General features: G+C 43.2%; 9 protein-coding genes across 17 annotated transcripts; 5 read left to right on the forward strand and 4 right to left on the reverse strand.

Moving 5' to 3' along the window:
• The first annotated feature begins 8,700 nt into the window (after positions 1 to 8,700).
• Positions 8,701 to 42,968, forward strand: ITK (IL2 inducible T cell kinase). Its single transcript, XM_074838689.1, has 17 exons — positions 8,701 to 8,993; positions 23,214 to 23,318; positions 26,255 to 26,336; positions 27,751 to 27,879; positions 28,535 to 28,575; positions 29,378 to 29,529; positions 29,986 to 30,051; positions 30,223 to 30,277; positions 32,538 to 32,617; positions 33,267 to 33,403; positions 34,189 to 34,263; positions 34,962 to 35,133; positions 35,851 to 36,067; positions 36,783 to 36,847; positions 36,937 to 37,055; positions 39,696 to 39,853; positions 40,397 to 42,968. The coding sequence occupies exons 1-17, from the start codon at positions 8,823 to 8,825 to the stop codon at positions 40,466 to 40,468; spliced, it is 1,896 nt and encodes a 631-aa protein (XP_074694790.1). The 5' UTR covers positions 8,701 to 8,822; the 3' UTR covers positions 40,469 to 42,968.
• Positions 42,969 to 45,535: 2,567 nt separating this feature from the next.
• CYFIP2 (cytoplasmic FMR1 interacting protein 2) lies at positions 45,536 to 101,725 on the forward strand. Of its 4 annotated transcripts, none has more exons than XM_074838136.1 (31): positions 45,536 to 45,759; positions 52,624 to 52,764; positions 54,803 to 54,892; positions 54,975 to 55,052; positions 57,876 to 57,977; positions 58,960 to 59,141; positions 59,443 to 59,539; positions 60,239 to 60,367; positions 61,729 to 61,833; positions 64,983 to 65,074; positions 67,950 to 68,067; positions 68,933 to 69,052; positions 69,702 to 69,827; positions 70,848 to 71,014; positions 71,287 to 71,434; positions 71,773 to 71,926; positions 72,452 to 72,608; positions 73,341 to 73,437; positions 74,007 to 74,083; positions 75,077 to 75,185; positions 75,532 to 75,651; positions 76,304 to 76,503; positions 77,022 to 77,109; positions 85,737 to 85,880; positions 87,442 to 87,532; positions 88,219 to 88,349; positions 91,441 to 91,513; positions 92,026 to 92,120; positions 96,090 to 96,328; positions 96,837 to 96,984; positions 97,545 to 101,725. In XM_074838136.1, the coding sequence occupies exons 2-31, from the start codon at positions 52,648 to 52,650 to the stop codon at positions 97,710 to 97,712; spliced, it is 3,762 nt and encodes a 1,253-aa protein (XP_074694237.1). In that variant the 5' UTR covers positions 45,536 to 45,759; positions 52,624 to 52,647; the 3' UTR covers positions 97,713 to 101,725. The 4 variants fall into 4 exon arrangements, with proteins under 4 accessions (XP_074694237.1, XP_074694241.1, XP_074694239.1 ...); XM_074838140.1 differs by having other exon boundaries at positions 64,986 to 65,074; XM_074838138.1 differs by lacking the exon at positions 45,536 to 45,759 and adding an exon at positions 51,909 to 51,925.
• On the reverse strand, positions 77,867 to 78,606 carry FNDC9 (fibronectin type III domain containing 9). Its single transcript, XM_074838967.1, has one exon. It carries the CDS (start codon positions 78,604 to 78,606, stop codon positions 77,944 to 77,946), a length of 663 nt encoding a protein of 220 aa, XP_074695068.1. The 3' UTR covers positions 77,867 to 77,943.
• A 5,731-nt stretch (positions 101,726 to 107,456) lies between the features above and the next one.
• Positions 107,457 to 117,742, forward strand: NIPAL4 (NIPA like domain containing 4). 2 transcript variants are annotated; one of them, XM_074838586.1, is made up of 7 exons: positions 107,457 to 107,580; positions 109,273 to 109,521; positions 112,193 to 112,249; positions 113,268 to 113,358; positions 114,453 to 114,613; positions 114,712 to 115,295; positions 115,738 to 117,742. In XM_074838586.1, exons 1-7 carry the CDS (start codon positions 107,514 to 107,516, stop codon positions 115,747 to 115,749), a joined length of 1,221 nt encoding a protein of 406 aa, XP_074694687.1. In that variant the 5' UTR covers positions 107,457 to 107,513; the 3' UTR covers positions 115,750 to 117,742. The 2 variants fall into 2 exon arrangements, with proteins under 2 accessions (XP_074694687.1, XP_074694686.1); XM_074838585.1 differs by lacking the exon at positions 115,738 to 117,742 and having other exon boundaries at positions 114,712 to 115,436.
• On the reverse strand, positions 117,414 to 153,745 carry ADAM19 (ADAM metallopeptidase domain 19). The gene is made up of 23 exons (XM_074838584.1): positions 153,578 to 153,745; positions 153,273 to 153,358; positions 150,452 to 150,522; positions 139,127 to 139,205; positions 138,014 to 138,090; positions 136,194 to 136,386; positions 135,664 to 135,729; positions 134,193 to 134,264; positions 133,171 to 133,337; positions 131,934 to 132,018; positions 131,545 to 131,684; positions 129,752 to 129,929; positions 129,009 to 129,098; positions 127,563 to 127,758; positions 127,166 to 127,274; positions 126,438 to 126,642; positions 125,782 to 125,862; positions 124,602 to 124,710; positions 124,364 to 124,499; positions 124,065 to 124,137; positions 123,300 to 123,509; positions 120,670 to 120,816; positions 117,414 to 119,880 (listed from the first exon to the last, which is right to left on the reverse strand). Exons 1-23 carry the CDS (start codon positions 153,630 to 153,632, stop codon positions 119,806 to 119,808), a joined length of 2,700 nt encoding a protein of 899 aa, XP_074694685.1. The 5' UTR covers positions 153,633 to 153,745; the 3' UTR covers positions 117,414 to 119,805.
• A 6,546-nt stretch (positions 153,746 to 160,291) lies between these two features.
• Positions 160,292 to 168,480, reverse strand: SOX30 (SRY-box transcription factor 30). The gene is made up of 5 exons (XM_074838582.1): positions 168,114 to 168,480; positions 166,651 to 166,890; positions 165,136 to 165,315; positions 162,692 to 163,178; positions 160,292 to 160,695 (listed from the first exon to the last, which is right to left on the reverse strand). The coding sequence occupies exons 1-5, from the start codon at positions 168,409 to 168,411 to the stop codon at positions 160,338 to 160,340; spliced, it is 1,563 nt and encodes a 520-aa protein (XP_074694683.1). The 5' UTR covers positions 168,412 to 168,480; the 3' UTR covers positions 160,292 to 160,337.
• A 558-nt stretch (positions 168,481 to 169,038) lies between these two features.
• On the forward strand, positions 169,039 to 174,224 carry THG1L (tRNA-histidine guanylyltransferase 1 like). 2 transcript variants are annotated; one of them, XM_074838725.1, is made up of 6 exons: positions 169,039 to 169,229; positions 170,144 to 170,320; positions 170,790 to 170,959; positions 171,680 to 171,768; positions 172,353 to 172,460; positions 173,772 to 174,224. In XM_074838725.1, exons 1-6 carry the CDS (start codon positions 169,039 to 169,041, stop codon positions 173,931 to 173,933), a joined length of 897 nt encoding a protein of 298 aa, XP_074694826.1. In that variant the 3' UTR covers positions 173,934 to 174,224. The 2 variants fall into 2 exon arrangements, with proteins under 2 accessions (XP_074694826.1, XP_074694827.1); XM_074838726.1 differs by lacking the exon at positions 169,039 to 169,229 and having other exon boundaries at positions 170,216 to 170,320; positions 170,794 to 170,959.
• A 3,033-nt stretch (positions 174,225 to 177,257) lies between these two features.
• Positions 177,258 to 192,583, forward strand: LSM11 (LSM11, U7 small nuclear RNA associated). The gene is made up of 4 exons (XM_074838415.1): positions 177,258 to 177,684; positions 181,430 to 181,569; positions 182,330 to 182,413; positions 183,939 to 192,583. The coding sequence occupies exons 1-4, from the start codon at positions 177,258 to 177,260 to the stop codon at positions 184,341 to 184,343; spliced, it is 1,056 nt and encodes a 351-aa protein (XP_074694516.1). The 3' UTR covers positions 184,344 to 192,583.
• Positions 192,584 to 200,770: 8,187 nt separating this feature from the next.
• On the reverse strand, positions 200,771 to 260,002 carry CLINT1 (clathrin interactor 1). 4 transcript variants are annotated; one of them, XM_074838185.1, is made up of 14 exons: positions 259,841 to 260,002; positions 231,763 to 231,867; positions 231,000 to 231,096; positions 229,417 to 229,525; positions 228,373 to 228,537; positions 224,281 to 224,455; positions 219,088 to 219,331; positions 218,497 to 218,578; positions 214,091 to 214,168; positions 209,835 to 210,127; positions 208,943 to 209,147; positions 208,305 to 208,454; positions 205,015 to 205,112; positions 200,771 to 203,827 (listed from the first exon to the last, which is right to left on the reverse strand). In XM_074838185.1, exons 1-13 carry the CDS (start codon positions 259,879 to 259,881, stop codon positions 205,042 to 205,044), a joined length of 1,815 nt encoding a protein of 604 aa, XP_074694286.1. In that variant the 5' UTR covers positions 259,882 to 260,002; the 3' UTR covers positions 200,771 to 203,827; positions 205,015 to 205,041. The 4 variants fall into 4 exon arrangements, with proteins under 4 accessions (XP_074694286.1, XP_074694287.1, XP_074694285.1 ...); XM_074838186.1 differs by having other exon boundaries at positions 203,239 to 203,256; XM_074838184.1 differs by lacking the exons at positions 200,771 to 203,827; positions 205,015 to 205,112 and having other exon boundaries at positions 206,694 to 208,454; positions 224,287 to 224,455.
• Between the last annotated feature and the right edge of the window lie 25,989 nt (positions 260,003 to 285,991).

A 285,991-nucleotide genomic window follows, 5' to 3' on the forward strand; every position in this document is an offset into this window, starting at 1 on the left:
GCAGAAATATCCTAATGAGCAGCCACGGTGGGCAGCACAATGCAGAAGAAATGTAACAGGATAAGGTGGTTTGCCCTTGTTGTGTTCAGTTTTCAGCTTGTATGCTTTAATTATTTTGACGATCAAGACTTAAAAAACCAGACAAGTTAAAGAATGAAGAAGTTTAAAAAGTTGCCACCAGTCACGACTTTTCTACCACGATGCTGGAACTTACAGTCTCCTCAGAGAGAAGGAGCGCTTTGGGTGCAGGCATTCGGCTGGGACTCTGGTAGTCTCAGAGTCAAACCAGTCATTCAAACTCTCCACATTAAGCCACAACATCCTTCGGGATCAGCAGGAAGGTTTAAGAGACCTTTAATCTTAATTCATAAAATCAAAATACTTCACCACATTGTTTCTTTCATCAGCTGATGATCTTGTCAGTTGAGAATCTAAACAGTTCAGAGTTATGTACTATCAGCCAGGAGGATCCGAGATGGCTTATCTTTTCTTTTCTTTTTTTTTTTTTTTAACATGGTGGTTGTTTCTAAGTGCTACTTAAATGCATACAAATAATCATTTTGAAGAAGTGAAAGTACTCCAGGATGGAGATGCAGATCTTAACAAGGCACATTAATATGGAACTGAGAGCATGGTTTTCAAATACAGGCAAGGGTGCAGTTCCATGCTGCAACTGAGAAGTTTTTTGCTTTGAAAAGGGAGGTCTCATTCCTTCACCCTCCTCCCCTACTCTTTCTTCGTGGTCCTGCTCTCCTTTCTTCCTTCACTGCTCCTCCAGTCCCTACTTCTGGCTGTGCAGTCCTTTCTTCTCACTACTTTGTACCATCACTGTCAGGCATTGGATTGCAAAGTAAACTGATGTAACTCCAAACCCCACAGAAAACATTTTTCTGGATTAAGTTTTCAGCTCTTCCAGTGAGTTATGTGCTATCTATCCTGTGAGCATCAGGGTGAGCTTTTAAGAGAGGAGAGTACATATGCAGAAGGGAGATGGTGAGGGGAATGGTTCTCCTTGTTTCTGTGGCAGCACGCTCTTAGCTTGTCTCAAATCATCTTGTTACATCATACCCTGAAAGACAGGCAAGGAAGAAAAAGCACCATCTCCAGACATGCATGAGAATACTCATATAGTAGGAGGTACTAACACACCTTTGGTTTTACTGGACTTTCCAGACTTTGATTTCACATTCTTCTAACATGAGCTGAGCATGATTCTCTAGTGCCTTGCACTCAGTGAACTGTTCAGCAAGTATGTTAAATGCTGTGACTTCAAATGGTAGAAGACAGTGGAGGGCCAAGCACTTGTTTTTCACATGATCTCTGTGATCTTCTTGAGTCATTTTCCCAGTCTGTATGTAGTGGCCAAGACAGAGGGTTTATAACGTCAACTAATGAAAGAAGAAAAAAAGGGTTTCAGTCTCATTCTTGGTAGCATGTCTGATTCTCAGAAGCCCCATGGATGACTCTTCCCAGCCTATGGCGAGCTGCTAACATTTCTCTTTACAGTAGTTCCGAATGGGAAATTAAGAACGATGGTGAGTGTCATGTGTAGCACTTTATAATTTGCATTCTGCTACATTTCAGCGCTTTTCTGAAATGAGGACGCTATCCAGAACAAGCCTACCACAATTCCTACAGCATCTCCAAATTGTGGGAATGAACCTGGACACCCCTTCAGCAGATGCTGAATCAGTACAATGTTATTTTCTGCCTCAAAGACAAAATATCTTAATTTATTGCTTTAGTTAAGTTTATTTTGTTTTTCTTCATAGCTAAGTTTAGGCGAATTGGCATGTTTCATTAGCTGGCATTCCAGTTCTGTAAATTCAGCAGCAGTGTGTACAGTGTGTGCCATTGCAGTATGCTAAGTTATTTTAGCAGAATTTCAATCCAAGCATTGTACAAGCACAGTAAATACAAACCCCATTTTCATGCATGGTGAAGTGCTGCTCTCTTCTGTGCTAGAACATATTTCTTCCAGTTTTGATGGTTATTGCATTCTAAATAGTAAATACAAGTGTGGTGGTTTTTTGACATGTTGTCTGAAAAATAACCCCAAAATGAAACTCAGTTCCAGTCTCTTGTTGGGTTTAGGCTGAGTGTTACATCTTACAACCTAGTTAAGCAATGAGCTCAGGAAGTTCCTTTTTTGGTGATTGTTATAGGCTTTGTTGCAGGACATACCAGAGAGGAGGGGAAGCAAAAAGGGGCCTGTTGAGGGTGAAGGGGACTTAAGCAAGCTTTATGTCTCCATCTGCTGTGGTTAATTCTCATCTCCCTGTCTCCTGCTGTGGCTTTGGGAATTAATGAATTTGCAGTGCAGCGCTGTGCTGCCTTTTCTTTCTGACTCCTCAGACTAAAATACCATCTGCAGCCTATTGCCTCACCTACTGATGTAGGAAAGAAGTCCCAGCATGTAAAAATTGGGGCACACCAATCTTCAGTGCACATGACAGTTTCTTGCTATACAGCCTATTACAAGATTCAAACAGATCCAAATCTCGGCACAGAGCCTGCATGGTTATTTAGCAATGAAACAGGTATCTCACTACTGGTTAATAAATTGACATGGCTCAAAATACAGTCACATTTTGGTAGAACCAGCCAGCACTCTTTCCTATGCTTACAGTCTTAATGTTGTTTCTGGAAGCAAGCCCCCTACCTGATTTTTAAGCCAGACATTAATGCTGGGTCTTTACTTGGTCACATGCCTGTGGTGGCTGTCTATTCTAACTTGTAAATGAACATGTCTCAAAAAATGTGTCTGCATGGCATGAAGAAGTAATCCCTATCCAGCCATCAGCAGCCTGAGTAGCTGCAAACATGACATATTGCCAGAATAAACTGTGGGATTTGCAGCACTGCAGTTTTGCCAGCAGTGTAAGCCACACCTTTGTCTTCAGAAGGAAATACTGACAAACAAGAACCACAGTAGGCAGGCACTAAAAAAAAGGAGCTGGAACAAATTCCCAGTTTGGGTATGACCCAACAAAACTAGGTTTTCCTTTCTGCGTTTTTGCCTAAGAGAGAACAGCTGAGCAAAGGATTGTTTGTGCCTTCATCACAGAAGAGCTCGTCCTAACCCTGTGCAAGTTCACTGGTATAAAACATGTTCTCTATGTTACTGCCAATGTCAGTAAGCCTGGGAGTGATTCTCTTCAGGCATTCAAATTATGGGTAATTCACTACATCCTCCAAGCAGATGCTCAGAACAAGGCATCTACTTTCCCAGGGCTCCCGAACAGTTCACAGGAGAATCTCGCCCTGGTTCTACGAGAGCAATTCCCTTGGTCACTGGGAGCAGCGTGAGTGGATTCAAAGGTGCAGTTGTAAGACCTAGAGGAAGGCTGGATGCATCTGGCTCATAAAGACCAGGCTAATTCTTCCTTTTTTCTGCAGCTTTCTGTCTTGTTCTTTGGGTCTACTGGGGACATGTTTATTGGGGTGATAATGAACTGCCAAAGAAGCAAGACAGCTGAGTAACCTAAATAGAGTTTCTCACACTCTAAAAAAGCTAAGTAGCGAAATGGGTTGAATTCTGGAAGCTTGGAAGTTGAATGATAATCATCCTATTGAACAGCTGGTGAAAAGGAAGAGCTGGCACCCAGGCAGTAAACCTGGCCCAAATATTACATGACAGAAGTATACAGGTTGTTTTATGAGAGTGAAGGTACAGTTGCAGCCTTCCGGTCTGTTTTTTTACAAAAACAAAAACTATCTATATTTAACTTTATAAATTTCTCTGCCGCCTTCAGGACATAAGCATTGGTATCAGAGCAGGATGTGCGGGTGGGGAGATTTCCACAGTCTGCAGTAATAAAAGCGTGAACTGCATAATCTGGTAAATCCCCTAAGAAAAAATCCAATCCCTAAAATAACATTTTTCAGAGCAGAAATAAAGCAGTTTGCAGGAGGTAGCAAGGGAAGAACAAAGGTCATTAAAAGAATAAAAAAGGAGCCCATTCAGGCCACAGTTGAAAAGAATAACTTTGTCTGTAACCTCAACTTGCCCAGCACAGAGGAGTATTTAGTGCACACAGCTGCTCAAACTTAAATCTGAAAAACTGAAAATATTTCGGATGGAAAAGTGTCAAATGGTACATGATAGCAGGCTTTATAAAGGCACCTAAGCAGAGAAGATGTAGGATACCTAAAAAATTCATCAGGTTTTTTCTCCCCTCTTAAGGGATAGACTTACAGTGGTTTTAGGATACTTAGGACAGTTCTATTTAATTCCTTTCTATTAAGTATACAGAATTTCTGTACCATGCAATATATAGTGGTGCCAAAAGCCTTGAACAAAAGGAGTGTGCTCATACATTCAGTGTATCACTGCACCATCATACACGGTCAGGTTCCAGAAGTGAGATACTTGTGTTAGCAGGATATTCCATCTGACCAAAGGAGCCTTTTCAGGAAGGCTATGCAGTTTGTATATAGAACTCTACAGACTTGTCCTTACATCTTCCAGCTCTGGAGCCAACTTGCTCCTAGACAAGTGGGGTGTTTCTACCTAACTATAACTATCTATCTTCTCCTACTCTGCTGTAGAAGGGTCCTGAAGCCCTTAAATGACTGAGGCTTTGTTTAATAGTGTCATAACATGTTAGTCACCCAGGTGGATGATGGCATACGATTTATGTCTATAGTTATGTCTAGAAAGCATCAAAGAATTTTAGTTTTAAATTGGACAAGAAATCATGATCTTTGAAATTAAATAAAATTCAAATACATATAAGCAGGTTACTCTCTCATAAATGTATAATTAAATACAAATACAATTCTTAGACTATATGTTTTTCTATATACATGTCAACCTGGCTATATATTCGTTAGACTTAGAGAGCATTCATATTATGGTTTTGGCTTGCTACACTCAGATATTTGTGTGTTTGCTACACATGGGGTTTGGGATTAAAGTGAAAAAGAAACATGAAAGGGTAGATCTGTGGCAAGAGTGGATACAAAAATACTTCAGTCCCTACCTTCCTTGCCAGTGCAACAGTGAAGAGTGATCAGCTGATAAAGGTATTGCAAAACAGAAATACTTAGCAGCTCTCACTTGAAATCAACTCCTGTGTTTATATCAATGGCACCCAAATCTGGCTGTGTTGACTTGTTTCCTTCCTTACAGTCATTCTTATTTTTTTCCCTGATATCTTAGCTGGCCCATCATCAGTTTGAACCCACCATGGAAAACTCAGAATGGCTGATCTTGCCTCCTAAATCCTGCTAGTTCTAACATAACTACCAGATCCCCTACCACTCCAGGCCAAAATCTGTGGTTATTTTCTTAAAACTGTGTGTCTCTGTACATGTGTTGTATCAAATTTGTACCTTCTCTTCCGCAGCAGCTCAGCCTGTCCAGTTCTCCCACGCGCAGAGCCAAATCTCATTTGCTCCTCGTTTCTCTCTTGCCTTGACCCTCTTAGCATCTTCCCGTCAGATCTCCTACAACACATCACATCATACCATGTTATACCAAATAAAGTGCAGTTGCCAAGCCCTCTATCTGAACATTTGATCAAATCGCTCCCCTCTTCATGTCCCTCCGCTAACTCATCTCTTATCTCATGACAAAATCAAGCTGCCAGTCACTACATTCAAAGAATTTCTTAGCTCTCCCCCCACTACTTACCACCCTTGCTGAATCTCTTCCCCCCCACATCCTCTCATCTCCATCAGCATTGCTCCCCTCAGAGGTCTACGTGTTGGTGTCTCATCTCTTTGCTGTGCTGTATGCCTTGTTTTTTTCTGCAGAGCTGCAATGTCACACCCTTGCACTTCTGTTTATATTAAATTTTCTGAGAAGACAACATGTACATCTCTGCCAACAGACTGCAACTCTCCTTGGCCCAAGCTACACTTTTCAGAAAGTTCTTAACACACACTACAGTTAGTGCAAAGGAGAGACTAGAAGGAATAACATAGTCCTAAATAAGGGTTCATAGCTAAAAATGCAATGGCATTATGAACCGCAGTCATAAATTCATCTGTACTGACACAAATCAAGCAAAATGCTATTAAGATCAACAGCCTTTTTGGGGGGATTCACCGTTTCTAGCAGAGTGAAGTACATACAGTTTGTCAGGGCACTCTACCGTCCATGTTTTGGTTCATTTCCTGATTTTGTCTGGGATAGAGCTAACTTTTTATTTCCTTCTTAGTAGCTAGAATGGTGCTGTGTTTTGGATTCAGTATGGGATTTGGTACGAGAAGAGTGGTGATAATGCACTGATGTTTTTAGTTGTTGCTAAGAAATCAAGGACTTTTCAACTTCCCATGTCCTGCTAGTGTGCAGGCGCACAAGAAGCTGGGAGGGGGCACAGCCAAAGCAACAGACACAAATTGGCCAATGAAATATTCCATATCATACAATGTGATGCTCAGTATATAGGTGAGGGTTGATTGGGAAGCTGTGGTTTCAGGACTCTCTCTTCTGTGGGATCACTAGCCAGGAACAGGCTGAGCATCGGTCAGTGGGTGGTGAGCAATCGCATTGTGCATTACTAGTTTGTATTTTCTATTATTACTATTATTATTATCATTATTATTTTAATTTTATTTTATTTCAATTATTAATTTTTTTTTTATCTCAACCTACCTTTACCCCTCCAACACTCTCCCCCATTGCCTGGAGTGAGGGAGCGTGAGTGAGCGGCTTCATGGTGTTTGGCTGCCAGTCGGGCTTAAACCACGACAGTTTATTAATTACAAGAAAGGGTCTCTGACCATCATTTACCCCAGCAAATTCTCAAGCGTGAGGGAAGTTATGTGCACACAGAAGTGGTCCTGTATTTTAGAGGTGCAAACACCTAAACAAGGTCTGCAAGTACCTGAATAGCTGCTGTTTACACAGAGTACAATTTTAGAAAACTCACAGCAGGCTCTGCATTTTTTATATATGTGCATTGCGTGAGGCAAACTGTTTCGTAGAAGAATTGGGAAATTTGGCCTGAGTATTGATCCTAGTCTACAAATAGATATGAAATCCCCTTTGGCAGCAATGATGATTTTTCAGGAGATCACAGACTTGTGTCATCTTTCTTGTTCAACCACAAGAGTTCCTTCGAACTCAGTAACTGCCAAGAAATGAAACACAGCTTTGCTAGACTTGTGCACAATGAATGTTTAAATACACGCTGCATCTCATTTTTGGCAAGACCACCAGATAGAGATAGAGATATGCATAGGGATCAACCGCACAACAGCTTGTTTGTCCTTGTTTCTGTTCCATGATACTGCATTGCCTTTAGCAAATTCTTGTAGAGATCTGTACATCAAGCGCTATCTTTAAGTTGTAGTTTTATGGCAAATGCAGGTTCTCAGTTAGCATTGAACAAAACTGGTAAGGAACATTTGAAGATCCCTGGAACATGCTGCCTAAACAATATAACATAAAACAGCAAGGAAGGGATATACCCCTCTTTTTTGGGGAGGGATAACCAATACATCCTGTTGAGAAATATGGTTCCCAAGTCTGTCTACAAATTGCCCTGTAAAATCCAAGTCTTCATTTAACCAGAGTTTGCAATTCTGATATTTGTTCAGATTTTTTTTTCTCATGAACTGAATTTTAAATAATGAAGTATCTTCTTTGGAGCTTGGAAACAATTCTAAAAGTTTGTCAGCAATAGGGACCTATCTCTTTATACCCTAATGCTACATTGAACTAAAGCCAAAGGCACTGGTAAATAATTTAGATTAAAACAATTTTTGGAAGTACCTAATTAATGAAAATACTTACCTTGGAGTTTCCCCACATTCCACCCAGACTCCATCTCTCCAATACTCAATAGTATCAGCAATACACTTACACATCACTAATAAAAGATTTTAAAAAAATAAAATGGACGAGCAGAGAAAAATAAATTGCATTTGTTTTAAAATATAACAGTGTTGTTGTACTCAGTGCATTAGGTGCATATAATTTTTTTGTATTTATATATTTAGCCTGGTGCAGACTGCACTGAATGGTGCCCTGAAGTCCTGAGGAAAACAGTTGAGCTTGGTTTGATGTTTGTGCTGGCTTCACTGCTGATTACACTAGTCTTGATTGCATCCACAGAGGGCATGTTGTGCCTGTGCGTCCTGGAACATCCAGTCACTGGCTAATTAGACTGCACCTGAAGCAGTCAGTAATCAGTAAATAGTAACCAATGATAATTAATTAGTTATCAGTTTTTGTAACCATTTGTTTTCAGTTTAAATATCTAACAACTACAAATATTTATCATTCCTTATACGAGTATATCCTGGATGTAATTTTCTTTGCTTACATAGTAGGAACTTTCATGTTATGCGAGAAACTTCCTCAAAATAAGTAGTATGAATTCTCTGCGACACACAGTCGACTGTTAAATACGCTAAATGGGGAGGCACCATTCCTTTGAAAAAGAAATATGAATGCATGACCCACTTCTAAAAGGACGGGAGAGACAAACATCCATGTAATGTTCAGTGTGTGCATTTATAACTGTATTTACTAAATGGGCGAGTAGCAGACAGATGCTTAATCATGCCACACCTCTTTTTAATTAATCCTTAATCATTCACTCACATCTACTGAATGTCCCTCAAGTGTTATTTTTTCCACAACATTTACCTTAGCGTATATTTCAACATATGCTGTTCATTTTGTGACTTCAGAGAGGATGTGGTTATGGTTTGACAGAAAGGAAGCTTTGCTGTAGATGGGAAGATAAAGCTCAAAGCACCTACGCGGCCTTTTGAACACCTCTTTTTTTTTTTTTTTAAATTAACTGTCTTCCTTCTTGTGTCTCTTTCTTGGACGGGCACTCAGCACATAGGGCAGGTATCCCATGTCCTGGGAGAGGACCATTCTTGGCTCAGCCATGAATAACTGTGTGCTCCTGGAGGAACTGCTGATCAAAAAATCCCAGCAGAAGAGAAGGACTTCACCCTCCAACTTTAAAGTGCGCTTCTTTGTCTTAACCAAATCCAAGTTGGCTTACTATGAACACCGCCATGGGGTACGTCAGCCATTTTCTCTCTCATAATAGAGTAATGGAGGGAAGGATAAAAGTTGTTAAATGAAGAGAAGGATGCTAATGGAGGGGAGGATGATTTTTGTTAAATTTTATTAACATTTTGGGTCCTTACTACAACACCACTTGCTGAAAACTGCGGAATGGTCAAGTGAGTCATTTAGAACTTCTGGTCAGTGGGCACTTGGTGTGCATGGAGGGATAAGACTATCTTGCAATTTTATAGAAAGGATCTAGTTTTGTTGTAGGAATTTAGGACGGGCTGTTATAACCAATGTGTGTTAACAGCTGCATGAGCATGTGCCTGGCAGTTCACATGAGTACAGGGGTGACCTGAAGTGGTGTATTGCAAAGATCACAAGTGTACCCTAATTACATCTGTGAAAAAAGTCACCCACAGATCTTCACTCTCATTCTTTTCTTCAGGGCAGCAGACTGATGGTTGGTAGGAGACCAGTGTTGCATTTTAAAATAAATTCAGCTGCCACGTGTAACATATCTAGTCTTCAATTAGCTTCAGAAGGGATGTGATGATGAGATCTGCGCTCAGACTAGGCATTGTTTCCCCAAGCTTGCATTTCCCTGATTCGCTAAATATGAAAAAAAATAGAAGTCAATCTGCGCACGCCGTTGTGCTAAATCTTCTAGTGAAGTGAGAATTATTTCCTTCTTTTATTTAGATGGATGTTTGCTGAGCCTCATTATGGTTCTAAGTAATATTGCTTGTTTTCCAACAGGCACTCAATATGCTGTTAATCCATTATGTTTAGACACTGTTACTGTACGCAGAGCAGAAAGGGGATTGTGCTGCCTTGCTATCCAGCACTGGCAACTTCAGACCATCTGATCTTGCTCAGTTGCAGGAAATTAAGTTTAAACTGAACTCAACAAGAAAAGCCAAGTATTATGTGCCCTTGTATTTTTTCATAACGTAGTTGAGGTTGGATACCAGCTTTAAGGGCTAACAGTCATTTTTACTTGCAAGTTATTTCTTTACTTTCTTTACTTCTTCAAATATGCCCAACAAAACATTTTTCTTGCTTTTATTTTATACGTTGTGTTTTTCTTACCTCCATATTTACACAGGATAATATTTATTGCTGCATACTGTGTCTATATTTGGTTTGAGACTCTCTTTGTCTGCTCTCCAAACTCTTTCAGTTAAGATTTTAAAATCCATTATAACTATTCCACTTAATTATTCTGGGTTGAATTTTCAACAGCATCTAGTGATTCTGCTGTAGGTACTGAGAGAAATCTTCACAACTAGTTTTGTTTGGTGTTCTCTGAGTCTTGGTGGACTTGAGATGAATTCAACATACACTTTGTCTAGATACTTTTGCAGAATTGCAGTAGGTGTCCGTTGGCATCTTTAGACACTGAAATAGTTTGGAAAATCTGACTCGATGACTTTCAGTGGGGCATAGATTTCATACGCTATGTGAGTGTCTCTGGAAATTTTCTCCCCTAGTGTTTCTAAAGGTCAATTAGGCAAGATGAGGTTTTGGTATATTATCTACTTTATGTTACATATTATGTATTTTAAACATGCACATATTATATATGTGTAGACATGTATATGTAAACACACATGTAACTTTAAGCCCCTATACACATTTGAGGGGTAGTGAGTATATCTGTAATTACAGGGCTGATTTTCCATGAAACGCTGATTTTTTTCTGACACAAACTGTCAAAATCAGGTTGTTACATGAACAGAAGAACTTCGTACGAAATTGGGAGAAAGGAGTTTGTCCTGTGAAGTACTCCCAGAACCGATCCTCAGCCTCTTCAGTAATCTTCCCCAAAATTAGACCGTGCTGGTGAGACCTCCGTGTGGTCAGGTTATTGCTGTTCTAGAGAGGAAAGCTCAAGGCAGCCCATGCAAGCATCATCTTGTTTTGTGTTGACAATGGAGTGAACCCCCAGCAACTGAGTTTGCAGATAGTGAAGGGAAAATTATGGTACCTGCCCGACACACAGGCTATGTCCATCCCCTTGAGTGGACCAGGACCGGGGAGCATGCTCAGGCATTGAAATCAATGATCTGTGGTGCTCATTCTCTAGCACAGGCCCTGGCACATGTTTGGCTCTGCTCCACAGGGACTCTCTCAGATAATTTGTGGGGTTGGCACAGGCTGTCACCATTGCCAGCAGGCAGTTTGCATATTGTCCCCCTGCTCTGGAGGGTTAGAGCAGAGCAGTAGGGACATCACTTTCTCTGCCAGCTGGCTGCTGTGATGAGGAGTATCCTCAGGCATGCATACTGCACCATATAGATGGGGTCAGCAACTGTCTGGGCTTTTAAAAGTGTGTATTTTTCAAGGGGAATCTCTGTGGATGTTCACTATAAGAGTTTTCAGTGAGTTTCTTTAAGAACCCCTTACCAACCTGTCCAGTGGCTTACTGCAGTCAGAGTTCAGTACTGTACAGCACCTACCCCTCTGGTCCCCCCGTCAGTAACAACAGCCTGTGCCTAAAGTCAGGTAAAACAACTGGCAAACTGCTTAAAAGTTTGAGAAATCCCACTGATTTCAATTGGGTGGCTTAAAGTAAAGCATACGCTTATGCGGTAAGTCCAGGTTTACACGCTTTGCCTGTATTTAACAGGGTTTAGCACCCAGTCCCTTTCTCTGCATTTTGACATCATCAGCATAAATAGATATTTAAGAGTTTATTGTAGCAGTCCAAAACAAGGAAATAAACAGGTCAAAGGGATCCAGGGATAATTCTGTGAATGATACCAAAAGCTGTCAAGACAACCGACACCATAAAGGCAAATTTTTGCGATAACTGTAATGGCATTTTCATCGTAACAACCATAGCTAGACAGAAAGCACTGTTCTCCTCAGGGGCCAAGCACACAATCGCCGTTAATGTTAATGAAAGATATTTACATATCTCATTAGGAGAATGAACCCCCAATAACTGACAACAATAAGAAGCTGTGTTTTCTGGAATTCATTACACACTGCACAATGCAGGGCTGTCTTAACATAAAGCAAAGCCCTGATAACAGGCACATGAATTCAGCCCCCGTCTCTGCTAAAATACATCAGAAGTGCCTTTATTATAACATGCAAATCAATTCCACAGGCAGAAATTATTTGTTTCCAGGGTCTGATTTTATAGCTACTGTACATGTGAGTAAATGAGCACATGGGAGTAATAATTTAAACTATTTCAATAAGTTTGGTCCTCATCAGAATAACCGATAATGTAGACGTTATGTGATTCTCCCAGGGTCCCAGTACACTTGCAGTTCTGCAAAAGAAGCAGACAAGTGGAGAGGTGTCTAGAGTTTCAAATGTCCTTAGTTAGACTTAGCAAAAACACTTAAACCGGTGGGTTGCCTATATCCCATTCACCTAACGGCTTATGAGATGTTTGGTAAATCCTTCAGGTTAGCAGACAGAAAAGTGAAGTAGTTCAGTATTTCAGACACTAAGCAGAGGTTCCTGAATAGTCTTCAGCATGTCACATTCTTACCTGGATGGGGACAGCCAGAAATGAGCATGTCTCCCTGTATTTCAGGCTGGCTGTAGTCTAACAGTGGCGCAGATGTCCGAGGCTGATGCCACACAGTGAACAGGCCACTGTCTTCTGGGCTGGTAGCACACTAATGTGGTGCCATTTCCATTACATGATCTCTGCATCAGAGCTGCTCATCTTGGCATGGCTCAGACCTGTGGAGAGTGCTTGGATCTGTCTGTATCAACTACAGAGAAGTGCTTCATGTCCCTGCCCACAGTTTTCCCTCTTCAGAAATAGTTATCTTGCCCTATACAGGCATTCTGAGAAGTATTTCAGGGCTGGGAAAGTTGCCTCTAACACATGGGAAGTTCAAGTATATAAATATTTTTAAGTTTTGTATCTTCATGCACTCATGGACTATTACTAGTCCAGCTTTTAAAGGCACCAATGAAAGGCACACACAGAAAAGGACTGAATTCCCTTTTCATTTACATAAGCACTATTCTTCCTACACTTGTCGGATGCTCAGGAGGTCGCATAGCATGAGTCAGCTTTGTCCTGGGCTCTTTCATTCAGATCTTTGATATTCAGATATAAAGATGGCACTTCAGTGTGCCTTGAAATTTGCTTTCAGTCTCCTGTTCCAGGAGAACAAAGGAATAAACTTGGCTGAAAAGCCTTTTGTCAGCGTCCTAAAAATGCTTCGGCTGCTTCTGTTGCATTATCTACACATTGGGTTACTCGCAACTGTCCAGCTACCCACAGCAGCAAAAGCAGTGCTTTGTTCCTCGGTCCAGCAGTCCATTTTACCTTGATTATTCTACACAGAATCCGACTTCTCCATCCTGCCCTGGAAAGACTTGGTTTTTTTTCCCCAAGACTCTAATATAAACAGACTAAGACTTCTCTTCTGAAGATCTCCAGTTTGGTGTTCCTGTTAATTAGAGTGACCGTTTATACTATTTCTCATTGCTTTGTGTATTCTGAATACCTTAACAGTCATGAAGCTATAAGCCTCATCTAAAGTGAATTTAATTATGGTTTTAAAGACTACCTTCCAAATAAATACGTATCTGAGTAGATACATCATTCTTCATAACTTGTCATGTATTTATTAACAAGTTCTGTCTGCTTGCCAGCATTTGCAAGGCCATCTGTCTTCTGATGCATATCTCCAAATAATTTATTAATAATACAGATATCACTCACAAAGAAGTCAGGCTTGGCATCTGTCTACATCACACCTGTTTCAATGAATTTTTATGTAATAAAATCAATACAACCTTAAATAAGATGGAGACAAGGTACAAACCTGTGTCTAATGTTAAATGAATCCTTTAGTACACCTCTGTAAATTTTAAATTGATTTTTTTAATAATCCAAATTGCATTATTGGACTTGAGGGAGGATTAAGTTCATATTGTTTGCCACAGTGAATCTCATTTCTATTGTGAAATCATAGAATCATGGTAAAACTGGTTGGAGGGCATTTCTTCAATTCATTTAGTCGGACTTCATGCATGGAGCCAGCGTTAGACCAACACTCGGAGCAGCGCTATCGCCAACACTAGAACAAATCGGCTGTAGCGTTGACTAACCACTGCTTGAAAGCCAAGGACGGAGATTTCATGTCTTTGGGCAACCTGTTCTGATGTGCCTTATCAGATGTTTTTCTGGATTTTACGAAGTTCCCATCTATTGCAGTTCTTGTTGACAAGTTCTGTAGCATGATTCAGGGCAGCGATATTGTCTAGACAGGATTCCTTTAAGCAAAATGCAGGTTGTTCTGCGTCTGCTGTCTATGGCCTTTCTAACTCTACAAACGTGTGGTAGACTCTAGTAATAAAAATAGCTCCTTTTTGCTGGAATAACTAATTTTATCTCACAGAATTTTATTATAATAATTTTCTTCTTGCACTTTCTCTGCATACCCGGTTCTGCTCCTCCTAGATATTTGCCTAGGTATTTATTGTTCTTTAGTCTTTCAAGATTTTTTTACATTACTTCTCAGCAAAGTCTCCTCAGCAAATGTCAGATACTTCCATTTTCTTTAAATTACAAAGCTCAAATCTTTCTTCTGATGAAGAACATGAAGGATGCAGCAAAATCTTCAACCCATGTTTTCTTTTATATCTTTAAGAAGGAAGGAATCCCTCCTAATATGAATATACTACAATAAATATGAGATTTCTTAATAGTTACTTTTTATTAGACTTTTCTACTGTGGTATTTTTGCTTCCAGTGCCTGCCTTTGCTTTCTATTGCAATCAGTATTGTAACTGATATTGTTGCAATGCCTGTCTGTTGCTTTATACTCTTTCATCCTTTCTGACCAATTTTCCTTTTTTTGTCCTTAAAGCTTATACTTTTTTTAATGAAAAAGCGGTGTCATTTAGTTCAGTTTAGCTTCCCTTCGTTCATTGAATCATTCATTCACTGCAATCCACTCCTCCCAGTCTTTGCTAGCGTTGAGAATAGTTTTGAAAAAACAAAGATAGTATTCAGTAGTTGTTCCATATGTTTTTATGTAACATAAAAGACTTATTTCCATCATATAAGAAAGCTCATTTGAAAGCCAAGAATCTTCCTTTTTTTCCTCTGTTTCTTGATCGGGACATTGATTTTCTTGTCAAACCACTTATGCTGATAGTAGGGATGCACACCTTGATAATCATCTCAGACAGGACCTGAAACAATGTGAAAACTGGAGTTGGATTTGTCTAATCTTAAAGTAGGAGTTCAGTGACAATACTGGGCTACTGCAGGTGTGTGAGGCCTTGTGATGGGCCAAGAGAAAAATACTCTTATGGCCAAGTGCACCCTTCCACCAGATCTCTTTACTTGAACCTTAAGTACACACAGAGCGTGCAAATGTATGCTTTGTAGCATAGAAACCTTGCAGAAAGGTTATACTTCCAATTTTCCCCTGCATGTCTTCTGTTTTCAGCTCATGTGATTCTGAAAACTAGATACCTTAGCAGGTCTGAAGAGGTGAGGAGTGAACTGACCAACTGTTGGCTAAGTGTGCAGTGTCTGAGCTCTGGGTCTTCAGTGCAGCTCTATTGACTTCTCTGGCCTTTAAAAAAAAAAGTTAGATTTCTCTGCTATTAAATTATTTTGGTGGAAATGCAACACTGGATCTGGCCTGTAGGACTTTATAAGGATAGTAGGAGTAATTCTGCTGTAGCAGATATTCCCCAGGTAAACTGAGAATTTAACTGAGTAAATTAATAACAAACTGAGATTGTTTGCATGGAACAGGCTTTGGCTACAAACAACATTGGGCTCAGTTAACAAGATTTGATACTGAAATTAGTTGTTGCAAGTGATACTGCATGGTGAGCAAACCGGCAGCATGCGAGCGGGGTGTGCAGACAGCAGGCAGCACAGTTATTAAGCAGCACCATAACATCTCGCAGGCAGATGAAATACTTACTTTCTGATGTAGGAACCTGCTGTGATTTAGTGCCTATTCCCATGTCCTGTGCTCCAGGTGAGGAGATCTGTACAGGTCCCTGGGAACATGGCAAAAAGAAGTTAGTGGCTGCCACTGCTCTAGTCAGGTACGGCAGCGCCTGAGGACTGCAGCGTCCTGAGGACACTGAGGACTCTCCTGAGGACTGAGTGCCCATGGATGAGTTACAGCAGTGAAGCAAACACAGCACTCCAGCTGCCTCCCCAGGCTCCTAGGTGTGCTTCTCCATCTCTACTGCCTAGATGAATGGAGGCAGCTCAGTCACTGATTGCAGCTGATTTTGTCATTCAACACAATTCAATGCACTCTGCATCCAGGGCATGCCCACCTCTAAAACATTTTCATGTTCTTTAGATGTCAAAACAGCTGTAAAACAATAATTTATTTTTTTTAATTCAAGTAGAAGGACAAAACAGTCATGATAGACACATAAACCAAGCAGCTGCCTTTAGGGATTTAAATATCAAATATAACAAGGTATATTGGAGGTATTAAAGCATAACACAACAGTCAGAGCTCTACTGAAAATCCCAGTATTATCAATTATCACCTCTTTCCATTTTTCCTTTGGAGCACATAGTACTAGCAGGAAATGTAAAATTCCTTACAACTTTCTTTTAAAATTCAAATTGCTCGATTTAGGTTTTAAATTTCATTTCAAACTTTTAAAAACTGTTTCATTTCCCTCAAACTATCGGTGTTCCTAACAAGAGAGTGAATTTCCAAAATACTGAACAATGCTAGGGTTCAGGCAAAATTTCTCTCAATCCACCAATCAGCAGTTCTTAATATCCTAACTATTAATGATAAAAACAGCACATACCACAATGTCTAGATAAGGGATATGATAAGGGATAGAAAATAATTGTATCAACACAGTGTTCAAGGAGGTTCAAGTTCATGCTCAAGTCTTTTGGCCAGTGGAAAAATACTCCACTAAAAACAAACCCATCTTGTTCCAGCAATATCTCATAAGCGCCTAGTTACTATTTTCTGTGTTGTTCTTCATTGCTACCTATGACTATGAGAGACGCGCAGTCTAAGTAGCAAATAAACTGGAGACTGCAACACCACAGGCATAAGCAGAATTTGGGCAGCTCAGCAAATCAAGAAATTCCTTTCAAAATTACTTCAGAAGCTCAGCAAGGCCTGAAGAAAATCATAATACCTGAAAGGCAGCAACATGTCACGAATTTAAAAAGATGAAGTTCACCAAGCCAGTTGAGCTCTCTCCTTCACGTTGATATTATTCTGCCTGCAAAGAGACAGACAGGTCCGTTGGAGAGGTCTGTTCATTGACCCATTTATTTCTTACCAGTGGTTAGACCTGTAATGATGCCTCTTGCCTTGAAGACATGTACTGATATCATCCATAAAATGACATTTTAATAGCTCAAGTAGAGCTTTAACACTGTATGGCTATATTTTCTTACAGAGTTATGTGGAGAGAAATTAGAGCAAGCAATAGATATACGTTCCTATATTATTCCTAGAGCTTAGTTTAAGCACATCATAGATCACACCAGAGGTCCATGAGCCAAGTGGCCTGTTTCCAGGAGTGGTCAGTACCTGTCATTTAGAGTAAAACTACAAAAATAGCCTCAGATGTTTTCCTGGAAGCTGATAGGGAATATCTTGAGGGATCTGACCATACAAACTTAGACCTTATTTAGCCTTCTTAAGCTCAGAGACAGCTCTATGAGAGAAAGACTCTTCAACTTTAAATATTTTTTTCAATCATTTTGAAATCAGCCTGAATTATTCTAAAGACAGGCATTTTTATGGTGGGATTTGTTGGGTTTTTCCCATTTTATGTCAGCCTGAGTTCATTGCTCTCAGGTGCTACCCAAGAACATGTGCTGAGCCAGGAGCAGCCAATGTGACCGTGTTCCTTTGCTCTTCTTGGTTACTGTGCTCGTAATAACAATATCATAAAATTGTCGCTTTGTTTCTTAAGACATCCACCACTGTGGACATTCAGCCACAGCTGTGGGCTCTGGGAACACAAGAGCCCTCTCTGTTTTTACTTCTGTTCACTCTTAGCCCTAATCAGCTGAGTGGAAAGGATATCTGCTTTTTTTTTCTATCCTGTTGTTGCCTGTGTATCAACAGTGCAGGTGTTTCTGGTGTTAAAAGCAGTGGGGTTGCATAGGCATGGCTGACAGTACGTCTTGGACTCCATAGTCTTCATGACACGCGATAAAATACAAGAAGGGGAAAAAAGTGTGAAGATCCCAGATTGAATTTACAGTACTTAAGTTCAGTAAATCCACTTTTCTATGTGGAAGTGCAGTCAAAGGACAGCAACACAGATGGAAGCTGAGCACTATATTTCCAAATTTTAGACAGGGAATTGATTTTCATGAAAAAACCCTACTAAAAAGCACATTTGAAGTTCTACCTGCATTCAGGCACTGCCCCAGGGCAGATGCATTGCCTCTGCTTCCTGAAAATAGCTCCCATGCCCTCTCCTGAGCCCATTTTGACCTCTCCATCATACCATGGTGCGCATGTACCACAGTTCAGAAACCAGCGGGATAAAGCTACAGGTGACAGTAGTATTATATGGTTAAGTCATATTATTGTTATTGCTATTTTGTTGTTACTGTGTGCAGTTACCATGTCACTAGTAAGACTCTGGACAGGGGCCTAGAGAGCATTCACCGTGTGAGTATAAGCCCTCTGCAGAAGTACTTTTGTCCTCCTAAGGCCAGTGCCTGCAGTAGATGTTGAAGGCACTGCTCTCGCCAGCACAGCAGTCTCTCATGGCCACTCTAAAAATACTTCAGTGTGCATGCAAGCCTCTTTGCACACTTACATACAATTCATTCTAGTGGCATGCAGAAGTCAAAGCTTTTGCTTTTTTGCTTTTTTTTTCTCCTGCCCGATCCTGAGGAACTGTATATAGCATTGAAAAAAAAAATAACCTGGTTTGGTTTCACCACCTCAAGCCTACAGAGTAAGAAGCCGAAAATCAGCTTCTGCCTCTGTCCAGGCTGCACAGTGAGCCCAGCCAGAGCAGAGGGACAGGGAGCAGGTGACACAGGACAAGCAGGTCATGCCAAGGGCCAATGCAAAGCCACCTCATCTGCTTAATCACCAATTAAGAATGGTTCCTTCTACTCAAGACAATAAGCAAAAACAGAGAATGAAGTTTGGCTCAGATTCTTTCAAAAAACCCCTGATGCTACAGAGAACGTAATACAATGTTTTTATTGATGGAAATGCTTTTGCGGTTGAGCTTACAGAGGACTGGAATTTCCTACCTTGCCCCACCACAGCTATAAATTAGCTTTCCCCTACCATCCTACCCAGGAAAAATGTCCAACTGCAACTGGGGAGCAGCAGGCAAACACAGGCTTGTGGGCTGACCTCATGGCAGGAGGAAGGACTCCATATCCAAGGGGGGCACAGTGGGGCTACAGAGGGGACCGTACTCCTTTCTGCTGTGAGGTGCCTGGCTGGGCTGGGAGGAGCAGCTGGCATTGCAAAGGAAGGGACAGGGCAGGCAGTGGGGATGAGGTGCAGGGAGATAGAGAGGTGAACACAAACACCCAGTGATGTCAGGCAAGGAAAGCCCAGCTGCAGCATGGAGAGCCCTTCGTAGTGACCACTGCCAAGGAGTTTGGGGCCACATGAATCTTAATTGCTTGGTTTTCTCCTTGCCAGCACAAAAGAAACAAGATACAAGTTCTTACACAACTTTTGAACCAAGCTGGCTTTATGAAACATGGCATGCTGCCTTTCTGCCTGTCAGAAAATGCTGCCTGCTCTCCCCTCCGGTGCTCCTTGAGACAGGGCTCTGCCCACCCCTGCCTTGCTTCTCCCTAGCATTTGTCCTCCCTCCTTTCCCTCTGCTTCCAGCACTGGTGGCTGCCTTTTTTGCCAGGGCCCTTTGGTAAATACAGTTGTGTTCAGCAAAACCTTTAAGCATCCACGAAGGAACCTTCAGCCTAAATGCTTGATGAAGCACATTTAATGAATGGGCTTCACAAATATCAACAGCAAAGTGTTAGCCAGAAAGTAGCAAATTTCTCAGACTGCACAGCCCCATATCTTACAAGATCTTAGACATTCGCAAAGCCTGAGAGTGCAGAGCCACGGTCAGGAAGCGTGCTCACAGCGCAGACCTGTGTGCTTGCTGCCCTCTCGCCATGGTTCTGCATCCCCGCTCCTTCCCCTGCCCTAGACCATGAGCTGGTGAAAAGTGATTCATTTTGTTGGGTGGCCAAACTGCCATGGCATGGGGGAGTAATCGTGTTGGTAGTTAGTCTTAGCCCATGATAGATGCCAGGCAGCTCATTCCTTGAGCAAGCATGGTGAGATGCCCTCTTGTGATGCAGGGCAGGGCTGTGTCAATTGTCCCATAGTCAACTGTCCTAGTATCTAAGGCAAATAGAGATCATTGGGGTCAACTAGTTTATGCAGTAGACACAAACTAAAGGATTAATCAGTGAAAAAGCTGCTGGAGCTGTGTGGCAAGAGGAGGTGAAATACCAAAGATTAAGATGGTAACGCATTGGGCTTGTGATGCCCCTGGCTCTGTTCAGAGCTGTTAGCTCTCCTTCCCAGAATTGCCATATTGCAAATAACGGACCTGAAGAAATAAACCAGGACAGACTGATCTGCAGCACACTGTACTTCTCCTCATGGGACAGCAGCATGCTTTGGTTATCTTTACACACACATTACACAGTAAAACAACTGAAGTTTTTTTCTGACTGACCAGCTAAAACATCTACTTAATTATACTCTGGGCAGACTGAAAACAACAAATGGAGATCTGTCAGCATGTTTTGTCTTGCCCTTTCAGGAACAAGTCTCTGAGGTTTTTTGGAGACCATTTTAAGAGGCTTTTCCTCTTCTCTCCCTTCCAAATGACCCAGTTGCTTTTGTTGGATTAAAGTGCAGTCAAGCATCACAAAAGCAGAGATATGTTTAGTTTCCAGCCCGGTTTCTGGGTAATGCCTGGTTTGTGAGTGGTAATTCCAGTTATTTGTGCTGCTACAGGACTGTAATTGCTTTCTATCAACAAAGTCCCATCTGTTAAGGTCTGCTGGGCAATGCATTGGCTGGGAGATGCACCCTGATGTAGCACTGCAGCATGAGATTATGAGGAGCTTCCGTTGCTGAATTATGTGATTAAAAGGAGCACAGTAAGTGATGAGAGCTGCAGGACAACTGCACAAAGCTCCTTGAGAAGGCTGGACCCTGTCTTTCAGCAGAGTCTGGAAAGGTATCAACAAAAGCCAGTCTGCAGATAAGAGTAGAACATGTGACTGGCACAGCATCGCTTCCTAAAGCCCCAGAGGAGGAGTGCTTGTGGTTAAGCCCTGGGACTTCAAAGGAATAAGATGAAGGAGCATTCAATCCTAGCAAAATTTAAGGCTTTTATAGGAAATAAATGGCTTTGTGTCTCCTCAAAATGGTAGAAGTCCCAGGGGCAGAACAAATGATAGAGGAGTTTGTAGAGAAGAGACAGAGGAAGCCAACTCTGGAAGAAGAAATGAATATATAAGAATGAAAGAAAATAGATGGTGGAAATGGGGTGAAGTAAGGCCTTCTAAGGCTTGGCAATACTCTTGATAGTTAATTGGTATTTACATTTAGGGGTGTTTTACAGCCTTGGGTTTATTGATATTAAAAAAAATCTAACTCTACTCCATAGAGCTACATAGGCAGATGTTGTCTACAGGAGACAGTCCTGGCAGTAAATCCAGAGGCACTGGTTAAACTGCAGACAAATACAAATACAAAACCTAAATACACCAGCAAAGTCCAGCAAGAGCAAGGTGAGACCACACTGTAATAATTTTCCTCAAGTCCAAGTATGCAAAGGCAAAATAGCTAGTTGTGCAAGAATGAGGTTTGAGGAGCCTTGGGGCTTCTCTGTTTGAGGCTGTTTCACAGTACCCTGTGTCAAACTTCACCCCACCTCCAGTGGCATCAGCTGCTTCCCTGTTTTAGGCTGAATTTAATGATGAAAGGTCCCAATGGAGCAGCGATGAGGGTCAGCACAGCGGTGGGGATGGCCACTGCCAGTGGGGCAGAGCTGCAGGATCATGGTGACGTAGGGAGCAAGGGGCAAGAGAGAGATGGAGGGTGAGGGACACAAAGGGTTGGGTTGGGGGTCCGAGGGAGGGCGAGAAGGTTGCTGAAGTCTTGCTGTGTGTCTGAGTGATAACTCGTGGCAGGTACAATACAGTTGCTGAAGTTCATGGTCTCTCCTGTTGACAGTCGCCTGGGTTTGAAAAACAGAAGCTTTTGCAGTGTTTTTGGGGTACTTAAATCTCACCAATTTCCGTCACGTTGTCACAAAGCTGAGCTGGGAGACAGTTAGTGTTTAATCCCTACTGAAAATGAATCAAAACAGGAAACCAATTTGCCTCCGAAGAGCAAATGCATTTGTAGTGAATCCTTCAGACGCGTGCACCAGATACCAGGCCTTAGCTCAGCCCCCACCCGCCCGGTGCCGGTGTCCGCCTCGCCCCGCTCTTGCAGAAGCTGAGTACCAAGGGGCTACGGGGCAAGGAGTCAGTAGGAAATAGGGTACGCCGAGGTAGTTGGGATACTTGGATGTCTGTTCTTTTCTTACCCTTTCCTAACTGCCCGTACTGTTATCTAGCTATCTGGTATATGATGAATAATAACACAGCAGAGGCTGCCAGAAAAATAGTTTTGTCGGCAAGTTTTTGAGGATATTATTTATTTCAATATTTCTTGTTATTTTTTCTTAGCTAAAAACCTACACAGAACAAAAACAGAGAAATGTTTTGTTTCTTGGAAAACAGATGCAGTAAAAATGTTACATCTTAGATAAAATGTTTTGAAATTCTTGGTACGCAACCATTTTTTTAAATAAAATATTTACTGTTTTATAACTTTTCAGTATGAAACAGGAGTGTTGGTAAACCGCATGCTTCATGAAAATAGTTCTTTTTGGTTAAAAGAGCATTTAATTTCACTGGAAGGAAAAAAAAACACCTAAATTTCAACCAAAGTTTTTGACTGGTTCTCTAAGAATCCATGTGCTGAGTTGAAATATATGTACATGCAGATATGTAGGTGTATGTGCAGTCCATATAGAGGTGCCATATATGAGAATGATTCTTTATACTTTTAAATGTCTTACATAATCAGTTAATTTTCTTCTGCTCTATTAACATTAAATTTCCTGTGGACATGACAGTCTCGTCTAATTATCCACTTAATCCACAATCATTAGCATTAACCAAGTGCTTTTCTTGGTCTTTTAGAAGAAAAGGACTTTGAAGGGCTCTGTGGAACTTTCCAGGATCAGATGCGTGGAAATTGTGAAAAGTGACATCATCATTCCCTGTCAGTATAAATACCCTTTCCAGGTGAGTCTGTCTGTTGACCATACTGATAGAGATAGCATTTCATTTTGTATTTCAATAAAATTCTCCCTCACAGCGCAGTCATTAATAAACCCAACACCAGGGTGAATAACAACAAAGGAAGAAAAGCAGATCGAGGTTTGAAATGAACCGGGGAATCAGAGACCGAGTGTTATTACAGGATCCGTAAACTCTTACACTCTGTGGTTTTAAATTGGAAAGGATCATTAGATCTTCTAATCCTATCCCGTGTTTAACACAATATTCAGCTATTGCACTAACTCATGTTCAGAGAAAGCCCATCTTTCACATGGGAAATCCACCTAGGGTTTTGGCCTATTTACCTGTGTGGTGCTGAAACAAACCACATTCAGTGGCCTTTGCATCAGGAAGGGGTGAATGTGATGCATTAGGGATACGGCTCCAGACAGAAACAGAGAGGGTTTTTAGTGACGAGATGACTTAACAACCAAGAGGTGGACAGTGCTAGCTCTAGGATGAGGAACACATTGTCTAGTGTTAATTATTAATACATATGGGATACGTTTACATTGCCATGTAAACATATTTGCTCAGTTATTGCAACAAATTCCCAGTTTATGATGTTATTCCCTGTGCTGCCATTTATCAGGGTTCTATCATATCGATGACAGTATTTTTCTTAATAATTATGGTGTATGGATTTCAGTGAATACAGGGCCATCTCTGTTCACAGGTGGCTCTAAAAGAGGGAATTATCTGGACTGAGATTTGCAGATAAAAGCTAATGAATGTGACCCATGTACACAACAAATGTTTAAAAAGATAGATAACTTTACAGAAAGAAAAAAAACAACCATAAAGCAATTTTTTTTTTCCTTTCTTGTTATCTCAAAATCAGCATCAGTTTGGAGGCTTGGCTTGGTACTGTCATTCTGAAAAATCATGAAGAAGCTTGTAGAGTTTTCTCTAAATCTTCATTTGAACAGTAAAAGTACATATCCACCATGCTCTAGTCTGAGCCCTGGAAAATGTTACCTTGCAGAGATATGAGAAGGGAGAGGAAATAATTTCCCAAACTAGGTTGGGTCAGGAAGCCCTCCCTCCAGCTTGGGGTGGTACCCAGCCAGGATCATAAAAATTGTCCTGGAATATTACAAAATGTTGCTGTGTTGGTGCATAATGAACACTCAAGAAACCAGATGATCAAAGTGTTACAGCCCTGTTGATGGGCATTTGGGAGCAGCAGAAGATGCTGTCGTATGCTGCAAACGGCTTTTGATGAGCAGCCCGACAGAAGAACTCTTAACTGGGGCTGGGCAGGAGCTGCCTGGCTGGGGGAAAGCTTCATGGGGGAACCTCAGCTGCTCTTGACTTGAGTGAACATGGACTAGAGAAGGAACAAATGCTCAAAGCTGTCTGTTTTCAGTCTGAATTTTCAAATCTGTATCTCCGTATCTCCAATGCTTGTAGGAACAGCAAAATTAAGTGAAGGTAGTGGCCAGTACTGGTGGGCTGGTAACAGTGGAGCAGTCATGATGGACAGTGCTCCGCTGAGGTCGTGGTAATCGCTCCTGCTTGTAGTGCATCTGATTTTTGTCCCACAGTCAGTTTTGTGGTCTTTTGTAAAATGCTATTGTCTGGTTTTTTTAAAAAAATATCTCAGCTGCACGCAGCTGTAAATCTTCTGTGGAACCAGCAGTGGCTTTCTGGTTTTGTCTGGCTGATCTGGCATATAAGCCCCTTGCAGAGAGGCATGAAATGAGTGACTTTGTGCAGTTGTGCATGCTCGTGTCTATGTCTTTTGGAGATCTGCTTACTGCATATTTCAAAATCCGCTTTAGATTGTCAAAACATCATACAGACAAAACAATAATATCAACAGTCACTTTAAATAAGTGGGAGTTATTCCTTCCCTATTTCTAATTTTTGTAAAAGAGGTTATAATTTATCTCTCCATAGCCTGTAAAGCAACTGAGTCACACGGCTGTCTGTGTGTGCCTGCAAGGGCTTCAGCCAAGAGGTGGCAAATGTTTCCTGTTCTTTAAACAATAATCAAGATTGCCTCATCTACACCCCTGAAGAAACTTTAAAAAACAGCTGCTCTCTTGTAGAAACCTCTGTTTAAAGACAGTGGTCAAAGTTTTTCAAAGCATCAAAGAGACCAAGTCCCATTTGGAATTATATTGTTGAGATAAATATTGGAATAGAAATATAGATTATATGTTACATGAAATTTTAGGCCCAAATGTAGTCATCCAATTCAGTTTCTGAGTCATTTTGGTTCTTGTGATGATTTTACTCCCTGGTCTGAAACTTCACAAACATTCTGTATTTCTCTTCCTTCGTTTCTTCATCATTAAGACCAAGTTGATGAAAACAGCATCTTGATTGCTCATCGTTCATCTGCTCCAGCTTCTTATTTCCCCTCTATAATCCTACTGAAAGCTATTAAAAACTTTGAAGAATGATATAATCCAAATAATCTCCAGGCAGTTGCTTGATATTTACAGACACAAGAAAAGCTAAATTTCTCTCTTAGATCTTAAGTGAAGGTATCTTACAAGAAACTGCTAAGAGACAGATGCCATTTCCCCAGAGATGCTTTAGAAGGATAAACTGCAGTCAGCGAGTAACAGGCTGAATCCTCTGCAGATTGAAATTGCTATGTCTCCATTGATTTCACGGGCATTTCTTAACAGAATAAAATTGATCTAAAACATTGCTTGTCTAGAATTCTTTCTTGCTCAGGATGTCCACTCCATTTTAAATAATGAAAACTCAATTAGGTTAAGAGATGCTTCTGAACAGGCCCTGTTACTCCACTTCTCCACGTCATCATTTTGCTTGTAACTTGTTGGTATGAGGGCTGCTGCTTGCTTCCTTCAGTGACTCCATCATGTCCAGCATATCTGGGATTGCTTCTAATGGCTGCCTCCTTTCTTTACTCCCCTCTCCAGATCGTCCACGATAGTTACATACTCTACGTGTTTGCACCCAATCGTGAGAGCCGGCAGAGATGGGTCTTTACGCTGAAGGAAGGTAATAAAGCCCCTGTGCCCACCTAATCGTTGAAGTTACTTGTCCCAGACCAGTTTTCTCACAAGCTGTAATGCATAGAAAATGTGCAAGAGGAGTCACTGTCTTATATTTAAGCATGCAAAGTGGTAATGGGGAATGAGGTTATAAAATCAAATTGCTTGTAAATTTGGTGGGTGTGTTTTCAGCAGCAGGGGAAAATTTGGACATGGAATGCTTTATTTGCCTCTTTCTAGGATAAACTGTTAATACATTACTGTAATTTGAGGTTTTTTATTCAGGAAGAGATGAGGATTTTTCTATGGCTAATTTTTTTAAGAAATTCATCTTTTCTGTGTAGAAGATTTTTTTTTTCGGCTCTTATTAATAGACTTTTTGTTTAGAAGACAACCTTCTTAAAGAATCATGATTATTAAGAAACATTTTTGTGGGTAGCTTTCATTTCCTGTTCACCTCCTGAATTGTGCTGTGGTTCGCTGCAATGATTCTGAAGTGAAGAAACAATAACTAACCACTGCAGGCAGAAACAGGGCATAATACTTGACATAAGGAAGGTGTTACTTAGTTACATGAGAATTGCATCAGGCTTCCATCATAGCTTTTTTCTGATTTATAACACAAACTGCTGTATTGTTCACTCTGAAAACATTGTGCCTGATGGAGATATTACTAAATTCATGCCCTCACTCTTGCAGCCAGTTATTCCCCTTCTGGAGTGCGCCTGCTCCAAGTTTCTACTTTATCACCTCTTGTCATTCAACATTTTGAGACTGTCCCCTCCCTTCAACAATTTGAATAGTCTCTTGAAACAGGCCAGCAGAAATGTTTTGTTCTTTTTAGGAAAATTATTATTACAGATAGCCTAGCTTCAAAAAGAAGGACCTTGAATCACTCATGCAGACATTCAAGGCCGGTATTTACATGTGCAAAAAATGTTTAGTGCTGGTGAAGGCCAGCTTGTACAGTTTCTTCTGAACACCAAGCCAAAGCAGCAAGTGTCCATGTCCTACGTGTATACATACTGTAGAGCTGTAGTCTTTCACCAGAACCATCAGTATATGGCCTGCCAGATTTTCTTTCTCTTTATGAGACCTTCCTTCTGTGGTTTTGGTGTTTATCAGTTTAAAGAGAGAGTCCCTTTGGTAGGATTCTGTTCTCCCTCAGTAGAGAGGTATGGGCTCCATCGCCAGCACAAAGGCTATTCCTCCACATGAGTGGTGGCATTCACTGCTTTTGGGAGAAAAGAAAACATTAATGGAAAAGGCTGGTAATATTCACCAAAGTTTGGTTTGACAAGAATAAGAAGCTTCTTTAAGGTGCAGATTATTTCCATTCAGTTCTAGACGTCTTTCAGAGCTGATGTGAATGCAAATAAATTCATTTTCTCCCTCCTTTTTCTTCCCCTAACATTTTCCAGAAATCAGAAACAACAACAGCCTGGTTTCAAAGTGTCATCCAGATTTTTGGATAGATGGCAAGTGGAGATGCTGTGCTCAGACAGAGAAGATGGCACCTGGCTGCGTGGAGTATGACCCCACCAAAAACGGTATGGGATTTGTTAAGACCATCCTGACCTTGAAAATATTTATTGCTAGTAAAAGTAAAGAATCAAATCTGTCTCATACAGAACATCAAAAAAAATCATGTTACATTTCTATCAAGAGACTTGTTGCTGGCTCCTTGGGATATTCCTTATTCTGGCTTGTCTGTCACTGTACATGGCATTCTTTGTTTTGAATGAATATTTTCCTCTGTGTGATGTTTGGTGCTGTCTTTGGAATGAGATGGAGAACTAAGAACTCGCTCAGCTGTGGTCAGTCAATAAGCCATAATAAGAACTTTCTTGAGATATATGCATTCAACCCTATATGTCCTATTTTGGCCTAACTGTATTTCCTCTGTGGTTTCAATGGCCAAGTGTAATCTTTACTCTGTCTCCTGAAAAAGCGTATTTGATCATTCTTCACCCAAGACATTTTTACTTTGTATCTGGGTGATTCCTTAAGTACACCAGTTTCAGACCTATGCTGTGTGGCTGAGAGTCACTGTGTAGGTGCAGGCTGTTGGCATGTCTTACTCTAAAAGACCAAGGCTTGCTATTCACTGCTTTTGTATCATCTTTATTAATTCATTCCCTTGATAGTTTCTCCCCCGGTTTTGTCCAGATCTGCTTCAAATTAGTTTTCTTGATTTCATTTCAGCCTCAAAGAAGCCTCTTCCTCCCACTCCTGAAGATAACTGGGTGAGTGCAGTGAGGCACACTAAGCTGTCCTTAGTGTCCTGTGTATTTAACTAGCAGTGGTGAATATATCCTCATAAAAGTTCACCACAGTGAAGTGACCTAGAATATCACCTGTGATAACATTCCCTGGGCTTTTCTATTACCTTTTCCATGTTTTTTCATAAGCTATAAATCAGCAGCATCCCACTAGAGTTAGGTTCAGTCCTGTAAAGACAGCTTGGTTTCACAAATAGCTTTCTAATGGTGAGTGAAGCTTCAGCTGTATTTTTTTTCAATCTATAGAAAGGGAAACTGGGGAAGTAGGAGGATATGAGAAAAGCTGCTGTGAAGAGGAACAAAGAAATGATTTTCCAAACCCACTTGTGGATGAAACAAAATGTCATTGGCTAATTTAATAAGAAGGAAGAATCAGGGTGGTTGTTAGAGCTGGACGCCTTACCAGAGGCAGCAGGGCATTGGGACAGTCCCTCTAGGGAGGCCATGGAGATTTTATCACTGGAGGCTTTTAAGAGGAGTTTGGGAAACATCTGTGAATGATAGAACAGACAGAGGTCGTTCTGCCCTAAGAAGGAGTAGATAACTGTTTTCTATGTAACTAAAATTTTGATATGAAATTCACTGTTTGAAAGTGCTGAAAATTCTCATGTTGCCACCATACCCCACTAGACACCCTGGGGTGCTTTCCTAGCTTTGAGGCTTTTGAACCCACAAGACAGTGCTGCCAGAGAAACATCGGTTTAGAGAGCATGGCATGGGTTTTTCTGAATATGAATATGATGAGCCTTTTGCCTGATTTGTGCAGAAATTGTTGCTAGACCCAAAGGACGCCGTAGTCATGGCCATATATGACTATGAAGCCCAGAATCCGCAGGAGCTGACATTACAATATAATGAGGAATATTATGTGATTGACAGCTCTGAGGAACATTGGTGGCTGATTCAAGATAAGAATGGGTAAGTCTCTTTTCAACAGCCAATTTACAAATCCTTTGTAACTCCAGTTTGTTCTTCCATTAACATATAGTCTGGCCTCTAGTACAACTTTTGTGAAGCGTCCTCTGATATAGAGGAAAAGAGTGATGGAAGATTATTTATGGTAACTTTCTTCCCTTTGATGTTGCTTGTATTCAGGCAGATGAAGAAAAAGGATCTGAAAGTTAATTTAAAAAAAGATGAATAGCCCTTAGCTCAGGCTGATATGCGTGGTCATGCATGTGGGGAAAAAAATTCTGAATCTCTCCAAGTTTAGAGGTTCAATCAGGTGCTTCCTTCTCCAGTAACCCTACTAAATACGTAACAACCAGCATTTCTATCATGCAAAGAGTAGGCAAATCTTTCAGGGCTGGCTCCCACAGATGCAGAAAAAATCCTGTCTGTCTAGTGCACTCACGCTGTGTTGCATTTTAACAGGCATGAAGGCTACGTGCCAAGTAGCTACCTGGCGGAAAAATCACCTGAGAATCTGCAAATATATGAGTAAGTTGTGCCTATGTTTTTCTTGTGTCACTAAGTGCCCTGGGTTTGTTTTAGAAGCTACAAGCCTCAAATGTCCCTACCCCACACAATGTGTCATTGCTAGCACTGGGGACTCTCAATTCAGAGGCTTTTCAGGAGAAATGCTGACTTGGCATTTTTTGATGTTTTCAGATGGTACAATAAGAACATCAGCAGAAGCAAAGCAGAAACACTCCTCAAGGATGAGGTAAACCAGTGTTACGTGCGGGGTGGATGGGCAATAATAATTAATTAATGACAAATGAGGAGAAGCCTGAGAGGGCTGCTTTGTGTAAGAGAGAGCTCAGCCATGGGTTCCTGCTGTGTTGGTGTCCTTGGCGGCTCTTAGTGTGCGATGCAAGATAAAGGGCCACTAGCAACCCCCCCTTACCTCCACAGCAGCTGAGTGTGAGCAGAGCTGTGCCATCCTGCCTCTGCCTCAGTCAAACACATAATAACTGGGGCTGATGGAAAACACTATATCGACTGAAAACTGTGATTTTAGCTTATCCTTTCTGTCTCTGCAGGAGGCCTGCGGATGCCAGTATTGTAGTTCTCTGGAAATCTAACCAATCTTGTGCTGAAATATTTTGGGTGAAAGCCAAGAGTATGGGTTTGGGTGGTGGTTTTTTTTTTTAGTTTTGTCTCTGTGTGTGTATGAATGTGAGCATGCATCTTTAATTTTTCAGTTGAGACAGACTTTTCCAGTGAAGACTGTAGTGAAAATAAAAAGAATACACTTCTTGTTCAAATTTTCCACACAAACACAACCTTAGTTTTTAAATCAGCTCTTACATAAACAGGAGACCCAAATAAAGTGTTGTTTCTTAGAATGGTAGTGTTTTATGGAAATAAAAGCATTTTTGTACAGTTTTAAAAATTCTTTTAGTTCCTATAAACTCCTACGGGATGTGTCCACGCACAGTTTAGTGATCTTATTTTTCCTTTTGGTCCCTCCGACGCAACTCTTCTGTGTCATCTACCACCATGTGGCTGCAGAGCCTTCTGGTTCAAAACCTTGCAGCCCCCACAGCTCCCTCAAAAATGTGGCCAAGCTTGTGAGCAGTCTTTGGCCAGGCTTGCTGTCAAGTGAGATGGAAGGGCAAGAACAGTGCTTAAGGTAACTCAGGCAGGATACTGTCTCCAATACTGGCCTACCTGTGCAAGCAACCCCACTCTGCCAGGGAGATGAGTCCTAAAGCCCTCACTGTGCATGATATAGATGCTTCTACAGCAGCATCTGGAGACCCTTTTTAGAACTTCCCTGTGCTAATTATTGTATGGTGCACATATGGTAGGTGTTGTGCAGACACACATTGAAGAGACGACCCTGGAAGGTTTATAGCTCAGTGGCCTGGTCCTACCTGGGCGGAGCTGCACACTGAAAGTCAGCAGTTCCTACGCAGGGAAGGCAGTAGCAGTCTCAGCCTCTGGTTTCGCCTGGAGCTGAATCAGTCTGCTGGGAAGGTGGGAAGGAGGCTAAGGCAGCGTGCACTTGGTGGATTAGGGTTTGCACCAAGTGTTGTGGGTGGATAGTGGACATATAAAATGGAGGAAATCTACCATGTAAAGCAAAGGAGGGAATGAAATAATCAGGCACTTGGGATGCCAGATGAAAAGCATCTTTATCTACAAACAGAAGAAAAATGCGGTTTTTATTATCAATATATAGGTCAGCACATTATATCCAGACTGTGATGTTAAATCTTCTCATCTGCCATCTGATCCATTAGTGCCTGGCCCTGAAGGATCATGGCCTATGATACATTTTATCATGCAGATGAATAGAAAACAATTACAGTGAAAAATTAGAAAATAAAATTGTTCTGTGAGTGCCAGAGTGGAGGAAGCCTGCTTTTCTACGCATTTATGTTTAGCTACTGGATGACTGGGGTCAAGATTTTCCCATCTGTAGTTCGTTGGTAAATTATCTTTCATACAGTCCCATACGGAGTCTCTGGTGTTGAATAAATTGTAGTCTTGTTCTGTAGCTGCTCTCAATGGAGGGCATTCAAAGGGGTTTGCCTTTCCAACTGGTTGCCCATTTCATTGAACTTGTTAGAAATTGATATCACTAGTATTCTGTCAGGGTTGAAAGCAATCATTGGGTTCAGAATTTCTAGAGGAAAGGCTTGGAGGGACAGTGACACACAACTCATGTACCCACGCCCACACATACTCAGTACGAGCACATAAGTCTCATTTCCTCAGGAAACTGAGCTAAAAATACATAGCACCCAAGAGAGACCAGCTGGGTGTACCTGCACGCCTGGGGCAGCCATCAGAGCTGTGCATGGAACAGACCAAGCTCTGTCAGTTGGCTGATGGCTCTTTTTTTTCATATGTGTTTAGCACATCCTTGTGACTGACAACAGACAGGGCTTAAATGAGCAGAGCTTTGACCCCAGCTCACTTCTCTTTTTCCATTATGTCTCTAACCAGTTTTCTCTTCTTTGCTCCTGTTACAGGGTAGGGAAGGTGCCTTCATGGTGAGAGATTCGAGGCAGCCTGGCATGTACACAGTCTCTGTTTTCACCAAAGCATTAAGGTACAGCCGAGCTCAGCAGCTTTTTGCATCAATTACATCAATGAAATGGCTTCTATGAGAGTGTAATCTCTGTAGTTGTTTTGGCATTATAAAGAGAGAGCAGAAGGCTCATGAAAATCATAGAGGAAAACACTTCCAAAAAAGGCAGAAGAGTTAGCTGCCATTTGCAAAGTGTATTAAAGGCTCCAGTTCTCCCTGCGTCTAAATATATGCCTATAAATAGTCCCTTAGACATCACTGGGGTTGTAATTTTGATGAAATTGTCCCCCCAGCTGAAGCGTCACTAGGATCAACATGGACTACATGCTGGACTCATCAGAGGTGGGTAATACAAGACTAGTGAAAGGGTTTCAATGATGGGGCAGAAAGTTTTGTTTCAGAAAGAAGAGGCAGAGAAACCTAGTACTCAACCTGCTCATATCAGGAAACCTCAGCCTTTCTAGAGATGAGACCATCTATGAGTGAGAGGGAGAACATACAAGTATACAGCTTTTGTTACCAATTGCAGCTCACTCCTTGCTCCTCTCCCATTCTTTCTGCATAGGGAAGGCTCTACCCTTTGCTCGTTTGTTCCTCTTCATTTATAGCCCAAATTCCTGTCTTTTTTCTGCAACCTAGTTTTCATCAAAGAAAACATACTCTTTTTCAGCACGGATAACAATCCTGTTATAAAGCATTATCACATCAATGAGACAACTGACTTTCCCAAGCGATATTACTTGGCAGAAAAGCATGTGTTTGATTGCATCCCTGAACTTATCAACTATCACCAGCACAATGCAGCAGGTGAGTGAAGGCTGATGCTGACCAGGGGAAGCTACTGGTTTACCATGCTGACAGATGACTGTTTTGAATGAAGGAAGGTTCCCAAGCCCTCTGTCCTTACAATGAAATGTTAAATGACATCACCTTTTCTTCCACTTACCCTGGCACTTGGATGGCAGGAAAATTACTATCTCAGACCAGCTTCCAGAAATACATCTTCATTCTGGCTGTCCTTCTAAGGCTCACTATGACCAACACAGATGTCGTGATGACATACTATAGAGAGCTCTTTCATTCCTGGGAGCCCATGGGGGTGCGTCACCACTGCCAGACCAAGCTACCTGTTTGAATGACGCTGCAGGGCCTTCTTGCCCAGGAGGTGATATATCCCTGGGCCTTGATTTGACATAAAGTTAGGGACATGGCCAGGATCCATAGCCAGACATGGAAGTCACCAAAGACTCCCATTCCTACAGTCCAGGAATACCAAGGGAAACCCTGGGCTTCAAAAATACCCTACAAATAAAAGGTATCATTTATAATTTCATCCAAGTTAATAGAGACTGACAGCTCACATTTGCTGACTGAGTAAAAACAAGAAATAAGTTGAAACTGGTCAGAATTGGCTTCCTTCTAGCAGGCAGGAAATCACAATCTGAATAGAGGTTCAGCTGCCCTCAAGTGGAGCTAAGAACTCAGTACAATAAATCTGCTTCCAGTATCCAGCCTGCCTTCTGAGGTAGTGACAGCCACACATTCCATGACTGTGACAATAACTAGAACCCACGTTTTCCTCTGTTATTCAGGTCTTGTCACTCGTTTGCGGTATGCAGTCTCTTCTTGGAGAAAAAAGGCCCCAATCACTGCAGGGCTGAGCTACGGTATGGTACTCTCATGACTATATGGGAATCACACTGCTCACTGGTTAGCTGGATGATCCTGAATATCCCCATGGATATTGATGAATATTCATGTGACTATCACCAGAATAAACAGCTTTCTTCAGATCTTTACACTGCACTATTCTCTAGATTATTATCTTTGTCATTACCATTGATAACTGAATGAACTGATCGTGCAGTGCCTTGAGGGAGGTGATGAGAACCCCAGGGTCTCAGTGAAGTCAACATTAAATACTGAAATGAATGCTGAACCAGGATGATGGGAGTAGGAGCATAGCATAACTTGATGAAATCTGAGTCCCTCCTGAAAGATGCCTCCATCTGTGTATTGTTGTCTACAGAATTTTGCTGGTATCATCTTTACTGTAACTCTTGGAGACATCAAAAAAACTCAAAACCATGTTGTGCTCAGTAGTACACATATCTATGGTAGAAACAATCCTCCCTGAAGAACTGGATAGACAAGACAAATGAGGAAAGAAAGGGAATGTTGTTCCTACTCTTGAACATGACCTGCAGCATGGACTAGTCAAACGAGCTACCAAAGGTCACATAGACAATTTAAGGGAGAGCCAGAAAGTCTCATTTTGAGTCATGTTTCAATGTTTAAGCCACAAAAACTTTTTGTTTGACATTTTACTGCTAGATCATTACTCTTTCTCCCTTACAATCAACAGGAAAATTGGTCATTAACCCCTCTGAGCTCACCCGTGTACAGGAAATTGGCAGTGGTCAGTTTGGTGTGGTCTACCTTGGCTACTTGCTGGAGAAGACAAAAGTAGCCATAAAGACCATTCGTGAAGGAGCAATGTCTGAAGAGGATTTCATTGAGGAAGCTAAAGTCTTGATGTAAGTAGTAGATTGACCAAGAAAATCAGACCCTGTAGGATTCATAATACTGAACCAAAGTGTTGTGATAATGTTCAGGAATATGAATGGGGAATCTAAACCTGGGTTATATACCATGTATCTAAATAGTATGTAGAGAGACCAGTGAGCTCTGGTGGTTACAAAGGATGGCAATTCAAAGTGTAGGTGAATTACTGTGCTTCTATTAATATCCAGAACGGTCTTCCAGATCTCCGCTGTTCTGGAAGGCAGGCTTAATTGCTGGTGTGTTTTGGAGAGCAAAGTGGCTCTTGTCAAAAATAATTAGATGGAGAAATCTCTTAAAATTTGAGGGAAGTTTTACGGAAAAACCTGGCCTGAAAAATTTTTTACTTTGCACAGCTGAAAATATTTCTCTTTGGTTTTATTGACTTTGAATTTTTTACATTTCCCTCCCTTCAAAATAGACAGAAGTGGATTTTATTTTAGTTTAATTGGATGGTTTTCCATGCAGAAGAGTCTTTTGGTGACCATTACCATTAAAATGGGATGATACTTAGTGCTACTTGACATTAGACTTGGTCTACACATTTTCTTCTTTTTGCTTTCATAGTTTGCCTTTGCAGAGAGAGGTGAAGCAGGGTGACATAGGCAATCATGTATAACACACCTGCTGTAAGGACAGAAGGCACTGAGCCTGTTTCAGCCTCTTTTCCACCTTCCCTCCCTATCCCACAGGAAGCTGTCTCACCCCAAGCTAGTCCAGCTTTATGGCGTGTGCTTTGAGAACACTCCCATATGCCTGGTGTTTGAGTTCATGGAGAATGGCTGCTTGTCCGACTATCTCAGGAGCCAGCGGGGCAGTTTTTCAAAGGAAACCCTGCTGGGGATGTGCCAAGATGTGTGCGAAGGAATGGCTTATCTGGAACAAAACTCTGTCATCCACAGAGACCTGGTGTGTTGGTCCCACATAGACTTTTTCTGTGCTGCAGCTGGGCGTTTCCCTGTGCTTTCTCCCTTCTTAATTTCAGCTTTCATACTCCTCCTGCCTATTTGTTGACAGGGGATCCAGTATCTCCCCTCAGTGCAGAAGCAGCATCAATACTTTAGGGAAAAAAACATCCCCTGGAGTGCTGATTAATCTATTTCCCTTGATTGTGTTTGGGAGAGAAGAAAAGAGGACATAACGTTTGTCTCTTTTTCTGAGTGGACTCTTTTGCTCCCCAAGAGCCCAGCTCCCACAGTTCCTGAATACTGACTTCATGTCTAAAATCAGTGAAGATGCCAAAAAAGACCTGTTCTAACATATGCATTGCTGATAAAATACTTTCAATTATGTGGTGTTCAATCAAGCTGCATCAGTCAGTGCTACTGTTTTGTTAGGGGAGCAAGGACTGTGAGTAGCTGTGGATATTTTAGGGTCTTTCTCTGCCCTTTCTGGGCAACAAGGGCCTGCAAGTCAGACTAATGGTTGAACAGCTTTCTTGGCAACAGGAACATGCTGGCTGTACAATGTACAGAAAGCACAAGGACCTCGAGTTTTTGCCCTCTTTGTATGGTTTGGTGTTGCTTTGATTCTCCTTTTTTTAAGCACTATCTGCTCTGCAACTGAGTGGCTGTGATAGTCTTTCAGCTCTGACCTTCTGCCTCTGCATCTTCTTTTCTTGCAGGCCGCTAGGAACTGCCTGGTGGGGGAATCCCACGTGGTCAAAGTGTCTGACTTCGGGATGTCGAGGTAATGCTGCTGAGGCTGTGCACACTCCCTGTGGGGCTGTCATGGGTTGGGGGGACTGCTCAGCACACTCCCTTCTTTTGCTTTTGCAGGATTGTCCTTGACGATCAGTATACCAGCTCCACAGGTACCAAGTTTCCAGTCAAGTGGTCTGCTCCAGAGGTTTTCTCCTACAGCAACTATAGCACCAAATCTGACGTTTGGTCATTTGGTAAGAACCTCTTGTCAGAATGGAAAAAAGTCAACAAACACCAGCTCACAAAACCTAGGGGCTCACTCCTAAAGTAAACTCTCCTAAACACTACACCCTCTGGGCTCCAAGGGTGTTTTGCCTGAATAATGGCTTAGGAAAGCAAGCCTAAATCATTTAGGTGAAAGAAGGGAAGAATAGTAAACTACCTACATACTTTGGAACACTGCAAATACTGCCAATTTACCATATTATACCTGTACAATGCTATATAATACCAAATAATGAACACCATTTCATGCTGATATAGTAGGATTGTCCAAGAAAGGGTTGGAGAGTCACTGACAAGATTATATAAGGAAAGGAAAGACATTTAGGTACTCCATCTCTGCACGTCAGTCCTGGGCACTGATGCTTCACTCAAACCCTCTGCCTTTCCAAGTTTGCTCTGCTGACGCCATTTGCTTTATGCCAATCTGAAAATATTATTTCACTGCTCACATTTGCTCACCTCATTTCCTGCTCCCCAGTGCATTGTTTTATGATTTGCATCTGTTCTCTGGACTCCCTTCTGGACCCTCATAGATAAGAAAACTGTTGTATATTTTTTTCCCCAAAGTCATCGGCGCTAGAGATAACAAAGGCTATCCCCTGGCCTGTCGATCTGGCACACTAATGTATCTGGCTCATCTCCAGCTAGCATGCAAATCACAGTACTGCAGAATGAATCGGTGCAGTGTGCTGTGCACAGCACACAGTCAATGGGGTGCCACTCAGCTCTGTGCCCAGCAGTAAATAATGCAGGATTATAACCTTTGCTAGTCTGTGCTTGTGGATTCTGTGCTTCTGCTTTACTGTCTTCTGCTGTGGTTGGAGTTGTGCATTCCTGTGGTGGGTTATGAGCAGCACAGTGGGAGCTGGATGCTCAGACCCACACAACTGCTTTCGCAAACCCAACCTGGAGATGCTTCCTATCCCCACCATTCCTATTTCCGTGTCCCCTGGCACATGGAGGAGGCTGTCAGCACTCACCGCATAGTAACAAGGGACAATATTTACCAGTGGAGCTCTCTCTGACACCTGCATATGGGGAGAGATGCTACTTTGGTAAGAATGTTCTGCTTCACAACTTGGAAACTGGCCTGTACACTGAGATCCAGATGCTTCCAAACAGAGGCCTCAGTTTGATTTACAGTCAAGCCAAGCCTGGTGAAGTTGGCTCACTCCAGTTTCAGGGCTGAATGAAATACCGGTGAGCTTTGTTTGCATTGGTCAGTCCTTCTTTGTGAAATGTGCACACAGCAGTGTTGTACATCTGTCAGACTTGCTATCTCCCATCCAGTGGGGTTTGCATAAGAGGATTCCTCTGTCATGTCATGGTCTCATGACTGTGGGAAGCTTTCTGCTCCGCTACTCTGTAGCCCATTCATCTCTTCTGCCAGGCCTGAAATCCTGCTGTGCCCAGGAGAACAAAATGAGTGTGAGAAATTCCCAGTGCAGGCATCTGTACGCTGGGGGAGTACAACTGCTTTGCTTATTTTTCAGTAAAGCCAATATCATTGGTGAGAAGCTGCAATCTCTATGCATCTTCCTATTTGAAGAATTCAAAGCTGGAAAGCAGGCATTATTTAGCAAAGTTGACTGTGGAGTTACACAACTTTATTTCAGATCAATCTATCTGTCTGTCTCCATTTTCTAATACAATGTGAACACAGTTTACCAAGTTAGTCATATTGGATGATCAAAGAAATTAAACCTAAGAAAACAAACACAGATGCCTTCTATTCACTTCATCTGCAGAGTCTCTCTGATCTGCTGGCCAACCGCAATGTATTCCACAGTCTTTTTGTCTTTGCCTGTCTCTCTTCCACCACACTAGAGAAGCACAAGTTTCTGTACTGCTCTAAACAGTAATCATAGGAAAACATTTGACTGTTTAAGAAAAGAGGAAAAATGTGCCGCAATCTTCTGAAATTCCACTGTCATTGCATGTGAATTCATCCCAGTGAATCACACCACCTGGGACATTTTGCAGGCAAGGAGATCCCAGTACTGAGGCTAAGCTGACTAACAAGAATGGAGCTGTTCATATTGCTTTCTTGCTCCTGAGTCTCACCAAAATACAAGCAGATTCTGGTGCAGGACACACTGCAGGCAGGAACACCAGTGACATGCCTGTTGTATGTGATTAACTGGAAGCAAAAATAGAGAAACTGAATCAGTGACAAAAAGCGAGTTTTCTTTCCCAGATTGCACATCTGGATGGAGTACGTGCACAAGCATTCCCTCTTCTTCACAGTTTGGGAGAAGACATACAACACAGCTCTGCTTTCTGACATGTAACACACTTAGACTTCATCTGACTCATGGGGAAAGACATCTCTGTCATGCTAGACTATCATGAAGTAGGATGCAGAGAAGTCAAACGTGCAGTGACTAAACCAGTCCTTCCACACAGTGCAGTGCCCAGCAGAGATCCTAGCTGGCATCCTCAAACTGTACAGATGTGTTAAGGCCTGATTTTTCAGATGTGTACTGAGAATCTGAGTGAAAATGCTTTTCCAAGTAACAGAGCAATGTTGAGAACAGGTGGAAGGTGGCTGTGGGCCTGCTGAGGATTTTATTTGCTTCTTTTTTATTTTTCTCATTTGTTTGCTTTAGGAGTGCTGATGTGGGAGGTCTTCAGTGAAGGCAAAATCCCCTACGAGAATCGCACCAATGGCGAAGTGGTGGAAGAAATCAATGCAGGATTTCGGCTTTACAAACCCAAGCTGGCCTCCAAGGCGATTTATGAGGTCATGAGCCACTGCTGGAGGATGGTTAGTATCGTAATGGGAGAGCACTAGTTCCCGAAGACAAGAGCTCTCTTCCCCTTGGCTTTTAGGAAGAGAGAGAGGAATACCCTTTACATGCTAACACAAGATAAAATCCTGGAAGCGAAACACTGTAGCTTTCATCTGTGCTAGCAAGCAAACTCTAGGCTCTTTGCCTTTTATTTAAGCTGCTGTTTCTATAGTGTGTTGACTTCACTGAGAAGCCTACGTAGTGCACCTAACTGAAGTTAATTCAACAGTTTGCTTCCTAAGAAAGCTGCGGATCTGTGGGGCTGAGTTTTAAGAGTAATGGTAAAAATGACAGTCAACCTGTTAAAAGGTACTTAGTGTACAGTAGGCAAAATTCACTGCTAGTAGAAAAGAAACCTTGTACAGAAGGAAGTTCATTCTTCCGTTGGCATTTTCTCTATAACAATAGATTGTATTTTTGTTAATACTCAGTTTCTTCACAAGGTTTTCCTTCCTAACCATGCCATTCCTCTCAAGCTAACATTAATGTTCTCCCTCTTTCTTCTCTCCCCTGCTCAGAGGAAAGATGACAGGCCATCCTTTTCTGTTCTGCTGTATCAGCTGAGTGAAATCTCTGAGTTTGATCTGTAATCATGGCACCGGCTGCTAAGTGAAGCTAAGAGAGTCCTGAGAGGGCAGATGGCTGGATTTTCCCCACACAAAGCATTAACAGGAATCCTCTCACCATAGACACTTGCCATATGCCCGGGGAGAAGGAGAGGGCAGAGGCTGGTACTTCCAGACAAGATACCCCCAGGTCTTCCAGAGCCTAGACAAGTCACAGGCTTTGGTTTGGCCAAGAATGTGATTTGCATCTTACAAGCAGAAGCAGCAACTGAGCAGAGTCCTGAACCACACAATCCAGCAAGTGTATTTCTCCTGAAGATACAGCCTCAAAACTAAGAGATCTGACATTGCTATTCCAGTTCTGTGAACTCCCAAATGAAGGTCTTCCCTGGGGAAAAAAATGCTGTCTTTAACTGAGGAGGAATGTTTAGACATTTCCATGGCTCTCTAATTCAGAGTGGGCTGGACCTGAAAGCTCTGAACAGGAATAAGCCTGGGACACACAGGAACAGGCTGGATTTAGTGACTGCATTTCTGATGCTGATATTTCAAGGTGGATTCGTTCTCCCTCTGCATGATTTTCTCTGAAACTGTGGCATAACAGAAACAGGATTCTGGTACCTGATAAACTGAAGAGGTGCCTGCGTATGCACGCGAGTTTGTAAGGACGGAAGAGACAAAGCTACGTGTCGCAGAGTCTTGAAATTCTCTTTTGCATTGTATAGTGAGTGGGAAAATGGGACTCTGATGCAAACGGAGACATTCTTGAAGGGAGGAAGTCAAAGCTGAAAGTCTGTATTGTTTTTTTCTTCAGTCTTTCTACATGATAAGATAAATACATGATCTGCATCCAATTTTTTTGCAAAGAGTATGGAGGACTGAGCAGTGCAGAGTGCTATGTGTTTCCAGTCCAGGACAAGGCAGGATCCCAGGATCTGGTTATCTGTGAAAGGTACAGGAACCTACTCCTGAACTGGTGTGTTTGGAAGGAAGGAGCCTGAGGGCTCAGAAGAACCACGAGGAGAAAACATGCAGAGCGTGTGCTCAGTGCAGCAGTGATAATGAGAAGAGTTTTCTCATACTTCAAAGAGTAACTGAATCATCACAAGACTTTTCCATCTCTTCTGTGAACAAAGGGACCAATCAAAAAAAAGTCCTATATGAATGGACTGCCTGGGTACTTACTCCATGAGGAGGTCCACACTATGTGGTGACAGCAGAAGAAGGTATAAACAATATCCATCTCATGGTATTTCAATTAAAATCTATATTTTCAGCGCAAGACAGACACTGTTTTGATGTAACTGACCTCAAAACCAAAAGTGTTGGTGTTGGTGTCCTGCAGAATTTGTAAATAAGATCAGGACTTTCTGCTAAGCATTAACAATAACTAGAGAAGTCAAGAGGACTCACAGATGATATGTACAGTACGTATTTTTGATGCTTCTCTGTTTGGGCAGGTGAGAATGTGAGTAAACCTTACGTGACAGCAGTTTACGAAAACTGTGAAGTGCAAACTTCCAGCAGCAATCTCTCCTGTCATTACAGAAGTCAGGTTCAAATATGTTTGCCAACAGAAATGGAACAAGGAAATAATGTCATCCCATGATCTACATATCCTGCATCAAACTATTTCTTCATAGAGGGAGGCTTAATGTTTGGTATTCTTCAGATCCATGGTGCTAGGGCAGCTTTTAGGAGCCAGAATATTTTTTCAGGTATACGAACATGGCAAGGCATTAGTTCCTGCTTTATACATCTTCCCACTTTGCTTTGATTCCACAATATTTTATTTGGCTTACTCCTACAAATATCATGCAGAACAACTCTGCCAGGCAAGGAGAATCCTAATATTCAAACTGGAGGTTGTCAATCCTGAATGCAGGATCACAGTGCTACCTTCGAATCGGGATTGCTGCCAAAATCTCTCAGTAGTCTGAGCCACTATGTGGAATATGAGCATCTATAAACAGATTTTGAATTTTTGCCTACAGTGAATTTAAGCTAAATTCCTCTTTGTCCCTCTCACCCTTTAGTCTGGGTTAGCCTGTTGTCACATTCTGGTGATGCTAAATTTGGCATTTAGCCAGTGAAGTTTTCCGTAGCCCTAACCATGTTAAACTGCACATCTACAGCTAAATTTGAGGACAGCTGGCCATAACCCTATTTTCTCCCTCTCTTCATTGCACTTAGACAATCTGTACAGCCACAGGATACTCTGAAACAATTCCTCCCTGAGCACAGACACTCTGTGGCAGGGGCATCTGCAGGCTCACAAAGTTAGGCTTCTTGCTGCCCCCTCCATCCTTGGAGGAACCAGGGGTCTGTCGAGCTTGAGGAGGTTGCTATTAAGTAGCAGCAATATTGCTCCGCTAGGTAATGTTTCTGAGATTATATTTATATTTGGGTAAGTGTAATATTTATTAGCTAGAGAGTGTTGCACAAAGTAATATTGTTCACTTTTCTTTGGCAGTATATGTATGTGATATGTATTTTTACAAACAATAAAATTGATGAGTCCCAACTGTGGCTTTCACTATATGTTACCAAAAATTCAAAAACCATCCTCATGCACTTATAATCATACAGCTTGCTGTTCTTCCAAATCCTCCCCACCAAGAAGGAAACATGCTTCTTCTGGCTTTCTGAAATATCTCTGCTCCCCAGAACTATGGCTATGTTCTGGGGTTAGATTATGTGCTGGGTTTATGGGGGTAGAAAGTATTCAGAATGTCTACAAATTGTGTAATTTACTGTATGGACACAATGATTTTTAGGTCTAAACATCCCTTGTGGTGGCTTTAAATTCTCTGAATCTTCATAAAATAGGGGTAGTAATATTTGAGTGCTCCCAAAGGGTGTTTCCCCACAATTATTTACAGGGGACTTCACAAATCTGAAAAGGCCAGTGTCATACTGCGATAACTGCATGGTATTAATTGATATTAATACACTGTAACACACAGTGTATTATGGTATGGTCTTCTCACAGCAGTTTTAAGGCCTGTGCCCTTCATTTGGCTTAACTAGGTACGTTCCCCACAATGTAGAGGTGAGAATATCAGCTGTCTTCTGCCACAGAATGAATAACCCTTCTCTGAATACCCCTTCCCTGTCTCCTTGGAAAGTATTTGTAATGTGCTGAGTGTTTAGACCGTTCCCCCTTTGCCAGTTTGACCCTCTCTGCTTGGCTGTATTTCAGAGAGGTGAGAGGATGTGCTTGTCCCTGCCTTTGCCACCTGGTTACCGGAGGTGGTGGGTGCACGGCTCTGCCTACGTCACACATTTGGCCGGAGCTGAGGCCCGGAGCACTGTCCCAGCGTGTCCCCAACCTGCTGCTGAGACGGCCAGGTGCTGGCACAGCCAGGCTGGCATCCCAGCTAGGAAAAGGCAGTCAAGCAGTAACCTCATCTAGAAAGAGCAGCTGATGCTCCTCAGTGGAGACCAGTGGCTGAAGTGAGTGCAGCAGCATTAGCCATGAAAAACTCTTTCCTGGGCATGTGCTGGTCACCCCAGGGAAACAGGGGTTGTTGGTACCTGTTCCAGTGGATAATTACCTTAAAATCAGGCCTGAAAAAATCCAGAATTTCCTGAAACATTTTTTAATGAACATGTTTCTCTCTGATGTTTGGCTTTGTCCTCTCTGAATGCTGCGCTTGTCAGCACGGCAGGGTTCAGGTGAATGGCTCTGCTAAATCTCACTTGGCAACCACTTCAAATTGGTGTGTATTCTTCTGTTCAGCTCACCCCGCCATGATGTTATCTCTCCCCCCCCACATAACCCGCTGATGCACACACTCCTGCATCTGTAGCTGCATGGGGCCTGCCCCTCACTGCCATTCTTCCCAGCCTGCAGAGAAGCTCGTTTTATTATTCTACCATCTAAGACAACACAGAGAAGAAAATTACAACAATACCATAACAGTCATGGAATTCCCATCACCCTGAGCCTGGCTGATCATGGGAGCAGATTAAACTGCGCAAAAATACTCCACAGCAGTTTTTACTGCCACAGTTTTCTTGAACTGACCTTGTTTCACCCACGGCCTCAGAGCAATATTAGCCGTTAAATCTTTTGGATCTGCAGTAACAGTGCTCACTTACTGAATTTTTCTGACAAGTAATAAATAGTAAAAAGAAGAATGATGGCTACAAAATGTTCCAGTCAAAGGTGAGATAGAAGAAATGCTATGAAGGGGAAGAAGAGTCTACTCCCAGAGATGCTATTAACAGATTTTCTCAGGTGTGGTCCTGTCCATTAAAACAAAGATAATTCCTCAGACTGCCTTGCTGCTTTTGTAGGCTGATGCTCAGGAAAGGGACACTGCCAGGGCCAACAAGGAAATATAGCTAGACCTGTATCTAGACTTTCAACAGTTCTTGGGTATCCACCACCGTCTTTCAACAAACAGACAGCCGCATCAGAAGCTGGGAGGGCTGCAGAAAAATGAATGAAGGCCCCGTACAGGGTTTCTATCCATCACCATGAGGCTATGTTCCTCTGAAAGCTGTAAGAGGTCCAGTTTGGATTTCACAGGAGATCTAAAGAGCTGTATTGGAGCTTTAAAAAGAAGCATGAGCAGAAGGACTGGAAACGTCCCTGAAGAAATATGCCAGATGCCAAAAATGCCAAAAAGATCTTTTGGATGCGGTGCTGACTCAGAAGAGGCTTGGAGCTCTGAGGAAAGGCATTGCCTTCTGGTTTTGGTCTCTAACACGCTCAGCGATCCAAGGCTTTACATGTATTAAGAGGGCTTGCGTTAAAATGGCAGGTAAAACCCAAGGAGCGTACAGGTCCTCTGAGGGGAAGAGAGGCTGAACACCCGAGACCCTGCAGCCTCAGCAGCAGGGAGATGGGGATCCCCAGCCGGCTCCTGCCTTCTCAGGGACCCAAACGTTCTCACCCAGCTTCAGGCCTCCGGGGGGCTGCGGCAGCCGCCCCCGGCCCTGTCCCCTCCGTGCACCGGGGGGGCTGGTGGCCTTTCCCCTGCCCGCGGGGGGGCCCATGGGCACCGCTCTGCCGCCACCCCAACCTTCCCCCGGCGGAGCGGCCGCGGCAGGAGGGCCCCACCGGGGGGGGAGGGGGGGGGATGCGGCCCCCGGCCCCGCAGCGCATCGCCCGCGCTGCCCGGGGGAGGAGCCGCCCGCGCCGCTCCAGCCCCTTCCCGCGGCGGGGACCGGGGCTCCCCCCGCCGCCGTGCGGAGGGGCCGGCGGAGAGCCGCGGAAGTGCACTTGCTGCAGCCATTTCCTGCTCTTTGTGCGGGCGGCGCGGAGCATCCCGCGGCGCGGAGCATCGCACCCCGCGGAGCGCCAGGTGAGCGGGGCGGGGGGGGGCGCGGGGGAGGCGCGGGGGATGCGCGGCTTCACCCTCTCCCTTCCACCCACCCTCCCTCCCTCTCCCGGGGCTGCGCCCGCCGCCGCCGAGCCCGGTGTCCCCCGGGCGGGCTGAGCGGGGCCTGGGGAGGGGGCAGCGGCGGGGCAGGTGCCGCCGCCCCGGGGCAGAGGGAGGGCGGGAGGCCCGGCCGGGCCGGGATGGGATGTGCGGGGATGTATCCCACAATGCCTAGAGCTACCTGCGGCGTTCAGCCTCCCCGCGGCCGCTGCAAAGCGCCGGGGGAAAAAAAAATAGCGCAAATCCCCCTCTCTTCCCTAAACACACCCCCCCCACCCACCCCCCCAGCGCCGCCCCGCATCCCGGCTCGGCGCCCCCGGGACGGGGGAAGGGGCCGAGCCCCGGGCCCGGCGGGCGCTGCAGGCCCCACCGCGGGCGGCAGCGCGAAGCCGAGCCGGGGTCGCGGCGATGCTGGGCGCAGGGAGAAAGGGGGATGGAGGAGATGATGGAGGAGGTGATGGAGGAGCGGCGGAGCCGGGCCGGGGGCTGAAGGTGGCCCCGGCGGGGGCTCCCGAGCAGCGCCCGGATCACCCGTGGCGTGAAAATATGGTGTCCCTGGGGGAGGAGGGGGAAGGAGGAAGCGATGGGGTCTGAGCCGGGGTTGGGAGCGATGGGCTGGCGCTGCGCCCGCAGGTTCGTGCTTTGGCGTCGGTTGGAGTCGGCAAAACCTCTTTCCCTTCCAAAACCGCCGCGTTTCCCGTTGCGTGAGGCCGGTGAGGAGCAAGGTGCGCCCCGGGAAGCGTTTCTTTGTATCGAACTTTCCACCCGAGGATGCTGGAAATGCGTGGTGGTGCCAGCCGCATCCCACCTGGGGAGGAACGGATGGATTCTGCAGGAAATCTCCGAGGGTTGGAAGGACCGGGAAGGAATGAGGAGAAGAAACAGAGGCACATACTAAAACCTCCCTGCCTGCTTAGGGTTGTTTTGGAGGAGGGTGACGGTTGTGTGTGTGCTGTCAGAGGACGCTGCCAGCAGCAGGGCTTGTCTCCCTTCGCCATCTGCCGCTTTCCACGGGGGGGTCCTAATTGGGGGGGTTGGGTCACAAAGATGTCGTAGAATTAGGCTGAGTCGCTAAACCCTCTGTGCCCTTCTTGCCCTGCACAGATACCAAGAAAAAGCACCCTCATGTTTTGCGTGATGACAGTTGCCTGGGGTTAGTCACTGAGATGGGTGACTAGCCTGGTATTTTGGTGTCTGTCACAGCCGTATAATTCTAGGGTAACTCCCTGCAGAGGATAATTATTTTCTCCTTTTCTCTGTACAGTTAATTGTTATTAAGCCTGAGGAATATAGAAAAATCTTCCATTTTCTGACCAGGGTCTGTTGAGCAAAGCAAACTATGTTGATTTCATGATAATAATTTTATTAACAATCAGTTATCATCTTTGCATGAAAAATGGAAAAATTGGTTCTGGAAGATCAATAACTGGCCAACTATTAACAATGCTGTCCTGTATGATTTAATTTCCCAAGAAGCACTTTAACTGTCAGCTGTGGGGTTGCTTGTAAACTTGCTCTAAATTTCTCAACTATATTAGAAACGTAGCTTCCTATACCTGCCTCCTTCCCTGACACTCTTTCTTTGGCACCAGAAAAAAAAAAAATGAAGTTATTCTAAAAGAAATAAATTCCAAAATAATTGTGTTGCTGAGATACAAGGACATCATAAATGCCTGGAACTCAGCCCTAATGGAATGGCAGAAAACGTACAGATACAGAAAACCAGCTTCAGGAGTCATGCAGTTTGGCTTCCTTTTTTAATGGGAAGGGTAATTTCATGGTTATTAACATCCGTGTCCGTGTAGGGCAGGAGCCCAGCTCTGCCAGCCTCGCTCATCCTGGCTGTGTTTATTTGCTTCTGCAAAGAACCTCTTGACTGTGGTGGTGGTTGCAATTACAAGTAATTCTTAGAGCATGAGAGAAGGGGTTGATGACATGCATTCTAAAACACAGGGGACTTTAATTCCATGCATTTTAGGTGAGGGTCAAACTAAAGTTTTGCACCCTGAAGTTACTCTTCTTGACTAAAAATATGTTGGTGGCCAGGAGCATTTATCCTCCTTGTGCTGTGAGGCAGTGGGTACCAGGAACGCTCTGCTTTTATGCACCCAAGACATCAGTCGGCTGGGGTACTTGTTGGGCCAGGGTGGCTCCTGACCACTGGTTAGATGCTATTTTGGAGTAAAAGGGAGAAACATTATCACAGGGGCAAAAATAAATTAAATTACTTTCCCAGGTTACCCAGGGACTGGGCATCAGAGCTGGAGAAGATGCTCAGGAGGTGTCCAGAAGAAGTTTGTCCTCCTTCTCTACCTTGCCATCTCCCCAGCAAAAGTCATTTTGCTGCTCATCTCACCCCGGGCTTGCAGGGCTTAGACCCTGTCTTACTGCCAATCTCCTGGGCAATTCCCATTTTTTTCTTGCCTCCTTTCCTGCTCTTAGTACGAACTGCAGCTCCAGCGTGAATGTCTGCTGTAGGAGCAGGTGAGCTGAAAAACCAAAACAGCCTGTGCCACTTCCCCAGAGCTCTCAGCTGTGCAGCTTGGAAGCCAAGCACACATGCATGCAACATATTCATTGTGGCCCTGCTTTTAAAAGTCTTTCTTTGTTCCCCCAAGCTGCTCTAACAATAAAGTCGTCTTTGTTCCTCTCGCTGCGAAGAGGATGATATTGCACCGATACTTCTGGGCAAGCGTTTTGGTGGGGAAGGTAGGACCTGCCCTGCAAATTCAGACATCTGGAATATCCATCTTCGCTCCTTCCCAAAGCCTTCCTATGCTGTCTGTTAGATCTGGGCCCCAGGCTGCTGCCACAACAGAGTTGCTGTTTTAGGAAAATTTCCATTTCGGGGTGGTGGGGCCATGCCCTGTGCATGGACCCCACGTGGCTGGCTCCCTGCGATGTCCAGAAGTCCCAGCGCCTCTGTGGTCATTTGGCTTTAGAAGGTGTAAGAGATGGCCAGAGGAGTTGCGATCGAGCTACAGGATGGGAAGAGGAAGTCTCTGCAGCAGATGGACAGAAAGTGTGGGCAGCGCTCGTTAGCACCAGTGCTCATTAGCAGAAGAGGTAATCAGCCCAGTGACTGCATCCCTCTCCAGGGTTTCACTGGGGTGGGGTTGGCTCCTGCCAGGCTTATGTTCAGTTTTGCCAAAACATGTAGGACCAGAGGGACTTTGGCCTCTGACCAGCAGCAGCAGGATATGGAGAAGAAAGTAGTTTTGTCAGACTGCTCCCAGCAGCCTGTGTGGCTGTGTTTGAGTCCACGCAGGCAGGATATGCTTCCTGTGTGCGAGGAAAAGCCTCGCCCTGTCACACACGTGTTGCGGCAGCAAAAAAGCCCCGTTCCTGGGCAGGCTGCTGTGCTGCTCCCCAGGCAGTGAGGCCCCCATCCCCAGGGCCATGTGTGCCAAAGCGCCGTCGGCAAACCACCAACATGGGCTGACTCTCTTCCTAGCATGGCCGTCCCTGCCCTGGGGCCCACGTGGTGGATGGTGGTTAAGGCTTAACGAGGACTTTTTGATGAGTGTCCCCAGGGATCCCCATCTTCTCTGGGCTGGAGCCGCTTGGTCGCTGCCCCATTTCCTGACAGCTGCCGCCCTCATTGCTGGACCGAGAGGATGAAGCTGGATTTGCCAGGGCAGCCCCAGCACGTTTGTGTAAGAAACCTTTTTGCAGGAAGGTGAGGGAGGATGGCGTGGGTGGGTCTGTTGCAGTGGGACTTCCCCTTTCGGCTCTCCCAGGCAACCCCCGTGGTGGGGGGAGACGACACAGCACCCCATGGACCATTCCAAGAAATGCTGCTGCCTTCAGAGCCTTCCCCAGTGCACAGCCCCTCTCACTGCTAGATGCTTCCTACTGGCAGTGGAACCCAACCACAAGCAGGGCCCCCACCAGCCCTACAGCCACCCCAGGGAGCAGGTGAGGGGCCGCTTGGGGCTGCTCTTCTACGGACGATCTGGGGTGAGGATCCAGGTCTGCCAGCCCTGGAGCAGTAACCCCTCAGTCACACGCTCCGGCTGTGAGGTTGCTGTCTGTCGCAGTGTGGTGCAGGCATGAGACCCAGGGGAAGTCCTGGCAGACCACGCTTTTCCCCGTCGCCTCCGTTGGTTTTGCTGTTGGGCTTAGGAAAGCGTAGAACTGAAATTGGGAGTCCCCGTGAAGACTCATCTGTTAAACCCACAAGGTCTGTGTAGTTTCTCCATCTGCATCCAGGTTCTTGCACTCTGCTCAACCATGGCAAAGCACGGGGTGGGCCAACAGCCAATTGCACCACTGGCTCACTATGGCTTGACACTTCCTTTTCTGTTCATATATTTCTACACACTGCCTCTCTTCCTCTATTTGAGTGCAAGATCTTTGGGGCAGGGACTGGCTTAGTCTGGCTGGTTTGCGGCTGCCCAGCACAGCAGGACCCTGACACTATTTGGGACCATATCTTCTGGTATGGCCCAAACAGCAGCAATAATTGAGTCCCTTGAGTTGCTGAGCTCTTTGGGTGTCACAGGATTACTGGGGAAACATCTTTGATTATAGCAGACTGCCAGCATATTACACAAATGGCCACAGAGTTTGACTTACAGAAAAATGAAAAATGAGCCCAAATAAACAGCCACCATCCTCAAAGCTATAAAGCGGAAGGTTCTCATCTTCCTAAGCCTGAAGTATGTAATGAAGCATGTGTGAGTACCAGGGGTGTTGTTCTGGGAGCCCAGAGACGAGTCTTGAGGCACTGGAGGGTGGTGGAGAGTGGTGGGCAGCCGAGGAGGTCCATGGGGCTTGGGCAAGTGGAGCTGCCAGCCCAGCGCGGAGCAGCACCGGGTGCTCACAGGCAGGGAGGAAGCTGCTCTGCCTGCGGCGTGCCCGGACGTAATGTCTGGCTTTGACAGCTGCTACAATTTGTAACAGGAAACCATTTTAGTAAAGAGGGGTGAAGAAGGGAACAGAAATTTGAGCATGCAGGGGAAGGGCTGCTTGAGATTATTTTTTTCCAGGTATTTATTTCATGGTGCTTCAGCTGCAGGTATAACCAAGCCTGTTTCTCACCTGCCTGGTACCTTGGGGAGGCATCTGTAGAGGTGGAATGGGTTTTACCAGGCTCATACATGTTCTTGCAGCCCACGCACGCAGGCAGCAACAGTGACAAGAGGCACAGCAGCAGCATCCCTCTTGTCACCTAACATGAAGTCACCCGAGGACTGCACAGAGCACGCATCCCCCTTGGTCTTTGCTGGGTGCATGTGTGTCTTATCTACGGACATCCCAAAGCCATTGTCCTTCCATGCTCCCAGTGCTGGAAATGAAAAGCAAACATATTCTTGGAAACAGTGACTCAATTAAAAAAAAAAAAAAATAAAGGACCTAAGGGATTTGTAGCAGATAATCAGCTGAATATGAGCACATATAGAGCTGCTGCTGCGACCAAAGGAACTGGTGGGATTGTACGCAAGGAGAGAGGGTACTTGCTGTTGTATCTGGTGCTTATGCAGACACTGCTGGAGCCTTGTGTCCTTCTATGGTGTCTGCACTTCAGCAAAAAAGTTGCAAAATTGGATCAAGCTTAGAGAAAAGCCAAAGAGATGATTAAAGGATTGGAAAATATGCTTCTGTAACAAGGCAGCCAAAGAGCTCAGTCTGCTTGCCTGAGCCAAAGTGAAGGTTGCAGGGTGTTTTATTGAAATACGTGTCTTGATGGGAACTTTTATAATAGAGAGCTCTACTGTCTTGCAGATTAGAGTGATTAAACTCTATGGCTCGCATTTGAAACTAGACAGGCTCTGAGTGGGGAAAAAAACACCTGGAGAAGGGGGAGGCGATTTGCTAATCAAATGACATGTCAATATTTAAAGCAAGTTCTCTCTCTGCAAATGTTTAAATTCAGTGGAGTGTTTTTCTAGGAGACACATGCTCTAGGTCAGCCACTGCTATTGCACGGGGATTAGGTATTAACTGGGGAAGCCCTGTGGCTGTGATTATACAACCGCTCAGCCTGGGTGACAGCAGCTGTCCCTCCATGCTTGGGGTCTTACAGCAAAGGTGAATCACAAAGGAACTAAGGGACATAGAGGTTTGTCCTGAGGTTCCCACTAGGGTAAGTGCCAGTGAGCTTTCAGAAATGTTTCCCTTTGCTTTTTATTTCATATGCAACTGGCACCGTTGGCAGCTTTGTGGCAAGCCAGGACTGGGCAGGGGTCACTGCATGTGTGGTAAAACCAGGGAAAATTTTAACAGCGACTTCTTTTTTTGCTGCTTGCAGTGCCACAGCCTGCCTGCGCAGCTCTCAATCCTTTCCGGTTCACCTTTGAGAATGCAGTTTGTTGTTTACAGTTTCCAGTGTTGTTCCAGTTTCCTTCTCATGTGTGTGAGAAGGAGAGCATGTGAGCATCAGCTTCAGTCATACTTTTCTAATCATGCTGCTTTGAGAGATATTTTTGATAGCGCCGCTTTGCATTTCAGAGCACACGCTTTCACTCAGGGCTGCTAAAGCTGCACTGCAGCACCCAGCTGTGCTCTGTCTTAAAACAGTTTTGCATAGAGTTAAGCAGAGAAGGACATGGGTGGGTAGTTGTGTTCCTCTTATTCTGCATTCCTACTCTGCTGTTGAATCACAGAAGGAGCAATGACATAGAGATGTAGGTTAAATACACAAGAAAAGCAAAACAAGATAAACCGGGACTGTGTCTCTTGCAGTGCCAGCCAGTCGTGGTTCTGGTTTTGTCCTTTGGTGCTTTCCCACTCAGTCTTCTGGCTGCTATCTGTCTATCACCCTCTCTTTTCCTTTGGATTTAGCACGGAAACTGAACATCCAGAACCATGACCACTCACGTCACGCTAGAGGATGCCTTGTCCAACGTGGACTTACTGGAGGAGCTGCCACTTCCAGACCAGCAGCCATGCATCGAACCGCCTCCATCCTCCATCATGTACCAGGTACCTTCAGCTCCCGGAGGTGGTGGGGCTGGGAGGGTTGCTCTGGTAGCTCATGCAAAGCACAGGGGCACATGGTGCTGTGAGAACTAGCTGAAAACATCCTGGGTTCACTATGTTTAAGGAAATGTTCAGAACAGATCTAGTCACAAATCTGTTCCCAAAGGCTTTAAAAGGAAAGCACTAGAGATTGGTGAAAGGGATCTTTAAGGCTGACTAAGACGTAGGGAAGTTAAAAAATGAGGACCAGAGTGCATGAACGGGTAAGAAGCAGGAGATAAGATTTGTGATAACAGCAGAAAGTTCTCAGCGATGTTTCGTTATATACATATTTCTGTGCTTCCTTTTTATGGCAGCGCACGCATCTAAGTAGGTCAGAATCAGAGTTCTGCCTGACTTTGGCCAGCCTGTGCCGCTAGCACAGCTGGAGCTGCCGGTCTGGGGAGCTGATGGCATGCAGGGGAGGGCAGTCGCTACAATTGCTTCTCTGCCTTGAACAACCACAGATTTAGCTGCAGCTGCACTGACCAAACAGAGCTTGGCACAAGCCCAGAGCAGGGCCCAAACTCCTGCTTTTGGATCCACAGCAGGATGCCTCAGCTGCGTGGCCACCACACCACACCCTGCCCTATAGCACACACCCAGAGTTAAATATAATGTGGGGTTGCTTTCTCCATCCTGCCACTGCTGAATTCATGACTTACCCATGGCTGTGTATAAATACACCCGTACAGTGATTGCCATGCCATGTACACAGGGGTCTGAAATTACAGTATCTCTTTCAGCAGGTCAGACTGTGGGCTTGTTCAGTAGCATTAGTATCTCTACGGGTTATCAGACCCAAAGGCAGTTCTGGGCTGTTCAAATTTCAGCTCTCTGTGGAAAATCTTCATATCATTTTTGCTTATCTCTTCTTTAAATCATTTTCACTCTTTGCTGGCTTGTGTCCTGTGAGGGGATCAGGGTCCAGCCTTATGGCACAGCCTCCTTGCAGGGCCATGAGCATGTGCACACCACTGGGCCTAAAAAACCTCATCTAAACTAAATCTAGAGAAATTGGTCAAGCCTGTTTCCTTATCATACTTGTTTGTATGTAGTCCTCTTCCCTGCTAGCCAGAAAAGCATATGCAGCCTCAGCTTTTCTTGTCACATGCAGTGTCCTGGAGGCACTACGAAGAGGAGCCCTGTAGCCAATGGGTCTGTGCTCCCAGCTTTTCTACTGAGGAGATCAGTTATGGAGGTGAACGTGGTTGCTGCAATGCTAATGTCATTGCAAGGGTCAGCTCTGGGCCCCTGGGACTTCTCTACACTCTGCCCTCCAGCAGATACTGTCAGACAGCCTTCAGGGAGGAAATTACCTGAGCAGAGAGAGGCCGAGGAGCTGCTTTTTCATTCCCTGCCCTGCACTTTCTTGCTCCCCTGTCCCAACCCAAAGCAGTAGCTCAACTTCCAAAACAACTGTTCATCCCAAAGCATCTGCTTGCAAGAGCAACACTAGTGCTGATAATAGTGTCTGGATGCGTGCTGACTTTCATATTTGTGTTTTCCAGACATCTCGTTCCCTGCCCTTTCTGTGTGTTTATTCTTTGCAATTCCTACTGACAGGATGTGGTCTTCCCCTAGCAGCCAGGGCACAAATAGAAATTAATGAGGCTGCATCTGTCTTTGAGTTACAAGCTAAAGTCCTTAGAATAATTGCTGTAGGTTTGCTCTCTGGTGTGGCTGCAATTCCCTGTAGCTGATCCCCACCTGAGTTTGGCTTCATTTTACAAGGGTTTATGAGTCTTGATTGCCATATTTGCACACATGTAATCTGCAAGATTTCCTCTAATGAACATGTGTGATTCAGAAGCATCTCATGCTGCATGTATGACTCTACTTTGGAGCTAGAGGTGCAGCACCTCAAATTGTTCATAAGCTGCTCCTATGCCCCAGGATTCCTGCTGATTCTGCTTTTTGCCAACACATCCCATAGTGAACTGTATCAGGTGAGCAAACAACTAGCTGTATTTTAATCTCCATGTCTCCATTTTGCCCATAGGCTAATTTTGACACAAACTTTGAAGACAGAAATGCCTTTGTGACTGGTATTGCCAGGTACATCGAGCAGGCGACAGTGCACTCCAGCATGGTGAGTCCCCAGGCACGGCCCCAGCAAAGCTGAGCCCTCGGTGTGTGCCCTGCCCCAGCAATGCCTCTGTCTTTTCTTTCAGAATGAAATGCTGGAAGAAGGCCATGAGTACGCCGTGATGCTTTACACGTGGAGGAGCTGCTCACGAGCCATCCCCCAGGTACTCAAGCCCAGGCAGGGGTGTTCCCAGAGCACCTAGCTGGTTTTGTCTTTAGCATAAATTAGTTTGAACTGGAGACAAGAACAAAAAAGCAGAGAAGACTGAAGCAGATAGAAGGGTTGAAAAGAGAGACTACTGACTCTTCAAACTGTGTTATCCCCACCAAAGTCTCAACCACTAATTTCAGCAGCTGGCAGCCATTTCAGAAGCAGATCTGTACTGCTGCTCCAGCAAAGGGCACCTGCTCTGCACTCTCATGCATATGAAAGCTCTATCCTTGGCAACTCCTAGCAGTACCTCTCAACTCAGTCACACTCACCACAAGCCAACTGCCTTATATACATTTCCTGGTTTCATAAGCCCCTCCCCTGCTCCCCAAAGCAGTCACACCTGAAGTTATTTCATCCCCACAGGACCAGCTTGTTTGTCCTACAGCTGCTAACAGGACTCAGCTGAGCACAGCTCTGGTCCAGCATGGTACTTGGGATGGTGCTGTGTTTTGTCACTTGGGTCTTTATCCACTTCTCTGTCTGGAGAATGGATAGCCTTTGCTTTAATTAAAGCACTGTGGTTATTTCCTTCCTGGTGTGCTGCTTGAATATTTTTCTCTCTCATCTTGTGGGGAGACAGAGTTTGCTTCAGGCAAAGGCAGTTAGTTTTTGGAAGTTGAGAGTAAAATCATCAGATCTGGTTTATATCACGCTTTCCTGATACCATTGTATGGTATCATACCATTACATGGTATCAGGAACTTCAGCTCAGTTAAAAATTGCCCCAGTGCTGAGTGGGACTCTTGTGTGAAGAAGGGAGCCCAGGCAGCCTGGGTTGCAAACAGCAGGTCCTCTTGAGATGTGACAGACTCAGACTCTCCCTGACTTGCACAGTGCAGATCAGGCAGCTGGGGCAAGTTTCAGCATCCCAGACTGCTGCCCAGACTCTGGGGTGCTCTCTCTGCTCCCACAGGAGCCCCAAAATTGTAGGTGTCGTGCAAGGATGCATGAAGGAGCACTTCGATATGCCAGAAACATCTTCCCAAATGCCCTTTTTTGCTGCTGATATACCTGAAGATCCTCATCTCCCCCACGTTTAATCATTCTCCTCCTCTACTGCTAGTTCTGCTTCAACTGTTTTTCAGTCCTTCTCTCTCCAACCTGAATTTTGGTGGCTTCATCCTGCAAACACCTACAGACATGAGTAAGGTTGCCCATGTGGCCCACTGATCATGATTCAGACTCCAGCTCAGAGCTTTTCTTCCGCAATGTGAACACGTGCTGGATCGCTGCAAAATTGCTGACTGACAATGCGTTGGGGTGGGTGCAGTGCACTTCCATTAACCCTACAGATAAAAGGGTTTGTAGCGCTTCCATGGAGCCAGGAAAAAATATTTCCACATGGCTGGCAATGCCCATGTTTGTGATTCCCTGGGCAAGGTCAAACCTCTGTTCCCCTCAGGTTATACTCTGCTGATGGTCTCATGAGACCCAGCCATGGGGAGGTTTCTGCTGCTGATTGGATATTTGCTTATCTCCCATTTATATTTGATGCTGTGCTGCTGTTGCCTCTCCTGCCTACGCTAACAGAAGGCAGGCTGTGGCTGAGCTGATGGCAAGACAGTGCTATGGATAATCTGTTTTGGCGTTTTAGTGTCCTCCCATCCTGGTCACCCACATGACGTTTGTGCCTCTCTGAGCACAGCTTGTGGGATCCCCACTCTCTGCCCCGTCCTCCCCGCCAGGGCTGCAGGCAGTGCCATGTGTGACAGAGGAGCAGACAACACCACAGGGTTCATTTACAGATTAGCCAGATTTGATTTTGCAGTGACCCCTGCGCTTTGCCATGGCTGCAGCCAGGGGGTCCTGTTCTCAGTCCCCCAGCTTGGCTGCTCAGTCATGTACTACATCAGAGACCGTGGTTTTACAGGTGAAGAACAGAGCCCACACATAAATGTGCACCACTCCTTCCTGCCGTGAGCAGCATCCTCGTGGCCGTCAACATTGCCTGACTGCAGTCTGAAACGCCAGGGCAGGGACATTAGATTCCCCACCACAGAGAGGGCAAAGCTACTTTTGCATCTTCCCACGTGTAAAGCTGGCTGATTTGCCCCCTTGTGCCCTGTGCATCAGCTGTTGCGCTGCTAAACTTGCACCAGAGCTGTCAACCCCATCACAGCCTTGTGTCAGCAACAACTGGAAACAAAACCAGAGGATGACAGCAAGGATGCGTTGCCTCGGGCAGTTGGGGTTTTCCCTAAAAGCTTGGTAATGACTCCCAAGTAGCTGTTTGGACATGAGATGGATGACAACTGAATAAGTCCTTAAATTTAGCTTCCTAGGATTCCAGTGAAGGTGACACTTCATTTCTGCTAGCCACATACAAGCCCAGTGATGTTTAACAGGTCAGCAACAGAACCAAAATTATCCCAGGGAGTGTATAGCAGAGCCATAGCCTGGTGCCTTGTGTGTCCCTGGGACTTTGCAACACAAAGTCTCAGATAGCTTTATGATATAACATTCCCACATTGCGTAGCAAGTCCAGACTGTGTATTGTATGTGTTCTACCCCAGACAAATGCATTAGAATGCTTTTATTTCTCAGAGTCAAGTTGATGTCTGTTTATAATTCATGGAGAGAATTTCACATCTGAGAAATAGCCCCTTCTGCTGTCACCTGTTGCCTTGAGAACAAGCTCCCTCTCGAGTCCCTCTGTTGTCCTCAGATGGGGACAGGATTCACAGTGAGACAAGCAGAAGATGGTGGCCATTGCAGTCCACAGCTGTGTTAGAAACTCTGATGCTGACAAGGATGATTTGTCTTTGCAACGCAGGTGAAATGTAACGAACAGCCAAACCGAGTGGAGATTTATGAGAAGACAGTGGAAGTCCTGGAGCCAGAAGTCACCAAGCTTATGAAGTTCATGTATTTTCAAGTAAGTAGTCAAGGAGAGCATCAAAAATAGTTTATTACTTTGGTGTTAAGTTATCCTAAGCAGGGCTGTGCTATCCTTGTCTGCCAGGCCAGCTTGGAGAGCCCCTAAACCCCCTGATAGGTCTCTTCCTTGCAGCCACCCCCAGATACCTGAGACCTGTCTGAAAGAAAATCTGTGTGTCCCTTGCTCAGCCCCAAAATCTTGTATGTAGGTTGGGAATGAGCACACCTCAGCCCTTGAAGTTGACGGAGGACCAGAGCCCCCACTCTGTGGAACTAGTGGGTGGCACAGGTTCCTGTTTTTCTGGGCTGTTGGCTGGTGGATGTGAAGACCTGTTTCTCCACTGGCACCAGCACAGCTCACTCTTCTGCTCTTCCCTCTGAAGCAAAGCCAGGAAGACCTGAGGGCTGGTGGTGCAGCTGGTGCTTGGGGTGGGATGGAGCCATGCAGCTGGCCACCCTCCTACTCTGCCAGCAGGAACAGGATGTGCTCACAGCCCCCTGAGCTCGGGGGTCAGCTGGCAAAGAGCACCAAAGCTTAAATTTAGCAGTTGCTACACTTGAGGCACTTGACAAAATAATACACATAGATTCCCAACAGAGCAATGAGCACGTGGCAACACAGCTGCTGTGGGCTCCAGGGACCTCTCCCCATCACTGCCTGCGTTTATAACTGCCTGCAGCTGGGTTTCACCATCCTTTTTAGGTTTTGTGTCCTGTAAGGTCTTTAAGAACATGGCACACGTGGGGCAGGTGCAAATAGAGGGTTTGAGCCTCCTTCTCCCCCCCAGCACTGACGATGTTTGTCTGCAGTGGTTTGTAACGCTGCTTTGTTTCATGGTGACAGTGGAGCCTCCATCCCCAGCAGAAAAATACTTTTGTTAAAGGAAGGGGGCAGTGGGTGGGTGAAGAGGGGTATTAGCAGTGGTGTGATGACCCTGCATGAGCCAATGCTGGGATGACCCTGTCCCGCTGCCTTCCAGCGCAAGGCTATCGAGCGGTTCTGCAGTGAGGTGAAGCGCCTGTGCCATGCTGAGCGGAGGAAGGACTTTGTCTCTGAGGCCTATCTCCTCACTCTGGGCAAGTTCATTAACATGTTCGCTGTCCTGGATGAGCTGAAGAACATGAAGTGCAGCGTCAAAAATGACCATTCTGCCTACAAAAGGTGAGAGGGGACAAAGCAGTGGGAGTGGGGACAGGACTGTGCCTGGTCTGCAAGGGAGGACCTGGTCTGCCCAGCAGTGAGGTCAGGTGGACGTCAGGAGGCTGAAGGTTGGGTTTCTGTTTTGTCATAAGCTCTCTTTGTGATTTTAGGCAAATCTCTCTGAGTCCTGTTGTGTTTTGGTTCCCTCTTGGTAAAACAAGGAAAGAGCAGGGCTGTGCTGCAGCTCAAACAGGGCAGATGGGTGGTGAGAGTCTCACATTGGGTCAGTGATCCTTGGTGACATTGGATTTCTCCCTTCCAGAGCTGCCCAGTTTCTGCGGAAGATGGCAGACCCCCAGTCCATCCAGGAGTCCCAGAACCTCTCCATGTTCCTGGCAAACCACAACCGCATCACACAGGCAGGTCCCTTTTCTCTGAACCGCTTATCTTTCCCATGAGTAGAGAGAGGCAGTGATCTTGCCAAGGCTGACATCACTTCAGACCAGATTGTGGCAATAGCTGTTGGGTCATTGCCACTGACTCTGATGGTCTTTTGCTCAGGCTGTATAATTCTAGCAATATCTTCTTCTCATGGGTCATCCTGGGTGGCTTTGAAAGTCTCTATGTCAAAACAAAGATGAAGGTCTAAAAGATGCAAGAAGACCTCTTGGAGGGGGAGGTTCTGCCAGAACCTCTTCCCCTGTTTTCCCCAGGAAATCCATCCAGTTCATCTCTGTGATTGCATGGGGACTGCAGATCAGACCCCATGGCCCTCCATGCTCCACAGGCTCTATAGCTTCTGCTTATTAGGTAAAATATTGCACAGAGCCAGGAGAGAGTCAGAAAGTCTGCTTCTGACGCATCTTTCTTTACATCTCACTGTCTGATGTTTGGCTGTTATGATTAGTCTGAAGGGGAGAGCTGTCCTGCAGAAGTAAGGTTGTTCATTACAGGTGGTACCATGAGGTCAATCTTCCGCTAGTAACTTAAGAAAAGCACTCAGATGAGGTTTGAAGAAGCCTCTTATCATTCTACTCTTAATCCTTCAAATATGTTTCTCCCATGATTTCTGCTGTTCTCTGCCCATGTGGATAATGTGGCCCCTGTTGATGTTTCAGTGTCTGCACCAACAACTAGAGGTTATCCCTGGCTATGAGGAATTGCTGGCTGATATTGTCAACATCTGTGTGGATTACTATGAAAACAAGATGTATCTCACTCCCAGTGAGAAACACATGCTCTTAAAGGTGAGATTCGGCTATGCTTATGGGGCTGGGTGCTTGCGTAGTTTCACTTTTGTTTTAGTAAGATGAAATTCCCTTCCAGGACAATGTTTCTCTTAATTTTCTTTATTTTTTACTCCTTTGGGTTTACATGCATCCCTTCTCTGCAGAGCCACCATCCTCTAGACACATGAATTGCTATGAGGTGGGAAGGCTCTCTGCATGCAGCAGCAAAGTTGCCTTCCTCCTCTTCCTGTTTCCCTTCTGATATCTGTTACTTTGTGTCTTCTGCTGCGATACCTCAATTCCCCCATTTTCTTCCCTTTCAACTCTTCTTTTTAGCTGAACCGACTGGATGTGGCCGTGGGTCGGAGATGTCCCACCCCAGTGCTCTGAAGTGGCACCTCTGTCGGGCAGTGCCATGAGTTGCCTCTGTTCCTGCTGTAACTTGGACCTTCTCCCATCATTTCTCTGCTGTTCTTTCTGGCCTTCTCCCATATTCCCATAGAAAAATCTTCCTTCCTCTCTCCCTTTCATCTGCTCTTCCCCATCTCCATCTCTATCTTTTTCCCCAGTCCTTCCCAAGGTTGACAGCAGCTCTGCCTGCCTGGGACATATGTGGTGATGGTCTCCAACTGGTGGATGAGAGCACTGGTGGGTGCCCCGTGCTCTCCAGAGCTGGAAGGAGTTTTTCTGTTGTGCATGGATGATCATGGGCTTGACCTGGGTAACTATATAGGACATGCCAAAATCACCACCAACTTTGCAACTCTGAATTTTCTTCTTGATGCCCATTCCCAGCAATAATTCCTTGCAGAAGGCAGATCCTTCCAGGTTTAGTTTCCTGACTCTAAAGAGCCCTCAAGATGAACATGCCAAAGTATCTGCTTGTTTTGTATATTTATCCTTACTGTCAGTCAGTTATTACAATGATTGCAGTCACTATTACCATAAGAACTTCATTACCACAGTATGAGTCAACTGTCCTTCTTTGAAGGATAAGGTGGGTAGTTCGAATATCTGTAATGATTTGTACTGAATTAAAGGGAAAAAATCAATCCAGGAGAATATTTTAAATGTTCTCAATTCTTCTCCAGGAGTAAATGTTTGCTTTTGGGTTATTGTCACGTGGGAGAGAGGAGGAACAAATTAGCAAAGTGAGCATCATGTGTTTTTGCACAGAAAACAGAAGCAATCCATCGTGTGTCCTCTGTCTACCATGTACATCCTTGCATACACGTGCACGTTTCATACGGTCTTCTCCTGCATGTCAGGTGGTACAGGAGCCTGAAATGGGCTTTCCTCATGCTGAGTGATGGAGAACTGTCTTTGACTTGTGTTGCTGACTTCATGCTAATGAAACCTAACCTTTCCATCTTCTCCAGGTGATGGGGTTTGGCCTGTATCTCATGGATGGGAATGTCAGCAACATTTACAAGTTGGATGCCAAGAAGAGAATCAACCTTAGCAAAATAGACAAATTCTTCAAGGTCAGTGACCTGTCTGGGTGAGACTGGAGTTTATTGCAGACCAGTGAATTAGCGACCTGTACCATTGCACATGCTGCCAGGAAAAAACAAACCACAGGAGTCATTTACAGGTCCAGCAAACCCAAAGGGTCAAGAAATTATCTAGGCCAAAGGATGAGGAATGGGATTGCTGTGAACATGAGTGGGCACAGAGCTGCAGCATGGGTGAGATGAGCGATGCAGGCCCTCGGTGCCATCGAGGCTGGGGATGGGTGAGCAGTGCCTGGGGCTGGCTCTGTTCCCGTGGTGCTGGAGCTGGGGAGCTGGTGGGAGCTGAGGACCGTGTACACCCTTGCTGGGCAGCCAGCTGCCGCGGCAGCTCTGCCTGCTTCCTGCCGAGAGGCAAAGGAGGGGGACGGCACGTGGGCTATCTGTGTTGTGGATGAGGGAAGGGTGTGCCAGGCTGACATCGCTTCTGTCTCTTTGCATGTTTCTGAGGCAGGTTTGCAGTCTCCTGAGGAGCACCGTGATTTCAGGCCACTGGCAAACCTGGCTGGTTTGCTGAGGCCTGTGTGGGTGATGGTTGCACTCCCCTTTCCCTCAGCAAGCTGCTGAGCTGAGGAAGAGGAGACACAGCTCAGCACGTGATCTGGCAGTCTTACTTTGTGTGTAAGCTGTGCTCCCTGTAGGACAGAAAAAGCTTCTTGGGGAGCTTGTGTCAGCTGGGACTTGGAGGTGCTCAGTGAGTTCCTCAAAGGGCTCACCAGATGCTTTGATGGACCATTTTTGTCTTATCTGAGAGCTGGGTTTTGGGGAAAGGCCCACGAGAACTGGATGCTCCCAGTGACAGGGTGGGAAGCAGCCATGCAGCCTCCCTCTGCCCATGCACATGTGCAGCTGAGTCCAGCAGTGGGCTGGTCCACAGCTGGAGACCTGGCTGCATTGCCCCGGGGCCACTCAGCAGGAGAAAAGTTTGAGATAACCCTGTTGATTCCCCACAAAATCTGGTGTGTGTGAGCCACTGGCCACCAGTGGCAGATGGAGAGGGGGGCTGGCAGCCTGCGGCATTCGCAGGGGGAAATGCCACCTCCTTTCCATTGCTTCTGCGCACAGGCTGGGTCTGGGAGGCATTTCAGGTTTGGGGCAGGTCAGCTCTAAGAGGAATGGTGGGATCTGGCAAGGAACAAAGGTATTGGCAGCAAAGAATAACAGTATAGCAGGAGGATAGCAGAATAACTTCCCAGATGGAGCAATTAGTTTTCTTTTAGACCTATGGAGTTTGAGTAGTCCATCCAGAGTCCTTTTGCCTCCACTGTACTACTAGTCTTTCTCCTGAGATGGAAGGATTAGGTTTTGTTACCAACAGTTGCTCCACAGGGAAAATGAAGGGATGATTTGGGGGGGCGCACAGAGCACTTCTTCCCCATCAGTCTTTCAGCAGAGTGGATTCTCCCTGCCGCTTTACCCAGGGAGCTGCTGAGGACCCTGAAAGAAGAGGTCGGTTGTGGTGACAGGGTAGAGGATGCTTCCTTGCCTATTGCCATGACTTGCAGTTTATAGATGATGTGCTGGGTCTGTGCAAGGGGAGGGAACAGATGAGCCCAGATAGCTGGTTTCATGAAAGGCTGGTGTACCAACTGCTGCATCCACACCCTGAGAGAGTGGGGACCTATTAAACCCAGTCTGCATCATCTCCTGGAGACAGCTCTGAGAGCAGGGCTGAAATGCCTGCATAGGGGACTACAGGCAGATACCATGACCTCATGGACGGGGCGATGGCAATAATGAGGTGGTGGAATGCCCTCCAGTCACTGGGGAGACTGCTGAGGACTGCAGCTCTGCAAAGGTGATTTCTCATGCCATCCCTCGGAGTCGTCCAAGTTTTCCATGGTTCAGCTTTGCTGATTCAACTGAATCTCAGTTTAAATCAAGCCTGCAGTGTAATCTGTAGAGTTTGGTCATCTTGGTGCATTCAAACAGATTTGCTGTTCATTGCAAAGTGCTGTGGGCCATCAGAGAATCAGGTAAAATATCTTCCATTGCATGGAATAACTTTCTTCTTTCCAGCTTTTTTTCCGTTTGCACTTCTCCAACATCTGCTGTGGTCTCACCTAATCAGTTAAGTACCACTCCAGACTGTCAGATCTCAATAAGAAAAGGCCAACTACTCCTCTTACTACATCTGCTTATTGCCTTCTGATTAAATTTCTAGTGGATTGACCAGGAATTTGAGTAGTGAAAATGAACTACCCCTTCATTTAAACCTTTTATGAAAGCGCCACTGGGAATCCCTGATGACAGCATTACCCATTCTCCACACAAGCCAGCCTGGGAAGAGAAGCGTGATAATAGGACAGGGAATTTGCCACCATCTTCTCTGAATTTTGGGGCAAGGCTTTTGTAGCTGGGTGAAGTTGAAGCTTAATATTTTATTGAAGAAATGTCGGTAGCTCTTGGCTGAATTTTGTTTGCAGATGAAAGCTTAGTGAAGCAGGGACCTGACTGGGCTTGAGGTACATTCAGTGCACTTTGAATTTATTTCCCATCCAAATCCTCCTGAGATGTAGAGGGTGAGCGGAGCCATGTTATATTGCCTGTGTCTTTCTCTTTCTGGAGAAGTTTTTAAGACACATCACAAGCAGCTGCAGTGCCAAAGTACGGTCTGATTCCTTGTGGAAAGATGCCACATCCCTGGATGTCCAGGCAGCAAAGCAGCCTACAGCTCCCCTCTGAAGGGAGCCGCAGCAACTTGCTGCCAAAATACGAACATGCTGGCTTTTCATCCCTCTGTTCTCTTGGAGGATTATGGTGGGAGGCAATAAGCCCTGCTCAGGAATACACCCCTCTGTTTTTGTTGTAAAAAGAGTCTTTCCTCTGGCCGGTTACAGCCCTGAGCCGTTCTGGCCATAGCCTGCCTGGTACCAGCAATTCCAGGGTTCCATAGCACTCATAGTGGGTGATTTTCTTGGCACAAAAAGCCTTGTGATCATTTTCAGTCGCTTCCTAGGTGTGAAATGACCCTGGGTCCAGGTTTGCACCTTGTTTTAAACAGCCTGACACTTTCCATAGCCTCAGAGACGCAGGATGCCATTTTGTAGTCCCTTGTATTGCGCTGAGGCCACGGGCTCTCTCTCCGCCGTGTTTCAACCATCTTTTGTTTTCTTTTCCAGCAGCTGCAGGTGGTTCCTTTATTCGGCGATATGCAGATAGAACTGGCCAGATACATTAAGACCAGTGCTCACTATGAGGAGAACAAATCCAAGTGAGTGCCTGCCATAATGTCTCTTGGCTTCTGTGTGTGTCCCGAAAGCCGTGGGAGCTGCAACTCTCCGGCGTGCGTGAGGTCTGTGCACGGGTACCCGTGTGTGTCCCTGTGAGGTGTGAGTCGCGGCGTGCCAGCTCTGTGTGCACGTGTGTACCTCCCTGTCCCTGCATGGGAAGATGTCCTCGCCGGCCCCCGAGTGCGTGCTTGTGCAGCCAGCTCTGAACCTACGTGTACCCATCCCCCTGTGTGCAGGCAGGGGAGCGGGCATGCCTGTACGTCTGCACCCACTGGCAAGGGCTGGGAGGGTGCTCGGTGGCCGGCAGCGAGGCAGGAGGAGGGGAAGGCGGCTGGCACACGGTGCGGGACAGCCGCTGAGTGCTTGCGAGGTGTGCGCGCCCGGAGGTGTGTGAGTGCGAGCGGCGTGTCCCTGCTCTGGAGAGATTTTAATCCACATTTTTCATCCCAGGGACAAAATCCTGCAGAGCATGAACACAGCAGTGGATCTCTTTGCAGTAGTCAGGGCGTCTCCTCTAGCTCAGGCAGGTTTCGTGAAGAAGGGCAGCAGGAATAAGGATTGAACCAGGGGTTAGATGCACTGGAAATGAATGAATATTGTGGGAGAAGGGCAGAAATGGAGTCTTTACGGCAGTGCTCAGGAGTGTAAAGCACCGCTTCGCAGCCTGGGTTCACAGGCAGTTTGCTGCTCCCGTCAGATGAATTTGCAGACGTCGTTTCAGATCACACTAGGCGTGTGTGAGGCCCCACTTGTCTTTGTAGCTTTGCATCACGCTGTTATTGCTAGAAAAATCATTGTTAAGTTTGGATATCCTTGTGTTTGCAACCACACATAAGTAAAGCCCGTCTGAGCTGTGTCTGGCTGTAGTGGCTGAGGGTAGCCCAGCTTTCACCAGTGAGTGGCCTTTCACTCGTGGGACCATACCACGTGGAAGTCAGATTTCTCCAGCATCTGTGAGAAGCAGCCTAGCCAAGCTGTCTCTTCAGCAGGATAGGAACTAACCTGCAGTCTCATCTCTCCACTTCTGTTTGCTCGTCCCCTTCCACCCCGGAGGGTCCAGCTTTTCTTCCCACCATGTGGCTCACCCAGGAATGGCCCTCCCCTGCCCGCCCCAAGGCTAGTTGAAAAGTGCCAATTAATTGTTAATGAGAAATCTGAAAACAACGTGGCAAAACTTCCTGAGCAAAAGGTTTTCAGTTAAAAGGGAAAAGAAAATGAAAAAAAATAAATCTATAAAATGTAAATTTAAATAGTATTTTTGAAAACTCAATTTAAAAGGAAAAAATTGTCTAAAAATTTGCACCTTTTTATCCCAAATTGTTCAGAAAGCACATTTCAACAAAACATGTCAGCTGTATTCATTTTCTCATCTCAAAACCAAGGTAGCTCGTGGGCTGTTTACCTGTGCACAATTTTAATGTCTGTCTTGAAATCTGTCTTACCAGGTCTGTGTGCTGTACCTTACTAACCAATGTTTCTTCCTCACTCACTTGCTTTCCCAGCAAATTGCATGGGACTCTCAACACTAACTCTGCCAAGGTGGTTCCATATAATCCCCATTTCCTACTAATATTGTTTTTGTCACTTTCTTTCCCTCCCTGTCTCCATGAAAGTGGAATTAATTGGTGTTTTTCCTGCATGGCGCTTTGTTTCTGCACTGTGGACTAGGTTGTGTGTGGCAGGGAGGGTTGGTGCAGCCCTGGCCATTCCTGCTAACCTGCCGATTGTCCGGTGGGGAGCACAGGACATTGAAACGGGTAAGAGTCGAGCGATGGGACTGTGGGAGGATGGATTTCACAAGGGATGACATGGCCCAGCACTTCCAGGATCTTCTACCACCACAAATATTGGCAACAAGTGCCTTGCAGTTAACTGTAGGAATATGTCTTCATGTCTATATCCATAATCAGAGGCAGGTTTCGCACCTTCCTTTTGTACAGCCAGTCTAGACTGGAGAAGATGACTATCTATCGTAAGATGGACAATTATTTAGGGGGGGGAAAATAGCATGATCTGAGCTTTTACATTGTGATGACAGAGTAAGACATGAAAGTCTCACTGACAGACATTGCTTGCACAAAGCATTTTGGTGGAGCTGTTCTGGTTCTACATCCGTGGCTAATACAGAATGGGGAAAAAGGAGGTGTTAAATAGACCTGATTTGCACCATTTCTTCATACGACTGTGCCTTTGGAAGGGGAATGCTCCCTTCTTTTAGGATGTCGTTTCTCTGTTACACGGTACATGTGGCTCAATGCAAATGAAAATCTAGTTCATTTAATCATATTCTGCTCATCATTTATACTCGGGGTTGTTCCCTGACCTGGCAGTATGAGCCAGAACCAAAAACACAGTGGGAGGGATATTCCCTTGCTGGCCCCTTCCAGAGTTTTTCCTTGCAGGAGAAGGCAGCATGACCCAGCCATTTCAGACCTGGGGGGATGACCTCTAAAGGGATGATTATCCTTAGGTTTAGCAGAAAAGATGCAAACAATGACGGGTCTTTGCAGTTCATCCTTCCCTGAAAGCTTGTCCAACAGTAGCCTGGAAAATGGCCATGTCTGCCAATGGGGGTAGGTGACCCCAACATGGAGAGCAGCCTGCAGGGTGGATGAAGCGGAGATGTTCAGGCTGAAAGGTGAGACAAGTGTCTCCAACATGCTGTGAGAGACCACCTCTGGAAGACCCCACACACCAGGGGACATGAGAGATATGACACAGGCTGACATTTGCCCTGAAGGTGGCATGTCTTGAGCATGTTGAAGTGAAGAGAGCAGTTGAGCGCAGGGCTTTGTCCTGGGGGTGTCTGCGTGGAGCCCTGTGTCCTGTCCTTGAAACCCTTGCTTTTTTGCCCAGGTGGACATGCACTCAGAGCAGCATAAGTCCCCAGTACAACATCTGTGAGCAGATGGTCCAGATCCGAGATGACCACATCCGCTTCATCTCAGAGCTCGCTCGCTACAGCAACAGCGAGGTAAGCTCAGTGGGTACTCACCGTAATCAGCCTTGTTAGATGGACGAGGCTGGGAGAGGACATGTGGCAGGAGTAGGGTTTGCCAAGGACATACAGTGAGGAGGGAAGAAGGACACAGGTGGAACAAACCATTTCTTGATCCAGCAATAAAAAAGCAAGTTACAAAAGTCACCTGCAGGTGCAAAATTATGTGCACCAGAAGATCTACTGCCACAGCTTCTGCTCTTTGGTCACAGATTCGTTAAAATAGGAAGCAGGAAAAATTTTTCAACTAAACGTTTATTGTCAGCCAGGTGGCAGAACACTCATGACTTGCAAATGAGTCTTTTCTATTACACAGAGCTATTGGTCAGGGCTTGGAGGAAAGTTCACGAGGCATTTCTGTTCTTTTCACTACTGAACGTCAGCGCCCCCTCTGATGCCATTGTGACTGGGTTTTGCAAATTTGTGATCCTCATTCATCAGTGTTAGTGTAATGAATTGTTAGCATTCTCAGCCCTTTTTGGCATTTATAAATGCTTATCTGAACTTTAAATCAGTAAAGAACTCTCAAGGATTTCAGTAGTATTAGACCATCAGAAAGGAATGGGAAAGTGGAATGAAAACAGTTATTTTCTCTGAGGTGACAGGTCAGACTCATTTTTCTGTAGGAAATAAATTGCCTGGATAAAAAGAGCCTTGACAAGTTATACCCCTTTTCCTGAGGGACAGTATATCCACTGCTCAGTTTTAGCTTGATCATAAGGTCATGGGGAATTCATTTCAGCTGGGATTTGAGAGAGAGATCTGTGGTTGCTCTTTGGCTCGGTGAAGCCTCTGCAGGAAGTTTCTGAATCTAGTCCTGACGTCATGTGATGTTCTCCAGGTGGTCACTGGCTCAGGACTGGACAGCCAGAAATCAGATGAAGAGTACAGGGAGCTCTTTGATCTCGCTTTACGGGGACTGCAGCTGCTGTCCAAGTGGAGTGCCCACGTCATGGAAGTGGTGAGTGCATCCATGGAAGTGCTGAGTGTGTAACGTCCTCCTCTTCCCAGGTGAGCGTGAACGTTTTAACATGGCACGTAACAAAGACTGTGGAAAGGTGAGCTTGCTTTCATGCTACCGAACTTTAAGCCACTAACAGACACGCTGAGATCAGGCAGCTAATGACCCTGAACACCCTCTGTACAAAACGGAGAAGAACTTGTTCATCTCATTGTGGACATGAGTCACCCTTTGCGGGTGCTGGAGTGTCTACATCAATGTTAGAGGGGGACTGGGGGACTGTTCTCCTAACGTGAACACCTTGGTTAAGTACTGAAAGCTGTTTGGGATGAGTCTGGATCTTGAGCAACTAAAACTGTAATTCAAATGATGATGAAAATTCTTAATTTGGAAAATTTCAACCACATCTCAACAGAAGTCCGTGGATGGCAAAAACTCAGTATGACTGGCAACCACCCAAATAAACAAAACCAATATTCAGTACAGTGATAATAAAGCCAGGAAGAAGCACAAATTCTGCTCCCAAAGGAATGTCAAACAACTGTAGTAACATCTAGGGAGTGTTTTCCTGGCACAGGGCCCTCTTCAGTCTTTCCAGCCTGGCTTCTTACTCATTGCAGTGTTGACAGTGTCTCTTTCCATCTTCTAGTACTCTTGGAAGCTGGTTCATCCCACAGATAAATTCTGTAACAAGGATTGCCCAGGAACAGCAGAAGAGTATGAGAGAGCCACCCGGTATAACTACACCAGTGAAGAGAAGTTTGCCTTTGTGGAGGTAGGTGCCAACTGCACAAAAGTAAGAATCAGCCAGGGCTGGTTTCCTGTCCATGTTCCTCAGGCCAGGGGAAGAGGAGGGAAGAGCATCTCACCACGCTCAGCTGGTTCCTCATCCCTGTGGCCTACATTAAGGGATTAAGGTTTTTCACATTCCTGTGGCCCTTAATTTGCCCAGAACTAAGGGGCAAATTAAATTCTTAGGAGCTCTTACTGGGATAGAAACACTGCACCAGTGCATGATGAGAGCAACTCTCCTCTCTTCCTGATCCTCCTCTTCATATGCTGTGTTTGTGTGCTGGAGAAAAACAGAAGTGAATCCCTATATTTTCTTAATATTGCTGTATTAAGCCTCTCCTGACCTGAAAAAGGAGTTCAGGACTCCTGGCAAAAAAAGGGTGTGGCCTTGCAGAGCAACACAATCTGGAGCAACATCAGGAGCTACGTTCAGGCACTGTGCAAACACAAGAGATTCTCAGCCAGTCCCCAGGACCCATTAACTCTTAGTCTGGCTTCTGTGAACAGTGGGGATAGTCCTCTGAGCCTGGTTGTAGGAGACCCTCACACCTTCATCTTGCCTTGCACAGTCCGGGCGGGTTTGAATATTGCCTTAATTTTTGTGGCTCGCTCCCTCCTGGGAATTGTCACTGTACTCTTGTATGAGGAAGACTGTGCCCCGGTGCAGATGCAGGTCTGTGCAAGCCATGCAGCTGCACCCATGTGTGGAGCACGTGCAGTTTCCTGGGATTGTGTGTTATTAAAGATATCAAGAGATCAGGAGTAGAAGCAGAGCTTCCCAAGGGATGGGGGACATTTGCAAGAAACTGGTGGTATAAACGCTCTCCTCAGCTTGTTGTGATCTGTAAAGCATCTAACATCAAAAAAATTAGCCACCTAATTACTGGACCTAAGTTACATGAGTAGAATTCATTTAGTCCCAAATTCTATTAATGTTGGATTTATGGAGTTCTTCATACAGTGGAAAAATAGCAAATACGTCTGTTTTTAATTTTTGCTTCAGGTAATTGCCATGATCAAAGGTCTGCAAGTGCTGATGGGCCGGATGGAGAGTGTCTTTAACCAAGCCATCCGCAACACTATCTATGCAGCCCTGCAGGACTTTGCCCAGGTGACCCTGCGAGAGCCGCTCAGGCAGGCGGTCAGGAAGAAGAAGAATGTTCTGATCAGGTCAGTCTGTCCTTGAATGTAATGCAAAGCCCCTGTATTTGTGTAATACATTTGTACTATATAAGCATGTGGCCCTGCATCCACCTCAGGGTGTACAACCAGCCAGTATACCTTGGCCAGCAGCACTTTCGGAGATAGCTTTTGGGCATGAGTCCCTCAATGACAGTGTATGTCCCCACCTCAGATACTTTTCCTCCCATATGTGCATAGCAGTGAATATTTTCATCTTGAAGTAGAATCAAGCTTAAGCACTACTTTCCCACCCACTCCAGTGTCCTTCAGGCAATTCGGAAGACGATCTGTGACTGGGAGGGAGGTAGAGAGCCTCCAAATGATCCTTGCCTGAGAGGTGAGAAGGATCCTAAAGGTGGATTTGATATTAAAGTCCCACGACGAGCAGTAGGACCATCAAGTACGCAGGTATGTAAATGTCCATCTCCTGTGTAGGGAATTAGAGGTCTTACAGCCATATAGGAGTCTCCCACACTGTGGATTAGCAGCTGTTTCCATGGTCTGTTCCACAAAGTCTTCACACTGTTGTGTGTTAAATGTTGCTCTGGTGCCTAATTTGTTGTATAGTTCCCAAAGCCTCCATTTTTAGGGGTCTAATTATTTCTAGGTCAGAAAGGTAGTGGCTTATGGGTGCAGAGAGTAGTAGCCACCTGGGAGAAGTGTTATTTTTTGTTGCAGAGCACCATGGCTGTGTGTGGTCATGTCTCACTGGAGAGTGGTAACTGCATGTCAACTTTCTTCCAAAGCTTTACATGGTGCGGACCATGCTGGAGTCCCTCATAGCAGACAAGAGTGGCTCAAAGAAGACTCTGAGGAGCAGCTTGGATGGGCCGATAGTCTTGGCCATAGAGGAGTTCCACAAGCAGTCCTTCTTCTTCACCCACCTTCTCAACATCAGTGGTGAGGTTATGGCAGGGGGAGGCTTGCATGCTCAGAAAGGTAAAGGTAGATCAGCTTTGCTCCTCATGGACCTATGCAGAAGATTTTCCTTGATTTTTCAAAAATGTCCTACTTCTGCCTGATTCAGGCGTATTTCTAGGTAGTAATCATTACGTGAACAGGAATGAGTCAGCAATAGCAAATAGCCACAGGTGGTAGTTTATTTTCTAGGACTGGAGTTTTCTTTCTGTACCAGACAACCTTCTGAGCCATTGGGCACAGAAGAAATCTTCTAGAGTAACTCTAAGCCATTGAAAAGTTCTCCCTGGAGCTCTTAGTGCAAAAGGAATGATCTTTTCTTTCTTCTTCCATTACATGCTCAGACAGCATGGACATGGTCTGGGTTTAAAAACAGAGACATCCTAGAACAATGTTCCATACAAGAAGCTGCAGCAGCTGTCTCTTGTGCACTTCCCTGTTTGCTGCCTCCATGAGGGTAACGTGGGTGCCCTCCCATTTTGGGGGGATATCTTCTTTGTGTTTTAGAAGCACTGCAGCAGTGCTGCGACCTGTCCCAGCTCTGGTTCCGGGAATTCTTCCTGGAGCTGACCATGGGCCGACGCATCCAGTTCCCCATTGAAATGTCCATGCCCTGGATCCTCACGGACCATATTCTGGAAACCAAAGAACCCTCCATGATGGAGTAAGAGTTGATGGGCTGCGTTGGGACTGTGCATGTTCTGGGGCTTGGGATTTTGTTTTGGAGAAGGGTAGGCTGGTGATGAACAGTCTTTTTTATGTAGGAGGGAAAATAGTTGTTTCTTGACTTGCTGTCACATGAATGGGTACTGTATGAATACCTCGTTAGCAGGCACACACGGGCAGCTTCCTGGCACTGACACTTATGCATCATAAATGAGCAGTTGGCAACTGCTCTATTCGGATGTGGGCACAACTTGGTGGTACCGTCATCTGCATGCAGCAGTCAGACAGCATGTGCAACCACAGGGATGGGGGCCCTGGCTAAGGCACCTAAACACTTTTTTTTCTATATATATATGTGATAAATTATGAGAGGAATTTCTGTTATGCAAGTGTAATTTCCTAATGAGGAAGGTATTATGAATGTAAACTTTGTTTTCCATTTTATGGCCATGCTCAGAGCACTCTGTGGAGTGAGGGCTTTTTTAAGGGCAGAGAAGGAGCAAGTCTTGATTGAACAAGTCACAGTTAGCTCAAATCCAGATCTGTTCTAGCTGCTTCCAGCAGGACACAAGGAGCAAGAGGGAGCATTTGAGGGGCTGGAGGAAGTGGAAATGATAGGAGTGAAGTCAGAGAAAAGCCATTTTTTGCACCAAGCAAGGTACATGCACTGGCTGCCGTTTATGCTGATATTATGCTTAATTTAAGACATGCTCTGTCTTCTTGCCCTCAGGTACGTACTATACCCTTTGGACCTCTATAATGACAGCGCATACTATGCCTTGACGAAGTTCAAAAAGCAGTTCCTATACGATGAAATTGAGGCTGAAGTAAGTTCTCTTCATCTTTATTGTATGGAAGGAGCTCACTGGGGTCACATTGCCCTGTTTGACAGCCCCACCCAGCAGTTCAGTGAATTCATTATAGGCATCTCTGGAAAAAAATACCCCATCAAACTGAGAAGTCTTTAAAAGATCAAAATTTCCAGATAGCTTTACAGACTCTGCTGATGAAGGGCTTCAGCTCAGCTGTACCCATGGGGAATCGTGGAAGCCAAAGGCTCTCAAACACTGGGGGCATGGAAGAGTCTGTCTGATGGGCAGAGGGTTATGAGACATCAGAGGAAAATGAGAAACTGAAGATGCCTGAGAGAGAGGGATGACTAGGCATGGGGAACTGGGACACGTAAGAACATGCAGAAACTGTAAGAGAGAAGAGTAACTGCAATTTTCTGCTTACCTTTAGCATGTGAGAACTGCAGTGCAGTTTTTAGATAGTCTGACATACATGTATGTATTAAATTAGAGCTCTCTGTTGAGTTGTATTGATCTTGCATGCGTAGGAAGGAGCTGCTCGGTGCTGGTGACACCCTCATGAAGTCTTGTTTTTTCTCCCCCAGGTGAATTTGTGCTTTGATCAATTTGTGTACAAGCTGGCAGATCAGATCTTTGCCTATTATAAAGCAATGGCTGGCAGGTAAGAGAACCTGACTGCTGATGATGACTGATGATATTGCTGCATCCAAATTGCTGTTAACCAAAAGGTTCCCTCGGGGAGTAGCTGCTGCAAGTAGACGTAACAAAATAGATCATCCTTGTCCCACAGAGCTGGCTGTCCATGTCAGACCAGTGTAGATGGGGAAAATGAATTAATGGTGGCAAGGAGTCATGGTTAAAAGTGAAAAAATAATAATTGGCATCCTAAGTAGCTGTCTGAGTACAGTTTGTGAGAGCAACAGAAAAGCAAACTGAGCCTGCTGAAGACATGTCCTTGCTTGACTTCTGTTTGTGTACCAGGCAGATAAGTGGAAATCTCCCATCTTTATGAAACAGGAATATGCACTTGTCCTCACCCTAGTAAAGCAGCAGAACTTGTAAAAGCTAGAAGGGTACTCAGTGTCTTAGATCACACATCAGACCAGCTGACTATAGGACTTCTGCAGAATTGCTTTCTCCCTTTGTGGGGAGATAGGCCCTTTGTGACATTTTCTTCTTACCAATTTAAAGCACATGGATGAACTCTAGTGAGAGTCCTCCTCTCATGTCCCCAGAGGTGAACCAAGTCTTTGATGTACCTCTGCGAGGAGTTTTGTCTCTAGATCACATTTGGCCTTAGAGAAGGAGAGTATTCACCATCACCAACCAAATGTTCCCATAGCAGATCTTCGAGCAGGGAGCACACCTATGGGACCACCCTAGTACCTGGCACTAGTGATATCTTTCAGCACAGTCTTTTAGCTTTTTGAATGTTTCAGCTGTAAAAGCCTAGAATCAGGGACAACAGCATGGCAGTCCTCAGATAACAACCGCTGCTCTGTGATTTAGTAGTGTAAGCAGAGTTATTAGTGTGTGGAAATTTCTTGGCATTCAGAGCAAGATGTAAAGAAGGATGAAAGCAACTCTGGAAAAGATCCAGAGAGAAGCTGATAGCGTATGTTTCTTTTTTCCTGACACTCCTTCCTTTTTTCAGTGTTTTATTGGACAAACGTTTCCGGGCTGAATGTAAGAATTATGGGGTGATTATTCCATACCCACCATCCAACCGCTACGAAACGCTGCTCAAGCAAAGGCATGTCCAGGTACAGTCCCAGCAGTAGACTCCCGTACTCATAGCTCTTGGTCTGTTATCCTTTTGTTGGTGGCTGGCATCCTAGTGCTGGACTCAGTCGAGGTCAGTGCAGGAGTAAGAAGGGTTGAACCTGTTTCTGATACACCGTGCTCAGGGCATTGGGCCTGAGAGCAAAATGAGTTACGCTCCACATTTCCCTCATTCCCTCTTAAGTAATGATAAACTCAACTGAGGCATTTGAGACACCACTTTCACATTCAAGCAGATTTGGATATTTGGTTTTAATTTGTGTCTAATAAAAAAAAAAGTACCTTATCTCCATCTGTATATAACATGCAAATATCTTCTCTTCCCAGCTGTTGGGTAGATCAATTGACCTGAACAGGCTCATTACCCAGCGTATCTCTGCAGCGATGTACAAATCATTAGACCAGGCCATCAGCCGCTTTGAGAGCGAGGACCTGACGTCCATAGTGGTAAGAACTGTTACTGACTGCGAGTATGAATAGTGAGAATAATACATTGCTATGGATACACAGTCAACTGTCTCCTTCGAGTCCCACCTACAGTAGGTTTCAGCCACCTGTATATCCTCCTTTATGCTGCTGAGTCTCTACTATTTCTATTTATGCAGCTTTAATTGCATTATTATTGGACCATTAAGTATCTGCATAAATCATAAGGTGACAGTCAGCAGTTAGATTTTGCAGAGCTCATATAAGAGAGTCCTGTGATCTGGGAGAAGGAAATCTTGACTTTAATTTCCCCTGTGTGTGTACAGGATTTGCTGCCTTTGATAACGTTACAGGAGCATCAGAGTCAAGTAGTGTAAAATTACCAGTTTCCACCTGTGAAGGATTCTGATGTGAAAGCCAGCGAGTGCTCAGTGGAGAACAAATTAATTTTGCTTCCTGCAGGTATAGGAGATACTGGACCAGGACTCCTCAAGTAGAAGTGCGATTGGCATCCACCACTGAGTTAAATTGATGTCTTTAGCATTTGCTACATCCTCACCTGGAAAGTTCTGTGTAGGTGTGGATATAAAATCATTCCCCTGGCAGTTAAATCAGCTGTTTCTATTGTCATCTTGGTAACACATTGCATTTGCTGCTGCTTTATGTGCTGCAGGAGCTGGAGTGGCTCTTGGAAATAAATCGCCTGACTCACAGGTTGCTGTGCAAGCACATGACTTTGGACAGCTTTGATGCCATGTTCCGGGAGGCCAACCACAACGTCTCCGCACCCTATGGGCGCATCACCCTCCACGTCTTCTGGGAGCTCAACTTTGACTTTCTACCCAACTACTGCTACAATGGTTCCACCAACAGGTGAGGAGAAAAAACAAGGCAGGGGGCACCTGGAGACCCTGCTTTTCTTTCCAAAATGACAAACCTGCCACACGAAATTCACACACATTGCAGTGAGGTTTTCATTCTCTATGGGATGCAACAGTTACAGTTAAAATGAAGTTAAGGCCCATCAGCTCCCCTTGGCCTTGAAAATGTTAGTAACAAATTCAAGCAACAAAGTTGGGCAATGATTGCAAGCAACTGAGCTGGTTTGGTTAGAGAGTTGGTTTACTGAGCAGCAGAGCTGTGGTAGCGACCCATATGTGTTTCTTGCCTGCTGCAAATGACAAGAAACCCCACCTTTGGTAGGTTAAACTGAAATGGTTTACACCACCAATAGATCGGGGCATGAGTTTGCATTCCAGTTCATGTAGCTCAGGTGATGAATTGCTAATTAGTCTGCAACTGCAGTTCGTCCCAGACCGGGCCATATCTGCACTCAGCACAATTACCCAGGCTCTGACCGCTTTCCTCCCCGTCTCCCATGCTCGCCACAGGTTTGTGAGGACAGCAATCCCGTTCACACAGGAACCCCAGCGGGACAAGCCAGCCAATGTTCAGCCTTATTACCTCTACGGATCCAAGGTCAGTAAATGAGCCACAACTGACAGAAGTGGTGGATGTTGGAAGTATTTATTTAGAAAGAAAGAAATACAAGAACTAGTTCATTAACAGAATGTCGGGTGCAAATGTGCAGGGTCACATTGTCATGTGAAACCAAAAAGCCATGCAAGAAGCAGATTTTGTGTGCTTTTGCTATTGCTTTATCATATTCTTCTCCATAACGTGCCGATGTTAGATGATGCCGATGCTGCTCTGTGCTTGGTGTTGGGACTGAGACCAAGTCACATCCATCTAAAGGCGCAGAAGAGACCAAGTTGGTGCTCCAAAGCAATGCCCCTCCCCAGGGAGGGTACCACTTCAGGAATCCTATTTGTAGTTCCAAATGGGAATTACTAAAATACCTGTGTGTGCAAATATAGTCTACTTAATACTGACAAAAAGCTCTTGTCAGGCTGCGATAACTGTTTATACAAGCGCTATGAGGGCTTGGGGTCTGATGTTTGTGAAGGATCACTCAAGCGTGAAACTACTTGACTGGAGTTTTTTTCTTGTGCATGTTGATTGATGACTCTGAAGTGAACCTACAGCACTGATGCAGATTAGCTAATGACACTACAGTCAGCCAAGCCTGGCCATTCCCAGAGAGTTGACTTGGTTTCTTTTTAAAAAACCCTTAGCAAATGAGAATATTTTTGTCATTTGACAAAATTCTTTCTCCCTGCGACCACTGTCCCCGCCTCATGTTCCACACTGGGACAAACAGCCCCTGTGGACACACAGACAGTCTTGTTGGCAAGAACTGGGAAGGAGCAGCACGAACCAAACCTCTAAACAGGGTCTCCCTTTATTTTGCTCTCATTGCAGGCCATGCTGTGGCAAGATGGCCCTTTTATCATCACTGGTTTTATAGGAAAAAAAGCAGTGGGGGGAGCTATATGGACTCTCCCTTATGAAACTGGAGCTCCTCATTAGCACTGTGGTCATGGGGACTTCCAGAAGCTCCTCTCTCAGTCCGTCGTTCAGTGGCCCCTCTGGTGAGCTGCTCCCTTCGCCCACTTCTTCGGGGCCGGCATCAGGGCGCTTCAGCCTTGCAGCCCGGTGGCACCGTGCAGACCAGAACTGCAGGCAGCCGTAGGCCAGGAGAGCAGTGAAGCAGAGGAGCAGCAGGCTGCTCACCATCCACATGGAGGTGGTAGGTTCGTGCTTAGAGTCGCCGAAAACCAGAGGGGTTTTGTCCAGAGTGTGGAAAGTGGTGCAGTGGTTGCTGGAGGGGTAAGAGTTCTTGCACGTGATGCAGAGGACATAGATGGTGGATGGTGTGAGTTGGTGGAGGACAAGGGAGCTGAGGGGGTGAGGAACTCGCTCCTCACGGTGGAAGTTTTGGCGTAAATAGCCAGCGAAGACGCTGTTCCAGTTGGGGCGATACATGACGTGGTAGTAGTTCTCTGGACAGGGGTTGTTCATGGCCCAAGAGACGGTGGCACTGGTGTAAGTGATGTTGTGCACTTCGATGTTCATCGTGCCCCTGAAACCAGATGCAGGGAGAGGCTGAGTTTCCTGATTCATGTACAGGCTCAAAGGCCACTGGTATCAGTGAAGTCTTTCCACCAGCTTTACTGGCCCTTAAATTGGACTCAGGACTATGCCTGGCTAGCTTAGATTAGATGCTAAGTCTTAGATGGCTAAAATTAGAAATGATTAATCCTGCTGGTGCCCAGACTACTGTATCACTGTGCTTCATAATAAAAAAAAGAAAACAAATGGGACATACTTTATGCTCTAGTTAGATTTTTTTAAAAACTCTTCTTTCTGACTAGTTGTCTGTATAGGAAGCTTTTTTAGCTTTTTTGTTTCCCATGGAATAGAAAGGATACTGCAGGTGTGATTAACATAAACTGATCATTAAACTAGCTCCAGCTTGCCTTGTGAAGCTGCCAATAGATATTTTGATTTTTACACCTAAATGTCATCTAAAAAGCTGCATAATGATTAATTCACTGGTTTAAGTTGTTGCTGCATTTTCTGTACCTTACTTGTTGCTTAACAGAGTATAAACTCTTTTTGTTCCTGCAGCATCTCACACTATAATATCAGGATCTTAAATGTGAAATCTGAACGTTGGTGAAATATAAAATCAATGCCTCTAGGGAAATACAAATGTATGAATAATAAGTACAAAGCTCTCCCCCAGATAAAAGACACTGACCACTAACAAATTACAGTCACAAATCACTTCAGTACATCACTGCTTTAGATCCCCAAAGTGCTCTCTGAGCCTCGTTGCAAGGTTCTCTCTCCCAACCGGCCGAGTGCTCTGAGCAAGAGCTGCGTGCAATAGAACCGGTTTCTTTTTTTCCTTCTTCCTCTTTTATTGTAACTAACTTTCCTTTAATTCACTCAAGAATCAGCTCATCTTAAGGACTGTTTCAACCATTCTTACATGAAGAGCAGAACAGCACACACGCCCATCACTGAGCCCTCCCAGCACTGCGGGCAGCCGCTTACCTCCCCGGGCAGGTCCACGGTGGCCCGTCGGTGCTGGTGAGCAGTGTGGCCACGGGCGGGCAGTGCCTTCCCCTCTTCCTCCGCTCGCCTCCCTCCTGCCTCTGCTAAATCCCTTCCCCGTGTGCTGCCTCATATTATACCCGTCTGGGGCTCCGTCATCTCTCACCATAGCAACCAATAAGAAAGAATGGGCAGGCATCTTCGAGTGATTTGGGAATGTTGTCCCTAAAAGCTTCTGCCTGGGAGAAGTATGTGTCTCTGAGGTGGAAAAAACGAGCCAGGTAGTTTTGTTTGCTGGTTTGTTTGGGTTGGTTCTTCTTTTTTTCCCCTATCCGCAGTCCCCCACCCCAGCAAGACCATCACTGCCCCCCAGCAGGGTCTGGGGTTAGAGACACATTGGCCCATGGTGTGGAATTTGGATCCTGGCCTGCAGCACACACTGATAGCTTAGCACTCAGGGGCCTTGTCTTTAATTCTATGATTTCTTGCACATTTAAACTACTGATTTAAGCCAAAGCCAGTGAGCAGTAGATTTTAATCACTGATGCTGCAGCAATGTCCATTAGCTTTTTAATATTTTTTTAAGCTGTGTGATGGGAGTAGGAAAGACCTCGACCTTCTGCTGAACTCCCGTGGGATTAAGATAGGCTCTTCTTTGAATGCTCCTGCCTTACAGACAACTTGGGGATGTCCCCTGTCAGTCTGGTCAGAGGGCAGGAGGGAGAGGCAAAGCCAGTGCCAGTGGTGTTTGGGGGAGCAGCTTGAGTCTGGGGCCAGGAGGGGACAGACGTGGCACTGGGCCTGGTAAGGAGAGGCTCTGAAGAAGTGATTCACTGCTCTCTGAAGCCAAAATGTATTTGAGAGAGGAACTTTCCCAGAAGAAATGTTGGTTTGGGGTCTGGAGCTACTCATTCCATGTTGTTCCTGGAAAAGTGCTTGCAATATTTTGAAGATCTTTGAAATATCAACAGTGACGAAACGATGCAAACTGCATCAGGAGGGACTATTGCAAGCCTGGGGAGTATGTGTGACCCTTGCTTTTGATTTACATTTTGCAGTTCTGGATGTTTTGGTTTTGTCTTCCAAGATATGTATTCCCTTCTGTCTCTGAGTGAACTGCGGCTGCCAGCGAGCTGAAAACTGGGAGCAGAGATGAAAATAATCATGGGCAGGGATGGAGATGAAAGTGCTTCCAGGTGGCTTCCTGCCTTCTACATGGCTCAATCCTGCTTGCAAGAGCAGGGGGATAGAGAGCTCTTAGCTGGTCCCATGCTGTGAGTAAAGTACATCCTTGCCTGCAGGGAGAGAGCTGTGCTTCAGAAAGGTGGATTACACAGGGTGGTAATGTTTTCATGAGAGAACTGCTTTCTTACTGCGTTTGAGTTGTTGAGTTTCTCAGTGTTCACAGTTGCTTCGAAATTAAATTTCAGTTGTTCACAAATAAGATGTGTTAGCAAGAGGAAACTGAGAAAAATGGAAATAGCTGGATTAGGCCAGCAAAGGGTCCTGCTGACTGTTCTGCATGCCATGATCCATACCGCTAGCTCCAAAGAAACCGCAGCAAAGCTTTCAGTAGTGGTGGTATTGCCTGCTCCCAAAATCAAGCTTGCACCAGTTCACACTGGTGATGAGCTTGAAATTCTCATTTCCCAGGGTAAGAAGATGCCAAAATCATGCCAATGCCAGGACTGATCCAGCACTGGTGTTCCCCATATCTGCAGGTGGACTCTGCTGTGGCCCTGCCTGGGACCCCCTCGCTCCTCACCGTAGGATTGAAACCTGGGGCACACTCCAGTGGCCAGCAGAAACTGAGCCATTTTCTGTCTTTCAGTCACTTATAAAAGACAGCAGGTTGCCAGGTCTTCGACAAAGAAGCTGCAAAATTACCAGCAATCCACTACTTACTGCTCACTAACCACTCTTAGCTCTGTAAATGCTTTAGATTGGGCTTCATTTCTGTATTCTCATGAGTGCTTCTGTTTTTCTTGGCACTGCCGGACCCAGGGTCATGCCAGACTCACTGGAAATCCCTGTTTCCCTTTCCCTGGTTGAATTTGCCCCCCTCTTTTTTAATGAGCATACAGGCAGATGTAACCTGAAGGACAGTGCATGCTGCTGGCGCTTGTAAAAATAGTTATGGCGTGTGAATGGGATGGAGCCGCTCTATTTTCTGCTGTCGTGTCTGCAGCAACAACACAAAGGCGTTAAGGAGCTGTGGTTGCTGCAGGAGGTGTTGGCAGCGGGGGCTGCTGATCCCTTCCAACCGACCGCGTGGGCTGTGCTACCTGCCTTGACGGGGCCATCGGCTTGTTGTAAATAATAGCAGTGAATACAGTCCTGTAAAATCAGTAGCTGGTATAATGAGGCATTATGTTGAGACACAGAATATACACAGACACAGTCTCAATACAGTATATAAACATGCCTGCTGCACTGTACATGTCCTGTCCATCCCAGCTAGGGAATATGTAATTTTTTTGCATGAAAGTCTTATAGGGAGAGCTTTGTAGGGAGCGTGAAGGTTGTTTGTGGCAGGGGAAGGAACCAGGCCATATTCAGGCTGTTTGACTTAGAGACCCTCTGACAATTCTGGTCAGAACTGTTTTTCACTTTCTAAGGCACCATCTCAGCTGTCACACTGAAGTTAGTTTGCCTAGGAGCCTGGACTAGCCTTGGGCTGGGTGCAAGTCCTTTTTTGTCTCATAAGTATATTCCTCTTTTGTTAGCTCTTTAAGCGGTTCTGGCACAAGCAGTATTATGTGTCTATTATCTCTCTCTCTGATGTATTTTATCAGATAAAACTCTCCCTGCCTTCCCTCAGGTGAGCTCAGACAGGTCTGGGTGATGGCCAACAAGCTCCAAGACACGGAAATGACAACTGGGTTTTGGTTTGCTTCATTTGCAGCTGAATGTGCTCTGGAGCATCCCTAGTAACTTCCTGAGCTCCCAAAGCGATGTGGGGGCCTTCCCCAGAGACCTGGGCACAGGGTGGGACACCTGGGCTCTGTGAGACACCGGGAACTCCGCCTCGTGCTGCAAATCCCAGCTTGTCTGCACTCCCAGCCCCAAAACCTGCACGTTTGGCCCCAAACCAAAGGTGGGGCAAACCTCCACAGTGTCTTTGGCAGCTGCTGCTCCCAAGAGACTGGGTGCTTTGCTCTGGCTCTCTGAGGGGATGGAAGCAGCCGCCCAGCGCGGGGGAGCGAGCTGTGCAGCCAGCTTGTACCTTCAGCTGTTTTGTCTTAAAATACTCACTGGTGTCATTTTTTACATCCTACAGTCTTTACCCCAAGCTGTGTATCTCACCCTTAAATGGAGTTATATTTTTAATTGCTGGCAGAGTATTATTATTAGACACAAGCCTGCTGCTAATGCGCTGTGTGGCTCTGTGGAGAGCTCGATGAACCTACCTCATCTCACAGACAGGCGAGGATGAATCATCCTACCCGTCTGCAGCCAATGCACGTCCTAAAATGTGTCTTCTCCCAATCAGGCTTATTGCCGAGACCCCCACTTGAGGGAAAAGCCCGCTTGAAAGCTGCTCTTCAGTCCCATTATCCCACTGAGAGGCGAGGGAATGCTGCAAGGTGGGCGGCTGTGCGGCAGCACCGGCCGCTCACTGCCTGTACAGCGAAATGTCAGCCCCATTATGGGGAAAACCTGACCAGTTCCTCCACAACTGGATACTGGTGGTAGCCTATCTCAGGGCACCATAGCATGTGTGCAGACACAAGACCTGTCTCCTAGCCGTGGAGCAGCAGAGGCTTCCAGAAATGAGGGTGGATTCATAAGCCCACTGAAATGGGGATATTTAGTTCTCCCCCTAGTCTGGACGAGCCACCAGTGTGCTAACCATGGGGAAATAACAGGGTAAAGGACCCTCCAGGGAGGCATGAAAAGAAGATGCAAGGAGCCATCTTGGGGCCACCTGGGTCACCCCTGCAGCATGGCACTTTTGGGGGATGCCCAGGGCTGTAACAACGCATTGCAAAAGCCATGGCAACAAAACACGTGGCTGGGCTGGGGCCCTGGCAGGTTACTGGCTTCCCCCTGGGGTGATCGTGTTGGCCTTTGGCAAATATTCCAGGCTGGGTGCTACCTGATGTTTAAACAGACACACTTCAAAATATAAACTATTGCTGTTTTTCACATATATCAGTGTGCATATCTAGTGGCTTTGGATCAGTCTCTACAAAATAGATTTTTAAAGACTTGATTATCTAAGGATACAAATAGAAGCCTAAGCAGGATGCTCAAATGCCATTCTTCTAACAGGAGTTTGAAAGTAGACTTCTGTCTGCCTGAATAATTTTTAAGCTCTGGTCCATACTTAATCAGGGCCCTTTTGTTTAGTTTTGATGGGAGAGGAAGTTCATGCTCATTGTGAATGAATGCACTAAAGAGCCTCCAAAGTAGCCTTTCTGTACATAATAGTATTAAAGGGTTTTTTTTCACCTACCAGGGCCAGGAGGTGAAATATTTCACAGAAAGTAGGGGTCTTTCTAGCTGTGTCTTCTTTCTGCTAGAGCACCTAGGAATTATAGTAGGCAATAAGCTGCTCGACTAGAGCAGTGGGGCTGTAACAGAATGAGCGACAATTAATTAATTGATTAAAGCAACTGGCATGTTTAGGAAAGCATGATCAGTACATCAGTCCACTGAAATTCTGTATCTGAGAGCAAAAGAAAATATTTTTCTGATTCTTAGCAAATGACTTGACTTTGTAATAGTAACTCAAAAGAAGCGTTAAAGTAAATCTTGAGGAAGTGAGTCAGAATCGGAGGACAACTGAAGCCTTCAGCTGGCTGTGTTGCAGTGACTGGGAGCAGCAGTGTTGGAGGATAGACAACATTTTGTCCTGTTTGACTGCTTCAGCACTTGCTCCCTTTCACCCTGAGCTCCTCAATGTATGGGTCCCTCTTGCTCCCTTGGCTCCACTCCTGGCAGGGAAGGGAATCCCTGTAGAGCGAGGTCTGTGATATATGCAGGCAAGCAAGCTCCCCACTGCATGAGGGTGCAGCGTGCCTCTAGTACACAGCATTCACACAAGAAGCAAAGTCAGCCTTGCACGGTGCATTTGGGATACAGTTTAATTTGTTTTCTTGTCCTTTAAGAAAGATCTTTCGGTAAGCATGAGCGAGGGATTTGACTGTGTTTTGCTGGAAGGGGCACTGCATGCCAGAATCTTTTCAAGAATGTGCTTTTTTGCTGATTACTCAGACTGCAGTTATAGTTGTCGTGGGGGGAGACAGCAGCCTTTCTCTCCTGGGCTGAATCATGATGCCAACAATTCTATTGCAGAGTCCAAGCCAAGCAGGCGGTGTCTCAGCTAAATCTGATTTTCAGTATTTTTCTGCAGATCACACAAGTGAATTAATTCCCCCTACTTCTGTTTCTCTTACACCAAATGGATCTTATAAATGTTCCAGTGATAAAACATTGCAGCAATTGCCACATTTCCAAGATGACACTGGTAGAGTACATTCCTGGAAATTACTTTCTGTTTTCTGCTTCTAAAAATTTTGGGGGGCCAGAGCCCTGGGTACTATTCTCCCTAGACCAGGGTTAGATTCTTGCCCTTTTCACAGTCCCATGGGGATGTCTGTTAAGTACAGAGGCTGATGTAGAGCTTTGCAGAATGCAAAAAGGATCTTTTCTGTGTCTCTTCCAACTGCCCTTAAGCTCAGATGCTGCAGTTCCTACTTTTCTTAATAAGCCTCATTTAAAGCATGTGCCTATAGAAAAGATATCTGTCTGGTTAGCTGTATTTAAAGCATTTCATTTTAGTAGAGAAGAATTTGCGTTTGAAGAGGCAAAGGGACAGTGAACTGAAATCCTTGATTGGGAATGTATGGGAGAGTAAATTACCTTGGAAATGAAAGTGGTGTTGCTACATAGCAGGATAATAAACCTTATGATGTGATAGTGTGTTGAGATTAGACTGTATCTGACTACGTAGGAAGAAAAGCAATCTCCTCTTTGCCACAAGAAGTAGAAGAAATGGGAATTGTCATGGGTGTTATTATTTCTTCTCTTCCTTAAAAATTATTTGAAGTGATGGAACATAATACTGTGATAAGAGAATTACTTACAGGTCTGGTAAACGCTCCTGTCTAACTGTCACTGTGCTTCTAATTTCTCAGCCTCTCAACATTGCCTACAGTCACATCTATAGCTCCTACCGCAATTTTGTGGGGCCACCTCATTTCAAGACGATCTGCAGGCTTCTTGGCTATCAAGGCATCGCAGTGGTCATGGAAGAGCTGTTAAAGATCGTCAAAAGCCTGGTAATTCTGAGCCTAACCCTGGTGATGGAGAAACCTCGATGCCTTGAGAGGCGCAGGTTGACAGCCTGGGCTTTGGGTTCAGGGTGTTCACATCTCAGCACCTTCATGTCCCTTGATCCACACTGAAACACTTGTATTAACGGGCTGATTTTCACTGTTGCTGAGGAATCCCACTGATTCCTGTGGGATGATGGAGCATTTCCACCATCTTGAAGTGTTAACTGTGATCAGCCACCTACATCTGGGGGTGGTGGAGCTGGCATGCTGCTTTGCTAAAAGCCACTGAGAAGGACGGGGTGGGACATGGCACTTGCAGTCCCTCGTCACTGCCTGTGCTGCAGTCTGGGAGACCTTCAAGACACGTGCTAGTGCTCAGCAATAGCGCAAGAGCGCTGTCTCACTGCCTTGTGATACCCCTGGAGAGCTGCAGGAAGGTAGAGAGCAGGCAGCAAAACTGATGAAAACAACTTTTTGAGTTTTTATAAGAAAATTCCTGCTATAGGTGAGTCAAGCCATACTGTCCATTTCCATCAGGTATTCTGAAGACAGGCTGCCAATAGCCCTATCTGCGTTCTAGTTCTCTCCTTTTTCAGAAGATAAATGTGACATCCACAGGGAAATGATCCCATGTGCTCCCTAAGGGCACTGACAATACCAAGCATTAAGAAGGGAGGAGGGAGTGTGCAAAAATGTATAATTTTTCACATCATGCTTTTCTACTAAAACCTTTGCTTTACTGGAAGGATTTTCATTCATTATAAATATTTAAATTCTAGTTTGACTGCAATGATGTCATTCTGAACTTGTCTAAGAAAGCAATGTAAAACTGAAAATCTCAAGCGTATATCCAGTTTCCCTACTGTAAAGCACCATAGTTACTGAAGCATTTCTCTCTTAGTTGAAAATGCTGTAGCTGGTATGTGAGATCAGACAGCATTCAGCACAAAGATTTGATGTTTGGCTAAATGGTCTTTAGTGCATTATCCCATATAATGTATCTACAGGAGGCAGGTGTATCACTCCAAATGACAGCAAGTTCTTTTAACTCAGAAATATACTTTGCTTTTGTCCATATTAGTTCAAAACATCAGATCTGTAGAAACTTGTTCTACATGCATGTAAATTCTTTTTTAAACTCTTGAGTATCTAGTGATCATTCCTCAGGTGGAAGGAGCATTTCCTGTGCTGAGAAATGAATCCTTTAGCAGCTCTGATGAAATGCTTTTTGGGTTAGGAGCACAAGTCCAGCTGGGTCTAAGAATGAACCTTGTTTGGATTTCAGCTGCAAACAATGCAAACACAGCAAGCTGTATTTTGAAGTAAAAAATCCATGCAGCTGTGATTTATTTTTTGGGAGGAAGCTCTAAAAGCACTCTTAACTGCAGACACTTCAGCTGTTTTTTGTATTTGAATGAAATCCAAATTAAGCAAGTTCTTCTTGAACTCCAGCTGAAGTTTCATCCTGTGCTGTCAGATATGGACCTGTCCACAACCAGCCTCTTTCAAAACCAACGCCAGAAGGAGCCATTATTCCAGTTTAACCTCCCCTTGTCTCCAACAGCTACAAGGCACCATCCTGCAGTATGTGAAGACTCTGATCGAAGTAATGCCCAAGATATGCCGCTTGCCAAGACATGAATATGGCTCTCCAGGTGGGTGCTACGGATACATGCTTGAGCAACAGCTCTCCCACATGTTGGTACAGCATCTAGCCAGGCACACACCAGTAATTAAACAAGGTTTGGCACCCGACGTGCCAGTGCAACATGCAGCCAGGCTTGCTGAGACAGACTTTCAGCTGCTTTGCTGTTGACACTGGAACATACGTAGGAAACTTTTCCAGGAAATCTCTTGTTGGAAATTTCCCTTTGAACACACAGATGGCTCATAAGGGAATGTCTTCTGGTAGCCTCTGTTTTATTTTCAGGATTTTGTAAGCTTTTGTTACTGTGGGTTCACTGATATTTTTCAAAAGCTCTGCTTAGATGATGCAAAGTTTTGCAGCAAGACTGCAGCCTGCCGTTGAGCTGGATGGGGAAACTCTGGCTGGTATACGTGAGCCAGCACCAAGGCATCCATTACAGTCTTGAATCACTTTTTTCCTCTGATGGGAAAATCCAAGGACTTCGTATGAATTACTCCCTATTTCCCCAGGGTTACTGAAAGCAGGATAAGACACTGCGTGCTTGTTCTTCCCAATGCCAGTCTTCATCTGTTTAACAGTTACAGCTTGCAATTTGTGATTAAGGAAATAACAGGCACTGATTGTCTTTTTATCCGAGTTATCGGGGGGTGATTCTGCTCTTGCTTTTCTGATTGTCCTTCCTTATCTTTTAAGGCATCCTGGAGTTTTTCCACCATCAGCTGAAGGACATCATTGAGTACGCAGAGCTGAAGACCGATGTGTTCCAGAGCCTCAGAGAAGTGGGCAATGCCATTCTCTTCTGCCTCCTTATCGAGCAGGCTTTGGTAAGGCAAAACCCCCTGCACCATCAGACCGTACTTGAAATTGCCAGCTCAAGAGTATAAGTGGAAGTGGGTTCTTCAGCAGAAGAGTTTGGGAAATGTTACTTTCCAGGTTCTCATGTGCTCAGGCTCTCTCTGGGACTGTGTGGGGTCTGGGGGCATGTCCATGGGGATGGTGTGCACTGGCACCTGGTCACTGACATCTGGGGTTGCTGAAGGAGAATCTGAATACTGGAAGATCTAGATTTAATGCTTGGACCCAAAGCTACCCCTTCTTCATCCTTCTCAGAAATAAAAACAACTGGAGCTTATTTCTAGATTGTAAGCTCTCTGGGGCAGGGATTTATACTTTTTTTATATACATATTTGTACAGTGAGAAGTAGATTTGAGCCCTCTGCTCTTTTGGGGTGCCAGTGCAATGAAGAAAACCCATATGATTCTAGTGGTGATAAGGATAAAGAAACCTAACAGAAAGGAGATCTCAGAAGAGCTGATGATATACTTCCTATCACTTATCTTCACTGAAAGCTTAGCTGGAGTGACAAGTCAGTATTGCCCCCTGAACAAGTGTTTTACATGTGCACAAGTCTCTCAGCCTCTCAGCTCATGTGATGCCCCTTCTGGTATGGGGCAAAGGCTATGACTGAGTGCCACGCATCTTCTTAGCTTTTAGTTTTCACACACAAATTTACTTCATAATTAATTATCTCATAGTTTGGCCTAGAGCCAACTGAGGAGGGTCAACAACACAATTTTACATTAAAAATGCATATTTCATGTCATAATGGTTTTGGCAGGGTTGTTTCCGTTTTTCCAGAAATATTTCAGAAAGACTTCCCTAGCATAAAGTAGGATTTCCAAGCAAAGCCAGAAAGTTTTGTTCAGAGCAGAACTAGAAGAAAGTTCAAAGATTCCGAGTTTTATCTAACCATAGAGCACAGGGAAAACTGAAAATCTCTACATGTCCTCAAAATGGCTATTTCTGCCCTTGCCTTTGCATTTTAACCCCAGATATAGAGACTTCTAGTTCCTGATACGGTGTATCAAACACATTCAGTGAGCAGAAGTTGCATAAGACTAAGAAAACTAGAGAGATGTATATCACCTAGCAGCTTGACTTTATTTTATAGAATGACAAGAGTAGCCAACTATATCCTGGCAGTTTCTGTTCCTTTTGTGGCTTCGTCACTGCTTTCTGCTGTTCTCAGTGTTGGATTTGATGCTGGATGTACCTCATTTGCCTTTTCCAACCCATCTTTAAATGGACACTAAAGGGACACATGGTGGTTTCTTTAAGAAATCCTTCATTTCAATGCAAAAATGTTCCTCCAGTCCCAGGAGCTGTACATCAGCAGTATACTGGCATTTTAGAATAGCAGAAAATAAAGAGAAGACGACTCTGAGAATTTGGGGGTCTCTTTAAGGAAGGCTGCCCATCAAAGTCCACGCCTGCCCACTTTCCGTGCCAGCCAAAGTCTCTCCCTCTCTGATCCCCTGTTTTTCCACACAGAAATAGATTCAGAAGATAAAGCCATTTTCGCAGCAGGCACTGGTTCTTGTGCGCTGGGAGATGTCAGATGCGTAGAGCCATCAAGTAACAAGACTGTCCCTCTAATGGAGCTCTTATGAGCAGGAGCAATTGCTTTTACAGTGCTGTTATCTTCATAGCTGTCAGAATGATCTAAGGCTGGTGGCATTTGCTGGTAGAGACGGCTCTAGTGAAGATGCGCAGCCTGCTCCAATTCTACCCTCTTTTTATTGTTTAAATTTGAGGAATGAGGGATTGCTTGGGACTAAATTTCTAAGCAGAATTACTTACTCTCAGGTAATGGGCCTTGGGGAGGAGATCTGTTAGTAACATGACTAATTTTGGGACAGGTATCAGGTGAATGCAGGCTGCAAATGGGGAAACTACGCTCTTGATCAGAGGGAAACAGCAGTGAAAGACATTCATCCAGGAATGAACAGTGGTTTGCAAACAAAATAACCAAGGTGACAGGCACACTCTGTTAGCATCAGCATCTCTCTGCCCATGGAGGGTCCCCGGACTGTTCCTGTCCCTCCAGCACTGTGTCACAAACTGCACTCCCACAAACTCACTCCCATCCCAGCATCCATGCGCCAGTACAGCCTCCTGCAGCTCCATCCTACACTGTCCTCTCCCTCTTGGCTGGAAGGTGGGGTATCCACCCGTGCATCTCAAACAGACCCAGCCAAGTCATTCCATCTGGCCCCCAGATATCTTTTGCTGTGCTGTCATGACCTGCTTTCGAGTGTGTCCAGATCTCTACAGTAAGCTCAGAACTGAAAGCATGTCCTAGAACTAGACTTTTGTAGGAGCAAACTAATGCCTTGTTGTGACGCAATGCCTCTGTGTTGAACAGCTTTGGTTTCCTTGCTGCTGTTTCCCATTGCAGACTCGTATACAATGTATTGTCAGCCATCACTCCTCAGTCTCCACCTGCCTATTTCTAGGTTTCTCCTCCTTGTGCATCTGTGTTTGGGATTATTTTTTCTCAAGTGCATCGGCATGCATTCTCTCAGGTGGCATCTCATGATGTTATTCCTCTCTGGACTTCTGTATTCTCCCTGGTGCCTACACCACTGGGATTCTGGTCTGGTAGCCCTGGCTGAGAACACCATATGAACAATCAGATAATTTCAGACCAACCTATTATGTACATGTACACATCCTAAAATAACTAAGCCAAAGGGTAACTTCCACTTGGGCACTCTCTGTAAAACTAAACAGCAGGAATTCATCAGGGTATGATGAAACTGAAACCTCCATGTTCTTTATCCCCTCTTACTTGCAGTGCTAGTAAGTGGGACAGAAAATAAATATAAAGCTCTGGCCTTGTACAGGCAGGAAGTAACCTATTTGAGTTAAGGAAACTTCCTGGCTTAAGTTGAGTTTTCTTCCAGTTTTAGTTCATTTCGATTCAAACCATTGGAGTTACTACTGAGCTGGGTTGGATTTGAATAGGTGCCGTAGATATGAATTGTTGTAGTGTTGCCCAGGCCCCTGAGCCATACACTCAACCCCTATAGATATTTTGTAACTTACTTTATCTTTCTTTCTTCCTGCCTCAGTCCCAGGAAGAAGTTTGTGATTTGCTGCATGCTGCTCCCTTCCAAAATATTTTGCCCAGGGTCTACATCAAAGGTAAGAAGCTGAGAGGGAAGCAGTGGACAGACTCATAGGTCTCTGCCCAGAAGCTGTTTCTCTCCCATTTCTGCTGAGGGTTAGTTCTGGCCCTGCTTCCCCCTCCAAATAGATAAGTGGATACAGCCAAAAGTCAGGTGGAACAAATGCCAAGGGTGCATTTTCTGTAGCCTAGTTACAGACTGAAACCTTAGTCAGTTTGGGGGTTCCCTTAAGGTTTTAAAGCCATTTCACAGCCTCTTTGGAGAATGACAGCATGAAATGTCCATCTCACCAGGAGTGATCAGTAATAGGGACATGCTTTTGAACATGTGTGATTAAGCTGCTGCTGAGACTGCAATCGCACATCCCTCCCTTCTCTGCATCACTGGTTCCCTCATTTGCTGTCGGTTTGGCTCACTGATCCAAAGTCTCGTTGGATGGTTGCTGGGGGGCAGCTCTGAGCAAACTCGGCGGAAATTGCGGGTCTCCACTTCCTCCTCTCATTTCACTGTTTGCTGCTCGCTTGACAGAAGGAGAACGCTTGGAGGTGCGCATGAAGCGTCTCGAAGCCAAGTATGCCCCACTTCACCTGGTTCCCTTAATAGAGAGGCTGGGCACTCCGCAGGTAAGGATTTCATTGAAAGGGATGGCTGTTGAAAATTTATAGCAGTCCCAAAACGGCCTGTTTGGCCTTGGGAAAGTGATCCTTTTCTTTTTTTTTTTTCCCCCCCAAAACATCAATCGGACAAGAAAATCGGAATCCTTGCCCTAGCAGACACCTTGAAGGGAAATTTGTGAGTGGGTCCAGAGATGGTGTGTTGCTGCCTCCAGTCTGGAGAGTTGGCAGGGAGCTGTAAGGCAAGCATGCTAGAAGCCAGCTCTGAATAAGAATAACTCTGAAAAACTCTTCTTCTCCATTTTAGGAAGATGGAGAATTGCTGGGGTGGTTTGAGGGGAAACTTTGTAGGGCTCTCCCTGACTTAAATCAATTGCCATCACCTTTGGGGATCCCATTTTAGGGCTGCAGTGTGGTCCATTTTTAAGCTCATCCCTGTCAAGGAATACATCTGAGAATGGTTTCCTCCTAGCACATGCTTAGAGCTTCAGCACATGCTTAAAATTACGGCTCCATTTAAGTGTCTTCTTGAGATGGGTCTCAGCTTGGAAAAGATCTCTTGTGCAGAAATTGAGTACTGTTAAAAATATCTCCATAGATTGATCAATATAATGGGCAAAATTTGAGCTCCATTGATATCAATAGCAAAACTTCCACTGCCTACTTATCCCACTACTGATGGGATAAAAATCATTCGAAGTATTAAATGAATCAACACCCTTTTTCTGTAATGTACTGCCAAGGAAATTGAACAAACACTCAGTTGTATGAGATGACAGATCTATGGCAGGCAGAAAGTTGTTGATTTTTTTTTTCTTGTTTTTCTGGTGGATCAAGGACATTTTGAACTTTGCTTCATTGAAAATCATATGAAACAAAGAAATTGGCTGGATACCTGAGGGCTTTGTCCTACTTTGTAGACACTTCTCTCACTTCCCATTGACTTCCTTTTAAAGGAGACACTCGAGAAAAAGAATTCACCTCTGTGTTTTTGTGTCTTTGTGTTGGTCTTTCTCTCTCTCCTTCTTTCCATGCAAAATCATCATTGAAATCTGCTATTAAGAGTCCACTCGTTGCTTATCCCTGCCATAGTTATGATGGTGATGAAAACAAAGGTATTTCATGTCCTGCTAAAAATTAGTTTTTCCGTAAACTGTTCCCATATTCATCACACAGGTACAGTTGAGTACCAAACCTTTTTTGAGCTCAGATGTAACTGAACACAAGAGTCACTTTCTGTAGGTGCCTCCATAACTTCTAAGCTTGCTCCTTATGCAGTTTTGGACATGCATTTTGGAAATGCAGTTTTGGACACAGGCCATATGGGATTTTTTCCTGCAGAACGCATAAGTGCCTTTTAGCAACCATCCAGAATCTGAGCAGAAGTTGCCTGCTAGATGCCTCTCCCATAGGTGGCCCTATGCGTTTCTTATAATTACATGCTGTGAAGGGGCTGAGCCAGAGGCTGCTGTAGTTAGTGGGGATCTACCAGTCTTTGCAGGCTTTGGGTACGGTTCTTGCAAGCTTGCCAGTTAACAAGCTGTAAAAGAGGTATGGCACAACTGGATTTGTGCAATGGCAGGAAAACTCACAGTGATTGTTGTAAATAATTGTTTTGCATTGGGAATGCAGAAGCAGCTGTTTGATAGGTGATTCATAACGAACCAGAGGGGTCGGAGTGGTTCATTAAAGGAATCCTCTCCCTTTCAGTGCTGATCATAGCAGATTTTCAGAAGTGCTCGGTCAGTCTCTCACTGGAAGTAATGGGAGCCTTTCCTTTTGAAGACAGAAGGAATAATTGACCCAGCCCAGTGGTATCCTTTGACAATTTACCTCGAGACACCCTTCCTCTCCTGATCTTAGAAATCAGTGGTATCCCAGACTGTGAGGCAGATCTGCCCACAGGACTAATAGCTCTCCAGCTGCCTTCACCCTGTTAGATACCCAACGGTAGTAGTCCTGTATCAAAGACTGGTCTTATGGTGGTGAATTTTAGAGCCAAATTCTGTCTGTGAATGTGCATAACTGAGTGGCACTACATCCTTTGAAAGCCAGATACATCCCTTCCTAGATTAAGATTTCTTAAGAAACAGTATACTAAGATCATTGGACTAGTTTGTTCTCAAAAGTACTTGTTCTATCACTGTATCTTAGCAAACAGTAATGCTAACACCTAATTTGTATTTGAAATGGCTTTACTTCTACTGTGTCCCCATTTTGCCATCGTAGACTAGTGTGTGCAGATGGTAATCTGTACTCATAAGAGCTTGGAGCAGGTTTGGAGAGAAAAAGTGTACAGCCTTTAGTTATAAAAGCAAGCTGGATAAAATAAATCTTTACTTGCTAAGCAAACGTATGCAAGTGCGTGCCATGAAACCAGTGATATAATTCCTGTGTTTAACAGATCTGGGGATCCCAGACCCAATCTGCACTCCACGCAGCAATGCAACTTTCCCTTGATATTTGCTATTAGTTGAACATTAATTGATCTGAGGTTCCCAGAACGTCCTTGAAATTGTGGCACAAGCAGGAATTGTAACGCTTCTAATTTCAATAGCCACCAAACTGAAAATGCTTTAGGTCACTGCCAGCATAAACTAATAGTCAGGAAAGGGGATGTGCAGGCACATTCATGTTTTTTTAGAGTGGAATGAAGACGATCCAAGTAAACCGAGCATAATTTATGTTCTTAATGTCTGGCCAGGACACATGCCTGCCTGTTGTGCCAGATGCTTTAAGCCCCCATCATGATTCTGATCACGATGATGTTTTTATAGGCATTACAGGGACAGCTGGAAATGGAGCAAATGCTTAAAAACAACTTAAAGCTCCAGGAAGTCCTCTGGGATAGGCAGGGGGTTGGTAAATGTCACGCTTGCTCTGCATGCCTCTGCCAGCGTGGTGAGAGGGGTAAAAGGCTCTGCCTGTGGGGCCAGGGCGCCATGGCAGCCACTCATCTATCAAGGTGGGCACGGCAGAGCTGCAGCCTCCCACAGCCACGGGCATGACTCTGACAGCACTCGGCTCCCATTTCCCGTGTTATTTTTGGCAGCGCTGCAAAGAGAAGTCAGTAACGCCGCTGGAAATGGCAAGAAATGGGGCAGCTAAGAGGATATCAGGGCAGCGAGCAAACTGCACACTTGCACCCCAGCCCCACTCAGTGAGCTCAGTGGGGTCAGTGCTCCTGTGCCAGGGGGAGGCCCTGCTTGCTTATTTAAAATGCCCATTTTTTTTTTTCTCCGGGGGAGCAATGAAGCTGAAATGAAGTCAATTCTCTTTTAATTTTCTTCTAGTGTAAAAGCTAAATGAACTCCATCCGGTGGAGCCATTCCAGATTTGTATGTGTAAATCTGAGTGGGGATATCACAGAACTTCTCCACGCATATAAAGCTTCCACATCTGAAAAAAAACATTATTTGACTTTCTTATAAAACACAGGTTTTCCAGTATTAAGGTTCCAATGGCTTCTCATCTTCCTCAGAGCTTTTTAACCCTAACTACGAAAGAAATCAAGAAAGCCATAAACTACCTGTATTTTAAAGAAATGATGGCAATGTCCTGGGAAGCAAAATGTCCCTGTTCTCTCCTGTTTTATTTTCATAATCTGCAGAAATCATGAAATTAAACCCAGCAACACTGAGTAGCACTAATAGAACAGCATGCTAGCAGAATTAAGGATCAGTATTTCTGATCAGAGCTTTGCCTTGAACTTTTGTTTTCTGACGTACATAGTTATTTCAAAAGACAGTTAGGTTGCTGAAATACAAACGAGCACAACATTAAGTCTTCTTCCATTTGAGGAATGAGTATTCTCTGGTGGGGAGTGCCAGGAGCAGCCATCAGAGGTAAGGTTGGACTAGGCTTGGGATGTGTGTTAACTTTGAAAGAGCCAGGGGGACCGGGAAGTGTTAAGTCCAGCAAGAGGGTCCATCTGTATTACATTGTCACTTCTGTTTCTTTGGTTATCCTCCTCCTCAGCAAATAGCCATCGCCCGGGAGGGTGACTTGCTGACCAAGGAGCGGTTATGCTGCGGGCTGTCCATGTTTGAGGTGATCCTGACGCGAATTAGGAGCTACCTGCAGGACCCAATCTGGCGCGGGCCGCCCCCGACGAACGGGGTCATGCACGTGGACGAGTGCGTGGAGTTTCACCGGCTCTGGAGTGCCATGCAGTTTGTGTACTGCATCCCCGTGGGCACCAACGAGTTCACTGCAGAGTGAGTGTCCATCGGCTGGCTCTGCCATTAGTGCCACTCATGAGCTAGCGGGGCCAGCAAGCCCCCAGCATGCCCTCAGCTACAGCGACAGCCTCAGCCAGTGTAGAGGTGGAGGGGGAACATTGGGCCTTGAAGAAAGGACTTTGTTGTGCATGGACATAAAGAGATGCCCAGAGAGCTTTCTATCTGAACAGCTGGGGAAAAGAGCAATGTAAAGGGACATGCCTAAGGTGACAGGCAGAAGGAGATGGACCAACAACCCAAGTCAGAGGCTAGGTCTTCATCCATCTTACCCTGTGATGCACCCTGCACAGCCTGGCCTTGGTGTAGTTCTGTATATCTCTTTCTGAGTTCATGTTCTCTAGGTGTATACCTGCTTTCTAGGAGTAGGACTGAATCTCATTTCCTTAGGAATTCACCAAGGAAAGTTCCTGGTGCTGTGGTAGGACTTCTCTTACCTAACTATCCTGTCATCTCTCCCCACCCCATCACCCTGTCCTCCTTCCAGGCAGTGCTTTGGAGATGGTCTGAACTGGGCAGGTTGCTCTATCATTGTTCTCCTTGGACAGCAACGGCGCTTTGACCTCTTTGACTTTTGCTACCATCTGCTGAAGGTGCAGAGGCAGGACGGGAAGGATGAAATCATAAAAAACGTGGTAAGTTGAAGGGTGAACTCCCAAAGGACCTGAACCAGCACACTTCTCTCTGTGTTTTCTGTCTTGCTTTGTCTAAACTCAGAAATTACAACCATGCCTGGTGTTAACCTTATTCAAACTGGACACACTCGCTGTGAGATTTCCATCTGCAGTCTCAGCAGAGAGGCCAAGGTTTTAATTGGCTTAACAATCGAATCTTTTTTTCTCCCAAAGCTTTTCCCTTCTTCCTGGGGTTGGGAAGCTGGAGCCAAAAAGCTGGTATTTCCAGCAACCATCCTATGATCTCAGTGGCTTTATCAATAAGCAGCTGGGAGTCTTGAATGGTTAGCTTAGGACCACTCACTGACTTTGTTAATGCTCTGTCTTGAGTCATCGAACCCTGTAATGAAGTGAGTCACTGGTCCCTGGGAGGTGCTAAGTGGAACTGTAACAGGCGTTAGAGCTGCTTTGCCTCAGCAGAGGTTTCCAGCAGCAGGGCAGAGGTACTGCTACTTTCTAGCTGGTCAGATGACATAAGACTTTCTTCATCTACTATTTTTCTCCCTCACCATCTCCTCCAGCCCTTGAAGAAGATGGCCGACAGGATCAGGAAGTATCAGATCCTGAACAACGAGATTTTTGCCATCCTGAACAAGTACATGAAGTCAGTGGAAACAGACAGTTCCACGGTGGAGCACGTGCGCTGCTTCCAGCCCCCAATCCACCAGTCGCTGGCCACCACCTGCTAGTGTGGACACTGACCCTGCGCAGGTTGGGAAGGGAGAAGGGACTGAACCCAGAACAGCTGGGAGGGGTAAACTCGATGGCGTGAGACCTGGCAACAAAGTAAGACTGGGTGTGCCTACTACACACGGGGACGCATCTTCCCATCCGGCCCTGTTTGAGTGCATGTTCTTCTGTACCATCCCTGTGATCGGTTTTACTTGTAGCTTTCAGACTTGGGGGTGGGTGGGGGCGGGCGGGCAAAATGTGCTTTTCTTCCATGAAGTGGTCCAGTTTTTCCCTGTGATTCATCCAAACACATCACTCCGAAGCCATATTGCAGCCCCAAACATGGGGGTCCTGGTAGAAGAGGTCCATGCTTCCACAGTGCCAGGAGCCCACTCCCACCACAGCAGCAGTGGGGCAAATCAACACCCCTAATGATACATGCCACCAGCCATGGAGCAGGAGGGTCTGAAGACAAGCCCCTGATTCACTCTTTGGGGGTAGAAGGGTTGAAGGCAGGATGTCACCTGTGGCAGCACCCTGAGGATCAAGTGATGGGCACAGAGGAGCCGTGCGAGGCTGGTTTTGGATGGCTGCATGCCCCAGGCTGGGGCTAGCTTCGTGCTCTCTGCCATGTCGTTGGCCTTTCTAGCATCTTTTAAAGGGAGCTTTGGCATGTGGGTTTCAGAATAGCAATGATCTAGTAGCCATATAACTCCTCAGCACTTTTCCCCAGAGAGCTGGGGAAAGAGAAAATGGCCTGGCTTTTTCCCTGCTATGGGACATCCACTTACTTTAATGCAAAGGGTTCTCCCCTGAAGACACATCTTCCATGGACTAAACAAGATTTCTTATGGACTATGGAACAGGCTGCACTCATGTGAATGTGCTCTTGAACATATTAATTTGGATGGAAATAATCACTGGTCCTCACAGGAGGCAGGTGTAGTTACCTTGAACATACGTGATCCTCGGCCAAGGATGAGAGCTGGGGTGTGTAATTTGTTCTGGGATGCTATTTTCCCTTGTTTTAGACAAATTCCTAATGGCACAGTGACCAAAAATCTTTCTTCAGAGAATGGTGACTATCAGCAGGGTTTAGGAAACCTCCCATCACTCAGAAATGATGTGATTGTTTAGAAGAGGCAAAATACAGGATAAGCATTAAAAAATACCCAGAATTTTCCAGGTTTAAAGGCATTCAAGAGGGAAGACTGGAGTCTGTTTCCTTTTCCCACTCAGCTAATCCAAGATCCCTGGATACTGAGAACAAATTCAGCAGGAACTTCAAGGAGGATTTCGTAACTCGTGGTCTTCCCTGCTTCCCCTCAGTAGTGTCATTGAAGTGATACAAAAGCTTGTGTTTGAAGTTAAAGGAGATCAAACCACATACTCCAAGAGAAAATGATGCTAGCCTCACCACTGGCAATATTTTAATTTCTAAGCTTTAGCCAGGTCACAGCAGATAATTGCTGTTACAGTATACAGATGTGATAATATATATTCCTTTCATGCATTTCATCATGCCTTGTAAACTGCATGCTATTACAGATGCTAAAAAGGCAGAGCCTGGGCATTTATTCTCTCAGAGGGAACATATAATTAATTAGTATAAATGTCCCAGCTGGAGTATTTTGTCAACAGCCAGCAAGCTACTATTAGCAAGAGGAGATCTTGGTGGGTGGGGTGAATTTGTTCTCCCAGACAGTCACTACTTACTCCCCTGATAATCAATAAATACCCCACATGTGAAAAATGCTGGACATTTTCACACCTTGAGTTTCCTTTAATTAACGAGACAGACATTTAAACTGCAGGGAGGAATTGTGCAGCACAGTAATCGAAGGTAAAATGAAATCTCAGGAAATCTGGTTGAAATCTTTGAGTGGCAAGGAAGGACCCAGCCCAGCAAGGCAAGTTGTTTCTCCATGTTGTGAGGAAGAGCAGCAGAAGAGCATCTGGGACTGAATGACACTGCAGGGCTCTTGCTCTCTATTTACTCTCCCACTAAGGATATCAGTTCTGGTTTTCCATCATGTTCCAACACTTCTACACTACTGGAGTAAGGGTATCTACAGATATATATTTTTAAAAGGAAAAGCAGAATCAAGCACTTTATTTTTTGTGGAAAACAAGATACAAGGAAGATAGATCCAACCAAGATCCTATTTTTCCTGACTTAAATAGTAAGTGCTTGTTATTTTGGTATGAAAGTGTTGCTGAAAAGGTGGCACAAGTCCCTGTCGGCTCTCAGAGCCACCTCTGGGCACAGCACAAATTAAATGTCCTACTGTGTCTGACATGTTATGGGATGTTGGAGTCTTCTTATTGGATGTTGGAATCTTCTCAGAAACCAGCATGACCAAGAAGTTAATACAAAAGGATGAACTGTACCACACAGCCCAGTCTCAGCTACCTAGACAAAACAGGATATAGTAAAGTGAATTTAAACACCTGTTTTCATCTGTTTAGGTCTGGAGTGAGTCACAAGATATTTTACCTAAACATGAATATCACTTTGCATTCTTTTGCTGTAGTTTTGCCATAATAATTCTCTGAAATCCTGCAAAACACAGTTGCATGTACTTGAAGGAACAAGTGGAGAAATCTATTTGTTGCCCTCAGATTTGCTGGCAAAAACATAAAATCCCTTCAAATTTAAAGGGATTAAATGTTTTGAGTGAAATGTCCAAAGTGCATGAACAAAATGTAAAGTGTTTTTGGCTGTAGAGTGTATGCAGATGATTTGCCTTGTTGCTCAAGTAGTATGAGATACCAGCTAGGAATAATCTTACGGTCTTCATTTCTGAGATTTGATGTTATTGTCCTTTTATTATCTAAAGGGTGCAAATAGTCTTTAGCTTCAGTTCTCTAACCCTCCTTGATTGTGTATGAGAAAGAGGTCCAGGCTTATGTCTTTAAAGAAGTCCATGAAAATGGATTTTTTTTTTCCTGCTATCCTTTTTTTAATGTCATAATTATTAACGGAAATAGGGAGCAAATTTGTAACAGTATGGCTAGAAGTAACAGACTGCCATGGGGTCGGGCATATTCTCCACACTCGCAGACTTTCTGCCAAGTTTGTGTGTCTTCCTTGCAGCCATGCTCTAATCCTATAGTTTTCAGCCTTTTACAATCTGCAGACCCCTAATTTTTTTTCCTAGGGAAGTGTGGACCCCTGTCTGGACACTGACTATGGGCTTGCTTTTTTACCTACGTTTCCCTGCTTACTCTGAAGTAGTCTTCAAACTCTCCAGGATTTACCAGCCACCACTTGGAACATTTACTTCAGAGACAAGTTGTTGGCTCAATACAGGAATTACAGGGGGGGAGAAAGGGTGGCCTGTGTCATGAATGAAGTCAGACTCATTTATTTTAATGTTCCCTCCAGCTTTGACATCATAAAATGTGACTATTGGCAGTGCACATGCCTTTCTTGGATGATGCTACACTTGACTTTCAATGATACAATAGAAAGGGGAAGCAAACTAGTTCAAGCTCAGCACTTCAGTGGTTTTCCTTTTAAGCTCTTACAGCACTTATTAGCATTGAACAACATGTTAGTCCTTTTTCTCCTGCATTACTCCAGTCCAGTAGGTTCATGTGTGTTTGAGAACAAAAGAAAAAAGAATCGAAGGTGTAAAAAAACCCAAGAAAATATTCTCAAAAACTCTTGTCAAATGTACCATATTTGTATGAAAAGCTGCTTGAGTTATTTTGTACAATGAATTTTATTTATGGTGAGGTATATTTACGCTCGTGATCTGATACAGTGTTAAATTTTTGATCCATATTTGCTATGCAGCTGAAGATGATATTTTGGTTTTGTATTATTATTTTTTGCTGTTGTTCTAAAATTTAGCTAACAGAAGCTTCCATCTCCATTAGAAATGCTTCTGCAAGAGTAAAGCATCTGGTACATGGTGATATGTCCCGTAACACAGCAACCAACAGTGTGTACAACAAATGTGGGATGACTTTTGTGATGAAGAGAAATAAAAATTGGGCTCATTCATGAAATGGGCAGACTTTATCTTGTGGTGTCATCATCATTGTGATAACTATTATCTGATTGCGCCTGGCACAAAGAAAAAGCGAAGAGGAATAATGGCAGCATTTTATTGATAAAAATGTTGAGCTTTTGTCAAAACCAAAGGAAAAAAAAATGAAGCTTTGTGGCCAATACCAAAACAAACAAACAAATTTCCCTATCAGAAAGTTAATGATTTTTGAGAAAAACATCCTTCTACAACAAATTTTCATTTGAAAACTTGTTTTAGTGTAAGAGGGCTGGGGGAGGGAAAATTACATAATTATTTTTAATAGAATTTGACAAGACCTACTCAAAACAAAGCTAAACTGAGCTAATTCCTCTCATTACCACAGCCTTATCAACTCAACAGGGCCCTTTTTATTCCAGGAGACTCTCCTTGCCTTTTTTTTCCAAATTTCCATTTGAAACCATTCTTAGGTTTGATTTAAAAGCATCCAAGGAGCAGCCGTGGTTGTTGACTGCAGAAGGAGCAGTGAAAACCGAGGGGAAAAGACTCTTCTGAGCGTTGAGGAATTAGGGTGAAACAACTGACATGGATCTGTGGGAATGGGAGCACCTATGCTTCATCTGCCCTAGACAAAATACTGCAACTGATGTTCCCTTTCACAGCATCTACCCGAGGTTTCCTCATGGAAACAGCTTCCTAGCTTAAGAGCAATGAAAATGGAATGATTCTTCACACAGAATTGGAAGTGAACTTTACACCATGACCAGGCAGCTCTGTTGATCTTTCTGATGTGCTTTAAGTCACGGAACACATGATGTGCCTGCAGCTTTGTGTGTAACGTACTGCTGTGGAGGACTGTTTGCCTGATGGTTGAAAGTTGCCCAATGTTTACTGATTTCAACATGGTTCTGCAATGGGGAATGGCAGGGAAGAGAGCAGGTCTTTCTTCCTGACTCAGCCACTGATACTAGACCGGTTGTTTGATTTCCATCCCTTCCTCCATGAAGACTTTTTTTTTTTCTTCTTTTTTTTTAAACTTAATTTTAAACTAGCTGCTCTCTCATGGACACCCCAGTACTAACACCAACCCTAAGAAGTACCAAGAGCTCACAGGCTGCGTCGTCTCACCTGAAGCCAGAAACAATACTTGCTTTGAGTATCAGGGTCCAAGGCTCTGAATTTTGGACAACCAACCCTAAGGACCAGCATCAAAGATACAGGCCCACATCTTTATTCTTCCTAATGTTTCTAAATACGTTTATATCTTCAGATTAAAGGCACTTTACCAATGTGAAGAACAGTTCATTAACGATTGTTTTATTCTTTCAAAATAATAACAAAATGACCCTTTCTGTGACCCCTCTGCAAGCCAGGCATGCCTTTCATATCTAGTTTTGCTTGATTTAGAGTTCTGATGCAAACAGCTGGCAGATAAGAGGGCTGCAAACAAATGATCTGCTGATTACATGTCTCTTCACTTTGTGGCACCCACTGCTGCTCTGATGCCCTAAGGCCTCCGATGCCCCTGAACATCCACCTCCAATCCATCACCAACCCACCACTCCTGTTCTGCCAATATACACGGTTGATGGGCCCCAGTGACCTGGATCACTGAACTGTTCTGGATAAAAAACTGAACAACCCTGGGAGAAATGAGTTGGGGTGTGTTTTATGGCCTAATGACCCCGGATCACTCAGCTGCTCCACAGCACAGACCCAGGTATGTGCACTGGCACAAGGAGGGCACTACAGCAAGGGTGGGAACCCACCACAGGTGTGACGAGCTTGGGAACTCTCCGTGTTGGTGGTGGTGTCTAAACTCTTGTAGCACAAAATGACAGCCTCAGCCACTGCAGACTCGGTTACCTTGAGACAGGCTGAATTAAAAACTCTCTGCTCAACAAAGTCCAGTCTTTCAAGCTCTGAGCATCCTTTCATGTAGTGGTGCAATCATCTGAACACCAGGCAATTCCCTTAACCCCTACACAGCCAGGTCACTGTCAGAAAGAGAAGGATTTACCCTCTCTTTGAAGCAGCAAATGGCTCCTTGGAGCCCTCATACTATACTAAACCATAGCAGAATATTGCAACCCTGTTCTGAAAGTTTCCACAGGAACTGTGCCTAGCAGACATCCAAGGGCAAAAGTTTCCATCACCTGTTAGCAGGATACTTCCACCATTATTTGTAACACAGGACAATTGATATCAAATATTTTTCTATTGTTTTTTCCAGACAGAAGAGATGAGCAGAGAAGAACAGGGGAAAGAAAAGCCTTTTGATGTTGCTAAAGAGGTTATTTGCATGCAAAGCTGTCTTGCTCTACCCCCTGGATTACAGTCAAGTTTTTTGGCCTGGAAACCAGTATTTCAGGAGGAACTGCATTGTTGGAAGATGAGCTGCTAAGGAAGACTCCCTGATTTCTGATGAGTTATTTTTAAGGAAACATCTGATGTGAGTATCAACCAGTGAGGTCATAGGTTGGAGCTGAATTCTCTTAATTACAGCCTTCCCATTAAAATGAGGATATGAAGCAATAAAAGAGGCATTGGTTGCATCCATGCTTTATTGTTATCAGTCTCAACTTGCCCTTGACTAAGTGTAGAAGGCAATTCCATGCCAATCTTACCTGGCTTTTAACTCCCATATTGCCATACACAGCTTTGCTAAATCCATCAAATGTAAGTCCTGTGACTTTGGGATTTTATATATCACACCCCCACAGCCCCTGCACCAGAGAGAAAAAAATACGTGACACACTTATGTCCCGTGGTTGATTGCAAGATCTGACTGAAGCTTCTCCCACAGTGCTGACAAGGCACACTCCTTCCCTGATGTCTGATAGAGGCAGCTTACACTGCCGTGTCCCCTGCTTTAGAGACCTCTTCCCTGTCATGTCTCCTCTCTTCCCAGAACTGAGAACAGCTTCTCTTGGAGATCTTACTCCTTGGTCAAATCTGGCAAAAGTGTCCCATGGGATCAAATATCTTTGAGGATGAAAGGGTGTACATAAACACACATGTATGTGGTCACATTAGCCTTTTCCTTTGGGAAATCAAGCTGACAGGTGAAGGTAAAGCTGTGGCCCAAATTGCCTTTTGTTTTTGACTGCACCACCCCCTCTGCTGTGGCAGTAATTTATGAGGTTGCACCATGACCAAAAGGATTATGTTAACCCCAGATCCCTTCCATAAAAATTTTCTCCCTAACACCTCTGTGTTCACAGTGGGCAACTACACTCTGAACAGATGTCAACAAGTGCTCACCCACAAAAGCTTGGAAATTATTTTGGATGCAGTTTAACTGCCAATAACCACATCACCATTAGGACTCCCCAGCTAAGAACAAGCTCTCAGGGTCTTGGAGGAGGTCCAGCAAAGGGGAGAGCCCCTCAGTGCTCCCGCGCACCAGAGCGAGCTGGCGGAGCTGCCTGCGAGGGGACAGGGAGCATGAATTCCCCCAGCCAGCCGCAGGCAGTCAGCACTGCAAACACAGCGAATGCTTGGCCCACTCCACCATCACCTTGGTTTCTGCAATCAGCCTTGTATTCACACATTGCATGAATAGCTTAACCAGCATTAGCGAGTAAATTGACTAAATAAAGGCCAAATCCTGCCATCATTGTCTTGCCCAGGTTGCCTTTTGCCTGCTTAATATATAACAGCAGTGGAGGTTGTTCCCAGCTCACTAATACATCACCATGTTTCATTTCCTACATCAAAACCCAGTGCCACACAATTTGGATTGATTATCAAGTGCTCCTGTGATAAAGGGGAGGACGTGGGATTTGGCTGGCACAGTCTCTTCCAGCCAGTGACCCGCAGGTCTGTGACTGATGAACAGACCCGATTAAAATCAAATGACTCACAAAACACTTGAACATTACATTTGCTGGAGAAAATGGTTGTACAGAGATAGGATCAGGCGCTGAGTGAAGAAGCCATGCAGTGCTAGCAGTGCTGCAGCTTGATGGTCTAAGGGCAATTTCTGTAGTAATAGGTACTATATTTTATGGGGGAAGAAAAGCAAATTTTCAGAGTCGTTCAGATCCTGCAGATCTTATATCTTTAGATTGCCTTACGGCAGATACTGTTTCTACCTATAAATATGGGCTTGCTGGAAGAAAAGCTATTGGTTTTACTTATCTCTGTTGACCTGAAGTGAAATCTGGCTAATGGCTCCTGCTGCAGTGAAAGGGCTTTTGTATTGGCAGTAGTTTCTGTGTACACACGGCCACCACACACAAACACAGGAAGGGAGGATGTCGGCAGAGGAGGGCGAGGATGAAGGCAAAACACACTGGTGTGGAACATGCTCCAAAACATTCACACGGTAATGTTAGCCAGAGAGGCTTCGGCTGCAGAGGGACAGGGACTTGATGGAGGAGTTACAGCCCCCGATCTATAGTATGGGCTGAACCACATGATGAGTGAGATCTGCCAACTAAATAGTAACAAAAGAAAAGGGTGTAAAATTAATTTAAGCGATGGAGGAGCCCATGGGCTCTGACTTTCTCAGGGCTGGGATTCAGTGCTAAGCCTTAAATCCCAGCTGCTGCCTGTGAAACTGTGTCCTGGATCTCCAATCTCCTTTTGCATAACACTTTATAGCACAAGAGTGCCCTTGTCATTACACAGTCATCTTTTGTTGATATTTCTTTTTCAAATGCACCTTTGCCTGGAGCCTGACCTTGCTGCTACATCTCAGAAGTCGGGAAGGTCAATTAGGGAAATTTGGCCTGACCTTCAGCAGAGAAATATGCCTTTGCACATACATGATGCAGGGAGGCCTGCACCCGCCACAAAACTTCCATTAGGTTACATCCATCTTCCCTAGACCTCTACATGTCTCTTGGCCCCCCAACCTCATCCTTCAGTCCTACAACCTACTGCACACAGCCATCGTACTAAGCGGAGAATAATAAACACCAGTACTTCAAGCAACAGGCCACTTCCTGAAATGTCTCAGAATCACAGAATCATCAAGGTTGGAAAAGACCTTGAAGATCACCTCATCCAACCATTAACCTCACACTGACCGTTCCCAACTACACCATATCCCTCAGCGTTAAGTCGACCCTGCTCTTAAACACCTCCAGGGATGGGGACCCCACCACTTCCCTGGGCAGCCCATTCCAACAACTAACAACCCGTTCTGTAAAGAAATGGTTCCTAATATCTAGTCTAAACCTTCCCTGGCGCAACTTGAGGCCATTCCCTCTTGTCCTATCACTTATTACTTCATTAAAGAGACTCATCCCCAGCTCTCTGCAACCTCCTTTTTCCTTGCTCTATTAACTGCAGTTACGGTCTCTTTTAGTAAGAAGAGATCTCTTCAGGACCACAGGCTTTAATTTCTCTTGTTTACTTTTAATTTCTTACATACTTTGCAGCATGCACAACCCCCTCAGCGTGCACCCGGGGGTCCGCAGCTCCGCCGCTGCAACCCGGCTCACCCACCACCTAACCAGGAGCGCGGGCTCCTGCTCCCAGCACCTTCTCCCAACCCCTGCGGCGAGATGAACCCCCTCCGGAGGAGAAGCCCCTGTCCGGGCTGAGGCGGGGGAGCCTCGTCCCGGGTCCGTGCCAAGGCTGTTGAACCCACCCGCGGCTGCCGCCGTACCCTCCTCCTCTGCCCCCCGGCCCCGGGGCTGGCAGGGACACGGGGGCAGCGCACCGGGGGTTGTGCGGGGGGAGGCGGGCAGCGGGCAGGGTGCCCTCAGCCCCGCGCCGGGCCAGCCCCGTCCCGGAGGAGGAGCCGGGCGGGCAGGTGCCCCGGCCCGGCCCAGCCCCGCCGCAGCGGCTCCCGCCCTCGGCGCCGGGATGCTCGGAGCCCTCCGGAGGAGGAAGGAGATGGAGCCGCTGGAGGCCAACAGCACCTGCAGCAACGGTGGGTGCACCCCGGCCCGGCGGGGGCTCAGCGGGACAAGCCCCGGGGCTCGGCCCGGCAGCGCGGGGGGCTCAGCCCCGAGGGAGCGGCGGGAGGGGGGCGGCTTTATCCCCCCGCCCGGCTTTGGGGCTGTTCTCTGTCGCTCTGTTTTTCTGGGTTTGGGGTTTCTTTTCCTTTTTTTTTTTTTTTTTTTTTGAGGTCTGTATAGGAGCGGAAAGCTCCCTTTCTCCGCGAGGCACACACAGCTCTGCCAGCGGCAAGCGCTGCGCTGTGGCAGCCTCACAGCGCTTACAGAGAAACTGGGAATTATTTTTTTTTTCCCCTTTAAAGATTACCTAATCCAGTCGGAAATCGCCGCATCCCCCTGCCTTATACCTGTGCCCAGTAGCACACTGCAGAGACTTTTACCCAGCCGCGGAGGCAAAATGTCCCGTCCCCCCCCACCCCGGTCCCCAGGAAATGCTTCCACAGTCAAGGATGTTTTTCCATTAGAAAATAAACCTATTATGGAACCTTTGGAAACTCATCTAGACAGTCACTGGAATTTTTCCTATTGGAAAAAAACTTTGGATCCAGTGCAGATCCAGATCCACAGCTACACGTGCCAGGACAGGAGGTGCAGCTGTAGGTCTAACCCAAGTCTCTTGATTCAGGAAAAAGGTGGGAGCCGTGCTCAGGCTGCCGGCAGCACTGTGAGCAGTTCAGGTGTTGCATACCCCTGCCTGCGGAGATACAAATACTTGCCCCATAATTCCTACGTGAGTGCAGGCAGAAAATTTAAAGTCCTTTACTACAAAGGGACTTTTGTGACACTCCACCTGGCTGTTCTGATCCCCACAGCTGCAGTCACACCGTCTTCACTACACTTGGAGTAAAGATTGCGATAGAAAGATGTGCTGGGTGTGGTAGGAGCGTGGGGATAGGAAGAAAGTCAGCAATTTTCCCACCTACGCAGAGCAACACACTTTGGCTAGAGACAAGGGGGCTTAGTACTTTTGGTGTTAACAGCAGAAAACCATGCCTGCTTTCAGTCCTTCCACAGTGGCAGGACTTGTGCTTTACGAGCACTCAGGAACTCTGCAAATAGGTAGAATAAAACCATTAGACAGTAGAGGCAACGTATAGGTGAAACTTTGATCTGGAATGAGCCTGTTGTCATTTTACAAGCAATCCCGTGGCACCACTTGGTATAGAGCTGGAACAGATGAACAGCAACAAAGTACTGGCATCGCTCCCCATTAAACCTAGAGCTGTAAACTGCAGACAAGCGAGAAGATGCAAGGATTAGTTGGCTGGAAAGCACCAAAGTCTTTGAATCAATAAAGTCAAGTGTCGATACGGCATAGTTCAAACTTACAACATTGGAATTTGGTGAAGAGATGCTGGCATAAATATTTGGAAATTCAGATTACATTGTTATAGTGGTCCTTATGGCCTTCCAGTTCAGTGTGTAGACTGGCAGACACATTCAGTGTCAACGAGCTGCTGGAACTGCACTCCATAAATCCGTCACTCAACACCCTGCCATTCCACATGTGAGTAAAGAGGTGTCCTGAGTTTTTGAGAGCTGGTGGGTATGTGCTCTTAGAGTGGCCGTTCAGAGGGACGTCTGAAAGAGTCCAAAGAACAACAGAGGCACTGTTGATAGTCTTATCAGTAATTTGCTGTTTTATCTCCATGGTGGTCTCACAGGGTCTCTGGTGACCCTTTCATGCCTCTCCCACCGGGTCGTGTGCCGGGTGATCAGTGATGCTGAGCCAGCTGACTCTGTCCAGGACAATGGAACTTTGGATAATTTCTGGGTAACTCAACTGGAAGCCAACTATGGATTCTACATTGGCCTGGGCTTGGCTGTCTTCTCCAGCTTCCTTATCGGAAGCAGCGTCATCCTCAAGAAGAAGGGGCTGCTACGGCTGGTGGAGAAGGGAGGCACCAGGGCAGGTAAGGCTTTTGTGGGGGGAAGGAGGGAGGAGGTCCACCTATTCCCAGAACCACCCACATCATCCAAACTCCAGCACTCATATGGCAAAGGAACAACTCTGGGTACACATCAGCCTTCCATCAGCAATGTGAGATAGACCTTTTTTGCATGTATGTTTGTGTCTGAGACTCAGGGAGCACTGCTGTGCTGAGGAGTTAATTTGCAGAGCCCTGTGTTGAAAGGGCTCGGCTAAAAGCAGCATTCCCCTGCCTTGCACTACAAATAGCAAGTCATATGCACTGTGTCATCAGATATGCACCCACCAGAGGAGCAATGCTGCCCAGCACAGCTCTTGCATGGGAAAGTGTGAAGCCAGGAGGAAGCAGACTGTTGAAAGGTCTTTGAAATGTGCCTCTGCACAAAGGTGCAAGTCATCCCTGTGCCACAGACAGGAGCAGAACAGCACAGCTCTGTGACCCCACTTGTGCTCTTATTGATGCATTAGGCAGCTTTACCACCAAGTCACTGAGACGGGGATGCAGCCCCATGAGCTTTAATTTCATTAGCAAGAGCCATTTATTAATGCAGGACTGCACACCTGTGATCTGTGTTGAACTCTGCTTGTGGTTTTCAGAAAGGATACTTCTGAGACATGTTGCTCAACAATGTGTAGATAACTTTCCTCTAGCACTGAGACCTCAGGGTGAGGCGTGTGTTTATGTGCACGTATATATGGATGGCAAATGGGGGAGGAGCACTGCCTACAGCACAATTGTACTGTGGAATTGGACGCATCACATCAGCATTGCAAACATTCACTCTAGCAGGAGTGTAAATCCTACCTCGCAGCCGACCTACTTGCATAACTACAAAATAATGATAATTAAGATACCACGGCTTCTCAGTTCTGGCCTAGGAACAATTCTTAAATCATTTTACAAAGGAAATCAGTGTCACTGTCCCCATTTTACTGTGTCCCCCTATGAGGGCACGGAGACATGGAATGATGAAATGACTGTCCAGAGTCCAACAGCACCTGAGCCGCAGCCCAGTCTCGAGTCTGTCTCCATCCCCTGCCATTCGGCTGGCTGCATGCAACTGCTGGACTCACATGGGTTTGCTTTTCACATTATAGTTGCACAATGAAATACTAGTGTTGTTTCAATTGCAGATTCTCTCTCCTCCTTCCCTCCATGAACTCCTCCCACAACAGAGCCAAGTCAGTAAAACAAGAGCAAACCCCTCCCTATTTTTCAGGAAGTTTAACCAGGAATTAGAGATTAATGACAGAAAACTGCAGCCGACAAAGAGTTCTTGAGAAGAAACCCGACCAAACAAGAAACCAAAACAACCCAGCAATTTCTAAGGAATACCAAAGCCTAACATTTGAACTTGAGCATTTGTGAACTTGAGGAACCAGAAGAGGCTGGATTCTAGCAAATTCCTGTCCGCCTCTTCATTCCCTTTTTCCTTATCTCACCCTTTGATCTCTCAGTCCCAGTCTTTCACCCCTCCTATCTGAGCACATCACTCTTCTCCAAGGCAGGTCAAACACTGCTGCTACTGACAGCTCCAGTCAGGTCAGACTTAACAAAAACAGAGGCTCTCTCTGACCCAGTAAAATCAGGGTTCACAATGTCAGCAGGCTCAAGCTCCTTACATCTAACAACTTGTGGGTTAAGACCAGAGCTGGATTAGTTCCCAACACAGTATGTCTATTATTCCTCATTTATATGCACATTTTCTTTAACCAAGATGTCCTAATGCCAGGAATCACTTTTCATCAGAAATGCTCAGTCCCATAGTGACGGCTCCACAGAAAGTTAACATTAGGATTTCTGGCAGCTCAGGCTAAGTCCCTATGATACAGCTAGGATACGAAGCAGTGTACAAAAGGAGCAGATAACTTCTGGGACAGGACAGAAGAATCCTTTACCATGACTGTACAGCAATACAAAGTAAGGCACCACATGCCCGCACAGAGCAACAGACCAGTTTTCCCCCCTCTTTATCTTTCATAGCTACAACCCCCACTTGAGCTGGGTTTGGAAGAACTCAATGCCTTACCTTAGAGCCCATGCATGAGAGTCCACAGCAATCCAGTGCAGTGCGAGGTGAAGTGCAGGTTCCCCGTGGGCAGGATGCAGGGTGTCCAGGGAACAGCCTTTGGGTGGAGAGCACTCAGCACAGAGCAGCCCCTGCCATTGTTCATCCCTCTGCTCCAGGAGTGCCCCATAGCAAACAGGCAAGTAGAACATGCAAGACAAAACGTGAGTGGCCCATGGGTGTTCATTGCTGGGTTTAGGGGCCGATGCACCCTGATGAACCAGCAAGGACGACTACAGCTCCCAGGGCTGAAGGGCAGCCCCAAGCTCCATACTGCAGCAGGGCAAGCTGCATCCCAAGCCAATAACCTCTGTGGCTTTGGGGCAGTGGGTGCCATTCCCACTCAGGATTAAACAACTGGTTTTATTGCATTTGCATTGTCCAGTCCCAAGTGCCAGCTTCCACTAATCTCTTGACTCAACATAATATCCATGTAGGAGGGCATGTCTGCACATTCTGTCCTTCCAGGCTCTTTTCTTTGTCTTCTCCTTGCAATTTACCCCTCTCCAAAGGGATGCTTCTCATCTCTTACTCCAAAAAACGTGGTTGTTAACTCCTGCATGCCTGTGTGCTTTGCTTCCCCAGGAGATGGAGGCCATGGCTACCTAAAGGACTGGCTCTGGTGGGCTGGCTTATTAACCAGTAAGTAGAAGCTCTTTCCCTGGGTTTGCAGCTTTTGCAGGGTCTGTCCCTGTGAATCAGGTGTGGAACGAGCCCAGCGTCTAGTGGCTTAAAGCCTTTTTTCTGGCAAGTTCCCCCATCATCAGAAGAGGTACCTCAAGGAGGGCTGAGGCAGTGAGCAGCACAGGATCTCCCTCACCATCCTCCTGCAGGGCTGGTAGGACTTGCTAGCTCAGTTTTACCGGATCCAAAGCATGAAAAGCCAGGTTTTAATAAGGCAGCTGGCTGGTCTGCCTGCATACCAAGCACAGGGCAAACAGCCTCCCGTGCATGCCTCGGGGCTCCAGGAAAGGTTGCTGCTGCAGCACAAAGGAGATAGCAAGGAGGTGTTGATAGTAGCTCCTTTCTCGAGCAAAGCTTGCTTTGCCTTAGAGCAAGGCTTAAATCTTTCTTTTCATTCTGCAACATTACAGCATCTTCTCAAATTGGACCCACAGCTGTGCAAAGAGCAGCAGAGGAGCCTTTTCTAGCTCTCGCTGCTGCTGCAGCAGCTACAAGGTACCCCCGCCCTTGCAGCTCCCATAAGAAAGGGCACAATACTCACTGCTTGAGGGACAAGGACAGCTCAGCCAGAAGGTGACACTCCAACCCCAAGAAGACACTTTGTAGGTGAGGAGCAGCCTCCCAACAGCTCCCACAACAGCCCACCCCTCATTAATCACCCAGACACATTGCAGCTGCCTGGCTGGGCTGTGGGGTTGAGTGGGTGTTGATTTGTGCCAGCTGTGACACGGCCAAGCCCTGGCACCCCCAGCCCTTCTCCATCTGTGGGGGTGCAGGGCTTCAGGGATTGCCTCTCTGCTTGCATTAATTTATAATAGATTTTCACCCACTATCTGGCTCTGTTTAGCAGCAGTGTGAAACCCCCATAATATAACCCACTCTCTAACTGACGTCTTACTAGTTTGCGAGCCCACAAGAGAAAACACAAAAAGTATACTGTAACTCACTGGTATTTATTTTTCTTGTGTTTGTTTAGTGGGTGGAGGGGAAGCTGCCAACTTTGCTGCCTATGCCTTTGCTCCTGCAACTATTGTCACGCCTCTGGGGGCTCTGAGCGTGCTCATAAGGTGATTTGCGTGTCTATAGTTTGCAATTTGCCTTTTTTGTTTGCCTGTTTGTCTTGTAAGATAGAAAGACTTGAAGTGATGCAAATATGATTTATTCTGCCTAAAGGAAAAAATGTCTCAGTGTTTTCTAAAAGATGCTCTAACAGTTGTTGCCCTTTTGGGGGATCATTGGGAAACCACTGAATTAAGTAGCATGCCTTTCTGGAAATGCTGCATGTGAATAGCAGCCATATAGACTTCAAGTTAAATTATTGCAAATATCAATGTTACTTCCTTCCTTATTCCAGCTCTTTAGCCAGTTCAAGGTTGACATTTTTGTTTTGTTCTGTTCTTGTAGTGAACAGTACTAAAAATCTAAAAGGGTCAAAAATATGAAGCTTGTTTTTAAACTTTCTTTCGCTGTTTAGTTTCTAGGCTTTTAGGGTGCTCTGATGTTGTGTTTTTATACTCCTGTCTGTTGCCAAAAGGGCTGAAACCCTATTTTATTTATTTTGTTTTTAAAAGGACATTCATATCAAGATACATGACTCCAAGTACTGAAGGTTTTGTAGAAGGACTGTTACAGTGAAATGCATAAGCAGAGTTAGGACTGCGCTGGTGGCTTGCCCCAAAATTTTATGGACCACAACTAGATGTTTTTGCAGATCTATCTATAGCCCCAGTACTGTCAGAGTTTCTCTGGGGCGTAATAGTTCTGATGATTTAGTTAAAATGAATGTAACTCATTTGTTATTAGGTTTCTCCTCTGTTATACTGGTCCTTGAAGTGTCCTTGAAGGTCCTTAGGCATAAAGGCTTCATAATGCCCAACAGCTCATGAGTGAATCTGTAGACCCTCAAAATATTTCTGAGGATGTGCTAACACATTCAGCATTTTTTTCACCTTGCTGATCTATAGATTACACCTGCATCTCTGCAGGTTCAGCTGTCAGTAGATGCAATGTGATTGTCTATTAACACACCAGAATCCAACAAATTTACTCAGAATTTGTGTCCTTGTGAAGGCACATGAAGGAACTCTTTAATTTATTTTAGCTGCTGTTCCTTTTTTAAAGGACTTTAAAGCACCAGCTGACATTTTTCTGTCCTGTGCAGCGCCATTCTGTCTTCATATTTGCTTGGAGAACGGCTCAACCTGCTGGGAAAGCTGGGCTGCATGCTCAGCCTTGTGGGCAGCACCGTGATGGTGATACACGCCCCAGAGGATGAGGAGGTCACCACTCTGGATGAAATGTCTTCTAAGCTGAAAGAGCCAGGTATGCAGGAGGTCGTGTTTTCTCTCTTGGGGCTGGGCAGTGCATACTGCTCCCCATGTCCCCCGCTCAGTTTTGAGTTACTTCTCTTCCTCTTCCAGGTTTCCTCGCTTATGCTGCGATCCTCTTGGCTGTCTGCTTCCTCCTGATCTTCTACCTCGCACCCCGCTATGGCCAGAGCAACATCCTGATCTACCTCACCATCTGCTCCGTTATTGGTGCCTTCTCCGTGTCCTCAGTCAAGGGCCTGGGTATTGCCATCAAGGGCTTCTTTGCGGGCCAGCCTGTGCTGCAGCACCCATTGACGTGGATCCTGGTCATCACGCTGGTGGCATCCATCACTACACAAATTAACTACCTCAATAAGTCTCTAGACATTTTCAACACCTCTTTGGTGTTTCCCATCTACTACGTGCTGTTCACCACCATCGTCATCACAACTTCCATCATCCTCTTTAAGGAGTGGGTCACCATGACCGTAGTCGACATCATTGGGACAGTTTGTGGCTTCCTCACCATTATTTTGGGGGTGTTTTTACTCCATGCCTTCAAAGACATGGATGTCAGTTTAGGGAACCTACCACAAGTCCTCCAGAGTGGACAGCAAGCACCGGTCACCCGAGATGACAAGAACATCCTCATAGAGGTGGACAACTCTAGCATCGCCCCAGAGGATAAATCCAAAGTATTCATAACCTACACCTAGTGCGTTGTACGCGAGGGTCTAGAGGTTGGGTGAATGGATTGATAACAATATTCCAGATGCTAGTAAGCAATTTAAAAAAGAGGAAAAGCAGAAAATAAACCCAACGATGTCTTATCTAAAGCTTGGCAGAGTCAAGTCTTTCTCTGGCCTTTTGGATTGGATCTTTGTCATGGTGTGGCAGCAAGGGGTATGTTTAATCCTCACTGGGCTTTAATACATGCAGCCACTGAAAATTAAAATCCTCTTGAAATATGATATTACTGGGACAAAGCTCCTCTCTGGGGCCCCTTCCCATCTCTTATTCTTGGCAGGGGTAATGTTTACTCTTGCACTCCTTCCCCTGGGTGGCCATTGATGTGTTTATTTCCAGGCCATGATTGAGTCATTGATTAGGTTTTTTTGTATTTTTTTTCCTTTCTAGACACTTGCATGAACTCTAAAATACACACCAGTATCTCAAACGGAGGTGAGAGACAAGGACTGAATGGCGCACGCCTGCTACTCCGACTCTGTTCATCCATGTTTAGTTACTTGCTCTGCGAATATGGGACGAGAATATTGGTGAATACTGGCAAAACGTGGCGAATTCTGGAACGGGTGCTCACCTAGGCTCAGTGACAGAACCCAAGCCATGAAGTGTTTTTACAGGACTGTGGCAGAGAAATCTTTTATAGCTTTTGTTTCTTTGTGAGGTGCAGGATTTTCCCTGCAGCACAGTGTAAATTAAGTTTTATGTGGGGTTTTGTTTGTTTGGGTTTTTTCCTTAGCAGCTGTGGTGCCCAGGCTATGTTGATATGGTTGGTGAAGCTGCTGGGCCTGATACAGACCTCACCTGAGCAAGGGGCAGCCTCTGCTCAGGCTGGGGAGCTCTGGTAGGGTAAACCCTATGTCAGGAGAAACACTGCCACCATCTTCAAGACTTTTTATGGTCTGTGAAAGTCTTTTCAGCCTGAAAGACCAAGTGGCTGTAGATTTTAAGTATTTCTTTTCTTAGGAGATGTCTTAACCTTGGAGAGTGCCCCAATTCTTTGAGCCTCATGACCTGTCCTGCTATCATTTAAGACCAAAAGTTGTTTGTTTGTTTGTTTTTTTAAATTTTGTTTAGAGGGAGGTCTGAGCTGCATGTTAAAAGCCAAACAGGTATAAGTGGGTGACGCTCTTCAGAGCTGTAGGGATGCAGTTTATCCCAGAGTGGTTCTGTCCACCCCTCTCCATCTTTCTCAATGGATGTTACCTGGACATCTTGCTCACAGCTCACCTTCAAAACCTCCTTGGATATATATCAGGGGTGAAGATGAAGGGATGGGGGAAATAACATTTTGAGTTGGAAGGTGAAAAAGGGAGGTATTACCGCAGTTCAAAGTTTCTCCCACCTTGCTGCTAGGTCTTACAGCATGGAGAGACTAGAGCCCTTTGCTCACAGCATATCCCAAACCAGGAGACACGAGGCCTGAGCTGGCTTTGCCAGGCCTCCTTGGGCTGGAGACAGCTCTGGCTGGGTTAGCCCTGGACCACAGCACACACTGATGCTGTCTGAGATGCTGACCTGCTTATACCTGGGTCTGGGCATCGCTGAGCAAATGCAACTTGGGGTTGGGGGGGAGAGGAATATGCAATCTCTTATTCTAATAACATTTCAGTACTTTTTTTTTTAATGTGGAAAGGGAAATAAAGGCTTTTTCTAACCAAAAAAAAAAAAAAAAACCAAAACAAAACACCAAAAAACCCCAACCAACCTTGCAGATGGATCTGACAGTTTTTAATGATTTCTCTGGTCGGTGTAGCCCTAAAGGATAAACAGGCTGAAGGACCGAGTACATCAGAAAGAGAATCTGCGGCAGAGAGTAAAACAGCAGCGCCCTCCTTTGGTAGCAGAAAACAATCCAAGTAATTCACTCTAGCTTTGTTTTTGGCATCCTAATTGGTATAATGCTTTATGCACTTTAATTTAGAAGTAGATTATAAATAGGACTCATCCTTCTCGCTGCCTAGAACTGCATTTCATAAAATCCATTCCTCCAGATATCCTGCCATCTCTGGACAAATGCTGTATATAAAATGAAGATGTGAACCAAAATAGTACACAGTCACAGAATATTTGTTAACGACAACTGATAAATTTATTAAAACTAGGCAAAAGGCACAACGAATTGCATTCTTCAAGTATTTGCATAGCTGCACAGAGAGCATTATTGTAAACCATGTGGACACAGGAGAAGGTGAGATGTATTTTGGTATATGTTCCTCCAAGTAACATTATCTTTCAAAAAAACCCCACGTTTTACTATCTTTTACTCCTGCAGTTACTCTATTCTTATTCACTCAACTTGCACACATGTAAAGAATTAAAAGGACTTATTTAAAACTACCTTTTGGAGACTTTATGATATTCCAGCAATAAAGTTTTCCATTAGGATTTGGTCACATCCAGTTGTTTTCTGAGCTTTGTGTGTCTGGGGGAATTTTTTAAAAGCTTGATCCCATGTTCAGATGAAATGCAATGAAAATATTCTTAGTGATTTTTGATGGCCATCTGATAAAGATCAGGGGCCGCAGCAGAAGTATGCTGTTGTCTTCAGCAAGGGCTCAGATACAAGATCAAGTTCTTGTGGTTGAATCTGTACCACAGTGTAGGTACAGTATGTGCCCAACTTACTGCTCCACCTGTGAGCAGTAAAACATGCCATTACATAGCCACATTACCTGCACCTCAAGAAACAAACTTGGGGGTTGTCTGAATATAGGTTGTTTATATGTAATAATTCAACTATAGAAAAAGACACAGAAAGTTTAGAAAGCTGATGTCCTTCACTTGCCATCCCTTATTTCAGAGAGAAGTATTTTAGGTTGGTTTGTTTTCCAGGCATATAGAAGTTAAGAAAAGGTCCAAAATTATCAAGATAATGAATAATCAACCAGAAATTCAAGACACACCCTGTGTACTGTTTCCTTGTGGAGAAAGAGGTAGTAAAGTTGTGAAAATAGTGTGGTTGTCATCCTACAGATACATTGCTACATATAACTACAAATTTAATGAATTCTGAGGGTTTATCTGGGTTTTTTTTCGATCAGTAGAGCTTAGGGAAAGAGAACCATCAGGCAAGACTTTTTTTCTTTATGCCAATAATACAGTTTCTCACACGTGCAGCAGCAATCACACTGCTTGAGGATTTGTCTATAATAAATCAGACACAACAGAACTATTGTAGCCATAGCTCCAGAATTCCCTGTGTTCTCCTAGGAAATTATTTCAAGGAAAAAAAAAATGGCACAACAAAAGGTCTTAATTTAAAATCCTGAGAAAAAACGTACAAAAGTCCAAACTATTAGGAGGAAAAAAAAAAAAAAAACCCACCAAATTCATAAGGGAGGGTCCTCAGGGTCAAAACCATCAGCTGCTTAAAGTGCACACAGACAGCTCTCTCCATCCATGTCCTGGAGAAAAAACCTGGAGTAAATGAGCTGCCCTACAAAAGCACCATGTGTTGCATTAATATTTCTGCTGTTTTACCACCTGGGCAATTTTAAGGTAGGTTTCTCACTCATAAGGGGAGCAGACAGCCCATGCTGAATTACTGCTCAGCACAGACCGAAGCCTGAGGAGACGTGCAAAAGTGTCTACTGACCCATGGTACCGCATGCTGGAGAAGAGGTTTCAGCACTGGCTTTCACTGAGCTTCCTTCTGGCCATTTGCTCTGCATCTTGGCCAGAGAGTTTCCCTGTCGTACCTTGCCTGTGTTCCAAGGACACGGATGAGAGTGCACGGGCCACGCTGGGGATGCTGTTAGGTCTTACAGCACTGAGGCAAGACAAGTGAGTGCTGGAGGACAGACAGGCTGCAGTGCTCTTGCTGATGATGGTTATATGGGGAAAATAATTAATCTGCTCTATTAAAGCTAATCAAAATCCACTGTGACCCACAAATTATTTTAACCAGGAATATTTCCATGGTTTTCTCCCTGTTGTGGCCCCACTTGTCACTCACTGTAAACTGAGAATAAGCTGAAGAAAGTTATCAACAGTTGCCTTCTGCTCTCCCAAGAGGCAGCAGTTTCTGTATAGCACCAACATATGCAGCTGAGGAAGCCAACAGGGCTGGGTCTAACATGAAAGCCCATCAGGGCTAGCACCTGCACTCACAGCTTGTTCTCTCTGGTAACATTTAAATAACTGATTAAAAACACGTGAAAACCCCATCACCCCATCCCTGCATTGGATATTGCACAATAATATTTAAATACCGTATAAACAAGTCATCCCTATATGGAAAAGGCTATCAGAGAGAGTCAAGTTCAGCTTGGCATGTACCGGCACATGTTCCTGGGGGCACTCCTGACAAGCCTGACTGCAGCTTGTTGAGTCACATAAGAAACCAGGGAGGCTAGAGGAGAGAAACCGAGACACTGTCTGTGGCCGTGAACATTTTTTTGCATGATGAAGGCCATCCAGTCCCTGGTGAAGGTCAGAGCTAGCCAGAAACAGACTGTTTCACGAGTGTCCACAGGAGCCTGGCTGTCCCACTTTATAGACGTTCACTGCTCCAGCTGTCCTGGCACCAGTATTCTGGGTGAGATAGAAAAGAGGAAAAAGAGAGAGGAGTGAGCGCTGGTGAAAGAGCAAATGCTGTCCTTTCCCTCAGATGATGTTACAGGGGACCAGGGGAAGCCTGTCTCTGTTCACATGCATTCACACCCTAACACATCATATAGGAAACTCTCCCACCAGGAGCACAATGAAGCTCCTGCAGTTCTCTCCATTCTTCACAGCTGGCCTCAAGTACATTGCAGGCTGGAGGCAGCACCTGTGGTGTGTGGAGTGGAGGTGTTTTGTGTTAACGGGTCTGGTTTGCAGGGAGCTGAACTTGGTGACTAAAAGTCCCTTATTAACTGTCCTTATTAAGGACAATTGTGGGAAACACACCCTGCAGAGAAAGCATCTCCTTTAGCCATGGTTAGAGACAACGGAGAGAATTTCTGTTCCTTACTAGGGTCCTCAAGTCTTGCATGGACCTTCCTGTTTTGCTGCTCTTCACTAACCATTCTGGGTTAGACACAGCTTGACCCCCCATTGCTCAGCCCCGCTCACACAAATGTCTTGTCTGAGGAAGTGCTCAGGGATGCGGAGGACTGAACTGTTTTGCCTAACCCAGTAAATGCTTAATAAGGAGCAGGTAAAAACAGAGACCCCTGCAACAAAGGCAACCAACCCAACAGCCTCTCTGTTTCCACCCACCGGGGCTGTGCATGAAAGTGTTTTGCAGTATGATAGCAAGGTTATGCCCTTCAGAGTGTTTTTATTCTCCAGTGGTGAGGGGACGTTGCCGTGCTTCCCACCGCAGTACTCGGTGCCTACCTCTGCCGCAGGCTGGAGCCGTCCTGGGGTTCTGGTGTGTGCAGGAGGCAGTGAGATGGCCGGGCTGTTCCCTGGCCAGGCTCTGGGTCTGGCTGGGATAGGATTAGCTGGCAAAGCTCTTTGGGGTGGCCGGGGCCTAGAAATATCCTATGCAAGAAAAAAATAATTTTGAACTCTCAGCCTGGACATATGCCCAGCCTGAAAACAGAGAGAATATTTGCATTCACTTTACATGGCTTGAACTTCTGGGTATGGCCACAGGTCCTTCGGACCTCTTGGGTTTTTTCCTTTTTGTAGGTCTGAGACAGCAGACTGGGTATGCAGCTGCCCACCTCGAGGTCTCTGGTTTGGAGTTAACCCCAGGGATATTACAATCTAATGGCTGCATGATGAAAAACAGGAGAAAACTTACAGACTGGGCAGGAGTTCCCATCACAACTCAGCCTCCTGTATCACCCCTGAGACAAAGGACTGAAGGGACACAGGTAAAACCATGCTTGCAAAGACCTCTCCATCTCTGAAGCAAGGAGGGAACGCAGGTGGCTGCCACGATGGCTTATTGTATTATGCAGGTGATTAGTGGTTTTCAACATGTACAAGTTTTTCACCTGTCAAGTTTCATGAAGACCGGATGGCCTTAGGCTGCTGGGCAGCTGGCTTCAAACTGAAGACAATTAAACAGGGTAACAGTTACTTTGCTCTGCCTCCTAAATGGAGCTGAGGGTTGAAAGTATGACATATTCTGGCTACTAGAAGACCCAGAAGTTTTAAGCCTTGACTTTTGCAAGTAACAGGTAAGCTATGTTCCAGAGCCTTTTAATTAGCCACATTATTGATGCAAGCTTCACACACATACACTCACTATATGATTGCCTATACAGTATCTGTGAGCCCTATATACATGTATATATGTGCTCATACAAGCACACGCAGCCCTGCACCCACCTACCATCAGTTATTACTTTGTTTGTGCGCACAGCTGTCCCTAATAGGATACTCAGAGCATTATATTTTCCATTTGTTTAATGAATTTCACTGTAAAGCACGCCCCTAGGGAGAAGTTACCCACACAAAAACTGCCTGCTGCTGCTTAGCCTCTGTGCTAAGTCACTGGCTTACAGGTGTTGATTTAATAAACACAGCTGCAGTCACAACTTGGAGGGCACCCAAAAGCCCTGCAGTCTCCTTAGACTATGCATAAATACGATGCTCGATGGCTGCATCAGCCGATGCTTGGGGATCTATTGCTCTCCAAGGACCTTGCCCTGTGACTGCAGGAAGGACAAGGCAGACTAAATCCCACTGATCGCTAGGTCCAAAGAGCTCTTTTAGGAATAGCAGGAGAGAAAACCTGGCAGATACTGCAAACGTCTAGGAAGGACACTGACACTAGCAAACAGTGAAATTAATTCTTTCCCTTCTTCCCATCTCGTGGCTCTTCTCCAACCCAGAAATGGCAAGGTTTCTTTTGGAAATCCTAGGAAAAGTGTTCCATCTAGTAGGTCTGAGTGAGATAAAGAGACTGGATGCATTGGGGAGGGAACACAATGGAGATTGTGGGGAACTTGTCAACAACCAGCTGGGAAGGATACCTATTCCTTATTGACTACAGTCAGCTTCCTGCTTTTGTTTTAGTTTTCTTTCCTGCTGAAGTGCCGGCTGTTCACAGGAACAATGGAGCTAGAAACAAATCCCATTCACTAAAATATTTTGGGTTTGTTTTGCTCTATATCCTTCAGAGAGAGAGAGACTGCCTGGGAGCCAGCTCCTGCTATCCTCTGTAACTGAGCTCTTTGCTTCTTTGCTGGCCCTAACCTAATAAAGCTAGCAGGGAAGTATTTTGGTAAAATGGGCTTAAGTCAGTCTGACTGATTTGCCATCTTTTCCATAAGAGTGTAGGGTCTGTACTAAGCTTAGAACAAAATTGCCAGAAAAAAAGTAAATCAATACCCTTTCCTTATAACCCTCAAAATAACCTCATGGCTAGGATGCTCACATAAGATGGGGTCAGTCTGGGTTAAGTCTAACATTTCCTATGCAACATACTAAAGGTCCCATTTCTGCTCCACATTAAAATTTGTCTGAGACTCCCAAGGCTGTAGTCCAGGAATGGCCAAGTGCAAGATACCTGAGGGATCATCCCAAGGAATGGGGATCCTGTACTCAGTACTGACCCTCAGACTTATCACTGACCGGTAATCTGAGAAGGACTTGTTTCTGGGAGATAAGATACATGCAAATGGTAAAAGGAGCTATGCTAGACTTGCTTAGGGAAAAATCTGTACAGTCCTTTCATTCCTGGCAAATTATCTATTTGATTTTCAGCTAAAAAATGGTTACCTTGGTAAAGTGAATGCTGCTTTGTGATCCAAGATACCCGACTTCAGGTTCAGGTCAGAGGTACCAGGGGACAATTAACAGTAATTGTGCATGTTAGTGCCCAGCGTGGTCATTACCAGCTACACTACAAAGCAAGGAGCACCAACGGTAATCATCCTGTGAGATGGAGCATGCACCAGTGAGCACGGTAACTCCTACACCCCCACCAGAGTTAGAGAGGCTTCATCAGCTTCACTCAGAACAAACCTCTCAGCAAACTGCATCTGCAGGACAGCGGCACAACTCCGTACCTGAGAGATGGGGGGTTTGGGAGCAGGAGGTGCTGGCCTGCTTGGGGGTGTCCGTCGGGCAACGTCCTTTGCAGGCACCGGCTGCGTTGGCCCAGCGGGCTGCCCCGCACTGTACCCAGTGGAAGAGGTGGATGGCTGCTGTGTGGTTATTTGGAGTCCTGGAGCTTGCTGGGGAGGAGGTTTTGATGGGATTCCAGGGAAGCCAATCACCTGTGCAGAAGACCCACAAATCCCCGGAGTTACATATTTCCACTTCAAACCACCTTTTTTCTCTCTGCTACACTTTTGAGGATCTACATGAGGTCTACGAGCCACATAAGTAGAAAATATTGCCTGCAACACCAGTATGTGTTGTATATGTCTAGTAGGCATTAATTAGATAAACTGGTACAACTTGGGATCATGAGGCAGAAATGGGAACCGAGAGAACAGAGTAACTCAGGCATTAGGATTTTAAGTGATGCTTGCAAATAAACCCAGGGTTTGCAATTTCTACAGTTTTGAGAGGGGGATGGGACAGAAGATGATCTATCAGGAGAGACAAGAGGCCACACACGCCTGATCAAATCCCAGCTCCTGCTTCTAAGGAAATCACTAGAAATAGATAGTACATTCAGCTCCTGCTGACTTTCAGCCATGGGTGATGTCTGTTTTTCCCACCCTTTGACAAAATCACTCACTAATTGCACTGAGGGGGAACCACATCCCACATCTTAGGGCAGCAGCATCTCTCCCCAGGGAGGTGGAAGGTGACCTTGCCCCTACCTTCCTCTGCTCCTGAGGGGTTTTCAACTTGAAGGCAGGGTTTGCATGCCCGTTTCCAGAGGTGTCACTGACACTGAGAGGAAGAAAAGAGTAACTGTTATTTCCTTGATAAGTTCTCTCCTTTTTCTTCGTTGTATTTTCCGTTATATTTTAACTGAAGTAAAAAAATGAGAAGCAAATACTGGTTATACCAACAAACCCATCTAGTTGAATTCCTCACAGCCTCTGCAATTTCTCTTCTGTCCTGACACTGGAATGGGGTGGAGACGAGCAGGCAAGGCACAGCACTGAAAATTTACCTGAACTGAGGGGTCTTCTTTAGGGAACAGATGGCAAATTTATTCCAGCATTTCAGATAATAGAATAAAACCAGGATTCCAATGAGAAGGAGAATGGGAGCCAGGACTGCAAGAGTTATCACAACCGCCGAAGGGCCTGAGAGCAAGAAAGTAGAGTTAGTTAAATGGAAAACTCTCTGCTCCCAATCTAACTCAAGTCCTTCTGCAGTGCCACCATAGTAGAGTTGGTCCCACTGACCTTCGGGCATAGGGGGACCACTGTCCAAGCTTCCTCCACTTCCCTGCTTGTTGCAAAATGGGGGTGCCCACCCCTGGTCACAGTGGCAGTTCTTGTTGTTATTGCAGACCTGGAGCGGGAAGACTCAGAGACTTTAATGTCAGCTCCTAAAGAATCTGCAAGCTAAAAACAATTAAGCCCTTGATGGATAAAACACTACACGCCTATAAGAGTTAAATGCCTGGAAACATTTTCTTTTCAGAGTGAAAATGTCTTTTATTTCCTCAGAAATTCTCCCTTTCTCCAAAAGACAAGGGTTCTTCAGCTGAAGTACCACTAACCTGGATTCAGCAGAAAAGCAGCATTTAGAAATACATTTCTCTTGTTCTTATCTCTAAACTGAAGGACAGGAGTCTTCCCTTCCATTCAATCAAGATTCCTTATTGTTTAGGTTTATTGCTTGTCCCATTGCTATTTGTTTTCTAGTCTAGGCAGCCCCTGATTAGGGATGTCCTGTGCTAATTGTAGCATTTAATTTGATTCTGTGGAGTAGCTGACAATCACTTCCTACAGCTTCATGGATTGTAAGAAATGAAGCAGACTGGGAATGAAAGAATGGGGTGAGTCCCTCTCCTTGTCAGGTACATCATGGGGCGCCCCAGGCTGCTCAGGGAGACACACACTGCTGCACACTGCTGTGTTGAATTGCTCCTCTCCATTGCCTAACTGGACCATAAGGATTGAGAGATGTTGATGTTCTGTGCCAGAAACATCAGCAAAAGGTGTAGAAAATTCTCACCAGCCTTTTCTTTCCATCCCCTGAGGGCACAGCAGAGCACAGTTTGGGATAAACTATTCTAAACATGACTTTTTACTATGCTTTTCCTTCAGTAAGTCTGATTTTTTTTTATTCAATCTAAACTGGGCCCAGAAGATATTTCTGTAACATTACCCCTTCTTGTTTTCCATTCATTGAAATTCATATCACTCCTGTGGACCGCCTTAAATCCTATGTCAAAGGGACACTCACAGACCAGAAAATGCGTCAAGCATGAAAGGAATGTGCAGATTAATAACCAAGAAGCAGATGTCTGGAGTGAATGTAAGCATGGCATCAGAACTGAGCTGAACAACCATCCACAGATGAATGGCAGCCCATCCTGCTTCAGTATGAAATGGAGATGAAAAGGAAGACACCTACTCCATGCCCATGGCACTTTTTGCTACAGCCTTCAGACTCAAAGATGATGGATGTGTTCTGGCAGCGTCCCTCAAAGCAAACCTGCAGAGAAAGCATCCAAAAACTCTGCGTTAGCTCTTTGGGTTACGTACCATATCGCTGCTTTGCGCTATTTTGTGACTCGCAGGGTTCCAGACACCTTGGCAATACAAGTAATACCCTGGGCAGAACAACAGGCCATGAAGTTAACCTGGTTCCCAAGCAAATATTTAATCATTACCCTAAATCCCAGCTAACGTGTATCAGAGAGAGAGGAGTGGGAGCTCAGAAGCTGATAGCTTGGTCATGCCCGTGTGGCAAGTCTCTGAAGGAGCTCTCAGGTATCTTGATTTCTAATCGTGTGTCTCACCTCTAAGCAAGACAACCTCAACCAACCAGTGAATCCCAGATTTAGCACTGGCCCTGAACTTTAACTGGCAAAGACTTAAGGTATGGCCTTTGGTGTGTATTCTTCCATTGCTTCTCAGAAGCCTCTAAGAAATTATTTTTCTATCAAAGTCTCCTAGAAAGGCATTAGACATAAGAAATGAATGCCTTGACAATCACAAAGCACTTTCCAGATGGAAAAGTGATACCCTGAACCTCCCCCAAGCCATTACAGGCAGGACTGTACCTACATGATGACTCCCACATTTTGTTCCTGTCAACACCAAGCCAGGATCCAGCATCTCCTTTTCTTCGCTCTCCGATCTGTACACATGGGTCCCTCGGCACCTCAGCTGTGTCCTCTGCATGTGGATAGTTGTGTCTATGGCCACCGCATTGGACTGCAGGGGTTTAGAAGCAGAGCTCTGGCACTGGATCTTCCCACATTTAGCATCTCTGATTTCAAAGGAAAGGCTAAAGTGATTATTTCTGGCTTGCTGAATGTTTTGCAGGCATCAGTTCTACATGTAAATTAAAGCAGGAGTGTTGAGTCATTCTTCAATGGCAAAAGAGCAAGCACCTCCCAAGAGCTAACCCAAGCAACAGTGCCGGATGGGTACTGATGGTACCATTTCACTGTCCCCATGGGTAGGCCAGCCTCAGCAAAATCACAGATAAGACGTTTTTGTCTCAGTTAAAAAGCTACATTTAACTTACAGATTTGAAAATCCTCTCTTCTGTTGCTTTGAAAAAATAGCTACTAGATGTTTTAAAATGCAAAAGGCAGGGAAAATGGTAAATTTAAAGCTGCAGTCGTTAAGTGCTCTAAGTCTGATGAGGATGCAGCTGGTTTCCCAGGAGGCAGAGGAAGGGAGTGAAACCAAAGCATAGATCAGTTTTATCTACTGGCCCATAACTCTGTAACATATAAAAACATCTTCTCCAACAAGCAACTCTTGGCTGCCACTCTGCTTTCTACCTCATCTCACATTTCCTGTAGTTGCCGTAGATATCCTTCCCACAGTTCCCGTAGATGTCTCCAGCGGCATTAACCTTCTCAAAGCAGGAGTCTGGTGCTGGCCTTGCTCCTGCATGGAAGAGACTCATGTGGCTGATTCCTGTGGAGCCTGGCAGCCCATCTCACCCCATGCCAAACACTCAATTTTCTTTTTCTGGGATAGTTTGCACATGGGAAATTTTTGCTGCCTCCTCCAAGTGAGCAAGGCAAGAGAAAAGGCTCCTCAGACTTTGCCACTGATAAAGGGTATGGAAGGTACTACTGTGATTCTGTGATACACAGGGTGAATAATAGTAAGATGCCATACAATATTGCCTGTTCAAAGGACAATGTATTTCGCTGCGAGTAGTGTCCTTACCAGGCCCCCACAGCTGCACACACTGGTCTTTATATGTGAGACACATGCCACTGTAGCAATAGGCCTTCCCTCCGTCACAGGAAGCCCCATCGATTTGGTAAGAGTTGGGGGGGCAAAACGGTGTCTCGCCAGTGCAGTATTCTGGGAGGTCACAGAGTCCTGAGCTTTCCCTGCAGAGAGTTCCCGGAGACATCAGCTAAAAAGATACAAAGGGAAAAGAACGGAATTATTGCTTGGCTCCTTTGTAGTTTCGTGTCTGCACAAAGTCTCCCTGTAGATAAGAAAAAGTCTTGCATGCGTCTCTTCATCCACCTTGTCTTGGGTTTTTTGAGGTGAGCAGTGATCCAAATGACTCTGTAACTTCATTTAACTGGCTGAGCTCTGTAGAATCAAATTACTGACTGGGTCACTTCTCTAGGTAGCAATGAGATCATGCACAGAAAAGAAGGCTGCCAGATCTCAAGGGGACACCGATCCATCTCCCTCTACCCTAGGGTAGGATCAGATTTACCTAAATCATTTCTGACAGATGTTTGTGTAATCTATTCTCAAAACCTTCCCTGCTCGGCAAGTTTGTTTCAGTGCTGGCCTGACATTTCTGTTGGAGACGTTTTCCTAATGCGTAACTTTTGTGTCCCATGCTTATGAGTTTACCCAGTTCATTCTTGCCCTGTTCACCATGGACATGGAGGGCATACACAGTTACAATCTAGGAGGGTTTTCCAAGTCTCTTGTGAAAAGAGTGAGTCCAGGTGGATTTCTGCAAAATTATTTTCCACATGCTCAGGATAGGTCAGTAAGAGCACACAGTCAATGTGCAAACATGAAAATGAGCTTAAGAGAAATGTTTGCCTATGTTAATTTTTGAGATCATTTGTTGTCAAAGCTTGAGCTCTTTGGCTCAAAAATCAGAAACACATTTTAACTAGCCTCTATAAGGAAAGCTGAGTTTTAAAATTGTAGTGGTCACATGCATACAATCCTCTTTGCTGGCGTTTCTTCATCAAGCACCTGGGCTAAAGGAATTCAACTGCATCCCAGAAAAGAGGATTTAGAGCAAAGATAGCATCCAACCTAATCCCCGGAGGAAGTGTTGGCTCTAAGAGCTCTGTCTAGATGTCTTCTAGAGCCAAAGAAGAGAAATATTCATTCTGATTCATCCTATCCCTAAGTGTTTTAAGAGACGCAGTGTGACTCCATTGCAGCGGCATTCACAGCTCATCTTAATTTATCACAGGAGTCAATCAAATTAGCTAGAAGAAAGGACCTCACTAGTCTGATTGCACTTGTAGCTGTTGTACTTAAAAATCAGATCACGTTGCTTGCAGGTGAGGAGCTGAACTCCATGTCTGGCTGTGTTTGCTCCCATTTCTCCTCCATTTTTCAGCCTCACACCTCCACCACCATTATTCCCTCTCCTCTCTTAGGAAAACTCAGGGATCCCACCTTGCACTGATGACAGCAGCTGCCATGGGCACATTCAGCACCCAACTTCAGGGAGCAGGTGCTGGCGTCACAGCAGGGGTTATTGCATTCCTGAAAAACAGTGAGATGCAGCAGAGTTTACAAGGCAGATGTTCAAGACAAGAATATGCCAGAGCATCAAAGCGCAAAGCTGACGCTAATCTGTTCTTGTACATGATGAATTACAAGCAAAGTAACAGCCTTCCCTCCCCAATATGTTCATGATACCCAGCATGTGCTGAATTACAGTACTGCATAATCGTCTCCTCTGTTGTACTGAGTGGATACGATACACCTGATGAGTCTGGGCTGCCGGCTCCAGCTCCCTTTTGTCCCATTAGTCAAAGTATGGATTTGGAGAAGTGAGATGCGGTGCTAAGAGAAGCCCCATCCTTATCAGGAACAGAGCCATAGGTAAAGAGAACTTACATATGAAACTGCAACATTTAAGATCACTTTTTTTTTTCTTTTTAAAATGAAGTTTTCATCAGATCCATTCAGCCATGAGTTCTGGGATGCATTGTCCTACGCACTGTGAGTTTCGTTAGCCATGATACTTTACAACCTTGATTTGCATTGAGTCTACATTTACATACAGGGAAGGTGTGCATATCTCCTGCACAAACAAAAGCTGTTTACATATCACATAACTGTATTTGCCAAATACATAATAAAATCATTGTGTCCCACTAAACCCCAAACGGTTGGATCTGAACAATTGTTACCTCCACCTCTCCACAGTCACACTCCTCCCCCTCTTCCAAGTAGCCATTTCCACATTTCTTCCCACCATACATTTTTTTGGTATCCGGCATATTGGAGAGACACATCCCTCCACCAGACTGCAGATACTTCTCCAGCTCTTTTCTATTGCACTGGTTGAACACCTTGGGGAATGGGTGCCTGAATATGGACAGTGTAGAAAAACATCATAACAGATCTGGGAAATGGTTTAGAAAACCAAAAATGAGCACATGCAAATCCTGACGAGTGCCAGAGGACACAGGTCCCTCTGAAGTCTATGAAACTGTGCTAAAGAAGATCATGATTTTGTGTGCCTGTTCAAAATCAGATCCATCTGGATTATATTTGAAGATAAGGTGAAATTGCACTGCAAGACTGTCTATATAACATAATGGCCTTGAAAAATAAACTTTATTGAAACAAAACATGTTGAGTTAGATTCAACTTTGATAGCTGACAAGTATGGCTGTCCTTACCTGCTCAGTACTGAAGCTGTGGCTTATTCCTAACTGCTTGAACAAGCCTGACAATCCAGCACTCAGACTGTGAATAACTGCTTGTAAATCTAACTGCTAAAAATAGTATTTTCTTTTTCCTATCTACTGCCTCATTGCGAATGATGTGCATATATTTTGTTAACATGAATTATTAATTTCTGTTGCTACAATGCCAGATACACTCTATATATGACCGTGCATGTGTGTGTTCATGTTCTACTTGCATGCCATTATGTTTTCACTTCTCACCTAAATGTTTTTCCTTATTTGGAGGAAATCATGCACGTAAAAGAAGATATCTATGGGGAAAATTCTGTTAAAACCTGCTAAACCCCAAGAAGGAAGCCTTGGGGAAACAGGGAATGTGGCTTTAAATGAATGGGTTCGTCTGACATTTTTACGTGACTGAAATATAGAAGCTGTTGTGGTTCCTCATCCAAAATAAGCTCTGGAATCCCTGTGGGTTTCCAGAGTCACTCTCGCTTCCCCTCTCTCTCAAAGCCAGCTATTTTTTCCCTTTTAAACACAGGCTTTCTGTGGTTCACTGAAACTAAGCAGTATTCTTAAGACAACATGCAGTCAATCTGTTTTCATGTCTTCTGACTTAGAAATATAGCCCTATTGCTATGCCTTTTAATAAAAATCAGTTCTTTCCTGAGGCAATCCTTTTTCCTCTCATTACCACATTATAATGCACATTAGCTTTTGCACGAGATGCTTTAGAAACCCTATCAATTATCTATCTACGCATCTTGTGTGAAGTGAAAACTGCCTAAACCTCTACGTGCCAAGGTCACACATGTTCTGGTCACCCCTTTTTTCTCTGTACTTGTTGGCAATAGACAGTCCAGGTTTTGCAGAAGGATGTGTGTGTATATGCATTGAACTTGATTTGGGGTGATGGATCATGTGGTAGGACACAGTGGGAAGCACAAACTCGGAAATGAGGGCTTAGAGGGGTCCTGTGACAGTCTCTTAGGACAGAAGATAGGAAAATTTTCCTTTTTACCACAGTTTAGAGCTCCACTTCTAACTGCTGCAAGGTCCCTCCATTACCTAAAGCCAATCCCATGCAGGAATAAGTTCATGGGAATTTAGCAAATTGCTACTGATCCACAAGTCAGGGTTTTCCCAGCAGTATTTTCTCTATAAACACACTGGCTCCAACAGGCAGCAACAGACCCACCTTCAGTCTGCATTTCTAGCTCTTACTCCACCAAGGCTCTTGTAACAAAACCCTTTGCATTTCTCCATAAGATCCTGTAAGACGAACTCACCCCGTTGCAGAAGCCATGATGCAGCCTCCATCTTCTGCAGGGGTTGTACAGCAGCCAGCTGAATCATGATTCATGCCAAAATTGTGTCCCATCTCATGGGCAATAGTAGCAGCAACACCAATGGCATTATCAGAGTGATCCTGTGCAAGGTCAAAGAGGCACATCAGCATTTTACCTGTGCCTGTCCTGTGCACCTCGGAGTTAATGGGGTAAGCAGCACTTCTCATTACTACATGTAGAAAACATCTACTGAAAACATCTTCCTGCCTATGAGCAGGTGAATTAGAAGCTTTCACAGGACATATTTTCTTTCTGGGCTTTAGGAGGCATCTCTCCTTTGTATTCACTGCTAGCAAGAAACATCTTATTAGGCTTTAGCAATTACTTACCATGTTCACTCCTCCTGACTGGTAATCAGAGCACATAGCCATCACAGGAGCCAAGCCTACTGTAGTACCTTGGAAGGGCACACCCCTAAAATCAACCCAGAAAGACCATGAAATGGCACTGAGGCACTTGAGAAGGCAAGACAGAGAAATGCATCCTACAGTCCACAGCTTTATACATATACACAGTGTCAGGTGAATACATTTTCTTCAGTAGTATCTTCAAGTACAGGACATTATAGCAGAGGCACAAAGCCTAAAGACTTATTTTTCTTGGACTATTTTATTTATGGGCCAATCGGTCAATCCTATTTTTTAAAATGGTCTGGTGTCAAAAAAGGCTCCCCCTGAGCTTTGCAACAAGCACAGAAAAGACTATTTCTGGATCCTTAATTACATACTGTTTTGAATATTTCATTCACCCTAAGCCTGCTATTCGTCAGCTTGGGATTCAGGGACTTGACAGAGTACTAGGTAACACCTTTGAGGTGCAGCCATGCTCATCTCCTGCCTGGTGAGCTGGAATTCTGCACCGTCCCAGCCAGCATATCTGAAACGGGAGCCTTGGAAATGGTGCTCAGGACATGACTAGGTGAAGGTGAAATACAGTAATGTTAAAGGGAAAAAACAAACAAACAAAACAAGGGAAAAGGCATTGCATCTCCGCATTTCAGTCCTACAGGTTTCTCCTCTGACTCACCACTATTTACTGGTGGATGAATTACCATGGGAGAGATAAGGAGGTCTAGGAGTTGCTGCAAATTTTTCTTCCAGTGACATCTGCACTGCTGGCCATAGCTACTGGCCCTAATGAGATCAGTAGGATGAGTCACAGACAATCAGCTAGCTCCCAGCATCGTATCCCCTGTGTCTCGGCAGGATGAGTTAGGAATGAATGCCTTCTGCAAAGGGCTTAGCTCCCCTTTACAGGTCTTGCTTATGGTTCAGATTTTCTTGAAATTGTACATATAGCTGTGATAGATCATGTGCAGCTGCTTGTGATACACACACACTTCAGCTGATGCACTTTGATGCATGTGTATTGAGACTGCTGCATAGCCTGGGACCTTCACTTTCCTTAGAGTGGTTGTGCTCTGGCTGCCAGAGCTTAACACTGGCTGAGTGGCCGCTACATCAATCTGCTACTCTGAATCTTAGAATGATATAATCTTACATACTGATTTCCCACCCACCCAAACCATTTGTCAGAAACAGGTTATTTCAGGAGTAATAAACTTACGTGATTAGTTGGGCATTATCATGTTTTCTGCGCACCCGCTCCTTGCTACTCCAGGCCAGAAAGGACTTCAGGGTGGAGTAGGGGTTCTCAGTTACATCGCATTTATTCCAATTACTCCAGATCTCCAGCCCCACTAAGGCAATCCGGATATTCAGGGATCTGTAAAACTAAGATACAGGAAGGAAAAAACATGACAAAATGAGCACCATTAATCTATTTTACTGTGCTTTAAATCTTGAATATAAACCCTGCTAAGTGCTACTACAAGTACACATGTCCAGAGAAGATGCTCACTCTGGAAACACATTGCAACTTAGTGCCACAGTTCTGCAGAGAGAAATGTGCACCACCCACAAACCTAACTTTGATTAACTAGAGATGCTGAACTTTCATTTTTAAATGAATAACAAATAGATAATCTAGAGAAACAAGGACTGGAGACTGAGATCATGTTTATCTTTAGATATGTTTATCTTTAGATATGTCAAAATTCCTGAAAAGAGGAAGGAAATAATCCACTGCTCATGTCAAGTACAAACAGGACAAGTCTTCATGGGCAGCAGGGTGAAGGGAGTGGTGGAAGTTTAAGGGGAGAAGGGGAACATGAAGGGAGTAGATCTGAACAGCTGTGACATTTCCTTCAGCAGCACTGGGTACCATGTGCAAGGATGACCTCTGAAGGTTCCTTCCAGCTCTACTTGCAAGATTTCTACAATCTAAAGTGAAAACCTTAGTCCCTTGTCAAAAACCAGTATTTAGGTAACACTGTTACTACAGAGATGTATTAAAATTCAGAGATGCTCATGCTGGCTCCAAGGTAAGGAATGGAGATTCTCCTACCCCGTCCCTGATGTCCAACAACAGAATTGTTTCTCAGATGCTCTACACTCCCCAAGTCACCGGGGAGAACTGTCGAAACATTATTCTTCCTCCTGAGAAGGCAGTCTTCCTCTGTCACAATTAATTCTAATAATTCATGATTTGGACTTTGCTTTTCTCAGTTCAGGCACACCCAATCTCACCTTATCTACGTAATTAGCAGCCTCCACTAATTTAAGCCTTGTTGCTTCAATGTTGAAGTGATGCTTCTGAAACTGAACAAAATGGATGTTAGACAGCACAAAGGCAACTAGAAAGAACTGTGTTAAAACAAGTCACATTACTCTGGGAATAAGAAAGTAACTCTCAGGTGAACCCCAAAAGCCTTCTTTTACTGTACAGCTGCCTGTAAACCCACCTGTACATGTATATTCAGAATTCATCCCTGGCATCCCATGGCAGGGATGTTACTCAAACAGTGGTAGCAACTCAGTGGGGCAACCAAACTTATCAGAGCTCCCAAATCCAGGGGCTGACAAAGAACTGACAAATTTGTCAGGTGAAATATATGGTAACACGACTTCATGTCTGAGGTCAAGCCTACTGCAGCGCTCATCATATCTCACTCATCCAATGAATGGGGGATGCATCTCACTTATCCAACGAATTTGCCTACTTAAACCACCTGGCAATTAACGAGTTAATTTTAGCAAACTGTTTGATTCAAGGAATTAAAGTTGCAAAAAGTTTCGATTGTTGTTTAACAGACCACAAAACCTGGGACTTCTTCTAGTGAGAGAGACAGTAAAGTAAGAGCAGTTAACAACGACACTGCGAGGGTGTTTACCCCAGTGTGGCTAATGAACTGGTGAACAACATATGCCACTTTCTGGGTATAATGTGTTTCCTCATAGTTTTCCTGGTATTCTGCTGCCTAATAGAGAAACCAAAATAGGTTCTGCCTCTTTAGTTTTGTTCAGAATAAATTACAGCCCAGAGCACTACGTGGCTTTCTCTACTGGAGTTTCAAGTTGTGAATTATGAATAGGACCAGCCTGACTCCTGTCTGTGCTGGAGATTAACCGACCGGCAAAACACTGCGTGGTTTGCACTGTCAGTAAGTACATCTGGCGTGCTATCCAGGCTGGCGATGGGGGAGGGATTGCTCACTTCACTGGGTCTCTTCCAGCCCTATTCTATGATCTGGAGCCTTAAAAATGTCTATTTATACATCTGCTACCAGCTCAGAGCAGAGGATAATCATGGTTATCTTCTCTAGAGATTAAGTGTACTGCAGAGTCAGAAGCATGTCATTCCTGGAGACCCACAAGTCACCCGAGGCTGAAGGCAGTCTCTCCCATCAATAACTAGGGCTGACCATGGTACCTTGGGAGGCCAGAACTGACCTCCAACCCTAGTCCTTCATCCATATCACAGCCTGCATCTCTCCCCTGGCCAACAGTGGCTGATGGTGGTGGCAGAGGGGACATGGCTGGTAGGACAAAAGTGACAAAGAAACAGATTCCCTGTCTGCTGGTGGGGGTAGGACCATTGAGATGGCAAGAAGAAACCTGTTGAACTCCAGCTGTCCTCCCCGCCCCAGGAGATGCTGCAGGTGGGATGCTTACTCTGGGCCCCGTGCTCAGTTGGCATAAACATGATCCCGTTTCTTACCTCTGCATAATCAGCCACAAGCAGAAGCTCCACATACTTTGTAGCCTGCAGAGTCTCCCGTTTCACCTGTGGCAGCAGCAACACAGGTTATTTCCCCAGCAGCTCCCAAAAAACTCTTGACAAAACATACGTACAGGTCATTTTTCCCAGTTTGTTTTTCACTGGCCATTCACCCCACCCTATCACGCCCAGGGATCTCCAGATGTGACTGACTTATAGCAACCAAGTTTCACAAGTCAGTTGAACTAAACCAAGTGCCCATGTGCCCGTACTCAAGCCACCCATTTGTTCATGCATTGGATGCACAAGTCTGTGCAGGAACAGCTACAGCCCAGATTCCTCGTGCTACACAATGGTCCCAAATGCTCATTTATTTCCCTGCTGGAGCCACTATTTGGCAACCAGCTTGCTACAAATCCTTTTAAATATTCTCCTTCATTTCACTTTCTGAGCTATGCTCCTGGAGAACAGCAGGCTCCTCGGGCTTGCTTTGGAGCATCATGCACGGACCTGGTTTGAGCTCTGCTCACCCTCTGGCTGGGTGGTTTCATCCCAGTTGTGAAGTCCCTGAGCCAGTCTTCAGCTGCATCCCCAGTGCCCTGGTAGCCACAGGCTCCTCTCTGTAACCTCAGGTTGTCCAACCTGTAGATCAAATGCTGGTTTGGGCTGTCAGGAACAGGCTCTAAGATATAGCTGGAATTGCTGCTTAATATGATAAGTCCTCTGTTGAAACAGGAAGCAATAAGAGAAGTTAATTACTATCACAGTAACCGGAGACAAATCCTTCTTCTGCTGCTGAGTTTCTCTCTGACCCTGGCAAGGCACTTAGCAGGCCACTCAGTTCATTAATAAAAAGGATGGGAATATTTTGAGTCCAGAGGGGAGAATCCCCAAGCTTTCATATATTAAAATCTATTCAGTGGGCCTCAGACATTCAATTAAGGGGCTATTGGAGCATTTGCTGCAACAGTGCTAACCTGAGAAGTCCTGATATTTTTAAAAGTACAGCTTTTTCTTCAGGGGCAGTGGAAGCTTTTCAACCAATTGAAGAAATTTGTCTTTAGCAGAACTGACCTAAAAAATTTGAAGACTTTGTCAATAGAAAAAAACACAGTTCTCTCTGGGTCTGCACACAGCCATATGGTTCTGGTTTTCTCAATGAGCATGTAACAGCCAGGAGAACTGGAAACCTGTGATGCCCACTAGATGTGTGGCTCGACAGGCAGCATGCCACCCTGTGAAGGCTCAGAGTGAAAACAGCCGCGTGTGCTCAGCTCCTGTGCCTTCCCAGCAACTGGAAAACAATGTCGAGGAGCTGCCAGCACAGCACACGCTGACAGCTCAGGGGTGCAGGAACCTACTGCATGTGCACACCGAGACAGCTCTATCTCCTCTGCAGCTGGAAGGCAGAGCCTAGGAAAACGCAGGCTGACAGAAGCAAGGCACACCTGTGACTACTTCTGATTTTGGATTATTTCTTGCAAGCCACAGGTGGCTGCAGTGTCCTGTTTATCTCACTGGGCTCTTTGGCCTGTGCTACATTCACTTAAGATGTCTCAGGTTTGCTTTGGCACTGGCTGTTTCCTGGCTGGAGCCAGTCCCATCAGCACAGCTTCCAATCAGCGCTTGAGAGCAGATGACCACTAATATCAATAAAGCCCATGTGCTGTTTTGGAAACAAACTCTGAGCTGGTGTAAATGAATGCAGATCCTTGGTCACAACAAGCCATTTCATTTACTCCTGCTGAGGATACAGACAGTCTTTTCCTGCCAAAGACTCCATTACTACCAAAGCGAAGATTTTAAATGCGTAACACACACCACCCCAGCACCACCCAGGGAGAAAGCAGAGAGCAGGGCTGACAACCCAGGAGGAAGGTCAGACTTGAAGACTTTTCCCCAAAATTCACTCAAAAACCTGCCAGTTGTGAGAGACTGGGAGGAGGAGCTGGTTTATGCAACAGTGTGGAGTACTGGGCTGGGACGTGGCAAGTCCCGTCCCTGTCTCTGTAGGGGATGCAGCCCTGAGCCGCTAATGAGAGTCTTTTGCTACAGTGGACTCGTGGGTTAAACTCACTTATTGTACAAGTCCATGTTGCCAGCACAAAGGAGGAAGAAGTCTAGGAGCCGGCTATGAGGCCATGGCTACTAATGATACCCAATTTCTGCATTTCCCCCAACACACTCCCTTTTATGTCCAGGAACCTTGGCTGGGTGGCATTTGAGAACAGGTCTATCTGCCCAGAAAGAAATACGGCAACCGGGCCGCTGGGGAGCAGAGCTCACGTGGCAGCAGGCTGAGGAGCTGAGCAGAGCCGTTCCTGCAGCGCTGGCATCACCAGGCACTTACCGCAGTCCTCGACACGTGCTGAGCGCGACGCTGGAGTGCTCTCGGCCCCTCACCACCCCGTGGTAAAAGCAGTGGTCCTGAAAGGCAGAGGGGAGCAGGGCTGGCAATGCAGTTTCAGGATGGACACGTGCTACATTTAGGCATCACTTAGTCCCATGCAAGTACAGCCAATGCTCCAGTAATCATCCTCTTTCCACTGCATTTAGCAGTTGACTATCACAACTTAAATCTCTGTGAGTCTGCATCGAAATCTGGCCTTTCAGCTGCCATACGTGGCTTGTGTGAGTACATCAAACAGCTCCTTGTTGCCAGTAAAAATTAAGAGCTTTGAATCCCCAAGGAAGCAACTTAGATGGCTGCAGCATTAAGGCCGATCCAAAGCTTTCTGCCTGTAACAGGAGCTGTCTATCGAAGGCAGCTGGCCCCGGGTCAGGCCCCAGAGGACGTGCCTTCAGCCCCAGAGAGGGTGATGCCATGGGCAGTGGGGAAGTCCCAGTCTGGGGTTCCAGGCAAGACAAAGGCAGCCTCTGGCAGGGACAAGGAGGCTTTGGGGCAGAAACGCCAACATATTCATCACATCCCTTCCCCTTGCCCCGGGGCAGCATTAGTAAATATGATCTCATGGGGTTTTTATCTCTTATTTTTGCATCTCAACCAATGCACATCTTTGTGCCACTGCAGTGGAGAATCAGCCAAGGCCTGCGTGAGATCAGTAATTTATGGGATTTTTACTGAACAGGAGCCAGCTTACACAGACTGGTTTTCCCAAAAGCTGGGAACATCCCCAGCATGGAGTACTCAGTGGCAAAACTAAAAGCAAGAGGATGAGCAGCAGGAGGAACAAACAATTCCCCAGCACCCAGAGAGAGGGGAGCGATGCTGGAGGCTGACCTGGGCTCTCAGAGCCTGGGCAAAACAGTAAGATGTTTTAACCATTGCTGGGGGATGGAGACACTTTCTTGCTGGAACCCCCCAGGTCAGAAAGTTGGATGGCTTAAGGCAGACCCATGGGCTCAAAGAAAGGCTCTGGGGAAAAAAGCTCATCCGCTTCTCCAAGCTCCCTGCCTGGTCTCCCCTGCATGCCACGGGAGGGAAAGCGCTCTCTGCACTCACCGTGTGGGTCAGAGAGGTGGTCTGGGGTTGTCCAGTCCGGCTGTAATGAGTCTCAGTGTAGCTTGGTGCAAAGAGGTTTCTGCAGATACAGGGAGGGGAAAAGAAAAGGGAAAAAAAAAAAGACAAAAAAGACAGTAAGACCTTTCTTTAGACCTGGATTTCTGTTTCCTAGGTGTGTTAGAAAATCAGCTAGATGCAGCTTTTTTTGATGTCACTGTAAATATTCCCATTGCGGTGAACCACTGTTGTGGACACGGGCTGGTCGCTGTTTGCTGCCTGCAGTGTGAAACCAATTGCCATGCACAGAGAGGGCAGACAGGAGACAGATATTTGGGGGACACTAGCGGAGAGCTACGCTGTATCTCTGCACTCTGCTCTGGGTCATCACTTTCTGCCTGCAAGGCACTTGTTAACACCCTGTCCCCAGGGAGGCAGTGGCTAATGGCTTCCTGGTGGCCCAGGAGCCATTAAGCTGCTGCAGAACCAGTGCTGCAGGTTGTGCTTCCCTGTGCAAAGCACGCTGTGATGGCAGAGGGTCAGAAGGTGAAAGTGTAGTTGACCTTGCCACATCCATCTACCTGCTGCCCTGTCAGGAGCTGAGCACTTCTCATGGAGCACACCCACTTCTGAACGGGCGCAGTGACCCACCTTCCTAAGTGGCATCATAAAGATGTTGTGGGATGGCTCCTGTGACTGGGGTGTTGGAATGGAAGGATACAGGCTCTTTAGGAAGGACAGGCAGGGAGACGAGGAGAGGGGGTCACCCTCTATATCCATAATCAGCTGGAGTGAATGGAGCTCTGCCTGGGGATGGATGAGGAGCTGACTAAGAGCTTATGGGTCAGGATTAAAGGGACAGCAGCAACAGGAGACGTTATAGTGGGGGTCTGCTACAGGCCACCCAACCAGGAAGACCAAGCGCATGAGGTCCTCTATAGACAGATAGGAGCAGCCTTATGTTCACAAGCCCTGGTTCTCATGGGGGACTTCAACCACCGCAATATCTGTTGGAGGGACAATACAGCAGGGCATAAGCAATCCAGGAGGTTCCTGGAATTCACTGATGATAACTTCCTTCTCCAAGAGATAGAAGAAGAACGAGGAAAGGTGCTATGCTGGACCTTGTTCTCACCAACAAGGAGGGGCTGGTGGGGAGCATGAAGCTCAAAGGCAGCCTTGGCTGCAGTGACCATGAAATAGTAGAGTTCAAGATCCTTAGGGCAACGAGGAGGGCGCAGCAAACTCGTTACACTGGACTTCAGGAGAGCAGACTTGGCCTCTTCAGGGATCTGCTTGGCAGAATACCATGGGATAAAGCCCTGGAGGGAAGAGGGGCCCAAGAAAACTGGTTAATATTCAAGGATCACCTCCTCCAAGCTCATGAGCGATGCATCCCAACAAAGAGGAAGACACGTAAGAACAGCAGGAGGTCTGCATGGATGAACAAGGATCTCCTGGACAAGTTCAAACACAAAAAGGAAGCCTACAGAGGGTGGAAGCAAGGACAGGTAGCCTGGGAGGAATACAGAGAAAGTGTCTGAGCTGCCAGGGATCAGGTTAGGAAGGCCAAAGACTTGATAGAATGAAATCTGGCCAGGGACATCAAGGGCAACAAGAAAAGCTTCTATAGGTACGTCAGTGTTAAAAGGAAGTCTAGGGAAAATGTGGGCCCTCTGCAGAAGGAAACAGGAGACCTGGTTACCTGGGATATAGAGAAGGCTGAGGTACTCAATGACTTTTTTGCCTCAATCTTCACTGGCAAGTGCTCCAGGCACACCATCCAAGACACAGAAGGCAAAAGTGGGGACTGGGAGAATGAAGAACTGCCCACTGTAGGAGAAGATCAGGTCCGAGACTATCTAAGGAACCTGAAGGTGCACAAGTCTATAGGACCTGATGAGATGCACCCCCAGGTCCTGAGGGATCTGGCAGATGAAGTGACTAAGCCACTATCCATCATATTTGAGAAGTCGTGGCAGTCCAGTGAAGTTCACCATGACTGAAAAAGGGGAAACATGATCCCCACTTTTAAAAACAGAAAAAAAGACCTGGGGAACTACAGGTCGGTCAGTCTCATCTCTATGCCCAGCAAGATCATGGAGCAGATCCTCCTGGAAACTATGCTAGGGCACATGGGAAATAGGGAGGTGATTGGTGAGAGTCATCATGGCTTCACTAAGGGCAAATTGTGCCTGAAAATTTTGGTGACCTTCTACGACAGGGTTACAGTGCTGGTAGATAAGGGAGGAGAAACTGATGTCATCTACCTGGACTTGTCATGCCCCAGATATACTGGGATTAGATTCAGTGCACCAAGTTCAGTGTACCAAGCACACCATAGGCCAGTTCAGGACACATCTGGGCATGGTGTGAGTTCTCAGCTCAAATCCAGGCTCTCTCCAGTGCCCAATCTGAGCACAATTATAAACCAGTCTGCATCTGTATTTCAACTTCTGCCCAGAAGCCAATTCCCATCTTTGTCCTAGGAAAATGCTGATTCCCCAATTTGAATTTGTTTGTGTCATCCTCATATAGACAATATTCTCCCTGTCTTCAGCCCTGGATCAGACCAAAAGTCTATAAAAGGCGCTCCTGTGCACTGAATAGTAAGCGTTTTGATTTGGTTCCAGGGGAAACAGCCTTCCCCTTCTTTTTAAACATCTGCATTTGCTAAACAGTGATGTAAAAAAGTACAGTAAGTCAAAATCTGGGCCAAACCAAGAAGGTCATATCCTGTGTCCCTCTCAGCAGCAGTAAAATGTAGGTTTAAAACAGTTTTTTAAAACAATGGCCTCACTTCCAAAAGTTTGGAGAAGGATCACAGAATATGCCCCATCTATGAAACACACTTCTGCAGCAACCCTGTGGTGCCTTCAGACCACCAAAGTGCCACACTTGCCACGCCACGAGGATGCCACGTGCATCCTGGGCAGTGTGATGCCAGCAACGCTGCAGCTGCAGTTCAGTCCTGCATCCCTGCTTAATGCATTTCATGCACCAGATTTTTGAACTATGCTCTGCAAGAAAGAAAAAATTTTCTTCTTTTCTTTGCTTGATTTCTTTAGGCTGGATAAAGAAAGCTGTATTAGAAGCAGAACCAAAGATTTTTCCATCTGTCGTGGTTTTGGTATGTGTCAGTCAGGTCTAATCTACTTTGAAAGCCTCTCTGTTTAAATAAGGGATTTGGTGCTTGTAATATCTAATTAAATTAGGCCAGAGCAACAGGAGACGCAGTCTTTTATCAAAGTGTTTGAAAGTGCTTCCCCCATCCAGCATCCAAAGGCTCAGACACCTGAACAAGTACTGATGGCTTAGTGTCAGACAAAACTGTGTGCCACTGTTGTATTTAATAGCATTTGATGTCGGGAATACAACAGCTTTCATCTCCACTTTCAAAGTTCACTGTAGCCCAGGAAAGCTCATTTTGTTTCTTTCTGATGTGTTAGTTCTCATCACTAGATCCTGTCAGTGATCAGAAGGCAAGATTGCTGCGTTCAGCTATCTCTAGTCTGTAAACTGAAGATAAGCACACAAGCACCATCCCACAGAAAATAACTCCCTTCATCTCCCTGACTGCAATAGCTTGCTCAGCATGAGGCTGCAAGAAACAAATGTTTAATCAACAGATTGCATTAACTTGCAGGAAATTGCCTTGAGCAATGTGCCCTGGCAGGTATCTGGTCTGTGTAAGGCTGTCATCTCAAGAGCAGACAGTAAACCAGTGTGTATCTGCTCAGTGCTGCTAAAGCCAGAATGAGACACCAGCCCATGGATTTCCAGTAGCTGAGGCTTGCACAGCCTACTTGTTTCATTCCCAAACAAGCACCCTTATGTTTTCTTCCTGCTCCTTTATTCTTGGAAAGCATTCACTATGAATAGCTATTTTCTCTCTCCTCCAGCATTGACCATAAAACTCCTCAGTGCTTTGACTCCTGCCCAGCCCCAGTGCTGAGCGGGTCCATGCTGAGCACCAGGGACAGGATGATGCCACACAACACACAGTGTGTGCACATCTCTTCCTACCTGCAGACTCAGGCTCTAGCCCCTTGTAGGATGGATTAAGGAGCTGAAAAGTCTGCCCAAATTTTTAGGGATACTTAAGCAGCTGCTGAGCTGAAAGCATGCATCATCTGGCTGAGCGGTGCCATGTCATGACTTTCAAGTCTCTCTCCACCACTTGACTCCTATCCTACATTGCAGGCTCCCTGTGAAAAGTGCAGCTTCTTATTCTGAGCTTGAAACAGTCCTGTTTTGAAGACCCTTCCCTGCCTTAATGCAGGGGAGCCTTGGGGCTCTTGCAGCACTACTGAGAAGGGCTATCTCAGTGCATTGCATGGTGTGTGGTGGGGAGGGCAGTGAGGAAAGAGGAAAGACAACAGGACATCTTGCAACACCCTTGGGGTGCTATCTCACTTAGAGCCTGTGGAAGTTCATTCCCAGCCCAGCTCACTTCCTCAGCTAGCATCAAGCTTTCCACCAAACTGTAAATAAATAGAAAAGAAGCCTTCTTTCCATCTCAGAGCGCAGAGTTATCAGCCAGTCTTGTCCCTCTTCTCCATGTGTATCAGTTGTTGGATAAACAGGAGAGATTTGTGAGACACCAGTACCCCAAAACCTTATCCGCCACCATTTCAGGACTGCATCACTGCCAGGTTGATTCCAGGGCAGCTCAGCCCTGCAAAGCAGTAATGGTCCTGCTTCACTGTTTCCAGAAGAGAACAGAGTTTACCTCCTTGCTGGAAAAGGAAAGCCTGGAAGAACAGCACAATTTGATCCTTTCTTCTCTGTCACATTATATGTCTCAGTGACTACCTCTCCAGCAGCTTGAAATGAAGCCGCAAAAGTCTGGATGCAAAATAACATCATTTAAAGGCTTCTGAGATCCAGTCAGACAGCTGGTAGATTGCTAGCACACATCATCTTCCTAAAAGGCAGCATGGAGTCCCTCATTAGAGGAGTTATCAGCCTGAAGAACTGATGAAGTCAGAGGGAAAGCTGGTTTTGGATGGAACCTCTCTCCTTTGCTAAACCTTGATCACAGCTGCAGCCACGTAGGGCTGTTCAAGGCCAGAGTAAGCTACACATGAGCGCTCAGGATGTTCTAGAGAAGCCCTCACACCTTTCCAACAGTGACCAGCTTTCGGCAAGATCAGTTGTTCCCCAAGATCCAGCTCAGCATCCAGCTGAGGGTGGAATAGCCTGCTCTTGGCAGGATTTGTTCCCCAGAAAGCCTTGGGAGCCGGGTTAAATACAAGCGAGGAAGCCAAATGAAGGAAGAGTGGCTCAGTGCCATAATGTACAGATGGCTTGAGACTGTTTCTGCTGATGACCGACGTGGAGTGATCTTGGTCACGCTCCAGCCTGTCAATGATATCATTGTCTGAAACACAACCCTCCTCCCCAGGCCACTGTGCTGCTCCCTGGAAGGGCCCTGCCGTGTAGAGCTGACATTATAGGGCAGCGTGGCTCTGTTTTGCCACATCGAGATGCTGTGCCAGGGAGGTCACGTACTTCACACATGAGCCAATGGTATTCGATGGGAGAGGCAGGCTGAGGGCATGGGGCAAAACCCAGCAACTGCCCCTGTGGCACTTGATGGTGCAAGAACATGATGTTCAGCTCATCCAGCCACCACAGAGAAGCAGCATGGGGGAGAGGGGCTGCACGGCACACCCAAATGCTCCCCAAAACAGCAGGAGGAAAGCTGGGACCTTTCTCGCATAACCACATTCGTTTGAGGGAGTACACATTTCCCAGCTGCTCTGAAGAACCTCACCCTTATTTTCCTGATGAATGGGAGCAGTCTTCTCTTGCTTGTGAAACATCACTTGTTAGCACAAGTCTCAGAGGGGCTCAGAGCCCTCCATCCCAGGTGACCACTGTCAATATGCTTGGCTCCACCAGCCAGAGATCACCTGTGGGCACTGGGAGGGCCCCAGTGGCATACTGGTGCTCGTGCTAATTGGAGCAAGAAGGATTTTTTATAATTTGGTCCCATGAGTAACTTTGTTTGGGTTTGTTTTACAGAGGGGCTAGTCTGCATGAACAGCTGCCAATATCTAAACACCCCTGAGTATCTAAGAGACAGACATTTTTTATTTCCTCCCAAAAAACAAAACCTAAATGGTCCATGAAGCTCTCGTGAGAAACACTGATTCTTAGTTTTTCAGTTGTGGGACCAAGAGAAGCAAAGACTGCAATCTCTTACATCTCTTCCCCTGTCCCTTTCCTCAAATCACAATAAATCTGTCCAGTCAGGCTTCCAGCATCTGGGGGTGGAGGGAATTGACTCTCCCAAGAAAGCTTAGATGTCAGATTTCCATCTACAATTAGTGGTCCCACTCCATTGCCTCTCAACAAGATCCAAGTGGGATAAGAAAGGGAATTTGACCCCTTACCTCCCAGTCACTTAAATGTTCCCTAAAGTCAGAATTTATTATCAAAGCCTGAGGTGATCCTGTCTTGACCACCACCAACACCTGACCCATGACAACATGAGCAGGCAGGCCTGCTTTCTGTATCCACCACTAGTGGGAAATTGGAGATTTCACCTCTCTGGAATTCTCCAGCCAAAACCTGACACTTCATAAAATCAGTGAAATCCAGATTTTTTTTTTTTTTTCTTGGTGAGTTTTATCCAGACAAAGCCTGGAGCTCTTAAGCTCCCTTCCTCAAGAGCCTTTTCTGATATATTCAAGGACACATTTATTGTGTGAACAGCAGCAGTTTGGAAGGAAAAAGTAGTTTCCCACCTACTGAGGTGGAACTAAACTACCTATTTGTAACATCTGGAAAAATATCACAGCCTAAAGACTTTCCACCCCCTTTTGCCATCCACATCATCTGTGACATTCACTGTGTAAATCAGATTACAGGACCCAAGTAAAATTTGTCACATAACCCCTTGCCTTACTAATGGGAACCATAAAAGTTGCCTGGAGAGGAAAAAGGAAATAAAACAAATGGAAAACTGGTTGATAATGAGTCAGGGAGCAAAAGATTTAAAGGTCTCCATTTCCTCATCTCTTCCTCCCTGCCCCACACAGAGAAATCACTGAATAGCGCAAAGGAATCAGGAGGCTGAAAAGCAGATATGGCTTTCCAGGTTCCAACCTTGTTTTCCTGATGACTCCAAGAGACAGTAGTGCAGGATAAACTCAGTTTCCCTCCTTTATGCAACCTTTACCCCCTCCCCATGCAGGAAGCCCATTAGACACTGATGATGTGTAGCCCATCAGTGGAATAATCTCATATATCCTTCCTGCTCAGAGGTGGGCAGCAACCTGCCCTCTTCCTCACTCAGTTGGCAGAAGCAGCCCTGGAAATGAGCAAAAGCAGGAAATGGTGAAATACAAGTGACATACAGATTTCTTATCGCACTGCTGAGAGCATCAAGTGGGGCTGGAGTGCTCGTCACCTACCCAGGTGGGGCCAGAAGAGCCTGGAAATGATAATGCTCCCTATCAGATCCACCTGCCTCAAAAATAACTATCAGGATTGCTCCCAAGGTCAGACCAGATGGGCTTCAGACTTTCTTTGCAGCGTCCTCAGCCAATTGCTGCACTTCTCCACTGGGGCTCTGCCACCAAGCATCCCATGCCATCACGGCTGCTGCAGGGTGGCAGCCAAAAATATGCAGCTGAAACATGCAGCCATGCCCTGCATTGCCCACAGGATTCACCTGCAGGCAGGGATGTCCCCTGGAGAAGGTGACTTCTGGAGAAGCCTCCACTGCTCCTTGCAGCTGAGTGGACCTTCCCAAGTCTGCTCTCCCCATGAAAGACACAAAAAGGAAGAGGAGAAGAGGGAAGTCAGTCTTGTTGACACTTTTCCTGCACTCAGGTGAGAAGACAAATTCCCTGCAGGTTTCTGCTGTGCCAATATGAGCTGTCCTCTTCAATAGAAAGAAAAGGCTCACACCAGGCAGTGCTGCCACACACATTCAGAACATCTCAGCATCCCCTCCCTACTTGGCTCAAAGCTGCTTTTTATTAACAAATGCAAATGCTTTTTAAAAAAAGTCACTTTTCATCCAAGGTTTGCAACTCAGATTCTTCCATTCCTAAGCCCCGGCCAAATTTAAAGCTGCTTTACAGGCATCTCTCCATATATTTATTGTTTGTGCAGCTTTGAGCTTTCCAATCCTGCAGCTGCAGGACATGGTTTTGAGTCATTTAAAACAAGCCTGAGTTGTTTGGGGGATATACTTTTATCGTTATTCAGAAATGTTAAATAGTGTTGTGAACTCTGCTTGGAACTACAGCGTGGTTCTGCCTTCTTATCAAACTCCTGAACAGGAAATAATGCAATATTATGTTAACTGCTAATGCAATAATTGTATTCGTAGATATACGAAGCCCAAACTCAGACATGTGCTTATTACAAAATACAGAGATGTGCACAGTTCTGAAGAAAGATATGCAAGAATTGCTGTTTCACCTCTGTGGATGCACACAATGTCCTTTTCACACGGAATATGAAATCACAGGCTTGGCGTGAACATTTCTTCTGCATATTGAAAACAGCATGTTTCTTTCAAAGCTAATGCATCCCTACCAAAACCATACAGATTATGACTCTTTTTCCTTCCCCTTTCATAGCAAGCTCATATTCTCATCAGCTTTCTCTCCCCCTAAGGGGAGTGGTGAATGTGTAAGAAGGCTGCCTAATCCACCAAGAACATCACTTACAATAGTTTCACTAGCTTGGCATGTCTCCTTTCTAGCTTTGGGGACCACTGGGTAAATCATATCCTAAACAGACCCAAAATATGCCAATCATTTCATGCTTTCTTGTGTGGTGGGAGTCTGGGATGTGGCTATGAGAGTAAAATGGGAGTCAAGCATGTGTATTTGCACCCCTGTGCTGTCCCAGAGAGGGAGCAGAGCACCAACCTTGGCAGCACAGCTGGTTTCCAGAGGCTCCTCTAAACTGGGTCAAATAAATGACCCAGAACTCTGGGACTTACTTTCATTTAAAACCCCCCAGGTACATTCCTCAAAGTTGCAGTTCTGTTATGCCTGCTTTCATGTGAACTCAAAACCAGGAGCAGACAAGGTTTCAGACAGCTTTGAAGGATCACTTCCCACCTGGGGGATTTCACCTTCTCTCCCGCTGTCTGGGTGCCCAACAAACCCTGCAGAGAAGTTGTCCCTGACGCTGCAGCTACTCAGTACCCCAAACCTCAGCTAGAACCTCAGGCTCCCCTATAAGATAAGCAACAGCAGTGGTGAGCTCCTGGGTGCTGGGGAGCAACCCCAGGCTGGACTCTGCCTTGCTGCATGCTTTGACAAGGAGAAGCAGTTTGCCTCCACTTAGGAGTGCTCTATGGATGCTGATAATTACAGCACCCACAGGGCCCCCAGGGACTTCATGTTTTTGTTTGCTTCATCATTTCTCTTTTGAGTGTTTCTAAACTACTTCTGCACCTTCACAAGTCTCTGAAAAGTGATGGCTCTCCAGACCCTCTCATCTAATCAAGTTCAGACTTGCATTTTGGGATTATACAATCACCTTTTCTGAACAAGGACTTGAGGCCTGGCAAGACTCCCATGTGAAGCACAGCTATCTATGAATCACTTGCATTTTCCACAGAAAATAAAAATAAAGAACTCCAAACCACTTGCTGTATTTCATCAGAACCTAGTAAGACAATTCATCCTGCAGTGGAAGTATGTGCACACACTTAAGCTTGTGTGTATACATCTCAATGACTGAAAATGCATTTCAGGAAATAAACACAATAGAAACCTTCTATTATTATAATTCTGTTTACTAACACTAGCAATGAGTTTGTCTGAATGGGAAATAGCATGGCATGGCTCCTGCAAGGCACCTGGAGGTTATGTCATCATGCTCGGAGCACAAATGGATTAATTCAGCAAGGATCCTTGCTCTTCCCAGCTTCTACTGTGCCAGAAATATATTCACCTTTGCATAGTGATTGCAGAATACGCAAGACCTGATGGTCCTTCCACCAGGAAGGAGACCCCCAGCAGCACTAGCAGTTATGTTGCTTCCAGGTTCAGTTCAGAGACTGGCATTGCTGACTACACCAGCCACAGCTACTTTTCCTGCATTAGACAGGACTGAGTTAGCAGTGCTTATGGTGCCTGGTCTCTTCTACCATTTCTCCATTTTTCCTGCTGAGAGATGCCAAAACACACAGGATTTATAGCTGTTTCTGTTTAGTTCTACACAGGTGCATGACTGCCTGGGAAACATGTCCAGCTTTTGCAGCACTGAAACTCCCAGAAGCTTATGTGGCCTATTACAGAAAACACCTCGTAGGATGTTCTCACCTTTCATCAGCCATCAGATTTTACTGCAGACAGTGCCAAGAAAAATCTGGTTTTCCTCCAAAACACCCTGAATATCATTTAGGTTTATGCACTGCCATCAAAACTAATAAGATCTTCTGACACACTTCACTCTTTCAGGAGGAAAGCTAAGCCCCCAAGCTCTGTGGTTGGGATGTCCACACAATATGTTTAAAATATAAGGAGGGTCATTATTACAAGGTTATTATTCCTACTGATTCTAGTAGACAAACATTTGGTTGTGTTTCCATATATAAACCTTCAGACTTATTTAAAAATAAATAAAACACCAACAGCGCAAGTGGACTGCTTAGCAAAGACAAGCTTCTTGCGGCTAAATTTCCAGCTGCTGTTCCACCACTGGAAACTAATGTGCTCACAGTTCAGAGAGCCTCTGGAGCAGCCTCCAGATCGCATCCTTCTACCTACCTTAATCTCCTGCAGCTTCAGCTGAATTCAATACACATCACACCCTATGATATCACACAGCATTGCGGTATCATGCCTGAGAGGAGGTTACATTTCAGTTAATGCAAAAGCACTTTTTTCAGTCTACTTTAGCATGAAGGGCACTAATGGAATTGAAACCATCAGATCGTTTCTCCTAGGAAACGGAGCAGGACCTCTTTGGATCACAGCAAATGAAATCCTCATTAGAGTCACACTGATGCTAAAGCATTAAGCCATTTGGTAAATAGTGCCCGTCATATCAGCAACAGTTTCTAGTTAACCTAGTAAGAATTATGATGCAAAAATAAGTTACACACTGAGGGCCAAGTCATCGACTGCTTTTTGCTGACAAAGCTCTGTTACAGTCAGCACTGCTTGGCTGATTAACATCAGTGGGGACTCAGACCTGGAATAACCTTGAAATCCAAAAAAGGATTTCCTCATCCTGTCTTTATCAAAACCCTGTTGAAGTCGGTGGAGGTTTTCCTGTTGACTTCACCGTAATCCTTATTCATTATTTTAGTGAGACCACAATGCAAGGTACAAGCACACTTACCCATTTTTCTCCAGTTCTAAGATGAGCTCCTGGCCTTCTGCCTTTACCTTAACTTCAGCTCTGAATGGATGCTGTGTGCAAAAGAGACAGTGCCTGTTACTCATACATCATCATAACTATGAACACATCCAGAAACACAAATTGTTCCTCGGGAAATTGCAGCTGACCTTAAACCACTCCTCACCTTCCTCCTACCTTCAGACCTGGAATGCTGGGGAAGGGAAGGGACAGGCCATGGTGGCTCCCAGCTCCAGGCACGCTGCTGCATCCCCACAGCACAGCCACGCAGAGCCAGGAAGCAGTACAGGCACACCAGTGGGATGTGGTATCTGAGCTAGTGGCCCTGGTGTCTCAGGAGGAATAATAAATAGGCTCAGATGAGGCAACAAGTCCTGGTGCTGGAGTGCTTGGAGGTGCAGTTGGGTGGGAGGGGTGCACTGCACCCCCTTCTCCTGTACACTATGCTCAGGACCACATCACAGGATGTCCCAACTTGCCCCAGAGCTTTACAAGTCAAATATACGAGCTAGTTAACCAAAGCTTCCTTTGTTGTCACAGCAGAAAAAGACATTTTTAGGAGACTATTTCAGGACAGGAGGAATCATGCCTCTTCCAGAGATTTTCACATAGTTTCTTTACTTGCAGAAAATGTCAATAAAAGGCATGCAACAGGGTCCCATCTTTAGGCTCTAGCTGTTGTTCAGACAGTATTTCACAGCTGCTCTTATATTAGTCCAAGGCTGCCAAGGGACTAGAAACCATGACAGCAACTTTCTAGTGTGTTCAAGTACATGGGCACAGCTCTGGTTTGCAATCTGCCTGCAGCTCCAAATGAGGACACAGGACAGCTGGCTCCCCAAGGCCCACTGGTGTTAACAGAAAGGTCACGGATTTCTTAGTGCAATGGCAGATGCATACACTAAAACCAATATTTAAAAAAAAAATATTCAAGAGACTGAAAGTATAGAATATGATTTCTAGAGGACCAACTAGAAGGGCCTCTGGAGTTCTTCAGTTTTACCTCCCTCAAACCAGGACCACTAGCTAAGGTCAAGCTGGGGATTTCTGAGTCTGAATGCTTTCACATAAAGGAAATGGATGAATAAACTCCCCAGAAGAGAAATAACCCATTTGATAAGAACAGACTTCTCTATTCAGCTGGAAGAAAAAAAAATATCATAAAAACTGGCAAGATGATTAACCCATAGTACTTCTTAGTTCAGTGTTGGAGGGGATTTTGCAGAACAGATTAACTGAAAGCAAAATAAAGCAAGGCTGATTGAATAGGATGTTCTGATGAAAGATCTGTCAGCCCAGAGATGCGCTTGCTTGCCACTTCATCAATTCCAAGCTCTCCTTTCAGCAGCTCCCTGCTCATATTCTGGGTTTTGTTCATCTTTCCTTCAGTTTCCAGGACATCTCACTAGGCTCACGCAGATGATGCAAAACAGCTTAATACATTTAATATACACAACAGCTAATTCCAAGGGGCTGAGTTTAGTTTACTGAATCACAGGTGCTCAGTACATCTCAGAGTAGGTCTGTTGTTTTGCCAACTAACATGTAAGCAATGGAGATTGCTTTGCCCGTAACTGGGGGGGTCTGAGGGTCTCCATCATCATAAAAGTCTCTTCAAAAAGGTTGTGCAAACATCATTATTACTAATAACGCTCTCCCTTCTCCTTCACAATCCCACTACTTCAGAGTCCATCAATTGCTGTGTAACTGAAATATTCCAGCTGTACATAAGCTTTGCTAACACTGGTTTTAGAGCCAACAGGAACTTGCCTGAAACAAACCACATACAACCCCTGAGACCCAGCAAATTTGTATAAGGGGAAATGCTGTCCAGATGTATCTATATCACTATTAAGAATAGAAAGAACCAAAAACTTCCAGGCAGCAGTGCAAGGACATTTTAAATGGAATTAAGATCATGAGAGAGTCATTGTAGCTTTTCTTTTAATATGACTCAATAAAAAGTTTTAGAAATTCACATCATATGAAGTGAAGATAGACCCCCAAATAACACCTCTTACAGGGAGATTTTTCTTACAGCCATGATTTTTCTTTAGTATAATGCTGTAGCTTCCCTTTTTCTGGTTCACAACACAAATACCGTCTGGATTTTCCTCTTTCATTCGATTATGCAACTGATAGCTTCTTGATTGTGGCAATGCAAATGCTGGGAAGTTGACCTGCGGTTTACTGTGGATGTTTAACTCTGACATCCCAGCAGTTCTCAGAATGGCTGCGGGCTACTGCCACACTTCATCCGTCCACGCAAGAGAAGTGGGAGCGAGACCTATAGCGATACATATGGTGCCTGAAACACAGTTATTAAGACACACCTGAGCTGCTGGTTGGCTTTTCTTAGTGAAGCACCCTCACAGCTGGGATTCATCTCCTCCTAAAGGAGACACCTCCATTCAGCTGTTCCCTAAATGCCACTGTTGCACTGCCTCACTCTCCTTTCACAGGCACATGGATCAGGTAGGCTTGATCTAAGGTTTAAGGCACGGCAGAGGGCAAACGACAAGAAGCCCTTGCACAGAGCGGATGCCAGTCGCCAGGAGCCGCCTTGGGCTCATTGCCCGCGATGTGCCAGCCCTCGCCCGCCCTTCCCCGGCATCTGGAGCCGCAGCGGCTCCCTGTGCTGCCGACAGGCTTCATGGCTCATCCCCGAGGCTTGTCACAGAGCTCCGCTTAAAACAAAACGCACATCGCGAGGTGCCGTGCTAACCGCGACACCGTTCCTTTCCCTGGAAACGACGCGGAGGTTTGAAAACAAAATAGAAATCAAGCGCTGGGCGCGACCTACCTTGTCGCTGCTGAGGCTGCCCAGGGCTGCCCAGCGCGGCTCCACCACCTCGGGCTGCGGCCCCCCGCCGGCGGAGACCCCTCCCGCTGGGGAGAGACAAGAGGAGCCGCTCACGACCCCACCCGCACCCCCGCGAGTGAAAGAACACGAAGCCGGGGTGGGGGGAGACAGCTCTGCACTGGGTGTAGGGGACGCAGGAGGATCCCCCACCCACCCATCCTCCCTCCCCCGGGGCTCCTGCAGCCCTTGTGCAGGGTGGGGGGCGGCCAGGGCAGCCCCCCCCGGGCCGGGCACCCCCCACTCACGGAGCGGCAGCAGCAGCGAGAGGGCGATGCCGCAGAGCAGCCCCCGGCCCCGCATGGCTCCGGGCAGGACACGGCGCTGCCCCACCACTGCCAACCCGCCGTATAAACCCGCCCGGCGCCGCTTTCTCCTCCCACCACCGGCCTGAAATCCGCCCCTGCAGCCCCCTGCCTGGGGCCGTGGGGGTGTCTCCTTCTTCTCTTCTTCCTCCACCCCACCCCGAGCAGCACCCCGGGTGCAATAGCGGCTGGGCTGGGCTGTCTCCCCGGCACCCCGGTGCAGGGGGAAGCTTGAGCGCCTCCCTGGGGCTCCCCCTGAAAAACCTCCCACCCCCCCAGCTCTTTTTCCAGCACGGAAATCCATCCTCAAAAACTAGCAAAGGGGGGAGACCTGTTGGGGGGCAACGGCTAAATCATTGTCAAGAGGCTCCTGTAGGAGCTGTGTTACAGCTTTAATTGTTTGTTTGTTTATTATAGTTGCATGTAACCCTCTCAAACCATTCATAGCTGAACCCATCCAGAGGCATCCTAAATCCCTTTGCTCTTGGGAAATGCATTGCCCCTGGACAGCTGAAGGGATATAGAGTGAAATTTATTGTGCCCATATAAATGGGAAGAAGTGAAAAGATGTTCACTGCCCCTCTCCCCTTAAGGCAGATGGAGGGGCTGGGGAAGGGCTTGGGAGCATCCACAGCTCTTAGTCCCTGTACTGCCCTTCAGGGATGTCCACTCACTCCCATGAGGCTCCCAAAGGAGCATCCCTGTCTTCTCCTGCATCCTTCAGGGCTAACCCATAGATTGTAGTCCACACATCATCTCTTTGCTAGTGCTCTGCCCTTGAAGGGGATGAGCACCCGGAGGACTGCGTCTGGTGCCTCGCTGCTGGGTTATCCAGTGGGCCCAGGGTCGCACCAGGAGAGGAGAGCACAAGGCCAGGGGGCTGTGCTGAGGTTACCAGCTGCAAACACCAGAGCTCCATGGTGCTGTAGATGCTCCTTGCACATGCTGAGCCCGTGAAAAGCGACTGCCTTCCCTGATGTCAGAGTATTTCTGCTGTGACTGCCGGCCAGCTCAACTGCAGCCACACTAGCAAGGCTGCAAGGTTGGACTGACACGCATTTTTATGGGGTTGGCTCAGAGTGGTGAGAAAAGGCATCACCTCTTAGTCATGCTCTTCAGACAGCCATTGATCCGCATTATCCGTACAACCCTTTCCATTCATCCCTATACTTAAAGTGCCTGTGTAGGTGAACCACCAGGGAACCAGCTTAGGAAATGGGGAGAATTTGCACCTGGCTAAGTTTCAGAGTGTATCAGTAAATCAGGCCGATAGGAAATTAATACTCCATTTAGAATAAAGGTTTGCTGGATAATAGTAATGATTTTGTCTCTTGTCCAGAGGTTTATTTATGCTGTTGAAACCACTGAGCTCTCTTTTACTGAAGGTCTTTGCTGATTCCTGCCCCTGTGCCCAAAGGAAATGTGACTGTTTCCATTTGCAGATGCCATTTTGGTTTATGACTTTCATATATGTCCCCTCTCTCCCCAACACTTCACATGCTCAGCCTCTGTGATCTTGTGAAGGTCAGTTTATTCCTGATATCACTGGCAGAAGAAAGCTGGGACATCTTGGGGACACCTAGAGGGTGAGTGGGCTATAAATGACATTTTAGCTGACCCACAGTCACAAATTTTCTTCACACAACTAAATCATGTTATTTCCTACAGCAAAAGTCCAGATTTCAGCTCTTTTCTAATCATGTGGAGTATTGAAGGGAAACCTTGATTTTTTTGTGAACTCTCCCATTTATTTATAGCTGCCTATATAGAAGAAAACAATGGCACTATTGTTGATGCTTTTATTATAAATAAGTAAAAATTCAAGCCAAATTTAGACACAAATTTAGCTATTCTGTTTTCATCCCTGCGTAAAATTTCTGTCTACCCAAAGGAAAAAAAAAACAACCTTTAATGAGGAACATGTATATTTGCACTGGAAGGTTGTCACAAATCTTCCCAGCACAAAAAATCTTTCCAGGGACTGCTCCATATATTTCTCTAAAAGAAGCTCAGCTCAAAAAAAGCATGAAATGGAATAAAAAGACCCTCATTTGAAGATTGTTAAAATACTTAGGCCAACAACTATCTGCTTGTGATTGTTGTCATTGTTCAGTATCATAAAAATAAAATACATGCAATATTTGCATTTGTTATATAGTGATATTTTTATCTTTGGACCTTGGTAATATGAGAAGTGCTATCTTAATTTATAATCACCAGAAACTCCCTTTACAAAAATATAACCACACACTGTGCAGTTGTTATATATAGTTTAATCTCTCTATATATGATATATCATTTACTTACATTACTGAGACACTGTTACTTGGAAAGATTCAGGATATTTCAGCCTTATTAACATTACTCAGATGCTGTAACGCTACCTGCCTCTGGCACAGGATGAGTCAGATCCTGCCTGTACCCATCTCCTCAAAAACCTCTTACTGAAGTCAGTGGGACATTTGCCTGATTCACAGAGCAAAGTCAAGCTTTCACTTATCTAGGAATTACACAGACTCGAACTCATTTCCTCCAGGATCCCAACTGCCTGATTAAAAGTATCAGCTGGGAATTTGGAAGCCTGTGCTCTGTTCCCTTATCTGTTGCATCCCCTGTGATCAAGGGCTGGACATACCTATTAGTAGCAGCCTCCATGCAGTACCCAGAGCAAGGGGCGGTGCATGGGGTCCTTCAAAGTAGGTGTTTCAGTTTCCCTGGGGCAAAGCTGATAAGAATGCTTTTGCAGTGGGGTTTCTGCACTTACTCAACAGTTTGCAAGATGGTTTAACATTACTGTTGTTAGCTGGAAAGCAAAAGATGATGATTCTCCCATTATGTTTCTAGTAAATTAGGAGTTAGCCACTTAGAAGGAAATAGAAAGACCTACAGAGGAGAATGCCTGTTCAAAAAACAGTCTTATGCAGAGAATGACTTGGACATGTATCAGACTAAAAGCTCAGTAATATTTCATTGGAAATCTGTCTTCAGAAATAAGAAAGGTTGTTGAACGAACTGCTCTGAAAAGCCTCCTGCTGACACTGGAGAAATGTTAACAAGAATCAAAGTCTTAGCAGGAGAAGGTAGAAGACTTTTTCTCCTGCCTAACCTCTGCATTACAGACACTTGCACTAATAAAAGAAATTTTATGTCTTTGGCTGACTTGAGTGGAATGTGAAATCTTCCCTTTTGCAGAACATATTTCTCCTTCAGATTACTTGAAATGATCAAAGGAGGAAGGCTGTGAATCCGTGAAGGGAACTGGTGGTTTAACAGTGAACTTCTTTATTCTGAATCCTAACAGTTGAAATCAGCTTCAGCTGACCCAGAATATACTGGTTAGCTTTGGTTTTCCACCACCCATGTAGGACAGCAGGAATACTTGGAAGAGCCCTGGAGCAGCTGTCCTGCCAAAGAGGGAGAAGTGCTGTAAGATGATCAGGTACTAGACAAGGGCTTGTCCCGATGTGCTGTTGGTGAAATAATATCAAAGCACTCTATGCTTTTTTTAAAGGGTGGGTCACTGCTGCTACTTTTGCTTCATTCCTACAGGCAAGTGAACTTAATGGTAGAAGATTGTATATGCAGACACGTTGCATTTTTTTAACTGTATTTGTACATGTAAAGCACTGTAGTCCTCTCCATGCTGTCTGCAAACTTCTCTAACACAGCAGTGATTATACTAAAGTAGTTTATTCTCATAAGAGAAGGGGAACAGGTATAACAGCACAAGGGCTTTTAATAACATCCAATCCATAAAACAGTGCAGTAACTTTGGAGAAGAAAGTTGACTCTGCAAATGGATAGCCACAGGCAGTGACGCACAGGGAAGCACTACTGAACATCTTTAGACTTTTACAGCAGCAGGAGGAAAACAAACTTTGTTTGGAAAATCTGCATCTGTTTTTCAAGCTGAGAAGCATGCTAGGTGATTTTTAGTTTAGATCAAGGTAAACAGCAGAGAAAGAAGAATTATCTTGTAAGAGTAGAATACATCTCTTTCCTGCCTCAAAAAACCTCTGCCCTGCCATGAGGAGGGCACACAGTTGCCATGGGACTGGCCTTGCCTACAACCCACTTCAGACGTTTCAAGGGGAGAAATAACAGTACAGATACTCGGTACTTCACAAATCTGCATTTAGGAGGTAAGTTTGAAGGTGGGCTGAAAATGACCTAGAGATGGGAGCTAAAAACCTCTTCTGTCACAAGAGAATTCCCCCATGCAGGGCTGCCAGAACATGCTAAGGAATGATTCTGAGGAAGCCAGGTTTGGATGGGTTGTTCATTTAATTTTCAGTTCTGTTTTAGACCAGACACAATAGCCTTCAAGAAAGCTCAGCTGAGGGCTGGATTCAATGCTGTAGACCTGCACAGATCTTGTACGACCGATTCAGGACTTCATCTCTAGCTGAAAAGGAAGGAGGGATCAGCCCTATGTTTTGTTTCACATTGATATATCCAGGATGTGTTAACCTTCAGTCTTTTCTTCTGGCCTTTGTGGTATTAAACAGGGCAGATTTCCACTGAGGGAATAATACTGTGTTTTCCTACCTGAACATCAAAGGTCCCATTAGCAGATAGATGCTGCACAGCAAATGCCAAATCCCTCGAGCCACTGAAGCTCACTCTGAGCTACCAGCACCGGGGTTCACACCAAGCACAGGGTACAGCCCAGCAGCTCTGAGGTACCTCCCTTCAAATAGTGCTGGACACCCCTATAAAGGAGGAATTAAATTTGTATTATCCATGGCAAGCAACCATTCCAGATACTGGTGCACTTCAATATGTCTTAGATCCTACTCCATGTGTATAAAAGGAAAAATGGGAGAAGAGGAAAGTTAGATCTAGAGAATAATCCCACTAACAGCTGTTTTATACCCAGAAACATACTTGTGTAGGAATTAGTACATTTGCCCACATGCATTCCTACAGGCCAGATCAGCTTTCAGTGAGAAGATAATTTGGAAATGAACAGGCATTTTTTACTATTTATAAGACTTTCCTCCTAATGATTCATCTGCATTGCAGATGCAGAGGGAGCAGGGGGCTGTTTACAACACAGTTGCAATGTGTAGGGTAGACAGGATTTACTCAGGCTTTTGTATTCTTTAACTACAGAATGCAATAGTTCTCAAATGACAGGTTTTGATCATGGACTTGGAAAATGGAGTTATGAGCCCACAGCGGCAGAAAGCATAAAAAGGTTGATCTAAGACTGAAAACTTAAAATGCAAAGAACCCAAAGGATATCTACGCTGCACTGACTTAGGACTAGCTTTTGGGCATATGAAAATTTCATTCATACCTGTCTTTATCAATAATGTGGTCTCAATGAATATAGGGGTCCTAAACCTCAGGCTTGACAGGATGCTCAGAATCCAACAGATCCTGTGTGATAACTCATAAAATACAGGATGTCCTATATGAGATGGTCAACCTGGATTCCTCCGAATCATCCCTTAGCATCCTCTGGCAGCCCAGCATGGATGGACTTCTCCATCCATGGTTTTAAGCTCTTCCCATATTTCTGTGGTAGCTGGATTTATTATAAATATAAATACAGACACACACACATATATACACCAGTATTAGTAGCCCAAATTGTCTGAAAAGTGACTTCAGCTCGTCATTCTAGGCACATGCTTCTTAGCTGCACAATCAGTCTGTGAGATACATGAATTACGATTTACCTGTCCCCACTCAGTTCATCGTCCATGGCTTAAAATGAAGCACTAGAGATACATTGTTCAGGTGAATTTATGCAAATAAACAAGAGCAAAATAACAGGTTTCCCAGAAGAAAATGACCCTCTAGTGCACAAAACAGGGGAGGAAAAAAAATTAATTTAGTAACATAAATTACAAATTTTGGCCCAAAAATTTTGAATTTCATTACTATCCGAGTTCAGCACAAATACTCCATTAAAAGGCTTTGATATTGTTCAGAAAATTTGGTATTCTCTGGAGAATACAGTACTGACTACACTCAGGGATCAAGCCATAGCCCACTAACATAAGTCACAGGGCCAGATCCCAGATTCCTCTCTCTGGGGGCTACCATGCATCACCAGACCTTCTGGACAATCCCATTTTTATTAATGGAACTAGCTGCAGACCAAGATATTACTGAAAGTGATCTCAATTTTCAGTGCATTATATAGCAGTTGTACCACAAATACAGACTACAGTTAAAAATTAACCAAACTTAAAACTGTCTCATCGAAGGAAAAATATAAAGCAGTGCAGAATCATTCTTGGCTTCACTCTCCAGGTCTTACAATATTTTCCTGCAGCAAGAACTACATTACAGTCATAAACCAGAATTTTATAGCTAAAACTCTTAAAGTAATACCTACAAAATTACAGCAAATACCATCAAAATGCCTATTTTGGCCTTAAAAGGATGTGCTTAAACACATCTCTCCTCGGGAAAGCGCATTATCACATGCTTAGAGCTGAATTCCTGTGTAAGTGCTTTCCTGAGCCAGAGCCCAAACAATGCCCCCATGAAGCAGGTGAAACTCCAGAGGCTTTTGACCTCCCTAGATCTGTATGTGATCTCTCAAAATGCAAACAGATCATCAGACTCTTCAAAATGGCCTGCACAGCTCGCTCAAGCTACATGGGTTTCCATTGAACACAGCGCTGAGGAAAACATTTATTTCCCATTCTATAATATTTCTCTGGATTATAACTTGTTTCAAAAATTACAAATCTTGCAGCTTTATTTCTTCCTCATCACTGTCAGTTACATTGATTAGGTGGATGCTGGAGGGAGTAGATGAGGCGGCTGAGAAAACCTCCTCCAATGCTCCCGCATCCAGCTGTGGTAGGGGGCTTAAATACTGCTCCTCCTTGCATTTGTCGGGGCAAGACACTACCTCAAGGCACTCAAAGCTGCGGTCGTTCTCACGTATACTTTCTGTTGGATATTCTTTGAAAGGATAGTCTTTGTTCTGAGCTGAAAACATCGCCTCCTGTCTTTGGTACCTGTCTTCATAAAAGCCAGGCACTGAGCTGGAGAAATTCCCACAGCCAAATGGAGGTCGGCTGAATGGGCATGTGCTGCAAGGAAAGAGATTGAAAGCTGGCTTTCAGAAATGCAGATTGCTTGGTCTTCCATTCAGCTAAGAAAAACAGAACGACACTAATGTTCTATGTCAGTTTATCCCGTTGAAATATTCAAAACACATGCACTTCAAAACCATGCCTAATTTAAACCCTGGGGCCATAACAAGAGTCATGCACAGATTCCATATCTGTGCATATGCACCTCTTCATGCTAAGCACATGCATGACACTGCTTTGAAAACAAACACAAAACCCATAGTATTTATCAATGAAATAATACCATGGATAAACCAGCATCTGATAAGCCTGCAGTATGTTAACAGACATACTCAGAATAGTAATACAAAACATTAGAAATCTGTGTTATTTGTGTGCCAAAATTTCTGACAGAGCTGGGGTAAAATGCTCTTATTTATTCTTTTGAGTGAACTCTTCCATCTGTTACATTGTTATTAAACAAGAGGACTGACAGAGAATCTTTGTGCCCAATATCTAGTTGTCAATGTTACTATTTAAAAAATGTACAGTGATAAATTTTTAAAAAGCACCCACCGAGTAGATTGCAGGAAGTTACTCTGTCAAATGTAATGGTATTCCTCCAGTGTCAGAAATTTGAATTTTTATTCTGATGTGGAATGACACATGTATTGTAATTTACAGTGTTACAGAAATTCACCACATTGTTAAGAAAACAAGAGTATGTGAAGAATAGAGCTCTACAGTGCAGGCATTATCAAGACATTGATACAATGTCTACTGAGGTTTCAAGGAGACTATTCATCTTTCCAATCAAATACTTACATTTTTAGTGCATAAATCTGCATACATACATTTGCACTGTCTGTGCCGCTCAGAAATTATGATTCTTGTATGCAAGAAATGAATTTATAGGAATGTGATCTTATAAATCATTGTATTAGAAAGATCCTGGTATTAGCAAAGCTAGCAGCCTTCAGAAGTCCATTAATGTGTGAACTCAGAACAGTCTTTTATGGTGCAAGAACACTCCTCTTCCTCAGAGGCCTCACAGAACTGTCTAATTTCAGAGACCAAGGCCTAAGCAAAGTTAATCTTTAGCAATTTTGGGAATATGTGTTGTGTGTTTCTTTAAAGAATCTCAAAAATAGAAATATCTTGCATTGCACTTATCAGCTTATACAGCTCTTTGGAGTTTCATGGGTCATGATCAGCCCTAATTTATGACCAGGTTGTCTTATTGCCATAGGAACAGATGGGTTGTTGCTATTAGTAGGAATGAGCAGTGTATAAACAGGCAGAATTTAAGGCTAATAGTCATAATAATTTGTTATGGTTGATACTGCACAGTCATGAAAGAAAAATGATGCTTTACAAAGAATAATCATCAGTAGGCCATCAGACCTCCTGAGGCTGAGCAGCACACCTGCTGCTGGGAGGGCACTGGTGCTCTCTGTGCGTGCTTAGCTTAGGAAATACCCACGGGATATTACATGTGTTAGCTTGTAAATTCTTTGATTAGGTGATCTCTGATTGACTGCCCAGAGACTGCAAGTTAAAACTAGGAATTACTACTTACATAAGAATTCTGAAGACATTTCCCACCAGGCTGGATTTCAGAAATATCGGTAGTTACGACAGCTGCAATTGTAATACCCAGAAGACCTCTCACAGACCTACTTTAATTCTATCTGATCATTTTCAAAATATATTTACACTACCTCCACCTAATGTTTTTTCTGTAGAAATCAATAGCACTTAGACGCATAAAGTGGAGAGAGAATATTCTTCTATTTACTGTGGATTTGGGAGTGCCAATTGCTGCAACAGTATGGACTCAATAACTGGGCATATATTATGAGCAGCCTCAGGCCAGCAGGTCCCACCACAAAGGAGCTATAGGAAGGTAAGAGCACCTTTCCTTTTGAATGCTCCACTTGCTTTCTGTAAATCAAAAGACTCTCTGCCTTTTAGCATTTGTTCTTAGTGGTACCAAAATGAAGGGTTTCATTACCTTGAGGGGATATAGTGAGGTCCAGGTACAAAGTAAGGGTGGTAGAATGAAAATCGAGGAGGTAATCCAAACAGACTGGCTGGCTGACCAATGGGAGGAGGCTCGTAGACATGTGAGTGAAGAAAAGGGGTAGCCTGGGGAAGAAGTACACCTCTAGGAAAAGCAGAAACCCCTGGGTACTCCTTTGGGGGCTCGCTATTAGGGACAGAAAATCTGCCATTAGCAGTGCTTATGTTACTTGGGTTTCTGCTGAAGCTCTCAATGAAAACTGGTGCAGGTCTCGTCAGAGAGCAATGGAGCTTAGATACATCAAGAGCTTCTGTCTGAGCAGGTTTGACAAAGTGCTGTGATGAAATTACAGGGTGCAGGGGCAGGGTTGGAGCTGGGACAGCCACTGATGTGGTGCTTGCACTAGGTGTCTGGAAAAGAGTAATTGGACCAGCATGTTGAATGGAAGAAGCCGGCAGACGGATAGCAGGAGATTCACCTTTAGGAAACAGAACAGTTATTTATCAGACATGAATAGAGGAAGAGGTTTCATAAACAGCAGCATAGCAAACCACAGCCAGAGCTGGAACCATTTCCCCCAAAGTTTCTAGCATTACTTCCCTGCAATTCACAGTCATGCACCACTTGGCCTACATGGATTCTGACAGATGGGTTTGGAGCCCACACATTCAAGTTTCCTTCTACAGAATCCCAAGAATGAAAGAAGAAGGAACTGGCTAGCGAGCATTGAGGCTGTGGGGCTGGTGAGGGCTCTGTCTTGTCCTAATATGGACACAGAATGGTGTTGGAGTGTGCATTTAGCACCTGAATCTCAGAAGACTTCCCAAGTCTACTAGCTGAGTTGGAGTGAGCCAAATTCTTAACAAATCTGTGTGGTGCCAAAGCAGCAGCGAGGAGCAGAAGCAACGGTTAAAACAACCTACTCTCTGATACATTTTCTTAATTGTTTCACCAATGAAGGCACCCGCTAGCCAATTTCACCTTGAAATGTTTTGCAAAACATATACTTGAATGTGCACTTTCAAATCACACAGCATGTCAACAGGGCTGCCTTTATACAGAAAGTTTTCAAAACACATTGCATAAGTATTTTCAAACCCCACTACCTACTCTAAGAGTCTAAATTCCAAGTCAACAGGACTTAAATGCATCTAGATTTTTACAGTGTGTATTTAAGGATAATTTCAGCCATAGTAGGATAGTAAATTCTAGAATGAAACTTAGTAGCATCTGAGGACAACATGACATTATAAAATATACTAGGGTAAGAAAGCAAAGAATACTTTATTCAGTCAAATTTACAGAAGCATTTGAGAAAGGATCACATCACTAACTCAAATCCTCACCAGAACAAAGCTGAGTGTTCTCTTTTACATCTCCGAATATTACCCCACAGCATAAACAGGCATTTAATTTTCTTGTCTCATTATAAGGAGAGCAGCCTTTGTCAGTATGCTTAAAGAGAAAAGTGCTATTGCCTGGATCTAAGCTATTTGTTGTTGAAATCAACTATCCATGCACTAACAGAGCCAGAGCTCTTTCACTACAGACTATGCAGGTCAGCTATTATACTTGACTGTGGGCTCTCATACTACACTGACTCTATTTCACTGCCCACATTGACTTCTTACAAAAAGGAGGATCCTTCCAGGTTAGGTGCAACTTTTTAATACATTCCTTCTGTAACTATTATTTTTGTTCGTATAAAAGCAGAGCTATGTATGCTCAAACTGTGGGCATGTGCAAGTTCCTAACAGCTACATATAGAACTATTCCAGGTGTGCACAGATACCTAAGTAACCATTCATGGAAAATGTGTCAATGAAAAATTTCTTTTTCAGTTTTAGTGACTGCTTTAATATTACAGCACACACCTTACTAACACCCTACTAACTTCCTTTTTGATGCCCTTGCTGACAGTTCTGTCTGCTGTCTCTTGTAAGCAGTCTAAGTTGCTGAGCATTTGCTCTAGAGCAATGGTGCCCTCACTACCAAGGAACACTAACATCAGGACTAAGCTAACCAGCTTAGTAGCATGGGGTTGAGCGCTAGTGCAGTTAGAGCTGGTGAGGTAAGATACATGTGGGTTGGACACAACATGAAAAAGAAGATGTAACTTAACAGGAAGCAAGTGTTGAGTAATAGAGATCCAAAAAGACCAAGAAGTAGCAGAAGGTAACCAGGAGCTACAAAGACAATAGCAGGAATCTGTGGGCAATGAAGAAGCCAGAAGAATTTAAGAGGCTGAGGAAACAGTAGGTAGAGACTAGGAGTCAGAGGTGCAGTGCAGAGGAGGACTGATAGAAATAGTGGTGTCAAGAAAGACTGAGAAATTGTTTTAACTATATCTATATTACCATCTGTATAACTTTTACATATAGTAAATTCATAGGTAAATTCTGACTCTCTAAAATCATTCACTACTGAAAACTCACAGACTGGGTGTCCAATAGTGTTCTTAACATTGGGGATGACAACAGAGTAAGCAGGTGATGGGAAGGGACAAACACCAGCTGGATTTGTAGCGATGATACTCTGAGAAGTGCTGGAAAATACAGCAGAGACAGGCAGTGGAAAATGCTTCCTTTTGCTTGGCCGCGGTTGATAAACCCAACCTGTCAGAGATGAAAAAAGATGCAGACATCCAGTTTTTGGGATGGTCTCATTCTTTATGTAAAGCTATGATATCTGTAATTCTGAAGTATCTAAAAAACATTACTCCAAAACCTGCTCCCATAGTCAATAGCAATACTCCATTTGTTTCAGTGAGCTAGCAAATCGGGCATTTTAACAGAAGTGGTAATAAAATGGACATATTTGGGCATTGTTTTTACGTAACTGAATAGTAACTGTGAGACAAAGAAATACAGAACAGTGGGGAGTGATGTGGCACAGCTGAGGAAAGCATATTAAGCAGAACATGACACTGTACCATGGGCTTTCAGTGCAGAGGAAAACCATGACTGTATTCAAAATGCGGATCTTTCCTGACTGACTCCTTAACCCCTTAAGTCTCACATATACCTGCAGGTTATAAGAGACAATGGAAAATATGACCCACTAGGAATCCTGTCTAGATTTTGGAGGAGTATGTTTGCTTTTAACTTTCAACATTAACCAAACTCTAACAGATGTATAAATATATTATGAATTTACACTGAGCAGCTAGGTTTCTTACACAGGCTAACTCTTAATGCAACTTTCAAGAAGCTCTTTTTTTTTTTTTTTTTAATTGAAAAGTGCAAAGAGAGAGGGAGAGATAAGAGCTGCTCTTATCTTTTGCTTGTTTATGACACATTAGTCAGATCTTGTCTACCAGGATTAGCCATAATCATGAACTAGCGGGATTATGACAACAGAGAGAGGAAGGCTCTCAACAGCTTTTAAAAAAGAATGTTCAAAGTACTTACGCTCCATTTTATTGAACTACAGCGTTATGGAGAAATCAATTTGTTAAAGGTACAAACTTTTAAGCCTTTTGACAAAAGGCTGAGAAACAACATCTTCCACACCATTATTTGGGAATCCCAAGTCTACATGTTGAAGATTCCCACAGAATACAATGCCATTTGTGCTTCCTGTGGCATTTCCCTTTCCTGCTTTTAAGGAATGGATGCATGTGTCACCATAGGCCACCTGTGCACAGCTCTTTGTGGAGCATGTAAAATGATGCAGCAGGCCATGTTCACAATAAACTCACTATCTGGCCATTAGACTACTAAAGCATTCAGAAGAGCTGCTGTAGCTGTGGTAGTCTAAGACTGTAAGAAACGTTAGAGGCTATGAAGGATGAAGCATCATTTTGGATGTTTTAAAAAATTAATATGTTTTCAGGTACTAGAAAGCTGACAGGAGGAGTGTGTGCTTTAAATTTTTGTAATTTTTTTCTAACTCTATTACTTGCACTAAAGAAAGAGATCAATTTTTCCAAAAATCTTGCACTTCTTTACCAGGAAATTCCTCTCTGTGCTTTTGTTTTAGTTTCTGTGCTTCATCATAATAGGGCTGCTTCTGCTCTTCAGTCAGTTTGCTCCACTCCAGTCCAAGCTGAACACTGATTGCTGTATTACTAGCAGCTGGGTTAGCTTTTGCTAGAGCAGGCCGATGAATCCTAGCCCACACCATAAATGCGTTCATTGGACGCTTTACATGGCCACTTTTGTCCTTGCTAAATGGAGTATCTGCCATACCTATGCAACAAAATGAGGAAAGATGATCATCTTCCAAGCAATATGTGCAATACAGGCTACATTCAATAGTACATCAAGAGGGTATTTGGCAACAGTCAAAAAAATCACTAGGGCTTTGGAACACATGAAACTCAATGCACATTTGGAGAGCAGTTCCTAGAAAAATAACTAAGGCTAAGGGAGTATCCTCCACTAACCTTCACTGAACCACTGCATAAGGAATCATTTACCTAGCTTTTGTTGCATATTATTTTAAAAAAACCAAACAACAAAACCAAACATATGAGACTGCTAACACACTGGTTTGGATTTCATTTGGCTAGATTGTTTTCTTATGAATTTAGAAACTAAACATTGTATAGCATAGACTATATCACTGCAAATTTTTTATCACCACCAGAACTATGTATCTGAAGCCCTAACGATGCAGGGACCAGATCTAATGATGGCAGTTTAGTCCCACACCTGCAGTCCCTGGCTTCTCAGCTGAGGCTGTTGCTGTTTAGGGTTTCTGGTTGGGGTTTTTTTTTTTCCCTTTCTCACTTTTTTCTCAGATTTGGACACTAATTTTGCTGGAGGAACCCATGTTACCATACAACTGTTACGTGACTGTTATATGACACGAAGCTTTGCCTCTTTGTAAATTCAGACTGCATTTAAATTGAGCTGGTGACAGGATGAATCCTCAGAGCTCTCACAACTGATTCTTGAGCAAGCAACTTCTTCTCTGAAAAAGGTTTATAAATTAACTCTTTCACCTTATCATTAAAGGGCAACAGGCTTCTAGCCTTTAAGATCTCCCTTTTAAGTCATTAATTTTGAATGCCTAGATCTATTTCAAAAAAAGTAAGCTTCTAATCCAGATGTTTCAAAATGTTCCTCATTTAACATGTCCACATTTTCTGAGAAGTGTATGAATGCTTCATAGCTTTAAAAATCAAGCAGATTCCTGACTTTAAACTTGCAATCACAACTCAGTGTAATTCTGAACAATTATAAGGGGTTTAACGTAGTCAGGGAGCAAACTGCATTGATTTTTAACAAACCACGAAGAACTCTGTGCTCCTGTATGTTTATTTCTTACGCTGAAGGAGGGAGTGGTACAAACTCCAGTCTATCCAACGGGACAGTTCTCTAATGTGACCTTTCGGCTTGTGTTCTCCTATCTGATAACCTGCCAACTGTGCGTCACTGAACCCCTGCAAGGTCTCGTAACGTTATACCTGAATCGGAGGGCTGTACTGTGAAGGGAACATTTTTAGTTTCAATCTTTACTGGAGGCTCCAGTAGAGACTTAAGCGGCACTTGTTTCACCGGCACTTCAGCCACGTGGATCAGCTGCGGCGGCAGAGGGCCTTGGATCTGCAGGCAGGTCCCAGGAACTAAGGGGTGCAACACAACTGGGTTCTTCAGCTCTCCGGGGGGGATCCCGAACCCCTCCCGCTGCTGCACCGTGCGGCCAGCAGTGCTGGTCTGAGCAGGCCCACACAGGGATCCAGCCGGGCCAGCGTCCTCTTCCATCTTCGCCCCGCAAGCCTCGAGGGCCGCGTCAGGCGGCTGCCCTTTGACAGCACCGCCTCTCCAGGGCTCCTGCCCGCTCCGCCTCTTCTCCGGCACCTTCCCCTCCTCCTGGCTTGCTCCGCTGACCCTTTCATCGTCCCTTTCCCTCTTGATGGCGCCGCGGGCCTCCCCTTTACCCCCCCGCGGAGATGGCGAGCTCCTGGTCTTGCCCCAAGACCCTCCGCCGTCCGTGTGGCTGCCCAGGGCATTTCCCCCCTCCGGCTCGGGCTCCTCGACTTTGACTTGCAGCACGCTGAAGGGGCCCAAGACCTCCCACTGCGGGGGGGACGGCGGAGGCGGCGGGGGGCGGCTGGGGCGCGGGGGCCGCTCCGGGGGGGGCCTGGAGCGGAGCGGCCGCTCCCTCGCCTTCCGCTGCATCCTGCCGCGGCCGTTTGCCGCCCGCGGTCGTTGCGCCAACGCCCAACGGCCGCGCACCCATCCCCGCTCCCTCCCGCGCGCCGCGCTCCGGCCGCTCGCCCCCCGCCGCCGGCTGGCGGCTGAAACCATAGAGAGGTCCGCCGAGACGCCCAGAGGGGCTCGCCGCCGTGCTCTCGGAGGGCGCCCGCCGCTTCCGCTTCCGCTGTGGCCATGCTGGGGTGCTGGCGGGCAGCCTCAGCTGTCTCTGCGGGGAGCGGGCGGTGGGTGGGCTGTGCGTGCGGCCGGCGCCGCCTCTCCATGGCGAAAAGCAAGTTCGAGTATGTGCGGGACTTCGAGACGGACGATAGTTGTCTGCCCAACTGCTGGATAGTGGTCCGGCTGGACGGCCGCAACTTCCACAGGTGAAGGCCGGGCGGGCAGCCAATGGCCGGGGCGCTTATAGCGGTGTGGTCGCTATGGCGACGCCTCAGCGAGCGGGAGGACGGGGGCTGGGGGACGGCGGGGCGCGGGCGGGAGTTTCCTCGGCTTAAAGGCGCTGGGAGTGCGGGCTTTGAGTGTTGTGCCGAGAAGAGGGGTCCTGACTGGTGCCGTGCAGTTGGCCTTGGCCCACCCGGGTGAATTCTGCAGGTGCAGGGGTTACAGATCCTCCTTTCCGCCGAATCACTGTGAACCCTTCACTCGGCCTCTCCAGGGCGCGGAGTTGTTACAGGTGTTTTGTCTAAAAGGGCCGTGGGCACTTTCAGAACCGTGCCTTTGGCAGGGCGGTAGGGAATGGTACACCAGTGCCTTGGGTGTGCTGGGGGAGGGACAGCAAGTGGTGTACAGGGATATTTAGTTGTGTTTGGAGTCAGTGTCTGTGTGGCATTTGGCTTTCTTTGGGATAAATACAACACAGTTCTCTTGAGTGGTAGGTGACGTGTTCTTGCTGAGGATTTGATCTCTGGTTTGGCCATGGGGGGTTCTGGTAAATCTCTCAAGTTTTGACAAGTTTATTGATAATGTTGTTCTTGTGACTATAAAAGGCACCCTAGGATAAAATGAGTTTACAGAAAGTAGTATTTGACATCCTTTTCCAGGTAAAATGCAGAAACCAGTAATTTTGAAGGACTGGTTAAGGTGAAAGAGAATGGGTTATCCAGAGTATATAAAAGGAGGTTTTTTGTTATTGCTTCTCATACCTGGAGGGAATTCTCTGTCAGTATTGACAGGACACTGGAAATCAATATTTGTGGAAAGCAAATATGAGGAAAATGAATGGGTTAGTATTTTCAGTAGCTTGTTAAAGAGTTCTTATTCAACCTTTTTTGCTTTGAAGGTTTTCTGAGCAGCATGAGTTCAAAAAGCCAAATGATGACCGTGCTCTTCATCTGATGACCAAGTGTGCCCAGACAGTGATGCAAGAGTTGGAGGATATTGCTATTGCTTATGGACAGAGTGATGAATATAGTTTTGTTTTCAAAAAGAAGAGTAAATGGTTTAAAAGAAGAGCAAGGTAACAGCTGCTTTGATGCTGAAGTGAACTTGTTTTTAACATCTCTCTCTAAACCTGTAATTCTTCTTTGAATTTGCCTTTATCTACACACAGAGGTTAGGAGTAGGGCTGTGTTTGGGTGCATACGCCACAATTAGTTCAGGTTCTTCATGTGAACTCTTTGCATGTGATCTTTTGGGAAAATATGTTCAGTGAAGCAGAGTTTTTAAAAAAAGTTTTGCTAAAACAAGTATTGGAAGCAAACATTGTTAGAACAAACATTCTTTTAATAAAATGTTACCTTTTCCAAACTTTCTTACTTGATTCTCAGTACTTCCTGTTCTTCAAAAGACTATGCTGTTGCTAGACTGCTTGGCCATTATTTAAGAAATGCTGCTATCCACCAGAATTATTGCTACTGATACCTCAGATAATCACAGATATATAATAATATTGATGTATTTCTTTCTTTTTGCTTTGTGTTTGCAAGTAAGTTCATGACTCATGTGGTCTCCCAGTTTGCCTCGAGTTACGTTTTCTATTGGAGGGATTACTTCAAGGACCAGCAACTTCTGTACCCACCAGGATTTGATGGACGAATTGTGTTGTACCCCAGCAACCAAAATTTAAAGGACTACCTCAGCTGGAGACAAGCAGATTGTAAGTGTTTCTAGAAATGGCAATTTGTGCAGTTTGAGTTCTCTTCCTCTCTGAATAGAAATTACTTTATTGCCAGTGATTTTGTATGTATAGGTATCAGTGAAAGAACAGCAGGTAGGGTGGTAGTTTTAAATAAACAGTATTAGAATTGTTTTGGGCTTTGTATGGGTACAGAAATACTGGCTGAAATTCTGAGTCTTCAGGCTACAACAATATTTGTTGCATCCTGGGAATGAGTTTAGCTCAGGAAATATTAGAATTATTAGTAGAATTAATTTATTATTTTTTATGTTCTGGGTTTGTTTAGCCAAGGTAATCAATCTTCTTTAATGAAGAGATGTCAGCGTTCAAATTCACACCATGTAGCAATCAGAAGTGCTGTATACTCCATGCTAGAACAGACCATTGGATTTACTTTCTAGGCTTTTGTTAGTACCTAGTCTCTGTTGCTCAAATTAAGATAATTTAGGTTACATGTAAACACCCTTCACCCTCTCCTGTCCTTTTTCAGAATTACAGTGAAATCTGTCTTCTAGTTATTCTTATGATATGCAGTACCTTAAAAATGGATCAGAAAGATTGTATCGTCTCTAGCAACTGATGTTATTAATTCCCCTTTATTCTTGGCTGGTTCTTGGATATTAGTCTGGAAATAAAGCTGTTTATATTTAGTCACTCAGATCTGGTAAATACTCTTTCTCTCACTCTTTTTTTCTGTAGGCCATATTAATAACCTTTATAATACAGTGTTTTGGATGCTTGTACAGCGAAGTGGTTTGACACCAGTGCAAGCACAGGATAGACTTCAGGTAAGAGTCTTTTGAGGTTGTGGTTTTTTCCAGCTACAAAGAAAATCATAAGGTTTGCAAAGCTGTGTCTCGCCTACCCAGCAGCCCTGGCTGGCTTGTCTGTTCTTACTGTAATAATTTTGTGGTTGTAGAGTCAACAACATCTTGAATTGTACAGATGTTAGTATGATTAGCAAATAATGTATTTCTGGTCAAATATTAGCAGGATTTTAATTTCTTAATTAGCAAGTTCAGAAATCTTAGAAACGTCCTATAAACACCCAGTGTCCATACACACAAAGTACAATGGCAGGATTCATTGTGCAGACTTCAGCAGATTATTTCCTTTTTCTTCTGGAGTCTGACTTTCTTCTACTTCTCTTGAAAATGTAATAAAAAAACTCTGTTTTAATATTCTCATTTTGCAGTTGGAAGTAATTCCTCTGTTGGGAGAGGTATTTAAACCTTGTAATTTAAAGGTAAAAAACCTGTATAAATGTCAGTCTTGCTTTCAATATTCACCCATCTTCTACCCTAGAGATTCAGTTTGTTTGTTTGTTTGTTTGTTTTCTATAAGAGTACTTTTTTTTTCCATTTACTCTCAGGGAACTTTGGCTGGAGATAAGAATGAAATCTTATTTTCTGAATTCAACATCAACTACAACAATGAACCTTTGATGTATAGAAAGGGAACTGTCTTAATATGGCAGAAGGTAAAAAACTCTTTATTATCACTTGCTTCATGCTCATGTTTTCAGTAGGAACACTATCTCAGACAAGCTACACGGTAAGATCACCAGATGTATCCCAAATGTATGTCTATGTATAAATGTATTTTAAAACTAACCATATCGGCCATATAATGATGTGTAAGGTGACTGTTTTGGAGGTTTTTTGAGATGTCTGTATCTATGAGCATCATACAAAAACTAGTCTGAAGTCTGGCTTAGATACTGGTTATGACTGTTGAGATAAAATGTGTATCAACAGATGACAGTGTATATGTAGAATTTCACAAGAGAGATGTATTTGCTGGATAAATCTCCCTTGTTTAATGAATCATACAGTTGGTTTCTTAGGGTTACCAGCTTTGAAAACTGAGGAAGTATTCCTGAAAATGACATTTTAATGACTGTTGTCAGTTTGATGTGGTGATCACTGGGGCCTGTGCCAGGCCTCTCACAGGATTAGATCCCAAGTATTTCCTCTGCAAAGGAATTATGAACTTTAGTTCAGTAAGGGAGCTCAGCTATGTCCTTTTCTACTTCTGTAAAGGAGCGTGGTAAGGAGTGCAGCTATTAACAGGGAATTCCTTTTAACGGTAACTTGGAAATGTTCATCATTTTAGGATTACATCATTGATCCAGAATTAGTGGAAGAAATTCCTGTCCTGCATTTTGTATGAGATGAGACCCCAGAAAATCATAAACGTTTATGGCCTTAGCATCCTTCTATACCAGGAGATCTTAACTAGAAATACGTGTGTTTTGTGTGATCAGGACCCCATCTGTCTATGTTAAGACTTCTCCATAACTTCTTCAGCCTTTTGTCTTCTATACATAAAAAAATTATAATCCTTTATTTTATATTTTATTTAAATTTTGTCCAGTGATTTCTATTATTCATTTGAACTAATTAGAACAGATAGAGGTTCTCACCTGGAAATATATTCCACTTGTTCCTTATGCATATTTTTTTCTTGGTAATTGTAGACATTTGCAGGGTTTCCCATTTGCTTTACATAGTTCCAGATTAAATATTGTGCTTCATTCAAGAATACTTGCAATCAGTTATGTGAATTTGCAGGTCATTCTTAAAGCCATACAGTGATGACATGCAGTTTCAACTGCTCATGTGTTAGTCTTTGAATTGAGAATAGACTACTTTTTCAAAAGATGTAGTGTTCAAATTCCGTAGTATGCTAGAGGGTTGATAGTTGCTTTTGTTGTAGATTTGTTTCTTGTTCATTTGTGAATCCTCTCTGGGGTCTTATATGTCTGCTAATGTGTCAACTGTATTTTCAGATTAATGAAGTCATGACTAAGAAAATAAAACTGCCGGAGGAAACAGAAGAAAAGGAAGTAGAAGTGACTCGGACTAGGACTAAAGTTGTTCCCCTGCACTGTGACATTATTGGTGACCAGTTCTGGGAGGAATATCCTGAGATTCTGGCTGAGGATAGTTGATACCTCTGATGAGTATAACTGGTAGTTCACATTCTGCTTGGGTTGTTGGCAAGTGAGGAGCATGAATGGTGGCGAGCAGAGTTTAACCTCTAACCCTCTTCAACTGCTACATTGGTTTAGGACTGTTGTTGCCTGAAAAAAAGTCACTGATATGTTGTCTGACATACAAGGATACACCCATATGGAAAACCTAAAATCATATTTTATTTTGAATGTTAAGAACTTCCCATAAATTAAGACTGTTCCTTCCTTGTACATGCATATTTGTAGTAAAAGTGTCTAGAAGTTTCATGCATTTCTGTATCGTTTAAACCATGAGGTATTTTACTGAACGGCTGAACTATAAAAAAGCTTGCATATTTGAACAGTTAAAAGCAGAGGAGAAAGTCATTGTTTAGATATTTGTTTCAACTGAGATGGACCAGAATACTTCAATTGGCACTTATTTCAAGGCCACTGTGATTAGTCAGATTAGTGACAAACTGTTCAACTACCTTATGTCTCTGATTTTTACAGAAAAAAAAATGGAGTAGCCCAGCAGTTTCCTATGACTGTTTTTTTTAAAAAACTTTTGTTAAATGTACAGGATTTTTATACTTTTTAAAAGTTTAAAAAAAATATTCTTCTCTGCTGTGTTTATTACTTGGCCTTTCTCATTCCTGGGACTTCACTGTTTGGAAGTTTCACCAATTAGCAGTAGAAGTTAATAAAGATACTGCACAGACTTGAATTCTGTTAGGAGGGGTAGATACTGTGATCTGTCTCCCACTGGGCAGTAGAGTGAAAGGCAAAGAGGGTGCTAACAAGAACTTGTATTGCTGTTCTCTGATTTTCCTGGGGATGACACAGACTTAGCAGTCCTGACAATACATGTTCGAGGGAAGGGGGGAGTGTGTGTTGCCTGCTCTGTCGTGGTTTAAACCCGACCGACAGCCAAACACCATGCAGCTGCTCACTCACCCTCCCCCACCCCGGGGAATGGGGGAGGGAATTGCAAGGGTAAAGGTAAGGAGACTCGTAGGTTGGGATAAGAATGATTTAATAATTGAAGTAATTAAAATAATAATGATAATAGTAATAATAGAAATTACAAACAAGTAATGCACAATACAGTTACCCAGCCTGTTCCCAGCTAGCAATCCTAGAGAAGAGAGAATCCTGAAATCACAATCCTGGAAGCGAGAGTGAGCTTCCCAATCAACCCTCACCTATACACTGAGCGTGATGTTGTGTGATATGGAACATTGCATCAGCCAGTTTGGGTCCATTGCTCTGGCTGTGCCTCCTCCCAGCTTCTTGTGCACCTGCACACTAGCAGGACAGGGGAAGTTGAAAAGTCCTTGATTTCTTAGCAACAACTAAAAACATGAGTATATATATATACGTTCTTCTCATGGCACTATTCTGGCTAGGAAGAAGAAGAAAAAAAAAAGCTCTATTCCAGTTGCAACTAGGACATCTATGCACAGTTTTGTTCTGGTTTAATTGTCAAAACAGTTAAATCATACCACTTCTCAGAGCAGAAATATTTCGGATAATGTAAAGGGGCTTGTCCCAGTGTAACTGGAATTTGAGGGAAATAACCTATTTCACTATAGAAATGCAAAGATAATGGTATAATAGGTATTTATAAGGATATTATTATTGCTTTTAACAAACTGGTTTCAAAACCATGGTGCTAGAACAGTAATCTGGCAAGCTGTTGGTGAGAGAGAGTCAGGAGTTGGGACTGGTCATAAAAATGGAAAGAAAGGATCGATTGTGACTAAAGGAGGTCAGCACTGAGTTAGTTTCCCATGAATTTGCATAGCAGCCTACTTCATCTGCCCTTCCCCCAGGAAGAACTTACACATCTAAGGCAATGTGTGCACTTTGCTGTTTTTTAAAAAAAAAAAAGCTAAACAGGTACTGATATAAACTACTACTTTGCAGTTTCTTCCTGAGATTAAACAATAAGTCTGTGTGTTTATAATAGCACAGGGCTTCCCCTTTACCACTGTGTGCTAATACTGAGTAGTTATGTACGTGCAATGAGAGAATGCATCATTTTTATTTTGTAGAATGGGCTGTATAATTCCCAGAAAGAGGATATGAGGGATTGTGAGGTGATGACTGTATAAATCATTGCATCAGTCACTTACCACTAAGAACTTCCTATCTGTCTGTCTGGTTTTTTTCATCTCGTAACACAAATGTAATTTACTTGATTGAAATGCCATTATATTACTCCCTAGTGCCTGACTTTGGGTGTTACATATAAAGCAACTGTTCCAGAGGTGGTAACATTTGGATTTTGCAGTCTGAGTAAAGATGAAAAAAAATTTTGGCAACCATGATTCATGCTTGGAAAGTATTATGTAGGGTTTTTATCATATATATTATGGCTACCTGATACATAAATAGATAGATATTGTAGAATGTATGTACATTGTGTGTGTGTGTGTGTGTGTAAAAAATGGGTCTGTATTAGGTCTTACCCTCAGAGTGTTTTCTAATTAACTCATCCTTACAATAATCTGTAATAAGTAAACATTCCTGTTTACATATGGATGCAGACTTGTAACCAAGGCATGGACTGTCTGTACAGCCATGGCCTTTAATTTGTATTAATCAGTGCTAGAGAAAGAAACACCCCTTGGTATCCTCACACATAAAGTCATATGACTTTGTAGATGGAGGGGAAAATAAATCTTCACAAGGTTCAAGAAGTAGCCTGGCCTTAGTGGCACACACAGCCCCGGCCTGTGTCCTGTGCCTGTGCTTAGAGGTGTTTCTGTAGCTGCAGAAGTCCCGTGCTGTCGCCCAGAGAGGGAACAGGTGTTTCCCCTGAAGCCGGTCCGCAGGCTCTGGCTGATGCACTGCCGGAACCGGAGCTGGTTATGAAAGATTAATGGTACGTGGTGGAATCTGCTTCAGAAAACCGCGCGGCAGCGTTAACATGCGCTGCCTTGCTGTTCTTCGGAGAAATGTTTCTGCACCGGCTACCCTTCTGCGGATTTAAATGCAAATTACACCGCGACCCCCTTTTCCCCGGGCGCCATTTCATTGCCTGGGGCTGGGGGCAGGTGGCGTTTGGTCCCTGCGCGGGGCAGCACCCCCAGTACAGAGACCAGCGGGGCAGTTGCAGCGGGGTGGGGGGCCGGTTAACCGACGATGCAGCGAGGAGGGAAACCGCAGTGACTCCGGAGTTCCCGAGACTTCCCGGTGGGCGGAGGCCGCCCCGCCCCTGGGCCCGTCCCGCGCGCGGGCGCTGCGCCGCGCCCTCCCCTCCCGAGCTGCAGCGGCCCCTAGCGGCGGCGGCGGCGGCCCGGCCCGCTGCCCGCCATGGAGGAGGACGAGGGGGCCGCGGGCGGCGCGGAGCAGCGGCGCCCCCGCCGCCGGCCCGGGCCCGAGCGCTCCCCCAGCCCCAGCCGCCTGGACGTGAGCTCCAGCCGCTTCGACCCGCTGCTGGCGCTCTACTCCGCCAGCACGCCGCTGCCCTTCCCCGCCGCGCCCTGCTTCAACAACCTCGCCGAGTACGAGAGCTTCCAGCGCGGCCTGCTCCGCCCGCGCGGCCGCCGCTCCGCTCCCGCCCGCCGCGGCCCGCCCGCCGCCCGCGCCGCCCGCCGCGGCCCGCCCGCCGCCGACCCCGAGCGCATCCAGCGCCTCCGCAGCCTCATGGTCAACGCGGGCCCCGAGCAGGAGGCGGCCGAGGGCGGGGCCGCGGCCCGGCGCCGGCGGGCGCCGCGGAACGTCCTCACCAGGATGCCCCGTAAGGGCGCGGGCGGCCTGAGGGAGCGCGGCCCCGCGGCGGCTGAGGGGGGCGGCGGGTGGAGCGGTGCTGGGGTAGGAAAGGGGAGTGAGGTGGGAGGCAGGAGTAAGGGCTGAGGAGGCAGCCTGGGGCGGGAGGATGGCGGAGGGTGTGAGGGCGTGGGCTGGGCCTGCGCTGGGGTGATGGAGCGGGGTGCGGGCTGTGGGGGCTGTTGAGGTGGGGTCGAGGGTTGCGGGCTGGGCCCGGGTGTTCCGGCAGCGTGGATTTGGGATAGAGTTTGGGGAAGTTTGGAAGTTTGAAGAGGGCGGCGGCTGAAGGAAGTGGTTGGGTGGCAGCGGGGTGTGGGTGGGTCAGAGGGGGCAAATGATGGAGTTTGAGTGGAAAATGGTACTTGTGTGCTAGGTAAAAGGCTGGGCAGGTTGTGTGCAGAAATGAGGAAGCGTGCATTTCACAGAACTGCTTACTCAGAGATGATGCTGGTTTTGTTATGGTGATGTTATCTGTTTAATTACGTTCATCCTCTTGATTTTAAGGAAAAAAGGATGAGAAACTGCTGTGATTTCAAAAGTACTATTTTTAAACCAGAAATCAGACTTGTGTACATGCGGCTCAAAGTTAAATCATAACCGCAGCAGGAGTCTGTAACGCACTGCTCTGTCTTGGTTACTAACTGTACATCCTGGGGGGAACAAATACACCACTAGCGTTTCTAGTAATACGATGGTAGAACAGTGGATGGAGGTGAGGGCAGCTGTGGTGTTGCTAAATTCATCAGCAGTGATGATGATATAAGTTTGTTGTATAAACTTATGAGTGTAGTCATGGAAGTAGCCCCTAAACATGAAGGAGTGCAACTTGTGCACCTACACCAAGAATCAAATGGCATTGCTATCAAACGAGATGTAACTTTAGTCGACTTAATTAAAAATCTGAGAGGTGTTTGAAATCAAAGTATCTCTTCTAATCACCAGCTTCCCCTTAATGTTCTTTTTATAAAAAGGCAAAGCCCAAAATGTTCAATTCTGCATGCCCAAAGCAGAACTTTTTTCTTGCTTAGACACCAAAACATAATGTATTCATTGCTGTAAGTGCTGCATGATCCTAAATAACATGTAAACCTAGCGTTCTACACAAATGCAGAGGTTCTGTTGGTGGAGGATTTCCAAAAGAACTGACCTTAAATATTGATTTAGGATCTTAATATAAAGTATCTGTATTTGGATTACTGTGATGGAAATTGAAAAAAACCCTGTGTAAAAATTAACTTTAGTGGTGGTCTAGCAAATAAATTACATGCTTCCATTAAGAGCACGTATTTAATATCCACACATCTAAGTCTGGACAGCGTGGAATTTGAATAAGACTGGCACAACTGACATAAAGTGCTGTTCAGCAGTCTGGAGAGTTTTAAGAGTAATTTATAGCCAAAATTTTGTGCTTTCCCTGTAAGTAGGGGGCCTGTCTGCACCGCAGGTGGGCCAGCGTTTGAAGCTTGAATTCTAAGGCAGTAGCTGCCTCTGACAGTGATATGTGGCTTGCCATGTCCCGCAGTTGTGATGCTGTGCTCCCAGGCAGCTGTGACAAGGTATGGCGTGTTCCTTAAATTCAGTGGGTCAGAAATGGAGCTAAAATTTTGCCTGTCATGAGGGTTAATTTCAGATGTAGCCGTAAAAGTGAGAGGACAGGGACTTGAACTTAACCAGAGTTTGGATCTTTATTTTCTCCCTCGTGGGGTACTTGCCCTATGGCTTATAGTAGTTTTCTAGTCATTCTTCAGAATCCTGGTATTAAGCATGTGCTTATTTTGTACAATAGGGATTGGATTTTGAGTACAAAACCAACTAGGTCACTCTTTTCCTACGGATTGAAAAATTATTAATACTGGTACTTACGAGCATCAAAAGTCACAGACAAATCTACCTGCATGCAGAGCCTGGTCATTACAGGCAGGCTTTGATGCTTGCAGAGGAGGCACGTTGCAAAAATAAATTCCTTGTATTGCTGGTTTTATTTTTTCCGTGAAGTGGATGTCAGATTGTTGAAAGGTTTTTGGATGATGTGTTCTCCCCTTTTGATCAGGTGAAGTTGGAGGTTTGTGCTGAAGCCAGAACCTTACACAGCAAGGAAAATGGGAAAGAGCATGTATTTTCTAGATTTGGTAGAGCTGTAAAGTAGTGTTTCCCACCAGGCCTCATGGCATGCTGACAAGCAAAGGCATAGTTGGAAATAAAGATTGTACTTGGATTTTTGTAAGAAGTTGTAGATAAAGTTCCTATGTAACGGGAATGTTGGAATCCAAAATCTAAAAAAAATCTAAATCTAAAATGGTCCTGTAAATTCTCAGAGTTGGTTAGAAAAAATACTGTTACCTGATTAAAAGCATCAATCTGATGTAGCAGTGGTGTCATCTGTGGTTCCCATGATGGACCTGTGAATTCAGAACATAATTTGTCATCAGTTCGGCTGAAAGAAGCACAGAGACTCATGAAAAGACCCCCATAAGCAGAGCTGGGAGTTACTGAGACAGCTTATGCTCTGTGTGAAAGCAATTTTCAGCTGGAGAGAGCTGGCAAGAAGGCAGTGGATCTCAAAAAATAAATGTGATTAGGTTAATTCAGAGGAAACTGCTTTAGATTTCCCTGCTGTGGCTAAGAATTACTATGCAGCCAAGTCCTGCAGATCAGCTGTCATAGAGTAACATTTTTGCACTCACGGGATGCATTTTCTAGTGTTCAAATCAAACCTTAAATATATAGTCCCTAAAGCACAAGGCGAGAGAACATCTCTGATTCAGGTATTTTATTAATATGAAGAACTGTGTCAGAATTTAGACCAATACTTTTCCCTGACTCTTAGTAGGAATTGTGCAGCAATCCTGGGGCTGTCTGCACCTGCAAATGGGTAGCTGTAATTTAACACTGGAATGAGTCGCTTCACCATGGCATGGGTGGAGGTTGTGAAGTAGATAATATCTATTGCTCTAGAAAATTCACACTTGCAAAGATTTCTATTGTGCAGATAAGGCTTGTGTGTACCAGGTAAGCTGTATGTTTTACTGAATTCCTTTGGTTTTGCTCTGACTAAAAGCACTATATTTCTGTGGTTTAGCATGGTTTCATTGGCCACTGCTGCTTATAGTCACTTTATTTCTTTGCCAGAGACTTGTACATCTTTGAAGGATGTTCAGCTGGCTGCCGAAAGTTTAACTGAAACAATACATTTTCATCAATTTAAACTGATCCAGTTTAGTTCCTTGAAAAACTTTGAGTCATTCATTGTTTCAGAAATCTCCTTGTGAAGAAAAAGGATCTGATACAATACTTTATTAACAGATTGTGACTAATCTGAGGTAGCCTTAGCTAGGCGTTGTCTTTTCTGCGAAATTCTCTTTGCCTCTGTGGGCTGTCTGTTCCCTCTGAACCACTTTTATTTAAGATTAGCATTACTTAGTATATTTTCGAAATGTAGTAAAAAAACTTTCTGCTAAGGCTGATTTGGCTGCGTGTTGTGTAAAGCGAAACCTTCATGTTTTCTAAAGTCTCTGCTGTCCCCACTGCAGGAAGAGTTTTGGTGGTCTAGTAATTACAACTGCAGTGTGTTACAGTGCTCTGGGGCTTCTCATTTCTTTTGCTGTGAAGACAAGTGTTGTACCAAGATCTGCCATACTTCTACATAGAGTAGATTTTTACATATCTTATATATACGTATTTTGTTGAAGACTGGTGATGTTCTCTTTTTGTTTTAGTCCATGAAGGCAGCCCACTGGGGGAACTTCATCGCTGTGTCCGAGATGGTGTAAAAATCAATGTCCATATCCGCACTTTCAAAGGGCTTCGTGGAGTCTGCACAGGGTTTTTGGTTGCATTTGACAAGTTCTGGAATATGGTAATTATTGTTCCAGGCCTTGATTTATAACTGCTATATTGAAAACTTGAAATTTGCAACAGGTTTAAGCAAACTGTGTTTTGAGAAGATTGATGTGGTATTGTGGTTCATAAAGGTAATTTGCCTTGCCGCTGGTGCTGGGTTTCAGGCGTTAAGTGGTGCTTGGTGTTGGATTGGTACGTTGGAGAGGTGCCTAGCCATCTTAGAGAGGTTTTAGGTGAGAGAGAAGCTTTGAAGATTTCCCAGCATCTTCAAAGGTTTTGTATAAGAACACAGGAGAGTGGAATATGAGGAATATCAGCTTCCAAAGCTTTCTCTGCAAAACCCAGTCTGCTTAGAGTGGTACCTACTCCTCTGTTTTCTTTCACTAACGCATCACTGGGGTGTCAGTGACAAAAGCTTTTCCCTGTGTTCTGCTTCATGAAAATCCTAAAGACAGTGGATGAAAAAGCAGCTATTAAGTATTTGTGAGCCTAGAGCTGTGACAAGTTTGGAAATGGGGAGCAGGGGGGAAGGATTTTGCAGGCAAGCCTCACAAAGATTTTGCAAGTAATGCAGAATGGATGCAAGGCTTTGCTGTTGCTTTTATACCTCAGTACAACTTAAATGATTAAGAAACTGGCTCCAAAGCACAGCTTGTTCCTAGGATGGATTTTCTCTCAGATAGAACATAATTTCATAATGCTGTGACACAAAGCTGGTCCAAAGCTTCTCCATGTTTTCTTTTAATTTTGACCTTTCCGTTTCTTTTATCTTCTAGGCCCTGACAGACGTGGATGAGACATACAGGAAACCAGTAATGGGCAAAGCTTTCTATGCAGAACCGCAGCTCACACTAACCCGGGTAGGTACCCATCTCCAGTTTTCATATTTTTTTAGTATCTCCTTTTCCAAAGTGGTAAAAGAGGAGCATTAATTGGAAAACTATATTTATATTTGAAATATTTTTACCTCCTTTTAGTACAGATTAATCTAAAATGACTTGAACTAGGGGGAAAAAAAAACCAGTTTTCTCACCTTTTTGGAAGTACTTTGGCCATAGTTACAGAAGTTCTACTTTAGAGCTCCTAATATCAGATCACAGTTGCTGCCACTGCTTTGTGCGATATGCTGACCTTCTATAAACTCACTCTGTGGTTTTTCATATATTTGTTCTATGCATTTTTTGCACCTGTGTCTGATCTGGTCCACGTTTGTCCTGCCAGGTGATTTGGCAGTGCATAACTCTGGTACTAATGTTCATGGAGCGACAGTCTTTGTCTCCAGACAACGAAACAGTATGTTTGGTCACTTGAACTTCTAGTCTAGGTACTGTGATGCCCAAGATTCTGCATGTTGCTTCAAAGCAAGACACTCTCTAGGATCCAACTGCAAAAAAAGATGTTTACGAAGTTGAGAACTGAAGAGATGATAGATGAACTTCTGAACAATGAAGGAAAAAAAAATGTGACAGGGCTTTGCCTGTTGAATGGCATAGCTCTGGGCCTTGTGAACACCAGAGAAGCATCACAAAAACTTTTAAACAGTTCCATTGTGAGGAATTTGCTTTCAAATTCCTGCCATTTAAATCTGTTTTTTGATAGATCCCACCCTTCCTTTTTTAAAGATTAGTTAAAAATAATCAATTGTTCCTTTAGGCCACTCTCACAGGGATTGGCTTTCCATCCTGTTGCTGGGATGAGCCAGGCTAACCAAGAATCCTTTTCATTTGTCAGTATTTCATAAAAGTTTGCCTGCTGCCAGAGTAAAAGAAGTTTCTTTTCCAGTTTCAGCACCATGTATTCTTAGATTAATGAGTTCATACAGTGCTTTGGATCTGCTGCTGTAGCTCTTACTGTTTTTCTATTGTTTGTGGTCTGCTCACCTCCCAGAATACCCCCACGGCATCTTTTAGTTTGTTTTGGGGAACACAGAAGGTGCATAATTTTTTCAGTATACACTCTTTGCTGATTGAGGCCCCTTATCTTGGGGATTCATGTCCGGCCTGAGGGCACAAGAATGGAAATCTCTCTAATACCATCTGACAATATTACAAGAGCGTTGGGGAAAGTGAGCTAATGGAGGAACTTGGTAGCTTTCTGTTGTTCCTGACCAAAGTTAAATGCTCCTGCACATCAGTATTGCTCCCCAAATTAAATTCCTCGGTGCTCACATAAAGACTCATGCACATGCAAGAGATCCATTCACCTTATGTCACTGTTTGACTTTGGCAGGAAAACACAGTCTTTAATGCTGGTAGAGATTCTTCACTAATTGTGTATTGTAAGCTCTGATGTGGCATTGTATGCACAAATACCAGGTAGAAATGCTGAACAAGCGGTCTCTCTTGTTTTATGAATGTGGTCATATACACAAATATTCTTTTACAGCTGTTTGACAGACTCAAGCTGCAGGAGTCCTCAGTAAAGAAGGGAGCTGACTCAAAGACTGTCTCGGAGGATCTAGCCCTGACAAATGACACTCAGACGCTGGGATTGAAAGTTGGATCAGGACGAGGGAAGGCAGAGGATGAGCGTGAGAGGCAGAAACGCTTGGGCAGAGCTGGAGAAAAGAAGATGCCAGGTGACACTTTGCATCTGTCTGCCAGAGGTGAAGCTGATGTGGGTAGCGGGACTGCCCACACAGAGGGTGCCAGTGCTGGTGGTACCCGTGCAAGAAGCCAGTCACGGAGAAAAAGGCGGCCCAAAGTGGATTATCAACAAGTGTTCACACGTCACATAAACCAGATTTTTATTCGAGGAGAGAATGTTTTGCTTGTCCATTTAGCACATTGACTTGGCTGAGCCAAAGTGTATTTATGTGATAGCATGAATTGCTGCTGCAGCTCTCATTGCTATTTAGCGTTCTCATGAAGTATGATGGTACTGTGACTGGTTTCCCATTACCATAACAAGGTAGGAGAAATAATTCAAACTGGAGCATCCTGAGCTTGATGCCAAAGCAGCCTCCTTGGATTTCTGTTGGGGGTCTCAGGACGAGATCAGCAACGCAGTTGTTTCTGTGAGATGAGGGAAGTAAGCACAGATCCCACTGCTTAAAAAGCTAAATGGAGAGAGTTGGAAGAGAATTTTGGTGTACTCAATTAGAGGAGCTAATTGTGGCACGCATGTAAGGAGTTTAAGATTAGATCTCCACCTAAAATGAATCACAAATGCTGAGTAATCTCAAGAGAAGATTGCTAATGAAACCAACAGTTTATCTGCCATTGTTACATGGATGTCTTCTTTTCAAGACATAATTCTGATAGTCATTTGAAATAATCTATAAAAGGGTGGAGTGACATACTACTGATGGCTATTAGCCTCTTCTTCATAGTTAGCTCTGTAATGCCCTGTGTGATAGAAAATTGAATTGAATTTTCATTTCAATTCAATTTCAATAAGAGAAATCTTAATTGATAACTGCTCTTTTTCTGTGAATGATGGCAGGACTTTAATTTGTTTTCAATATCAAAGCTTAGGCTTCTATTTATAATGCTGTGCTTTAGCCCTGTGTCACCAGCAAGCAGCTAATGTAGCTGATCCAGGGACCTCCATATTTGGAGTTTATCTGTGAATGTTGTGGATGCAGATGGAAAATTGTACTTTTATATTTAATCCAGTCGCTGTTTAGTGTAATAGTCAAGTTTGCAAGGATGTAGTTTTTCTTCTCAGATTTAAGTATCTGTGCTGAGCACAACTGTACTGTATCTAAGCGCCTTCAAGTTCCCTCTATTGAAACTAGAGGTGCTGTGTCTCCAGCAGTTCTCATGGAGCAGAAACCTTCATGGGTCTTTCCTATCCATATGGATGATGTGTCATCTGATTCCAGTTGAACTGAGCCTTGGAGGTTTGCCTAAAAATGTTTTGAAGTATAAAAGTCAAACTCAGCTCATCAGTGGTTTTATTTTAGAAGGTTGTTAAGCTACCAGGCCAGGCTTCTGCAGGTATAAACTGCTTTCCAAGAGAGCTACATGCAGAAGTTTGAGGGTAAATGAAGCTGTAATATTCTCTAGTCTGTTCCCTTAGTTGTCAAAGGACACTAGATTTCCCACTGCTATTACTGTATTTATCTTAACTACCTTAAGCTTTGCAGCAGCTCCATGTGTGTTTAAGATAAAGTTGAGAAATTGCTTTATTGCAGGTCTTGTATTGCATATAGAGGTCGTAAATCCTCAAACTGAGTGACTGTACTCTGTGACCTATATTTCTGTTGCTGCAAATGCAGCGTACCACTTGCTTGTTGTTAGGGGGATGTCTGGTGTTTGGGTGAAATACAGAAATCATTTAGCAGGAGGTCCTGGACACACAAAGCAGCTGTATGCCTCTGGGGGAGCCTGAAACTTCTATGTCAACATTTCAGATGACATGGGGCTTGGATGGCTGATCAGTTCAGCCACTGAGCTGCAAATCCAAGTTCAGCCTGGGACAGAACTGCCTCAGAATAAAAAGTACTGTTGAGGCAAAACAGTTTCATCAAGAGTGGGGAAAAAAGAAAGAAAAGGAAAGAATATCTACAGTTTCTTATTATACATAGCTTTATTGCTGTAATCCCTTCCTGCTATGAACCAAGACTAGGCACTGAAAAGATTCTTCTCTTGGAGGTTCTTGTTTCCTCACCTTTTGTGCTGTTCTTGTTTGTATTCATGTGGTCTGCAGTTCTTCCCGTTTTTTTCAGACTTTTTTTCTTTCCCATTCTCCTGTCAGTACTTTGTCTTCTCAGGATGTTCTAAACTCTAGTTTAGGAAGATTTTTATTGTATTCATCCCTAGTTGCCCTGGCTTTCAGAACCTTTCCTGGCTGGTTTTCTGTGTGGTTGCCAACTATCCAGAACCCTCACAAATTATAGAAACGTGTGAAGCTAGAATCAAGGGGCTTATTTCTGCTCCTGACTTCTCTGCAGCTTTTATTGCAAGTATTTTTCTTCATTATGTTTTTGGTTGTGGGTTGTTTTTTCTCCCTCTGCTTTCTGACTGTTTTGTTTTTATTTCAGTTGCTTGGGATGACTGGTCTCTGCCTTTTCCACTCATGCCAAAGGCTACTGGTTTTGACCTCTTCTCTTCCCTTGATACTTGACCAAAGGATGTCAGGCCTGTGTACTATGACATCTAATTGAATTCTTGCTTTTCTTTACCTCATATTCTTAATTCTCTTTGTCTACCTAGTTTTTGTACTGCCTGCTGCATTAGATAAGGTATGGCTACCATGAATGTTCTTGTGGCTGTACTCCCCTCTTTCCTTGGCAGTTGATACTTCACCAAGTTCTCAGTTGCTACTAGAAGTCTCAGTGTTTCCTTTCATCAGAACTTCTTCTCTGAAACCTTTCAGGTGTTTGTTGCTTCACATCTACAAGTTCCTTTTTTTACATTTTATGAAAAATGCTGGTGCTTAGACTTGCGTTTGTGCCTTGATTTTTTTATATCATCATGGACCTATTCTTCCAAAATCATCACCTCAGTCAACAAACCTGGTTAAGAACTCTACAGTTTATCTACTTTGTTTGCTCTACCTCATTATTAAACTTTTCCTTCTCTGTTCTCATTGTTGTCTCATCTGTGGAGTTGGTTAAAATTCTCTTTTTCAATTTGGATTTAATGGCTTATTTGGTGGTTCTTTGTTTGTTTCCTACTTCCTTATGTACCTCTCCAATTATTTCCAAGCTGCTTCCTAAATACAGCCTCTTCTACAACTTCAGATCTTCCAAAATGTCTTCCTTTTCCCTACTTTTTTTGACATTGTATCTTTTTAAAGCCCATTATAAAAATGCTATTTTATTAATTTTGTCTCTTTCAAACAAGCATAGTGTTTGTGATTTTGTCTCTTTCAAGCATCATGATTGTGACTAAGCAAGTGATCCTATGTGTGTTGTCACTTGCATGTTTAATACTTCAGAAAAAGTTGCTCTATAATAAAATGGAATGTGATGTTCTGAAATGGAGTCTTCTACCTCACTTTAAGTATTCGTGTAAATCTGTTTAAAAAAAAAAAGGAAAACAACCCTTGGAAACAAATGAGGTTTGTTTTTTTGATTGATTTTATTGTTTCTGGTTATTTCTTTCCATGTTTTTCCTTTTCCAAACTCAGCATGAAATCCAGGTTCTTTGTTGGAAAAGCTGTCTGCTCCTAGCTGTTCCTCTATTGCTGCAGTGTCCAAAGGTGGTGTGAGCAAACACCTGAAGCCATTATGCTAAAGAATGGAGAGCAGGAGGCAGTCTTAAGAAACGGAGAGCTGTGTGAGAGTGAAAAAGCCTTGGCCCAGATATAAAAGAACTCTCTGGAAAGGATCCACATACTGATTGCAACCTGTCCAGTATTTCTAGGACATTGTTCAGCCCAGTGCTCAGCAGTGATTCCTAAAGCGTGTTTGTGGTGAGGTGCCAAATTACTGCAAGGAGCAGTTTTCTGAGCTACCTTTGAAGAAGTGGTGTGATCATTTGAGAATTTTTTACAATCATTTCTGAAATAGTAGACAAATATGAAACTTGTGCGGTGCCACGATGCCAGGTGCAGAACCAATGTAGTGCAATAGTCTCACAATGTGATGTCAGATGTATCTCACAGTGTCATCATGTATCTTTTCATTGCCCACACAGTTCAGTAGGGAGCCAAGTCTCATGGTTACTTTAAGAGTGGTGATTTTATTTGTACAGCGATATAATTCTAGGGAGCTTTGCAGGTAGTCTGAATGGGGTTTTCATGGAGCCACAGCATAAAACCGTGCTATGCTGTGGGGATGAGGGAAACTGGTAGGTAGGGAGGATCAGGCTGAGAGCTGCAGTGTTACCCTGAAGTTATGGGTATCATGGCTGGGATTATTTCTTGGGAAACTTTTGCACAGCTGCTTCATTTTTATCAAACACTTCTTAAACAGGACTGTGGTGGTAGAATAGATAAGGCCAAAGGGAAAAAAAGAGCTTGTAAAAAGTGTGACTTTAGTTCCTTCTCTCAACTGGCTTGTCCAGCTTGTTAATTGCCTGGAAGGTTTTTTTCCTGATCTGGAGACACGTACTTAGCATGTCCTCACCGGGTGATCACTGAAGTAGTCTGTGAGTACTGTTTTCTACCTGCTTCCTGTTCTTCAGTTTCTGGATTCGTTGTTTCTGATGCAGCTTTCCCTTCTGTATCATTTGGAAGCAGGACAAGGTCTCTCAGCAGGAGTAGGCTTGACTGCCCACTGGTTTTTTTCCCCCCCCTCCCTGAGGAATGTTACCCCATCTAGTTTTGCATCCAGATAGCCTTTGGCTATTCTTGGTTTTCACAGTATTCTCTGCAGACTTTTGGAATTATTTGGTCAGAATTACTCATCTTGGATCGATTGGAGTAAACTGATTTTTTTTTTTAAATTTACTTGTTTTCCTTCCCACAGTGCTAGGTTTTCCTAGTTTGCTGTTGCAGTCACCCACTTGCATCTGTGAATCACTATGGGTGAAAAAGTGTCCAGAAAAAAAACAGCAGAGAAGAAATGTCTCATTTTTGTTGAATTTGACATTCTGTCCAACATGCTGCCCACACTTACCCTTTCTACGGCTTACTGGCACTGAACTAAATGAGACGGGTGGAAACAATTATTTCATCCAGAATCTTGAAAGAAAATGGAAAGGCAGCAGGGACAGCAAACTGTGAAAACCCTGAGTTTCTGAGGATGTGGTAAACTTCCTGTCTTTGATTAAACAGATCAGAATTATAACCACCATCTTAAACTGCAAGCTCTGCAACCAGGTAAAATTGGAAGGCACAGTACTACAGCCATTTGGAAGCAATGCAGCCGCAGTAGCAGTGTTGCAGTGATTCCTTCAGCCAGGCAAACTCCTTCCTGAGAAGCTCTTGAGTTATATATTAGTGTCTGCCTCAAAGCATAACTGCAAAATACTGTGAATTAGTATGAGGATGTTTTCTCTCCTGCCTGCATCGCAAATTGTAAAATATAAATGCTAAAATATGCATCTTCTGTAGCCCAGAACTATTTCAATTCATGCTTTTGCTTCTTGACATTGGCTTAAAAATTTGAAGTTTGTACTATAGGAATCCTAAGACAGTCTTTGCTATAACATTATGAAAGGCTAATACTTACTAGAAATCATGTTGAAAAACTAAGATATTACAGAATTAGTAGAATTCTTATTGTAATTAAGGTATTGTAAACCAAAAATACCTATTCCTAAGGATATTATCAGGATGCACAAATGGAAATGTAGGAAGCCACAACTGGAAGAAGAAATGATAAAGAAATATTTCCCTTCTTCTAGTGAAGGAAGATGATCTTCCTAGAGTGAAATAGTAATTTCAAAGCTAATTCTCCCAGTTTGCAGGCTTGATGGTAGGTGGGCCTGAACAGGCCAAAATTTAAAGTGAATTAAGCACCCGTAAAAAACAGCTAAAAGAGGCGTGGCTCAGTTTGCAGACAAGTATTAACAGTCTAACTGTACAATGAGAGTTTCTAGAGAAGCAACTCCAATTTACAGTCCTAACATCTACAGCGTTAGCTCCATGCAAAGTTTTCTTGGCATTATTATCCTTGCCCATAAGAAGATGACAAATACAAGGATTCATGATGTGCTGTCCTGTATTATCTTTTTCAAGACCCTGCAGTGTAGATAGTGGTGAGATCTGAGCAGGTGAACAGAAGAAGACAGGGGCAGCCAGTGGCAGTAGGAACTCAAGGGGAGAGACCTAAAATCTTAGTAATATCCTTCTAGATAACAAGCTAAAAGTCTAGCAAAGGAGGATAGAGTCCAAGCTGAGCTTAATTTTTTTAGTTAGGAAATAGAAAATATTAATACTCTGGTAGGGTTTTCATTTAGAAACTTCAACTTGGTCAGACTTTTTTCCAGCAGTGCCTGTGTCTCACCTTCAGATAAACATTATTACAACTTTTTTTTTTTTTTTTCAGTACTGTGCTGTTCATGTAGCCAGTAGTGTCCTTTTCATATCTAAAAGGTGCTTTTAAGAGCCACTGTCATGAGAAGGAAACATCCATTTTCAGGAGGTCGTATGACTTTTCTTCTGTTCTGACTTAACCTAAGATGACATTGGCAACAGCTGGATGTAAGTAAAGCAGTTAAAATTTGCTTGAAATGAAAAACAATTTTTTAAAAATCACAGCTTTTTCTGTCAGATGTTGACAGTGTATCAGTAGGAAAAAGCATCAGTTGTTATGTGGAAGAAATGTTATGGACAAAACCCTTACTATTTAAGAGCATCCTTTGCTGCCATCTTTTTTACCCATTAGCAGCCTGGGCAGAAAAAAAAATGAGGCCACTTGGGAGGAGATAGGCAAGGCAATCTGACCGTCCTCCTCCAGGTGGGCACTGCAGGGTCAGTGCACTTGGTGAAGACTTTTCTTGATGGAAAAAAAATGTGCGTAAGCTACTCTAAGTATAACATGTACTTCTCTGTATATTTTCCCAACTACAGGCTTTCATGGCATGCTGAAAGTGGGAAAGCAGGCAAAAAAAAAAAAAAAAAAGGGAGGAGAGAGGAATTACTTGGTGATAACTTCCTGAAATGGGAGGTTGCTTTCTAGCCTGAACGCTCTGTGCACCTTGGCCAGCATTGGGTGGTTGTGAAGGGTGAAGGGGAGTGTGCAGGACAGTCCTCGAGCGCAGCCTCCGTTACGCTCTGAGCGTTTCACGGTGTGTGAACTGTGCCCCAGGAGTCTCTGCCAGACTCCGTCCCTAATCACTGACACAATTTTGCGGAAGAAACCCAGTGGGAGAAAAAACAAGTAAGCAAATTTCCCCTTTTGAGGCAGGGATGGTAGGAGGCTTGGTTATCCTTGTTAGCTTCCCGGGGGTGCAGGAGAAAGCACTACTTTAGTGGAGGAATATCAGAGATGGCTTGTCTCGTGATGTTTACAAGTCCTTTTAGATGTCGCTGTAAGTGCTCTTGCTCTTAGCTGGTAGAAGTGAAGGCCTGTCAGGGAAGGAAAATGCCTTCTGATGTTCCTGGATAACTATTTTATTAGCTGCTAGCTTCATAGTGTACACTTGGATGACTTAGCTGAAGAAAATTAGTACACCTGAGACTTTCAGTCAGTCTTGTATTCGTTTAGAATGAAAAGTAGTTTGATCAGTTTGTGTAAAAACATATCCATCCTTTTTTCCTCTCAAAAGATCAGTGCTCTCCCTCAGGAAAGAAATGAAAGCTGCTCCCGCTCCTATAGCGATTGCTTCTGATTTTCACTGCTTCAAAGCAAAGTGCAGCTGTGTCATTGTATCTTCAGCGTGACAGATCATTCTGAGATGAGAAAACCAGAGAAGTGTTCAGTTCCTTTAAAACTAAAATGGGCATGACGAGGGGAGCGGTTGTGTTGACCTTTTCAAATGGTGCATGCATCCACTGTAGTTGCATGGATTGGGACTTGTTAACCAATTATCATCTACAAAACTTCCTTAACGAACCACAGAGGAGCAGCATGACCTACCAGACTGACATGGGATTGGAAGTCAGGTGCTGACAAATTCTGATCCCTCTACTGCCACTTGCTCACTGAACGGCCTTGGCAAGCCGCTTCCCTCCCTCTCCCTTATGCTCCCCAGCCGTGATCCATCTGAGAGCAATCCTTGCCTGTCTCGCAAGGATTTGGGGAAGCGGTGAGTGCTATACAAGTGCTAAGTATTGTTATTAAAACTATAATATGTCAGGTAACGCAGATACATAGATCATCTGCCCTCTTCAGGCACTTGACTGTTAGCCTTATGTCTTGGCACACTAAAAATGTGCAGGATATCAGGTACAATGACGCACTTCAGTCTTGAAATTACTTGTGTCTGCAAGGTCAGATTTGGTGACTTCAATATCTGTTTCACAGCTGCAATACCACATTTTGGTCAAATGGTGATAAATGAGAGTGTAATCCGTTTGTAATTCCTTCTCTGTCTTCCTAAATATTTTGTTTCTTAGGAAGCTGATGCTGCTATGAACATATTGAATAATACTGAATTTGCAATATTCTGCTTTCCAAATATAAATGTTTATATTTAAAATTGCTGAGACTGCAATGCAATAAATATATCCATGTAACAATTTGCTTCAAAGCATGGGGGTTTTTTGTGCTCTGTCCATACGCTCGTGTCAGTGATGAAGCTGCTGCTGCAGTGGTTAGGATAGATGCTGGATGTGAAGAGCACCTGGTTTGAATGCCAGCACTGCTACCTAGTGACATGATTTGGGGGCAAACCAGTCATCTGTGTGTTCAAAAGTGTGTTAGTCTACAAAATAAGAGTATCATTATACCTGTCTTTTCGAGGCGCAGAAGGGAAGCGGACTTCATGTTGAAGAACGTAAGAACTATTGGCCCCATCACTCAAAGGTCTGTGTCATCTTCCACCCTGCCATCAGGAGACAGTTTTCCAGGAATCAGAGCAGTCCAGAGCCAGCATCCAAGCATCTGGTCCAGCGTGTGCATAGCCCGTGGGGAGCCTGACTTCCAGGAGCCTTTTTGCTCCCACGGTAAATGATGCTGATGTGTTTGGATCAGAGATGATAACTATGTGAGTGCAGCTTGCTGGAGACGGTAACGTACCTGTGCTCTGACATTCAGATGTTTGCTAAAAGGAGGAGTTCCCATTGCAACCTGGGAACTCTTTAAAGAGAACAAAATCTGCAGTTTAAAGCGGGGAGTGCCAATATGAGGGTGCATGTAATGGGAAGGATCAGACCAGGAATTCACAGAAAAGGTCTGCAACCCATTGACTTTCATTTGTGTGTTAAAGTGCTGTTTTACCCTGGGAGTCTGCCCTGTCTTCCCTGTGTTCCCCTGATGTCTTACCAGGTGATTTACAGTCAATGTGGCCGTAGACTCTTGCTCTTTTAGACTGCAGTTCTGTCCATTTAATTTACAAGTGCAAAGGACCTGAGTTTTTCTTTGATACTCACACAGGTGCTTAAGGGTAAGCTGTGCTCCAATACCTTCCTAAATTGGAGTCAAAACTGTTGATTAAACTGCAACAGTTGTACTCCCAAGCTGTTGGGGAAACAAGTTCTCTACTGCCACAAAAAAACCTTACCTCAGCTTTTCTCGTTGTACTTTACTGCTCATAAATATTAAAAAATAAACTCCGTGACTTTTCTAGTGTGGAAAGGCCTGTTAAAACACGGTGCCACCTGAACTAGAAACTTGAATCCCCTGTGCGGAGGTGGCAGATCGGGCATCTGCGCCCCTGCTGTGCTGCCAGGTGAGGTCTGCTGGCCGGGGTGGCCCCTGGCGAGGGTGCGAAGGGCTCACCCAGCCCATCCGGCGGCTCCTTACGCTGCTCCAGCTGCCAACACCCCGGCTCTGCCAGTTGGCTTCGTGCCATTTGTGGTGTGAGGGTTTTTTTGCATGCAGGTGACATGTCTGCTTACACGCTCTCAGATGTATTCTCGTATCCAAGGAGAGTTGCTCAAATTCAGGAAAAATAATAACTGGAGCTGTAAGGAAGAGCCACAAATTCCAGTGCTGATCTCAGCTGCTCTCCTGGAGTTCTAAGAAGCTTTCACTTCCTCTTTCTGATGTTGCTTTGTCCCTGTTTTGAGAAGAGAATTGAACTCTTTAAAAAGAAAAACTGGGGGGAGGAGACATCCCTCCTTAGGTACGAAAAGTTACACCTTTTCTAACCATGCTGAGGCACCTTTTTTTCCTGATCAAATGCTACCTGAATTCTCTAACAGTTCTTCTCAAGTTCAAGCTGTATCTTCTTGCTGTGAATGATTTATTATCCCAGACAATGAGCTTATTCCCCACAGTTTCTTATAAGCCTTGGAGATCTCTCTCATCTTGGCATTTATGAGTCTGTCCAGTCATCTTTCATAACACGGACAGTTTCTTAGGTTTGATTATTAGTTTTCCACAGCCATGCAGTCCTCAACTCCTTAAATGATCTGAGTGACGAAGGGCGTTTAAAAGATGAAGTTTTAATAATACAGGTAAGTAGGTTGCTGATTCACATGTTCAGTTTATGGGTCAGTCTGGGAGATGCTCACAGCCTGCTTGAAATCTGAGTGAGTATTTGAATATTTAAAATAGGTATCATGAGGTTTCTGAGTCAATGGACAGTGGATATGGACTGAAGAGCACCGAACGGCACCGGCTGGGTTGGATGTTTGGATAACACCAGTCTGGCTCGGTTCTGCTGAATGGAGGTGTAGTTTTTGTGAAGCTCTGGCAAGATAATTGCATCTCACAAAATTGGTTTCCTTCACAACCCTGGGCCATGGGTGCAGCTTTCAACAGGAGAAGGTAATTGGATCCTGATGGCTGCTTTGAGGATCTTGCTCCACCTGCCCCTGCCAGTGTTTTGGCACTTCTCTTCCTCACCTCCCTCACCTCTCCTTTCACATCTTGCCGTATTTGACAAATTTTAAAACAGGTATTTTTATTATAGCCACCTGCATCCCTCAAATCTCTTTTGTGTGCCGGTCATCTAGCCTGGTGTCTGACCAGCTGAAGTGTTTGAGTTTGGGATTGCTTTTAATTCTCTCGTCTTGTTTCTGCAGTTACCCAGCTCTGCCGTTGCTTCCCCTCCAAACTGTGGGGTGATTTTGGGGGTGAGGTTGCCCGCCTGCCCAGCGCTGGAGGGTTGCTGCCTTGTTTTGGGAAGTGGTGATGCAGAGTAAGGCTGGGCCTGGCTGCGTCTCCTCTGACAGCCCCGTCTGGCACCGCACAAGAAGTGCACAGGTAGAGCTGTAAGGAAATCGCTCCGGGATACCACTACTTGTGCAGATCCTTTTTAAAGGGTAGTTGGGAGGGTGAATATGTAAAAAAATGATTGGTGCCAATTGCCCAGAGGCTTTTATGGGTTAATTTTGATCGTCTGGGCTGCTGTGGGACATTGCTCCCAACCCCACAGACCCTGTTCCTGAAGCTGCCAGTCTGAATGGGCCAAAACGGAGGGAGGACCCAACCCCGGTTCCCTCCAGGAAACCTGTCCCGGGGGATGGCTGGGCACTGCAGGGCGGGTGGGCAGGGTGTCCTGTTCGCTGGGAAAGGATGGGGGAAATTTTCAGGGATCTGGATTTCTCTCGTCCCTGGGCACTAAATGCTCCAAAAAGATTGTTCAAAGAATCCCCTACACGTTACAGCCCTTCAGGTCGCTCTTTCTGCACCTGGGAGTCTTGGTCAGATCCCTCAGGCCCGGGCAGGGATGGAAAGGCTGGGCTGAGTCTGCCAAACCCTGGGGCTGCTCTAACGAGCAGAAAATCTGCTCCCTCCCGGAAAAAGGGGTCATTAAAATGAACCGGAGGTGACTTCAGCTGTGTGCTTTGGACTCGACTGCAATTCCCAAAGCCCTGCCTGCTCGCCCCTTCCCTGTCCCCAACTGGGAACAACTGGGAACGATCGCTGCTCCCGCTCCCCACGAGGTGGCAGCAGCTGGAAGGGAAACCCCGCGGCGGGCGGCGGGCGGGGGGGGCAGCGGATTTCCCTAAAAATACCGCTCTGGGAACGGCCCGTGCGGGTGGTGTGGGGTGTCCCTGGGAACGGGTGGAAGGGCAGCCAGAAATCTCGAGTTGGGTCCGTGGGGTGCGTTACCTCATGCCCGGAGGCGTGAAGGAAACGGATCCTGCAGTTGAGCCAGGCTCAAGCGCAGGAGTCTGGATGCTCATCAGACACTGCATCCACCGCGTTGCTGTGCCTAGGGCAGGCCCCGAGTGCCGCAGCCCTCGCGGGAGTAGTTACGTGTTAGATCTCTGCAGAACATCACTTCCCACCTCAGTAGGCTCAGGCAAGTTTCCCCGTAAAAATAGTTGTCCTGGAGCAATCGCATGGCTGAAGTCACTGAGAAAGAGCCCTCAGCTCCAGGCCAGGGGCTGGCCAAAAATTTGTCACCAGGTGTTGGTTTAGGGGCATTCTCTGCAAACTGATTTCTGGGTCTTGCATCAAAGGCTGCAAAGGGAACAGCGGGGTAGGCAGAACATCACCTGATTTGTCACAGGGAACATGCAGACACAAATCTGAAGACCTCGCTGGGAGGCAGCCCTTAGCAGAGGGGACCATCGCCAGGCCAAGCTGCAGGAGCAGCAGCGTGGCTCTCGCCGGTAACCGCTGTGTGTGGGTACGAGAGGAGCAGGAGTCCTATAGCCCTCCGACGTGGATGAGGAATGACCCTGGCTGGAGGAAATGTTGGCTGTAGGAGGAAATATTGGCTGTAGGAGGGAAGCAGGAGTTGGTGCTGCTTGGTGGTGGGGGTATTAGAACATGGCTGGAAACAGCGACCACTAGCAGATGCTGCCTGGGCTGTAAAACAACCAGTGCTCCGTGAGTATCTGTGTCTTGTCTTATATTTACAGGCAGAAATTGCATGTTATTTATACCCAATGATGCAGTGGAGTAAATCTTATAAAGTAATATGCTTTGAGAATATGGATGCTGTGATAGGGCGATCTGTGAATACACCAGCACAGGCCTGAAGAAGGAAACCAGCCCCTTTCTGTCCTGCCCTTCTGGGGGATGAGGCTCAAGCGCAGTAAGTTTTTTCCATCAGAGTGTGGTCAATGGAACAATCATATGATGTGTTGACCAGGAAAAGGATGTGGGAGTTTGAGTGGAAAAACTGATACTGTCATGCTAATGGCATAGAGCAGCAGGAAGGATGGCAAACAGGATACTGCACCGGGCTTGGCGGAAAGAGCACGGGAGATGCTGTGGCTGCAGAGGAGGCAGAGGCTGAAGTCAGCCGTGGTCTGTATTGTGAGTGTGGGAAAAGCTGGACCAGAAAGCAGAACGTTACTGATCTTACACGTCTCTGCTGGGCAGGTTTTGCTGATTGTTTTGGGGAAAAGCAAGCAAATGTTAGGCAACATCCCAAAGTTGTCAAAATGGTGGAAGGACCAACTGGAGAAAAACTTATATTAGTTGCCTGGAGGCTCCACAATGAGATCAGTGGGAAGCTGAAAAAAGCGGGGCACTCTCAGCAGGACCTCCTTGCATTCAGGGCTTTGCTGGGAGGCAGTTCCAAACCCAGAGATAAACAGATTCAAAACAATGCTCAAGGGAATAGATTCATGCCTCTCCTGCTAGCTGCTCCAACACCTTGTGAACATGACTGGGAGTGGGAACGTGCCTGTCCTATTGTTTTTTTGGAAGTTAAAGTTTTTGTGCAGATGCTAGAGCAGGTCATATGATGGGAAGATACTCCAGCAGTAACTCTTCCAGCGTCACTTGGAGTCCTCTTTGGGGTGAATCAGTATTTTGGCAGGCTTGAAGAACTGTTTGTATGTGAGATGATAGTGCTTCCTGGCCTACAGTTAGATCTTGGTCAGAGCTTCATGGCTAAAAACCACCAATGAAATTTGCACAGCCCTGGCAGCCCAGGGGGTCCTGAAGGTTTTCAGCTGAGTTGGCTGTTCCCACAGCCCAGCCGTGAGCTGCAGCAGTAGGTGTGTGAGACAAGTCCTCAACCTGCCCTTGTGCAACCACCATAAAAATGGAAATGTCTAAATCTGAGAGCGAGGAAATGTCTTTTATTTGTCCTCCTTTGGAGGACTGTCTCGCAGGGAAGGGGTCCCATACAGAACAGGCTCTTTTCATAACAAGCTGCTAGGGTTGCATGTGGTATATTGGACAATTACCAACCGTGGGTGGAGAAAGGGTGACCTGGTGAGAAGCACCGGCTATGTTTGCTTCTCCAATTGCATGTGTTTACAGTGTTCTGTAAACCAGATGTTTAAAAATTAAACAGCTGTAATTGTGCCCAATATGCTTACCCAAACACGTACCTGCAGGCACCCCCGTGCAGGTGTGTCACCCGCGTGGGCTGCCGGCCCCCTTCTCACCTTGACGTTGTGAGCACCGGTGGGTGATGTTGCAATGTTGAAGTGAAACTGGGTGGTGGAGTCAGGGTGCACTGAAACAGGTCGTTGGTGTAATTTGCTCTAAAATTAGTCTGATGGTGTGAATTGGTATCAACTCCAGCCTCTTCCAGCTCACCTTTGGCACTCAGGGTGTTGCTTGTATTGCAGTAACGTTTGCATGTACGTAGCCAAGTTTACAAAACTGCTTCGCATCTGGGTTTGCCCACCCTCCTCACGTGCTGACAGTTTTATACCGGTAAGATTGTGGATATTAATTAATTTATTTTAAAAGCAGCCATGTGCTTGTCATTCCTTGTTGGGTCAAAATGCTCTGAAGTCACCCATTACTCAGCTTGCTGTTTTAATTAAAAACACAGACCCTTAAAAGAGGATTGTACTGTCTCCAACTATTCCAGACATGGCAAATGTTAGTGCAGCAGAGTGTGAACCACTTGCCGAGAGCCATCCTCTACCCTGGCCTCACATCTATTACCAAGTGTAAACTAATGAACAAAGAGCTGGCGTTTGTCACAATATCCAGTGTAAGGGCTTTCAAAAAGTGCTGCAGGCTGACATGGAAAGATTGCAAGAGGCTGCAGCCCCTGACCTCAATAAGGCTTCAAAGGAAGCTCCTGAAAAGTTTTTTGCGGCACAAAAAAGAAATTCTCCTGGTAATGTAGCAGCCAGCACACTTTAATAGCTAAAACTACGTCAAGGCTTCTGCTGACTGGGTGGAAATGACAACGTGGTTTTGCATGTAAATGCTGTTCTGTAATGTCTTTTTTTTGCTCCATTAAAAAAAAAGAAAAGGACTTCGAGACTTACAAGATGAAGGTACCAGTTTCTGCAAGCAGCCCACCTGCAGCGACTGCACCGGGCAGCGTGTGAGTGAAGGAGGAGCTGGGGAGCACCTGCGACGGGCTGGGGTGCTGCAGTCCCAGCTCCCGGAGAGAGAGAGGACCCAGCCTCTCCCAAAGAGAAAGGTGGGGAAATCAGCGACTGCTCAGGCACCCTCCTTTGCTGCAAGGCCGTCTGTCCCTGGAGAGGGGTCAAACAGGCCTGGGGGGCCCGAGGAGGCCGGGGCTGTGCAGGGCAGGGAGGAGGCAGCAGCGCAATGCCCAGCGCTGCGTTGGCGGGGAGGAGGCTGCTGAGCTCACGCAGCGCTTGTGCTGGGTGCCTTGGCTGTAGCTTTGGCCGTTTTCCCTCTCGCCAGCTTTCGGCAGCTCCCGCCGTTTGGCTGCCCGGTGTCGGGGCTGCGCTCTGTCGCACACCGGGTCATTCGCTTTGCCCGCAGCACCCTCGTTTCACTTGTCAGGCTGCAAGTCCTAAAGCCAGCAACAGACACGCTCTCTGCCTGGGCGCTGGACCGTACCCCACCAGCTGGCATCCAGGGGCTGGGAGCCATCCCTGCAGAGATGCTGGCTGCTGGCGGGAGGGGAGACGGGGGCAGCTCATCTGGCCAAAGCAGTTTGTCTCTAATTAAGTTGAGAACTGTCATCCTGTCTCACCTCCTGCTTGCAGCCAGCCCAAGGCCTCAAACACAAGCCCTGAGCAGCTGACCCGGGGAGGGGGCTGTAGCCAGGGGGGCAGGCAGAGCCGGTAGCTCCCCTCAGTGACATTTTTCCAACCCTTTTTTGTTTGCAGATACTTAAAATTTCCCATGAGCTGCAAGCCCCAGCGTAGGGAGGGGAAGGTGATGAGCACCTGGTTTGGCTCTTTCCTACAGCCCAAAGACAACGTCCATGGGACAGAGGTCAAGTACAACTGCCTGCTGTCAGCGGCTCGCTTTGCTCAGTCCTCCCAGCGCTGTCATGGGCCTGGAGTCCAGCTGAAGGGGAATGAAAGGGGCACTGTGACAGTTGTACTTATGAGACAAAAATGGAGAATGTCCCAGCACTGGGTAGGGAGATTCATGCATATCAAACTGGGCTGGAAAACCACCTGGAGGCCAGTTTAGGAAGCCCAAGGTGGAGGCAGACGCTTCGGCCTCTCCTTTTTACACCTTGGTGGGACATGGGAGGATGTGGTCCCCTGGCCAGAAGGGCGAGGGACAAGGGGCAAAGAGAGGTGAGGGTAGAGAGACACATGAAAGAACCGAATTTCCTGGCTTTTAGGAATTTAACCCTTAGTGTTATCTCATCCTGGATTTTGTTTGCAAATCAAAAATGGGGAAAGATTTTGGTAACCTCACAGTATCACCAACAGTTTGTTAAAAGACTAATTGCCAAGTAGCTTATGCATGTGGGACCATTAGTAATTCTGTAGCTATGCAAATTAAAACAGTGATGTATGATTTATAGCTTTAATAATGTTCTGAAGGCTCTTAAATTTTAATCACTTGCAACATCCTTTTTAATATTCAATTACTTTATTAACTAATTAGGTCACTTGCTGAAAAAGCACATAAGCCTGGTGCTATTTTAATATCAGCTGAACATCACAAAATACCTTTGAAATAGTGTAAATGGTTTATTTATTTTAAATAGATCATTAAGATGCTATAATTAATAAATCAATTACAGAAAAAAAGACAAGAAATTGATAGATGCCAAACTACAATAGTAGTGGCTTGTCTGCTTACTTTATAGATGTTCACAGGGATGCTGAACTTGGTGAACGTGGCCACTGAAGCACCTTCCGAGATAATTCATATTCAGCTGAAGGGATAAGGTTCAAGATATGCCTGGTTCATTATAGATGCTTTTTGTATGAATTTAGCTTTCTGATTGATAAAAGCTCCACAAATGACCTTGAAAAGTTAAAGTATTTAAAAGGACAGCCCTCCTTTACAGATTGCTCTTTTGTCTGTCTCAAAAAAGATAAAACTGTAACATCTTAGTCCTGCTAATGCTGGGATGAAAGGCAGAGCTCTTGAGGGAGGGAAGGTGGGTTGCTAATCAGTGGCCTACCTGCTCTACTCAAAATGGCACTCAAAGTGGCAGTGCAGCAGCACCCGCATCCAAAGCAAGAATAGAAAATTGTACCCCTGCAAAAACCACTGAGATGCTCGTCTGTAGTGCAGAGGTCTGTAACATCAGATGTTGTCCTCCAGTTTACACCAACCCTTGATGTAAAACCTGAAGTTTGTGGGGTTAAATTTGTCGCCAGTGTGGCTGCAACTCTGAAACAGACTTTGAATAATCTTCTGTTTTAAAATTTAGTAATTAAGTGTAAAATACTATTCTAGGAATTAAGTCAATCTTTTTAATGGATTTTGGCTTAAATTAGATCAGTGTGATGATACAAAGTACAATAGTTTTCTGTTTTGAGAAGCTGCTAGAAAAGATCTGCAGTAATTACAGAGCACTCATCTTCGCATTCTAACTTTTCTTGCTTCCATTTTCTTGTAACTAAAACCTGTAAATCAGCGGGCAAAAAGCTTAATACTACAGTGATCTTTCTGCTAAACATAAGACTGCCCTTTACAACTGAGTTTCAAAGAAAACTATTTCAAATCTCAATTTACAGTTTCTTGGGAACTAGAATGTACGTGGTCTAAGTCTGTCTCAAGCAGGGTCTAGGGGAGGTACCCGACTGCTGCTCCAGTTCCTCAGAACCAAAACTAGAAGCTACCCCTCCCTCTGTCCCAGCAGACCCTGCTGACTGGTTATTCAACAGTTGACAGTAACTTGTACCATTACTGTGGCTTAAGATGAAATCATAGTTTTTCTCTTAGGAAAATTCTACCGAGTTAATATTTCTCATCAAAAATGATTGTCACTGCTTCAAGAGGCTACTGTTCAGTGTGAAAGGAAGAACATACTAGGCTAACCTGGGCTGGATTAGAGAGCTGTGGAGAAGGGATAAGGATGCCTAAAATAATGCTAAATCCACTTCGTATCTTCTGGGAGCTGCCACAGGAAATAAAGGTGCGGAACAGTACAAATATAAGATGCCAAATGTTGCTACAGGTTGGGACAACATATGATGTTACAGACCTTGGGGCAAACGCAGATACAATTCTTAAGGGGTCAGAGATATTTATACAGTCAAATGCGGTCATCGTCACTCTTTTTAAGAGTGTTTATTTCACCCTACAACAGTCCTGTTGTACAACATGGCTCAGGGGGTGTTCTTAGTTGCCTTACAAAGCCCCAGGTCTCAGTCAAATAGGTGCATTTTTATCACATTCCTGTAACTTCTCCCCAGTCATTTATCCACGTGATTGATTCCCCCGTCGCTCAAATCATTTGTGTGGGAAAAACCACATCCTCCTCTGTCAAACCAAAACCGACAGCCTAGCTGGAGTTGCAAGAGAAAAGGTGACCAGTGCCCCAAACATGGCTGGTACCCGGAGAAATAAGGAGACAAAAATAGAGCAGAAACCACCTGCAAAGCTTTGCGAGTCCAGCCCTCTCCCTCCACCCCTCGCCGCGAGGCTGCAGCCGCCTTCTCTGCTACGGAGCCACTGGTACCGAGGAGCCACTGTTAACCTCCCCGCTCGATTCAATGTGACAGTGACACTTCACAGCACATTGCATCCAATCTCATTTGAAGCTGACAAAGATTGTTTCTGTTTTATATCTATTGGTTTATTAATGGCCTACAGCCTCTTAAGCAGATGCATATTCATTAGATAGCCAGCTGTTAGGAGGTTCCCAGATGTCGAAAGTAGCTCTGTCTTGGAATGCATTCTTTTTTTCCCTTATCATGAGACAAAGTAATTGTAGCTCTATTAAAGAACCAGTTAATTACTGAACCAGTACCTTATGGCATGTTTAAAAAAAAAAATAATCTGCAAATTTGTGAGGAGTAAAGACATTTTTGGAAACAGCCGAGCTGAGCTGTACGCACACAGAACATACATAGATCTGGAGGCCTGGATTACTCCATGTGAAGAACCCCCCACTGCAGACATCCAGGGGTACACAAAGTTCTGCAAAGGCACCTTTCTTCCACATTCTGCAGAATTTCTCTCTTACCTCTTATCCTTCCTTATCTGAATGGTGGATGCAGAAGCACATAAAAAATGAAAATGAGACATCTCAATTTTTAAAGGTCATTTTACACAAAGAAACAAACTTCCACAGCATCCCAGCCAGATAAAACTGTAACCAGATCATTGAACAAGCTGCACAGATTGACTTACAAATTCCACAGGCCATCCTTTCAGTCTCAGAACATTAACCAGGCTCACCTAGTTGTCTTTGCAGCTTACTATTTTTTTCCTTTCTTATTTCCTTCCTCCCAGTGGCAGCTCTTAGCAGCACAGCTAGAACAATAACCATCCTCCTGCCACCACCTCCAGGAAGCCCTTCTCCCACTGAAGTGTTTAACACTCCAAAGTCAGCTCCAAATCCAAGCGGTTTGGGCAAAAAGGTTCATGCTGATTCTGTGTTTCTGGCTGATGGGAACAAACTCCACAGCTGTTCAGTCCATCTCATCACACCGTGATGGCCTGCGAGGAGCCAGCAGCACAGCACTGCTCTGTCCCAGGGAAGGGGCTGCGCTCCAGTCACCAATAGAGGAAGGAGAGGGCAACTGCTGCTCCTGAGCTGTGGGCAGAGCTCCTGGGGGGGATAATTGGAAGCACACAGGTATTCAATGTTTAGTTTCCAATTCTCTCATTCATACTTTGAGTTTTTGCCAGTCAAATCCATCAGCAAGTACCTGGAGCTGTACAGTAAGTGGTTCTTCACTGTGCTGACAGTTCTGAGTACTAACAAAAAAAAAAAAAGTTTCCTTTGCAGTCAAATTAAATATTTTGCTTAAGCCAAAGAGTTTCAATGTGTGTGCAAACCCTGTGGGTTTGCCTGAAACAATTCTAAATTTTAGTTAGTGATAGCTTGGAATAAGTCTCTAGGGAAGAAAAAAAAATTTAAAAAAAAAAAATCACATCTCCATTAAAAGCTTTAATCAGAACCAAGTGATGGTACTATAAAGTGTCATATGCTATAAAAGTGTTTACAGGCATGCACAGAGGAACGTGGAGGCAATTTTGTAGAGTGACTCCTGGAGCAAAGGCCTCTGAGAATGGAAGTGTCTTTAGGTATTTGTTATCTGTTATAGTTGATATCACCTTGAGTATACAATGCCTGCCTGCATTATGTAAACACTTCATTGATAAATCCCTCCCCCACCTCCCTTAAGCTGTGTCAGACTGCTCTTAGCTGACAGATAGAGCTGAAACAGATGCTGCTATAAATACCCTTGTTTAGCTGTTTTGAATATAATTTCTTTTGTAGAACATGGTGGATGCTCCAGTTATCACTGAACTTGCACCTGTGCTGGAATTTATTACTCCTTTGTACACATCAAGACGCATTTTTTGAATGATTCTACAAAAAACACACAGGGTTGGCATCTGATGTCTTCTCCTCTTAAGCAGAGACATCCTTTGCAAAGGATTTCACTAATTTTAACTGAACTCATATTAAGTTTAAAAGCTACAGAATCCAGAGGTGGTAAAAGTTTACTTCTTACAACCAGACAGTTAATTCTCTCTACTTCCTGTAGGCTCCAAACTTTTCAGCTTGGTGTTATAAGATCACACAGCTACCCTGGCAATGGTCACAAGGCTTCCAGTCTGGGTTTTTAAACCTCCTGCACTTTGGACACTACTAAGATAATATAAGCACAGTTTTGTGGGCTTTTTTTTTTTTTTTTTAAAGATGTAGAGTACAACTTGTGAATGGTCTGTGGGGAAGAGCAAGGAATTCAGATTTTTGCCAAGAGGCAGTAGGGGAAAGCCAGATACCTGCCAATATGACAGCACACCAGGTAGTCAAGTGCTATGTAGCACACAGCCAGCCAGGCCAAGGCTTCCGGGTAGTTCAGTTACAGCTGGACCTGGCTCTAAAAAGAAAAAAAAACCATGGACTTGTACTAACCTAGTAGTATGATTTAGGTTATATTCAAGTTATCAGCTGCTGCCTAATATAAATGGTAGATGTGTCACCATTCACAGAGTAGCTCATTTGTATTTTCACCTGTAAAGGGATTTTTAATATATATATTTATATATTATATATATTTAATATATATACTGTTGCTCGTATCTGAAATATCAGAGATGGAAACATTTTATGATATCCATCTTAAACAAGTTCAATATTGTTTTCAGCAAACACAACTCATTTTATAATCAGTCTTTATCCAAAGATGCAAACCATATTCTGCTAAGCACTGCTACCTATGATCCCTGCCCTTTAACTGGGGGAGAGAATGGGGTAAAACTTCCACGCGCCAGGCTCTCTTCACTGCAGGCTGAAGACACCTGGGGATGTACCTGGCCCACATTCTAAAGGAATCTGTCTGGGTTTTCTTTTCTGATGTTTATTTTGTTTCAGAGGACTTAGTTCTCATCTACCTGCAGACAACCTGGCTGGCTGGAAAACCTTCTTTTCACACTCCATACAGCCACCTTCATAATTAGGACATTGATCCATAAGATGAACAATGGCAGTGAACCAGTTCAGTACCACAATGGCTCCATAAGCTTGTGTACCCTTGACTAAGATGTAATGGACACACCACAAAGATCCACTCTAAACTCACCACATGTTTTCCACAGGAGTTATTGTAACCTCTAACAAATATACTTCACTGTAATTAATCTCTTGACGAGAAGCTAACTCACTGGTTCCTCTGAAGAGATGTAACCTGAACAAGGACATGCTCCTTCAACTCAAAGCTGACTATTTAACCAGCTAACCTTACCCTAAGAGGACAGCATTATGAATAGACTCACCCTGCTCATCAGAAAACCTTCTGAAGACTACTGCGGAGCACTGCACCCCTTCGGCACCACTGAAATAGCAACACTGACTACAGGTTTAGTTTTCCTTGCCACCCATCTACCGCCCCAGGAACTAGCTTTCTTCCCACCACAATTCTGCATATATTGAACCAGTTTGAGTCTTCCCATCTGTTAGAACTAGAGGTTCTGAAGATGATTATTCCACATAAGTTTAAAGGTTTCAGAACAGGAACCAGAGCGCGCTCTCCTACTCAGCCGTTAAAGCCTGCCTTGATTACTTTGATGTAACAACACTTGAAAGCTCCTATTCTTTGAAACTAATTTAAACACATTGAATTGTTGAAAGATTAAAAACCGCAGTCAGCTAATTACACTCACTCTCATCTCTTATTCAGCAAATGAATCACTTTTCATTACCACTTAGCTGAAGTACATGAATTTCTGCCTAATTAGAAATGTTGTAGATGGAGCATTAGCAAGGCTGGAGCGGGTCAGGATATCTTGCCTGCTTCATTTTTAATTCCTAACAGTAGAGCCAGATAGGAAAGGCTTCAGATAAGAAGTCATTAAACAATTTTAAATTATTTATAAAAATTACTTTGCCCAAATTATAATTATTTTTTTTCCCAAATGCTCTCATAAACGTCAAATGGAATGAAAGGAAAAGCAGCCCAACATTGATTTTAATGAACATTTTAATGTTATGTATAACAGAACATTATGAATACAATGGAAACAAAGTTTTATCAATTTAATAATAAAAAAGAAATCCAACATAAGAAAAGGGAGGCAATAAATTTCATACCTATAGTATAGTGCTTATTCTTAACAATATTCTCAGCTTGTGAATATAACAATGTCTGTGTTCCAGATTCTAGAATTATGATTCATGTGAACTTAAATGCAGAATTACAGACGGAAAAACAAAAACCCCAAAAACCTTAATTCATTTTGTTTTCAGTAAATCAGTAAAATCTTTGACTGCTACAGGTTTCCTTTATTAATATATATATATTTTTTTACTCATCTATTGGATTTCACAGCTGCTAATGCTGTATTTACACAAAAAAATCACCAAATGTTGTATAAAAGCTAAGATCCAATGCTGTTGGATTAGGGAGGGTTATAGGTTTACATAACTTAAGTGTAATTCACCTTGTTCTTTGTTTGTAATGATGCAAAAAATAAATATTTTTGCCTTTTGACCGCTTCGGATGCCCTAAACCAGTGACTTCATAGGGATATTGGTGGTACAAAGGATGCCAAGTGCCACTGTAAAAGAACTGCAAGAAAGTGCATTTTCTGGAGTTTTCTGAAAGGAAACCTTCCAGCAGTCTTGGATAAAGCTTCTCCCAGACTTGCACTGGATATCAGTTATAACAATAGAAGCAAGTTAAGACCCCAAAAATCTGTTGATCACCAAATTGCTGAGAGAGGATTTACACAATAAAAATTTGGGTAATATAGCAGTGTGGCTGGAACATTAGCAAAAGTATATATACATTCCAGGTCCCTTTGAATTAGCCATAATCACATATGTAAGCCATTTTTGGACAAAAATATATATTCTTATAAAAAACTGATCATAGTACTTGAGTGACTTCAATTGTGGACTCAGTGGTAGTAAAAGGAATGATCCAATTATGACAAAGCGATCAGGGAGAGGGGGAAAAGAAAGTCAAGCTCTTCAAGAAAAAAGAAAAGTATAAAATTAGATTCAAACATTTTTACCCAACCCCCAATTCCAGTCTTCCATCAAGTCTCAAAGATAAAATTGGTTCTTCTGTGTAGGAAAGGTTTTCTGATGGTCTCAATACAAATTATTTTGCAAAATCATCTAACACATTCCTTAGAAGAACCTTTCGCCTCTCCAGAATTTGAACACTAGTTATTTCAACACTTAGAAAATAGCTTTTGGTTCTTTATGTAGATACTTTAACTGATAAAGGAAGAAGAAAAGTATTGATCAGTGTTTTCCATCCCTTCCCCAGCTATATTTGTGCAGCTAAAAATCCTTCATTCAGTCTGCCCATTTATTTTCTTTTTCTCTCATTTTATTTATTTATTTTACAATCTTTATTTGCTAAAATTGGCAAAATTTGCAAAGGCATCTTGCTTGGGTTGCACAGTCCCAGGAGTCAGAGAGGTCATAGCGATATTGGGTACCCCCATTCCTATTGTGCCCGTCAAACCCATGCCTGTAGCTGGCACTCCCATGTTCATGTTTATTCCCATCATTCCCTGGTTCATCATAGGCGTGGGTCCCATGGAGGTCATTCCCATCGTACCTGACATCACACTGGGCATTCCCATCCCCACAGGAATGGGCCCTCCCATCAGTGGGCTCGTCTGGGGTCGAACAGGCATCATGTTAGGCTGAGGATTGAGGTTCACGGCTGCAAAGTTTTGAGTCATGACATTCATAGGTTGCTGCATATCTGCAAAAAAGACAACAGGATGCAAAAGTCATTAATCAGAATCTGATGCTGAAGGTGCTCATGTATTTTAAGAAACTTACATGCTAACCACTGTGAACAAAGATATGATGGCCAAAAAGGTACCTGTTTTGCTCGTTTCCCTACTTTCTGTGTGAAGACTCAGAAAACTTTTATAGAAGTTTTAAATAGCGTTTTATAACAATACATGCTACCATGCATATTCTAGAGAAATTCTAGAGATTAGGAAGCCTGAAATCAAGATACTGCAATGGTGCAAACTCTACAGTAAATGGACAGATACAAGCCTACTAGCATGTCAGTCTTCGTTTAGAAAATACCACTTGTGTCAGAACCATCATAGCAGTTTAAGAAACAATCATGACTAAGTGTAAAAAACCAGTAATTGATAGAATACTCCATCTCAAGAACAGCCTACTAAACACATACAGGGCTCAGCGTGCATGCAAAGCAGTGCAATAATCACTTACTTTGTTGCTGCATCATGGTATTAAGTGATGGCTGCTGGGGTTTGGAAGGCTGCATCCCAGGTACTAAATTGTCCAAACTGATATTTACACTGGGATCTGACCAAGTTGAGGGTAGAGTTTTGCTTGCATTCTTCTGCACCATCTCTGTGCTTGCATTATAAAGAGGGTTAGGCTTCGGCATCATAGTGTTCACGCTTTGCAGAGGCTAAAAAAGAAAAGTCTGTTGGGATCCACTTGAAACAATTTACCAATAAGAATCGGGACTAAAGAACAAGTGTTAATTTTGCCACAGCAGACAGTAAAAAGCCAATGAGATTTTTAGCCATGAACTTCAGCTCTTCCAAAGCAGTGCTGCCATGTGCTGTTACATCATTAGAATGGGTTAAAAGAATATTCTGTAAGCTAGCATCAAGCTCCCATATCAATATGTGGAATGACAGTGATCATCTGCAGTCAAGTTGTGAACAAAAGCCAAGTTGACCTGTTATGGTTTCCAAAAACACTCTCCACTTCTGCGTTTTGGAGAACAGAATGGTCCTTGCCTCCATTTACTTGAGGCTGGAAACTTTCTGTGGAGGGTGGCTTTAAGATTTAAAATATCAACCACCTCGTCTTCCCCAACAAAATAGCAACACTTCATAGAACCATGAAGTCCATCTCAGAGAAGACTAGCTTATAAAAGGAGGCTTTTCAAGAATATTCGACACTTTCTTTTTAGGAGGCTACTCAAACATTTTTGGACAAAACTTTCTTACAAAAGGCTGACCACAACATCCAGGCAATGGTATGGATTCCAGGAGTAGAATGGATTTGTTTTCAATGTTGTCATTAAGGAAAAGGTGAGAGATTAATTGAGGAAGGTCATTAGCAAACTGTACAAATAGCCACATACCTGTGACCTTGACATGGGTAAACTGATGCCCACAGCATTGGAGCTCATCATAGAGAAATTCATACTTTGTGAAGAGGTCATGGTTGTCTGAGAGGGGCCCATCAAATCAAAAAGATCAGTAGAATTTGAAGCAGTTGGAGGCTGGCCAGATGCTGGCTGTGAGCTACTGAAGAGCTCTATAGCTGGCTGCTGTGCCGTGCTGCTGAAGAGCTCTCCAGATGAAGCACTGGGACAAGGAGAAGCTTGGTTGAAGGCACTCCAGTCACCAAAGTCTCCATTTCCACTTGCTGTACCTGAAGGAAAGGCACAGCACGGCAGGAAGGAAGAGAGAGAAGAAAGGCAGAACTTAGAGAAAGGCACTGAGCAAATGCCATATTCTATGAACTGAAACAAATGAGAGCTGATCTGTGTCCGTCCAGATTAACATCTGCAGGTAGAACCTCCATCTGGACTTCATTCCCTCTCATGAATATTCCAACAATTTTGAACAAGGTAGCAAAGGAAATATGAAACACCCATGCACATAAAGTAGAAGGATGTTTGATAACATGTCACCTGTGGATGCAAGATAAGTAGGGACAGGTTTTCTTTAGTTGAAATATGACTGAAAGATAACTTAGGGGTAGATTGGAGGCTCTAGTCAAAACACCACCTAGAATTTTGATAATATTTATCAACTTTTTATCTCAGTGCTCTGGTATTTGCTGAGAGAACAGTTGTCAGGAATGAGCCACTTGATAAAGCAAAGACAACTACTTCAAAATTTGTTTATATACAATTAGTAACTCTTTGTATAAAACAATGCCAAGGGGAATAAAATACAGAACTCTGGAAGTGGGTTGCCAGGGAAGTCTTATTTGAGGTGGTAAGGAATACTTTCTTCCCATCCCATGAAGTGCTCATGTAAAACAGATTAAGTTTTCTAAATTTGATTGCTGAACTAAATGTCTTGGCTTGAAGCAGAAATTGTCTTGGATCTAGCAATTCTCTTGGCAGAAGCTTTGCTCACTTCTCAGTTCATCACTTAAGTTTTGTTTCATTTCCGTATACCAGGGTTTTTGTAGACAAACATTTAAATCAACACACAGTAACTTACAGCTCTCTGTAGAGAAGCCTAACAGTTATGTGTTGTAGACAACTGCAAGGGTACCTATTTCAGGATCACAGATGTCCAGAGACACAGATCGGTGAACTGAGAATATGCCATAACCTTTGAGTCAAATGGGAGATGTTATCTACCTTAAAAACACATGTTTTTGTATTACAAGAAAAGGGTTACTTCACAGGAGTGACAGGGGAAGAAAAGCTTACAAAAACATCTACAGGAGATGCTAAAAATAAAGCAATGCCAATTAAACAGCCCTCATTCCAAGTTGGGCCATAGTGCAGGTCAGCTTTTTGATTATGTCACTGATACACTTTTGGTACTTCAGCTAAGCCACAACCAATGTCATTGCCATACAAAATGAAATGTGAGTTCTAATGAATAGTTAAATCATCTGTTGAATTTCTTTAGACGAGTGAATGAAGACTCAAACACATAAAGCTGGGGTAAATGAATCTAGTGCCAGTTTCCACTTCCTGACCTATACAATGGCTAGTTCTTAGCAGCCATCCATAGCAATTTCCTACAGCTGTATTCTACCCACTCAGAAGGTAACTGCAGTACTCTTACACTCCATATACATATTTATCAACACGCACCTTCAACCTTTAGTCATCTTTATCTTTACCAATACATCAGAATTTAAAGAACAGTAGGAAAGTAAATCTGTTCACAAAATCCAAGCATGGCCAACAACTTCAGTGCATGAAGTGGACTAATATTCATTAGCTTAGGGCCTTACTAGAACATTTGCTTTGATCTCCCTCACAAAGAAGGGCTATATTAGAATGTTTCAATTAGTATTACATATTAAAAATTAAAACCTACTTTAAATATTCCTGATAGATAAGTAAATGCTGAGTGTGCTCCTTCTGTGTTCAGACCTGTGCACTGAGCACCAATAATGGAAGTGGGGGTAAAAGGGATAAGGGTTTGCCCCTTCAGTAGAACTTCAAAGATGATTAATCAAGAAGGAAAAGATTTCTAGAGGGGCTTATGCTGTTCAGGAATGATTAATCATTTCACAGGACTCCCTGTCCCTTGCATAATGGTGATTGGAATAGATTAATCATGTTAATGCAGATAAAGGATTCTATCAATTTAGACTGTATTAACACAGAAATTATTTGCATAGTAGGCGGCTTTGTGTTTGCAAAACAACTTGGTTTTGACTAAGAAAGCCTGTAAAAAAATTAGAGCAGTTCTTTCCTGCCAAGCAAATTAAAGGTGCATTAACTAATCCATGCCCAGTACAGCTTTCCTAACACAGCAAAATAAAGGAAGAGGTATAAACATGCTGACTAAAATCTGGCTTGCAGGTAGATTTGCTGATCAACCTCTTTGCTATTCTTCTCTCATTTTGGACTTAATTCTACACTCTGTCTGAGAACCCCCAGTCAAAAATACCACTACTGCCCAAATTAACTTCACAAAAGATAGCCATTCAGCTCCCTCCACTCCATGTTTGTTTGCAGCACTGTCCTGTCTGGGTAGCACTGTAGGCTCCCAAAACCACTCCATGCAAAGGAGCTGACTGCTTTAGGCAGCTTCCCAGAATATTTTATTTTCTTTTCAGTCCAATTTTAAGGGAAACGTTTTTCAGATGGTGGCCATGTCTACGTAACAGCTTGTATGTGTGCATGCAAAATGACTGCACATGCACTGAGCCAACTGTATGGACACATGACAGCTCTAAACCACATGCCGTGAAACTAGGCAAGGGCAGAACTGAGTGCTGTCCCAACAAGTATTACTAAAATCTTGCTCTTGTGATCAGTCAGTTCATGCCTGACTTAAGATCTAGATATCTTTTATTTAATAGGCTTCTCCTAAAAGAGAAAGAGACTGGAACAAATTGTTATTTAGCCAAGCTAAAATAAAGTGTTGTCAGCTTCATCCCACAAATGCATATATGCAACTTCAAAAGCCATCGGTGAGGTTGTACTGTGTATGGAAGACAAACTTGACTAAATTCCCCTCCAACATACCAGGCCTTCCAGTAGTAACCCAGACATCATTGGAAGTTTTGGAAACAGCCTGTCTCAGGATCCCTCATTATGCCATATGACAAGGCCAGCATAATTGTGTTTCTCTAAACACTTACAGACTTTTTTTTTTAAATCTTATGTGACAGGTGGGAGCTGAGGACATCTTTAGGGACTCATTTTTCTAGCACAGGTGGGCTGCTATTTTCCATTGAACATGATCCCATCTTTTGGTTTTGCTCAACTTACCCATTTACTTTAGTGTCCTGTCCATAACATTAAAGTTCTTAAGACTGATCTGGACCCTCTGCACATGTTCAGAAACTATAAACAGCAGCACAAAACCCTTCTAACAACTTTTCACTTCACAGCATTACCACAAGCAAGCAAACCAGACTACCAAGCACTTCATGCAAGTCTTTTTATCCCACCAGAGCAGCTGTCTTTTTTCCAGATACAGGTAGGTATTAATTATTAAAAAAACAACTTGCAAACTGTTAGCTGAAGTATTAGAAAAATGACTGCTTTTTATTGCAAATCAAAGTTGAATAACCTTACATAAAACACTGGAAAGACTATGATGATTAATAATGTGAATGGTCTATCACTACAGCCAATTTTCCAATCATTTTTGAAACACAAATACTGTCATCCTGAAGCATTCATCACTGTAGAACTCCAATTAATATAGCTCTTTGCCCACAAGTGCAAAAGCGGAATGCACTAGGTTCTTTTTTAAAATTGTTTAGTGAGCACTCTTCAGCCAGCATTTAGACCCACACTTGTTTATTTCAGGTTTTACTTTTCCACTCCAGAAGTCACATCTTATCTCAGTGCAGTTCAAAATTAGACTTGGAGCTATGTTTTAAGTCTTATTATATGCTTATATTATGTTATTAGGTGAACACTTATTATGTTATTAGGTGAACACTGTTATATTTGTAACTCCTACTAACATTTTTCTGAAATAAAGTTCATTAAAAGTTTCAGGTCCAATGAGACACATGCCAGACAGTAGATTCTTCCTTACTCAATATAGCACTCGCCGTCCAGTTGCATAAACACAATTTGCCCTGGAAAGGGAAGGGACTTTCAGTAATGCCATGTGGCATCTCCTCCTCTCTTTCTGCCCTTAAACAGCATTTTAATCTGTAAATTAATCCTACCTTGCGATGATGGGAAACTTGCTGAAGCAGCAGCTGAACTAAAATCAGCAAATCCTCCAAATGGGTCAGTTGATCCACCTAGAAACAGAAGGAAGCCAAATGCTGTTACAGGATTGTGCAAAGATCCATTGCAACAACTGCATGCAGGATTTATGAAGAAAAGCTGTTCTGTATTTGGCAAGATGGATTTTATTGATTCTGCTCCCTAAGCCAGCACTGTTTTCCTCTTCATCACCATACTATATTTATACAAGCCTGCAACAATAAACTGGATTCTCTCCACCTAGCTTGCCGATCTTGCAATTTTGTTTTCCTAGGGAAGAACTAAAAGATGCAAGTTTTTGCTATCTCTAAATATAAATTTAGAGAGATTAAAAAGGTTATCAAGTTTTTAACTAGTGAGGGATGCTACTAGCTTGGCAGTTTGTAAAATTAAAACTTTGGAAGTCTAACACATAAATGCCAAACATTCTTACTGTATAAAAGTTAATTTATTATGCTTACTATGAAAAATTGCATGTCGCCTTATATTTAGTTTTTGTGTTACTTAAAGCATGAATGATTCTGCAATGATCTTGAATTGGGATTTCAAGGACAGAGCTTGCATTTGTGTTCATTTTTTTATAAGTTTTCTTCCTTTTGACAGCAGGAACACTAAGTTTTCCAGCCAGACATTTGTATACAGCATATAAATTATTAACTTCTGAATACAGCACAGTAACAATTTTTCACAAAAAAAATACAGCCAAGGTATAAAAACAGAAGAAAGATTTAAGAACCATATTGGAAAGCTGCTTTTTTTAATGAATAAAAACAGTTTATAAAAAAATCATCCAATTATCCTTGATACTGCTTTTAAGTAGGTATTCCACTGACCTGAGAAAACTAAGAAGTTGACCTTATTTGTTTGTCCTCAAAGATTTCACCTCCAAGAAGTCCCACCCTTAGAAGAAGCTGCAGCAGTTCAATTATTTTGCTTTTAGTGTTATGTGTACATTATATAGGTTACATCACAGCTGCTTAGCCTGCAGTGCTTAGAAACTAGCCAGGTGGGACTGGAACATCTGTGCTGCACTCAAACACCACCAGGGACAGCTTCCAACATCTGGTGCCATTTCTGAATTGTCTTATCGCTGCAAGACATTCTGCCCCATCTGCTACTCTCAACTGGGTTAATTAAACTAGAACCATCTCCTTTTTAATAAATGGCTAGCAGTAATAAAAGGAACCATTCACTTTCTAATACATGTGTACTTGTATTTCTTTTTAATGTTATTTTACTGTAGACATTGCCAGGAAGGCGACTGTTCTTCCAAGGGGAAATGTCTTTTCTTGCTGAGTGTGTAGCATATGATATAAAACATGAGAAGGGAATGCAAGGATGGTCTCTTCGAATTTTCAGAAATATAGCACTACTGAAATCCTTTTACCACCTTTTCAAGAAGGAAAAGATTTCACACAAAGTTAAGAAATTTCTTAAACACAAATTCTGAAGTGATCCAGTAAGCACCTTACATATGTTTATATCCAGGTTTTATACTGAATGCAACCTGAAAATGAAGAAGGGTGAGATAAGCCAGTGAAATATCAAGCTAAAAACCTGCTCTGATTCTGTTTACTCTGCCTACTGTAATGAACATTTTCAAATATTTTTTTCCATCACATGTCCTTACAGAGTTCAGAACAGGTTAATGGTTTGAGAGTTTATATGCAGAATGAGCAACACAGATGACACATTCTTGACCACATCCTCAAAAAAATCACTGCTCGTGTGCTATGCCTATTATCCTTGGGCTGTTTGACAAAGTATCTAGGGATTAATTTAATTTTAAAAGCAGAACTAGGTTCAAAACCAAAATAACCCCTTAATATTCTCAGTCAAGTCAACTCTTCCTCCACCTCTATTGCCTGTTTTCAAATGAAACTGAGTTGCAGAGAGAAGTGGCAGAGCTTAAGCTGAATACAGTAACTCTCTAAAGAAAGGTATCACCGGCTAAGTTTAAAGCACCTCATCTCCAGTAACACCAAAAAATTACTTCCAGCAGGTCTAACCACAGATCCTACATCTTCTCAAACAGATTGCTCCTTTACGGCAACCAACCCTCCTCACATACAAACTGTGTTGCTTTAGTAATGTGTAACCCCCCCAAGCCTCACCAACCTTCTTCCCCATCTCTGCACCTGAAAATACAGAGATAAGCAAATTCTGAGTTCCCTGAATTCACATGACTTCCCTGACAGTTTCTTCACAGGACAGATCAAAGGCTGCATTTGACCCTTTCCCTGTGTCTTCCCTGACACTGGGAATGTTCCCACACCCTGTGCTGCAAGGAACAGTGGTCATAACAAGTGACCTGCACGTGAAGGACAGTGCTAATCTTCTCAACATGAGTTATCCTCAAAGATTCCCATGTGAGATCTGTCACTACAAATGAACCCTTTCCATCTGCCTTCCCAGGTCAGCAAAGAGGTTATTTAGCAGGACCAGCTGGTAATATGCCTCTTCTCAACACCATTTCTAAATGTTGCTTTGCAAAAAGAAGAAAAAAGGCAAAAAGAAAAAAGGCTTACTACAGCAAAGAACCAAACTGCTGAAAGATTCAAATACACTGTAATATGGAAGCTGCCATAGTTCTGTTTGAAATATGGGAAGGCTCACTTTGAAGTAGAAACATCTATTCTCAATGTGATTTTATTTTTATACATAAAAAAAACCATACACATGTATATAAATAAAACAAAAAAGGCTCTAATCTCTTTTCCCATAAGAATTGGATAGGAGAAGCTCCAGTATTGATTTGGGGTAGTGGTTCTGATATAGGATCTTAAAACTCCACAGCGCTGTGGTAACTCCAATGTACAATGAACACCTTTGCATATGAAGTTAATAAAACCAGAAAATAATGCAAAATAGATTGTTCCTTAAATCTGTGCATAAAAGAACAGATGCATGAAATTAATTTTATTTCTTAACCATTAGGAATTAACATGTATTTCAGAACAGGCACATAAACTTTATCTACTCTCCCCAAAATAAAAGTGAAGAGTTTTAAAGATCTACCAGAAATAAGGAAGAAAAGACTGAGATGGATCTCTGACACTAAATTACCACGACAATTTCCCTCTACTCCAATAGAGTTTTCATGTATTTTATATTCTATTAAATACTTACAGGGGTAGCATTTTGGTAGCCCAGTAATGAAAGGAACTGTGTCTCACAGAGTGCTCATAATACTGGCTTTGCTCATACATTATAATAAAAATAACTAGTGTGACATATTATAGGGGTTCCCGCTACAATGTGCCCAGAAGTGGCGTAACTTCAGACAGAAGTGAGTAAGAGTAGTCTTTACATATGCATAAATGCGGCCACCTTGCCACACAAGTGGGCCTCTACTCACTCTGGACTGCCATTTTTTGGTACAGGCTCTGTGACTTTACACTGTCTTAAAGACTGAAGCTGAGTATCTGTTGTCCCCAAGATATTCACATTGTTTGTAGAAGTGCACATGTGCATGACCCCATACATTTACAATAAAGAGAAGTTACTTATCTGTAATGGAAAGCAGTTACATGAAAGGTTTCTATCTATGAAAAGGCATATGCTCATATATTATTGGCTATTCAAAGTGATCTTTAAACAAAAATTCTGCCCACAGTTAACTCTCCCAGCTGTGCCCTTAGACCACAAGTACATGGAAGTCCTTTTTCTATTTCATGCTAGACACAATCAAGACTGTTGATATTAAGAACCTGTAAGCACAATAACAAGTCTTTAAAGTTTTAGGTTTTGAAAAGCAAACCATCAAACCCCTGAGCCCATCTATCAATCCTGTATGCAATGCACTGAAATGTAACACAATCCTAAAAAGAAAGTGCATTTTCAGAGCGTAAGGGTAACTCCATATGAAGGTTAATGGACTTAAAATTCAACTTAACATTCAGAGTGAAGGGATATGTTTTGCAATGAATAATTTTACTTTTAGGTAGTAATTTATTTTTGGTATTAGGGTTGGGATCAACCAAGTACCAAGACAAAATAAGATAAAGAAACAAGTTTGCTATATAGTTTAGATGAAAGCTTATATGAAGATCACCCATCTCCAGCTTTCTTAGCCTTTGAATTGCACTATGAGAAATGCTTGAATGTGAATGGATTGCACTTGCTTTTAGAGTTAATTATAAATAACTGACAGACTGATCTGGCGTTAATCTCTGTGCTGCTAACATTTATTAGTCCTATGCATAGCACATACAGTACCTTGCTACAAAAGGTTCTAGGCAACTCTAAATTTTTTGAGTATTCATTTCTCAATTTATCTACTACTCTATCTATATAACAACAAACAAGGTTATACCCAGAAATGGTTCAAAATAAGCATTAAGTAAAACCAAAATGTGCCTACCTGTTGAAACTGGCTGGCTAGCTCCATCAAATAATAGATCAACCAGGTCATTAGATGACTTGCTGCCAGACGGTACAGAAGCCTGAAGAAGAAATCACATAGTGGTTTTCAACTTGTGATATCAGTCATCTTAAATGACATTAAGAAGTTTTCTGGTTTTTTTGGGTGCTTTGTTTTGTTTTGGAGAGATGGCAGATTTGGTTTTGAATCACCAGAACCTGGCTAAATTTCAAATCAAACAGCAAGTGGTTCTTTTTTTTTTTCTGATAATTGAAGAACTTAATTTGTCTATAAGTGTGCAGGCTCAGAGAATCCTTCACACTTCAGGCCAAGATTTTATCTTTGCTTTCCTGAAGAGAGTAAAACATGGTAATGACTACGTTTAAAATTTCTACATCTTAAAGCAATCACACAAAAAGGCATTCTGTAATTAAACTGTTCCATTGCCTTTGAAAACCCCAATTAAACATTTTTGATAAAATAGTTCCCTTGAAGGCTGCATAGCAAAAATTCTACCCTAAACTAGAAATTCTCAGAGGTTAGAGGAAAACTGTTTCCAAAGTCACGTTTTATGGTGCTCTGCTGTCTCACCTTTGCTGTTGGCTGTGCAGTATGAGCAGCAACATTCTGTTCTGGACTTGCTTTATCCCCCGTATAATGTGCTGCTGCTCCCAAGTCAATGGTTTTTGAAGGATTTGCTGTGCGTTTATGTCTGGTGGTGGTAGTTTCTGTAGCCTGTGTAATATGAATGTGTTTCGTCGTTACAGTCTCCTCTTCATCTTTAAATTCAGCTTTGGGAGATTTACCTCTTCTTGATTTTTCCTCATCACTGTCACTGGAAAAACAAAAGCAATGGAAAACCATTCATGATGGACTTAAGTGGACATGTGGCTTAAGCCACCAGAGTTTTGGTTATTGTAGTTCCTTGTAAAAACACTGCTTCTTCCTACATTTGAGAAAGGAAATACCCTTACATAACGCATCTACGTAACACAGCATAGCACCTATTGTACAAAAGTGAGAAGAAAAGCAAGTTATTTTGTTAAACATTAACTGCAAGTCCACAGCAGAGGATAATAGGAAATCAGTGTTTAAATCCAGTACATTTAATTATCTTCTGACAGGAACGCCCCCACACATTATGTAACACTTCAGCAACAAAAAGTTAAGTTGGCAGGTCTGCTCAGTACTTACACCAAGAGACAGAAAGCAGTGAACGAGATACAGGTACTATCAGATTTTGAGAGTTCCATTCCTGTTTCAGCTCATTTCCCTTTCCAGAGAAACAGTCTTTTATATTCTTTAAAATATTTGTGGAAAAAGAATGCTTACAGAATTATGCAATGCAATGATATTATTAATTTTCTATCACAGAACACACATTTATTCTTAAAATGTAAAGAACAAAAGTGTCACCATTTTAGGCAAAAACTTTTTAGATGTCACTGTGTAATATTTAATCTGTTACATTTTAAGTCTTTCACAAACAAACCAATTGCCCCCCCACCAACAGTCATGTTGCCTGTTATCATCAAGATAAGATTTGTACATAACAGTGAAAATTGCTGTCGAGAAAGCTTAAATACATTGAAATGTATTTTGAAATAGTAATTCCCTTAGCAACATAGTTGAAAGTGGAAGGATTTTATATTTTAATAATGCACTAGAATACTAAAACTGCAAAATTTAAGAAAGGCTGTCCCTTTGTCGGTGGGAATATGACAGTAACTGCAATATACTCTGGAGGGTAGCCTTTGTTCTCCGTTAACAATAGTGGGCTTTTTGGAATACATTGCGTGTGTCATTTCCTCTATGCATATTACCCACTCACCACTGGGGATGGCTCAATTCATTAACATCAGTGAATATAAATGCTTACTCCTGTTTTTAATCTTTTATTTTTAAAAGCAAATTATCAGAGCTGCTGGCCAACCTAGTGACTATCAGCATTTGCTTGAGCCAGCCATAGGCAAGTGAGCTCGCATGGCAGCACCTAACCTTATCCTTCCAAAGCACTTCAACCCGGACTTGCAACAACAGGCCTACTGTTCCAGCTCCGGGTTGCTGCAGATAGCCCACCTATGTGTACAAATACATCAGACAGTACTAACAACCACATTTTCATTTGTGACATCAGGATTTTAGCACAAGCCCCCAGAGGAGACTGATCTGCGCATTAGCATGGTATATACATGGTACATCCATTCTCAAAGCCTCAGAGGTATGTGGATGATGTCGCTGTTTAGATGTGTATGTATTGGAAGTATCTAAGACCAGGACAACCACAACTAGGGCTCAGTCTCTTAAAACCTGCTGCAGTGTATTTCTTGTCATCACTACAGAGCTGCCTAGTCCATATACACATTCTGTGGGTCAAGGAAGTGATTGACAACCACCGAGGTCTGATCAATGGAGCTATTGCTACAGAACTGTTAGAGATCAATCTCATTAATGCAAGAATGGAAAAGTGAGTCCTTGGTGATCTACAGCAAAACAAATGTCTAAAAGCTTTTGAGAAAAGAAATTAAATGTACGTGCCAGAAAGCAGGACAAATATTACAATACTCTATTTTCCATGACAACCTGCACCGCTTCCAAACTGTCTCAGGAGATCTGGTTTTTATTTTTCTTTAATGGTCACATTAACAAAAAAAGAAATTATTACAGATTAATGTTCCCTTTAAGTGTGTTTACTGTGCTCAGAATAGTAAAATTGCAGTGCTTCATCTGAGAATTGCAGAATGAACTTAAAAATAAAACTTATAGCTAACTTTGTACCAAATAATTAAAAAAACTTCTGCAAAGGAAGTACATGGTTGCAACTTCCAGAAATCAAAGTATGGATACATGCTCTTTGCCTTAAGGTTTTTGTGGTGCGGGGATTTTTTTTAAACTTTAAGGCAATAGTCTTAACATATGGGTAAACTATTTCTATCGGAATTATACCCTACTACAGAAGTAATCCTTTACATGGAAGTTGCCTTTAAACATGGCTGTTGCATCCTTTTATGGGTGTACTAAAAATCTGGCTTCCTTTCTATTTTGTTACCTGCATCGACCTTTCTGAATACTGAAAAAACAAGGATTGACAGAGTTTTAAGAATTCTTATGAAAAAAGCACAATGTTTCAGAAAAACCCCTGTATATCTGCAGGTAATTTAGAAAATAGAACTTCAGCATACAAGGTTAGACTTGGCAGCAATTGGTTTATTTGCCTAAGACCTAAGAACTAACAAAGCACTATGAAAGAAAACCAGAAGTTTTCCCACTCCATGGGGTATTGTTTCTGGTCTTCTCCATTTCCAAGGGGATAATCCAATTCCCCCCCAGCAGTACTAACATTTTTCTTCTAAAGAAAAAAAGCAGACTAGGCTTCTCCAGTTAGCTGTGTGAACTGCAGTTTCACTGAAAACCACTGTAAACTCAAGCTAGCTATATCACAGGTTAAGTTCTTGGTTACTTCAAGCATTTTTTTTCCTTCTATGCAAACTATTAGCTTTGCAAGTAGAGTCAGAAATCCGTAAATTTGGCCAAGCTCTTCTGGTGTGTATACTGGAAGTAAAGATCGTGTCATCCAAATTCCATTAACCGCTGTGAAGATGTGTAAGTCACATTCATTCTTTGTGCTTCAAGACCTTTACTGGCTTTACAGTACTGAAGTAATAATGATTTATAAAGCTATTAAGATAGAAACAATAGAACATACAACAGCAGATTTGCCAGCTGAGCGAGTATCACCATTTAGTCACTTTTCCAAGGGAAACGGCAACTTAATTCGATGTTATTATATAGCAGCAGGCTACAAGTAAACTAGTAAATTTTTGGAGGCTTCTTTGGTGTTTTTAGAAAAAAAATTGCAGAAGTGTGAAAACACAGAAATGCATGGATTTCAAGAAGCATTTACAAGAGAATGTTATGCCGTTGTGAGCTTAAGTCACATGATAATTAGATTTCATGTTTCAGTTTCAATATTTAACTTCATGCAAAATATAGTATTCTGTTAATACAACATGAATTATAAGGTTTGTATTTACAGTATCTTTAAGTAGACAGACATTCTATAACCTTAAGTTTAATTTTCTTGGATCCTCTTATGCCTTCTGTAGAAAGAAACCCCTTCATTTCAACACTCTGATAAAATACCTTCCATTGTTGTCTAATCACCATGCCAAGAGAAGCCAAAAGGAAATTTCAGCTGGGAGCTGAAGCAATGTTAGAGAAGCCATACTGCTGCAACCTGGATTCCTTCTTATGGCAGGATAACCTGCAATTACCAATTTGGTTTTGCTTACGTATGTCCCCAAAAAATCCTCCTTTCATTTCAAGTCCTGAGTTTATTACTTTGATAAATTTTGAGACAAATACCACACCAGACATTTACCAGAAAGTGGAATAAAAATTAAAAAGGGACAACGGTAACAAGAGCAAAACTAAAATGAAAAATGTAGCATTAGAGAAAAAAGATCAGCGTAACTTGGGATAGAGATGTACAGTGGAGGAGTCCTCAAAATAAGCTGCTTTTTATAAAAAACACTGGAAGGTGCAAGACTTTATACCAGCAGAAGTAAGAGACCAGAAGCTATTCAGAAATAAAGCAAAGGAAATAAGACTTAAAAAAAAATGTTTACTGTACATCCTCTACATGCAATGTGGATAGTGAGCTATACAGAAGTCATGTGACAAGTTGATTTTGAAAGGTAAGTACAGAAAAGCACACAGCAATATACCATTGTTAAATTTGAAATTGTTTACTTTCCTTCTGATCCCTTCTCTTTGTAGTCTATTGATAGTAAGTTCTAAGAGGGAACCCTGATGTGTGCAGAGAATACCAGTTTTATGATTTATTAATGCCCTAGCAAGCAGATCGTACTGCCTTTTTCTCAGAAATGCTACCATTATAATTATTTTTTGTTTCCATGCCTAACTGCTTGACTTTTGTAATATATATACGTGTGTGCATGTGTATTTTTACACACACATACATATATATATATAAAAATATGTGTGTGACTGAATCTGAAGATATTCCTGTAAAAAATAGGAATCAAATCTCAGTGCAAATTTGAATTGTTTCCCAAAAGGGAATTATTCCAATATACTTGAGTACTTTCTTACAGCAATTTCAGATTCTGTTAAGTACAAATTTCATCTCCAGATAATAAAATTCAATGCACCTGTTGAAGTGTGATGTATGTAAAGTTCTTCCTGCAGAGAAAGCAGGGTAGGTTTTCTTCCATACTGAAAAAATTTAACAGCCAGATGTAAAGTAAAAGTTTCCTGAGAAGGTTCAACTGAAATTGACGACTTATTTAAAAAAAAGTCACCTGCAATCTGTTCTTCCTGAGATCAGCTCAGGGAAGAAGCACTGTGTCAAGGTAGGTCTAAGCAACTTTACATCTCCCTCTTCTTTGACATTTCAGCATTCAGAGTAACTGTAGCATTAAATGGCAGCCTCCAGTACACTGGTGCAAGAAAGACCACTGAATTGCTGAGACAAGGAAAAGCTTAGGAAATTTCAGCCAAATTCCCTGCTTTGCCAGCAGCTATCTAAGCTAGGGGCAGTAATGGAAGGCAGCCAAGAGCAGTTAATTGTTCACAGAGCTACATTATTCCCCAAGGCCTGTAAGAGCTGCATAAGAAGTCCAGGAAGCAGGTACTGAACCCAAACATGCTTCCATACAGACAAAAAGAATGGCAGAGTATTGTAATTAAGAATCAGAAATGTCAAAGAGCTTTATAATAGCAATTTCACAGAATAAATGCATGTTAAAATAACTCTAGTACCTGCACCTTTCTGGAGAGTCTTCTCTATCTTTCCTTCGGAACTTGCTGATGGTATCATCGATCGTGCTTCCAATTTTGTCGCTTAGCTCGCCTAACTTATCACTGAATGGAAAAGCTGTTTTTTTATCCCATTCTTCATCCCATTTTGACTTGGGCTCAGGATCATATCTTTCACCTGTGTAAGGCATTAAGATAAGAAATACTAAGGACAACAGAAGAAATGCCTGTGGTCTTTCTGGAATCTGTCTCAGTCCCCCCTGCCCTACATACATAAACCTTACAAGTTTTCAAAGCAAACTGAAAGCTCCCACAGTGCTGAATCAACACTATTACAGCAGGGCACAGCATGTAATGCCAATCATTAAGTGGCAGGAATGCAGATTCAAAGACTTTTGTTTATGACAACAACACAATCTTAATGCACTGCACAGCACAGCACATCAGGATACTGTTGGACTCTGCTGGAGAAGCACAAGAGGCACAATCAACCCTGGCTACATAACCATCTTATCAGAAATGGGACATGCCAGTTTTGTAACAGTCCCTTAATGTGTGATACTCCATTCTTGGCCAAGCTGTGGGCTCAGAGGTAAATAATTTTTTTTATATATGTTGGCATTCATGAACACACAAACGCATAGTACCAAAATACTGAAAGACATAAGTGTATAATGCATGATAACTTTGTTATTTCTCTTCCACACTCATTTTTTAAAAAAATATCTTTTAAAGAGATGAAAAAAGAAGAGTCAGTAAAGCAACTCACCTCTTCAGCAGCCACTGAGTACCACGAACATCTTTACAAAACACTATTATCAAGAAATCAAAACCTTTTTTTTCTAATCAAGTATTCAAGACCTCTATACTGGTATCTTAGCTTACAATCAGCTGACAGTTACTTGAAATAAATATATTTGCTGTACCATCTCATTAAGAAAGTTTAAAAAACTAGAGCATGGGTTTATTTATACACACACAGCAAAACTGAGTTTAAAAGAAAAAACAACACTTATTTTAACAGAGACTTAACTGTCAGAGGTACAGCACACTTTACTAACTTGTATTGGGATCTTAGACCAGACCTTCTGCTGAAAATATAGGTACATAAAACAACTCAGTATAATTCAGTTTCTAGACAACACTTTTAGGCAAACATTTTATATTTTGGGCCATCTCACATGAAACGAGGCATTTTTTTGTACTGTTGAAAACTGTGAAACTCTCGTTAAATTCTTCTACTTAATCTGACAAACTGAGTTGCAGAAAGGAAGAATGGTGAAAAATTCATTACTTCAAGTTACACACAAATTATATCGTAGCTCAAGTAATGTTCAAGATGTATTCAATTAAGCCTTTTTAATAAAAAGAAAACTATGGATTCCAACATACACAGTGCAAAATTTGAGTTATATGCATCCAATAACATCATATGCCAGAGGATGCGCTTTCTTCCTTCAGAGATAAGCGCAAGTCTCCAATGACATTTGTTTAGATCCATAAAGGATAGACAAATTTTTTCAAAGTAGAGAACCTGTTACAAATCAGCAAGATTTTCAATGATAAAGATCTCACTGAGTAAGGAGAAATTGCTAAGAAATGTTCTAGTGTTAAATTTTGCAGGAGAATAAAATGGCCTTGTTTCAGTTTATGTCAGGCTTTCAAGCATTTTAATGTAGATTCTGTTAGAAGGTTTCCTTGTGTGATAGGAATTTTAAAATAAATAAAAAAACCCTGAGAGCTCAGTATTTTCGGGACAAAAAGAATTAAGGAAAGCTCTGAAAATACAAGCATTTTGTATTTAAATAACTAGAATCTTTTAGATTAGAAGTCTGACCTGAGAAAAGTTTGTTTTGTGCTGCTAGAAGGATTTTTTGGGTTTTTTCACTTTACTCAACAAATGAAGGGATAATTAAAAATCCTTTACCATAAAAATGAAATACAAGACAAAGGAGACAGTCCTTTAACTTAAAATTGAATGATAACTAAAGAGCATATGGAGAATGAGTTATACCCAGCATACAGGGATAGATCACGACTCTGTACAGAGCAAGTCAAAAGATAAGCTCAGTGAAAGAACAGAGGGACATGTACTTGAAGTACAAATGCAGTGACTCATAAGTATTTCCTAAAAAGAGAATTACCAGAATTCCAAGCAGGTAGCAAAAGCCTAAAAGAATATAATGAAACAAGACATATTCTGCCACGGAGATAGAGATTTTTCAACTACTCTGCATATGAGGAAAAGGGAGAACAGAGGAACACAGAGAACTAACTTGTCAAAACCAGAAGAGAGCAAATCTAAGTTTAATGCTCGCAGTGAAGAAGAGTAAAAGACATACATAGCACCAAGTAGGAACAGGTGAAGTTTAAGTCCTGCACAGTTACCACTCAGATCTTACACCAAACCCTTCTCTCAAAGAAGTCACTGACTCTAGCAAACCAGAGCCTTGTGCCATTGTGACTCATCCTTTAATAAAATCAGCCAAGGATTTACTCAGGCCAAAGAAAACACAGATAAACGTCTCAAGACTGACAGCTGGATCATGGACAACATGCTGGGCTACATCAGACATAAAAGTCAGTTCAAGCTCAGATCCCTGCTACACATTATGGCAGGGACTGGGGAGCAAGGAGGAAGCTGCACACTTGGACTTGATAAGCAAAACAGAACTGGTTGTGTGCCTTTATCTAACCAAGGCTGTCAGAGAAAACTGTGTCCTCTCTAAACAAGGACAAGCTGATGGCATTACTGATGGCCAAGATCCTACAAACACACTGTGCTGTAGATGCAAATAGTCTGACAGAACTCACTGCACACATGAAGAACATCGGTTGCCTCAGCAAAACGCATGAATTTATTTTGAGAACCCAAGGTACATCAGACTACCTGTCAACCGCATGCAGATGTTTAGGGTTTTTTTGTGTTTTTTGTTTTGTGTGTGTATGCTTTTAAATAAAGAACCTTAGTAATAAAGGTCCTATTGTAAGTACCAGACCCAAGTTAGGACTGACACCTTGTGCAATGATGGCTGAGTTGTCTGATTTTTTTTTTTTTTTTTAAGAGGGAGCAGATGACCAAGTGATCCTTCACACACATCTTTTTTTAATATATACTTTTTTTTTAAAAACAAAAAGTTTAAAACTTTCTTTCTGGTTACCTCTTCACTGACAGCTGCAATTCCCTAGGATTTAGGGATGAGCACCGGTGCACCAAATTTCCAGCCTGAATACAGGTCTGCTGTGCAACTAACATCCAGTTGCAAGCTTAGTACATCTACACAAAGTAAATTTGGTATTATATCTGAGCTCCCTCCTTTGAAAAGCATATGAGACCCATAGTACTAATAAAAAGATTTTAAAAACACACAAACCAAGACAGTAACAACTGTATTGGTAAACTCCTGAAATAAAAGCTCCATCACTTACAATGTACTTAGTGCACATATTTAAAGTCAGATCTGACAGACATTAGAATCCATTCAGATAATCCATAGATAATCTTTCAAGTGTCCAAATAGTATTACTTGGGAAACCAAAAAGTCTAACAGCATATAATATCTACACTGTTTCACCCAAACAGTTCTACTGCCCTAAAAGCCCTAACCCAAATTAACCAATGGTTCTAAAGAAGGTTGGCAGGAGTAGGTGAAGCAATTCTTGTGCTGTGGTGGGTGGAAAGTATCACCACCTTTTTTTTTTTTTTTTAAATTAAAGACTGACTAAGAAACCCTGACTTACAAGGGCATTTATTCATCTACTTTTGCTACAGCAGCGTTTGTTTCACAGTGAGACTCTGCCTATGGATAAAAACAAGACAGATAAGTTTTGGTTAAGCCAATGCATTGATGTCATTTGTATAGGTTTCTGGTCAGCTATTATCTAAAAAAGACTAACAAAGATTTTTAAAGCAATTAATTTAAATTTGTATGTAGGGGGAAAATGTGCAAGATTTCTTTTATAATAGTAACACTGACAGTTAAACATAAAGAAAAAGCATCTAAAGGAGTATCTTAGAAATTCCTTATCTGTGTTATCTAAGCCAAGTTAAAAGTCGATATTGTCAATGCTTGGCCAAGAAAGCCTAGTACTCACTGTATCTGAACCCTCCAACACTGTCTGAAGAAACCCCAATGTATTTGTCTTTGTTCTTCTTTGCTTTCTTCCTCTCTTCCCGAAGTCGATCATCATCTTGAGCAAATTCAACCATTTCTTTTACCTTCTGGCGTATGTTTATACCTTGGTCTTTACCATTTTCATCTTTATAGGTAATGCAGGATAGAGACGATGGATGAAGAGGGAGAAAAAGGAAAAAATAAATCAGAGGCAGCTATACTGAATATCTAACTGTTAAGAAAATTTGAATTATGAACACAGCAGTCAAAAAGATCTTATGGCTACTAAGGTCCACTGCACTTGTTTAAAAGGGACCAAACATTTTGTTTCAACACAAGTTCTCATCCTTATATAAATTATAAGTTTTCACTGAATGGTGTATTTGGAAACATCTAACTCCTGCTAAAACATGGAGAAGATTAACAAAGACTGAGACAGAAACGATATTCCCCAATTGAGTGATTTTAACCCTTCAAAATATAACCCCTTTTCCTGTCTTTGCAAGTTTAATTGTAAGAACTCAGTCTTATTGCAAAACTGAATTTTTGAAAAAATTGCTTTCAGTTGGGATGTATTACAAGCTAAATGTGCTCCTTTCCCAGCCTTTTTCACATTCAAAACACACACTGGCTTTGCTGCCTTTGCACTGTAAATATTATTTGGTGGGAGGAAAAAACCCCAGCTTCAAACAGATGTGTGTGTTTTGGAGCTCTAACCTTTTCTTCCCATATGATTAAAGCTATTCCTTTACGGACACCACAGGGGACCAGTCTCTAGTGCATATTTTAATATAAACCCGAACACTCATGTTGTGTTGGTTCTGTTGTTATTAGCCAGTCTTTTCTGCAAGTTCTTGTCTTCACTAATTAATACTCTAGGGTCCCACGTCTTGGATTCAGCACTCTTCACACAACTGGCAACAGTCACATTCTAATTAGACTGGGGAAGCTTCTAAGCTGGTTCAGGTGACTGACAACTCCAACTACTGTTTTAATTTGCTTATAAGATTTTTCTATTGCTCACCTACAAAGTGGTAATTTTCCAGGGATCGCAAATCATAAATGTGTTCTCTGGCACTTGTAACAACACGCTCTGATCCATTCCTTATGAGGTAAGCTAGGAGCAGCAAAGACTATAAAAATACAAAGCACCTTATGATTGCATGAACAAAAGCTCTATCTTCTTTTTTTTTTAAAAAAAAGCAATAGAAAACCAAGCCTACCCCCCTCCCCAAATTAGTAAGTAATAAGACTTTCCCCTTTTAAATAAGTGCTTATTATATAGGTTCACACAGAAAAAACACAACGTTTTCCCCACATGCACCTTTTGCTCTTTAGAATATCAAAACTGTATTTGTCAAAATCTAATTTGTCATTACTAAATCACAAGTGGTTACCTTCATCAGCTACTCTTATTTTAAAAGACAGCAGTAGCAATTTAAGAGGTAAAGTTAACCCAGCTAAATGAAGCATTTTCTTTTGCCTCTTTTGTTCACAATTTTCCAATGGTTTCCACTGAAAAGTAACTCCTACAGAAATTTAAGAAGCCTTCTGCAGGATGCAATGGATATACAAATTTTAAGCAAGCAGCAAAACAAGTTTAAATACTACTTAAATTGCAATTTTTTATGTTGAGGATTTCTATCTAGAAAAAGAAATTAATGCACTTTCTCCAAAGTAGTGCCTTTATCAGATAAAACTATCATTGTATTTCAATCTATCCAAACCTGATGATAAATTCTAAGCAGTCTTTATAACATTAAGTAGCTATGTGTGATAGCATTAAATATTAATTTATATTGTACTTCAGGGAAAACAATTACTATGAATACAAAACATCAAGCACCTGTGAAAAGCACAAACCATGCCTTAGAATTAATTCTGTCTTGTTACAATCCTGGCATCAAGAAAAACAAAATATAAGCTAGTCTAGTACATCAGTTCTAAAAAAATGAGGTTATATTTGCATAATTCAGTGAACATTGAACACCACTTTAAGTGCAGCATGATATAATCTTAAGCAAAAAGTTTCTGTACCATGCTAATTAGCCAAAGACACGAAAAAATGCAAATGATTCTGTTCTTTTTCCGAAATGCAAGTAGGACACAAGTCTCATATGATAAGATCTGCAAGAAAATTTGGTCCACTCAAAGCTAAACTACAATTTTTTGGGTATTATGAATTGGTAGAAAATGATTAGTTTCTACTTTATTTCCAATATTCTTGAATTCCTTCAAAAACAACTTTCTGATAGCACAGTAACTTAACATCTACTTCCATGGAGCACTGTAACTACTCCTTTGGGTAGATTCAAAATGTAAATGCTACTCCAATACTCGAGTATCAACAAAATGTAATTGCTGTATTATGCTCGCCAAGCAGCATCTAAACACTTCTAAACCCAGCATTTGAAAAACATCTTTGACTTGAGTAACAGAATTATAAAGCATATAGTTAGGAAAGAAATCATAGGCTGCTAGTGGAGTAAGTGATATAGCAGTATCTAAACAAGACACTACATCATAACATTATACTAGGAGCAAGCATTATGCCCTTCGTAGAACACCGCAAAGTCTTGAATACTTCCAGCTCATATACATACACACCTTATAAACTCTCCTCCAGTTCTTTTTATTGTCTTTCAACATTCGAGTCCAAAGCATGTTCATAAGTTCTGGAAACTGTTCATACATAAATGTAGCCCTAAAGAATTAAACAAAAGGAGTAAAGAAATTTTATTATCCGTGGTTTGCCACAATAGCTTGTTAAGACTCCGGGCTGACAGTAGATGGCAGGCTTGATCTAAACCCATTCACATTTGGTGACATTACAAGGTAAAAAGCCATCCTTATTTCTTACTCTTATAGAAGTAATTTACATACCAGTACTACAAAAGAAAAAAGTAATTCTAAAAATCTGAGGCAGTAAGAGAACCTTCACTAATGTGAAATGAAATTTATAATGAAAATAATGTTTAACATGAATACCCTAATAACCACTGCAAGTAATCAAACATGCAACTTCCAAACTCATTTTAACATAAAAGTTCAAGGAAGAATTTGACACATTTTTGTTCTATGTGGAAAAGTCACAAGAAAGCAGGTTGAAAACAAAAACTCTGAAGAAATCAGATATACTAAAAGAATTATGAGGTTACATAAATAAAAATCAAGAATTTAAAAAATACCTTATTTTTTTGACAGTTTTCAATACATTATAAGATTATGCATTAAAAAATAAGACTTGATTCACAGCAACTTTTCAGCATTATCAGTCAGCATACTGCAGAGTTGATTTAGCAGCAAATTTCACACTGCTGTATAAAATGCACCTTTCTTTTCTTCATCACTGAGCCAAATTATCACTTACTTGGCAATCTCTCCCATGAGTTGCCCCGAAGGTCCCCATGGATCATCATTGGTTGCTTCTCGAACCTTAGACTCTATTTCTGAATAATTCATAACCACATTGGTGCTGCAAAGGAAAAAAATTAACACACATGAAGATTAGCATCAAAACTGAGAAACACATGAAAACTTAATAATGACACTAGTGTGTATCTCACTTAATGAGATACCTCTACAGGGTGGGAAAGAAAACATCTTTAGTGCAGAAGTTACCCTGAGGACACTATCCAACACATTTAAGTTATCTTTAAGAAGGTTTTATTATTCTATTAGTCTTCAAGAATACAGATGAGAAACGAGGGATTACATTACAGCTGGATTCAGTCCAGTAAAAATCGGTTTTGGTCAAATTAAAATCCAAACTGAACCACTAGAGTCAAAGCTGATAGCTTGCCCAACTAGATACCATTTGCTTACAGGTTTGTATGGTGCACAGTAGTTATTTGCAAAAGGCTTTATAACTCTATCAAGAAGCAGGTTTTGTTTTGGTTTTTTTTTTTGAATGAGTGCTGCAAGAGAAACTCAAGAATATCAATACCAAACAGGTGTTAGTAAAAAAAAAAACCTTAAAAAAATTCACACATAAGACTGAAGGGAGATGAGATTCACTAGACAGTCTGTTTCCTAACTTGAATTTATTTAATTAAGGGAAAACAGCAGAAGAAGAAAAGCTGCAGAGCACTCCGTATTATGATTAAAGCAATGCAAATACTATAAGGAGCTCAGTCTGTCTCTACAAGAGTTCACAGAAAAATGTAACTTGGAAAAAGGAAGCAATTTTTCCCGTATCAGTCATATTTAAATAGTCAATACGTGATTTTATTATTTTTTTAAAAATGAATCTCTCAAACTGGTAACCTTCAATTATAAGCCCAACAACCTCCTTTGTGCCCCTAAAAACATCCAGATACATTTGACAACAAAATGATTTTCCATATATTTTAAGGTAAGTGATGAGGCCCAAAACATCGTTCAGACAGAGAATGTTTGAAAAACAGCTCTCTAGCTCAGGAGCAATATAGCACACAATAATGAAAACATCAGGAAAACTAGTGAATTCTGCTTTCCCTACATACTTTGCAGTGTATTTGAAATAACTTAAAAGTTACATGTTTACACCTACTGTATCAAAAGTTCCTTAACTGTTAAAAGTACATCATACAACTGGTTTCAGAAGCTAAAAAAAACCCTGTAAGATGACTGCGTTCAACACAAATCATCCCATAAAGTCAAACTGATTAAATTGTAGCAAAGATCTAATGATCTTGCAATGCAATGTGGAGAAGGCACTTGCTGCTTAAAAACCTCCTCTGAACCTGAAAGGATAAGAAAAAAAATCCCTAAAACCAAGATGCTTAATAGTCATCCCTCTGTCCATGTAGGAGTTGGCACAAAGCAGCATTCAAGCAATACCCGTTCAATTTTATTTGGCATAAGGATAGCAAAGATCTTGGAACTGGGAGTTATAAACAGCAGAAACAAGAACGAGATCCCCTTAAGTCTGAAAGGGGACACAGAAGGTAATTGTTAAAACAGAATAAAATTCCTGGACTTAATCTTGGATTCTCAGCATGAGAATTCCTGCTGTCAGATTCTGATGTATGATTTTATTCAACTTTGTGTCTAAAGAGAGCGTAAGCTACATGACTGAATAAATAATCAGCAAGCTAACAGAACCTATCTATATAAAAAAAAGCATATAGGAACACAGCAGTAGTTATGAACAACAGCAATTAAGGTTTTACAAATTCATTTATGCTAAATGCACCTCAAGCTTTTGTTTCTGACATTTTCTTTACCATACATACAAATGTAAACTAATGCCACCTTTATTTCCCATATGCATGGAACGTTAAAAAAAAACCCACAATCCCAAAGCTACAGGCTTCAGCGCTTTGCAGCTTTCAGTACACTAGTTCCCTTGTCCGAAGCAAGGAAAGGCAGGGAGTTGAATGGAAAGGTTCTGTTTGTTTTTATAACCCCTCCTTAAGCGCTTGTTTGAGAGACTTGATGGAGAGCTGGGGGGGAAGCATAAAATGAAGCATTTCCTTCATTTCTTAGAGCAAAGAACTTAAGAATGGAAAAATGCATGAAAAGATGCAAACTTATTGTAAAAAAAAAAAAAATACCAGCATTAGCTACGGAAGAGCTCAAAGTGTATGGCTAAAGCAGCATCGGGTTGAGAGGGGGAATTGGAAGGAAAACAAGGGAAATTAAATAATGTCGAAAGAAAGAAGAAGGTGCAGTTAAACCCCTTTAAGTACAGAAACATGTTCTATTTCTAAAACCCTCCTGCAGTAAAGTTATTGTTCTCAGCAACTAGGAGAAAGCTCTTTCATAAATGCCAAGATGAGATCTAATGGCACAAAGCATTCCAAAACAAAGTATCTTTAAGCCGCATTTAATTCAGCAACAAATGTAAACTTCAAGGAAAAAAAAAAAACACTGTTGTATAGTTTGGCATCATTCCAGGTCACTTAAAAATAACCATTTCTAAAAAGGTGGAAATACAGTTTTATTCTTCCTTTCCCATGTTTTCTATGGCCCTCGTTCCATGCCCTACCCATGATTCCTGTGACCTTTGCAACAAAAAAATAATTTACGTCCAGATGTGAAGGGAAAAAGTGACTAGCTTGATTGCCAAGACTTCCTGTGATTGATATAAATTTAATATCCGAGGACACTTTCAGACACCAGGGGGGGCTCTCTGATTAGTTTATACTGGGCAGCTTCCAGGGAATCGTGCTGGATTGCATGGACACAGTCTGCTTTGCAAACACACGGACATACAACAGTCAAGACTGACAGAAAGTCAGTCAGTGCTTAAAACACCCTATTATCTGCGAAACGACATTTGGATTTACCCCAAATCGTTAACTGAAACCCTGCACAACTGGAATCTTGCGACAAGCACATTTACAGAAACTTTAACATGGACAAAGACATTAAACACGAGTGTATTTTAAAAGTTACATCCAAAATAAAAGGCACAGCAAATAAATGGGTTGACATTAACATTACAAACTGTTGCATTCTTTTCTGTTTGTCTTACATTTCTTTTAAGTCTATTAAATCAGACTAGTGTCAACAGATGATTTTTACTCTTTATTGTACCCCTCAAAAATTATTTCAGTATTGTTTCTTTTGAAAAAACAAAACTGTTCAGAAGAGCCAAGAGAGGGCACTGTCACATCTCTATGAAACAGCAAGCACGATGACAGTGAGCAAAACGTTAGCTTCTAATTTCTTGCAAGAGAACACTCAACTTTAAGTGTTTGTATCCACAATTTATAACACTGAATAGGTAGCTGAAGTCTGAGACTAAATTCTTCCACATGAATAAATGGACACGGCTAGTGAAAAAACAGTGCACCTCCAATTGCATCAAGCAGTAAGACACACTTCCTCTTAAAAATAAAAAAAAAGTTAGAAGTTTTACATGCATTTTATAAACTATATTTTAACATATTTTGAAACTGATGTACCATAGATGAAATACCCTCAAAATACTAGTTTGAAAAACGCAGACAAACTTGTAGACAAAGAAAAGTCTTTCAAAGAATTCAAACTTCAAAACAATTGAAGCAAATAGCTTCAAATTTTGTTCTAAGTTACATTTTGAGATTTGTAAGTTTGAGATAAAGCTGTCATTTGATTCCAGGTGCCATATTCTATAGCGTGCTAAAGAACAGAAAATAAGCAAGAAGAGGAGAGGGGTGTGAGGGGTGAGAGGAAGTATTGAACATACCACACAAATGTATAGTTTAAGGTAAAAATAATGTTTAGTTGGTGTTAGGAAGAGCAAGCAGACAAGCAAGGGGGAACAAGAAGCTCTGTACCCACCCATATAAAACTAAGGGGATCAGAGAAGGTACCAAGGTCCAGCCAAAACATTTACCAAGTATCTGCCACTTCAACCTTTACAGTTGCAACTGTCCAAAAAGCACTCTAGCTTTCAGACATAAATACTACAGGTCTGAGATTGTCCTCTGAGCACTATTCTTTAAAACACAGAAATGAAAGGTAGCTCGTGGAAGGCCTGCTTGAAAAAAGCCTTACAGACTGATGGAACATCTCACAGGATGACATACAGAAAAGGCATACTTTACAACAGGTCCTGTCTTCCTCCTCCCTTATCAGCAGATACTGAATGTAACCCACAATGCCGACATAAATACACACAAGTGATAAATATATCTGTAGAAAACTTCTATTTGTGTTCAATTTCAACATACTCCAGTATAAGGCTGTAATAGATGTATTTTGGCTACTCTGGTCAGGCTTCTGACCTTACATAGTAATACACGACTCAAGCTACTGATGTTCAGAAGGACAATATTAGTGAGGATGAGGTGTACGCTGCTCTCAGTTACATATCAGCCCTTCTTCAGTGTTTTTTTTTTCCATAAAATAGCTACAAAATAAACACCAAAACCTTTCCTCTTCCAGTTTGAAAACTTAAAAAAAAAAAAAATCACTTTTATGCCAGAAAAGTGAAATCATTGTATTTCTGCCCAACATTCTATCAAAAGAATTAAATAATCACAAGATCATGAACTGAAACTTTTGTTTCAGAGTGAAAATTTTTCATTGTTCAAGACCACAAGGTATTTTCTACAAATTCATACGCTGCAACTGAAGTCAGCTCAATTATCTGTTAGGAGATTATCATCACTTATAAAATATTACACAACTGTAACTATACTGCTTCTAGTAATAACTTCCAATTGGTAACATTACAGCCAGCTTTGTTGTGCTTGAACTAATTATTCCACATCAATCACTGCTGGTTCCAAACTTAAAAAAAAAAAATCAACCCCCTAAATCTCTCTGTATCATATCCCTTGAATCAGGAACACTTTGGAAACATGGATGTGGAAACACAAGACTGAACAGTCAGCAACAGAAATGGAAGGAGTCTCTTTTCTCAGTTGATCTCTAAATTTAACCACCAAACACTATGGTTAACCCTCAAACAACATTTCATAACAGTGATTTACATACACTACAAGCAAACCTGCTAAAGAAAAAGGCACACCAATTTTTTGTCTTTGTTCAGTCAATTCAACACTTCGGTTAGAACCTTGCATGCAGCACATAGCACTTGCAAGAGTAAATAAAATAGTTCAGTGTCCATGGACTTCCCCAAAGAACGCCACACTGTTAGGTATTTCTACTTCATGCTCCCTGGCATCTCCTATATCTTCCAGGCTTTTTCCATGGTCAGTGGTGTTCTGTTCCCTCATCACCCTGACAATACATTCAGGCGCACGAAATCACAGCTCATAAAGGAAGCTTACAGCTCACTGCTAGATTTTGGGAGCAATGTTCCTTTGAAGGAAGTATTCCTAAAATAAGTGTTCATCAGGAAAGCGGTAGAGAACTCTATCTCACAAAGCTTCAGATCTTCAAACAACATGTAAACTTAGCATTTGGTATTAATGCTCAAGTAGCAGCAAAGTCTTAAACATGCAGAAACCTTTAAATAGCACATGCATAGGAAGCATGCAATAAATATGTGCCATCAGAAAAGAAGATATTTATACATTAAAGGTAATGAAATAATACTAAATATCTATTCATCCATCTATTCAGAATGGAACTTACTTTAAAACATATTAAGGCATCAGAAAGCCTAACAGATCTTAGTCTGCACAAACTTAAAAGCCTTGAATATGCCCTGGGGCAGGAGTCAGACCACTCCATTAAAAGCACCATTAGGATTAGAGTTGCTATTGATGTGGGTGGTGTCACTGAGGACACAAGTACAACTCTGGACATTAGATCCACAGAAGATTTGTGAAATGCCATGTCTAATCTTGTGAAAACTAAAATAAACAGAAGTCACAGAGAGGGTACATTACAACAGTTTCTTTATAGTGATGATAAAGGTACTGGATTGGACAGGGTAAACCTAATTAGAAACACTTCTCAAACCTCTGGGAAGCTGCCCACTGTGCTGAGGGACTGAGCAGCAGGAACAAGAAACCTGGTTACATAGTTAAAATTTTTTTTTCAATGTATATTTCAAACCAATTACAATATCATGTATACATGGGACTCCTATGTGCATAATATTATGCCTTTAACTATTACTCCAAGGACATCACTGGATTATGCACCTTCTGTTTTCCTTTTTTTAATTTTACAACTGGGAGCACTAAAATACTAAAGCTGAGATGAGAAACTTTCTACATTTTACCACCATTAACAGTTTCCAAAGAGACACCATTCTGCAAATATCTGTTTAAAGACTAAGTGCAGAAGGAAAAAAAATATAAGCATTACACACATGTATGTCTATCATACATATAGTTTGAACACTAATGCTATTCAAAACAAATAGCAACACTAAAGAAATTATATTTTTTGAAAAAATAGTCTCTTAGAGGGGGAAGGGTCTGGATGAACAGAGGACAACAGAAGCTCTGTTACTGTACAGCACTATGTAGTGTGGTACCAAAGTCTTGCAAGAAACAAATATTTTAACCTTTTGTTATTTGAGGTGCCAAAACAGAATAACATCATTTTATCTTTTAAATAATTGTGTTTAGCATTATCCTTTCAATAAGCAGTCTCATATACTAATACTTCAATCTCATTCTTTCTGTAATTTTGTTAGCAGCTTCTTTATTTTTAGAAAGTCTTCTCCTCAGTTCCTATGACTTTCACAGTGAATAAAAGCAAAGCAAACTTTAAATTTGGTCCATGACAGAACAGATGTTACTGACTCAGAATAAAATCCCATCACCTCACTTGGTGACAAAGCAAAGGAGATTGTTACAGTAACAGTCTCTGAAGTCCACATGGACAAAACCCAGTAAGAATATACTTGCACAGCTCCACACTGTGCTTCTTGGATTTAAAAATGAATAGATTGCATTGTCCAACCAGAAAGGACCATAAATGGCATCTGAAAGATAAATGGTTAAGAAACCGTTAAATTACAGCATAAGGAAAGTTTGCTTTAACTCTAACTGAATAAGGAAGAACATATGCAGCTTTTTATTCATTTATTTATTTATTCATCTTGCATATCTCCATGTAAACATTGCTACAATTTTTATGGAAAGGCACATAGGTAAGAACAGGAGTGCTTTCTCATACGGATGAGTTGTGACCAGCGTGGTGGTAGCTTCAACGTAAACCTCTGAACAAAGGCAGCAGTAACTTACATCTGGAGGCTGAGCTAATGCTCTGCTCCTACAGTTAAAGTGCTGGCTTTGTCTTCCAGCAGCTTATTTTCTCCTAACAGTTGGGCTGTCTGCTCCCTTCCAGCTGAGCAGCTAGCAGTCTTCCACTATAAGACAAGACAGGGACCCACTGGCTATTGTTCATCTCATCCATGGTGCATGTTCTAGGAACACTATCAAAAGACAACAGCACCAATTTATTTTCAGATCTCCCAAAGATCAGTACAGGGGCTGACAACTCAAGGCAAAAATATATGTATAATGTAGCTTTGCTTTTAGACATTGGAGACTGCATCCATATTCTTTTTTTTTAAAGAATGAACAAATGCGCTATAAAATAACATGAGCAAAGTGAACATTCAACATCTGGAGAGGAGATAAGGCAGACCCCAGTAACATTTTCATGATATAGTTATCTAAAAGACCCCCACACACAGACACATGTGCATTTAAGATGAAGCCTTTGGAGGGGAGAGAACACACCATCTTATCCCCACCATTCATTTTCTATGAGTCATGCATCTAAACTATTTTTAGTATCTAGATTAAAAGGTTCCTGTAAAGCAGGATGGAAAGAAGATGGAAATGTTTCTGAGAATGCTAAAAAGTTATTTTAATATTAAATGATCAATTTTTAAACTGTGTGCAGAAGTCAGTTTCAAATACTGAGAGTACACAGTAAACAAAAAAGCTAAACAACTCGTCTGAGTACAGGATACATCTCCCCCACTCCCAGATGTGGGAATCTTGGCATCTATTAAATTGTTAATTAGTTTCCAGAAACATTTTTTCCAATTAAAAAAATCATTTAATACTTATCCATCTGGGCATGAAATACTTTCAACAGAGCATTCGAATTGGTGAGCTAAAAACGAAACGCTGCCGCCCCACAGCGCGCCACCGCTCAAAACACTGGGGGCCTGCACACCATGCAAGCAGCACCTCCTAAAAAGGGGCATCATATATTAACTCCATTTATTTCTGTTACCATCACTTCCTTCAGGCTCTGAGGGATTCAAAGCTGATCAGTGGTGCAAACTTGTGTTTCAAGAAGCTGAAAGGATTTAAGACAAAGTCAAACCGAAAGATGCATTTCAGCACCAGATTTCACTGCCCTGTGACAGTCTGTCACTACCTTCGAAAGCTCAACATGCTGACTGGTTCACAGACAGAGGACAGAAAGATAAGACATCATTTATCCACCTGTTTTCCCAAACAATATAATGGACATTCAAGAGTTTGTGTAGCTAATGTTACTAACAATTATTCAGAGAAAAAGATATTAATCACCCTCAAAATAAAGATGGTGCTGCTCTTCTCAGTGAACGTGTATATTGAATCTTAGCCAGCATCTTTCTCTTTGCTTGGTGAAGTCAAACTAACTAAAAAACATGTAACAAACTTAATGCATTTTCATTTTGCTCCTGTCAGTAATGTCACTTTTGTTATAAAACATGCAGCTTAGATTTAGAGCCTTACAGATGAAACATATGGATACCAACTATGAAGCCAGCAGTCCACATTCAACGAAGAAACAGATGGGTACCCATCTGCCAAAATGCCTGGTGAAATACCTCAGGTTACACAGAGGTAACTGCGCAACATTAGCTGATACTTGACCATTTGAAGTTACTTATTTTTAAGTCACTCCTCAGAAGCATTACAAATATGACACCAGTCAATCTAGTACCTGAATACCAGGTATTATTACAGACCTTCTATGCAAGTTGCAGTTACGCTCTTTCTGAACAATGATACCAACTTCATAATGGTACAGTAGGATCTGAAATACATTTTCAGCTTTTCAAGTTAATAGTTTCATAATTTATGTGGCAGATGTGCAAGGCAAACTGCACAGAAAGAGATAAGCCAAGAAAAACATCCTGATGGCCACAAATGAATTACGACTTGTGGGAGGAAGGAACTATAAAGCTATTTCCTGTGCCTTACAACTTCTAATCACAAAAGACTACCAAGTAAACAAGATAACCCCAAATCCACCACACACACACTTTCAAAAAGAACACTGACTTTAAGAATTAAATTGAAGTCTGTTAAGAAAACTGAGAAGATCTCTCACAGAAACCACTGCACATTGCTGAAGTTTTCCTTTTCAAAATCACTCCCCCTCAAGTTACCCAACTGCAGCTTGCTATATTCTTAATGTTTTTGTAATCACTATGCTACAGCTGAAGCAGTTTTTACAGATGTTGGGAACATCAGACAACTGGTAGTTTTAAAGCATATTTGTGCAAGGAAAGAACACTTACCCTCCAAGTTGATTTAAGACTGATTTCACCTCCCCTACTGCAGATTCCCTACAGCATGTAAGTGTTCATACTTTCCTATTCTTATATAAAATCATCCCTTGTGATTTACACCAACAGATACATGGCTGCTTTAAATATCTTAATTTGTCAACAATTGTAGAGTGGCAATATGTGGTGGTAAATAACTTCTCAAACTCACTAAGGATTTTGCCATGTTAATACTATCTACTGTCATTCTATACCACCTCTATATAAAGTATTTCTTCATCTAAAGCCCAGGCCCATTCCTTTATTTCCTCACTCTTTATGGGATGTTTTGGTTCCAAACACTCACCCTAACATTCTTCAGTTAGCATCCTCTTATCTTCAATGATTAGACTATCTTCACTTCAAATACACCTTTCCACAGTTCCATTTTTAACGGCTTAGTAAGTGTTGTCATTTTGCTTATTATACTTCATTCAAAAAAACCTTCTTTAAAAGGTAACTTACCAAAATAAATGTTATACTCCAGCAAGTAGAATGAATTAAAATACTTCATTTTAACTTACAATGTAAGAAGAGCACAACAGTATTTCCACTGTTTTTCAGTATTAAAGTCACATTTTTAATTTCAAATTTTAGTAGAACTTAAGAGTACAATTACACCTAAACCATTCTTGTGACAAATCCAACTAATCTTAAGCATGAAAACCAATTTCACAATCAAGTGGAAGAAAGCTGCCTTTCAAGCAACATTTGACACTTTGGTGGGATAGTTACATGCTAAAACAGCAACTCTGGTTTTGATTCAGACAGAAAGGCGACACTGTTACTGCCCTGTGCAAGTTTTCAGTCTCCTTGCACTCACGTGAGCGCATATCTGGCATATCAGATTGAAGTCACTGCTTCGTAGCTCCTATTCCTGTGGATTTAATTGCTTTCAAAGTTCAGTACACCATGGTTAAACAATAGCAGCCATACAGTCAAAAAAGAAGTGGAATTACAAAACTTGGATAACCTTCTGTAAATGCAGAACTAAAGAGATTTCCATCTGTATGCTGTAATCACATGACTAGATTTATTTTTGCTCAGTCCTCAGACTTGCTTTGCTACTCTGTTCCTTACACTTCAGATTTTTTCTGTAAGAAACAAGCTGCAACAATTTTAAAAAAATATTTTTGTACAGTTACCTACATTTCTTTACAGAATTCAGTCAGATTTTGCATGTCCTCCTTCAAGACTCAGCAAGAGCCACTATGCATTTTCTGTCAAGTGCTGCATCTTTAATTTTTTCATATTTGTGATCCAATCAGGTAACATGACTTATACTGAAAACAAATGTTTAACCAAGTAGGACAAAGAGTAAGACAAATCTAATTAAAAACACACTTTCTGTAGAGGTTTTTTATATGAACAAAATAACCAGCACAAAAAAGTCAATCCTGATAAACACTGCTAGACCATTATAACATGAAACTAAAATTTAAATACATTATTTTGGGAGACACTGAAACACTCTTCACCATAGCTTACACTGCCTTTCTTTGTATTTTGTTGTATTCATATAACTTCAAGAGTAACTTTCCCTGAAAATAAAATGCTCTTTCAGGTGTTCGTAATGTGTTACGTTAGTCATCTTCTGACTAAGGTATCTAATGCTACTTCCTTCTTTGTATGTTAAGACTCCAATCCCACAGCTCAAGTAGTTTAAGTGTGTACAGAACCCTTCAACAGATATTCACAAGTACTCCCAGTCAGTGAGCTTTCAGGATTGGGGCTCAAGGTTTTAATGTTGAGAGAGAAGTATTTACAAGAAGAATGAAGTCTTACCCTTAATTCAAAACAAGAAATAAAAGGGTAAATTTTCGAGCACAAGCAAGTTGTAGTTACACTCAACATGAGGCAACAATAAGCTTTGAAACTCTGTGGCTGTGTACCTCAGACGTCCTACTTCTGATCATAAAAATTTTTGAGTGACCTTGGATGGAGGGGGAAGATAGAAAAAAAACCCCACCAAACAAACAAAACCATAAAACCAACCTCACAGTAAAAAGAATACTCCAACAGTAGCTATGACACTCCAAATCCTCCAGAATGTTGTGTAATGACCTCTATACTTAAGAGACATGCCTCCTACTCCCAAAATAAAGGTTTTCAGAGTGTCAAAAGAGCTGTGTCATTAGTGCTTTAACATGATCCCCAAAAGATACCACTCCTTTGATAAGCCCCCCTCACCTCTAAAGCTTCTGCAATTCTGCACTTTGTAACTGTTCACTCACTATTCATGAGACTTATTCACCAAAAAACTTCATACCAGGGTTTTCTGACACCACAAAGAGCATGTAACAGTAGCAAGTTTATGGTAATATAACAACTGGTCAAGGAAACCTCCCAATGCTATGCATGCTTGAAGTATATTAGCTCAATAGTTACAGATAAGAGATATGGCGCAGACCTATTCAGTGTTACTAGTCACACTGAATTCTAAATAATCCAAATTTTCCTTACTCAAAGAATTGTTTCAAATATTTGCCAACTGACAGAGTATTTGATGTGGACAGAAGAATGCACAGGCAATAACATGGAGTTCAATATTGACGAAAACCACACACCCCCAACATTAATGGACCATGCTTAATGATCCTTACAGTTTCAGCTATCCCTTCATTGCAAACTGAGTATCATTAAGGCATTTCCCTAATTCCAAATTTATTACAAATTAAGCATTACTCTAAACACATGCTAGCAGTTCCACTAGGGAGAGCTGATTAAAGTTTAAACAATGCAGGTGCTGAAGCTTTTAACACACAAACCGATCATTCTCTGCTACTATATAATCATTTTGGCACTGTGACATCCCATGCACCCCTGTACTTCGCCACATCAATCATCTTCTGCAATACTTCTGAGAGGAATAAACCTGAGTACAGATAACTCCTCTAAACCAACAGTAAGCACTTTCACAAGCTCTTCTCTGATTAGATCCAGAGGCAAGGTACAGGTAAGGTTACCAGATCTGTCTGGAGTCCCATTCTGAAAGCACTACCCTTGCTCTTCCAGCCTGTCCAAGGGCTCTAATTCCTGACAGCTCCTCTCCCTGCCCCTTCAGGCTCAAGGCAATGAGTCAGACAACAACATCCCAACTGCACGTAAACCATACATGTCAAACACACCCAACTTTTACAACACAGGTTGCACTCTATCCCTAACACCCAGACTAGCTTTGAAGGGCTTGCAGTTTCCTTCTACCTTTGACTCCAGAGCTATGACTCTGTACTGTTCACATTTCATCCGTGATGTCGCAAAGTATTGACATCATATTACCCAAGAAAGCCTGAGACTTCTATCTCATCAACAACAGAACCTAGAAGTATGGTCCAAGTAGCAGGTGAAGCAACTCACCTACTACCTGAAAACCTTCAGCTGCTGTTTTAATACAGCCTTGTGTTCTGGAAAATGTCTTAAGACTAAGGCAGAAGCTGCACTGCACTTTTCAGAGTAGGAGAAAGGAAGAGGAAGCAACAGTTTACACAAAGCTATCAAATTGCAGGCTCATAACCAGTTGTTCTCCTTCATTTGTTCAAGTGTCTTTCAGTGGAATTGCTATGCAGGAGGTATTCAGTAGGAGAAACAGACACTTGAGACTACTATCTTCATCTTTGTTTTTCTGAAGTGAACCACACTATCATTTACTGATCTTATTGCTAAACACACTGGAATTAATTCTATAGTTGCTGATGTTTGCAAAAACCCCACAACATCAGCATCGTATTTCAGGCCTTCTGTTTCCTGAAAATAATTAAAATCAAATCAGAAAATGAATAACTGATGTCAGTACAGAGAAGCTGACTTCTCAAAAATCGGTTCCTTACAGTCTGCTTGCTTACTATTTAAAGCTTCTGAAAGCAAGAACTATTTCATGCAACACTACAATACCTGCTACACTCAATAGCTCTAATCCACCTGCCGTGTTGCCTTTCATATCTAATACCAAAATCCCACCGAGAAAAGACTGTTACATCTGTCAATTTAAGGAAGACACTGTCTTTAAGTAAGACTACATGGACTATGTCTGTATGCAAGAACCTTAACTCCACTACTCAAAGCCGTAAGAGGAACACAATTTAAACTCTGTTTCAGTGTCTCCAAGAGTATCTATCTTCCTTTCCCTGTGAAGGAAGCTATTCAAAAACTAAGCCTTTCCCTGCACCTCACCTTGCTAACAAGTAAGAACAAGAAATTCAACATCTTGTAAAATTAAAGTGCAATTAAGACTTTGCAGTCTCCCAGTGAATACTTTGTACTTCTTTAGCAAAAGCAGGGCTGTGCAGTGGAAAACCTGTTCAGTATCATAATCTCTGACAGTATCAAAAGATGCCTACTGTATCATATAAAAAAAGTAAAGGGAAGTATGCAGTGATAACTCTGCAGAGTAAGCTGTGAGCACCCAACAGTTTACATCTAGGGGCAAAGAATTCAGGGGGATTTCCAGCTATGCCTTCACCTTTTGCCCAGTGCTCCTTCAGCATCTTGTGGCCCTGAAGGTGCTCTCAGACTTTGTGCTTTCCATTTGTTTTGAATTAGGCTGTATGCTTTTCACAAGTTCTTCTTCAAACTTGCTCACCTGTTTCAGTTTTGTTTTTACATGACAGTGACTAGCAACTCTAAACTTTGAATTTTCTGCAAATGGACATTTCAGCTTTCTGAAAGACATGTTTTTGCTTTATTTCCTTAACCCTCCTCTTCACCAATGATGTTTCTTTTTCATCACTGTCTTTGAGAAGTGATAACAGTTTTGTTATAAGCCACCAATATAGCATTTTCAGTATGTACACATCACCTGCAAGGATTCCATTCTTCAGCATGTCCCTGAAAGTTTGAGATTTTTTAATTAAATTCCTAATTTTATGTAAGCAATCTTTTTGAAAAAATGTACCCCCAAGTGTTTTTTCTTTATGCTTCTGTTGCTCACAAAAATACTTTTAATCCAAGTGCTTTATGTTCACTATTACAGAGTGGCTCTAAAAGTAATACCCTGAAGCAGAATCAATGCACAGCTCAGGATCAAGCCAAGGCTTACCACTTCTGCGTTTTTCACTAGCTCTTTGGTGAACCAGACACCGAGCATTTCAATGCGTACTGTCCTCAGTATAAGATGCTGATGCAATGTGTATCTAACCTACATAGGATACATGAAGTCACCCATTGCTATCACATTTCCTGCCCACATCGCCTCTCTACCATCCACATGGGGTGGGAGGGTATCAAACAGTACAGTTCTCTTCCTGTTCTCACGCCTTTAGTCCTGAATTTTCAGTTCACTGGGACTGACTGGTTGACACAGTTTGCTTGTTAATTTGGCCTGAAAAGGTTTTCTTCAGCGTGTTGCTCATCCGTTCAGCCGTGCCTGTGTTATTTTGTGCTTAGCCTATAACAGAGTCCTGCTAACCATGCTGTTTTAAAATGGGACACTGACAGAACAGATTTATCCAAAACTTTTTGAAAGAAAAATATTTCAGGATTCACCTTATTCTCAGTCTTCTAAAATTTGTCTTATACCAAGACAGATACCCTTTGTAACAGATGTACATCTCATACAATAGACCTAGAAGAACTATTTTTCCCTTTACCAACTGGAGGCCTTACTCTCATTAGTTATCTCATGATCAAGTTAATTTAGTATGATCATAATAAAGTTACAGAATCATAGAATGGCTTTGGTTGGAAGGGACATTAAATATCATCTAGTTCCAAGCCCCCTGCTATGGGCAGGGACACCTTCCACTAGACCAGGTTACTCACAGCCCCATCCAACCTGGCCTTGAACACTGATAGGGAGGGGGCAGCCACAGTTTCTCTGGGCAACCTGTGCCAGTGTCTCACCACCCTCAAAGTCAAGAAATTCCGTCCACGTCTCCAACAAAGATGTTAAACAACGCCAGCCCAGTACTGACCCCTGAGGAATGCCACCCGTCACTGCTCTCCACTTGGACATCAAGCCGTTGACCGCAACTCTGAGTGTGACCATCCAGCCATTTCCTTATCCACCAAGTGGTCCATCCATCAGACCCATGTCTCTCCAATTTAGAGACAAGGATGTCGTGTGGGACAGCATCAAAGGCTTTGCACAAGTCCAGGCAGATGACATCAGTATGCTGACAACCAGTTCTGACAATCAGCTATTTCCCCACTATTTCTTCTGTAACCTTATTATATGGGATAAATACACCATATATAATCAAAAGCACATCAAAATAGTTCAGCTGATACAAGAATTATAGATGAGGCTCATGGCACATGAAACAATAATGAAACACTGTAGAAGGGCTGCACAATGCACTTTGGGTCACTCATGATATTTCTGCTGGCAAAAATTGTGAAGTGTTGTTTTCCCAAAAAACCTGAGTGTTAGGAAATACAGGGCTGTTGTACCTTCTCAGTCCACTTTTGTTTGATATATTCTAGCTGATCTTCATTTTAGTGTTCTGAAAAAAGCTCTTATGGTTCCAGAGAGCTAAGTCAGAACCAGAGAACAGCTGAGGCTGGGAGGGAGCTCTTGTGATCCCCTAGCCCACCCACTCTGCTCAAGCGGGTTCAGTAGGAGCAGATTGCCCATGACCATGTCTAGACAGGTTCTGAATATCAAGGATGGAGCCCCCACAGCATTTCTGGGCAATCTGCTCCAGTGTTTGACCACCCCCACAATAAAAAAAAAGTGTTTTCTTCTGTTCAGATGCAATTTAATGTGTTTTAATTTGTGCCCACTGCCTCTTCTCCTGTCAAGTTTTATTATTATTTACTGTGTCTTCTAGAACTATTACTGGGATATGATGTTTTAGTCTTGTTTGTCATAAACAAGTCTTTGATTTCAGGTGATTCTTCAGAAAGACAAAACTACCATGTCAAAATAATTACTACAAGGAAAAGGAAAAAAGTGCATGAGGAAAGCAAACATCACTGTTCCAAGAACACACTGGGAAAAAAATACTGGTACAAAATTTCAATCAATTCAAATGCGGTTTCTAGGAATGGCACAATTATTTAGTTTTCAGATTATACAGCAGCCAGTAAATTAACAAAAAACTTGTTTAAAAAAGATCTAATCTTTTCCTACCTCAGATTGTTCATCCTTTAATAAACCTGAGTTACTATGTTTTTTCCCTGCTATAAGTGTATCTAAGAATAAAAAGCAGTCACCATAGTCCTAAATAGACTGAATTAGGTTAATATCTATTTTCTTTGTCATTCACTTTTCTATGAAGGCAGGTCACAACCTAGAAATCATTCCACTACTGTATTAAGCAGCTGGACAAAGTAACTTTGGCTAATAGTTAATGTCAGAGTGTCCTTCTACAGCTATTCACAGCAGAGCATCCAAAAATGGGCACAAGCAGTAAGAACACACCACTCAGATTAAGTGAAGTATTACGATATCAATGTTATATTAACATTATTTCATTAAATTTTTCAGATTGGTATCTCACATTAAATAAAAAGGCTAGCTTGGCAAACTGAAAACCAGCAAGTTCACAAACATGCATTTTTACTCAAAGCAAGCATTCTTTTGTGGAATGAGTCTGGCAAATTACATACAAATTAACTTTCAAAATGCTAAGCCATGTTTATTTGTGGAGTATAATGATGCTTCCTCTCCTTTCATAGGTATCATTTGTTAAACTGGTTCCTCCAGGAGATCAAGTAACTCTTATGTCCTAAAAAGGTAACAAGAGCTGTTTCATTTGCCTCCAAGCCCCAGTTTCTGGTTCCTGTCCACATACAGATGGTAATTTCAAATTACACTGTGTATTTACAACAAACCAATTTTGCTATGTTTCAGTACAGGAACTATTCATTTATTTACTCACTAATGATAAGATTACTGGATTTTTATGATCTAATGTCTGCAGCTACACAAGTTACAGTTACCATGTAATTAACAAAAACCTGACACTGGCAGTTTAAAGGCTAAGAGATTCCACTTTCCAATTAGAAGTCTATTAGCACTAAGTTTTCAAGCTGTCTCCAAGAAATGCAATCATCTGTTTGGTAGCAAGGACAGAGAGACCACTGTGATAGAAGTTAACTCATTTAGACACGTTTGAACAAAGGTGTTTTTTCCCCACCTCTCTCTGCATGATCATGTGGAAGAATAGACAAAATCATTAAATAATCGTCAAAACAAGGAATAATTAAAAAGTGACAGCAATCATTAAGGTAATCAGCTCTATTTGCAGATGTAAGTTACCAAGAATGTGATTTATTTTTCAGGAGATGCCTCCACCCACTGAAACTCCAATAAAATGATCTAAGCTTATCAAAAGCCTTTTTCTTCTCTTTACATTCAAAACAGACTTAGAGAAGCCTTCAACTAAGTAATCTCATAGAACACAAAACACACACCTCCCAAGAATCACATCAGAATGTATTTGTTTACTAAATAAGAAGTTATGTCTTGAGAGGAAATGCTGAACAGTCTCTAAAGTACATTGGGATGCTTCTAAACAGCTTGACAGGATGGGGAGAGCAACCAACACGAAACTGGTATGACTCAGAATGGCGCAAAGAAAAACCCTACTCCCTAACTCCCAAGAGGCCTCATTATTATTACAACAGATTAACAAAATGCAGGTCAGTCTCATTAAACAAGTTGAATATATACTAATATTCCTAATTGTATCCCAAATGAACCAATTAATATCTATTAAGCATGCAGTTAATATTTAACTGGTTAGGACAGGACACACTGTTTGGATGAGGGGTGGGAAGAGGACAACAGCTTTAAAATAGCTTCCTTAAAATATAAATACACACAATACCTGTGTTGTCACATTAGTTTCATTTCCACTGGCAAACCAAACACATCCAAAAAGATTTAATCTATTTAAAATAACAGTCTACAGAGAATACTCTAACAACTGAAATATATACCATCAGTATTTCTAATATAATTAGGTGCACTTTTAAATTGAATTGAAAGCATCTCATATGAAGATCTGTTGGATCTTGAAATCACTGCCAGCCTGAATCATTCAAAGCAACACCACACAAGACACACAACTATATTCCAACTTAAATCCTTTCTCCCAAATTTGAGACCTGAGAGTGGAACCAGAAATATTGATGCATATCCCCCAACACAACAGTGATACAATCATAGACAGGTTAGCTCAGGAGCCTGAAGTAGTGATAACAAAACAGAAGAGCAACCTTAAGAAATTTAAGCTTAGAAATTAAATTTGTGATCTTTTAGAGCAGTTTTGCAGCTAACAAACCACTAACAGTGCAGTTTCAAATATTAAAGTTACATAAAAACGTATTATCATCAAAAAAGGGTCCCAGCCTATCTTCCTGTCCTTTCCCCTACCAACACAAGTACTTGTGGTGCCATAAGCAGCTGCTTATGCAGCACGCTGCCAAATCAGTGATAAACCCTAAAAGCTTGGCGTTTTTTTAGCTGTATCAGCAAGAGAGCACAAGAAAATTCTGAACTACGCAACAGCAGCGTAAGGAAGAAAAGACAGCGAATGGACAGGTATAAAAGTGAGACATCCTACTGTAGTAGAAGAATAATCTTATAGATCCTCTACCTGCTTGTGAAACCACATGCTAAGGGTGTACTTCAAGCACTAAACCTGTACCTTGCCCTTCTTTGCCCCCAGCCACTTATTCTTACCCAAATACCATTCCTTCCTTTACGCCAGTATAAATATTTGTGTGACCATGGAGTTAACTACACCAGGGAACTGATCCAGTGGAGAATTTAATTGGCAAAAACAACTGGTTAGTCTGAGAGAGAGATTCTCTCATCAAGCAGAAAGTATGCTAGTGCCAGCAAAAGGGAGAGAGAAGTGTGCAGTTTGTGGCAGACGGAAGGCTGTGAAACCTCTTTTACCATCAGCCTACGCTTACACTGCCTGTGAAACTACAACCTAAGATTTCATGGCCTAGTCTATGTTTTCATATCTGGGATAGTACCAATGGCATCTGAGACTTCACAGCAACTACTAGGGGAGACTCAGCCATGTGTTCCTGTGTCCTCCACTTACACTGACTTTAACAGTGCCTCTTCTCTCCCCTTCCCCCCATCTCAACATTGCTTCCCTCAGATGCACGACACAAACACTTGCAGTTGTACAGCAAAAAAGTCTAGGGAACCTTAAAAACAAATAACCTACAAAGTCCTTTTGGGAGAGAGACAAAGGAAGAGAGGAAGCTTCCAATTTGATCTGCTCCTCTATCCAGTTCATGGCACAGCAACCCAAACCACCATACTTACACAGCACACGATGCAAGAATAGTAAGTAATGAATACTTTTTCTAACACTGTTGTTGAAAAAAAATACTCAGAGAACCACAACCTTCGCAGCTTTCTGGAAAGAACCGAACTACCAACTTGTAAAAATTTCACATGATCTTAACAGACACTTGTACCTTAAAAAAAAATAACGTGCACCCCAGTTAGAATCAGATCATATTTTTCAGAGGCAGAATAAAGGGACTGTTTTGTCATGAAGTTACACTCTCCTACACAATTGCTGTTTCTAAAGAGACTACTGTGCATCCTTACAAGAAAGTTTTAGCTATACCACAGCTGTTTATTCCAAATGGAACAGGTAAATAAAGCTCATGCTCCAAACTAAAAAATAACACCAGCTGTCAATCTTTGTCTCTAACAGGGCACATATTTGACTTATGTCAATAAAAACCAGCACACTATAAAGGAGCTAGAAAAAAGATCAATCATAAAACTGAATACTTTATTCACTTGGTATATTTGCTACTATTTCGGTTTTTCATTTTCTTGCCCAATATTAGTTTTGCCTTATAAAAAATTTGAGATAATCATTTAAACAAAGTCTGTAAAATGGTCAACTTTAAACAGAAATTTATGCTACTGTACATCTCTGTTTTAGTAAAAAAGCAATTAAAGGGAGTAGCTGTCCTCCTTTACCCAAAACCAAGGTGTCTCAATTTCCCACCTCCCCTTTTTTTTTTAAATACTGTCTTAATATTAGTTCAGAACACACAGTGGTAATCTGGAAGATGAAGTTCCACATCAAGCACATGCCAGCAAAGTATTTAGAACATACTTGAAGCAACAGGTCACATTCTGCATGTTGGAGATGAGTTTTCCAGTTTTAAACGGGACTACTTGTATTATGACTTGTGGACAAGCTGTATCCCAAACTTCAGAATAAACCAATGAGAGAAATCCCAAAAGTTCCAAAATGAAGCATACAACTCAACATTTTTGTGTTCTAAACCTACCATCCTATGAGGCAATGCTTCACTCATTCTCCAAAGTCTCATCTTTCTGTTTTTACAAAAGCTTATCATTTACACACAAATACAGAAATTCATTTAAAACTTGAAATGAATGGAGGCAGATACGGGATACAAGAATACGATTAGAATTTCAAGATTGCATTTTAGGACCGCTGCAATTGCACCTTGAAACAGGCAAGGCTGAGGAGAGAAAGCAGTAGTCTCTTCCACGTTTGCACACTGCTTTGGACGTAATTACATCTTGTATATGAAATATTATGCAAATTAGCTAATATTTCATAATACACTAGCTGGCAACACAACCAAGAGGAATTAGCACAGAACTGAGTTAAGCACCTTGATCCTTTTGACCACAGTTGCACACAGTGATATAAGTAAGGCTCTTACCTTTGACCAGCTTCATTTACTCCCCAAGCGGAAGCCAAGTCTTACTTCTGGCAAGGCAATGCAAAGCTATGTTTTAAAAATACTTCAAGAAGTCACACATACACACATCATTTAGATTCCCTGAAAATATGTAAGGCCAACACCTTAGCTAGCCTTATGCAAGGTAATAGACTATTGTTAGCTTCCATAGGGTGTAAAATGGCAATAATGCATTTGAAAGAGCACTAACAAAAGCCCCACTTGGAGTGTGTTGATGAAACTTGTGCGTTTGGTCACAAGTACATTATGCTAACTCCTAATATATATTTCAGCTTGTAATATTTGCCTACTTTTGATTACTCCACCAGTTGAATATTCAAACAGGAGAATGACATATCCATGCACATGAGATAAGAGAGCATAATACTTTCAAAGATGGTTATCACCAATACTAAATTACATGGCCCAAAGCCTATAAGCATTTTTATTCCTTATTAAAAACAGCTAATTTTTTTGAAGTTTTTTAAAGGCAAGAGGAAAGCCCTAAGAAATAAGTACTGTGACAAGTGCTTGGCAGCCAGCACGCTGCAGAGCCAAATGCTATGTTCAAATACAATCTTCCTTTGCGTTCCCAAGTCTTATTTCTTCTCTCTCTCCCTCTCTGGTAACCAGGCAGAGGACAAGTCCTTATCAGGCTGGAGATAATAATCATCACCTTGCTCGTAATAATGATACAAAATGCTGTTCTTAAAGCAGTTATCAGCAGGACATCTCTTAAACAGCAATAGGAGGATAACTCATGCAGTGAGGGTTAACTGTCCCTTACATAAAACGATGGAAGCGTTCACTGCTCTGAAGATCTTGCTTATGCAAACCAAAATAAATCTTAAATATAAAGAAAACTAAATGATCCTAGAACTGGAGCAAGGGACTTTACAGGAAGGTCAGATAGCAATGGACTAGTGTTAGACGGTTATTTACCCTTTCAGTGGATATATTGTATGATGGATCATTTACCATAATACCTGCTATTACTAAACCAGCAACCAGCACTTCATTACAGAAGAGCTCAATAGTCTGGGTGGACAAATCCACGAACCATAAGAAAATCGCCTGTAAACAAGAACAATTACAGGCACGTTAAAAAAAATAAATTAGTTAGGCAAGAGGATTTAAAACCCCAGCTGAGTATACATCGGATCCTGCTTGTATGTTGGTCAAACGTGAGCATACTACAGGCAATAAGCAACTGAAAGCTAACTGTAAGCCATATAATTGTAGGTTAAATTACTGCTATGCATTTACCATATTAATAAGTATAATGGAGACATAGTATGAGCTAGCAGACAACAACATGAGACGAAGTCAGCAAATCCAGAGTTTTAACTGTTATCAACTCACTGTGACTTGGTTTACTTGACACAGTTATCTTTTTAGTTTTCATCATCTGTGAAGTGGGGGTAGTCCTGAAACCCCTACTCCTCAGCTGAAGTGCAAGGTCTAATTTACATGCCATGCTTTAGGCTACAACAGCTAGGAACTGCAATGACAATTGAAGCAGTAATTCACTCTATTTTACCAATAATTTACCATTCTCTTTACAGCTTGTGCAATTAGAAGTACTAAAGAAAACATGCTGTTCATTAACTTAAAGAACTTCTCCCCTACCTAGTTGTACTGGAGCTGATGACAGCAGCTCCTTTTAATCCTTCTTTTTCCACCAACACTAAAAATCTTTGCTCCTTGCATAGATGTAACATCAGAACAAATAACAGAGAACCCTAGTGCCTAACTCTACAAACAAATTCTCAAGTGTTATAAACGCTTCCAGCATTCAGTATGCATACAAGCATTACAATCAGTTCTAAACAAGATGATTTGCTCTCCATTTAAAAACAGTTTAAAATATTACATACTTGGGCAATTCATCAAGCTTGCAAAATGTATGAAAACATAGCTCTGTAATGCTTCAACTCCCACTCTACATGAGGGAGTGCAAATAAATTCCTGCTGGGTCACTAGAAAGGTGTGGCTAAGAGCAGTTAGGACTCATTTAGGTGGACAAACAACTGAACTGGAAGAGGGGTGGAAGAAACAGGAGGATGGCAGCTGTCATATTCCTAATACTGACAAGAAACTCACAGGCTCTCTACTCTTCTTTTTAAATATACATCCAAGAAGCTCAAGAAACTCAGTGACAACCATCTCTCCCACCTTAACTAATTCAAATGAACATCTGGATCATACCCTCCTTACTACATACAGATCTGTAACCTTCATCAAATTTTTAATTAGACCATTTCTTACCCTTTGATGTGTGGAAGGTGCTTAAAATGAGTTCTCTCACATTCTCATCATGCATGTAGAAGATCACAAAAGCTAAGAATGGTAATGAAATTTTAAAGAAAGTGGCTGTTAAAGTCTCATCACACTGTCATACACAGAGCAATCTAATCTCAGTATGTCCAAAGGTCTTCCATCCTGCTTACTGCACATCCTACATGTCTGTGACAGAAACTAGTTAGCAAAAACGTTAAGTTACAATGCCATCTTACATTAAGAGAGGAGTTTTTGTTTTGAGGAGTCCAACTAGTCTTGCTAACTATATATGCACAAATGCTGTCTTCTGCTTTAAGCAGAAGAACCTTGTACTAGGTTACAACATACAGTAACATTTCAGGAAAATAAGAATCAGCAGATTCTGCTTCAAGAAAAGAGAATTCAACAAAACCAGAGAGATATGATGGCCTGGCTTTTGAACTTGACCACAAGGCCAGGCTAATACCTTCCTGCTTCTGCCAAGCTAAAAATTGTTTTAAATGGAATTTAATATTCCTTGTTTTCTTTTGAAAAAGCCATGGGGTCTTCCTTGTAAAACTCCCCTAGAAATTTCACAGGGAACACAAAGCACAACATATACTTGTCTAATAAGATTAAAAAAGGAAGTTACCAAGTTGCATAATACTCTAGATTTCCGTAGCCAGGACACCAGGACTGTATCTTGGGGGCTCCCGATACCTTTTGCCAGTTCTGTTATCACACTGTAGGAAGACACTTGCTTGGGGCCTTTGATAATTTGATTATCACAGTACAGATGCAGCTATACCAATAAAAATAAAACATTTCTTGTATAAGCTACTTCTACACAGTACTGGCCAGCCTGCATATCCTTAGTCTCATACAATTCACAAGCAGTTCAAATCCAATGCTTACCCTCAAGTTTCATCATAACTACAGGGCTGCTTCAGAGCAGGCATGGGGTAACTGAACCCCCTGCTATGGGGTGAACAGAACATCCGGGACTACTGTCACCAGGTCATCCAGAGACAAAGCTGCAAAACCCATTGTGCAGCAGAGCAGTGGGATAGCTGGTGACCAGCACACTTCCCACCTGCCAAATGTTCTTAGGGCTCACATTCCCACCAGCTATCTAAAGTATGCGATGTGTGCCTCTGCACTCTGTCATGTTAAGATGTTGGTATGCAGCTCATTAGGTCAGAAAAATGGGCCACCTCTTGCATATAATGCTTAAGCTACATATTTCTACTGCAGAGCTAACCTAATTCTATGACAAAACAGAATCTAACAAAAAGTCTACTACATTACTTCAGGAGTGACTCAGAACTGCCACCTGACTCACTAACTTCGCATCAAGCATCACCCTGCACTTGAGCCATCAGAAACCTCTGCCACTTAAACTGAGTTTACTGTTATAGAGCAAACAAGTTGAGCACAGAGGGCTGCATTTATTTTTCAATTCTTTTGTTTACTTTCCAATTCAGTTTTGGCCTACTGAGGAAAAAGAACCCATACAAGTGAACATCTAAAAAAAGTGAAAAGCTGCCTTCTGAAGTTAGTTTATTCACATAATAATGTGAAATAGAATTTATTCCAGAAGAAATAAGAAAACGTTGACTTATACCTTCTAAACTACAAGCTAACCAGAAACTCAACAGAAACTCATTAGAAGAACTCTCGCACACATTGCAGTACCTGGGACGAAACTGGAGGGTGAAAATTTGACATTTATTTAGAAACTGTAAGAATAAAGCTTAGGACAAGCAAATTTTACTAGGCACAGACAGGCTTTATTAGTTATTTGGTTTAAGCCCCAAACTTATTCACAATGCCCAGTCAGAAACAAGGTATTACTGTTCAACTGTAACTAATCAAGGCACTTAAAAATTGGGGGGGGGGGGGGGGGGAGTTATATCAGCAACTAAGAACAATGAGGTTAATAACAAGGAGAACAAGACACAAAGTATTTAGTCACATCTTAGAACAGTCTACATCTAATACTCTATCACATACTCTTCCCAAATTTCATATATAGTAGGACCACCATTCAGTATCAAAAATAACTGTCTATACACAAAACTATGCATATCAATACTTTTAAGTTACTAGAAAATGCTACAATACAAATAACAGAAGTGATTCTAGTATGAACTACAAAGCAGAATTGACCTAACGAACTTGATTGCTCAATTTCTATCACACTGAAGAAAGCATAAATACCAAATACTTCAGTAATACTAAATAAAAACTTGAATTTTTCCTGTGTATTTTGCAGTCAGTATATTATTTTTAGGTTCTAAATCTTTGAGGAATTTTAATAGGTTACCATTTTTACTTAGGTTTTTTGCTCTTAAAGTAGCCCACAGACATTGAAAAAAAATTCTTAGTAGCTTAACTATGTATCATCATTTACTGAACTTTCGCACACTGAAAAATTTGAAAATTGTTAGTCCTCCAACTTGAAATATCTGACCTAACCAAGCTCTCAGCCACCTGAAGCCCAAATAAGGATAAAAAAACCCCAAACAAGTAAACAGAAATTCTAAGATTATAAGTATCAGCTGAATATGGAACCAAGATGCAGAGCTAACAACCACTACAAACCTATCAAAGTTTGAACTAGCAAAATTTCAAGCTATTTGCACATTTTCAAAATCCCCATATAATCATATTCCTTTTTTAAGGAAAGAGTTTCTTGTTAAAAGTTCAGTATGTTCCTGTCACAGCATCAGCAGTTATTTATGAGGCAGATAATATCACTTAGCCTCTTCTGCAGAATTTTGTAAGTCATGGCCTTAAGACAAAAGACATTATGACAAATCTGCACCACACACAATGGAACTATTGATTTTGATGTCTCTAAATACTATTTACTCTGCAGGCTCCACTTCCCCCTGCCTCACCCCCCCTTTTTTTTTTTTTAAATACACAATCTTCTTTATTTGGATAATGTTATTCCCAGAAACTGAAGTTTATTCAAAAAACATTTTTTATTATTTGAAATGTCCACTCCTTGCACCTGTTTTGGAAATCAAATATCTTTTCCAAACCAGATTTTGATGTACTGTTTGGCTTAATAACTTATGAATATCCTTAAAAGTGAACATTTTTAAAACAGTGACACTGTTATAATGCTATGGTGATCAGTAATCCTACACAAATAGAAGTACACAAGCAAAACTCAGAAAAACTTGATTTCCCTGAAAGTGTTCTTTTAGGTGCTGGAATTCGAGACAGGCCTATTTGGGTTGTCCTACTATACACCTTATTTGTTACATTATTAAAACTACTTTAGCAAGGGCTGACTTTGCATGCAAGAAGCTGTAAAAAGTAAACCACCTCCTGAGAAGTCTTATTCACAGTGTTTTTTAAACGTCACCTGATTCTTGGCCTAGAAAAGTCTCAGTCTAGTACAGAGGACCATAAGCAAAATACTTGATTATCATGAATAAGCTGCCATTTCTCTTCAGTTTGCTGTCTTTAAGCCTATATATATATAAAGGAGGCCACATTAAGAACTGTTTGGAGAAACAAAAATAAAAAATATTCAAAATGGAATCTCGATTTTGAGAGACTCGCCCTTTGACTTCTAGGGCTAGATACAATAGTTCACGTAATCTCATTTGGTATATACTAATCTACAGAACTTCAGCCAGTTATTCCTCTAAGTAGTCCACAATTCATGGAAAAGTGCTCCAAGTTTGCCCCTAAAAACTTATTACCTAAGGAGGCAAAACATAACCTTTATTAAGTTCTCTACCATACCAAATTTTTCTCATACTAAAAGTAAAGGAGGGGCTGAGAAATGCAACAATGATGTCACGTTCTCAAGCTGCAGCACAGTGATCACAATAATCAAGACCTTAGTCAGGTTCACTGTGCGAGGAAGTTCTAGTCAAGGAAATAAACTTGCAAATATCTGAGCTATTTAAATGTTTAAGGGGTGGGATAGAGCATTTCACTTCTCTACCATGCTCCACCTCTGAAAGGCCCAGGGGTGGTGAGTCAATGGCAGTTACAGTAGAGACCCATCCTTAGGGAGGCGGAAAACACTCAGAGAGCATGTGGTGACTTTGGAAGCACTCTAAAAATTTACTGCTGTACAGGTGGTTCTTTACTCCCCTCCTTCTTTGAGTGACTTGTCTGTTTCTTCCTGAGGGGCCTAGGAGCCATGGCAGGAGCCAATCCTGCAGAGACAGATTTTAAGGGCTCATGTACCAAAACGGGCACACGCCCCCTGGGACGCCGGCAAAGAAGGGGGCACCCAAAGAAGCAGCACAGCTCGCCAAGAGCTGCAAGGGCCCAGATGAGCCCAAGAGGGGCGGGAAAGCAGCCAGCCATAATGGAAAGGCCACAGACTACCTGGAAAGCAGCCCCTGCCTGCCGGAGGGGCCAAAGCCGCGGCGGGAGGGCGAGCAGAGGGCCACACCGGGCAGCCACTCTGGGAGCAGGGACAGAGGCGGGGAGGGGGCGCGGGTAAGGGGGTCAGCTGGGCACGGAGTGGGTGTGAAGCGGCCACCTCAGCAGGGGGAGGGGCAGCGGCCATGTTGTGAGGGGGGCGGGGGGAGCACGGGCCCGGCTGAGGGGCCACGACCGAGCCGCCCCCGGCCCCCCGCCCCTCCCGCCCGCGCCCCGCCGTACTCACGCCTTGTCCACCAGCTCCCGCACTTTCCACATATTCAGCATGGCGCCGACCGCCTGGAGACCTCCCCGGCCTCGCCGCCCTCCGCCGCCGGCCCCAGGAGGCCCCGCTCGCCGCGCTCCGGGCAGCCGCCGCCGCGCCGCCGAGCCAGGCCCGCTTCGGCTCGCCGCCGCCTCTGCCAGGCAAAGGAGGCGGCGCGCCTCCCGGAAATGGCGGGTCTCGTGCTCGCGCGGCCTGCTGGGAGGTGTAGTCTTCCCGCCGGCGGGGCGGGGAGGGCGGGCCGCTCCGCAAAGGCTGCTGGGAACATTAGTCTCCGGCGAAGGGCGCTGCTACTGCGCGCAATGCCTGCTGGGAGCTGTAGTGCTGCGGCAGCCCTTCAGGGGTGGGCGGCGGAGCAGCCTGGCCTGGCCTGGCCTGGCCGCGCCCTGAGGGCTCCGTAGCCACTGTCACACAGCGGTGGAACGGAGGCTTTGTGCCCTTCTCGGCTTGGGGTGCAGGTACAGCCCGGCTCTGTCCCACCATCGCACCACTGCAGCATCTAGCCTGTGGTGAACCTCTTGACCCACAGCCAGGCAAGGGACAAGATCTATGCAAATAGCTGGTTAAAGCACAAAATACCGGTGAAAACTCGTATCTGACTAGAATATGGTTTTATACGCTGCTTTTACTGCAAGCAACTAATTTAAGAGCACCATTCTATGACTGCCTGTTTGCTGCTGATGGTGTAAGGACTACAGTGAATTTTCAGTGGACTTTCCAGATGCCTCCCTCAGGTCGAGACTGGGATTTTTGCAAGAAATGACACATGAAAACATGAAAGGGTGCAGCACGTGCTCTAAGGTAGCACAGTCCATCGGAGCACAGCACATGCAGGAACCTTGTCTCTGCTTCAGAAAGACCAAGTCAGTTGGCAAAAAGCCAACAGACAATCACATACATTAAAGCTGCCTCGTGAGTGTATTAACTGTTTTAACATACTTGACAACAAGCATTGCAAGACCATCTTCAAATATTGCCTGTGCAGGGTATTGAACGGGAATCACTGCTCCCTGGGTATAGTGAGGTCAATGATTTTACAATCAGGATTGTCAGACAGTTTCATTACATACATCTACGTTTGTTCTCTATCAACTTGTTTTCAATGTGGGTTTTGAATGACCAGTCATGGCAGGATTTTCTTCTCAAGAGAAGTGAAAGTCTGTTGGCTATTTCTATGCAAGTCGCAGGATATGAACAGAGTGCCTAGGTATTATAGTTAGTCCATAATATATTCTTGATGTACATTTCTTGTTTGTGTGCTTGTGTCATAAATTAACATATTTTGCCTAAAGACAATATACATTCGCAAACTTTTACCTGAAGGCAACATATATCTGTAAACTTTTTGCCTTTTAATTGTTTAGTCAGAGCAAGCAAAAAAAGGCATGAGAAAGACCAGCTGCAACTGCACTTGCTGCTCAAATAACAGTCACCTCTTTTAAAAGTTGTTGGTTCTTTGAACTATTCAGGAGAGCTAAACAACTGATCACCTGCCCGTTTTCTGACATCCCATTATATCTTTTTACATAGAACTCTCATGGCTTCTGTCTCCTGAACATCTCAGTGAAATCTATTTGAATATAAGATCATCCTGAACGGATCATCAAACCCAGCATCCTCTCACTAACACTAGTAAGTATTAGATGTTCATGTAAAGAATGTAGGAACTGGTGATTGTGGATGGATCAAACCCCAGATACATCTTTCCCATTTTCAATCTTCTGGGGCTTAGTTCTGGAGTACTGGTGCTAAAGCTTTCTGTTTAGGAGCACTGCATGGGCTTTTGTTTTATGAATTTAACTGATTGGGTTTTGAATCCTTTTAGATTAGCTTACATAACACTTTGTGGCAATAAATTCTGTGTTATAACTGTCATGTGAAAAAATAGCTCCTTTTGCATGTTTTAAATCATCTACTTAATAGTATTGCTAGTTCAAGTATTATGAGAATTAGTATATAACAATTTCCTATCGCTCCTTTCCTTGTCAGCTGCGAATTTAGAAATCTATAGATTTCTTACTGCTCTGTTTTCTTCACTGTGCGTAAGACCTGCAGTATAGTTAGTTTCTCCTTGTTCAGAAGTTGTGCCATACCTTTTCAATTCTACTGTATCATTTTGAAACCAAAGGGGAAGAACCAGCACTGCATGCAGTAGGGAAGACACTGAACACCCTAGTGATGCTTTTTTTTTCTTTTTCTCAGTTCCCTTCATAGCAGTTCTTAACACAGTTTGCCTTTTTGAATGCTGCTGAACACAGAGATGATATTTTAATCTGCAGCACAACATCTATGGTGACTGTGTTTGGTGTTTAACTGAACTCAGCACCAGTTTCGCTGGCCCCACAAATGTGGGGCACATTGCCACGTGCCTTTCCATCATGGCCTGGGAGGAGGGAGATCCTTAATTTCAAATTGTAACAACTGGCAAAGCAAGCTGGGTGCAGACTCTTGCTCTTCGATATCTGCCCTTCACTTTTTTTCTGTGAATAAACTGAGGATATTGGTCTTCAGGAGTAGAAGACATTTTAATCTCTGTTTAAAGAAGAAATTAAGTATTATAATTGGAGTTTGCAGAAACACAACTTTTCTAATTTTCTAGATGTTATTTTTAAATTTGGCTTCAGTCCATATTGGATCAAAATCAAATTTCTAAATACATTTCTGATGAACTGCAAGTTCCTCAGATTCTGTTGTGGTGCAATGAAACTGATGTTCTTGTTAGTGCTGGTTTCCTTGAGCAGCTGCAAGCAGCTCCCAGAGTTCTGAGTGCTGGAACAGACCTGCCAACTCATGATGTGCTGCAAGAGGCAGTTTCCAGGGTCCAGACTCTAGCCACACCTGAAGGTGCAGATACCTCCAAAGTCAAATCCACCCATTCCTCCCTGTTTTCCCATCGGGGATGACCTTTGGACTGAAACAGTTAGGGGTCAGTAAGCCATCAGGATTTGGTTGATATGTTTGTTTGGTTTTTACAAATCTTTGTTTCCATGTGAAGAAAATTATGACCCATTGTAATCATACACCAGAAAAAGAGAATAGTAAAGAGAGAGTGTTTCAGATGCAGGCATAGGAGAATAACAGTATATGCAGAAAAAAGAGAGAATGAAGCCGGAATTTAAAAGCAGTTAAGATGAAGGTGCATATCTTTTAAGCATTACTAGCTATGTCTGGATGCAGTAATGGGGCAAGGAGAGACGACTGGCATTTATTGTCAATTTTAAGGTATAGTAAAAAGCAGGTCTTTATGTGAGATTGAATGCAACGTGACTGACAGTAATTTTGCCATCCCCATTCTGTCAGCTGCTGATAAAGTGCATGAGCATATGTATAATTTCTGAATGATGTGAAGACACTTTCTGGTTCATAAGTAGATCCTTTAAAAGAAAGATCTGATCAGTGTAGGTAGAGGGTAATGCAGTTTCAAAGCAATGCAATATTCAGCATAACAGGTAGTAGTTGTAACATATATCATGTAGAGGAACTGTACTTTATTATAATTTGAGCCATCAATTACAGGAGAAGCAGTTAGAGAAATTGAACTAATTTGAACACTGCAATAGAGTTTGCACCTGGCTATTCCAGAAGTTAATATGGGCCATTTGGTGCACAAAAATTCGTGCACATTCCAAATGCCTGGAGAGCAATATTGTTGTTAATATCAACCATATTAATGCACAGTAGAGAGATGTCCAAGCCAGTGATTAATTTACAATTAAAATGTAGGAAAAAAAGAGGAATGTCAAGGCAAATCACATTGTGGCAGGGATCATATTGTGGCTGGGGAGGGTGTCAGTGGCCCAGACTGAGACAAACTTTTAATTTAAAGCAGTATTTGTTTTCATGATTTCATAAAGCTCCGCTTTTTACCCACTTACACAGCTGAAGTCTGAATTTTGTAAAGTCTGTTTGTTCTAAGAATTAGTCAGTAGGGCAGAAGTAACACCGAAATAATGTTCTCTGTTTGTAGGCTGGTTAGCGTCCCAGGCTTTTCTGAACAATTGCAGCTTCTCCAAATCCAAATGTGTCTTTCTGTAACACACGCCATACACACAAACGTATCATGTTACAAACAGAAGGTTGCTAGGTGGGCTGTTTCAGAAACTGTCTTCCTGCTCTGCCACAGAATGTTTCTGCCTCTGGTAAAAATGGCAAAATCCTCCAGTCAACTTCTATAGTTGTAAAACTGCCTGTAGATTTTCCCCCACTCACCACCTGAGCCCATATCACATTGCTATCGGAAGCAGAGAGTCTTGGGGTGCAGGCAGTAACAGGGTGTACTGGAAGTGAATACCCCCTGTGGAAACTGGGGGGAGAGTGCAGAGGAGGCTCTGTCAGTGATGTATGCAGTTCCAAATTTATCCCTCCTAACGCTGCCCTCTTTCCCCCTATACTGAGGTGTTACACACATTTACTAACAGTATTTGCATATCCAGGACCTGTCTGATTCACTATAAAGGAATGTAGGTAGTAAACGTCTTCATTTTTTTAAGAAGTAGAAGTGATCCTATTTTAAGCTTTAGAGCCAAGACTACAACTGCCCGCGTTATGCTTGTGGAACACTGGGAGTGCCGGGCAGAGGTGGTGACTTATCTCAGAAGTTGGGAGGACAACTCTGCCACTCAGACAGCTGCTTCTGCCAAGAGAACACCAGCAGTTTTTTGCAGAAAGTCGCCGCAGGGAGGCTGTATTGAATGTTAACATCAGTCTGCATTCAACCCTAGTGCTGCTTTATTTTCCAGCCTGAAGAAATGAAGGTTGATTCCATACTGTGGCCATACTGTGGATTTCACTCTGTCTCCTCACAACCTTTTGAAACAGTTGAACCATTTCACTTAGATGAGGCAGAGGTGGTTAGTTCTCAAAGTGAATTACAAATTTATGCAAAATTCTTAGAAGTTTCCTGAAAATAAATGACAGAATAGGAGAGACCTTATTGTTACTGCTCCTGAAAAAGTAGTGCAAGCTGAGCTCAGCCCTTAATGGAAAGCATTTAAGGTCAAGGTTCTCTTCTCAGGGTTCTCCATTGTCCAGTAAGCAGTAAATTCTGGCTTTTCCTGTGCCTAGGGCATTCACAATGTTGCTCTTTGTTGTGGATTCCCTGAAGTCTAGAAAGGGGTGAATTCCTGCTGCCAAAATATTACTATTTAATTATCAAACCAATCAACTGTGAGACAAATGTCCCCAGGGAAGCAGTCTTCATTAGTTCCACTTTTTACAGAGCTACTTGGGGTTTTTTTGGTTTCTCATTTTCTCCCACATTAGCAATTGGCAATGTGTGCCTGGCTCCAAATTAGGATGAAAATGTGGGGTTTGGGGATTGCCAACTACTGGATGATATTAGATGTTCTGAGCTTTCCTTCAGGCTGATGATGTGGCATTATCTGACACTCTTCTTGGGGAGGTTTTGAAGCCATAGTTTTTAAAATGTTCCCACTGTTAGAAGAGTAAAATGTGGGGAAAACACCTCTGAATTATGTTCTGATGTCACAGCTATCTCTGTCATGCCCTTAGACACCTCCTTTAAGTGGCTGTGGTACTTTCCAAGGGAAATTTAGGAGTTTGTATTTGAGAACTGATCCTCAGAGTAGAATTCTCTTCTCTCAGATGAATCATGTGTGATCTTTATTGTTCTCACAGAAACTCATCTCAAGATTCCTCAGTCTTCTGTTTTAGCTCCAGTATATTCTAAGAATCTAGAGCCTGGTATTTGTTATTATGCAGCTGTTCCAGTAAGTTCTTTTGTCCACTGACAACAATCCATCTCTCTCTCACATTTAAACTATACAGGAGGAGGAGAAAAGGACGGGCCATCGTCTGCTTTTTGTAACAGTCAGCCCTTTGACAGGTTTGTCTTGGTTAGCAGTCTGGGTTTCAAGTTCCAAAATTCCTGTGACAGTGGCCAGAGTTAGAAAACTGGTAGCAGAACAGGGCTGAACCAGAAGCACATGCCAGACTAGTGAGGTCAGAATTCTTGGGTATGGTTGCAGCCCGTAAGTGTTCCCATTTGTTACGTTGTCAGTTTGACTGTAGTCCAAGTCACTCAGCTTTGTGCCAGATCCCAAGCCAGAAAGGTCTTGTTTGCCTGATTTCCTAAGGATACAAAGCCTATGAGATCTTGCTGTCTCTCTATTTGTGTCTCTCAGTCCCCTTGCAATTACTATTGGGCCAATTTCAAACAAATTAGATACAGGGGTGGCAGGCTTAAGGATATGAAGTTATGTTTTGTGAAAATGCACAGCTGTATGGAGAGACATACCCTATGAATGCCCCTGTAAGCATGTGGGAGGAGTAGAAAAGCTGTAGTAGGAGTTCAGTTGGATAGCTAGGAATCCCCTTGGAGAGCACTGTTACCAGCATTCCGGCTTCTGAGGGACTTTGTTCCTTCTTACACACAGGAGAATCCAACCACGAAACACAAAACTATAGGAAGACAGATCTTTATTGCTCACTGAAGACCTTGTTTCTCTTTGGTCTGGCTATTCTCATACATATTAACTAATACCATAAATGTCTTACATGCCCCATCACATAAAGCCCTACTATGGCTTTCCATCAGCTGTGAACAATGAGAGGACAGACTTGTAGTCATGCTTCCCTCTTAACACTATTAAATAGCCCCCTAAACAGGTGAAAGAAATGGCAAATCAAAGTCATCTCCAAGCTGTGGTCCAGGGCAACTGTTGTTCGGTAAGCCAGTAAAACATGGTCAATGAAATCACTGCAACTTTGTCTCTTAAGGCCATACATACATATTTTCATGGATGCATGCTAACAAACAAAAAATAAGGAGCTATGAAAGCAGTGTTTGAACAGCCAAAAATTAGTCTCATTTTTATTTGGCTGGAAATTAAAACTACCATGGCAACACTTCACAAGATCGTAGAATCATAGAACGGTTTGAGCAGTGCAAATGCAAATCCTGTAATTAAGGATTCCCACCTGAGTAAATTCTGTTAGGGGGAGGAAATGGTGCTTTAGCAACTTTTACTTTCATGCATCCCTCATCCTTCTTTTGTATTTCAGTTGTTTGCATGGAATGTGGTTGTTTTGGTTCATGTTGTTTTACAAAAATAAGGCTTTAAAAGCTGCTGGTTGACTATTAGTATTTTACAAAAGCAAACTGCAAGCACCATGACCAGTATAAAAGCTATGAGGTTTTAATGAATTTAAAGGAGAGTTGAAAGATCAAAATCAGTCTCAAAGGTGAAACTGATGAGGTTTATTGTCAAGTTGAGAGGAATGTCTGATGGAAAAAAAATACCATAAATTAACAGTGTGTATTTCTTGTGCTGTCTACAAGAACCAGATTTGATCCATCGGGATTTAAGCGGACATTTTCTTGCAGCATTGAGTAACCTTATCCACAGCTATTTACTACAGCTTCTTCCGCAGGATTATTTGGTACTGGCCACCATCAGGTGAAAGACAGTGAATTAAATAGATTGATCATCTCCTGTTCCAAAGTTCTTCTGTGAAGTTCTTGACAGTTCATTCAGTATTGAATTTACTGTGTCTGGGACTTTCAATTCTTAGATCCTGACAAAGAAATTGAGAGCTACCATCTACTCTTTCTCTGATACTGAGGATAGCTTTGGGAACAAAGTGATGCTCATTTCCAACTGCTTGTCTCCTTCTGGAATAATTGCCAGACAGATCTAAAATTTTGCCTTGCGTGCAGTACCACCCAGTAAAACAAGTATGTTGCACAAGACCATAAGGCAGTGGCCTGGTTAATTTTGCACCAGTTCTACCACTTTCTTAATTTTCAATAGTTTCAATTCCTTTCTTTTTCCCATTAGTGTGGCTTTTATTTACTGTCTCCCCCTGTGTCATGAACTTAATGCTTACCTTTGGATGAAAGCTGAGGGCTGAGCTGAGAGAGAAGATATTAGCAGCCATTAAGCTTTGAGGTGCTTGTTCATTAGAATTCATCAGTTTGGGAACTTCTTGCTGTTTTGGAAGACAGGAACAGAAAAAGAGAGTATAAATGCTGCTAGCCTGAATAAAAGGTTCTGTTATGGGGAAGAAGAAAAAAAAAAACCCACAACAAAAACAAAGAGGTAAGAGCTCTGGAGAGGCAGGAGTTGTCAAAAAGCCTTCCCCATCAAACAGACTTCAGAGAACCATAGCAGACGGATTTTCAGTAACAGTCAAATATAAGAGTGTAGGAAGTTGACATGCTGTCCCTTGGAGAGCTGAGGTATTGACAAAAGACATGCAAACTTAAAAAAAGTACATTTGTGGAAAAATCCATCCTGACAAGTGACTGCACTTAAGTCGCCAAATGGACTTCGCCCATGGGATGAAATTCAATTATTGTTGCACATCCAACAAATCCATCCATGGAGAAAGCACATGGCCAATAAAAGGGAACCGTTCAAGTAATCAGATCTTTCAAAAACTATTTAGCTCTTTGCCACTGAGTACCTGCTGTAAGTGATGTGTACTTCCCTGCAAAGCTGCTTGGCTCCTCAACTAGCTGGTTAGAAGTGCTGAGCCATTCTGAGCTGTTCTGGAGCGCAAACACATCCTGCACAAGCCATTCAAAAGAATTTCTCAAATCCCTTTGAGGAGACGTCCGACATCATAGCTTTTTCAATTTCATATTGTATTTAGTACATATGAAGGATGCTTTTGTGTTTGGAGATATTTTTATGATACTGACAGTAGGAGCTATTTAATGCTAAAAGGATTGTGTTAAATGGTTTAGCCCAGAGAGTCCCAGGCAAGGCTCCATTAAGTAAGAAGCTTGCAAGCTATAAGTCATTAAGACAGTCTTCCATTTTAAGTGAGGAAGTGTCTAATGTGCAGCTGCTGCTCAGAGTTTATCTTTCCATACCAATAATTACTAGGTGCCATCTCTCTTCTTTTGAGATTACATTATCCTTTGCACAATCTGTGTACTTTTTATTTGCCATCTTCTTGATTTCAGCATTGCCACAGTTATGATCACGAATAAATCCTTCTTAGTGAAAGATCTATTTTGGGTCATTTTTATTTTCTGCTTCATAAATGAAAGCCAGCCTCACTAACGGCATCTAAGCCATTTGTTTTAGGATGCACCTGCATACATATTTGTTTCATAACAAAACCATCTTTGTGAAACTGAAACACTGCAACTGTTGTTTGTAAAAAACAGGCAACAGTGGCTGGCAACAGATGCTTTTAAGAACATGGATATTAGGTGCAAGTGTTTCATAAGTCCACTTGGTTGCTATGGCCAAATTTGAACTTTGCTTCTTTTGCCAGCCATCTAGTTCTCTGCTGTGTCTGGCTGTTTTCATAGATCTGTCATGTTTTGAAGATGTTGTTCTCTAGAATAAATTGAATATCCAGTTTTTCATGACGATTCAGAATGCAGTTTCCCTCAAATATCTGAAATTCCAGTTCCAGCACTGTGTACACACGCATATGCAGACATGCACAGAGACATCTGCCCTTCCACCCACCAATAAAAAGAAAAATGTCCTGGGGACTAAGCTGTACTTTTTTTTTTCTTTCTTTTTTTTTACTCCCATTGTTTCAACCAAGCTTTTTTTCATAATCTGTCTGCCTTTCTCTTTCTCTTTACAAGCTGGCAATTTGGTCTTGGAACATTCTCTGGGCTGCCAAGCAACAAGCTTCTCCTTACTCAGATTTTCAGGGAAAAATGTCACACATCCGTTTACACTGTCACCCTGACATAAGTTTGAGCCCACTATCAAGACAAGCGTTATCAGGCACTATCAAGTCACCAACAGCAATGGAGGCTCAAGAATCAACCATCAAGTCTGCACCATCCCAGCCTCAGAGCTGAGAGCTCGAGAAAACTGTTTAGCACAGTTTTATTCATATAATGTGAGTGGATATAAACAGGGTACTGGATTTAACTCTTGTTTCAGCAGTAGGTGTCCAGAACTTGACTGTTCTGAAGCATTCTGTGAGTACTTTAATCTCAACCCACAGCCAGCAATGCAAGTGGAAATGCAGAGGGTCACATGGCCTAGCAAGCTTAAATCCACTCTCAAACCTACTCTTCACTTCTTGATATAATCAGAGACAAAAACTGTTTAACATTTCTAGTTTGACATTAGCAATTTTATCTCAACAAAATAAAAATTCTGCATTCTTTGAAGAATCTTCTTGGGGAACTGAAAAAACTACCTTCGAACCCTTCATAAAAATACTGCATATTTGTTTGATATTTATGACAAATCTTCATCACACTCAAAGTCTATCTAGTAAAGGTGTTTCTCTATCTAACATTCTTTTCAGCATTTGCCTTCACAGATACAGTGACCCAGCACAACAAGAACATAGCATGCCATTATGCAGATATTTTTCATTGTTTGCAGAATCCCTAGAATTCAGCAAAGGAATAGACTGGTAGTTGGTTGAGCCAAGAAACATCTGAATGTCATGTAAAGTTCAGTTAATTATTTTCTAAATAGTCACCAGCACTACTCTAGCTTAGAGTAGGGTTCAACTGGTATTGTTGTGATCACACCGGCACCTTTCAGAGGGGGATGTTTGCTTTCACTTCGGCCTGCTTAGTTTCACATTGTGACAAAGCCATTTCAGTAAAGGATGCATCCTGAAAGACTTGGAAAAACCGTGGGTGTGGTCTTTTAAAAATTACACCATTGTACTTCCAGGGAATCGGCTTGGTCCGATTAATACTTTGCACATATTCCACGTGCCCTTCAGCCAGAAGCACACAAACGAGCTGTGGCCACACCAAAATTCAAGTGAACTTCGTCTTCATTGTAATCTCCTGTATCTATATTTATGGCAGCATAAAATAAAGAGGAAGCACTTCTGAGTGTTTTGGTTCAATGCCACGAGGCTTGAGCTTTCTGGCTCTGCTCTGGGCAACCTGAGCTGTTCTAGCAGTGCTGAGGGGATGGGCAGCTGATTATAAGAGTTGCTCTAGCAGCAATGAGTCAACACTAGTTAGCAACCTCAGAGGTTCCAAAGGTAGCAAAGAATCACCTGATTTGTAGTTCATACTCCAAATCTTGAGATCTGCAAGATAAGCTAGAAGGTCTGAGTTTGTTCTATTACCAAAACTCTGAAAAGCAACCTAAGGAGCATGGGAGCACACCCTTGCCCAGGTTTACAAAGGTATTTAAGCATACAAAGATGCAGACAGACACCTAATAGGATTTATAAAAGTGCCTAAGGGAGTTTGGGACCTAATTCCCATTGGCTGTCAATAGGAATTAGATGTGTAATCTACTTAGGCAATTTGAAAATCCCACTGGCTGCATCTTTTCATGACTAAGTACCATTACAAGCCTTAGCCTTAATGAATAGAATTATTATTATACTTGGTTTCATTTCCTAAAACTCTGATCTTGGTATGAAGGCTTAGGGAAAAACTGCTTGACTCCAAGCACAGATGGGTGCCCTGGATCTGAAGTGTCAGGAAGGAATAACTGAGCTGCTGCAACAGTCTTCATATCACCGTTGTGTCTGCAACTGGCCCAGAGAGCTCCCAGGGGTTTTGTATATTGGTCAGCTTGGCTTTAATGTGTGTCATGTAAAAAATGCAAGTGACTTGATGAAGGAAAATTCTGCTCACTCACAGCAAAGTAATAAAGAAAACAAATTCATAAGTGCCCAGAGGCTGTGACTAGCCAGTTGAAAGGGTTTCATTTTTCCTGCAAAGAACAGTGTTGGAATCTTCTCACCACTCCATGGACTGAATTAAGTCCCATCTGGTGCTGGAGAGAATTCACAGCTTTGGGCAGTACAAGGACGCTTTGGTTACCCTCTTTTGCTCAGGCAACCCAGACACAGGCTGCAGTGCAGAGTTTAACTAAACAACAGTCTATTCCTTTCCCTTTTTCTTGTCAGGCTTGGACTCAAACAATAACCAAAATTTCCCTATCCATACAGCTTTTCAAAAGCTGTGAAAAGCTTGATTTCCCTAGATTTCTACATGATGTAGTTTTCATTAAACCCAAATTGAACCTCTCATAATTGCTTATCCAATTAACTTTACATGTTGAGTTATGTTGTGAGAGTCAGTTCAACGTACAAAAGGGTCTGAATGAGTAACTGGGGTAGGAAATAGCTGGGATGGGTTTCTACATTGTCTGAAGATGCAAGAAGGTACTTATTATTTATAGGGTTTCCATAAATGTGTATGAACAAAACAAGGTGGTTGACATGCTTTTTGAGCTTGGTGGAATTTGAAAATACCCTTTGTGTTCAGTAGGAATATTTTGACACTGAAAATTATAACAGTCAAAAACTCTTTTAAAATGTTACGTGTGTTGCTGGATGAGAACCTTGCTTGGAGTCAGTGGAGTCCTTGGCCGGGCAGTATTCTGCATACATGTGGCTAGTAGCTAGAGTGCCTTACATTGGCTAAAAATCTGGCCAGAGACTTTAAGCACATGATTTTTGTCATGTCTCACTCACTGTGTAGAGTGGGTAGAGAGGAAATCTGAGGACTGCTAGAAGAGATAGTAAGTTCTTGTATGGGAACGTGAGTCAGCACTTTAGAATGTTTGACAATAATTTCACAAATGCTGCTTTTTATTATGTCCCTGTTTGCATTTTATATAGAGAGTGGTTATAACAAGGTAGTGTATGACTGTATGCCAGCCTGACAAAACGTAGATGGTTGTTTTCCAGTGTATCACACCAGACAACACGTCCCGTAACAGGATTTCTTGATTTCCTGGCCAGAACTCTTTACTGTTTCAGCATCTGCATGTGCACAGAGCTGAATACAGCCAATCTGCTGTACAGGACAGTCTCACTTGAGGCTCAGAGTAGTTTTTTTGAATCAGAAAGAAAAGGGTACATGCTGACTGTGGCTGTAATGCTCACTGACAGACCTCAAGGCAAAGAAAGAGCTGAATGTCCTGTGAAAATGGGCAAGTGCCTAGGTGCAGTCAGCACTGGGGATCATGATTGAACAGGCACCAGGAACCTACATAAGGCTTGGCTATAGCCAACTGAAGTCAGTTTTACTGCAGACTGCAACTGCCTGCTGAAATCTTGCCACAGCTAGAATTTCTTCCCAGCACACCCATTGCTGAGCAACAATGTGTGTCCTTTTCCAGAGAATGGGATCAGCCCAGTCTGGCTCTTGAGAAACACACCAGCTGCACTTGAGAGGCTAATGGGATGAATGTTAAAGGAGTCTGCAGACCCAGCAGAATGCGAGGTTTCCATAGCTCACGGCAATTAGGCAGTGTAATCCCTCCTGCGAAAGAGACACCCTTGCCAGAGGCAATGGCATTTAGGTGCGAGGGGATGCACCATTACAGGGAGCAGAGGAAATCTGTATGTACAGAAGCCAATTGATCTGTAGAAATAAGGACAGCCAGCTTCTTTTTTTTTTTTTTTTTTTTTTTCTTGTAAGTCTATTTGATGCTAATGAACTGGAGGGGTATTACGAGTAACTGCTTCCTGGCACGGAGTACACAGACATTGTGCAAGATTCCTTTCAGCTCAGCTTTGCTGACATGCTTGGTTCTGACCTCAAATATCTCAAGTTTTTCCAGTTCTGAGTTCCTCTACAAGTGAAAAGGCCTGTGTCAGTGAAATTGTGCCAGAATACCTGGGGAGCTGGGGCAGACTGGAAAGACTGGGTTGTTCTCCCTATGATCCCAGGCAGGGGGTTGAGTTGCACTGCAACTCTGGGAGGCCAGTCTCCAGTAGAGGGGAAGAGGCATCAGGTGGGATGTGGAGGGTTAGTGCGAGCAGGATGAGTGAACACACTGACTGCCATCAGGCAAATGGCTCAGTTCCTTTATTTCCAGTGGAAAATATTTCAATTACATTTTTTTTTCTTTTCATCAACATTTTTCTTAGATCCTTTTTCATTTTCTGAATAAAAGGAAATCATCCTTGGCATAATAATGGGTGAATACTGCCGTGAAAAAGACAGTTCCCACTAAATGCCCCCTGCTCCTTCGGTAGACATTTTCCAACTAAAGGCTCTGGAATTTCAGCTGTCCCTGCGTGTGCTCAAGATGAGTTTTACTTGGGGTGGTTCATGTTCCTTCCAGTCTCTGCATGTTTTTTTATCACTATTAGTCTGATTCAGCATCCCTTGAAAAGAATGGACATCTTCCTGGTGACTCCATCAAGACTGACTGAGCTGTATTCACAACACAGAGGAGGCACAGGTTCTAGTTTCTCCTCCTATCCTGATAATGATCACAGCAATAATTTTCACTCTACCTGGCTAATTTTCTTTCTAATTTTCACTCTGTCTTGATTGGCAAGCTACAGAACTAATTCTCCTGCCTCACAAGGGGTTTATAACCCTCCCTCTGAATATACCTCTTAAACTTCAGACTTGGGATATTTCCTAAATTAGTTTATTTTCCTTTCTTTTCATCCACATCCTCCTTTAATTGGTGAGAAGTTAGCTGACAACTGGGAAAACCTGCCCATACAGTTTCATTTCCCTGTGTTTTATTTGTTCTGAGTTTTCCTCATCATTTTATTTGGAAAATGTTCTTGAAAAAGTGTTTATTTGCCCATCCAGTCCCAGGGCAGGATCTGTGTCTGTGTGTGAATGTGGGCACATACATGTAGTGTAGCTAGTAGTATCTCCATGAAACATCTCTCTTGGCTCTACACACACATCACAGCACATTGACCAACAACTGCAAAGACATTAGTTATTGTATATGAGGGAAAAATCTGGCATTCAATTGACATGATCATTATTTTATAAACTTGCCTACCTGTAGCTGTAAAGAGTAGTTTACTTATCCAGAGGTCTTAAAGGAGCCACTGCTGGAGAGGCTGAGGGAGAATTTAATAACATTACTTGTTTATGCCGTTTGAGAGTTCTGCTTTGTCTTTGATCTGTGTGTGGGCATCTGTATTTCAACTTTACTCATCATTTCTTGATCTTGTTAGCTGTCTTAAAGCACTGCAATGGTTTTAATGCTTTTTACTCAGATTGCTCTGAGAGAGGTGTTAGTTCTGTTTGGAGAAGGGAGCACTGAGATTGGAAGCTTTACAAGGTCTGAAACCCCTCCTCCCTTGTTGCATGTTTGGTAGTTTTTAACTGCTGGAGCTCTCCCAGCAGCTGAAGGGCTGTGTGATATAGAGGAGACTTCACTCAACTTGAGCTCAAGGGGCCTGGGATTGAGTTGAAAGTCTATTTTTGACTAGCTAAATCCAGCTAGTCAAAGTTGACACAGCTGTGGACAAATCCAGCTGTGCTGATAGAAGATGTTGCTGTTCCCAGGAGATCATCATAATCATCTACCTTGCCAGAGGTTACTGCCCCAGCCATTCTGCCAATGAAACATGCCATGAGTGACCCTGAATTCAAGCAATACCAGGTGGATGGATGGATGAACTGAGCCAAATGATTTTACAGGAAGCAAACTACAGCACACTCACACGAGCCTAATCCATCAGCATATCTAAAGAGGGAAAGGTGGTACACTCTGGGTCAGTGTCACATAGCTGGGGACAGGGTCTCACACAGGCACAACTACATGGAGAAGAGGACATCACTCCCTGGCTTAAGTCATAACCTTCCTCAGTTTCTGCTTCACTCCCCGCCTGTGTCACCAGGGCTGGTTAGAGCAGAACTTGTGACAGTGTCTCTCACTCTATGCACACTGTGCAAAGTGTTTAGTGCTCATCCCACACCACAGAGTGCTGCGGAAGTACAAATCCTAGAGATAAGAAAAGTTTACATCTTTTGAGAATGAGTGAAGGTGGCAGAGTCTGACCAAAGGTCAGAGAGTGATGTGGAAACCATCCAGAATTAGAATGGATTATTTTTAGCAAGCAGCTCCATTCTCAAACATTGCTCTATCTGGCTTGCTGTAGCCTTGGAGCCACTCCTCCTAAATGCATACAGTGAAGGTTGCTCTTTGAAGAATTAGGGTGGAAAGGAATTAATCAGTCCTCCCAGCAAACATAACATGGTACAGAAGAGAGGAAGGATTTGTCAGGCTTTAAAGTAGCCAAAAATTGGCAGCAGTAACAAAAAAGCCTTAAACTGATGGGCAAATATGGAAAGCAAACATATTTGCTCTGCTGAGCAGGGACAAATATATCTAGATAAACTAAGAGAAAGATTTCACTTTTCCCTAATCCTCATGGCATTTCCAGCCCACAGATTTCTGGGAATCTGGTGGAGGCCAAATCGCATGACATTTCTAGCCAGATTTGCTGACCAAGGACTTTGGGATCAGCCCTGAACTTTGGACGATTAGTCAAAATGAAATGCTTTGGGCTTAGCTATTAACAGAGCGTCTGGAGCTCTGTGCTGTGAGAGTTGAGAACCAATCAGCTCAGTGCAAAGCCAGGAAGCCTGGCTGATTCCGAACAGCCTTGCCCTTATCTCTAGTAGACTCAGCCTAGACTATCAGCCCAAACCCTAGATGTCTGCTTTGTGTTTTACCTAGCTCTCCTAGGGCAGAGGGGGTTAGTGAAAGAAGCTACCAAATGTATGGTACCCTGAAACAGCGCTACAGAGGTACCTGCTGTCATCTGCTCCTTACCTTTGGATTTACCAACTTCTGCTACCTCTTTTCTTGCTCCACACTTTCAAGGTTACTGCTTCTTCCCTTCGCCTCTCATTCTGAACCCTGAGGAGTGAAGGCTGTGCCTTCATTTTGTCATCTTCCAAATCTGGGACTGCAGCTATTGCCTCTAGTTCCAGGGCTGCCACTGAGCCTGGGCATGGTCTGGGCTGTTGCTATCCAGCGCTGCTCCACTGCTCCTCTGTGAGGCTTCCCAGCACCGCAGGCTCTAGTCACGCAGCACAGAGCCGCCCTGCTTTGACTGCAGGAGCTGGCTCATGTCTGGCAGGACTTGTGCATTCAGGCTGCATGTTGGGCAAATGCAGCTGCAGCACTGGAGCCCAGCTGTTCTTGGAAGTGCTGTAGCCACATGCAAACAGCGCTGCATTTTAGCAAATATCTGTGGCTCAGGTAATGTGTAGTAATCTTCCTCTGGACAACTTGGAGTCGCCTGCGCTTGTCTGGGCACCTGTCACAGATACGCAGAAGGGATCTCGATGGGAGTTGCCAGAGTGAGTATGATTCAGGCATGCAACCTTCAGCAGGCTTGAGCGTACTTGGCATGGGGTCAAGACTCTCACAACAGCTGTGCCCCTTTGCTAATGGTTTGACAAATATGAGCATTTTTGCATTTGTCACAAAATCCCCAGGCCTGTCGCTTTCATGTTTCCCAGGGCTTTAATTCCATGCCAGTATATTGGGCTGGGGGGAGAGAGGGAGAAGCAATGCTCCACAGATGGCCAAGGCTGGAATATCCTGGGAAGCATTAATCCTCTGAAGACAAATATTCCTTGAAGAGAGAGATTTTAAATATGTGCCGCATTTCTACAAACTCTTTAAGCTGGCATAAGCCAGCCCAGCAACAACCTCTTTCAGAGGGAGGTCCACCATTCCCGTTCCTCTGCCTCCTCCTTCCTGGCCCAAGGCTGCTCCTTTCCCCATGCTGGCACCGGCACACACACGGTTGTGCAGTGAACCAGGCCAGGGAACTCTGCCAGGTTAAAACTAAACAATTTCCTTTTCCCCAGGTTAGTTTCAACCTGGATGAGTTCCCTGATCTGGTTCATTGCGGGGCCACAAGAACACTTGTGTTGGCGCAAAGCAGGGAGTAGCAGAGGGAGTGAAGAGGAATGTGGGCTGGGGGTGAGGGGAAGGAAGGGCCATTTCCTTTAGCGGCGATGCTGGTTTATACTGGCTTAGAGAGTTGGTGTATCTGTGGTGTTAATTGCTCAAAATTATGTGCTCCAAACTGTGTGTCACAGCTGAGAGATTTTCAGGAATAAAAGCCTCTCTCCCTTTTAAATAGGGGCCTTATTTCTTAGGTTCTTATTAGATCAAAGTTTGGCGGGTCAGAGTCAAAACTGAGTCCCTAATGTTATTAAGCCAAATAACTGACAATCTACCTAGGCATGATAAAAGGGGAGAGGGAGGCACGGGGATAGGAAAAACTGCTTCTAAAACTATACAGCAGTTTAGGAGCAGACCTACAATGACCTGGCATGTCTCCTTGCAGTGGTGGCTTCCTTGTCTCTCTGTATGGCAAGGAGAAGACTGAGTCAGTTGTCTGCCACACTGCACTCAGTTCCCATGTGCATTGATGGTGCATACTTATTATGTGTTTATTTGAATATCAAGGAGAATAAATCTTCTGAGTGGCAGCTTGCTGAATGATTTGTCAAAAGTTGGCTCATTTACCCTAATAAAATGTGAACTAATTCCATTTATCTGAGTGGAGCTTTCTCTGGATTTACAGTGATGTAACTAAGCAAGATGAGCCCCACTGACTCTATAGCAGTATCAGCAAGTATTCTGCTGTCCAAATCATACTGCTGGTGTTCTACTAAGTTCATCTGAGGCATCCATTAAATTCTGGGGCATAAACGCTGCCTTTTGTTTATAGCTGTCGTCAACAGGAAGATATCAGAATCTGTCCCATTAATGGAAAAATGGACATCAGCAAAAGTTTCCAGTATTTGCTCCTCTGCAGTCCCACTGAGTGAGAGACTTATTTCAGTCATGCTGGGCAGTCCCGAGGTTGGTGTGGCTGTTCCAGCTTCACATGCTTTTCTCTAACATGAAGATATGACATGTTCATTATGCTTGTTGTGTATGTAATTCACAGCGAATCAGCCCCAGTGTGTTGCATTTTGAGGGTGAGGTTCTCGTGCACTGATTGTGATCAAAGGCATAAGAAAATCCCCTTTTTAAGAAAAAAAAAAGTTAATTTTAGTTACTTTCTTCTCCTTTTCTTTGGTTCCTCAGAGTGTTACTGTTTTCCACTGAGAAGATAATTTAAAGTGATACTTGACCATATTCCCATACCTTTTCCCACCTGAGGAGAGATGTACTCGATCTGATTTGCATATTTATTGATATATGTTCCTAGGATGGCCACACTGTGATGTCGTATCTCATTTACAGCATGTTCCTGCTGGCTCTGTAGCTTGTTAAAAGAAAGGCACTGTAAAAAGAAAGAAATATGCAATGCATTATATGTGGACTACAAACATAAAAGTGACTGAAGTATGGAGGGAAAGGGGTAGATTGGCAGCCTGGAGATATAATAAGCCATTAAACCATTTAAGGGAGGCCTGCTGAGTTTGTTGTTCAATTACTGTTACTGATGAAGAATGTCAATAATTACGATTTTCAACCCTCTATGGCATTTACATCTGTAAAAGTTTCAGAGATTGGCTTTACTAAAACCTAGGGAGGCTACTATTAAGGAGCTAAGATAAGGCTCACAGTGCATCTTTTTACAAAAAGAATGTATTATGCATATGTACTCAGCTTATTCGAAGCCCACAGCTTTTAGTCAACTCTGGCAAGCCCAAGCCAGTTGAAGCAATAGGAGGGTCTGATCTCACACGTACGTCAGGAGTCTGAGATGAATAGAAGAAATGGGAATGTTTACTCTTCACTGAGCCAGACACATGGTGGAGTACTTCTGTGTAACATAACTCCATGAAAACTTTGCCTAGGAATGATAGAAAAGTGCTGATTTCATCCATCCATCATCATCATCATCATGATATAACTTGAATTCTTTGAAGAGAATCTTATGCATCTTTTTTTTTCTGTTTTATGAAAGTGACTGTTAGCTGATACAACTAGATACAACACTTTATTTCTGATAATAGACAGGAGTGGTAGTTTTGCCTATAATAAAAGTCTGCATAGGACTTTTGCCAGTGGCTGGATTTCAGTCTCTGGGAGGCAGATCAGGTCAATTTTGTATTTGCCAAGCGCAATATGGCACTATTTTGTATGCTCCTACCCCACATTCTTATTTCTTTATTTTCTAGATTTAGAAAGTTGGTGTGTTAGAGTAAACAAAAAGAAATTATATAAACCCTTCAAAATAAGAAAAGGTTAAAGGATTAATAAACTCTGGGTTTCTAGAGGTTCTCTGGGACAAATTCATGTAATCCCACAAACCAACTTTTCTATAGCCCCTTTTTGCCCAATGGAGATGAGAAAACAATTAAGATGATTGAAAAAAGAGAAAGTAAGGTAATTTTAAAATGCCATGTGGTGATTTATCTGAAGGGTCTCATCATTCCAGATTAGTTTCCTATGCACTGTGATAGTATTGGTCCTTATAACTGTCTTTGGTGTTCAGATGGATATTACAGATGAACTCTGTAAGTACTGGGTTAAATTTTAGCATAAGTTATTGTAAACTAAAATAAGAACTCTGATTATAATCCTTCAGTGATACATAAAATAATAATCTGAAAAAAATTCCATCTTCATTATAATATGAAGTAAGATTAATTTGTAGCAACAGTAATACTTACACTGTTTTGTTTTAGTATGAGACAAAATGTCTATACTTAATGAAAAGATGATGGCCAGTTGGGTTTTATACATACTAATGTAATTTAGCTATTATTCCTTATTTGTGCTGGTACAGGTGTGAATAGAACCTGATACCAAATTCTGAAAGGCTTACTGTACATTATATTATATCATCTCATAAAAATATTTTCATGAAAACTACATTTGAAAACCTCCACTTCGAAGAGTTTTAAGATTCATTTTGTTTCTTATACACTTCCACAAATACTATTTTTCAAATTTTTAACCAGAATGCTGAAGGAGACATTATCCTTATTTTGCTTCCTCAATGCCCATATAATAAGTACTGCTGTAGAGACAGGGAGAATTTTTTTTTTAACAGAAAATGTTAAAAAAATATTTTTAAAAGGCATAAGATGTTTTGTGTTAAATATTGCCAATGCTGAAAGATACTGAAGGTTTCATTTGAACGGTTTGGTGCAAGGTTGCCTCTTTCAACAAGTCTGTGTCTCAAACCCTGTTGTGTAATAACTCTAGCTGCCAACTATTTTGAAAAATAAACTGCCTAAGTTGGATTCCTGTTAAGCAATCCCTTTAATCCTCTGGAGAAAGGGTGAGCAGCTTTGTTCCTCTTCATTGAAGTCTGGGTTAACCTCCTTCATTTCTTTGTCTATAATAATTTTGGTTCATAGAGAAAGCCTTCCTCGTGCTAAAAGCTCTGCTTGGACACAGGGCACTTCCCAGCTCCCAGCACAGTTGGTTTCTGTGCTTGTATACCTCTTTAACCAACCAACCTGATCTTTATGAAGGCTTCTGAATACCACAAAGTAGTTATACTTGGAGAGGGGTTTCACAGTTACCTTGAACTGATCTAAATCAGCACAATGCCAAGAGGGCTGGTCTTGTCCTGCTATCTCTGTCTGGAGACAGGTCTTTTGGAAAAGTAAGGATCACTTAGGGTGTGGTTTCACAATAGCCTAAACTGGTCTGTGCTGGGACTGGCAGTTTCTAGTTGCGTGTTCCCTACACACTTGCTATTGGTTCAGAGTTCAATTTACCAGAAACTAATGACTCTTCTCTTTGTAGTGTTAGTTTTCTGCCGCCTTAGTGAGCTGAACTGGGTCATGTAGGAGGGAGCCCAAAGAGCACCTTTTCCTGTGCCAAGAAAGGAATGGAATGTGCACAAGAGTTCAGTATCTACTAGGACAGACCTTGACAAAGAGGGTATGAGACTGTCAGCACAAGAAATACGTCTGACTCAGTCACCCTATGACTTTCCTGTTTTGGTTACCCAGTACATTTGCAGACACATTTCTATTTGCCCTTTTTGTTTAAACACCTATCTTTCTCGTCTGGGACACTTCAGTTCTCTGGTCTGGCAGCTGACAATGCATTTTCTTCTGCTGAGAGTCATCACAGATTCCCCAGGGTTGCCAGTACACAGAGAAGAGGGTTGCTAGAGGCGCTTTCACACCTGCTAATGGAAGAATCATCAAAACTGGTCACTGGGGGAAATGATTTTCTCTTGGAAGTGAAAAGAGTTAAATCATGGTGGGTAATGCCTGGCATGAGAAGAGACTGCTGCTGTGCAGGGGGTGGTCTCTTTTAGGAGCATACCCACCTTCTAAGCATTGTCTTGCTTCTGTCTTACAAGAGTATGCAAAAGATGACAAGTATCTTTTGCAAAAACTGCAGCTGTTTACTATGGGATTTGTAGAGGAAAGTAATACAGCCTCCCTGTTTCCCCTCCAAAACCTGACTGTGAAACTATTGCTGCAGCAAAAGAATAAGGCCCTTGCTGAAAGAGAAAAACTCACTCTTTTGCATGGGAGTTACAGGCAGGACTTGGGTAAAGGGCTAATACCCATCAACACGTTTTTGATGTCACTGTGCTGTTCCCTTCTATTTGAGCTGACAGCAGATGCCAGGACTTGGCTACATCTCCCCTGCATTGAGAGGAGTTTGGATGTCAGATGCAGGGAGATGGAGCAAGCTTGGGCAGCCAGCCGTGAGCAGAGCAAAACAGTGAGGAATGACTCTTTGCTCCAGGGCGTGAGGTGCCATTGCTAGTCTGACCTTTTGAATACAAAGCATTTGTCAGAAATCCAGAGAAAAGCGAGCCTAACCAGTTAGGGTGGCTCTGCCTTTCTTTTAAAGAGAAGCTCATGTATTCAAGCAGACACACCTACCCCCAGGCCTGACCCAGACATTGTAGGCAAGTATCTCTGATGAAACTGGATGCCCCGTGTTCCCTCCCGTTAGGAGGAGAAACGAACCTTGCACCCTTGCATGGGCTCTTTCCTCATTCCAGCTGGGAGCCCAGTAACTCCCAGTCCAGCCAGGAGAACTTTAAAAGGCTAACATGATGTTAAAGGCACCATGAGATGGGTGCAGGCAGCTCTAGTGAGAGGTGTGTGAATCTTTCTTATGGTTCATTTTTCAGATATCCTGTCCTGCACCTTGGAGCTTCAGTGCCCAGGGTCTGACACACAGACAGCCTGTCTTCACAGGGTATCTCCCAACACCCCTCTGACTCCCTGAGCCACCACTCTCCAATGCAGATCTCCCCAAGTCTCATGCCTTGAGCTCTGATCCCCTGCCATGTTCTCCCACAGCCAGGCCACTTCACTGTCTTGTGGTGTAGGTTCTCAGCCTCACACCTTGGTGGTCACAGCAGGAAGCTGAGGATGTGAATGGCAGCTCAGGGTCAGAAGAGTGGAGGTCAAGTATATGCACCCTAAAATTGCTGTCAGGGGTACTTTTCTGGATCACAGCTGAGAGCTCTGGCCATTCCCCTTCTTGAGATCTGATACACAACACATATCTTCCCATGCGTGACAGGTCACAGGCTGCTCTGTATGGCAGAGTGAGTAAGATGAACCATCCTTTATGCTCCACCATGCCAACTGTGCTTTTTCCAGCTTTTCCTCCTTCCTCCTTTAGAGCTGCTTTAAGCTGCTGCAGAGCTGCACCCTCAGTAACCTCCCAGGGACCCTTGGATACATTTGCAGGTTGCACACCATGGAGTAATACATCAGCACATTCCAGTCTCACTTTTAACTCTGCTTTCCTCCACTAAGCAAATCAAGCACGCAAATCTCTGCTGCTTAAGGAAGGCAGGACACCAACTGGGAAGGGCCCCCTCCTGTTTCCTGCGCCTTTCTTCAGCAGCATGCAGAACAATTTGCCTTCCAAGCTGACCCTCAAGACCACACAGAGCTGCCTGTAAGTGGTGTGGTGATGAAGAAATAGCAGTTGTTTTACAAGACCAGCCGAACACGGAGCTGGGTCTTGTCTGGTCGCTCCATGCTCGGCCCTGACATCTAGTGGAACAATTGCACTAAAGCATTTAAGAAGCTGAGCAGAAAAGATCAGGGTTTGCTTCACTGCAAGGCTCCATGGAGCAATCATTTCCTCTGTATGCTGGTTTCTTTTATTGCACTTAATACTGCCAAAGGATTTGCTGTGGAGGAAAGGAGGAGGCCCCAACATGAACAAAGGACAACCCCCCTTTAGGTAGTCGTTTTTTCCTTTTCCTCCAAATATGAGCTTCTTTTTGCTGCCAGGTGAATGGTCTTTAGCTGCAGCAGTGACAAACATCAGTTTCACAGTTACTTCTTGATTAACACCATTAAATGAAAACCAACTGTGACATGATCCCAAGAGACCATAGGGTAAAACTGTCAGAGAGCTCATAATAAACCCTGTGAAAAATGCAAAATTGCTATGGGCTAAATTTTCCACCCGGCTTCTCAGAACACAGCTGTGCCACTTGTAAGTACAACTGTTTGCACATGCAACCCATGTTCTGTTTTCACAGGTGAGAAAGGAGCTCTCAGTGCACGGAAACATTTTGTGTATATAAAACAGATTTTTCAACTGCTCGGCTGGAAGTGATGCACGTAATTGTCTTTCATAAGGAAATGCTTAAATACCTCATCTCAGCTGAGAGGACAAACATGCAGTTTTGTGCACTGGGAAGGTTGTTGAACATTTGTGATGCCCTTTGTGTAGGAGCTGAAAGCATTATGATGATAGTGACAACAAAGATGACCAGGTGTTGTTGAGGTACAACAGGAATCTTTCTTTGTAACATTTAGAGACTGTGCATTTGTGGTGCTTGATCACCAGCACAGACAAATTGAGTTTCCCATGGCCACACAGCCCTGCAAGGGGTTGGGTCTGAGAGGTTCATGCCTGCTCAGACACAGGCTGGTAGTGGCCCTCCCACATGCAAGTCAGATCTTTACAAAGGCCAAAACTCAATCTTTTAGCTCGTGCTTGGGGGCAGGGGCTTCCAACACGGGCACACAGCAAGGGGCAGGAATGCCTTAAATGAGCCCAGGAACTTCCAGCCCAGGGCTGGAGTACTCCTCAGAGACATGCTTCAAAGCGCCTGGTCAAGCGACCGACTAACCGTGGTAACAAGTTACTGCCTATCAGCTGACTCTGCTTGTGAGGCGCATCTTACTTCATCACTGATGCCAACAGAGTTGATTACTGTGGCTGTGCTGGTCATTTGCAACTTACTAAACTGCTTTCAGCTGTATGTCTAGACCCTACGAGTCTGATCTGAGACAGCTGAAGTAGAATCTGAGCCAAAGCTTTTGTACTCTTTGAGGCTGCTACTTGATTCTCCATCAAATGGGGCAGTGACATTCAGTGCCAGGGGACATGCCGAGTGCTCATTGTGTGGGGGGAGAGGCAGTGTCAGAGAGCTGCTGCAGAATGGTGGCATCTCTGCTGCTAATGTGTTGGGCAGTGCTGCTGTCTCAGGGCCATGGCTTCCCCTGGTGGGTTTATTTAGGATTTGCACAGTTTGATCACTATACAAGTCTTAAACAAGGAATAAATTGAGAATTTAATAAATGGTCACTGCATGCTAATTGAATACCCACTTGATTATTTAAAAATATTATGTGAAGTTTGTGTAATTGGTTACACTGGTATTAAATTAGCATATAAAATCTCCTGCAACTCTCGTATGATTTAATGAGGCTGTTATCGTGCGTGAATAAAACGGTGACTGATGAGTGAAAACCTCTTTTCTGAGCACAGAGATTCTTTAATAAGGTCACGAATATTTCTGACACGTACTGAGTTACTCATGTTATGCAGGTCACTTTTTGATGACAGAGTGACCCATGTGTATAATGAAGACTTTGGGATTGAAATGGATTCCTAACTAACCCAGCATGCGACTGGGTTTGGACCTGCAGTCGCACAGCAGCTTGCGTAAAAAGAGAGGTCACTACTCTGTCCTGGTTGAACTCCTCTCTTTTTTAATTGTCAAGCACTGAAATGGACTGAGCTGTAATTCAGGGCGCAAAAGAATAGAAAATATAAAAGGCAAATCAGTAATCTGGAAAAGGAGGATTTGAAGCTCCTCCTCACATTACTCTAATCCTGATGCCACTTCCATCTAGCAGGTCAGAGCTGCCTCATGTGTGGTCTGCCTCGGGTGTGCTGAAAACCCAACATTAGCCCAGGGACAGCCCAGCCAAACCTCCTTTCCTCCAGCTATAACTCCCATCTCCTACTGTTCTGGCAGGAGAAGGTGGAGTGTCTGAAGAGACTCTTTGATGGCCATTACAGGAATTGGCCTTGGGGTGTGTTGAACTGATTTGGGGACAGAGTGTGTGGATGAAATGGAGCAAGTAGATGCATTAGACCACAGCCACTCTAACAGTGTGTGGGGGAGAAGGGACATGACCCTGCAATGAACCCCCTTGCTAGAATGCATTAGGGTTCACTGGCAGTTGGTGTAAGGGAGAACAGCTACATGGGTGAGAACTGAGGGATGTTTGCAGGG

Source organism: Strix aluco, chromosome 13, assembly GCF_031877795.1.
Source record: "Strix aluco isolate bStrAlu1 chromosome 13, bStrAlu1.hap1, whole genome shotgun sequence".
In the NCBI taxonomy this organism is placed as follows: Eukaryota; Metazoa; Chordata; class Aves; order Strigiformes; family Strigidae; genus Strix; species Strix aluco.

What these genes read in the sequence shown, in the direction of transcription:
- ITK (XM_074838689.1), top strand. Translation starts at nt 8,823, where the DNA reads ATGTCCTGGGAGAGGACCATTCTTGGCTCAGCCATGAATAACTGTGTG. An exon ending in CTGATTCAAGATAAGAATGG is followed by an intron (nt 29,530 to 29,985) that starts GTAAGTCTCTTT and finishes GCATTTTAACAG; the next exon opens with GCATGAAGGCTACGTGCCAA. An exon ending in GTTTTCACCAAAGCATTAAG is followed by an intron (nt 32,618 to 33,266) that starts GTACAGCCGAGC and finishes ACTCTTTTTCAG; the next exon opens with CACGGATAACAATCCTGTTA.
- THG1L (XM_074838725.1), top strand. Translation starts at nt 169,039, where the DNA reads ATGCTGGGGTGCTGGCGGGCAGCCTCAGCTGTCTCTGCGGGGAGCGGG. An exon ending in CAGCTGGAGACAAGCAGATT is followed by an intron (nt 170,960 to 171,679) that starts GTAAGTGTTTCT and finishes TTTTTTCTGTAG; the next exon opens with GCCATATTAATAACCTTTAT. An exon ending in CTGTCTTAATATGGCAGAAG is followed by an intron (nt 172,461 to 173,771) that starts GTAAAAAACTCT and finishes CTGTATTTTCAG; the next exon opens with ATTAATGAAGTCATGACTAA.
- LSM11 (XM_074838415.1), top strand. Translation starts at nt 177,258, where the DNA reads ATGGAGGAGGACGAGGGGGCCGCGGGCGGCGCGGAGCAGCGGCGCCCC. An exon ending in CGTCCTCACCAGGATGCCCC is followed by an intron (nt 177,685 to 181,429) that starts GTAAGGGCGCGG and finishes TTTTTGTTTTAG; the next exon opens with TCCATGAAGGCAGCCCACTG. An exon ending in TTGACAAGTTCTGGAATATG is followed by an intron (nt 181,570 to 182,329) that starts GTAATTATTGTT and finishes TTTATCTTCTAG; the next exon opens with GCCCTGACAGACGTGGATGA.
- FNDC9 (XM_074838967.1), bottom strand. Translation starts at nt 78,606, where the DNA reads ATGAACATCGAAGTGCACAACATCACTTACACCAGTGCCACCGTCTCT.
- NIPAL4 (XM_074838585.1), top strand. Translation starts at nt 107,514, where the DNA reads ATGCTCGGAGCCCTCCGGAGGAGGAAGGAGATGGAGCCGCTGGAGGCC. An exon ending in GCTCTGAGCGTGCTCATAAG is followed by an intron (nt 113,359 to 114,452) that starts GTGATTTGCGTG and finishes TGTCCTGTGCAG; the next exon opens with CGCCATTCTGTCTTCATATT. An exon ending in TTCTAAGCTGAAAGAGCCAG is followed by an intron (nt 114,614 to 114,711) that starts GTATGCAGGAGG and finishes TTCCTCTTCCAG; the next exon opens with GTTTCCTCGCTTATGCTGCG.
- ADAM19 (XM_074838584.1), bottom strand. Translation starts at nt 153,632, where the DNA reads ATGCGGGGCCGGGGGCTGCTCTGCGGCATCGCCCTCTCGCTGCTGCTG. An exon ending in TGTGCAGCTGTGGGGGCCTG is followed by an intron (nt 127,275 to 127,562) that starts GTAAGGACACTA and finishes TCTTCCATGCAG; the next exon opens with GAGCAAGGCCAGCACCAGAC. An exon ending in TACAGGAAATGTGAGATGAG is followed by an intron (nt 126,643 to 127,165) that starts GTAGAAAGCAGA and finishes CTTTGAAATCAG; the next exon opens with AGATGCTAAATGTGGGAAGA.
- SOX30 (XM_074838582.1), bottom strand. Translation starts at nt 168,411, where the DNA reads ATGGAAGAGGACGCTGGCCCGGCTGGATCCCTGTGTGGGCCTGCTCAG. An exon ending in CACTATTGGACACCCAGTCT is followed by an intron (nt 163,179 to 165,135) that starts GTGAGTTTTCAG and finishes TGTTTCCTAAAG; the next exon opens with GTGAATCTCCTGCTATCCGT. An exon ending in CCTCACTATATCCCCTCAAG is followed by an intron (nt 160,696 to 162,691) that starts GTAATGAAACCC and finishes CTTTCCTTGCAG; the next exon opens with CACATGCCCATTCAGCCGAC.
- CLINT1 (XM_074838183.1), bottom strand. Translation starts at nt 259,881, where the DNA reads ATGCTGAATATGTGGAAAGTGCGGGAGCTGGTGGACAAGGC. An exon ending in GGAAAATTACCACTTTGTAG is followed by an intron (nt 228,538 to 229,416) that starts GTGAGCAATAGA and finishes TTACCTATAAAG; the next exon opens with ATGAAAATGGTAAAGACCAA. An exon ending in TACCCATGTCAAGGTCACAG is followed by an intron (nt 209,148 to 209,834) that starts GTATGTGGCTAT and finishes TTTCTTTTTTAG; the next exon opens with CCTCTGCAAAGCGTGAACAC.
- CYFIP2 (XM_074838136.1), top strand. Translation starts at nt 52,648, where the DNA reads ATGACCACTCACGTCACGCTAGAGGATGCCTTGTCCAACGTGGACTTA. An exon ending in ACCACAACCGCATCACACAG is followed by an intron (nt 59,540 to 60,238) that starts GCAGGTCCCTTT and finishes TTGATGTTTCAG; the next exon opens with TGTCTGCACCAACAACTAGA. An exon ending in CTCGCTACAGCAACAGCGAG is followed by an intron (nt 68,068 to 68,932) that starts GTAAGCTCAGTG and finishes GATGTTCTCCAG; the next exon opens with GTGGTCACTGGCTCAGGACT.